At 40.1% G+C, this 259,685-nt stretch overlaps 3 protein-coding genes across 30 annotated transcripts; 1 reads left to right on the forward strand and 2 right to left on the reverse strand.

Annotated features, from left to right (window-relative positions):
* Window positions 1-641: 641 nt before the first annotated feature.
* Window positions 642-139,967, reverse strand: ATXN7 (ataxin 7). Of its 24 annotated transcripts, none has more exons than XM_054551919.2 (17): window positions 139,670-139,815; window positions 138,826-138,927; window positions 130,309-130,406; window positions 108,902-108,958; window positions 105,552-105,650; window positions 91,117-91,437; window positions 90,814-90,882; window positions 51,643-51,747; window positions 24,020-24,272; window positions 21,742-22,001; window positions 21,164-21,246; window positions 15,815-16,080; window positions 13,763-13,961; window positions 13,278-13,399; window positions 7,664-8,633; window positions 6,459-6,525; window positions 642-4,728 (listed from the first exon to the last, which is right to left on the reverse strand). In XM_054551919.2, the coding sequence occupies exons 6-17, from the start codon at window positions 91,424-91,426 to the stop codon at window positions 4,619-4,621; spliced, it is 2,814 nt and encodes a 937-aa protein (XP_054407894.2). In that variant the 5' UTR covers window positions 91,427-91,437; window positions 105,552-105,650; window positions 108,902-108,958; window positions 130,309-130,406; window positions 138,826-138,927; window positions 139,670-139,815; the 3' UTR covers window positions 642-4,618. The 24 variants fall into 24 exon arrangements, with proteins under 24 accessions (XP_054407894.2, XP_054407895.2, XP_054407890.2 ...); XM_054551920.2 differs by lacking the exon at window positions 139,670-139,815 and adding an exon at window positions 139,579-139,633; XM_054551915.2 differs by lacking the exon at window positions 139,670-139,815 and adding an exon at window positions 139,141-139,463.
* Window positions 139,870-169,510, forward strand: THOC7 (THO complex subunit 7). Of its 5 annotated transcripts, XM_024245450.3 has the most exons (9): window positions 140,043-140,320; window positions 148,792-148,892; window positions 163,623-163,740; window positions 164,903-165,030; window positions 165,340-165,426; window positions 167,044-167,101; window positions 168,009-168,075; window positions 168,172-168,241; window positions 169,187-169,510. In XM_024245450.3, the coding sequence occupies exons 2-9, from the start codon at window positions 148,823-148,825 to the stop codon at window positions 169,252-169,254; spliced, it is 666 nt and encodes a 221-aa protein (XP_024101218.2). In that variant the 5' UTR covers window positions 140,043-140,320; window positions 148,792-148,822; the 3' UTR covers window positions 169,255-169,510. The 5 variants fall into 5 exon arrangements, with proteins under 5 accessions (XP_024101219.1, XP_054407919.1, XP_024101218.2 ...); XM_024245451.3 differs by lacking the exon at window positions 148,792-148,892 and having other exon boundaries at window positions 139,870-140,052; XM_024245452.3 differs by lacking the exon at window positions 148,792-148,892 and having other exon boundaries at window positions 140,154-140,320.
* A 1,986-nt stretch (window positions 169,511-171,496) lies between these two features.
* C2H3orf49 (chromosome 2 C3orf49 homolog) lies at window positions 171,497-184,053 on the reverse strand. The gene is made up of 5 exons (XM_024245448.3): window positions 183,756-184,053; window positions 179,818-180,137; window positions 175,650-175,774; window positions 172,151-172,264; window positions 171,497-171,694 (listed from the first exon to the last, which is right to left on the reverse strand). The coding sequence occupies exons 1-5, from the start codon at window positions 183,878-183,880 to the stop codon at window positions 171,497-171,499; spliced, it is 882 nt and encodes a 293-aa protein (XP_024101216.3). The 5' UTR covers window positions 183,881-184,053.
* Between the last annotated feature and the right edge of the window lie 75,632 nt (window positions 184,054-259,685).

Below are 259,685 nucleotides of genomic sequence, written 5' to 3' on the forward strand. Positions count from 1 at the left end.
GGTGGTTGCCTTAAGTAAGGAGGGAACGGGAAGTCCACAGGGCAGTAGGAACTGAAGCCAACATGACTCTTTCATATCAGGTATGGACATTCTTGCTAACACACAAAGCAGTTGCTCCTCTTATTTTAAGCAACAAAATAATTTATCAGAATGATTTATGTGCAAACAGTAAAAATGTCTGGATTTCTAGAGGTAAATGATTATGCTGTGTTCCAAATAATACTAAAATGCACTTGTATTGCCATTAAGGGAGGTATGTAAAAGAAAGGAAGAGATTAGACCAGGTCTGGATAAAAAGCTTATCTTAAACCAAAACTACATGTCATCAAATTTGCACCTAAGTACAAACAGAATGTGTTTCTCAATCCATCAGCTCCCTCTTGTTTCCTTCACAAACATGCAAGGCCACAATACAGTAATGTTCACTGTTTACACAGTTACTAATTTATCCAAAGCAAAGCTTTGTGCCCCCAGATGGAAACATCCCCAGGCCTTAGAAGTATTTAGCTTATATAAGAGGAGGCTAAATTGAAGGGGCTTCACAAGGGTGTTCAATGCCAAAAGCGATGAAAAGTCAGAGTAGACTGAAAGGGTTTAGTATCACGAGGCAGAAACATGTAAAATATTTCATGCAGCCAACCTTATTTATTGAGAAGTCCTAATTTTATTGCCCGTTTAGTAACATGTTTGTTCCACAAGCTAATTTCTTATAAAGCAAAGCACAAGCTTTTCTTATAAATAGTATAAATTATTTTATTTACAGAAACTTGTTACAAAACAAATAGACTATATATTTCTTCTCTTTTAAATATCCAAAGTAATTTTCTATCCCTTGACATTTGTTCATGTTCTATACAGCAGCCAACACAAAGTCCAGCTGAGATGCTCTTGATTATGTGTACAAATTATCAAACTATTCACACGTTTTTAACACAGGAGATTGCTTTTATAACCAAGCTCAAAAAAAAAAAAAAAAAAAAAAAAGCAAAATGCTTTCAAGGCCCTACATTCACACTGACAGTATGTAGTGCTCATTTAAATTATCTGAAAATGTAAAATGTTTTGCACAAAATGTAAAAATGATTATTTTCTGCTAAACAAACTTTTAACAATATTTTTTCAAAGCCCAATCGCCCCAAACCCCCTGGACAGAATGAGCGACATTAAGAAATTCCTTGGCAACAGAACTCTTGCAGGAAGACAGCTGCCTTTATAAGTTACATTTTTCAAATTATACATTTTCTTCAATGTTCTCAGAGGTACTTCTTTGTATTATATTTTTGGAATACAAAATATTTTAAATATTTTAAATTGTATTTCATGAATGAATAACAAAACGGACACATCGTGTAAGTTGCTGGCTGACAAAAAGATCTGTAACCCTTGGTGCCACCAGGCAATCCATCACCAACTGAATTACTATGAACCAAGAGGTCTTAATTTTAAAATACCTTATAAAATTACCAGCATTGGTGGTTTTCAACTCCTCCCCTAAAATTTTGGAAACAATATTTAGGTGGAAAAAGCAAACTCCAAAAGTTCAACTGAACATTCAAGTCTTTTTAAAGAGATTCTGTCTAAGCTTAAAACTAGTATCAGGCACTTTCAGTTTTTTCCATTAGTTTTAAACCACATCACATACTAACATACATGTGCTCAGAGTATACACACACACACAGGCACACACGCACGCAATCACATACTCTCACACATAAAATACTAACAAAAGAAAAGCAGTGTGTCACTTAGTTACATGTAGTCTATCGGGAAACCAGGCAACCAGGAAGAAGCAATGCCCACTTCATCTGTATGAATCCACTCCCGAGACACTAAAAGGGACAAAGACTTTTCACAGAACAGAGGCATCCCTTAAAACTGTAAAGGAGGCAGGTTCTAGAACTATTGGCTTGGCAGTGAACCACTTCAAATTATAAAAAGGTATTTACTTTTATTAATTAATAAATAAATACTAGATGATCTCAATTGTACCAAAACAGGATATCAGAAAAAAAGACCTGTGCAAAAATACATATTTAAATATGTACAATTCATTTTTAACAAAATATGTCTTCTGAAATAGGGATACTTCCATATTTATAATAGAACAAGAAATTCCAAAATAAAGATACAAAAGTAGGTTTTGTATAATTCTTTGTTCATCATTGCAGCACTTTTTTTTTTTTTTTTTTTTTTTTGTAGGTTAAGAAAACTGCAGGAGTTGTCATGAAATTCTATTGGAAAGAATATAAAAATTATCTTGGTTTTAAATTGATACCAAAGTCTGTCTAGAAACAACCCAACCACTGCAAATTTGGTTTTTGCAAGTTAATTTAATTCAAAAAAATACTTGTACTCCCGTGTTTTAAATGGTCTTAATTATTCATCATCATAAAAAGTAGTTGTAGGAGAAAATAAAATATTTGAACAACAGTCTAAAATTTAATAGCACTGTTTAGAATAGGTCTGTTTGTGGCAGGCAGAATCCAAAATGGCTAATTTCCTAATCCCGACGCTCTGTGTATTACCGGGAGACATAATGAAATTCAATTAAAACCTCAGTCTAAGAAATCAAATGTTCAATACTTGCTAATCTAAATATCTACATTAGTCTGAATCAACTTGTTATCGTGGATCCTATTCACATCTTTCGGAACAACATGATCTATCTGTAAATTCCATTGCTAAAGGCAACTTTATTTATAACCATCAAGTCCTCTTGGCTCTGAAAATAAATTCTACCCATACCCCATTGCACTTGTCACCAAGGAATCAACTAGGTACGTTCTGATTCCCTCTCACCTCTCTCTTCCCCGACCGGGATGGAAACCAGACTGATTTCTCCCAACTATGCCAAACTGGCCCATCCATGCCCTCTCCTTACTAAGCTCTCCTGTAGTATCATTTTAAAAACATTTACTGATTGATTGCATAATAATTGAACAAGATACTGTTCTCTCCTTCCTTTAAAAAAATCAGTATTTTACATCAATTTATAGCTAAAGTATCTGCATAAAGTTTTTGTTTTCTTACATAATAAGAATAATTCTGTAGCAATTCACATTATTAGGCTGGTAACCAAGTTTATGCATTCTACCTGTTGTTGACTTGAAATTCCCTGAAACTGAAGTTTGAAACCCAAGAACTGTAGGAAAAAAAGAATGTACTGACTGGCTCTCATGAGGCCCTGGCCAGGGCAATGATCAGCGCCTTGGAAATTTTACCCTGTGTTCGGCAACTTTGTGTGTTCTTCTAAGCAACAGTGCCTGGTTCTCGTGTCAGGAGCCTGTAGTGGCGGAAGCACCCATTTAAAGGCTCCGGCTCATCCCCAAATTCAATGACACCTTCTCCAAGCAATGCTGTTTTAACATACTAAGGTCTTTCTTTAGGGGTGGGGGGTGGGGTACTAGAAAAAATATCCTAGAGGGCTCCAAAACTCTCAGGAAGATGGCTGGTATAATCCTAAGAAAGGAGGGTGTGTGTTAGGGCAATCCTATACACGCATCACAAAAGACCTTCAGGTCAGGACTTACATGTTCTCCAACTCCCTTCCCTTGGTGTCTGCTCTTGTCCTCAACCACATCCAAATAAACATCTGGAGTGGCATGAAGGGGAGTGCATACAAAAACACACAGTGCCAGAAGTGCTTGAAGCGGAAATCTATACTTAGTCCCGGGACAGTATCCAAAGAGAAAAACAAGGGTAATGCAGAGAGTGCCTTGGAAACATTTAAGTGTATCTAATAATGTCACTTTAAAAGGTGACTTTTAAAAATAGACCAGGTAGGACAACCAACCCAATCTGCCATACTGAAAGGATTAAGAAAATTTCATCTCTTTGGAAATCTTGAAAAAAGTTTTTTCTCCCTATAGTGATTTTAACTTCCTCACTCCCACCCTCCCCCGACCCAATTTGGCCTTCCTTTCTCAAAACTAGCTTGCATTTTCTTTCTTCTTAAAAAAAAAAATCACACAGAATTGCTTTTGTATCATGAAAAGTAAGCCTCCAAAATGATTTATACTTGCTGTGTGGGCATCAAAAATTTCAAACCAGTTTGTAAGTTAGAAACTTCTGACAGCTTCTTTTCCCAAATTACTCTCAAAAGGCTGGGCTATTTTGTCATGGTGCCTTGGGCTAACATCTATATTTCATTCCTGGAACATTGCTATCAAAATCTAAAGCCTAATTCCCTTCTTCAGAGAGTTGCTCAGGATGCAGCCCTCTGTTCTCTGGAAGGTTTCTGGTCTCCAGTTAAGGTGCCTTACTGCTGGAGAGTGACCTACAGATGACAGTGTTAAAAAAAACTGGTAGTAAAAGGAAGGAGGGAGAAAGGTCTACAGTAACGCTCTTGCCAAAACATTCTTTTGCCCAGCCAATCTACTTGAAGAGTGGCTCCGTGATATACTGCAAGTTAAAAAACAAAAACAGAAACTTCTCACAGATTGGTAGCAAGCAGTCCAGACCACTTTAACACTGATAAAAGCAATTCGGTGGCTGAACTTGATCCAGTGTCCTTTATGAGTACTCACTGCTAGAGACATAGCTTCAGGGAAATCCTCGTTAAAACAACAGCCCGGCAGGTTTCTACCCTTGACGCCCACAGGAGGTTGGGAAAACAGACTCAAAGGCATCGTGGAGTCCAGAGTGCTGAGTGGAGGTGTAACTTGTCCTCAAAAGTGTCCGCTTTATTCCTCCCCGTGCTATTTTCAGCTGTCAGGGACGTGCCTTTGGCTTTCAAAAAAGAGGGGTGGGGAAATAATGAAAAGGTAAGTAAACGTTTGTACACTGCACTCTACTGATTCTAAACAAGAATATTCCAAAGGCTGCACGCTACTAAAGTCTCCATTGACTGAGTGACACCAGGAACAGTCAGCTATAGATTTTGGTCTTAGCTTTCAAATGCCTTCACTACTATTGGGCACAATCATTGCAAAGATTCACTTCTAGCCAACTGGCTAGGAGAGATGCAGGCCTGGGTTTCTAACTTAGAGAAAAGGCTCTTATGTTTGCCTGTTGGTTTTATTAACTGATTTGGTGTCCTTGAAGGTATTCCAGGTTGTTAACTGAGAAGGCAACAAGGTCAAGGGCTAGCACACACAGGTGTGACAGTTCACACTCAAGGCAGTGCCCATGCTGGGGAGGAGGAAACTCTGGCATTCACAGTGGGCTTTTACATCTTTGCTGGCAGAGGCCATGAACAGACTCTTGGGGGTGCCTACCCAACCCCATCATCTCCTAGGCTTCCCAGCATGTCCCACTCTTCATCCCCTTGTTTAGAAAACTTCAACTAGCCCAGTTATTTTTGTTTTAAAGGCAGCTCCACAAGGAACAGCAATTAGAGGTCCCTACTTTTGTAAAAGCAGCATTCTTTAAAGCATTTTGGGGTCATGAGTCCCTTTGAGATTCTTATGAAAGCTATACGATAAATGAACAAAGACATAAAAATATGCAATACTTCTTGGGGTTCAATGATCCTTTGATCTCTAAGCAAGCACCCCCGCTCCTGCCCCAGGATTTGTGTAGCATAATAAAAAGTATTCCTCTGCACAGAGAAAATCTCTCTCAAACACAAACTTAAGTGGAAACTGATTTTAACTGATTTTAAGGAAAAAGCCCAAAGTTAGGCTGTCTGCGTTGTTCTAGTAAGACACAGTGCCACTACATGGTAAAAATCAAAGGTGGCAAAATGGCAGGTCATGAGCCAAAGATGGCCCACAGATACATAGGCTATACCAGATTTAAGAAGAGAAAAAAAAGTGTGTGTATATGTGTGTATACATATATATATATACACACACACACACACATATCTCGACTAAATTTCACATGCAAGTCCAAATCTGCAGCCTCTCTTTAAAACTGGTAACAAATGTCTGGAAGCAGCTGCTCCATGTCCCCCCGATTTCTAGTAGGCACTGTCAATCTCTGCTGTGCCCCACCTGGCCCCCTTCTGTCCTTTTTGTTACTTGTGGGCATTAAGATCTACACTCCTGTCTAAATGAAGATAGTGTGCTCACTAATACAGATGTGAGATGGACATTACAGCACAATGGAATGCCCCTCCCGTGGGGATCATGTCTCTCTCAAAGACGGTGTGTTGAAGAATCGGTACACCATGTCTTCTGTGTTTATATTGGACTGTTATTCTTATAAACTGTAATGAGTAACTACAAACCAAGAAGGAAAAGCACAGTTCTCATTTATCCAGGAATCCCGTGATCAGAATGCCAAACAACATATAATAACCCATAATGTATGCAGCTAGTTAAATTCACAAATATTTTCCCCATACATTTGGCATTGGGTGTTAATTCACCCAAATATTAGAGGAAAATTATATCACTCTAAGAAAATACTAAGAAACTTCTTGGTATTTTCTGAAAAAGTCCTAACCTGGCTGGCATTTGAGTTAAGTTCTGAAGACGAGGAAGGGGAAAAAAAATCATGAAAAAGAGCCTCACATTTTAAGTCAGGGCTCTGGGGTGATGTTGCTGAAATTCCTGTTCGTAAGCAAGGTGAGGAGATATCCTGATGAATAAAATAACAAGATGAGAGATGAGCTGGAAGTTAGAGCAAAGGAAGCTGGAAGAAACAGCTACAGGTGAGGTCAGTAACAGGCAGAAGAGCTGGGACGAGACAAAAATACAGCCTAAGAGAGAAAGTCATGATTAATTATGAATCCCACAACCACTTAGCCACTTCTCTACTGATGGGTTCATATGCAGACTTCTTTTTAACTATGAGCTTGGAATGAGATTTCAGTCTTCTGCTATGCCCGTACTGAATCCTGTTTTCCTGCCTCCCTCAAAAACGGGAAGAGAAAATATGGGGTGAGATTTAACCAGAATATCTGAAATTCTTTTGAGAGGGAAAAATAATAAATGCTCTTTTTTTTTGAGACATAGTCTCATAGGCTGGATGGAGTGCAGTGGTGCGATCTTGGCTCACTGCAACCTCCGCCTCCCGTGTTCAAGCAATTCTCCTGCCTCCGCCTCCTGAGTAGCTGGGATTACAGGCGTGCACCACCACACCCAGCTAATTTTTGTATTTTTAGTCGAGATGGGGGTTTTACCATGTTGGCCAGGCTGGTCTTGAACTCCTGACCTCAAGTGATCTACCTGCTTCAGCTTCCCAAAGTGCTGGGATTACAGGCGTGAGCCGCTGCGCCCAGCCTCATTTTAAATCTTAAATCACCCCTTTCTAGATCAGTTTGATTTTAGCGCAGCTTTCCTCAGCAGAACATACTAAAGAACCACTATCCAGGAAACAATGCCTGCTTCCCTCCTTAAAGCCTCGAATGGCATACACTTCACAGCATTGGGATAACACATTACTGGCTATTTCATAAAGGGACTCCCCTCCAATTATGATTTTGCTGTCATGTCCGATGCTTTCTGCGGCTCTATCTACTAAAAACACATTACTGTAGTTTCTTTACTGAAGAGCATCTTCCAAAGGCACCAGAAATTCTGGCAGAAGAGCCTGTTTTACCTTCATATGGCCGTGAACTCTTTTTTTTTTTTTTTTTTTTTAAAAAGATACCATGAAGCTGAATATCTGTTTACAAACCAACCAACCAACCCAACCAAACACATTTCTGAGCTGGCAAAAGATCTTAAGGGAGAAGAAATGGGCATTCCCATGGGGCTCACAGTCCATTTCCTACCTGATGAAGGAGAGAATTGTTCATCAGTCCTTGTGCCCCTGGGATGGTGCCTGTGTGTTTCATGTGGACGTTGTTCATGGCTGGCACTTTGGCAACCTTTGTGGGTTTGCTGCTGCTGTTGTTGATGCTGCTCGAGCTGGGTGAGCACTTTCTTTTCTTTCCTATGAGTTTGTCTAGAGGAGTGTGTGAGTGGGAAAAACTGCCGTGGGAGTTGACAGGCAGTTCATTGGACTGGTGAATGAATGGCCCAAGAGAAAGAGTAGAATCACTGCTGTTCACCATCACACTCATCCTCTTGATGGATTCAGCAGGGCTCCCGGTTGGGGGGCCCCTCCCTGACTGGTCATGCCGGATGTTCACCGCATTTGCTTTATTCGTCACACAGTTGAGGCCGATGCTATGGGAAGATGTTACCGTTGAGGGGTAGGGAGGCCCAGAGTGAGCCACACAGTTTTTCCTAAAAGACTCCATGGAATGAGAAGAAGAGGAAGAGGAGGAGGAAGAGTGAACCAACAGTGGGGAACTGTTTTTGCGTTTCTTTCCTGAGCCGCCACTGGTACTGCTACTGGCATTTTGACAGTTAGTGCTGTTACCAGAAGACTCCTTGGGCCTCAAAGATTTGCTGGATTTCAATTTCTGAGGTTTCCTGGACATAGGGGAGGAAGGAACCGAGGAAAGGCCAGAGGGCGTGGAAGGGGATGAGGATGAAGAGGACACTTGTCTGGATTGCATACTGCACACAGGATCCATAGCCCCTGAAGCAGCAGGCTGTGCATTTAGTGTGGTTCCATGAGCTGGTACCAATTTGCTATTTGGGGAGATGCAGGTAGATGAGAGCAGGGCTGGAGATGTGGAGACAGTGGCTGCTGCCAGATAGCTGACTCCACATTGTGATGTCGGCACAGAGTTTGTCCGGTGAGGAATACGTGTGGAGATGGGTGAGGTGGTACCGGGCACTGGTGGGATTTTCCTGAAAAAAATGAGACGACAGTGAATGACATTGACCACAGCCATTCACAGAGACTTTCAGATGGCACCACCCTCTTTGCTTATGACACAGAGAAACCATCCACATCAAAGCAATCACTCTGAACTACAAAGCCAATCCTGTCACCTCTCTCCTTCAAATTCTTTAATGCCTTCCTGGGGCTCTTACAGTAACTGTATGTGTGCAACTCCCCGCTGCTATTGCCCCAGCCTCTAGCTCCACCACCCACCCCCAATGCCCCCATTCCCTGCTTCCAGCCACTGTACTTCCTTATATTCTGAGAAAGTGCCATGACCCAATACCCCAACTTCTGCTCATCCTTTAAGTGTCGGATTGCTAATCACCAAATCCTCTGCAGAGAGAGTCATCCCCAGCTTAATTACCATTGTAGTCCTAGTGTTCAGCACAATGCAGGAAACACAGAAGGCACTGAATAAATGTTGAGAGAAGTCAGGAATGAATGAGAGAAAAGGAAGGGTGCAGCTAATTAACAGCAACTGCTAGGTCATAACTATTGGCCTGAACGACGGAATAAAGCCCCACAGTATCATGGGATATTCAGCATGGTGTTGTAACGATGGATTCTGTTAAGAATGTGTGGGCAAGGTATTTATTTATTAGGGGATGCGGAAACCATCTAAATTCAAACCAGGGAAGGTCTCCTTTTATTTTAGTTCTGAATCTTAAACATGACAGTAACAAAATTTCAAAAACTTCTTTGGCAGAATTTAAACCGAGGTGGCAGAAGAGAAAAAGGCCTGACTGGAAGGCAAGTGCCAGGATTGCCTTGATCCTGACTTAAGGGGTAGCCCTGGCTGACCCGGCCACTACCCCAGTGAGAGAGCTGGCCTAGACTGCTGCCCAGGTGATTTCCAGATGCTTTTAAAGACTACTGTTATTAATAAAATGAATTAATGACTGCAACTATTTGCAAATGCTTTAAAAATCCCATTCGGCCAGGCGCGGTGGCTCACAACTGTAATCCCAGCACTTTGGGAAGCTGAGTCTGGTGGATCACTTGAGGTCAGGAGTTTTGAGACCAGCCTGGCCAACATGGTGAAACCCCATCTCTGCTAAAAATACAAAAATTAGCCAGGCATGATGGTGTGCACCTGTAATCCCAGCTACTTAGAAGGCTGAGGCAAGAGAATCACTTGAACCGGGAAGGTGGAGGTTGCAGTAAGCTGAAATCGCACTACTGCACTCCAGCCTTGGTGACTGAGTGAGGCCCTGTTTCAAAAACAAAACAAACAAAAAAACCCAAAACCCCATTCAAGGGTACAGCTCTGGCCTGATGTTAGTGCTTCTCAACTCCAGCTGTTGCACATTACAGTCACCTGTGGAGCTTAAGCCACATCCATAACGATTACACCAGAGTCTCTGCGAGGAGTGGGGACAGACATCAGTCATTTCTAAATCTCTCCAGGGGATTCTAATGTGGAGCCAAGATTGAGAGGCTAGGCTTTCTCTCCGCACTACTCATAGAGGAGGGTGGCAGGCAGTGTCATTAATTACCTGAGAGGTTGGTTAGGAAAACAGTTCCTGGGCCCCACCCTAGAATGATGCATCAGAAGCTGTATGGCAACAAGGCCCCTCGGTGATTCTGGAACATTCAGAATCCCTGCTCTAAATGAAGTCCAGGCCCTACTGCTCACTGGGAGCAGTGGCTTCTCATGACCACCAGGTGGCTCAGGAAGCCAGGGCCTAAAGACCAGGCTGCCTGGAACCAAACCTCGAGGAAAGGAAAAGCCTAGAGCAGGGAAGGATGTGGATCTCTCCGGGAGGCAATTACAAGTTCCTCTTAGAAAAGCTCTTTTAAGTAGTTAATTACTCTTTTGTGTATAAAGAGGCAAAGTAACAATATGTACTCATACTGACTTGTGTTTGCATAAATAAACTATGTAGAAATACATAAAAAATAATAAAAATGTCTGTGGGGGCTGGGTGGAAAACAAGCATGTAGGAGACAGGAGGACTCAGGGTTTTCAACGTATATTCCTCTTTTTCCTCTTTATACTCGTTTTTCCTTTTTTTTTTTGAGATGGAGTCTCGCTCTGTCGCCCAGACTGGAGTGCAGTGGCGTGATCTCGGCTCACTGCAAGCTCTGCCTCCAGGGTTCACGCCATTCTCCTGCCTCAGCCTCGTTTTTCCTTTCTTAAGCCCAGTGATTGTATTACCATTTCAAAAAGTAAAACAAACAAACAAACAAAAAATACACCAACAAAAATCTTTGAAAACCATCCCAGCCCCTTCTTAGGGAATATGGGATACTGGTCCCAAATCAACAGAGGACAAGCAGTTCACAGAAATCATAGGAGGTGGGCAGTGGCCTTTCGGGTTATGGCCATGCTGCAGAGAAAGTGCTGGTGTAATTTCACCACTGGCCTGAGACTCCACAAACTGAAGTTTACTCATTTCATACTCAATTCCCACTTCACTTACCTTCAATTTTACCACAATAACCCTGTAAGGAAGGATTTTGGGCTGAGCCAGTAGGTGGGACCTGAATCACTTTGAAAGTTTCCTTGAGGGCTTCAAAGATGCCAGCTGAGAATAGTTCTCTGGATGAGAAGTGCTGAGCTCCCCAGAGAAAATCTCAGGGGCTGCCTGAAAAGGCCGCCAGCACTCCTATGTTGGGGGGCAACATGGACCAAGTTCCTATCTGCCCCAAGCCTATGTGCCAGCTCATTACTGAGCAACATGTCCCTTGTTGCTGTAGCCTTTTAAAAAACCAATGGTCACACTAATGGAAAGGGTTGGTTTCCTTCTCCCCGGAAGTAGGCAGCCTTCAGACAGAACAGAGAGTAGACAGCAGAGTCGAACTTATGATCCTGCTTTTTAAAAAGTTCACATCAAGAGGAAAGTCTCACCATACAAGCCACTAGGAACTGAAACTATCTTTGCCCAAACTGTTGGCCATGAGCCACATACCAACATAATGTGGATAAAACATTCAGAAATCCATTTTAAACTCTTAGAAGTACATTAAACCCATAGTTTCATGAGCTCAGTGTGCTTTCCAAGTCCCAATGGGTAGTCTGAAGAAATATGAAGTTGAGATTTCATGTATCTTAGGGAGTTCTGGTGTGGAAAAACCCCTGCAGAACCCCCAAAACCAGTCCCCTGATTCTGTGTCTAGCCAGGGACAATGTTCCTTCATAAAGAAGAACCTCTTATCCAGCAAGAACCAGAAAGAAATATGAAAAAGAAAAGCAGAGTAACAGTGCTCTGGATCTGGTGTTCTAAGGAAACAGATCTAAGTCCTGCTAATGATCATGGAGATGGTTCTTTGGGTTGCAGACAATCCAAGGCCTCCGACCAGCGTCTGACTTTATTAGGAAACCAAGGCAGGGAGGCAAGTGAATGTACTGACAGAGTCCATATAAGGAGGCACTAGTAAATAATGCCCAAACAGAGGATCTCAGATGGCCTGGGGATTACTGGACAGTCACTTTAGCAAAGCTTACTATTCACCAAAGTCACTGCCACCGAATACTAGTTCTCCAAGATGTTCCCCTAAAAAAGGTTCCGAGGTGAAAAGAGCTTGGGATATGTTCCACATTATACATGACATTCCCTGCTTCAAGAGTTACAAAGCACAGTGCCCATTAAGGCTCTGAGAAGTTCTGCAGTGAAAAACAGAACACTTTTTTTTTTTTTTTTTTACAGGAAAGGCTGAGTTAAACCTTTTTGGCCATGGAACTCTTCTTCCACTTAAAATCCTGTTTGAGAAGCATTAGGTACATAATATCACACAAGGTGTCTTAAATTGCAAACTGGAGCACATGGCTCCTCTACCTAAAACCTTCAACACTGAAGCAATTTCAGTGTCACCTGGCCCCTGCTGGTTTCTTGGACCTCATCTTGTACTGTGCTCACTTTCTTGCTATCTCTCCAACAAGCTATCTTTTCTGACTCAAGACCTTGACACAGCTGCTTCCTTCTGCCCAGAACCCACTTCTCCCTACCATCCCAGTGACTGCTGTTTCTCATCCATCCTTCTCAGTTCAAAGACTGCCTCTTTCTTCAGAGAGGCTTTCCCTGAATCCCTCTGGCCTCTATATTTTCAGCTCTTTACTTGAAAACATGTTACACCTCTAAGGTTCAATTCCTGGCCCTACTACTAACTTGCTGCATGACACTGTATCTCAGTTTTGTCATCTATTAAAAAAACAAAACAAAACAAAAAAAAAACCAGGGGTGGGGGGAGGGTATAATCATGGTCACCTGACAGAGAATTGTGAATGTTAAGTATATTTAAGTTGTTTGGTGTATAGTTGGCTCTCAGTAAGTCTTGGTGATTGTTATTGTTTCCATTCTCTCACTCAGGACAAGCTATCATCTCCTTATTCTTCTGTAGACTAGTTTTTCTCTCCCCTTACCCAATCCCAACTAGACTGTGAGCTCCATACATGTGGGAGTCCTTCTGCTTTGCACCCCAGCACCCAGAACAATATGTAGTTGTGGAGTAAATGAATGAATGAATGACAAGGCACCTTCTTCTCAGGGCCAAAGGCCAGCTTCGTTTAGATAAGCATATCTTCATAACATCAGTCTCACAGGAAATAAAAGACAACGCAGCACTGTGTAAAGTCAGGTCCTCTCCCAAGAACAACAGGCACTCACTTCCATAGCTGTGCATTCAGATGCTTCTCCACCATGAGATTGAGGGCGCAGCGAAGTCGATTCCACCTGGAGTCAAACACGTAATAGCCTCTTCCAATCTGCCGGCTCCCAAATGTGCAAAACTGCAAGAGAGAACATAGCCGCGTGCTTGCTGACTCCCACACTGGCATGCCCAGTCGGGGTTCTCGCTCCTTCAGGAAAGGAGCTAATCAGGAAAGACAGAATTGCCTCTGAGTACCGGAGGCTGTGAAGCATGAGAGTGACAATGTCTGGCCCTGAGTGTCATGGAAGAGAAAGGGAAAAAAGCACGAGATGTCCCCCGTACAGAGTGTGTGCTGCCTCTGGGGCACCCTGTTCTGAACTTCTCTCAGACCTTGACCGCGTCCCACACACACGGGCATGCCAAGGTCCCTGGCGCGCCCCCCTGCAGTGCCCTGTCCATGCTGTGTGGGGAGGGTCAACGCGGGGGTGGACGTGGAACTTACAGATGCTGGCTGAGGATGATGACCTGAATAATGACAGTCCAGTTTTTCAACAGACTCTTCTTTGTCATCGCCTTCGCCCTCCTCACTGGATAACCGAGAAGCTGGCTCAGTGGCAGGCAGGGGAGGGTGTGGAGATTCATGGACTGGAGGAGGGTCAATGGGGGCACTCCCACCTTGCTGAGCAGGGCAGCCTGGAGGCCTTGGTGAGTAGAAAGTGCAGCACGGATCAGATCACACACCTGGGAATCAGCCGCCTTAACTGAGATACAACAGTGTGTCCAAAACAACCTAACGAAGGCCTGGGTTCCACCTCTAGCACTGCGGGAAAACAGATGCTGATCCAGGTGGCTTGGGAGTAAAGGAACCTCTCTCCTGAACTGCAGGATGTTAAGTTCACCTGTTTTCCAGATACAATCAAGGTAACTTAGAACGAATCCTTTCTATTGCCATTTGGGTGGTTCAGATCCCTCTTCTATTCTCCCCCAAAGAAGGGGAAATACGTGTGGAATTTAACAGAATTCTTTGATTCCTCTTCAAATTTCAACTGGATTTGTTTTACTAACACAATAAATGAAACATAGTCGCCCCTTGGTATCCATGGGGAATTGAGTCCAGGACCTCCTGGGGATAGCAAAATCTGCAAATCCACAAATGTACAAAGTGGCCTGACATAAAATGGTGTAGTATTTGCATATAACCTATGTGCATCCTCCCGTATACTTTAAATAATCTCTAGATTACTTTTAGTACCTAATAACAATGTAAATGCTACGTAATGTATTGTTTAGGGAATACTGAGACCAAAAAAAAAAAGCCTATACATGTTCAGTACGACACAATTTTTCTTTCCCCAAATAGTTTCAATCTGCAATTGGTTTAAATCACGGATGCGAAACCCATGGATATAGAGGGCTGACTGTAATTCTCAAAGTGCTCTAAGATAACCTAGGAGAGACAGGACGTGATACAAGAATAAGGTGGTATTACCACTTTATGTGGATAGCCTACAGCCTCTTACTCAAGGGCAGTAATGTATTTTTCCTACACCTATTATGGCCTCTGGAATTAAGCTTACATTTTTCTAGATGCAAAAACTTCAATGAGAAGATGACCAAAGAAAGGACTTGGGGAGGAATCTCTGGCCAGGTCCTGACCACACTCTGAGGAGCCTCCTCTGATGGCTCCTCCAGCATACTGCACAGAAACCACAAAGCTCACGCTGGGACAGGCTCAAACAGACACCTGGGTTTCCACGAGGGAGGTGCTTCCACCTTTATGCAACCATTTTAAAGATCAGACATGTGAGGGTGAAATGGTAAGCAACAGCAGCCGAGGACTGGCACATTCCTCAGCAGCAGCTCTTGCTGCCAATAAATGAACGGCCAACAATGAAGCCCCCCTTTCTCTATGCCTTTCTCTTTCCCTTCCCTCTGGAAACTAGGTACAGTCTTTACTTCAACTTGGTTCAGTATGTAAGCACAAACACACACATATTCCACCATCACTGTCTCTGAGGTATGCGTATAAGTTCTCATTAAACCATTTTGATCCACTGTTTAACTCTGCTACTAAACTGCTAATACATGCTTGGGCCAAAGCCCCAAATGAATGAATGAAAACACATTGATAAATGGATGCTGTAAAAACTCAGGCTAAACGGCTTGTCCCCAGCAAGAATTCCCACTGCTATATAAAGACAAATGAAAGGGAAACTGCTGCCAAAGCCATGTGAAGAGTTCCTGTCACTAACCCGCAGGAAGGACCCAATTTCTGCCTGCTCAACAGAGTTGAGACACTTGATATTGAGCAAGTACAGAGCAGTTAACTCTAGCTTTATTTTGCTGCTTGCATTTACAACCAAGAGGAGCCCTGGTTGAAACTTACTGAACTCAACCTTTTCTTCTTTTTTTTTCATAGTAAAACTCCCTTAAAAAACTATCTCCACAGTGAGCCTGAGATATGTTTCTCAACATCATGACCATACTGAGATTTTACAGTATCTGCAAGTCTCATCTCTGAAGGTGGGAGAAAGAGTTGGAGGGTTTGGCTTACCTTGGAAGACTGGGGGTGTGAGGTTTAGGTTTACTAGCTACAAAAGGCTTTGATTCGGAAGGAATCACTCCATGAGGATTTTGGTGCGGCTCCTGTGACGTTCTAGGAGGGGCGGGATGCGGGTCCCTGAGAGGCTGCGGTGGTTGCTGAGAGTCCGGATGGCGAATCAATTCCTTTTCCCTGGTTTTGTTTTTGTGCTCGGCTAATAACACATCAAATCGTTTTCTTCTACCCTGGACAGCCCTGCGCTGGGTTAAGGAATGTGTCTGCGGACCAACAAAATATAGAAACTGAGGAATCTCATTAATAATTTTTGGTCTGCCTTATATCCCAAAACACCACTCCCAATAAATAAGCAATCTAGACCATAAGCACAGTGAAAAGCTACTCAGCATTTGATAAGCTATAAACCTTAAGAGCCCATTATTTTCTCCCTAGCTAGACTAGAAGCATACATTCTAGGCTCTAAATGCAGAAGAATCTGGAAATGTTATTTCCATCAGAAGAAAAAAGAAATGTGAGCAGTGACACCTGGTATGTAACCAAGTGCAACCATTAGTGCTATATGACAAGTACTCATGTTTTGTGACACAACAGCAATTTGGTTTTGGGGGCTCTTATCAACTCCATTAGAAAAACCCTCTTTGGACCATTTAAAATTTTGAATGTTAATGTAAAGGGAAGAAACAATTATTCCATAAAACATGTATCAGAAAGTGTTCTTTTAGTAACTTCCAGAGAATAAAAATTAAACACAATTGTGTCTCTCTATTCCAATGAAAATGCCATGTAAAAACAGAAAGTGGCCCAAAGCATTCTGCAGACAGACTGCCACAGCCAAGGAGCACTGGACAGAAGACGAGGCTGAGAAGAAATGCTATGAACAGGAAGGGAGACAAAGTAATCCCTACAGATAAGACACTGGCTATGGAAATCAAGGAAATGGGATGGACAACACCCCTGGGTCTTCAGACAATGTCGAATTTCAGAATTAAGAAATGGACACACAGAGGAAAAAGAAAAGTCAAATTATGGCAGTGTTTGTCTTAAGGCAACCAATACACACACCTGTGGTTGAAGCAAATCTTATAAGAAAATGTGTCTGTAGTCCAAACGCATTTCATATTTACTGGCATTAAAACAAAACAAAACAAATAAGCCTAATACTATTGCTAACAGAAGATAAACTTGAATGTACAAGTGTGAACTGGTCAGAGCTGGGCAAATCTTATTGGCAGTTGAGTCCAATCACTCAAGTTAAACCTGACCATTCCATACTGCTGAGATCTCAGTCTGTAAAAATGCAAGGAGATGCTAATCCTGAGGAGTGGATGAGTTTACATGAGCTACCGTGGCCCCTAATCACATATCCATAAACATACATGAATTTACCCACGTTTCCTTCTTTTATATTACAAAATACTGTAAATGTGTGTGTGCATGCCCCTACACATAATACAAATGTATTGGCATAGTTGCTACAACTTTAGGGACTTAAAAAGGGAATTATGCTTCTAACTACCATTTTCAGTTGAATAACACAATCCACCTCCTTACGAGACACACTGCAAACTATGTCTACCTAAATAATCTAACCTGGCACAGATAAATGTGTTTAGCTTTTTACATTTTTACTTGATTTTCTTTAATATGGAAAATAACCGTAAGAAAGTAACCTAAAGACCAGGAACTTTGTTTTGTTTGTGTTGTACCAGCATCTAGAAGAGTACCTGACACTCAAATGCTTTGAACAGAAAGTTTATAAAAACAATGGCCCTCCAATGTGTGTTGAAAGAACAAATGAACATATAATATTACTGGTCCACCTGCCTGTCTCTCCACGCAGATGTATAAACCTCTCCTCAGCTTGAATGTTCCCGGTGCCTAGCACAGTACAGCCAAATGAAGAAAGCAGGCAGATACATTTTCCCAGCTCAGTCTGAAGCATAAGTAGAGTTTCCACTGAGCTGTGAAGAACATTCCAAACAGAAATTCGATAGGGGTTGCCCAAGGCTCACAGGATAAAGACTGACTGCATAACTAGGCTCCGGGACCCTGCACACTCTAAGACCCTTGCTTACTGCTCCCTGCTCCTTTGGTCCCGCGTACCTCTTCTTCCCTCTTTCTGTTCAGCCACCTGGCTGGCTTTAAGGTTCTAAGGAATTTGCTCTGCCCCGTCACAGAGCCTTCACACATATTGTTTCCTCTACCTCTCCTACCTCTCCCATCCCTCTCAAGCCCAGATAAATCATCATATTGATTTCGGCCCAATGTTCCTATGGCAAGAAAGCCTTCCCTGGAAAAACTTCATTTTTGCAGGCTTTCATAATGTAGTCCTCTCATCTTTTTATAACTCATCAGTGGTAATTTTACACTTATTTTGGTGATTAATAATCTCCATCTCTTTCATTAGACTGTAAGCGCCACAAGCATAAGGAACACGTGGTTATTGTGCTAAACCCTTTATTCCCTGCGACCTAGAATGAGTGAGGCCTGTGCTCACAGACGTTTGTAATAAAAAGTTCTACAATGAGTGAATGGACAAAGGCTACAGGAGTCACAAATCTCTCTGCATGGAAGGCACAGAAGACTTTTGACGGGATATTAGACAGATGAAGAAGTGAGGAGGGGCAGTGAGGGTGGCAGACAGACAACAGAGAATGAGTATGGGGATGAACAGCAGCAAATCCCCTCACGGTGAAGAGAACAGATAACGTTCTAAGTCTAAGACAGAAGAGACCTGGCAGCAACTTGGCAGCAACTTGGGAAACACTCAGGGTAGGGACATGCAGGCATGTTTAGCCCTACTGAGCTTAACAGATTCAGACCAAAGTGAAGGCAAGGAAAAGGAAAAGAACTGACAAAACAATGAAAAAAAGTCAAAGCATCCTGTAAAAGGGCAGGCCTGGCGGATGCTGCATTTTCTGCCAGTTCTATGCTGACCTCATGACAAGCTGGGTCTCAAGACTTATTAATGCAATGACAGGCTTAGCCCAATGCCACAGACAGTAATGACACCCTTAAACAAGGACAAGGGGAACACATATCATTTGAAAAGGAAGATGGGAGAAAAATGCAAACCCATTCAAAGTCAGTCCACCTAGCAATAAAGGCACAGGAAGAATGCTAGTCAAGCTCCTTGAAGATTTTAAGTTGGAAAAAAAACTTTTGGCAACCTCACTTCTGGGTAGTTATCCAAAATAACTGAAATCAGAATCTCAAAGAGCCATTAGAACTCCTATGTTCACTGAAGTATTATTTACAATAGACAAGATGTAGAAATAATATAAATGTCTGTCAACAGGTGACTGGATGAAGACGACGTAGTATATACATACACTGGAATACTATTCAGCCCTTAAAAAGAAGGAAATTCTGCACTATGCCACAACAAGTATGAGGTAAGCTTGAGGACATTATACTAAGATAAATAACCCAGTCACAGAACGATTACACACTGCATGATTCCACTTATATGAGATCTATAATCAAACTCACAGAATCAAAGACTAGAGTGGTGGCTGCCAGCGGCTGAAGGGAGAGGGAAATAAGGAGTTACTAATCAATGAGCATGAAGTTTCAGTTATAGCAAGATGAACAAGTTCTACACATCTGCTGTATAATATTCTATCACAGTCAACAATACTGTCTTGCACACTTAAAGGTGTGGTTTCCTGCCACACTTTGATTGAAAAAGAACATCTTGGGTTTGAAAAAAGCAAACCTCATTGCCCACAGGTACTGTATTACTGAGAAATCCATATTACTGAGAGTCAGGTAGGCAGGAAGAGGACAGAAGGAGAATGGCAAGTTGTGATCATGATGTGGACAGGGCTGAGGCATGCTTTCACACATTCTCTTAGGGACAGCTGAAACTGACATAATTCTACAGAACTCAGGTGGCTATCTTCATACACCACCACCACTACACCACTGTGTGTCCAATTAGTACCCTATACAAAAAAAAAAAGCAGTTTGTTTTATGAGAGTTTTTAACCTAGAAATCCAAGGATGGGCTTGGGGTGGGGGTGTCCATTAACCCAAGATAGAAAAATTCAGAATGTGTATGTGTATGCACTATTTTATTCTCGGAAGATGGACTGTGTTTTTTTTTTTTTTTAAATGAGATATTTAAAGGTACTCTTGACCAACCCTTTTCCCCAAAAAGGTTCTGAACCACTGCTGTAAGACAAAATCTACACACTAAAATTAAATTAGAAGCTCAAATTAAAGTAAGAACCACTTAAAAATTTCCAACTGCAGAAGACTGTAACATGCCTCCACTGGTTGGGGCAAGGGGGCAGGGCCTGAAGTCCTTTATTCAAATACACTTTAATAAAATTTAAAATAAAACACTAACAATTTTATTAATTTTTAGAAGAAAATGCTAACTTTTATCATTTTTACCCCCTCCCTCTAAGGTTTTAAAATTACATACTTCAAAGCAGTGACTCTGAATGCTTCTTGAACCTTTCTGGGGGGTAGCTGGGGATACCCTCCAGAGAAATGCACATCAACACACAAGCTCATTTATGTAGAGGTGTTCACTGATGACCTGAAGCCACCCCACATCAATAACCCATACTTTTCAGCAAATATAGCTGATTAACTATATAAGGCTATATAAAATGCCTTATTAGCATACTGGCATTTTAAAAGAAGGAAGACCCCAGAGCAAAAAGGAAGACCATTACATTTTCTTAGCTTGTATATAAATTATTAATATATTTTATCTAGTGTTTTTTTTTCTCTTAAAAGAGATGGGTCTCGTAATGTTGTCCAGGCTGGACTCGAACTCCCAGGCTCAAGCAATCCTTCTGCTTCAGCCTCCCCACTAGCTGGGACTTACAGGCATGCTTGGCTTGCAGTATTTTTTTTTTAAACTAGAAAACAGGGCTATCTCAAAGTCACAGATTTTTTTTTAAATCGTTCTTTAAAATTTAAGACCATGGGTGACACATTTTTTAAATGTTCATACACACACAAAGGAAATTTCCGGACTTGCTTTAAGCCAGTATAATTTAAAGCACAGTCAAGGGTAGCCTATATGGAAATATTAAAAGTTTTTAAAAATAACAGACTGACTGGGAGAGAACACTATTCCTGTGGATACAACACTGCTCATTAGAAACAAAACCTCTGTCAAGATTATAATTTATAACAACACACTTCACATTTTGTCAATCTGAGGCTTTCTTCAACAGAACCAAGTTATTCCTTCACCTACACAATTCAGAACAATCCACAGAGCATCTTCTCTGGGTTAGAGAGACTTTGGGAGCAGTGTGGTACATCCCAGTCACCCATGTTTATCAGGATAGTCTGCTTGACTTTCAGGAGTCCACCTACCTTGCATGTCAGAGACCGGGTGCAGGGCTTCTTGGTGTCGAGATCAATAACCCCACAGTGGATGTCAGGATCAAACTCTCTTTCTGTCAAAAGAACACAGGCATTACATGCAGCCTGACAAACTCTCCTCCATGTATTTTGTAAGTAAGAAAATAGAAGAAATCAACAGTTAGATAAATTATAGCTGGAATAAAATCCACATTATCAATAAAATAAAAAATATACAACGTGTGAGTGCTGCAACAAAGCAGCAACATCAATAAGACAGGGGGTGACTACTGCCATCAGATGACAGAAAAGATATTGTTTAAGTCTGTATTACTTCCTTCAGAAATACACCACTAGAAAGCTACTTTTACATGACCTACACACACACACACACACATACACACACACACACTCATGCTCTTTAAAAACCAAGAGTGAAGAGAACAAACATATTAACTAAGGAACTTCCTCCTAAAGCTGAAGTTGACCAGTTTTAAAAATAGAAATTCTAGATTGCAGTTGATTTGCTCCCCATGAATGCCCATTTAATATATAGAGAAGCATTATGAAGAAACAAAATTTGAAGTTACCTGATAATCTCTTATTTAAAAATTTCCTATTATTGGAATTGTCTTCAGGTTTCTTTTCCAGAGCGGGCGGTGCAGGAAGCCCTTTGCCATTCAGAATCTGTCCAGGTGAAGGCAAGGTTGGCTTTGGTATTGACGGGCAGTTAAGGCCAGGCTTGACTAAGGAACTCACAGTAGCAGGACAGGTTGGCCCCACCGCAGATTTCAGTAGTGTGCCATCCATTTTCGGATGAATCTTCTCCACTTTCACAGAGGGTGTCATGCTGTCATAGAAGGAAGTGAGAAAACCAGTGCCTGAGTGCCTCAGCAGCCCCCAGGTGAATGGTGAGCCAGAGGGATGAGGGTAGAGCCTGGGCCTACCCAAGCGCTGCACAGGTCCAGCCTCTTGGAAGGCTCCTTATGAATTTCGTTAGTAAGGTTCATACTTATTAAGTCTATAAGCCCTTCTGGTGAGGCAAAACCCTCAGGGGACCATCAAATTTGCCTCGTCTTTCATCATTTCAAAAAATTTTACACATGAGGCAATGGGAAACTTAGACCTGATACCCAATGCAATGCAATTTCTGTAAGAAGCAAAACATAAAAAGGTCTAAAAGAACCAAAGACTATTTGCAGAAGCCTTGGAGAATATCTTTTGAGGACTGCCATTTGTAAGAAAGGATTCATCAAAACAAAGTAAACTTCTGAGTGAACGAATATTTCCAATAAATGTCACTAAAGACTTATGAGAACTCAAACATGCTTAATAACATATCTCCAAGAAGAGGTTGTTTGCTTCTGTCAATAAGGGAGACTAGTGTTTAATAAATATATGTTGTGTCACTAAAGTGGTAATTCTCCAGTCCTTGAAAAATGTTTCTATGAGAGGAGCTTAGGGAATACCTGTGCCACTAACAAAGATATGAATCTTGGAATCTTACTGACACTATCATTTTGCTTGGTAAAACTGAAAATACTGGTAGGAAGCTAACAACTGGCCTGGTTCCCATCTAAAGGCCTAGCTCTAAGTAAAGAAGATTTGAATCAATGAGGTTGTATAAACTTTGTTCAGTGGAGTCAGTGCTCTAACAGCTGTTAAGCTGGTCAGTGACTTACACACTACACTGGCACCTTTTTTGGCTTTCAGACAGCTCCCGGAACAAAAACCAAGCTTGCTGTACTGTACTTCTGACAGAAGAACAGGGGCTGGGGGCTTAGCAACCAGGACGAACAGCCCCAAACAACTGTACCTGGAATAGCCTGACAGCAGTAGAGAGACTGCAAGATGTCACATCCTCTCCCAGCTGGCACGGTCCTTATGCAGCAGCAGGTGCTGGACCCTACCCTGAGATTAACCAGGTTACCAGATCTTGGACCTACGATGTGTGCTATACCCTCCAAAAGCAGGCTGGCCCAAGAAAAGCCATCCGCCACCAGGCTGAGGGATGCCATGACAAGGCGAAGTATGTTTCTATTGGAGTGCATGGCTGCTCTCTCACATGACCTCAAGAAACCTGTCAATCTACTGAGTGACCATGGAAACTTGCCGAAGCCATGCCTGGCAGGTGTGAACTTCCTTCAGCCTTCTCTCATCACTGCTGTGATGTGAACCTAAGGTTGAAGGGAGGAAGCACTGCTTCCCTATTTGCTCTGCAGACCCCCGAAAATTCTACAGCAGCATCTGGGAATTTCTGCATCTTTTTATCATTACTATTATCCACAGCAGCAGTAGCAGGAGTGCCAGTATCCATTTGTTAACCGTCCCCTATGGCCAGACACTATGCCAGGTGCTAGACATATATTAACTAAAATATTCTCAATAACCCAGCATAGTGGCTGTTATTCTTAGAGAGAAACGGTGCCTTGCCTAAACCCCTACAGCTAAGAAGTGGCAGAAATGGGACACAAATCCAGGCCTATATGACTTGAGGCCTTCTTGGACAAAACTCCCCCACCTCACGAAGCTTCCTTCTCCTCATCTGGAAAACGAGGATAGTAACAGTACCTATTCCATAGGGTTGTTGTGGTAAGTGACATAGTACACACATAGAGTTACGTTTCAGTAGCTAGCACACAAGGATAGATCAATAAATATTAGTAACCTTATTATCACTGCTATTACTACTCTAAAAAGCTTCCTATGACATGATAGGGAAACATCAAGAAACAATACAACATACATTTGAATTCTTCCCCAAGTAGGCTCTCTTTTGTATTATTCACAGGCACTCTCACATGCCACTAGTGTACGCAGTTCCATTTCCAGCAGGTAAGCTTTAAAAACCCTCTTGGCCATACTCACATTCTACCATGGGGAACTCTACTTTGCTGAATGGGATGCATTGGCCTGGTGTTCCCCCTGAGCTGCAGTTTCTCTTTGGGTGATTTCAACAACTTGGAACTTGATGAGGATGCGCTAAGAACACCTCCACTGGAAGAACGGTTACTTCCACTTGCACTGCCTCCTTTGCTTTTGGACAGAGAAGGGAAGAAGGAAAATACTGATGTGGGAGGAACAGCCAAAGGCGGCTTGCTGGATGAGCTATGTCTTCTTTCTGAAAAGGAAAACAAAGAAAAAAAGACATCATGTTTTAGGCAAATCTCAAATGTAATTCTGGAAGAATTCCCTGAAATCAATATATTCAGATTAAAACACGTATCATTAAGTGAAGATATGTTAAACTCAGCAGCCTTCAGAAATGGCTCATCTAGGCCCCACAGACTTACTTAACATTCTAGGAACGGGTCCTTCTGTTTCTGAAGTATCTCAGCATAAAGAGTTTTATCACATACACCCATCAGGAAATTAGACAACCACCGTAAACATGAGAATATTGCCTTTTGGGTTTTGGGTGCTAAAAATGAACCTCATTGGCTCCAACTTGCATTAAGAGAGAGGAAAATTATTCATTCATCTGCAGAGCTCTGCTAAATGACACTGCAAGCAATTCTTTCTTCCTAACACAGCACCTCTCTGATTTTCAAAATAGCAAAACCTTAAGAAACAAGTTGTACCTTCTTTTTTTTCCCTGTCACTACCCACCAGCATATGACACCAAATAAGAATGTTTCTAGGGTTATCTTATCATTCCCTAAGAATCTGTGCTGAAATTTTCCAGTGAATCATTTCACTTCCCACCCCCCCTTTTTTAATAATCTCACTTGACTACAGATGGCATAGCTCCGGTTCACACCACTAAGATGCCAAAGGCGCAAGACAAAAATACCACAAATAGCTACGCCTGTTTTTTAAACCAGGAAGTAATTCATGGTTAAGTATAGACTACAAAGGTTTAGCTGAAAATAAATCTATCCACTGGAGAATCAGGTTTTCTTAGAGTAAGGTAATCCATACTAATATACATCAAGAGCTGTTGAAGAATGTTACCATCAGAAACAAGTAAATTATTTGGTAACTTTATCCGCTTGAGTACCTTAGTGGCTGCCTTTAATTAATTCATTTAAAATTACACATTTGCTTAAATCTAAGTTTTAAAATGCATGTGATCCAACATTGACTTATCACAATACAGTAGCTATATGAGTATTTAAAACATTAGGCACATGATGATCAATGACCACAAGTAAGACTTCAATGGTTTATTTCCAAAGATGGTCTTGTAGCAGTCCTGAGCTTCTTGGTAAAACTGTGGTGACTTATTCCTGGAAGCGCACTACTTCAATGATGGCTTATAAAGTACTTAACAGTGTGTTCCACACCAGGACAAAATTATTATCCTAGCTATCTACAGACAAAATTCAAATTTCCATTCTCCAACTCAACTACACAAAGGCTACAATCAAGTTAGGAAGGTTAAATTGATAGTGATTTATATTATAAGTGCCTTTTGCTTTTTGTTCACCCCAAAATGAAAGCTGTGTATAAGGAAGAAAAAACTAAAATAAATTCAGTTTAACAGTTTTCCAAATTTGGCATCTGAAGATGTTTTTAAATTTAGTTTTTCTCTCTTTTATGATCCCAAACACTCTGAACATACTTTTAAGCATCAGCACTTGTCAGCCAGGATTGTAAACATGTGTTTGCAGTTCTGTCACCTGCCTTAGACGATACAGCTTCTGTGGGCCATGTCCCCATTGTCTTTCTCTGTAAGGCATGGGACAGAGGTCTTCAATTAACTTCTGCATGACGGTAAAGCTTTTCTTGTGAAAAGGAGTGATTTTGGAAGGCCCTAGACCAGTGGCTGTCAACCTTGGCTACCCACTGGAATAACATAAGGAGCTTTAAAAACACTGATGCATAGGTCCCTCCCTCAGAGACTGAGTTTGGGGTGTGGACTAGGCATCCAGATTTTTGACAAGTTTCCCTGTCTGATTCCACTGTGCAGCCATGGTTGAGACACTGCAGTAGACCAGGCTAATGCCTCAAGAACCATTAACCACAGCTGAGTAAGTTATCATGTGCATGGCACTGAGAATACTGCCAGCTACAAGGCACTAAAGGGTTTGTCAAATGAAGCTCACCACTACTACTTGTCTTGTATTAGTGTTTTCCAAATTTTCATCAACTGCAAACTATTTTCATCATTCTTACCAAAGCTACATAAAATACTATTTTTTTAAACTCAACATTTTAATTTACATTATTAATTCTATCATCTCCTCCTCCTTACTCTAATACTAGCCAGTCTCTCATGGGGACATCATTGGTATTTTGGACAGGACAATTCTTCATACAGGATTTTAGGATGGTTAGCATTCCTAGTCTCCTACTGCTTCTTCACCAGTAGTGCCTGTCTGCCAAAGACAACCTGAAACCACCCCCTAATCCATTTCCAGATGGGCCCCAGCGTGAAGCAGGGCACCTCTACCCTCAGCTGAGATAGATTTTTTCCAAAATAGTATCTGTGAAACAGTAAGTTCAATAAGCTTATTATCTAAACTGAACATTAAAATATTCATCCATGTTTATCTACAAAAATCACCTTGTGTACCCCCTGAAACAGTGCACTAAAGGAATAGCATGTCTGTGATATGAAGAAGACAGAGAAAACCCTCAACTAGAACTTTGACTTTTAAGAAGTACACTCTAGGTATCAGAATTCTCAAGCAGCTGTCTCAGAGCAAACGTGTGATGTATTTTCTTTGAAGATCAAATGATTAGATAAAATTCTCAATCGAATTAAATACCCTCAGTTCTGCTATGAAGCTTGTTTTGAGAATGCAAATGCATTCCAAAGCCACCGATATACTAAGAAACAATTTGAACATACTGAAATTTTGCATTCGCTTTTTCATGATTTTTGTCTGTAAGAAATACCAGGTGAACACAGAAAACTATACCTGGCTGAAATGAGCCACGTGGGAAAACACAAAATGCACACCCCCTCAAACTTCCACCATCTACCTCAGTTCACCACCATGGGTGTTATTAACCACACCCAAACACAGCTGATGCTACAATTTTTCATCCAATTTCAGATACCTCCTTCCATCACTTCACAGTCAAGCTGCAACCCTTCCCATGCCTTCCACAAGCAAATGCCAGGTCTTCTCAAGGTAACTGCCATGTTTATTCTAGTATTTATGTATTTTTTGACCATTTAACATTTGTAAGACTGTGCTACCCTTTTCATTAGGTTCATGTTTTTCTGTATGTGTCACTGATGAGGTCTTTGAGTGTTGTGCCATAACCCCGTTTTCCCAATAAGCCTCATGTGGTTTTTGTTGCGTAATTTTGCATTGTGCAGTAATTTTTTAGGAATGCATGTTGTGTTATAGCAGAACTGACTGTAACTTTAAGCTTGTCCTTTCAATTTTCTATTCCCATCATTGTCCACCCTCCCCCTGTTTTCTTTGGTTAAAATCTTCTTTTCTTGCCTATTAACTCTTAATATGGGATTCCACTAGAAAATCAAGGTTCAAAGCTTCTTAAGTTAAAAGTCTGCTGATGTATCGATAATATTTCCAAAAAAGTCTATTTTCTACTTAATAACAATAAAAACTATTTAAAAACTAAGAATGACAATCTACCATGTGAATTTTTCATTCACTAAAACTTGAAACAGATTGTGTGTGTGTAGTGTGTGTAAGTAACTGAGATTCTGGCTGAAAAGTGCCAGCTCAAATTCTTGTCATGCTACTGAATTAAGCTGTTCCTTAACATCATGGACTGGTAACTTACTCTGTGAAAAGGACAGCATCTGGCTTTCCCCCCACAAGAAAGCAAGAAGGAAAAACCAAATTTAATTGTAGTTGAGTTGGACTCCCCTTATCCTTTCACTGTGAGTTCTTATTTTTCATAAGATTTTAAACTGGGCATCTAGCTCTAAAAAAGTGTTTGATCCCAGATCAGAAGAGAAGTGGGCAAATTATAGGTGGGATTAGGGACCCTATATTAAGTGGACAACGTGGTGGCCAGATGCTGAGCACAACTGCATTGTGGTCTGCTGAGGAGTCCAAGTTGAGTTTTCAAAGCGCTCCTCTCTCCAGGATCTGGCACCAGCCCAGAGAAAGCACACTCTGTCCCTGAATGAGGAGGGCATGATGAATGGCTCCAGCAAGGGAGAGACAGGCCGACTGACAGACAAGTACAGACACAAGAAAAGAGCAGAGACAAAGAAAGACACACATGCCTAAGTGTGTATGTGTGTGTTGTGCTGGGGAGAAGAGAGGGAGACAGAGCTTCATGGAGCTCTTTCCCCTTGTGGCTTCAATATGTCACATGGCAAGGACAGGATATTAGTAGTGGTGTAGGAGGGTGGACAGCTCTCTATAGGTCTTCCAAAACTGAATGCAACCAATACTAAGCTTATAATTCTGAATTCATGCTGAGATTTTTTTTTAATTATAAGTATTAACACCCAGGTACACACCAAAAAGGAGTTCAAAGCAAATAATTAGATCTTTTTATATCATAAATATTGCTTTGAAAACAACTAAAAATAATCTATAATGAGCAAGTGTCAAAATTAGGGCACAAATCTAAAAAGCAGTCAAAACAAATTGTAACTCCAAATGCTAACATTCATACTCGAAAATAATCTAGAAGGATATGTCAAGCTTTCTAAAAAGTGGTTATTCCCGGGATTATAGCTCTATTTTTTAAAACATTTGTGTATTGTTTTTCTATAATGAATACAGTTTACTCGGTTATCAAATACACACTTCTAAAGAAGAAAAATTTGGTGTTCTGGTTTCAATTTTACACATGCCAAAATAAAGCAAGGCATACTATCATTCCTGAGCATAGTATCAATTTGTCCCATTCTCAACGGGTATCACGCAAGTGGCTAACTACTAAGAAACCCCCACAGAACCTGAATTAAATATCTTCAGTTCTGCTATAAAGCTTGTTTTGAGAATGCAAATGCATTCCAAAGCCACCGATATACTAAGAAACAATTTGAACATATTGAAATTTTGCATTTGCTTTTTCATGATTTTTGTCTGTAAGAAATACTAGGGGAACACAGAAAACTGTAACCGGCTGAAATGAGCCATGTGGGAAGATTCAAAATGCACACCCCTCAAACTTCTACCATCTACCTCAGTTCACCACCACGTGTGTTATTAACCACACCCAAACACATCTGATGCTACAATTTTTCATCCAATTTCAGATAACCTCCTTCCACCCTCTCATGGTAACTCACAAGCTGCAACTCTTCCCATACCCTTTATTCAGGGCTCTTTTCTTATATCTTATGAAGCCTTTTACTAATCTTTTATAATCCAAACAACTGGCTGATGAGAAATCTCACCTTCAAGAACAACAACATCAACAACAGCTGCTACTGTGTATTGTGTAGAAACCACATGCCAGGCACCATGCTACGGGATTTACATGGATTATCTCAATCAATCCTGACCATCTTTCTAACAAAGTAGATACTATTATTAACCTCACTTTCCAGATGAGGAAGCCAAGGCTTTAAAGGACTCAAGTCAGTTGTCCAACATCACATGGTTACTTAAGAGGCAAAGATGGGTGCAATCCCAGGCAGGCTGACTCCAGCACCTGGGTGAAAGCACAAGGCAACTTGCCTGCTCTGAAATGGCATTATTAGCAAGTCATAATACATGATGGAGGGGCAGGGATAAAGGTGAGGGCTGGGGCATAAATCAGTAAGAAGCCCATATTCCCCAAGGGCTCGGCAAAATCAGGTTGTTAGTGTACAAGTCTGCATAGGCTGAACATTTGTCATCGATGACAGTATTTTGGTATATTCAGGGTGGGATCCAGAATATGTTTAAGGGAAATCCAGATTGTTTTCGATTTCATCTTTCCATTTTGGAAGTTGCTAAGCTAAAAATCAGCTACGGGTGTGTCAGCCAGTGTAGCAATTCCCTGCTTGGAGGGTCTTAAAGCATCCAAGATGGTTTTGATAGAGGCAGACAAATGCCTAGAAAGACAGGGGAGGGTCTCCGATGAAACCCCACCTCCAAGTAGAAGACAGTTTAAAGCCTGAAAACCAAGCTACAAGTTAAATCCTAGGACTGGATTGAGAATTTGTCTTCCCATTTGGGATGCTTTCCTCTAATTGGTCCCCACACTTCACCTATTTTTATATATACCTACCCTTTCCAAATAGGTTTTTCTACACTGTCATGCCCACCTTTGAGTTGTGCCTTCCCTTTAAACTTTTTTGCATACTCACAAACCAATCAGCAGGCACTCCCCATTCTGAGTCCATAAAGGGCCCCAGAACCAGCCACATGGGGGAATTATTCCCCTCTCCTTGAATCCTCTCTCTGCTTGAAAGCCGTTTTCATTGCTCAATAAAATTCTTCTCCACTCTTCTCACCCTCCAATGTTCCATGTATCCTCATTCTTCTTGGGTGCAATACAAGAGCTCAGGAACTGCCAAACGCAGGTACAACCTTAACACAGGTAAGCTGCGGCACACCCAGCGTGGCCGAGGGAGACCCAAGCAGGGCATATCACTGGCCGGGCATCCCTGGCTTGCAGAGTGACCAAGAAGAAAAATCCTGCATCAGTTTGAAGAGTGAACTGTGACAGAATGTGCCAACTGGGGCTGTCTTTATAGCTTGGCTAAAAAGAATCAACTTACACAGTTTCCAGGTGAGCATGCTCTACAAAAGACCATTGGCAAACACCTGCTCAATAGGGTAAGGCTGGACCCACAAACCAATACACAATACAATATGCATGCTTCGAGTCACTCTCAGGTTGTTTATGGTCACCTTCCCAGCAGAGGCTCAGGACTGTTGGGCACAGTCTTGATATGTATGGGTTGAGTAATCAGCCTGAACAGAATCCAAATCAGATAAAAACATTTTTTAAAAGATTACCTGAAAAGGGCAAGAACTTTAGAGTCAGGGATATGTGGGTTCATATCCTTGCTTTGCCAGTTACTAGTTGGGTGACCCTGGGCAACCAGCTCACTCCGTCCTCGTTGGCAGCGTCTTCAACTGCCAAGCCTACTTTGCAGGGCTGCTGTGGATTAAACGATAAAGAGTTGCAAAGCCTGCAGCACAGAGCCTACTATGGACCAAGTACTGAGAACTCAACAGCACATAAGACAGAGGCCCCATGTTAGCTTGGCTGATGCCAGCTACAGGCTTATTTATTTAGACAGAAAAGTACTCACAAATAACACCTGACTTCTAAAGGAGGTAGAAATCACTTAAGAACAAACCAAACCCTCTTTACTGTAAGTTATCTTCTCCAGTGTGATAAGGATTTAGTATATATATTTTACATGCCATTTCAGGAAGATATCAACCTTTCTAAGATAGGAGCTCAGGGGAGCAACTTTAAGAATTCATTTAAAAATCAGCAAATTCACATCAAACAAAAAGGACATTCATTCAAGCTAAAGTTATTTTACAAATAAAAGGTTGGCTCATTTTCCTCATAGAATTCAGAAGACACTCAGGAAGAACTGCAAGTAGAATAAAATGAATATCAAGTCTCAAATTCAGTTTACAGATCCAAAGGTGGAAATTTTGGGCAGATTTTCTAAGTAAAACCCACAAATTTTTCTTTAAATGAAACTCACTCACACTTTCAGATAGACTCAGTTAAGGTTAAACAGAGTGTGCACTCTGCATGGATGGGCCTTATGAGAAATACCAATGCATGCTTCAAGGAATGCATGACTTCATGCCTTCTGACAGCTCCATTCCACAAACATCCCATAACGATGCCCATTTAAAGCAAGGACTTTCAATAATGAAGGTTATACAAGGCTATAAAATGTAAAACACAGGTAAACATGCACACAGTCTTTGGCCAGTCACAGTAAATAATAATGCATGTATCAAAAGCTCAGTTTAAAAACTTTAGGTCATTCATTAAGCTGTCCCTTCACAAAATTATTTATTGTTTATTTTTATGTCCAGGTTGAAAAATAACTGCAGCTTGCTATTATACAGCTCCCAATTAATCCAAACTGTCATACTCCATTTCCAGGCCACCAAACACAACTTGTGAGGTGTCAATTGGCATCATGTGTCTTTCACAAGGATTATAACTCCTTAAGAAAACATCCAAGAGCAGGACCTGAGGCAAACTAGAAATAAAGACTGCATAAAAACAAAAACAAAAACAAAAAAAACTCAGCACTTTTTTCTCACACATCTACTTTGCTCCAGACTAGTGTTTTCCCTAAACTTTTGTTATTCACAACTAAATCATATTTTGGATCCTTTTCCAAATCTGCACAATATCTAGACCATTACTTACTTAATATGTTTTTTAAAATTCAGTGGCTGACTAGGTACTAATTTAGCATTATCCTAAGCAATAATATCTCTGAAAGAATGACTTTGTATTTGATGTAGGAGTTTTTTATATATATATATTTTTTCTCATGAATATTAAAAAATATTTGGCATACCATTGAAAATCACACCATGGACTCCACATGAACATCAAGCATTTAATATTTCCTCACTACTTTCATTGTTGTCAACTTTTCCCTCTAAATTTTCTTATTCTTTTTAAAAGCACTCACATGTGGCCTGACAAGCAAACATGGTCCTACTCCATCCACTCTTTGTAGTCACAGATCCTTTTTAATCCTAAATCTGCTTTATCTTTGATCCAATTTCTTTATGTTCCCCAGGCACTTGATGAAACTATTCCAGAGAGAGCTGAGTGTAGTCTAATTGCTTAAAAGGAAGCAAGTCAGTGGGACCGTCCCTGGAACATTCAAATCTCAAGTTGGGGAATTCAGAACTGACCTCTGACATGCAGCGCCTCAAAGGACAATTAGCCAAAATTGGGGCTGGGAGGCAACTCCAGAGCCTGCTTAGGTGGGTTACAAATGGCACTGGAAAACACTGAGAAAGAAAAAGTCCTTGCCACAAAGCACTCGGCATCATTTCCACTAGAGAGATTTAACTGAAAAGGATGATTTCAACACTGGCTGCCCTAACAAATTAGTCTCCAACTGCTACCTCTGCCAAATGCATCTCTCCTCCCCCTAATGCGGAGGTGCTTTTAAATTAAAACATAAGGGGAAAGTGCAGAAAAGAGAGTCATTTATAGCACTTGGGCCACTTGAAACAACTTTTCACCAAAGGTCCTAATCAAATTATCAAGCTCTTGAAGTCAGTGCTTTATGACAGAAATAAAGGCCCCACTAAAGTATTCGGGTCTCTTGGCATTTCCATGTCTCTGGGCAGAGCGCGCACTGCAGCATACCCATTCACACTGGCTGCATGAAAGAGAACAGATCACAAAGGGCAGATTACAAGGGAGAACGACTCCACTCCAGTGGGGGAAGGGACAGGCGTGAATGGATTGTAAATAATGTTGCTAAGAAAGGAGCAGAAATATGGCAACCTCAAATAATCCTCTTGCCAGGAATTCTTCCCAAGAGGACTGTTCTTTCTGAACTCTGCTTTCAAGTATGTGAGAAATATGAAAAACTTACTGAATATCTGGGGGATACTCCTTCCTTGCCTAACTTGTTGCTTTTTGCAAACATTTGTAAAAGGGCTTTAAAAAATCCAAATATTTTATTGAAAAATATTGAATGATAGGGAAAAAGAGGAGGTACAGAATGTTACAACAGTTGATCACCTCAGCTATGAGTATAACACCGTTTTTTTTGTCTTTCATAAAACAGCTTAAGTAAAACCGAGTGGTCTGAGTGATCAGTTCAGTTCCTGAAGGACGCCCTTTTTATGCTCCTGCAACCCTGTTCAAGGTGCAGACTTTTGACCCGAGGATTATCATCCTCTCTAACACATGCATACACACAACACTTAGGGAAAGTACCTTTTGGGAAAAGGATGCTGTTGCTTTTGAGTGTTACACAACCATCCAACTGTTTATGCCACCTCTGTGATCTTGCTGTCACTGTTTCTGACTACAGATAGCACACAATGAATGACATGCTGGCTGACACTTCTACTTTGCTAACAGCCGTAAGGACTTCTCTCTGCTATCCTCAGAGAGCACAGTGTTACCCAAATGATGCTGACAGAGTACAGCAATAAATCACCCTGGCCGATTTATTTGACCTCAGTATCTGAGTGATGCACATCATTTTGTAAAATTTCACTCCCCTTTCTCCCTCTTACACCATCATTCACTTGAACTGTTTCTATACCTCAGGTATACATGTGAGAAGAAAAGAGAGAGCCAAAACAAAAATCCACCAGTCTCTAGCTACTTTTGATTCAATCCTCTATGTGTTAGGGAAAAGAACACCTTAGAATTTTAGCAATTTACCTTTATAAGGATAGCCTTCCAATTTGTTATACTATCTGTAGTTCAAGCATCAAACATACTCAGTCTTTACACAAGTATCTCTATAGTCTCAATTTGGTCTAGGTCACCGTTTTCCCAAATGAAACATATGGGCTATTACCAAAATGCTAAAAGACAATTAAAAAAACAAAACAAAACAAAACTATGCCGTTAACCACTCCAATCCAATTTTTACAAAAACACAAAAAGAGAGAATAAAAGGAACCTGGTAAAACTCAAATTAGAGGAGCTGCCTTGTTTTTGTTTAGTTGTTTCTGTTTTGTCTTTTAAAATAGAAAATTCTGTGTAGGAATCCCAACAGGGAGCATCATCTTCCCAGTCCAACAAACAAGAGCAACTCTGCAAGGTACAACGAAATGACAAAACTATCTGCTGAAAAGTGCTACGCTGAGCCAGTCACAATCCTTATTGCTATTTTCCACTAGTTTTATATCCTTTTTATATCACCTTATTCTGGGTGGGGGAGGGCAGAATACCTGAAGACCAGAACATGGAAATAAGAAAAACCTCACATTTTGAACACAGCCTTACAGTTTCCTTCATTATACATTCGTTTAATAAGGAATGAGTGATTAATTACCCAGGAATGCCAATGTTTTCAATGAGTCTGCAACACACATTTATTTTTTCTGAAGAGAGAAACAGTATCTGCTGCACCTGTACGCCCGGGCTGTCAACTAATAAAACATCAGAAGTGACATGCAAAAACGAAAGCAGAAACAGTGAACCTAAAACTGTCTGACAAGAGTTTTCAGAAAAATCAATTATAGAGAATCAACAGCAATTTGATTAAAGGTTTAAGATCTTTTCATATTTAAAGTCCTACAACTGGGGAGCTAAATTTCAACCTCAATTAAAACCATCCGGTCAAGCTCATTATTACACAAGGCATGAAATCTGAATCCCCTGAAAACTAAAGAACTCAATTGACACCTCACTTCCCGCATGACGACAGAAGGTCTGAGACAGGTAAGGTAATATTGAGACTAGCCTCCACACATCCACCCAAGAAGAATCAGCTTAGCTCTGCTGGCTACCTTAATAACACAACTGAAAAAAATCATCTTTTCTGGCAGTCAGTCCATAATTAAATTTTTATACACTCAATTTAAGTTACTGAATGACTTCCCAGGGTTACTGTTTGTATTTTGAAGTTGTTCTTCCTCTTGACGCAGTGTTCTGTTTGAAACTTTGCTGTGGAATTGAAGTATCTGACAAAACAGCTTTCAAACACATTCTACAGGAAACACTGCAAACTGCCTGTCATGAAACCTCACTTACCACAAGTAAGATAAAAAACAAACAGTTAAAGCGTGTTACAACGTTCCTCCATTTTTAGAGAGCGACGTAACCAATACTCTCTCTGTTTTCAGATATGGGAACTGTTTGGTGCAAACCTCAGCATTTTGTTGGAGTTAATAACAAACTCGACTCCTGTCTGCATCTGAACTTTGGCCAGATCACTCAAATGACATTTCAGAATGGCTTCTGTGGACAGCTTGCAGCAGCTAATCCCTGTGGCTGCGATTACCCACGCTGATCCCCTAGCTCTGCAGGCTCCCTCCCTCCACTACTTGAGCAGCGGAACCCTCCTGGCCTGCTGGCAGGGCAAGACAAACGCCAGGAGGAAAGAGGCCTGCATAAACTCTTCCCAAATCTGCTTGGTTCTATGTAAGGTTAGCAAAGACCTACCCCACCGTCCACAGGCTCATCCAGAGCTGGGCCCTGAGCCAAGCCCAGCCTCTGAAAACTGCCTCAGAAAACTTACCCAGTGGAGCTTTCAGCTCCTGCGCAGAAGGGCTGCTTTGGAGAGGCGTCTTGCTACCTTCCATTCACAGAATTTGGTTGTGCTTCATTGCACACCTGCTACCGCAGGCTTGCATCATGATTTGGGTTTGCCCACCAACTCCAAATATGCTCCATGTTTGGGCTTATGTAACATTTGCTACTACTGTAAAAAGCACTTGAATTACAAAGGTCCTGGCAGATCAACAGAAAACAGGGGGTGGAGTCTAATTTCATCTAATATGGTCATACAAGGCGTCCTGGCCGGTGTAAATTAATCTTTCTATTTGAAAGGCAACTTGTCAAAACTGGGGAAGATGGAATTTATAAGTTTAGCCTGCTAAAATGCAAATTACTTATACTTTGTGAATTTTTTTCTGAATACCTTTAAACTGACAAAGCTACTACTAGGTATATTACAAAACTTACGTGATTTATTTAAAAACCTACATTTTAAGTCTCGGTAGACCTAAAGGTCTTAAAGTTAAACATTTCTATAAAATACCTGCAGCATTTTTCCAGATTTTATTTCCCCTATACTATCTATAGTTGCTAAGCTTTTCAAAAACAGTTTATTATTCCTAAGCATACTTTTTCTTCCTAAATCCAGTAACAAAATATCTAAACCCACTTTCTGTGCATATTTGTAAAATATGTATAATTTCATATCCACGTTTGTCCAGTTTGTTGTTCAATCACTGGAGGACTGACTAAAGCTTTCATACTTTTAAATCCAAGAATTTCTCTCACTGAGTGCCCCCTTGAAAACAGTGTCTTCCTGGTCTGTTTCCCTATCATCCCTATCACACTCCCTCTCTCTGGCCAATCAACAAATCTACTGTCAAATGACACAGAAAGGGGTGTAATGGCTCACACCTGTAATCCCAACTACCTGGGAGGGTGAGGCAAGAGTCCAGGAGTTTGAAGCTGCAGTAAGCTATGACTGTGCCACGGCACTCCAGCCCAGGTGACAGAGCTCTAATAAAAACAAACAACAACAACAAAAAATCCCCACAAGTGACATGGAAAAAACTGCCAAGTGATCTGAGTTTTATGATAATAATGACTTAGACACCTGATAGTTCAAAATAAACTCTTTTAAATGTCAAAAGAAGCAGCAAAAGATTCTTCTACAGAATCCTATTACCCCACACAGAATATTTGGCAAAAGTCATGGATTACATATGTGGAAATGATTTAGCCTGAAAGGGGTGGGGAAGAGTTCTGAGAGAAGCATGAAAATGGCTTCTATTAGACCAAATTCTAAATTGACTCTAAAACAAAGAACAGTAGCTGCACTGCCCTATTTTCACAAGGATTCAGGTCCCAACCCATGTCAACAATACTAAGACCCAAGGGGTTTTCTGAAACCCACTTTTTTTTCTCCAGATTCCTTACAGTAACGTTCATACAATCCAAAACTATGGTAGCCCTTAGAAGACACTAGAAGAACGCAAGGGAAGAGCCATCAGCAAGCCTTAGAAGCACAGGATGAGGATACATCTCCCAAATCTTTTCAAAAGTTCATATGCGAAAATAAGAATTTTAAGTTAATTCACTGAAGCTTTTCTTAAGCTAGAAAAAAAAAAATTCCATGGCTGTACAACCTGATTGCCACAAGTCTTAGTATTGTTCACCCTACTTCATCTGCCCTCCCTGCAGGGATAGCCAAGGAATCTCCTTAATGCCATCAATAGCAGAAAAGAACGGGGTAGGAGGATCTTTCTCGAGCTAAACCTCACTTCCCTATCACTGTACTTGTACGACAGAACACCAGAGTCCTTGACGGCCTTCCTAGCACAAATGCTTGCCTTTCTAATATTCCCTTTCGTACACAGTGATTGTACCAGTGGGGAAAAATATCATTATGAGAGTCAGCCAATCCAAGACAGTTCTAAGAATCAAGTCGTTCTGCAACCCTGTAGAAAACCAGGGTGAATTTTAGCAAATGTTCTTAAATGCTACAAACAAACGGCTGTATTTAAGTTCACAAATAAACAAGAGAAAAACGAATTTTAACTTATTTTTAAGACCTACATCAGAAAAGGGATGAATGGTCGTGTAAGCCAGGAAAATATAATTTTGTACACATACACAGAAATTGAGAACAAAGCTCAGATTAAAATTTTAAATACTCACATGTGCCCCTCTTAATGCCCTGAATAAAATGTTTAAGCAAATACTGCTTTGTTCTGCTTGTAAAGCATTATCACAATTTTCTTCAAACCATCTTGATATCCTATCCAAATAAAGCTTATTTTGATATTAAATATCCCAATGATGGCTCAGATGTAAGTGTCTAGGTTTGGGGACATGGTCATATTTCTTTTTCCCTAAGAAAAAAATTAAGACTACAGACTAAAAAAATACTACAGACTAAAATAACATCTTAATAGAATAACATCCGTGCCTCACTGACCGAAAATTGTATGTATCAGCTGTGGTTTGGATGGTGTACACATGTCAATTTTACTCTAGTGCACAAAGGGAGTTCTGAACTGTGCATTAGCCTATTCGCAGCAAACAAGCAAACTTGCAGGAGGCTAGGAGGAACACTCAAGGTTTGGGTTCAGGGGGCAGCCAGCCTGCAGTCTGAGCACTTCTAGTTGTGCAGCCGTGGGCAAGAGACTCAGGAGAGTTAAGGACTGATACTGCCTCCTCCCACAAGCCTGGGGTAAGGAGTAAATTTGAGATAACGCAGGTAATGCAATGCCCAGCACTTGTTAAACGTTCAGCAAATGTTAGGTATTATGATTACAACCAAGGAGAAACTGGATGGATGATAGAAAAGAAGAGTTAAACAGAAACAGAAAAACCAAGGTTTCTATTATAGAAATTAGCCAAGTCCCCTACAAATCTTGGGATTTCCTAAACTGAATCCTTGAGAAGCCAGCAGAGGTGTCATTCAGTGCTCTGGAGGGCAACAAACAAGCTGTTGGCAGTTATGAAATACTGTGTTCCTGTCATTGGTGAAAGCCAGTTCTTCATTTTACAGGAATACGTCTCCACTAACTCCACTTCACTGTCTCAGCAGGCCGGGCGAGTTATAATTGGCCTTAATTGGCACTTACAGGAGCTTTAACATTCCTTACCTGCTGCCAACGAGCACTTGAAAGGGGAAAAAAGTATTTTCAAACTTGGAAATACCAAGCAATTCATTCGGCTGTGGGCATGGAAGCCTGCTATCCAGAATCAGATTAGCTTCACCTAGAAATGTTGCTATGTTATTATCGAGGGCTCATTAGGTACTGACACTGGATTAGGAGAGGTGGGAGATGAAATTTAAATGGGGATAATTCCCCTTGGGGGCTAAAACCATGCAGCAGCCTTCCTCTAGCTGATCTTTTGGTTGATGGCTCTCCGGGGCTCAGCCACACTTCATGTGTGTAAGGCAGGCAAATAAAATATATCTTCATGGCCTGATTTACACAGGCTTTGAGTTAACCACAGCGTGACCTCAACCCAGTCATTATTTGAAACACACAATGAACACCGTTATAAGGTGACCAGTCATACCAACTGCAAAGAGGATAGCAAGATCAGAAACAAAACTGGCCATAGTTTTTCCTTGGCCTTGCAATTAATCACACTCAAAATTATTATCCTCTAGGAGGCCTCACATTTTGCACAGCGGAATCCTAGCATAAGAGAATGAGATTTCTTCCTTAAATTTCATACAGAATGAATAGAAACTTCCCATAGATGCCAGGGAAACTGCCTATAATTGTTTAAATATTTTTAAAAATAATCACTCGTTTTGAAAGATCTCTTTGTCTCATATTATTTATTACCAGACTCGTGCTTGTTTGAGAAATTTATTTCAAATTAAAATTAATCATACGTGTGTGTGTGTATGTGTCTAAGGAACATTGTAAGAGGCTTTAGAAAATTAAATGGAAGCTTAGAGAAATAAATACACCTACTCCTTTGGAGATACTCTCATAGCAGCTGGTAGAGATATAAAGTATTATAGCCTTTTTGGAAAGCAATCCAGCAGCAGCTATTAATACTGCAAATTAACTATCTTTTGTGACCCAGGAATCCCTTCCTGAGACTCTATCCCACAGAAACTAAACCACCAGTAATTAAGTATGTATGTACCAGAGTGGTTACTGCTGTTTGCTTCACACAGACAAAAAGCAAGAAACAAAATGAATGTCCATAGAGGGCCTGGCAGAGGAAGCTACAGCACAGCCACACTTTAGAGCAGTATGCAACCATTAAAAAGAGGGGATTAGTGTTATCCAGGGCTGTGAATGGATTTACATGAGGTATTGTTGAGTAGAAAGGAGCAGAAGTGTGCATAATAGGATCCATTTTTTTGTAAAACTATCACCAAAAGCCCCTACTAATAAAATACGTGATTCCATGTGCCTGGATAGAGTTAGAAGCATGAGAAAAAATATACAAGGATGCATACTAAGTTACATACTAAGAATGCAGCATGTATGATTTATAGCATAGTATGGACTGCTACAGTTAGAGAAGGCAGGTAAGTTGAAAGAGCCAATGAAATAAGAAAAAGGCTGCATTGAAAATAGTTGAGATGGTTACATTTGTGTATTTATATAAAAATACATTATAGGTGTATATATTTCATATATTCATATGCCGATCAAAAAATCTATAAAGAAACAGGTCTAAAAAATTTGTGTTATAAAAATGCACTGTGAAGGTAGCTAAGAAAAATTAAAGAAATACAAAATTCTGGCCGAGTGTGGTGGTTCACACCTGTAATCCCAGCACTTCAGGAGGCAGAGGCAGGTGGATTGCTTCAGCCCAGGAGTTTGAGACCAGCCTGGGCAACATGGTGAAACCCTGCCTCTACAAAAAATACAAAAATTAGCTAGGTGTGGTGGCACGTGCCTGTAGTCCCAGGTACTGGAAGGGCTGAGGTGGAAGGATTGCTTGCGCCCGGGAGGTGGGGGTTACATTGAGCCAAGATCACGCCACTGCACTCTAGCCTGGGCAACAGAGTGAGAATCTGTCTTGAAGAAGAAAACAAAAAAAAGAAATACAAAATTCTGCTATTACATCAAACAAGTGTATCTTGATTACTGTCACTCTCTTAATTTGTTTGGCTAAGCAGACTGAGACTCAAGTAGCACAACAGACCACAGTTGAATCACCCAGAAAAAGGCCTATTAGCCACTTTGGCAAAATAACATCTTAACTCTCTAAAGCTCACTACAAATCTTCAGTATTAGAAGTTGTAGGCCAGGCACGGTGGTTCACACCTATAATCCCAGCACCTTGGGAGGCTGAGGCAGGCAGATGACTTGAGGTCAGGAGTTCAAGACCAGCCTGGCCAACATGGCGAAATTCTGTCTCTACTAAAAATGCAAAAATTAGCTGGGTGTGGTGGCGCATGCCTGTAGTCCCAGTTACTCGGGAGGCTGAGGCACGAGAATCACTTAAAACCTGGGAGGTGGAAGCTGCAGTGAGCTGAGATTGCACCACTGTACTCCATCCTGAGCGAGAGAGTGGGACTCTCTCAAAAAAACAAAACAGAAGTTCTAACAACCTTTTTTAAAAATATATCAAGCATACGAGGCAACGAAACAAATTTCATTCCAAAGTTTATTTGTGACCTGAAGAGAATACAAACCAAGAACTCTATATTGTGTGATCAGGGACTATTTGTATTTTACTTTAAATGGAAATAATTATCTTTTCTTCTTCTTTTTTAACATTCAAATGCACAAGATGAAAAGGTATAAAATTACTTTGAAGTAAACCTCAAGAGTGGGATTTCTACACACAAAATGTGGGATGAGGGAAATAGCTAAATTTAGCTATTGGGCCCCTCCCAAACCAGTTTGTTTTATGGTCTTGGACTAGTACATACATCAGAGGAATTATTCCAGTCAGGTAGTAGGTACCACAGCATTAAGAAGGGATAAAAACTCCCTCTTCTGGTCATATGTAAGATCACAGCTTAGTAAGGTTGAAATCGCAGGTGTGTTTATCTTAGTCAACGTACAAATTAGTCTTGTGAAATGACTGTCAGGAAAAGTACTTTTTAGAAAATATAAATAAAATATGGATTTATATCCTGAAATATCTCCATTAAAGTTGAAGCATGGCGATCCTATAATAGCTAATGATTTCTACATGTAGCAGGCCAGTCAAGAGTGACACTGGTGAATATCAACAATTCATATATATATTAAATAATAATTTCTTGCTTAATTTTTATTAAGCCTTTTTTTAAAAAAAATTTCCAACTGTTTTTTTCTCTATTAAGGTATAAATGACAAATAAAAGTTCTATATATTTACAGTACAGTGTAATGTTTTGATACATATATACATTATATACAATTCATATATATATAAAGATAGATAGATATTGCCAGAAACTCACATTTTCACTGCCTTATTATTCTGGCAACCCAAATCAGAACTGCTGAAGTAGTTCATCAAATCACAGTAGTACAAACCTGGAGGGCACTGTGAGCAGGTTCCATGTGGAGAATCAATATGCTAAAATACTGACAGACATTCCCAAAGAAGGACGGTCCTTAGAGCACTGTATACAGTAATGCAACACTGAATATCTAAGTGTCCATCAACAGGAGTCGGGTTAAGTGAAAATACATTAATAAAGTGGAATAACAGGCAGTCCTTAAAAAGACTATAGCAGAACAGTATGTACTAACATGAAAAAATATTTTAGATAGGTTATTAAGTTAAAAATGTAAATTCACACTGAATCTACTTTTTTTTATGTGAGGGGAAAAAATACACTGGTAAATATTACTTTGTCCAGGTTCTAGGAACCCTCCAAGAGTACATGTCAAACTGTACCCCTGAAAAGTAAGATGAAGGAGCTATGTTCATTCTGATTGCATACTTATCCGCTGGCTGTTTAATTTCTTTTACAATGTATTTTATTTTAATAATTAAAAACAAATGGAAAGGTAGTGGTTTTTGTTAGTCAATAAATTTTCACAATTACCCAATGAATACATGAGAAGTCCCAGGGAAGTGCACACAGTATCTTTTGTTTCCTGGCTTATATGACTAGATTACAGAAACATTAAAAAACTGAAAAGAAAAAATGACCCCCCCCCCCCCCAACTTGGCATCACTGCAATAATTATTTTCTTCTATAATCTTTAGAAAATGCCTAAAGACTTAATATAATACATCAACACTTTTTATTCAGGTCAGTGCACCTCATTAAAGATAAATGCCCATATACAAACTGAAAGAACAACCTCCTGATCCATAAGCTCAAGTAAATTCATCCAGCTGCTTGAGCCAAAAACCCTATGAGTCATTCCTCCTCCCTTCCTTTCCCAGTCCATCAGCAAGCCCTGCTGGCTTTATACTTCCGATGCAGATTTTAATTCTGTTCACACTTCTCTGCCCCTGCTGCTACAATCCTAATCTAACCTTTCTCTCCTGATCCAGCTCTCACCTTAACTAGTACAAAACAGCTCACTAACTGGTCTCCCTGGTTCCACATTTGCCCCCTGTGTTCCATACAGCAACCATGTGATCATAACACTTCCTGGCCAAAATTCTCCAGTGACTTCCCATTGCCTGCGCCGTCCAATCCTGATTCTTCTCATGGCTTGCAGGGCCCAGTGTCATCTGGTCCTGGACCCACTTTCTCCAGTTTCAACTTGGACCCCTTTCCTCCTTGCACACTGTCCTTCGGCCTCCTCACTGGCCTTTCTGCCAAGACCACTTCCATCTAAGGACCTCTGCACTTGCTATTTCCTCTATGTGAAGCACTTGTCCTCTACATCTTCAAATGGGCTGGCTCTCTTTCATCACTGAGTTTAAACATCAACTCCAGAGACAGGCTTTCTTTAACTAGCCTTACCTAAAGTGGTCTGCTCCAGTCATTTTCTCTCACATTATTCCTAGCATTTATCACTACCTGAAACAATCTGATTTCACACAATTTCATTTTTCTCTCTCCTCAATACAATATATTGTATTAAGTCAGAATATAAGGTGCATGAAATCATAGACACTGTTTTTCTACCTCAGTGGAGGGCAATGCCTAGCATATATTAGGCATCCAGTAAATTTTGTTAAATGCATGAATAATACCATTGCTAGTTTAATTCCCTTCTAAAGCAGCCCCAAAGGCAGAGACATTCATAAAAGCACAGATATCAGTAAGAGGAAAAATAAGTACATTTTATAACTAGAAATTAAAATGTTGCTCCTACAAATGACATAACTTTATTTTAAAGATATCTGCTTATAATACAACTAAGGAAAAAAGATAAATTTATATTAGCTGAGAGAATAAACCTTTATCTAATGCTACTTATCTGAAAAATTTAATTAGCATTCTTTCACTTGTAGCAGAGAAAAAAATGAATACACTGTATGTCACGCTATCACTCTCTAATATTAATAACAATAAATAACAAGTGAAAGAAAAAACATTTTCTTTCTTTATCCAAAAATGGTTACTTAATGACAAGAAGTTTAGGGCAAAAGGCCAACCTGGAATTTCCTTCCAGAGTTAAACTAATGTCCACCTTGACATCATTCATGTTTTCATGTGCCTGTTTTGGTTAGCTCCCATCCCTGGCTCATCCCCCAACTGCTGGAGAAAGACCTGGTACAAGTCTTCCAAGCAAAAGAGTGAGGTAATTTTTTTTTGCTCTGCAACAAGTTTCAGTCTTTATACTGACTGCAGAAATAAACATGTCGGCCAATTCTGTAAAGAACCTACAAAATGTTACGAGTCTCATACAAAAAGAGGAAGAGTTTGGCTTTAGATAGCGACTATGATTTAGAATTAAATAAAGTAGAACAGGCAGAAGAGAAATCCAATGACTATGCTAAACCAATTATCTACCTACCATCATTATATCTTTGAATTACTAAATGTTCTGAGGTAACAGGTTTACAATACTGATCCAGCTTCTCGAAGCAAACTTAAAATTCTACTTCAGCTAGAACATCTGTCACTAATGATAGTTTTGTTACACATGCAATTCATATTGTCTCCGAATTTTTTTAACTCTATACATCCTTATCATGCAAAATAAATGTTAGTAGGTAGAAAAGATGGTCTGGTTGGTATATTTTATCTGTGTGAATGAAATTTAATTTACGAGTTTGATCTGTAAACTAAGCATAAAATCCATTCAGTGGATTGTTAAGAACAGGAAATAAGATAATACATGCAAAAATTCTCTATAAATCACCAGGTACTATTAAAAGTTATCATTAGTCAGTGGACTTAAATTTAGCATACTTAAGAGAAAAAACATCTTCTTTCTTTATCAAAAACACTTATGAGCTAAATAAAATGACATGTTAAAAACTATCTGAACCTGTTACTTTCCAGGTCTAAGTTAACCAGAGAGCAAAAGGGGAGGGAAGTGTTCTGTGTTAAATGGTAAAACCTCTGCTTTGTGATGTAAGATAATTATACAACGGCAATTGCTGGTCAGAACTATGAGAAATGTTGTCAACAATGAGAACCAGCATTTTTGCGAGAACCAGTCCATCAGATCTCAGAGTAAAAATTCATTTTTCTCTTATAGTACTAACATTCTTTGAAACCAATTACTTAGCTCAAAAAAGTATGAGTAATTTCTCATATGAATATATGAGTAATTTGCTCATCCTGATGAAAATGACATTTCAGAAAATATAATTTATGATAGCATCTAAAAGAATCCAAACCACCTCAACGCATATCAAGGAACATTAAGTCCAAGCAATGTGTGTGGCTGTTAATTTTACAGGATTTGTAATATGTGCAAGGAGAGAAAGCTGTTAAGATCACAGGAGTGTTTCTACTAAAACTACGTTCATAAAGTCAAGAAAAAGCCAAATTTTGACACTTCTGTTTGTGAACAGTCTGAGAGAAAGGCAGATGTTTTACACTGAAGCCTCACCAACGGACTCACATACCATTCACAGTGATCAGTAGTGGCTCAATATATAACAATATCGATAGATGACAAACGGTATTTGTCTTACGTAGTCTTTTTACAGATCAACATGAGATTCTAAAATTCTGTTTTCAAGGTCTGTTATTTCCTAGGGCTAAGGCTGGCCTCAGTAGATAGCTCTTTAAACATCTGATTTAACAAAATTCAAGAACTTGAGCTGGTATTTCCCAACAATATGGAGTAGGTATCACTCTCTAATATTAATAACATCAAATACCAAGTGAAAACTTACTCCCTTTCCAATCTCTTTCCATTTTCCTGATAATATCACACTACTGTGTGGACAACACTTGCCTAAAATGTGCTAGCCTCCATTTTAACAGAGAGCAAGCCTCAGGCTCAGAGCCAGCACTGGCAAAAGCATCAACATAAAATTAAATAATCTTCTTTTCACAGCATTCATTTTCACATCTACTACTTCTTATAGCAGACAACACTAGTTTCCCCCTTTATTGTTCTACTAAGATTTTCCTTGTAAATTGCTTTATTTAAATAAAAGTGGTCTGATTTAAAGAAAAATACTAAGTGGAATTAAGTCAGCAGATGATAAAGCCAGCACTTGATTAAGGTTGGGAAAAAGTGGCTGCTCCAACCTGCTTAGAGACTCAAGCTGAGCCCAAAGGTGAACAAGTGGATCAGCCTAACTAATCTGAAGCAAATACTTAAACAGCCAACATCTGAGTAGGGTTTCAATTAATCACAGAGATTATAAATGTGGTACTTGTCCAAGCTGAATAAACATCATTCATCTATTTCTCCTAGGTAATATCACCCCTGTGTCTGCATAAAAGAGAAACATTAAGGTATTCTTCATAAGCAAACTCAGTGAAGCTGCAGAGCACAAAATAGGAATTCCTGGGAAGCTCTCAGTATACAGCCTCAAAAGCACCCCACAAGTCATCTGCTAACCCTGTGCTAATCCCACCATTCAGATCCAGAGTAAATGCATGTAAGTAGTACTACACAGTTTATGCTATTCAGTAGCCAGTATAGGACCAACACACTTATCACTAAACTAACCGAAGAACTTAAGATTCCCACCTCAAAAGAATGGGGCTTCTGACCTTAGGAACGTCACCATCTCAACGCTGCCTCCTACTCAAAGTTTTTTGGCAATTAATGTGACATTTGCAGCACATAATACACATATTTTAAAAAGTAGGGGCCTCCCTTCCTGCCATTCTGGTTGGCTCAACGAATCTCTGAGCACCAATCTCTGTCAGTCACTGTATGTCTGCCACTGTATGTACCAAGCAGCAGCTCCACCAGAGTGGACTGTATCTGCATCTGTGAAAGCAATGCATCCCAGCCAGCCAGTGTGTCAGAATCAGCCCAGGGAGCTGTTTAGAATGCAGATTCCTGGGTTCTATCCCTGGAAATTCCCATTCAGAGCATCTGGAGTGGGCCTTGGGAAGCTGCTCACTTAGAAAGCTCCTCTTTGATTCAGATGCACAGCAGGTTTGGGATCCACTGATTCGAATTATATTTTTAAATCTGAAATTAGCAGTAAGAAACATCTTACTCTTTTTTTTTTTTTTTTTTGAGATGGAGTCTCGCTCTGTCACCCAGGCTCCAGTGCAGTGGCGCTATTTTGGCTCACTGCAAGCTCCACCTCCAGGGTTCACGCCATTCTCCTGCCTCAGCCTCCCAAGTGGGAGCGCACGCCACCACGCCCGGCTTATTTTTTGTATTTTCAGTAGAGACGGGGTTTCACACCTTACTCTTAAAAATACTAAGTAACTGAAGAGAAATATGAGGCACACTGGAGTATTTTAAAACATTAAAACAACATCAAGAAATAATGGTATTACTATGTAGTTTCCAAGAAAGCAGACTATGCTGTGAGAGCAATCAGACTGAAAACCTGGAAATGCCAAAATGGCAGCACAGTCATTCACCATCATTGCTCAAATGGAAATCCTGGTTAACTGTTAACTCCTAAAACTGCAGCTTGGCTAGCAAAAAAGTACAGGGCTTCTTAACTACTCTGAATAATAAGCTGCTCGTCAATTCAGAATAATTTTACCACCAACACTGACTGATTTTACACGACTTGCTGCCACTGTAGCATGTTTTCTTTTCCTGGTAGCAGTGGTTTTAATGGAACTGCCTGCTGGAGTTTGTACGAACTATTCATTTGTTCATAAAAGTCACAGATGGATATCAGCAATACATGAATTCACAGAAGACTGCTGACACATTTTCCCCAATATCACTGAAAGACAGTACCATCCCTCTTTTGGCAGGTAAATAGACTACAACAGTCACTCTGAAAGATTCTGAATTTGAAAACTGTTTTTTGTTAATTGTGGAAAACAATAATGCAACAACTGGCTTTCTAAAGATTTCAACAAAAAAGAAAATGTTCCAAAAATAATCTTTCCGATCACAACCCCTGTCCCCAAAAGATAGAAGACACTGTGGCAGCATTGGGAAAGGTTGTTGGTCCTGGGAACCCTGCCCACCTCTCCTTCCCTCCAAGTAAGTGGGGTGTCACTCCAGGGCCACCACATGGTGCCTCCCTCTACTTCATGCAGTTACTCTCCCAAATCCCCATCCACCTCTAAACCTCTTGTCAATTCCACCAGCAGCCATCTCCTCCACTGCTGATTCAAAGAGGGCATTCCTTACACATTTCTCAGCAGAATCCCTCTCTCAGAGCACTTGGCCATCATCTTTCTGCCAGGAACTCTCCTCTCTCATATCTTTAATATTTCCCTTGTCACTAGAGGGACCTCAGCCCTCCTACCTAGTGGCTTTGTCAGTCACATCTCCTGCCAAGCCACAGGAGACCTTGGAGTAAATGAATCTTGAATTCACACTTTCCCATTTACATGTTTGAAGTTATCACCAACCCTTTGTCATTCAACAAGTATCTTATTAGGAGACACCGTGCTAGGGACTGAAAGGCAGGAAAGGAGAAAGACAGAAAAATGTGATTTTAAGATATTTTCCTGGCCGGGCTTGGTGGCTCATGCCTATATTCCCTGTACTTTGGGAAGGCAAGGCGGGCAAATGACTTGAGGTCAGGAGTTCCAGACCAGCCTGGCCAACATGGTGAAACCCCATTTCTAATAAAAAGACAAAAATTAGCCGGGCATAGTAGCATGCACCTGTAATCCCAGCTACTCAGGAGGCTGAGGCAGGAAAACTGCTTGAACCCAGGAGGCAGAGGTTGCAGCAAGCCGAGATCACTCCACTGCACTCCAGCTTGGGTGACAGAGCGAGACTCCGTCTCAAAAAAAAAAAAAAAAAAAAAAAGACAATTTTTCCTACCCATACACTGATATTCTAAGAGGGAAATGAGAAGATTAAAAAAAATAAATAAATATGCTGTAACCAGTGAGTAAATGCTCCTAGAATAGGTCTTCTTTCTGCCTAAGGAATCCACTCTACCCATCAATTCTCTGGGGCACCACTAAGTCACATCACTCTGGTTCTAAAAAATCTGCAACAGGTCCTCACCGACACGTCCAGAGCAGGGAACTCCAACTGGCACTGAGGCCTTGTGAGCTAGTCCCAGCCTGCCTTTGCACTCCACTCATCCACAGGTGGGTACATCAGTTCTGGCCAATGGTGACTCGTGCAGCACATCCCAGAGAGCCTGGAATTTCCTGCTCCTGTGCTTGCTCACGTCAACCTTGTTGCCAACCTGGGGCCACCAAATATGGTTGTTCAGTGCACAAACTGTGCAGCCATATGTGGCAGCTCTGTCTATCCCCAGTAAAACACCTCCCATCTTTAGTGCATTACAAGTGATTTTTCCAAAATATTGTCTGTATTGTCCACAAGGCAGAAGCAGGGAAATGACATCTTATCCACCTCTGTACCCACTCTAGTGCCTACCCTAGGACTTTTAGAAGGAGGAACTCAAAGAATCTTTTTATGATTAAATAAAAGATTTATTCCTTGAAAAAAATGGTGGAATGTTGCTTATGATGGTGTGACTCTTAACCCAACAACAGCAGTCTCAACAGCAAGATCTGTAAATTCTAACTTTAAAATGTTTCTTGGCTGAGCGCAGTGGCTCACGCCTGTAATCCTAGCACTTTGGGAGGCAGAAGTGGGTGGATCACTTGAGGTCAGGAGTTCGAGACCAGCCTGGCCAACATGGTGAAACCCTGTCTCTACTAAAAATACAAAAATTAGCTGGGCGTGGTGGCGGGTGCCTGTAGTCTCAGCTACTCGGGAGACTGAGGCAAGGGAACTGCTTGAATCTGGGAGGCAGAGGTTGCAGTGAGCCGAGATCGTACCACTGCTCTCCAACGTGGGTGACAGAGTGAGAAGCCATCTCAAAAAAAAAAAAAAAAAAAAAAAAAAGTATCTCAAAGCTATGCAGTCTTCCTAGCTCTACTGCCAGATCTTACTCTCAGTCCAGTGTCATCTCTTGCCTCTGAACTATTCCCCCTACTTCTGCCCTTCTCCCAGAATTTATTCTCAGCAAATCAACCACTGAAATAGGACTGTGTTACTCTCTTACATAAATCCTCCAATGCTCTCAAGCTGCTTCTTAGCCTGGCCTATGAATATCAGGTTCCTGCTTATAATGCTGGATTCCTCCAGTTTCTACCTCCCTTCTCTAAATACTAAATACCCTTCAGCCACACGGGCCTTCTTCAGGTCTGTGTGCTGGCTGTTCCCTCTGCATCAAACGCTCTTATTTTAGATTGCTGCTCGAGTTGCTCCTTCTCATCACTTAGGACTCAGCTCCAGTGTCACCTCCTAAGATGCTTTCTTTAAACACTCTATCTATAGAAGAACCCCAATGTTACTCTATTGCAAGCTTGCATTTGTATTAGTAAGAACAATGAGGAAAAAACTTATAGTTATTTTTAAAGTGTATCTAGTTAGTTTTGCCTGCCTCTCCAATTAGACTGTAAACTCTGTGGCGGTAAGAATCATACTACATACTCAATGCCTGAAACAAGGTAGGTATTCAAATACTTATGATTTGCTATTGAGCCAAACTGGGCAGAAAACCAAGTTTTAGAATCAGAATCTTATCTTAAACACTTTAAAGGCATTATGACAATGCCAACTAACTGTATTTGGACTCTTCAACAATTAACACCCAATATTTAGAACTACTGAACAGAGAAGTTTCAAAATCACATTTCCTTTAAAAAAAAAAAAAAAAAAAAAAGCCCATGCATCCATATTGTGAATGTATATAATTTTAAAATTCACTGAATTCACAACCAGGGGCTCCAGAAGGAAACAAACTTGTAATTATACTGATGCAACATTTTAAGAGCAATTTTATAAACTATACTTTCTCTAATTTCAGTAAAAGCCAAAAAATTCCTATCACTTTTAATAAAAATTTAAAAATACCCAACATCTGACAATTATTAACCCACTGAGTGAATTAAAAAGCCTACTTCCTGGTGGGGGAGGGACATTATGCCCTATGCATGCCATCACTGTTTCTTAGTTTAATCTTGCTTTACCTTTTACTTTCTATTAACAATTTTTTAAATGGTTAAGCACTTACCATAATGTGATTGAAATGCCTGCGGTTTGACAACCTGATTACAGTCGTTACACACCACCAAGTAGAAATCATCATGGGCTGGACAGAAACCAAATATTGGCATGTCTGCAACACAGAAACAGAGCATCACTCACTCATCTGGTTCTGATTGATATAAAACCATTTTGGGAAACAATACTTTCTAAAGGAGTTGCCTTATTGTAAAGTGTGCCAGGACAAATGAACTGATGTGGTACACCACCACTATTAAACAGAGAGAAATCAAATCAGGCTTACAGACACCTTTAAAAAGGGTTAAGGTGCACCAAAAATAATTATGATGAGGTGAAATAGACAATCTTTTAAAATGCAAACAATGAATACATTTGCACAATAAAGCAACATTAGATGAACTCTACCAAGAGTTAAGGGAAAGAATCTGCAACCATGTAAACTGCTTAGTTCACAAAGCTGTACCATCTAATGCTTTCATTTGTTTAACTGTGCATTCTATTCCAGCTCTCTGGTTCCTGAGTTCTATGGAACAATTAAGAAAGGGAGCAGAGACAGAGGAGTAAAATTGCTGGTTTGCCAGCATGTCATATAAAGAAAATTATTTTAATATATTTTTTCCAAGTCATAGCAACCTCTAGTCCTTTTGCTTACATACTAATGCCACCAGAAAAGCAGAATGAACTTTAGTACAAACAGCATTTCAATCAGTTTGGTTACCAAAATAGGGTAGGATACGAGCTGTTTGTTTGTTTTAACAGTAAGACAGCAACTTAATTAAATACAAAAGTAAAACTAAACTATCTGCATATACATGAAAACTGAAAGTAACTTGATATCTGGTAAATATGGTTAACTAAAACATCTCAACCATTCAATTAATTATGAACAACAATTTGGGGAACAGAGCTAAAAGTTCAGATCCAGAATCTAACTTTTTAAGTATTTCAAAATCAGTGGATTTTAAACAGCATTTTACACTATACTATTTAGAATATCTGCAATGAATGGATAATTAGCACACTTCAATTTAAGCAAATGTTTTAGTAGATCAAATACCAAGTTTAAAGGACAAGGGGGAAGATCCAAAAAGCTGATTAGCATCTACTTTCTTTCCTATGAAGATTTAATTTCACACTTTGTCCAGCCGGGGAGATCCTGGTGGTTTTAAAGGGAGAAGAAAATTCCTTAAGGAGATGTCAAGTGATGATAATCTCTAAAATATCAAATTACTGATCTAGTATCTACACATGGCTATGGCTTGAATTTTCTTAAACAGTTTCTATTACACTGAATTGCACAGATGGCTAGCTATAATCTGAAATATACTAGAGTCCAGCATGATCTGGGGATGTACTTGCAGCACCAAGTAGTTTCTACATGCTATTATTTCATTTTATCCTCACAACTACCTAGGTAGACACCATTATATCCCCCCTCTAAAGAAGAGAAAACTGACTCACAGAGAGAGGTAAAGTACTTTGTCTAAGGTCAACAGCTGGAATTCAATTCTGACTTATAATGTGGCTTGTATTTCTTACCTCTTGAAGACCAGAGGAATAATGATATCTAGAGATTCCTTCCAGATTCCAATGTCAATAAATTGGAATGTCAGGGCTGACCATCTTTGACGGTATAAACTGATTAGATAAGAAGCTTCCAGTAGACTACAGACTTCTGTGACTATGCTTATTTAATAAAAAATAAGAGCCAAACAATATGCTATTTTCCTTGAAAGCCTGCCCACATTGAGTTAAATATAGTACATGTGGGAGAAGGGGAAAGGTTATATCTATGCAATGATATACATGTAATAAGTCGTTTTCCAAGACTACAGTTTCTTGACATGACATTTCATTCTGAAAAATAAAATTTAAAGTCGTTTACCGTAAGTTCCATATGCTTCTGTGCTAAATGCCTCTGATATGTCTAAATTACAGAACTGGTATAACATTCATAATTTACAACTGAAAAGTGTGAGATAGATATCAAATGAACAATTTCATTAATGAAATCAACTCAGTTACATTATTAGATAGCAGTTAAAACAGTATTAAATAAACAGTCTTAGTTTAGTTTTAGGTCTCTGCAATGTGCTGCTGGTGGTCTCTGTGATTTCCCTCAGTTCTGAATGTAAAGCAATGTTGCTTAAAATAGATCACTTTGCCAGATACCAGATTCTTCTGTGGACTAACCCTCTACCCCTTTAAAAATAAAGCAATTAAGAGAAATAAAAACCTAAACTGATCCTTTCAAATAATAAGGATTCAACTTGTCACATGATGTTTATCATGTACAAAATTATTCTTCTTTGCCCTGGTTCCTTTGATCCTTTTCTGAGACTTACGACTAGTAAAACTAAAAAGGTAGGGGTTATCCTGTAAGGAACCAAGAATCTATACTTCTGTAAAAATTTCTATTTTCTCAATAACTTAACATCAATTGCAACTGATGATGACTATAATGATAACCAGCTGACATTTACTGAGAGACTACTATGTGCCAGGCCCTATGCCAAGCAGTTCTTACGTGGTTTTTCCCATTTATTTCTAACAATAACCCCACAAAATAATCCCCATTTTACTTATGGAGAAACAAACTTATTTAATATCACTCAGCAAGAAAGCAGCATAACCAGGACTCTGGTTTGTGTGACTGGAAAACTTGGCTCTTAATTTCTCATGAGCACACTGAATCTCTCTAAAAAGCATGCACACACACACCCCCTCTGTGGAAAGAAACATGGTATACTTAAACCTAGTTCATTCTACCCTATGAAACTGAGCTCCCTGGGCCAGGCGCGGTGGCTCATGCCTGTAATTCCAGCACTTTGGGAGGCCAAAGAAGGCGGATTACCCGAGGTCAGGAGTTCGAGACCAGCCTGGCCAACATAGTAACCCCTGTCTCTACTAAAAATACAAAAATTAGCTGGGTGTGGTGGCAGGCGCCTGTAACCACAGCTACTCAGGAGGCTGAGGAAGGAGAATCACTTGAACCTGGGAGGTGGAGGTTGCCATGAGCCAAGATCGCACCACTGCACTCCAGCCTGGGTGAAAGAGTGAGACTCTGTCTCACAAAAAGAAAAAGAAAAAGAAAAAGAAATTGAGTTCCTTTTATGAAAACGTAAAGCAACTTTAATTTTAGCTTTCTAAATTCTTTACTTTCAGATATCCATATTTGGAAGTAAACTAGAGGATACAAAATAATTTAAATAAAATGTCTTCTTCAGAAAAAAAAAAAAAAAAAAAAGGAATTCTATATTCTTTTTCTGCACTGGGACATTCCAGGGGCCTTAGCAACAGGAACAGTGTGGAATGTTGTGGCAACAGAAAGAAATGAAATAATGTGTGTGTGAGAGACAGTATGTATGTTCCTAAATATTTTAAAGCATAAATTCACAATCAACCCATCTGCAAATTAAAATAGGGGTCTTGCTCAAATGCTGTGAAAAGCTTGATTTACAACAGAAAATAAAAATATCAAATTAATAAAAATGAGTTCATTATTCAATTAAAAAGTTTACAAAATATACTTGTAATATACAACTTAGGCCATTAATTATGTACTTGAACATAAAGTTTAAAAATTGTACTTGAATTAATGGATTCTAAACTAATTTGAAAGAATGGATTTTATTGTTGTGTAAGCCCTAAATCTTTCTCAGGATTTAGGTCACCCCTATGTTCCAATTAGTGAATGGGCCAGCACCCACATCTAGGCCATCATGTACTTTGGAGACCCCAGGCCAGGCCAGCATACTAGGGAGGATTAGGTTTAAGCACAAGGACACTTGAGCACATGTATATGGAAACTTCAGTCACATGCAGAATGAAGTCCCTCTGTTAGAAACCATACCCCAAACTGTGGTGAATGTATTTACTTTGGTGTTGCTATCTCCATTTTGAGGACTTTGTTCAGTAACAAGAAAACCTGAATAGCACTGCAAAGCATTTAACCTGCCCAGTACCCTGCGTGTCTCCCTTTTCCCATGCATCCCAAACTTCTACATGCCACTCACACGTTTCTATCTCCAGCCCTGACTGCTCCCAAGCTCTGTCTAGTTTCATGTACCAGGCTGCCTACTAGACATTACCATCTAGATGTCTTATATACATTTCAAACAGAACAAGCATGTCCAAAACTTCACTTTTGACCCTTCTCTGCTCCTCACCCAACAACCTTCCCCATCTTGGGTAAATGATACTATTCATCCCCCAACAGCTCAAACTAAAAGCCCAGGTGTCATCTCCAACTCTCTTGTCCCTCATCACATTCAGGCCACTAGCAGACCCAGTTAAGTTCTATCCTAAAACCTTCATCCACTTCTCTCCACTGCCATGGCCACCACTATTGGGCCTGCCACCAGCACCCTTTCAATGAACTCTGGAAGAAGTGCCCTAAGTAATCTACAAACCTTTCCACAAGGCTGCCAGAGTGATTCTTTAAAATTCCCCACCAGATCACATCACTCCCCTGTTTAAAATTCTCCAGTGGCTTTCTACTCCTCTTGGAACAGAACTCCAGCCCTTATCCTGGATCCCAAAGTCCGGCCAGATATACGTGCACTTCCCTCTCATCCTCTGTTCCCTCGTTCCCCACTTCTCTCTCTTTGGTTCACTCTGCTCCAGGCACACTGACCTCCCTTCTCTCCTCAAACCCAGAAATCTTTTCCCCAGCCAGACTCTATGCTTGCACTTCACAAGATGCCTGGTGTATTCTCACACATCAGGTCTCAGCTCAGCTGTCACCTCTTCAAAGGGCTGTTCCTTCCCCCTCTCCAGTTAGTTACTCTCTATCACTGGCATTTTAAGCAGAGTAGCTAAGAGTGTGGGTCAGTATCACTCTGGATTCTGGTTCCCTCAACCAAAAGAAACGTGACCTTGGGCAAGTTATACAATCTCTTCAAATATCACTTTTTTTTTCCAGACACAAGGTTTCTGTCGCCCAGGTTGGAGTGCAGTGGCGCAATCACAGCTCACCGCAGCCTCAATCTCCCAGGCTCAAATGATCCTTCCACCTCAGCCTCCTGAGTAGCTAGGAGTAATTACAGGTGTGCACCACCACGCCCAGCTAATTTTGTTTTATTTTTTGTAGAGACAGGGGTCTCACTATGTTGCCCAGACTGGTCTCAAACTCCTGGGCTCACGTGATCCTCCCATGTTGGCCTCCCAAAGTGCTGAGATTACAAGTGTGAGCTACTGCGCTTGGCCAGTATTTTCTTCACATATTGAATCATGATGATCATAGTACCTACTTCACTGGGTACTTCAAAGGACAGAAAGACTAAGAGAGCTACTACATGCCAAAGTCTTAGAAATGCACCTGGCCCTAGGAAGTGCTCACTCAATGTTTGCCCACAGTCTATGAGATAAAAGTCATGATTGTATTTGTCAGGAAACTAAGGCACACAGGATTGAAATCTCACAAACTAGTATATAGCATACCCAAAGTTTAAACCCAGGTCTGCTAGACTCATAAGCCCTGGCAATTTCCAGTATTCTCCCAGAATCACCTCCTCTATGCCAGTGCCACTCCCACTGCCAGTGCCCCAGGTCAAGGTATGGGGCCTCTACTCACCTGAACAGGTCTCCTAACAAGGCCAGAGTTTGTTCCTCTTACAGCCTCCTCCTCCCAGCTGCCTGAGCCCACAACCTTGTAAAGCAATAATACCACTTCTCTACTTGAAGACCCCTGCTGGCTTCAAAGTGGGGGCTGGACTCTGGACCTACTTCTCTGCAACAAGGCACCTACCTAGCATTCTGCTCCCTCCCATCTCTCCAGCCTCAGTCAATGTGCTTCTGCCTCAAGTCTCCTGTCATTCTCAGAAACTGTCTTGTTCTCCCACAATTCCTTCTTTTTTTTTTTTTCTCTGAGACAGAGTCTCGCTCTGTCGCCCAGGCTGGAGTGCAGTGGCACAATCTCGACTCACTGCAAGCTCCGCCTCCCGGGTTCACGCCATTCTCCTGCCTCAGCCTCCGGAGTAGCTGGGACTACAGGCGCCCACTACCATGCCCGGCTAATTTTCTTTTTGTATTTTTAGTAGAGAAGGGGTTTCACTGTGTTAGCCAGGATGGTCTCGATCTCCTGACCTTGTGATCCTCCTGCCTCGGCCTCCCAAAGCGCTGGGATTATAGGCGTGAGCCACCGCGCCTGGCCCACAATTTCTTCTTTTGGACAGAACAGCTCCTACAGCATAGAAAGCTCTTCTCTCTGCTCTTTCTACAATTCCCACCATTCGACAAGAACTAGCCCCAATGCCCTCTCTGCTATGCTCCTACTCATACTTTTTATGCCTGCCATTTCAGCCCTTCACTCACTGATTTACGATTTAGGAATAAAAATTTACAAATGGAAACCTCAGTAGTCCTGCCTGGACAGCAGACTCTTTGCCTTGCCTAGCACAATACCTGAGAAGTACCCTATCACTGTGTGTTTATGAAGTAAATGACCGGCATTTGGAACTTTTCTGTAGCTTTCAGTTGCTCTTAGGATAAAAACAATGATCCCTGACCTAGCCCACCAGCCTTGGACGGCTTGGCCCTGCCTCTCTGCATCTGGTTACTCTGGCCTTGGTTTTGTTCCTGAAGCACACCACACTCTCTTGTCACAGAACCCTGCATGGTACTTGCTGCTCCTTTTGCCTGGAACTCAGTTCCCCCAGACCTGTACCTGGCATGTTGCTCTGCCTCATTCAGTCTTAGCTTCAATGTTGCTTCCCCAGAGACCTGGCTAGGCAGGGCTCCTAGCCAAGCACTATCTCCCATTTGTAATCATTCATCCAGCTGTGCGAGCCTTAACTTCCTCCCACTAGACTACATTCCATATCTATCTTGTTGACTGCTCTGGTGGCAGTGCCTAATGGTGCCTAACCTGGCTGACAGAAAGCAGCAATGAATATGTGCTAAATATTACTTGATGAATAATAATTGAAAGATTAAGTCCTTGTGATGCCACCGTAAGTCAGAAGGTTATAATTGTGCTTTTATGTCATTTAGTGACACATGGTCATCATCTGCTGGAATTGGATATGCCATTCAGTGACAGAGAAGTTCAAGTTCAATAGTATTCCCTGAAAACATTTTATACCTAGAGGCAGTTTCTAGTAAAACTTCTGTGTTTCAATGTCTGATTCTCAAATCTGCATGTTGACAAATTCTTTTGTGCTAGTGAATCCAGCCCAGTAGCTAAAAGCAGTTCTGCAGTGAGACTACTTGTATTCAAACGTCTACTCTTTCTCTTACTAGCTATGTGAGCATGGTTAAATTATTTAACCTCTCTGAATCTCAGTTGCCCTGGGTGTAAAATACAGTTAACAGGACCTGTGTTTCACAATACTATTGTGAAGACTGAATGATGCATGGAGAGCGCTTAGTACTACTGATAGTAATCACTCAATAAAGTTAGCTCAAGAAAACAAAAACACAGGTTGGGTGCAGTGGCTCATGCCTGTAATCCCAGCACTTTGGGAGGCCGAGGTGGGTGGATCACTTAAGGTCAGGAGTTTGAGACCACCCTGGCCAACACGGTGAAACTCCATCTCTACTAAAATTACAAAAATTAGTTGGGTGTGGTGCTATACACTTGTAATTGCAGCTACCTGGGAAGCTGAGGCAGGAGGATTGCTGGAACCTGGGAGGCAACGGCTGCAGTGAGCTGAGACTGTGCCACTGCACTTCAGCCTGGGTGACAGAGCGAGATTCTGTCTCAAAAAAAAAAAAAAAAAACACAAAAACCAAAAACAAACAAAAAACAAAAAAAAACATAACTCACAAACTTGATCCACATTAGAAATGTTTGTCTCAAGGTCCCTGGCTCTTACTAATTCACAGAAGTCTGGTCTACAGTAATCCCCGCTTATTCATGGTTTTGCTTTCTGAGGTGTCAGTTACCTGTGGTATTGAAATGAAAATTCCAAAAATAACTTCTAAGTTTTAAACTGCAAGCCATTCTGAACAGCAGGATGAATCTCGCACCATCCCACTCCATCCTGCCCAGGACATGAATCATCCCTTTGTCCAGTATATCCACACTGTCTACACTACCTGTCCATTAGTCACTTAGTAGTTATCAGATCAACTCCTGCTATTGTAGTACTTGTGTTCAAGTAATACTTATTACTTAATAATGGCCCCAAAGCACAAGAATAAAAATGCTGGCATATTGTTATAATTATTCTATTTTATTATTAATTATTGTTCATCTCTTCTGTGTCTGATTTATAAGTTAAGCTTTATCATAGTTATGTACGTAAAGGAAAAAACAGTATATATAGGGTTCAGTACTACCCTCAGTTTCAGGCATCTACTGGGGATCTTGGAAAGTATCCCCCGCAGATATGGGGGAACAACTATATACACCAATTAGCAACTAACTATTTCACAATTTGAGCTTAACTCTCAAGTGGTCTTGTACTCCTACTGCTGGCCACACACTCCTCCCTGCAGGCCATGCAAGGGAGAGGTAGGGGAGGCATGCTGGGGCTCCAGCAGCAGAGGGCCAATACTGCAAGCCAAGGGCAACCTACGACTTTCAGCAAGGAAACCACATGATCCAGAAGGTAACTCTGCCATGAATGAGTACTGACCTAGGTAAGGAAGGCAGCCCCCAAAGGCTGATGCAACAGAGTGAGACAGGAAGAGACTATACAATGAAAATGAGTGAAACCAGACTGAAGACATGGTCTAGAGTACCCTGCAAAGAGCTCAGGAGACCACGGATGTGAGGCTGAGGCAGAGGAAGGAATCCAAAGATGAGTCTGTAGTTTCTTCCTTCTTTACTGCAGCTAATATAAACACATGAAGTGTTACGCACAGAATAGAAGAATTTAAGTTGTGTTCAAATCCCAGCCCTGCCACTTACTAGCCTATACCTCAATATTCTCATTTCTAAATGGGTAAAGTCAAAGTACCTACCTCACAGGCTACTAGGAGGACTACACGAATATATGTAAATGCTTCAAATAGTGCCTCCTACACAGTAAGTACTTTGGAAATTCAAGCCATTTTTTTATCATCTTCTCCACTGTCGTCCTTTGGTCTCTGAGCTGGCCGTGCTTACCAGGGCCCACTCTACACTCCCCCTGCTCCCCAGTAACCACAGTGATACTCTTTAATCATAAATGTCATCAGGCCCAATTAATCTCCTCAGTGGTTCTACAATGTAGTCAGAATAATAACAAATACTGGAGGGCCCTGCCTAACATCGGCAACCTCAAGACACACTGCTCTCTTCGAACTCTCCACTTTGGCATTCTGAAATCCCTGACAATTATGCCAACCCCACTTCGGGCCCTTTGCTAGTTCTGTTCCCTCTGTATGGAATGCTTTGCCTGCCTGGCTCTAGGCTTGAGCTCACATTTCATCGGAAAGACTTTCCCTGAACACCCAATGTAAGGCAGGCCCCTGTGGCTTCACACAATTCTCTCTTGTCACTCAGTTATTTCTTATTTGTGTTCTGGCTATATCCTTCATTAAGATTTAAACTCCACGAGGTCAGGGGCCACATGTGCATAGCACAGTACCTGACACACAGGTTTTCAACAAAAAAATTTCAGAATGGCCTCTGGAATAAAACTGAGTTCAAATCCCAATCCTATCACTCATTAGGAGCATGACCCTTGGGCAAGTTACTCTGCTCAGTATACTCACTTGTAAAATAGAGATTATAGCAGCAACCTTAAGGGTAGTTATGAGGATAAAGAGAATTACCACACATAAAACCTTTATAACTGTGTTTGGCATGGAGCATGTGCTATGTATGTAATACTATTACAATCATTTCTATTTTTACTATCAGTGGGATATACTAGCCACTGCTTCAATCTCTACTGGTCTGTAGCCACTACCTCTTGTAACACTATGTATTAAGTACTTAATGGGTGTCAGTTATTGTGGAAGGTATTCTAAATACATCATTCATTCATTTATGCACTGAATAAATACATGAATGGCTACTCTGGATGGCACTATTCAAGGTATTGGGTAAATATATCAGTGAACAAAAATCACAACCCTACACAAAAGAAAAAAAAAACCTGCAAAGTGTTGATACATATAACAAAAATAAAACAGTTTACAATTACGGAGTGCCTCCTGTGTTCCAGGTACAATGCTAAGTATTAACTCATTTGACTTCTCAGGGTCAATATCCCTACTTTACAGAAAGCAAGTGAGGCAGCACAGAGAGGCTGCGTGTCTTATGTCACAAAGTCAGTAAGCAGAGGAGCTGGGATGTGAACGTAGGCTACTCCAAAGTATGCTCTTTACCATCTTATTAGATGAGCTCCTCCACTGCTCAGTGCCCTTCCTGAATTACTCTCCACCTCTCCCAGGAAATCCCTGCTCTTCTGTCTCATTTCATGAAGTCAATCAAGCTGTTCCTATCTACCAGCAGACTCCTGCAGGTATCTCTGTACTGTCTGCTCTCACCGCTGCTCAAAGGTTTCCTGAGATGCTAGGACTCTCGGCTCCATTGCTGGATATATTTCTAAGAAACCAGAGAGAAGAGGAAGGCTGGTCTCCATGTAACAGGTTTTACTACAGTCAGTTCCAAATTTATTTCAACAAGTGACTCTCAATGGTAATCAAAAGTAGCATCAATGATATTTTTAAAGTTTTAAATTGCTGTTAAGTGAGCTTTAGTCTCAAGTAGGAAAGGAAAAAAGTAGAATTTTATTTCCACCTTCCATAAGCACATCTCCCAGATTCATATTGTCTACTCCAATAATTAAAGAGAACTGGATTTCCCTTTGACCAAAAGATGTCAAATGATTGAAACAACCAGAGACCAATCAGCAAGCTACTAAATGTATGAGGTCTGGCCCTGCATAAACCAAAGCAGTCAACAAATACTGGATTTAAAGAAAAAAAAGTGAGATGTTTCAAGTAAAAAGCGAGCAACAAAAACCACAGCAGCAGTCCCCAACCTTTTTGGCACCAGGGAACAGTTTCGTGGAAGACAATTTTTCCATAGGACTGGGGCAAGGAGAGAATGGTTTCAGGATGAAACTGTTCCACCGCATATAATCAGACATTAGTTAGATTCTAGGAGCACACAACCTAGATACCTTGCACGTGCAGTTCACGATAGGGTGCACACTGCTGTGAGAATCTAATGCCACAGCTGATCTGACAAGAGGCAGAGTTCAGGCAGTAATGCTCATTCCTCTCCCTCTCCCAACCCACCCACCCCATAGCCTGGCTCCTAACAGGCCACTGACAGACTGGTGCTGGTCCACTGCCCAGAGACTGGGGACCCCTGCACCAGAGGACCAAGGAGCTAGAAAGATGAAAATATTCCTAATATTAATTACTCACTAATTACAAATGGCCAATATTATCATAGTGACCCCTAACAGGTAAGAGTTACAGTGTTTACATTGTCATTGCTTATACTGAAATTGAGATAAAATGCTTGGGATAGAATAGAGTAGGCAAATATCAAAATCCTGAGGAACCTGCGTTAGGAATGGCAGGTGGGGCTACAACAGTGACCAAGACGGCAGTACACATGACAGGTTGTCTCACGGGTTCCTTAAGCTACTCCTCAAAATACTGTCAGCAAATCCTGACCTCTCAAGTCAGAAAACAAGCTTTCAATGCCATGTGTCCCAAATCTGGAAGTGCCTACCAAAAACCTTATAAATCTTGTCTGCATCCCTACCATTTGGAGAAGCATGTAGTCTAGAGTAGGATACGGGCTCTAAGAGTCTACTACTTAGCTTGGTTTTGTAATCTCCAGCAATGTACTTAACCTCTAGGCATATCTAGGCACATAGTTTCTACATTTGAAAATGATAGTATCAACTTTAATGGACTGTTGGACTGAATGAGATAATTCATGTAAAAAGTTGCGGTCTGTATCTGTCTAAACACAGTAAGCAGAGTGTACACATAAGAGCTCGATAAAGAACAGTGTTTATTTTGTTACTACTATTATTATTGTGGTTATGGTTATAATCTCATGACTCAGTTAAGAATACCATTCCTTCTTTTGTTCACTGCAACACCACATCTGTCAGGTATATTGTGTAAATTCCATGGCTCTCATTCAACTTAGAAAAGAATTAATTATGAAATGGCATTGGCTACTGACCTGTCTTTACGTTTTTAAATGGTTAATGTAGCATTTATGTCTGCCATAAGGCTCCCAGCCTTGGCTGAGGGGCTGTGTGTGTGTGTGTGTGTGTGTGTGTGTGTCTGTGCGTGATGGGGCATGGCCTCAATGCTCCAGCAGCGAGTTTATGACTCTGCTTTAGCCTTCACTTCCTGCTTGTATACAGCCTCCGGGTTAGCAAGAGGTGAGATTAGGGCCTTCTCAGGTCCTTTCTAGGCATGTGCACAACTCTACACATCCATGTGGTTTTCTGGATTCCCAAGAGTATGGTGGAACTCTTTAAAGCCCCCAACTGACATCTCATTCCCCAGTGTTTCCTATTTACTTTTTTGATCAGCCTCTTGTTAGCCCCAGTTGGCATTACCACCTCAAGCAACTGTGACATTGAAGAATCACTGCTGATTTTTTTTTTTTTAACACCCTAGGAATAGGTCACAGAATGAGCTCTGAGCTAGCCCAAATAAAGACAAGTCCTAAGAATGGGGCTTTTCAGGGAGCTACCAGATAAGTCAGTGACAATTCTCTGAAAATAAGGCTTTGGGGGAGCTCCAAACCCATTCTGTCCCCTCCAGTGGCTGCTAGACTGCTGGCTTTCACAGTTACCCTAGTTGTGAAGCTGCTGGTTTCCAAAGTTACTGTGGAGTTGGGGAGGAGAGGTTGAAATAGGGCAAGTTAAAACACTATAGAATTCTCTGTACTTACAGATTCACCCATTTTTCTTGAATATATGCTCATCAGAATTTGCAAGCCTTTGGGGTTAATTTGCAGAATTCTAAACAAGTTGATTTTGACAATTCTTGCCAGTGCTTTTATTGCTTTTATGGCAGAGCAGATTTTTGGAGGTCCTTACTCTGACATTCGTTAGTGCTTAGTAGAAGCATTTTAATGGAGGATAGTATCATTAGTTTATTTATTATTATGTTCAACATTGCTTCGACTATAGTATGCAGAAGGGAGGTGCTTGATTTGCAAGTGGAAGTGAGGAGGTCAGTCAAGAGCTGTCTGCAGCAGTACAGGGTGAAAGACATGGGGATGGCAGTGAGATGACAAAGAAAGGATTCCAAGATATTTAGAAGGAACTGTTGACATGACTTTGTAATAGCCTGGATACAAAGGTGGTGAAGAGAAGGATGTCATGCTTCCCATCCTACAGAACAGGATGGATGGATAAGAGGTATCAGTCTCTGAGAAAGAATCCTGGAAGAATGCCAGGTCTGAGAATAAAGCCCATATATGTGGGACATCTAAGTTCTAAGGGCCTCTGAGACAGCCAAGATACCAAAGAAGCCATCATCTTGAAGATTCTCCCCTAGTTTCAGGCAAATGTCTTATAAATCAAGTCCTAAAACTTTATTTCTTCCATATGCAAAAAAAAAAAAAAAAAATTAAAAAAATTTTAAAAGGCAAGGCACACATACTAAGTATCAATAATTCAAAGTCACCCAGGAATTTAAAATATGGTTCCAAGAATGATGAGAACCATGCATTAATATCTGAAACTACTGATTGCTTACACTGAAGTGAACTGAATTTTTCCCCAAAGGTAGCTTTATTTAAAGAGAAGTTACAATAAAAATAAAGATAAATCTCCTGTGTCTAAAAGATTCTGTTGCACTCATACACATCAATTTAATGCTTTCATTGATGCTTGTGAAAACAATTCAATCAGACTCCTTCACTTTTCCACTCATTCCATAAACACTCATGGTGCCTCACAGCTGACATCACTTGGTCAGACCAGGTCCTGTAAGTGTGAACTGTTCTTTTGGTTTTAATGCCAACTTCTCTCAACATTGTACCTTTTTAGCTTTGAATGCATTTTCCTTAGGTCTCACTTTATGCATAAAACCCATCTGTACAGCTGCTTTCTCTGGTTTGGAAAGGGGAGAGGAGAGATTTGTAAGGCAACACTGAAGAGGGGAAAGGGGAGTGTTAACTGCTGGTTAATTACTTCTACTCCTAATCCTTCTTAATATTACAAAGGCTTTTTCTGTTTAAACAGATTAGGTGCAGTTTATTACCACTGGGAAATACTTAAATGCAAGTTTGTTTTGATTGTTAGTTCATTTGCTTATTTCTGTTTCAAAAACTAGAAGACCTAATGGCAATACTTTCACAAAAAAGTATCATGCATTCTCTTATCTCAGTTTTACTTCTTCAGACTTTGCAGTTTCACTATTTGTCCTTCCCGGGGAACCTGGTCAACATACCTGAACAAGGTACTCAAAGCTCACTTTACCACAACCATATGCAAACAAATGTGGTTGGCAGCTAACACCCTGACCAGCTACAGTTCAGATTGATGTCTCAACCTAAAACACCTATTTCTTCCCAGATTTGTTTTGAGTGCTTCTAAAGTAAAAGGTCAGGCAAATGTTTAAAATACAACCTTAACAACAGCTACCATGTCAAACATTTATTGAGAACTTAATGCGCCAAACAGTGTGCTAAGTACTTTACATGCTTTATGTTATGTAATCCTTGCAACCCTGTAGTATAGGTACCATTCTTAACCCCAGTTTACAAATGAGGAAACAGGCACCAAAAGATTAACTTGCCCAAGATCACACAGCTGACAAGAGGTGGGGCTGGTGTTAAAGGTTAAAACTAGTTGACTCCTGATCCCAGTCCCTAACCAGCGTGCAATGATATGTCATTGGTTACAAAGCTTCATTCCTTCCTCCAACACATATTTACTAAGGGTCCTACTATATTTCATCTCTAGGGAAGAGTAAACAAGTAACTTAAAAATTCAGCTCTTACAGAAGTGACCCAGCTTCTTACATTACAAGTATTGTTTACTTTAAGACACTTGCGTATGTAAAACTATTCACATAAGTTACTTTTACACATAATACTACTTAAAATTCACCACTGGCCTAATAAACCTCTATCACCCCAAACTATGGTGTACAAAAAAATTATATTGAAAATCATTTGAGTAGGGGTTGAGTTCCAAATATGTTCAATTGAGGCATAAACCATTCAAGTATTTTTGAAAAAACTAATGTGACAATCCACATTTCCTCCCCACACTCAGCACTTAAAGACAAGAAGAAAAAAGAACTTTATGGGCTAATAAATGGAAACCAACAGAAACTATTCTTTTCCCCTACTAAGCCTTTGGTCTATTTTATTTTTGTTAACATATTTCTGTCCTCCCTCATTTCTGAAAGACAGTCGACACACTGCCTTATTTACGTCCATGCTTATCAGTAATGACATGGCCATATCTCTGCAAACAGTTGGTTAATTAATTCGTACCCCCATCTTCTGGCAGCCTGCCTATGCAACTGAACAGCAAAAATAATTACACTAGGCTAGGCAGGAACATTTTCACTCTTATTTTTTACACTTCTTATCATTGCGCTTGTTGCCTTTCTTTAAATGAGTTTCAGTTGTAGAACACTTACAAATTAGATTGTGGTCATTTGAAAATGATAATGTTTTCATTCTTTACTACAGCTTGAATATTCCACTGGCACTGAAAGGGGCAGTCTAGAAAATGGACCAACCAGTCAAAGGTACAAAATATGGGCTGAGTAGAATCACGGATAAAGAAAAATCAAGCTGTATTCAAGGAGAGATCATTATCTCTTTCATTATGTTATAATCTGAGGTTAAATCTATCAACAAATATTTACCTAGAACCTATCACAGGCAGTTCCCCCTACTTTCCTACACAAAACCATATGTGAGAAAGTCAAACAGGAGGTTATTAGGATCCTGTATGCCCCACCTCAAATCACAAAATTTCTACTTAGACCTCACCTTTGGGACTCAGTCTGAAGGGATATATTTCCAGCACTTCAAAGGTAAACACGACAGTCTCTTGACTAGCGTTAAGACCACCTAACACATAATTGAGGTCATAACTTACTGTATATCTAATGATTTTCCTCTGTCTTGATTTTATAGCAGGTTTCCATTTTAAGGGAGGATTCAGTTGGCTGTTTTCAAGTCAGCTAATATAATCCTTGAAAAAGAATTCACAGACACCACATGGAGGCCAACCAGTTAAGTCTTACACAGGAAGTTGTGTCACTGATGTTAGCACAGATGGCTGTTTCAACCAGATGAGATAGCTGGCTTGCATTTAGGGGCCTTATTCTATGAAAAAAAAAATCCATATAATTAAATACCAGAATCACAGGACAATGTGATGCTTATAGTTTGAGAGACTTGCAGGAACTGAGACTGAATAAGGGAAACGCGACTAACGTTCCACAATTATTTGTGTGTTTACTATGTTTAAGGTACTTTCTACACGAAAATATGGTAGTGAGAAAACCTTGCCCTCATGGGACTTACATCTTAACATCTTAGTTGATTCATACCTCCTACTCCAAGCATATTTCAAAACAATATGCATTGAATGACTGGTAAAATTAGCCGCACTATTTTTCTTTCTTTACAGCATATAGTACAATTTGCCTAAGCTAACAACACTTAAGATGCAACCCTGCTACATAAGGTTCGACATATCTGCTTATCACCAGCATCTGGACATTAGTTTGTGCTGTATACTCACTTTTATAATGAGCAAAATGCAGTAAAATGATCAAATAACCACTCAAACTCATTGCTGAAAGGGCAAAACAGTGACTATTGAAAAAAACACTGTTGGTACTAATGTAATCATGTGAAAGACTGTACTGTTTGTTGTCCTGAGTTGTATAAAGGTCCAAAACCATATGAAAGGCGGTTTAAGGGCATCATCACAGAACACAGGAAAGTGCAGACTGTTCAAAAGTTTGAAGCAGTATGTTCCAGTCACTGAGCTCACTACTGGGGAAAAAAAGGCACAGTATTACAGCCTCTGCCCATAAGGAGTTTCCAATTCACTTGCAAAGCCCAGATACTCACAGAAATACTACATTCCTTAATGTCAAAGCTGCCATCGAGTGTGCGTGAATAGCTTTGGGGGAATAATTTTTTTTTTTTTAATCTACCCTTAAACGTTATAATCCATTCTGATTTCAGAAATACTAAAACAAGAGAAAAGAGCAAGGGCTACTCTGGGACTTCATAGGTGCCACTGTGCAACACCAGTGAAACTCAAGATAGGGAGACAGTGCTCCCCTTGGTAGCCACCCCAAATAATTTAGTTACTGAAGGGCCACAAGAATCGCAATAAGTGATCTCCTCCATAATGTGACTGTTGAGAAAGGAACTAGCACTCTTTCAATAGTGGAAGAGCAGCAGCATCAACATTCATTCATTCATTCATTCATTACCTTTACTAAGCACCTACTATGCAGTAAACACTGAAGAACATTTCTACATACCAGGCACTGTGCTCAGGGCTTTCTATATATTAAAGTTGTGGTTTTCAAGCACAGACAATTTTGCCCCCAGGAAACACTGGCAACGTTTGCAGACATTTTTGGTTGTCACAACTAGAATCCAGTGGTAGAGGCCAGAGAGGCTGCTAACACACAGCAAGATTAACTACTGTAATCCTACAATGCACAGAACATTCTCTCACAATAAAGAATTGTCTGAGCCCAAATGTCAATAGTGTTGAGACTGAGAAACTCTACATTAATTAAAGCATTCTCGTAAGAGCCCTATGGGGGAGACACAATTCAAATCCATGCCCACTTTGAGGAAACTGAAACAAAAAGGTGTTAAATAACTTGCCCAAGGTCTGTGGTAAGTGCGGTAGGTACTCTAACCCAGAAATCTGATGCTGCTGTGCAACAAACATTAAGTTCCTACAAAATTCTTGGTGATTACAGGAACTCAGAGAGGAAGTACTTTAAAAACTGAGTCACCACGACATAATACTCCTCAATTCACTCTCTATTCCTTCAGTTCCCATCTAGAAATACTCTCTTTCTGCCTCTCACCAAGAACATCTCTTTCCCAGTGCCCCACCCCTATTCAATTTTGATCTCTGGAAAGAAGTAGGATGACTGTATGATTTCTCCACCCATGGCTCAGAGTGGTTCCCACATGCATAAACAAAAACATCCCCTGCCCCCAAGAACCCAGAAAACCAGCAATTCTTTCCCTCTGTGAATCTTCTTCCCAGAAGCGGCAAAACATCAGGACACTGTGCGCCAAAGAGGCCAGACTCTATCATAGCCTCCGAGTAGGCAGGAATGAGTAGGCTGTGGGAGGTGGAAGAGGCTGCCAGCTGGCAAGAAGTATGAAAGGACAGGACACAAGGAGGTGGTTTCAGACTTCCCCAGCTCCTGGAGGAATTAGTCTTTGGCTTCTCAATACGAATACAGTGTCAGCAATTAGCTGCAAAGGAGTTAGGCCAATTGATGATTCTAAAAACAACGATGAACGTAAGTAGCTTTTTAAGTATAACACTTGTGATTCCACCAACTACGCAATTTCCAATCACCACTGTTTTGGAAAACCCAGGGTCATATCTTAAAATAAATAACCATACTAGCTAATTAAAACAAACAAACAAAAAAACAACAGAAAAGAGAAAACCAACTAGTCACTCCCTCCAATAGGTAACAACAGTTATGAAGCATCAACTTGACTACCCATTTAGCAGGAACCAATGCGCACCCCTTTATCGCCCATTAAATGTTATATAACAAACTACTTTGCACAGGTTTATTTCAATACCCAGTAGAGAATACCACTTAATTGAGAGGGATACAAGGGACATTACCACAGTCACAGGGAAATTTTACTTCCTTTTTTTGCAAAAGAAAAGTAGCTGAAACTATAGTCACTTAACATTCTGTTTCCTGTTCAACCCCAAAATCTTGTTACAAGATATATACTTCACTCATCACAGACTTTCTTGAGGGAGGCAAAAACAGTTTTTGCCTTTGAGACTGTGGAGGCCAGGGCTTGCAGAGTACATGAAGAAAGTCAACAACAAGGTGGCAAAAACTGTACCTCAGATTTTGTGTGGATTAAAAAAACTAATGTCCTAGGTACTTTCAGATGCTCAGATGAAGAACATTATTATAGCCAGGAAGCCTACAATTAATTCTTCCTTTAACAACAACATTGACTACTTTGAAGGTCAGACTGCATTTTAAAATCACAGGGCTCTAAGTTTCTACAGGACAGAAAACTGTAATTTCAACAGCCCAAAACTTGAAGAAAGGGAGACACAGGAAAAAAAGCTAGAGCCTGCCAGTTCCTTAGGGAGAGACTCAGAGAGAAAGGAAACATGTCCCTAGCCATAAAACATACTTCTCTGTCATCTAGATAGACCTCTGACACCTGAAACTAGTAGAGCCTTTTTGGAGGGCACTTTGACATTACCTCTTTAGATACACTCTTAAGTTGTCTGAGTTTACTTAACAAAACAAGCAAACAAAAGCGTCACTACTGCAAATAAACTTGTAAAAATAACTGTAGGACTGTTGGTAAAAGCAGCAACACTGCCAAGAGTCTGTATGTCCATCCATAAAGGTCAAGTTTAAACAAGAATAGCACACCCATTAATACCAAAAACTAGGTGGTAGTCGAATAAAATTAGACAGATCTATCTGTGATAACATGTAACAATCTCCCTATGGCTGAACACAAAAAGCAAGGAGCAGACATAAAACTGGACCAGAAGCCTGGGGAAGCTGCCTGGAAGAACTACTGCCTAACCCCGATCTAAGAGATGAGAAGTAATTTTCTTTTTGTTGGGGAAAGGGGTCACGGGAAAGGAGCAGAGGGAAATTGTCTGGGAAAAGGGAAAGTGTACCTACACAGGGACAGCACATAACCTGTGAAAAAGCCAAGGAGTTTAGAGGCTGTGGTGGCCTTAGGCAAATAGAACACTGTCCACCAGCCACAATAAGTAGTTGTACCTTTACCCTAAGGGCAATGGCAATCAATGAAGTCATTTAAGCAAGAACAAGACACTATTACATGAGAGTATTAGAAAGATCACCCTGGCTGCCACCTCAAGTCCTGAAGTCTGTCTCCCATTTGCCCTTAATTTACAAATAACTTCAGTTCAAAACCTCAAGTAGGACTGAAATTTTTTTGTCTATCTGAAATGATGCATGCCTATGTGGTATCACTATGACAAAAAAAAGTTCATCTTCTCAGCCTGGCCTACTTCTGACTCTTAACTTTTAATGCAGCCAAAATACTGTATGTTTCTGTAATTAATATTGCAGGAAACACAGCAGTGAATGCACTAAGCAAAACAAAACATTTAGAAACCAAATTAAAAATTTTTTAAATTACTTTGAATATGGGAACCTGCACAAACACCTGCTTTAAGTACAAGTAAAATAATAATGGAAATTTGTAATGATCTTATAAAAAAACACTTTGGATATTCATTGGTGGTCCTAAACACTATTGGGTCATGAGGGCTTTTGAAAATCTGTTGGAAGGTATATTTTCTCTCCCTAGAAAACTGTACTCATGTAAATATGGCCAATATTTCGCACATATAGATGAAGTGATGCAAGGACCTCCCATTGCTCAAATAACCCCAGTTTGAGAATCCCTGATTTTAAAGCCCACACCCTCGTCCTTCCTGTGTCTACTTCCAAACTTCAGGCTTCTCTTTCCTTTGACACAGTTTTATCATCGTTGTAACTTACATCTGCCACCCATGTCACCTAAATGACAAGGGAGACACTAAAAGAGAGCAGCATTTAATGTAAACTCTTTTCCTAAAGTAAAAGTTTCAGGGGCAGTGGGGCAATTTAAAGAGGGTATGGGTGGAGACAAAGGAGATCACCTAATACATAATAAATACAGTCAAGGGTATTAGAAAAAATAAAAAAATAGATGGCAATAATGTTCCTTTTTTCTGAAGAGAAGACAAAAAGGCCATAAGGAAAAGGGAACACTGGATCAGACCTGCGCGGCTTCATTAGCCAGGGGCCTTCAGTTTGCTTTCTGCAGCAAGAGAAAGTCCCGAAGTGTCCTCTATGGCCTCCAGGGGCTCTCCCTGAGCCCCTGACAACCTAGTCAAGGCCAGACACACTACAAGCATAGATTCCACACGTGGGTATTCACAGCTATTGCCTACAAAACCTTTATCAGAGTTATAATACAATTTGGAGTAATTAAGCGTCTTGCTTTCTCCTCTACTTTTTTTGGGGGGGGTGCTTACAAGTTAGTAACAGAAAGAAGATCAACACTAGAAACAATAAATCAGCAAACTTCTGCCGTAGGCTGGATGTGGTGGCTCACGCCTATAATCCCAGCACTTTGGGACACCGAGGCAGGAGGAATGCTTGAGCCCAGGAGTTCAAGATCAGCCTGGGCAACATAGTGAGACCCTCTCTTAAACAAACAAACAAACAAACAAACAAACAAACAAAGAAAACTTCTACTGTATATGCCATTAACTCCAGCGTTAAGGGTCCACCTCTTCTAGATCCTTGTGTCTCACTTCAGTTTCTTAGCAGTTCTTTGAAATAGCATCATTCTACTCTCCCGAGCCACATACGGCAATCAACAGCCATATTTAACAAAATCAATGCACAAGTTCTCATTGTATCTTCACAGAAGTAGCCACCTGTCTAGTGTCCTAAAACTTGGTGCAAAAATTCTTCAGCAGTACAGATACATTCGAATGCATTAAAAATTTTGTAAACTCGCCGGGTGCGGTGGCTCACGCCTGTAATCCCAGCACTTTGAGAGGCCAAGGTGGGCGGATCATGAGGTCAGGAGATCGAGACTATCCTGGCTAACACGGTGAAACCCCATCTCTACTAAAAATACAAAAAAATTAACCGGGCGTGGTGGCAGGCGCCTGTAATCCCAGCTACTCAGGGGGCTAAGGCAGAATGGCGTGAACCCGGGAGGCAGAGCTTGCAGTGAGCCGAGATTGCGCCACTGCATTCCAGCCTGGGCGACAGAGCGAGACTCCGTCTCAAAACAAACAAACAAACAAAAAAACTGTAAACTCTGGGATTTGAAAAAGATCAAGTGGCTATTCTTCCACTCTGGACTTCTCTCTTCATTTGACAGTGCCCAGATATAGACCGAATTATGGCCAAGGCCTTCCACGGAAAGCTGTGGAGGGGCTACACACAAAGGGATCCTATTACAAGATATTTTCATCAGGCAAATAAGAATTTGAGTAATGACGCCAAACCAATAGCTTGCAAGGTATATTCCCTACTCACTCTCTAGTTACCTTTTCACAAAACTGACAGCACTTAAAATTTCCTGGGGATTTGGGAATAAAAATAAAAACATCTTTTAAAATGCAAGGAAAATCTGTCTCTGAACAGGGGCTGGTAAATTTTAACAAATCAAGCATTAAAGCCTGACCTCTCAAAGTCCTCAGCACTATTTCAGAACCATTAAAATATATATTAAGACCCATTTTTCATGTCAAAAAAATTATGTCCTATTTAGTCATAACCATTTCAAAACCCTAGATTCCTGCCAAAGACTACTGGGCAGGTAATTCCCAGTTCCTGTGGATGGATCGGGGAGCCTCTCAGTCATCTCTCCACTACTTGTCAGTCAGCTCACTGGCAATACACAGTGTGAACCGCTGTGTGATGAGCCAAGGACAGGGTTCTGGGACAGGCTCTGCGGTCAGAGAGAGCAAACTGGCCTGGTCTTTGAGCAAACTCCCATCAGCCTTATGCCCGCCCTGACACACACAGGTAGGGCCACAGTAATGTAACATGACCAAGTCTAAAGAAAATATCTGATGAAAAGCTCTGTCCTTTGTTGTTGTTTGAACTTATTTCCTTTCTGGGTAGCATTACCACCTGGGCAAGCAGAGATGGGGAAAAAAGAATCAGAGGTCAGATCAATCTACTTAGTTACTTAATATCAACCAGAGCCTTAATGGATACGAGTAAAAATTAACAATTCTGATTTTCAAAAGAAAGGCAGGCCAGGCGCAGTGGCTCACGCCTGTAATCCCAGCACTTTGGGAAGCAGAGGCAGGCACATCACGAGGTCAGGAGATCGAGACCATCCTGGCCAACATGGTGAAACCCGGTCTCTACTAAAAATACAAAAATTAGCTGGGCGTGGTGGCACGTGCCTGTAATCCCAGCTACTTGGGAGGCTGAGACAGGAGAATAGCTTGAAACAGGGAGTCGGAGGTTGCAGTGAGCCGAGATCGCGCCACTGCACTCCAGCCTGGCAACAGAGCGAGACTCCATCTCAAACAAACAAACAAAAAAAAAAAAAAAAAAGAGAGAGAGAGAGAAAGGTTCCTGGATAATCTTTGGATTACAATGATTTCCACGCATTATTCAAAAATGTTGTATTAGTTGTGTTTATCTTCTCAGATGTAGACATTGTCCTAAGTGGGTAATAAATACACCATTTCCCTTTTATGTTTAATTTCTAAATTGTTTTCACCTGTCTCAACTAACAAACCATTGGGATTTGCTTTCTCAGCGTTAACTATTTCTCCACAAACTATATACCCTATAGAGTTTAGATGAACCCTTATGTGGACTAATATGCACACTCAAGCCTCCCAAAGGTTTTAGGCTCAAGGTCCTGAGATAATCCATTTCCCCCTCTCCACCAGAACTTCACTACTGCTGCTATTACCTAAAACATTAACCAAGCAAATTCCCTGATTTTAAACTGCTCTCTGGAGTGCGCCTGATGCTTTACTCATTTACCAACAAATAAAAGCCTACTCCTGTTGTCCCCACAAATGTCAGCTCAACATGCAGAAATAAGCCACTGCTGAATTGATAAATCAGGGAACCATCTGGCTATGGGGTGAGCCAGACCAGGAATCACAGCTTTGCCACTCATAAGCAGTGAGATTTGGGACAGTGTAACTTTCCTGAGCCTCAGTTTCCTCTTTAAAACGCGGATAATATAAACACCTGTTTCAGACTACTGTTGCAAGGATTAAGTGAGGCAGTCCATGTAAAGCTCTTTACTCAGTGCCTGACACACACAGTAAGTGCTCAAAGAATGAGAGCTACTATTATTACTACTACTACTTTCTACCAGGTATTGTCTAAGATGCTTAATTTTTTAAGTTACCAATTACTTTTCAAAAATATCTTGGCACTCAAATAAAATGGGTATGCAACCACATAGCTATAAGGATTTGTCATGTGTTCATAATTCTTGATTGCCATCTATCTAAATCCTATATATAAGTAGCTGTTTTTTTGTTTTTCAGAAAGGGTCTCGTTCTGTCACCCAGGCTGGAATGCAGTGGCATGAAGACAGCTCAATGCAGCCTCAACCTCCTGGGCTCAAGTGATTCTCCCACATCAGCCTCCCAAAATGCTAGGATTACAGGCGTGAGCCACTGCGCTCAGCCTTCAGTAGCTATTTTTACTTCAGAATTACTAGTGAAGAAAAAAGAGGATCTTTGTGAAATTTCTACAAAGACTACCCAGCACTGATGAATAAAAAAATTAATTGTTCTATTTGTTACCCTAGCGTAACTACAACTACAATGAGAATATGATTCATGAATAGATTATAAACTCACATAACACAGATTATTTTCAGCAACAGCCACCAGCTTTTAAGAAAACATCTACCAAACAACAACATCTTTTGAAGAAATAGCCATCGCAGCTGCCAGTTAACAATGAAAAGCTCACCAGACATGGGGCTAAGATAAGAGGAACAGAAAGTGTAGCATTTAAAATCTACAGCAGACACCGAGTCTGTCTCCAGTACAGTAGTTCATCAGAGTGGAAAGAAGAAGGGCTAGAAACAGAAATAAAGGGAAGGGAGAAAATAAGTATCCTATTCAGAGGCTAAAAAAAAGCACACAGTTTATCTTGGGAAAGAAAACCCTGGTGATGTAACAGAGGGATTCAAGCACACAGTCATTTATTTGTATATACCAGCTATTCCAAAACCATTTCTCTCTTCACAGCATATTGTTACTCAACCAAAAAAGAATACCAGGACGTTGGAACCAAAGACGAACCACACTCTGTCACCAACAGGGGAGTGTTATGCAGTGAATGTTATCTCCCTCCTTCAACAAGAATTATTATTAGTGGGTGGTCTATACTGTTTTCCCCCTCTGGGCCAACTGTGCAAATTAGCCAAGACCTATGTAAACACTTCTCATGATAATTCCTTCTAGCTGGCATTTATACCCCAAATCAAACAATAACAGCACCTTTCAGCAAGAGTGATGGCTTGGTTTATGTTGACACCAGACAGCAATGGATATCTTTTGATAATGGCTATAAAGCAATATAGAGAGTGATGTGGAAGACTCAAGAAGGTGACTTCTACCAGAAATACATTTGACCCAGCAATCCCATTACTAGGTATATACCCAAAGTATTATAAATCATTCTACTATAAAGGCACATGTACATGTATGTTTACTGTAACACTATTTACAATAGCAAAGACTTGGAACCAACCCAAATGCCCATGAATGATAGACTGCATAAAGAAAATGTGGCACATACACACCATGGAATACTATGCAGCCATAAAAAGAATGAGTTCACGTCCTTTGCAGGGACATGGATGAAGCTGGAAGCCATCATTCTTAGCAAACTAACACAGGAACAGAAAACCAAACACCGCATGTTCTCCACACACTGGAGCCTGTTGGGCACTGGGGGGCAAGGGGAGGGAGAGCATGAGGACAAATTAAAAAAAAAGGTGACACTTAACCTAAGTCTAGCTGGTTTAGAAAAAACCATCAGGGAAGAGGTGTGGGGCAGCAGGAGAAGCAGTAGCCCATCAGTGGGAAGAGCATATGCAAGAACTGAGAAGTGGGAAAAAGCCCAAGTGGAGCCTGTGGGCAACAGTAAAGGATTTGGATTTTCAGTGGGCTACAAGGCCCTATGTGATCTGCCTGCCCAACTCACTCATAACCCTTCAGCACCTGACCTTTTCCACTGCACTCTCTCCACGCCGGCCTCTCCAGCCACTCCGCCCCCTGCTGTTCTTCAAAACACCAGGTCTTCTCCAACCAGAGACTTCAGATTTGCTGTTCCTTCTGTGTGAAAGCTTATCCACAATATGCACATGACTGAAGCTCTCACATCCTACAAGTCATGATTCAGAAAATTCCTTCTCACCCCATTTAAAATTGTATTTCCCATACTTTACCTTTTTCCAAAACACTCCTTACCACCTGCCATATACTTTTCTTTAACTCATTGTTGTTGCTGTCTCCTCCACTAAAATAAATCTTTAGAGGGCAGTTCTGTTTGCTGCTGTTTTTCTGAAAATGAGAACAATACCTAGCACAAAGTAGATGCTCAATAAATATGTGTTGTATGAATGAACAAAGGCAAGCAAATAGAAACCATTAAAGGGTTTTACCGGGGAGAAACAATTCATTTTGATTCAGTTGACTGTATAAGTACATTTTAAAATTCCACTTCCTCCATTTATCATTACCTAGAAACTTGGGGATTTCACGTTAAGGAGGTGGCTACATGCCCAACTGGCCCTTAACTTTAGCTACCACCAATTCATTTCTACAATGCTACCATAGTGATCTTTCAAACATATCTACTCCCATCTCCTGTCCTCCACCACCTACCTGCCAAGGCTGCAACAAGTTCCAGGCTCTCACACACTGATGCCCCAGCCTCACAAGCTGCTTCCACACCAGACTAGCTAACTCTCCAACTCTCCCCCTTCACCTCTTCCAGGAAGCCTTCCTTTCCTGATCTCTACTTCTTCACCCCAGTGCTCTGACAGGATTCCACCTCAAGTTGCTGAGATTTCAGATTTTCTGGGCACACACTCCCACTATCCAGGCCTTGCTAGGGAGTTTAGATTTTCTTCTAAGGGTGCTGGGAAGCCTCTGAAGCAGCAGTCCCCAATCTTTATGACACCAGAGACCAGTTCCGTGGAAGACAATTTTTCCACTGACCAGGGTTGGGGGGGTCAGGGGAACCTCAGATCATCAGGCATTAGATTCTCATAAGGAGCACGCAACCTAGATCCCATGCATGGACATTCACAACAGAGTTTGTGCTCCTATGAGAATCTAATGCCACTGATCTGACAGGAGGTGGAGCTCAGGCAGTAATGCTCAGTCCCCCACCCCCACTTACCTCCTGCTGTGTGGCCTGGTTCCTAACAGGCCACAGGTGGGTACTGATCCACAGCCGAGGAGTTGGGGATCCCTACTGCAAAGGATGCATAAATGTCTGTTGTTACTTGGCTGTATCCCTGTATCCTTGCCTGGATACTTAAAAAGGAAGACAAAACTCTTCCTCTTACTGTGAACAGATGATCTCCCAACTTCCCTCTTCCTTCACAGAAATGACGAGAATGAACTCTTATTCCACAATTCTACATCCCTACCTGCAGCTGAATCCACATGCTTTTCCTCTCATGAGAATGTGATAAAGTCTCTGATTCCATCCAAAACCAGCCTGTCCATGTGGACTCTGAGTTGCATCTCCTTTTTCCAACTCAAGGTACTATACTTGTGATTATCAATTTTTTTCATATGTGACCAATTGTCCCTTACTTTTGGATCATTCCCAGTGGCAGACAAACATTCCCTAATACTATCCAAATAAAATAAAACAAACCTCATCATTCCCTTAGATCCTTTACCCAATGTCTTCATCCTGCTACTGCCTCATTTCTCCAATCCCCTTTCAAAGCGAAACCCTTTAAAAAGCTGTCCATACTTGCCCTCTCCACTTCTTCAGCTTGGGCTATCAATTCCCCATACAATGAGGGATCTGCCTCCCCAACTCTCCAAATTAAGGTCATTAATGACCTTCATACTGTCAAAGCCAGAGATCGATTCTCTGGCCTGACTTTACTGCACAGCAGCATGTAACAGAGACCATCGCTCCTCACTTAAAGCATGTTCTTCTCTCTTCCCAGATTCACCACCACCACACTCATGTGGTTTCCTTACTGCCTCACTGGAGAGCCCTCCTCGCCCACCCACCACCTCACTGTGGAGGGACCCAAGGCTCAGCCCTTGGCCCTAATGGATTCTTTATTGACACTCCTATCTTAGGAAACAAACCTAGGTCCCATGTCTTTCCATGTCCTCTGTATGTTGAGGATGAGGACTGACCCAGTCTCCACCCCAGACTGCTCCATCATGCTCCAGATTCTGTATTCAATTGCTGACACCACAGCTGCACATGAATGACCACTAAGTATGTCAAAAGCAGTGTGGCCAAAATCAGAGCTGCTGACCCTGAGTCTCCCACATTCTCCAGCATTCCTCAGTTCATTAAGTGGTACCATTCAGTTGCTCAAGCCCCAAATCCCAATTCTTATATTTCTCCCTCATCCACATCCAATTTTTCATCAAATCATGTAAACTCCACCTCCAAACATATCCTGAACAGGATAACCTCTCTGCATTACCACTGCCATTAGCAAAGTCTAAGCCACTATCACTTCTAACCTGGTCAGCCAGTCCCTCCACATATTAGCCAGCGATCTTAACATGAATTAGATCATTCCCTTGCTGAAGCTACCCCTAACCACCAACTATCCCCCCAACTTTCATTACACTTAAATCCAAATTCCTTTCCTTGGCCTCTACAGTCTAACCTTGTCAGCATTATTTCCCTACATTCTTCCCCCTTCCCTTCTCAGAATGCCCCTTCCAGATGATCTGACGGCTGCTTCTTTCTTTTTTACTTTTTGAGACAGGGTCTTGCTCTGTTGCCCAGGCTGGAATCCAGTATGTGCAATCACAGCTCACTGCAGCCTTGACCTGCTGGGCACAAGTGATCCTCGCACCTCAGCCTCCTGAGTAGCTGGGATTACAGGTCACCATACCCAGCTAATTTTTTTTGTAGAGATGGGGTCTCACTATGTTGCCAAGCTGGTCTCAAACTCCTAAGCTCAAGTGATCCTCCCGCCGCAGCCTCCCAAAGTGCTAGGATTACAGGTGTGAGCCACCACGCCCAGCCTGTGGCTGCTTCTTTCTCAGCATTCTGGTCTCAGCTCAAATGTTACATGCTTAGAAAAGTTTTCCTTGATCATGTTAGTTAGAATCCCCCTAACCCCAACTCATTAGCCTACTTTGACTTCACAGCACTCAACAGTCCTTGGAAATACTTGTGTATTTACTGTGTCTCACTTCCCTAGAGGGCTGGGGCTCCATCTGATTTGTGTCACTCTATCCCTAACACCCATCAGAAAACCTGGCACTTAAATATCTGCTGACCAACTGCCTGACTTGGGAGTTAGGACTGTGCTTTCTCACCTTCTGTGGAGTTGTATCCTCAAGATTCTACCTAGCCTAGCATGAGGCCCAGAGAACATGGGATAAAAGCTAAATGAGTGAAGTTAAGGCAAAACAGAGGATTCTCAAGGCAGTAATCACAAAATAAACAAAATACACTGGGGCCTACTAAAGGACATGGTCTGAAACTGGTCAGAAAGTGAAATGACCAGGTTGGCAAGTTTCAGTTTTGCTTACCGGTAACTGCCCAAAGTAGTTACATAGGTGTCCTTGATCGAGTGTGATTTGCCCTAAGTCCAAATCCTGTAATTGAAAATACAGAATTGGCCCAGAGTGGGATTACACAGAATGATGGCTTCTGTGTTCCATACTTCTGTTATTAGTAAAATCTTTACAGTGAGCATGTATTAACTTCTGTAATAATTTTTTCCATTAAAACCAATCTTTCTATGTAGTTTCCAAAAAGAACAAGGTAATTTAAGTGAAGAACTGCTAAGTTAAATTGGAAATTTCCAAGAACTGAAAAGGCAATTTTCTAAATTCCCTCTACAGGCAGAAAACCCCCATGACTATCACCACACATTAAAAAAACCATGTAAGTAGTATCCTCATTTATCTTTCTGACCCACTCCCCACCTTCATGATGACTTTATTACGTTGCCTATAATTTACCTTTTTTGCCCAGAAAAAAGGGGGTTTGAAAAACATTACAAGCAGCAGCATAAAGAAGCACAAACTACAGGCTTCCAGAAGATGAGCAAGTACAACTCTGCACAAGCAAGAGAAAGTAAATACCCACATCATGCTTCTCTCTGCAAGTCAAAGAGGTGGCTAAAGGAGGAACTAAGAAATGTCACCTCCCACTTCCCATTTTTACTAGAGTCCAAGAAGGCATGAAACTGGGGTTTGGGCATGATTGCTCATGCCAATAATTCCAACACTCTGGGAGGCTAAGGTGGGAGGATTTCTTGAGCTCCAGAGTTTGAGACCAGCCTGGGCAACATGGTGAAACCCCGTCTCTACAAACAAAATACAAAAATTAGCCGGGCATGGTAGTGTGCACCTGTGGCCCCAGCTACTCAGGAGGCTGAGATGGGAGGATGGCTTGAGACCACGAAGTGAAGTCAAGGCTGCAGTGAGCCATGGATCATGCCACTGCACTGTAGCCTGGGCAATACAGCAAGACCCTGTTTCAAAAGAAGGAAAAAAAAAAAAAGAAAAGAGAAAAAAACTGCGGTTCATTTGCTACACTCTCTCATGCCAGAGTTTCCTCTCACTGCCTACACCTTGCGTGCTAAAGCAAAACTGGCATTTCACTTTCTGCTGCTCCTCTGACAGTCCTGGCTGACGACTTGATTAAAGGCGTGCTTGTGACACTGTGCTTTCATTACTGATAACCTGCATTATATCATTTAATTCTCCCAATCCCTATTAGTTGCCAGCATTATTCTCATTTTATACCTGAGTCAAGTGAGGCTCAGTAAAGCTATGTAGTTTCCTTCAAATTGCTCACCCACTAGATTTTAGATTTGAGCCCAGGCTTAATTCTAGAACTGGGGTTCCCAGAACTGTCTCTGTGTAAAGCTAACTTCTGCAAACTTGCCATATGGAACCTCTTTTCTGCATAACACCAACCAAGAGCACACAGAAACAGGGTTCCCTGGAACACACTTTTGGAAATAATGATTTAAAGCTATGGTACTCAAACACCAAAACAGATACTCTTCTCTGCGAAGACCACAGTGAAATGAAAAAAATAATAACAATGTAATATGTCTTTCCTAAAGTGAAACTTTTTCACAATTAAAGGACTGTCCTTTATTCCAAAACAATGTTCTCATACTTTTTTGAGGGTAAGTACATATAAATTGCCAGCAACCATATGTCTGGAGTTCCCAAATTATTTCTGAAACTTTCTTGTTTGAAATATAAAGCCTGGGGACCACTGGTTAAAAGCATTACCTTTTTTTCTGTTGCATGACTGGAGTTTAGGATTATGGAAAACATCTGTATAACATGGGAGGGAAATAGTTTCTGTTTTAAGATTGTGAATCTAATTGATAATGAACTAGTGCGTTTTCCTTGCCATATGCTTACATATAAGAGAAAAAAACATTTCATGCTAGCAGGGTCTTTATTACAAAGAAGAACAAGAATACTTAATCTAGTTTTACGTTATGAGTGGCTGAAATGCAAAAATCGTTCTCCTTCTTCTGCTCATTTATTATAATCCCTGCTGTACAAGATGAATACAAATGTAACCCTCTGCCTTTTTCTCAAAAGTACAGTAACTCCAATTGCTAAGTCTACTAACAGGCTTCTTTTTCTCCTTAGAACTTCAATAAAAAAATACTTTAATAATCAGAGGGGCACATTTATTAGAAATACTGCCATAAAAACTTTCAACATCAATGTGATTAAAAGCAATCTTGCACTGAAATGCTATTTAAATAGTGAAATTTCACTTCTCCCTTTCTAAAGGAATTTTTTTTAATGGCACAAATCTCAGATGATTGTTTGCTATCTGCTGCAACCTTAGCTTGCATTTAATCTTTTTTTAAAAAGCCAATTACTTCTAATGCAAACTGCAGATACTTCCCCTCCCCCTCAAAGAAAAAGTTGTATAAAAGAACAACCAAATACAACACACTGACTGTTGTAAGGCACAGCAAGGAAAAGGCTCTGATATTTTTACTTAAAAAAAATGGCTTTTGGTAAAGGTCAGAATTTCTAGACAAGGATAAGAAAAACAAAGGTTAGGGTGACCTGCTCAAGCTCATGAAAAGCCATGTACATTCTGGAAAGGGCTCAGAACAGCAGAACGGTTAAGCATGTGAGCTGTGGAGTAATTAGACAGATCTAGGTTACAGGACCTCTTACATGCTTTGTGATCTTAGCGAGCTACCTCACTTTTCTGAGTCGTAGTTCCCTCATCTGTAAAATGGAGATAATGGTGATACCTAGATCATAGGACTGTCATTCATAAATACCTCATACTTCCCTCCTGAGATCAGAGTTTACAAGAACCAATCAAAGTTGTAAATTGGACACAGCTTGGGAACCCCATCCTACTGTGCACATGGAAACATGTGCATGGTCTCCATGAATTGTGAAACATGAGGGTTCAGAAATTCAGCATGGATTGTGCAGGTGTTACTTTCCAGTAAGCACAAAATTGTAAAGATATGGGACCTAAAGAACACTGTCTGCCACCTTCTCCAATCAAAATGCAGATTTGTTTCTCTGTGAATTCTTCCTATAACTACTAAGACCTGTAACAAGGCTTCAGCTTCTCTAAACCAGCTAAGGGGCAGTGATTCTGGAGAATTTGAATGGAAATTCCATGAAAGTTCTGGACTCTTTCTCCTGCATATTTACATACCATGAGGAGCTTAATAGAACTCAAGCACCATTCTCATGGTCCATGGCTCTTGGAAGCTGGGGCAATAACAGCCTCTATTCGTGCTCTGTATGTGAACTGCTCCCAAACAGGTGTATGCCATAAAAAAGTCACACACTGGGGACTGTTGTGGGGTGGGGGTAGGGGGGAGGGATAGCATTAGGAGATATACCTAATGCTAAATGACGAGTTAATGGGCACAGCACACCAACATGGCACATGTATACATATGTAACAAACCTGCACATTGTGGACATGTACCCTAAAACTTAAAAGTATAATTAAAAAAAAAAAAAAGACAGTGAATGATAAAAGTGGACAAAGACAGCAACCTTCTTATGTGAAACCATTCCTACTCTCCATTATTTCCTTCTAACTCAACATGTTTCTTTAATATTGAATGAACTCTTGGTTTAAGACTAACGCATTTTATTATTTTGAAGATTCTCCCCTTCAAAATAGACAGTTCAAGAATAATAAGATCGCATTCTGCAATTCTGCAGAATGGGTTTCCTTTTATCAACCAAAGAACTCATCAGAACAGTGGTCATCAAACTTTTCCTGTAAAGAACCAGATAGTAAATGTTTTGGGCTTGGTGGGTCATATGGTTTCTGTTCTGTGTAGTCCGCTCTGCTGTTCACTGTATGCAGCAAGCAGCCACAGACAAGTAAATGAATGCCCATGGCTACGTTTCAATAAAATTTAGTTATGGACACTGACACTGAAGTCTCATATAATTTTCACGTCATGAAATCTTTTGAGTTTTTATTCCAACCAATGCAATGTAAAAACCATGCAGGCAAGACGTGACCCACATGCCGCAACTGGGGAAAAGTCCCTGCTACAGGAGGGTCTTTCTAGGTCTCTGGGGGTTCCTGCACCTATGGGTTAGTGAAGAGCTTACAGGGAAGGAGTCACGCACAGGAGCTGTCAGCAAGGACACTGCCCACTGTCATGGCCACGCTGATTCTCATCTATGGAGGTGTTTCTTAAGTGTGGGCGATCTGCAACCAAATCACCTGACTGCCCCTTACATGTGCATTAATGTTCAAAAAGCACGAGGTGATGCTGAGGCAGGGAACTTGGATTTTACCGATTCCTGTCTGAGGCTTGGTTTATATCTCCACATAAGATATCAGCAGACTGCAAGTACTGCCATCTACAGAACCTTTACACATCCACAGAGAGGATCAGGAATGGTAGCCTGACTTGCCTCAAAAGAAAGGTGCAGAACACAAAAAGCCTCCATTTTGCAGGAAATAAGTTGAAGTCCATGTGAGCAGAAAATAAAAACCAAAAGAAATGATATGCTTCAAAATAATTCACTGTGGGGAGTAGGGCAGAGGTGAAGCAAGACTGGGCCATGACTCATTATTTGTTGAAACTGTGTGATGGATACAAGGAGGATCATTAAAATATTTTCTCTACTTTGTATGTTTCGAATTGTCCATAAGAAACAGTTGAGGAGAAAAGCAGACAAAAGAAACCCTAGAGAAAAATAGAAATGCTCTCTATTTCAGGGAGAGGATATTATACCTACAATGTAGTACCTTTAACAGTAAAATACTTCACAAACACCTATTTGTTTTCCATTAATTAACCATGAACCATTTTTTCCCCCTAGGAAAGAAAAAAGGTGGTACTCTGTTGACTCAGTCTGTGTTTACTGAGGCTATCCAACTCCCTAGCAAGCTTGTTTTGGTTTTTTTTTTTTTTTTTGAACTCTAGTTGCCTACAGGTGCTAACCACACACTTTTCCATCTTGCCACAGGCTCAATCACGTTCAGGTTAATTATGAGAAGGAAATCACCCGTCATCAAGTGTGGACATCACACTGGGTTGCTATTCTACTTCTTTGCCTAAATAGCAAAGATAAGAGAGGTGATGTCCTGTCCGTACCTTTTCTGGAAAGTGTAAATGGAGCACTATATCAAGGACAGAGCAACGAAAAGTGCTGAAACCTTCTGGCCTCCCCTGGGGCCATACAGCAACACCCCCCTAAACACACAAACACACAGAATACTATCTTCTTTTGGAGTCACAATACAATGAAAAATTGGTCATTTGAACGACACACTGGAGTGACTCAATTCAATCTTCCTAGTAGCTCTACTCATTCACTTTTGGGGCAAATATTTACTGAGCACAATGGTGTGCAGGAGCTGAATATGCCTTCATCAACAACACTCCTGCCCTCAGGGAACTTACTCTCTAAACAAGGAGCCATCACATAATGAAGAGTTTCAAATGCTGACACGTAGAGTGCAGAAAGAAAAAGTACAGAGTACTTTGATACCATACAACAGTTAGACTTAGAGAAGTTATGGACAGCTTCCCAGAGAAGATGTCATTTTTCCCAATACCATTGTTGACTCCTACAATGACACCATATAGGTTTTAAAATCTGCTGTGCTTAACTAAGGCATTTAAAGTTTTTATTTTTTAAGGGTCTCTAAATGTTCAGGCACTAATATAGAAACCCTAATCAGTTATCAGTACCAATTAATTCAATCTAAACATAATTTTGTTAAGTTTCACAAATCCAAAATTTGTGGAAGTCCGGAATTTCACAAATCACCTTGGGGGAAAAAACAGTAATTTGTCTTTTGAGTTTAATCATTTCAAAAACGTCAACCGGGCACAGTGGCTCATACCTGTCATTCCAACACTTTGGGAGGCCGAGGTGGGTGGATCACTTCTGGTCAGGAGTTCGAGACCAGGCTGGCCAACATGGTGAAACCCCGTCTCTACTAAAAATACAAAAAGTAGCCAGGCGTGGTGGCAGGCGCCTGTAATCCCAGCTACTTGGGAGGCTGAGGTAGGAGAATCGCTTGAACCCAGGAGGCGGAAGCTGCAGTGAGCCGAGATCGCGCCTGTACCATTGCACTCCAGCCTGGGCAACACAGCGAGACTCCATCTTAACAACAACAAAAAGTCAAAATGTATTACCAATTTCTTCCCACCAAAATTAATCATGCTAACTAATATTACAAATTATAGAACAAGAATAAGGCAATACAAATACAAGAAACCAGGTTGACCTCTGAAAAATAACCAAATTTTGTCTTAACATTTGCCTACTTGTGCTAAATGGCAGAAGAGGGATGATATACTACCTAAACCACAAATAATTTCCCTCCATCTAAATCAAGAGTTCCAACCTTCTGCCACAACATTAACCCTTGGGTATTCTTGCCTTGGATAGGTTTACTACCTAAACCACAAATAATTTCCCTCCATCTAAATCAAGAGTTCCAACCTTCTGCCACAGCATTAACCCTTGGGTAGTCTTGCCTGACAGGAGCTGGTCAAAGTAATGTGTTACAAGAGGAAAAAGTGAAAAGAAAAAACAGGCAGAGAGCCTAGCTTAGCAGTTTTGAATTTTAGGGGTGGGGACGTGTAAATGATCCTTTTGAGAATCCAAGGGAAGCTGTGAACACCTACCCTAGAAAACTGACATATTATTTTGCATACAATTTCAGGGGAACTACAACCCCCTGAAGCCTTTTCAAAGGTCACAGATTAAAAAACCCCGTACCTAGAAATATAGAATTAAGAAGTCAGGTTATCAGCAGTTGAAAGAGTTAAAAGGAATTAGTGTGTACTGAGTCATTCACATGTTATCTAATTTAATTTCAACTCCTACAATAACCTTGGGAAGTAGATAGTATTATCTCCCAAAGAGGGAAAGTATATTCAGAAAGATGAAATAACTAATGCAAGGTTAAGCAGCTTTCTCTCACATCCAGGCTTTCTAACCCCTAGGTCCAAAATTGCACATTGGAGAATTCAAGTCAAGCGCATATTCCTAGAGATATTTCAAGATGAGGAGTTTCTGGCGGGGGTGGTGGCTCATGCTGGTAATCCCAGCACTTTGTGGAGGCCGAGGCGGGTGGATCACCTGAGGTCAGGAGCTTGAGACCAGACTGACTAACATGGTGAATGAAACTCCATCTCTATAAAAAATACAAAAATTAGCCAGGTGTGGTGGTGCGTGCCTGTAATCCCAGCTACTAGGGAGGATGAGGCCAGAGAATCGCTTGAACCCAGGAAGCAGAGGTTGCAGTGAGCTGAGAATTTGCCACTGCACTCCAGCCTGGGCAACAGAGTCAGACTCCGTCTCAAAAAAAAAAAAAAAAAAAAGAGTCGTTTCTGACTTCCAGTGATTCATTCACATGATCAATTTATCTACATATTTCTTCAACTTAATAAGAGGAATCAGTATGGATTTAACTTCAAAACATCTTTTCTTAGTAGCTGATAATTTTCACCAGACAATGAATAATAGTCTAATAAGTTTTGATAATATTAAATGTATTTTCATTTCTGAAGCAGTCTACAATGGTCTGTTAGGAGAACATAAAGGTCCACTGAGTGAGTGCTGGACATCCTCAAACTTGGACTTTAAAATATCCCCAGATAATCCACAAAGTCACAAACAAATGAAGAACTGACTAAATTTAAAACTTCAGTCTCAACTCAGACAGGTGTAAGTTCCAAGTGGCCTGGTAGCTACAGCATCCTCTAAATGGTTAGAGCAACTTTAAAAGGGGGAGGAGGGGAACCCTTAAAAAACACTAACAAGGGCCAGGCGGTGGCTCACACCTGTAATCCCAGCACTTTGGGAGTCCGAGGCAGGTGGATCACGAGGTTAGGAGATTGAGACCATCCTGGGCCAACATGGTGAAACCTCGTCTCTACTAAAACACACAAAATTAGCTGGGCGTGGTGGCTCGCCGCCTGTAGTCCCAGCTACTTGGGAGGCTGAGGCAGGAAAATCCCTTGAACCCGGGAGGTGGAGGTTGCACTGAGGAGGCGGAGGTTGCACTGAGCCAAGATCGCACCACTGCACTCCAGCCTGGCCACAGAGTGAGACTCCGTCTCAAAAAACAAAACAAAACAAAACACTAACAAGATCCATGTCCCTTTTGTGCCTCAAGTAGGTAGTTTAACGTCTTAGTTCTTCATGGAAAACATGCTGATAAAAGTATCCCAACAGAAAATAATACATATAGCAAAAATTAGGTACAGTCCCCTTAATTTGGTTGGGTGTCTGTCCAGCTCAAGGCACCCAGTGAAACATTAATACACTTAACTCATCCTTTACAGCAGAATTATTGATAATTACAATCTTGTTTTCACACAGATTTAGAAACCTTTTATGTGATATGTATCCACACCCAGAGAATGAAAACTAAGAACAAGAGTAGGTCAGGTCCTCTAAAGCTCTACTCCAACTGCTTACTATAAGAGTTGCCACCTAGTGATTTTAATTTTTTAAGCCCAGGCAGGCTGCCAATTCAGCACTAAAACCGGACTAGCAACTGATTTTTCCTATTGCAACATCATCAACAAGTCCTGTGCTTTCCCTTGCTTTCCTTTACCCTCAAACAGCAATTCTCATTTTAAAAATCAACTAATTTGTTCTATAATCTGTTCCAATTGGAAGCTCTCATCGGGCTGTCACTGGTATTACTCTTCCTCCGAGTGCCAAGAGGCCAAAAAGCGCCCAATTCAAAAAAACCGAAACAGAGTTAAGTGAAGAAAAAGCAGGTGTGAAAAGCGAGAAGGAAATGTGAAGACAGTAACAACGGGCAAACTTTGGACTTAAAAATGTTCCAGTTGCCAGAGTTCTACCTATTCTTGGGCCATAGACAAAAATTCTGCAAAATAAATGGCTACGAGTGAGAAATAAAATTGCATTCGGGGACTATAAACTCAGTATTCCGGGTCCAAACCTCACTCAAAGCCTTGTCCTAACTCACTGAAAGAATAACTTGAAACTGAACCCGAAGTTCATTGGACTTCAGAAGTCCTTTCTGACCACGGTGTGCCCAGGCCGAGTGCAGCTATTAGACAGCAAAAGCTGACTATTCAAAGAAAAAGAAAATCTCAAGAAAAAGTCTGACAGTTTCCAGATACCTGGCCTGACTTTCATTTGGAGGCATACCCTATTTCCCTAGTGTATCTTTTTACCAAACAGTTTAAAACTAACAAATAATTAGACCCTGATTTCACCAGCTACGGGCAGTAAAGGCTTGTTTGACCAAATAAAATTCTGGCTTTCTTTCCCCCGTGATCTTGGCAGCTCGCAAAAAATCTTGACCAAAATGCACTCCGGGTTATGATGATCTTTTTGTAGCATCCTCAACTTGTACCTTAAATCCTACAAAAATAAGACTGCATAGGTAAAGCATCATCTTCAAGTTCAAAATTCGTTTCGATTGCCAACAGAAAATGTCCCCTAAGCATTCGTGGAAAGGTTTCAAAGCTGAGAATTCCTTCCTCTACTCCTGTTTCTCCGTAAGGAGGTCAGAAACGCAGAGATCTAGGTTAAACTTCCCGCCGGTTCCCAGCGCTCATCACCAATAACGCTGCTCCTGCCTGGTCACAGAAGGATTCCGGACGCTCCTTTTTACAGGAGGCCCCCAAACCAAACTTTCCAAGCGCTCTGCCCCCTCCCTCCCTCCTCAGGCAGCATCTTCGCAGGCACGGGGAGTCGGGGAGTCGGTATGGTGGGCTGATGTTGCCGGTCCCAGTGAACTGTCAAGGAAACTTCCCAGGGGTTTGCACAAACTCCATCAGGGGGGCTGGACTCACCTTCCCGACAGAGCCCCATGACTTCGCGGTTTTTCCCAAACTCCTTGAAACTTTCGTCCAATTCTGTCCCTAGGAGATATACACACACAGGAGGAGGGGAGAGGCAGGTCAGTGGCCGGGAGTGTGACGCACACTCACGCACGCACGGGGTAGGTGTGGGCACCTCCGCGTTCCGCAACCGAGCAAACGATAGCATCTCTGCCCCTCGAGGGGGCGGGTCACAGGAGAGGAGGCAGGGGGGAGGGGAGGAGAGAGGAGGGGGTCGCGAGGGGCTGAAGTGGGGAGGAGGGCGTGGACACCTACCGTCCTTCCCAGGAAGTTTGGAAGCCTCAACCCACAGATTCCACGACTGTCCCAGCATCACTTCAGGACTGGGCAGAGGCCTGCGCTCCCCGACCGTCGCCATTGCGGCGGCCGAGGTGGAGGCGGCGCCGGGCCCGCCGTCCTCCGGCCGTGGGCGCCGTGGCGGCGGTGGCGGCTGCTGCTGCCGCTGGGGCTGCGGAGGCTGTTGCTGCTGCTGCTGCTGCCGGGCGGCCGCAGCTGCTGCTCCGCCCGCCGCCGCCGCCGCGCGGCGCGGCTCCCCCCTGACGTCATCCGCGGCCCGTTCCGACATTCTTTCCGCTCCTACAATGTAACAAAAAAAAGGGGGAAAGAGTCGCGCGGGGGCCGTTTTTTAAGGAGGCGCCAGGGAGTTCCGGCGGCGTGCGCGGCCCGCGGACCGGGTGGGGCACGCTGACAGCGCCCCCATGGCCGCCCAGCCCCCCGAGCCCGCCTCCTCGAGGCCACCCCCCGCCCCGGGCGCAAAGTCCGCGGCGCGGGCTAGCTTTCGCTTTCGACTCCCGCGGCCGCCCGAGGGAGGGGACGGGCAGCAGGCGGCCCGCCACCGCGGCGCTGGGTCCCCTGCCTGCCTCTGCTCAGAGGACCTGGCGCGGAGGCCAGCGCCAGAGCGGCCCGGCTTCAACCCCGCGCCCCACCATGGCAGCCCGCGCGGGGAAGCCCGAGCCGCACCCCAGGACCTCCAGCTGCCCACCCTTCGGCCGCTCGCATCCCCGGGCCCGGCCCGGCTGCCCCGCTCCTTCCTTCCGTCCGCGCGTCCGTCCGAGCGGCGGCACCCGGCCGGCTCCCTTAAGCGGAGGCGCCTCCCGCCGCCTCCTCCCACTTGCCGGTCCCTCCCTCTCAGCTCGCTCCGGCGAAGTTTGCACGTCAAGCCCCCGGACTGGAGCCAGGGAGAAATCGGAAATGCAGCCACCTATGGAGGAGCCGGCCGGCCGGCCCCAGGGGAGAGCGGGACAGGCTGGTGCAGGGGGCACTTTGCCCTCGGCTTGCGGGCGGCCGCAGAGTTGTCAAAAGCATGAATGGGAAGCCGCCGCAGAGCGGACTCCGGGCATGCAGGGAACCTTGGGCTAGCGGGGAAGTGCCCCCCAGGTGTCTGCCCAGGTGTCAGGACGAAGTACCGTGTGCACGCCACGCCGCCCACATGTGTGCCCACGACCCGCAATTGGAAGTCACACTGTGCGCCCGGGGAACTTGAATTCGTCCAGCAAAGAGAGAACATGAGATCAGTGTGCGAGGGAATGGAGGAGAGTGAAACAAACCGAGAGGAGCTTTAACCCGTGTACATATTTTAGAGGCAGCACCCCAAGTTTCTGGGTTTCCACTGCTCCTGGAAGTGATTCATTCACCCCAAAAATAAAAATCGGATTCATTCTTAACTTGAGTTGTTAGTCCTTCCCTCTTTATGGTTGTCTTTTCTTGGGCAGGACGAGACCCTAGGGATTAAAAGAATATAAGGAATTCCTACAAAACATGTTTAGAAAATACTGTTTTCGGTCAAATTTTGTTCACTAAATTAAGCACTGGCCCACAAAACTTAGCACCCCTCCCCAACATACACAACATTTGCTTAGCGATAGGCTACAGATGGCAAAATAAAAGGCTACTTAATGACCTAAAGCATTAAAAATACTTGAAACAGTAGCAGACCACACCACTTCCAATAACTGTTGATATTATTACTATTTTCTCAAATTGATGTGAAAATTTGAAGCCTGAGACAAAAACAGTGATTCTTTTCAGCATGTTTCACACTGCAGTAGTATCAACTCCTGTAGTGTGTGTCAGACATGCTTGCTCACAAGTGCTTTCTCTGACTAGATGGGGAGGAAGTGGAGATCTTTTTTTTTTTTTTCTGTACCTCAAACATCTGATGTGACAGAGGTAGCCAACTTCTTTGTTGGTCCAACTTGCAGAAACACAGAAAAGTTTACATAAGCATAAAAATTAATAAAGAAATGTTACTGCAACCCAAACATAAGGTGGGACTGCTAGAGAGGGTTTGGGGTTCAAAATTTAAAAGCACACACACACACTTACACATAAACACACACACACACATTTTTATTTTAGAAAGATTTAGAAATAAGTCTGTAAAATTTTTTCCTGGATTGCATGCAAACGAGTCCAAAAAGTGAAACCATGGTTACTTCCTGTCCTTATCAAAATAACCAAAATAGTAGAAATGATTGGAAAGATTTAATTTTAAAAACCATTTCTACAGCTTTAACTTCCTCCATAAGACTATCAATGAGAAAAATGCACAGGAGTAAAACATATAATTCCCTTGACAGGAATAGAGTTCCCTCCTAACTTTTAACATAGCTTAGATGACCCCTGTGCAGATTTTCAATTTTTCATTCATTCCAAATCACTGCAAAATCTGAATAATTACATGAAAACACCCAACCTCTGTTTTCCTAAAGTACACAATTACTTGGAATTTTGAAATTCTACACTTAAGAAAAACGAAAATTTGGATTTTAACGGCATTTGAAGCTACCATTGAAAAGAAAAGCTTGCGGCCAAGCCATATAGATAACAAAGGGAGCTTGCTTGTTGAGTACAGCTCTTCAGATCCCTGCAAGTACAGAGTGAGAACAAAAATAAGGAGAATGGCAAACATGAAGTATGGTCCTACTTCCTCAAGACATTGCTTGATTTTCCTCTTTTGGATGTGAAACTACTTCAAAATTCACTAATATTACTTCTAGCCAATGGGGATCAATGCAGCAATTTAGAATACTTCAACTTCTTTCCTAATTCCTGCTTGATACCTCTTTTTTTCTAAGTTTTTGATTGGTTTAATAAAACACAACCGGGCTTGAAATGAAAAATATTAAGTATCCTCTTGGCATTATGATCGTTATTAAGGGAAATTATTACAAATAGCAGTTACCAATTATTGAGTACCTCAATATTCAAAACTAATAGCAAGCTATCAATTATTGAGGAATCTCATAAATAAGTACTATAAATAAGTGTCTTATATCAAACTGAGCAATTCAGCTCAATCCTTTAGGAAACTTACTATCAAACTGAAGAGGATGTGCAGACAAGAGATTGACAGGCATCTCCTGGTATTTCTTCAACCAGTTCTCTTTTGCAGCAGCCAATGCATTTTACCCACTCTTTCTTCACCCATAAAAAAGTCCTAACTCCTAGAAATGTTCTGATATCCATAGCTGTTAGAAGTTTCCTTAAAGTTGGAATGAGTCACCAAAAAAAGTCAAAACAGCAAGCTGACACAGTGCATCTGATATTTGAATTTTGGCAACTTTTAAAAGCGTTCCTTATGCAAAGCATACTGTTTATAAACAAGAGTACAACAGAAACCCAATACTTAGCTGTATTACCTACAGTCCCACAGTAAAGAACTTGATGACCTCTTACCTAGATAATCCCCTTTCCATACCACCAAATTATAAAAAGAATGTAACTGCGTATAAATTTTTTGTGTGTGTACGTGTGTGTGGAGATGACAAGGTCTCACTATGTTGCCCAGGCTGGTCTCAAACTCCTGAGCTCGAGCAGTCCTCCTGCCTTGGCCTCCAAAAGTGTTGGGATTACAGGCATGAGCCACCACACCAGGCCAATACAATTTATATTCACTTAATATGTTATTTTAATATAGTATTATGCCTGTATAATATCAATCAGTGCTTCTGCCAGTGCATTTCTGATGATGCATTATAACTCTGAGGAACTTCACTGTCTGAAAACTGAAGTAATAATTCATTTTATATGGCTTGAGTAATGAGTATTCAATTTATCCAACAATTCCTGATTGCCTGCTACAGACCAGGCACTCTACTAGGCACCAGGGTGAACACAAGATAGTAATTTCACTGAGTATGTGAGAAAAGTAGGAAGTAGGGGAAACAATTCATCAAACACGCTTGTGGAGAAAAACTGTCACCACCAACTAGATTGTCTATGGCTTAAGAACTGGGCTGTCAGAGGTGAAGTACTGCAAATTCTGTGCATTTCATCCCTTCCAAGGACATATTTAAAATGTGGTCTTATCTCATCAGCCAAATTTAGGGATGTTCTCAGTAGATGCCAAGGGTAACAAGTCTCTCTTTACAAAAAGGATTCTTTGCACTCATAAAATGTTTTGTTCAAAGGCCAAAGGTATCACAATGTACAAAAACAAAACAAAACAAAAAGTTGACCTTTCCTACATTAAATCCAGTTTAATGTAAAAAGGGGCTAAAACTACCCAAAACATTTCTAAGGTACAAGATCCCACACAACCGTTTTTCAATTGGAAAAAACCACCAGTCCCAATACAACATTTTAATAAACTTGAAAAGCAGTTAACTACAGTATACTTATCTGTGTAAATTACAGGGTTGGTAACAGAGATTCTCCATTATCAACCCCAAAGGACTGAAGTCATTTGAGTAACAAGAAACTCAGATCCACTAAATTAGGAATGTGTTGGCTTTGGTTTCTTTATATCTTCCTAAAATTGGCTGAGCCTTTGTTCAAACCCTCTCTCACTCCTCTGACTACATCTTTCCCTTTCCTTCCTTCTTCTCCAGAGAGCGCCACGGCTGTATTCTGCACAAGGGGCATGCCTTTCCTTAACTATGCTCCCTCTAGTGAAATACCTTACAGCTTGTCATGAATATCAGTATTCCAGTAGAGGGAGAACGGTGGAAAGAGTAAATTGAATTCATCAGCTTAGTGGCTGGAATTGATAGCAATCAAGTGCAAAATTAGGAATAATAAGGACAGTTGCAAGAGTGAGGACTTAAAGATAAGACATAAATAGCTTTTTAAAAACTTAACCTGTACACATACTCATTCTACAGTAAAATGTATCTATGCTAAATATCTCAAACTCTTGAATTTTTGGACTGTTTTCTTAATCATATGTTTGCACGTACATATGAACTCTCCCAAAGAAACATTCACCAGTAATAGCAAATTGCTTGAAAAGAGAAGAAAATTTGAAAATACACATATAAAAGGTAATAATAAATTATAACATAAAAGGTAATTAATAATGCCCAGTGTTTCTAGGGATTTAAAACTGGCTTGTAGTTTTATGACAAACTTGATTTGAAATGTTGATTTAAAGTCTTTAGGCTGAAGAGTTTTTTAAAAATAGAAAGTTTCAAGTTATAGAAAAGGAGTGGAGGCCAGGCGTGATGGGCTGACACCTGTAATCCCAGCACTTTGGGGGACCAAGGCTCAGGTGTTGGAGACTAGTCTGGGCAACACAGTGAGGCATAGTCTCTACTGAAAAAAACAAACAAACAAACAAACAAAAAAACAGCCAGGCATGCAGGCATGTGCCTATAGTCCCAGCTACTTGGGAGGCTGAGGGGGAGGACTGCTTAAGTTTGGGAGATTGAGGCTGCAGTGAACTGAGATCGTGCCACCGTACTCCAGCCTGGATGACAGAACAAGACCCTGTTTCTAAAAAAAAAAAAAAAGACAAGGAATGGAAAAGTTGGACCAATATTCAGCTATAAAAGGAAGTTGATTGTATAGAGTTCTAGTGTACTGTGTCAGCTAGTACATAGCTAGACATAAAATGCAGGTTAAACACATTGTTAAACGTAATTTCCCATGTACCTTTGTAGTGACAATGCTGTAAATATCACCATTTTTGGGGGCTCAACCATTAAGAGAATGGGTTCTAGGGCCTATCTGCCCAGGCTGAATCCCACTTCTACCACTACGAGCTGTGTAACTCTGGGGAAATCACTTAGCCTCTCTGTGCATATTTTTACATCTATAAAATGAGTAAAAAAAGAGTAACTACTTTATGAAGAACACTAAGAAATTTACAGTGCAAAAAAGCACACTGTGTCAGCTATTACTATTAGCACCATGCTTGTCACATAGTAAGCCCTAATTCTAATCTATGTACGCTATACTATCAGACCAGTCTTGCTGAATTATGGCTTTAGCCATGTTAGTGATTGCTGTAACATTTTTAGGGGCTCCCCACTGACTGATAAATAAAAACTTCTCTCCTAGCATTCAAGGTCCTCTACAGTCTGCCCTTGCCTCAGCTCCACCACTTCTACACTGTTCAGTTGCCTCCTGCAGGTAGTCTATGGTCCAGCCCAAATGACAAATTCAGAACTTCAAACATGCCCCCACCCCAACCCCATCCAACTCCCAGCTCCCAAGCCTTTGCTCATATAGGCCACTCCATCTTTAACAGTTTCCCTCCCTTGGCAGAAATCTTGCTGTTCAATCAAAGTTCTTCCACAAATCCCATTTCTTTAACAAACTCTTTCCTGAACCCTCTCACTAAGCACATGGGAACTCATCCCCACCTCTATATCACAGGACTTCATGGATTCAGAGTTAAGAGTATATGCTCGGAAATCAAGGTGACAATGAGACATACATTTAGTCTCCCAGAGATCAACAGTTTGCATTCCCAACATAAGGGTGTTATTTAGAACCTGGAACCCACTTTCCCACAAACCATAAGACGAGTTGTAACTACGTCTCCAAATTGGTCAGCAAAATGCCTCTGGGGTGAAACCTAGGACTAACAATGCAGGTGTGTTAGTATAAGAGGGAAGGAACAACACAAATGCTTCTTCCTCCTTTCCTCAGCCAAGGTCCAGCTCTAAGCAAAGCCATAGATCCAGCAAACATGGCACCCTTGACTTTCCCACATTCTGTCTTTGCACCGTGATCCAGGAGCCTACCTGAGTTTGTACTGCTTCTCAAAAGACAGACTGTTCCACAAAAACTTGCACTCCCTTTCCACCTCCAAAGTAAAGCTCTCCTTTTCTTGGTAGAGGTAAAGGCCTGCAGATTTAACTATTTTTCACTAATGTGTATGAATGACTATGAATGAATACAGTTATCTGTCCTCCTGTCCTCCCCAGTACACATGCAAAGAAATATAAAGGGTAAGACCTTACCCCAAATGACTTCTAAGTGTACTGGTCCATAAACCTTTCTTCCTAGAAATACACAATTACTAACTACACTCTTATGGCCATTCTGATTTTAAATGACATCATCTATGGCTCAAGACAAATATTTATTTTCACCAATTTAATCTTTTATTTTAACCAATATTCTCTTTTGATCAACATAAAATTTTCAAGACCTGGAGACCTTGATCCTGTGTCCACTTCCTACTATGCCCCCACGTCTACATCAAGGTGTTCTAAGTGAAGGAACTTCAGGAGTGGAAAAGGGGAACCAAAACAAAATTGCTCCTGGTGAGAAATCTGCCTTTCCTGCCTTCCAGAGCTTGCTCCATCTCTTCGGAAAACAGGTATTTTCAAAAAGCATGAGGATTTTTCCAAATGGTTTCTGGGGCAGTGGCAGCAGAGCAGCAATCACAAGCAGGCAATTAGTGGGCTGGAATCTGACTTATCAGGTAAGGTTCTGTTTTAAAAACAGAGCCAAGGCCGGGTGCGGTGGCTCACACTTGTAATCCCAGCACATTGGGAGGCCGAGGGAGGCAGATCACGAGGTCAGGAGATTGAGACCATCCTGGCCAACATGGTGAAACCCGGTCTCTACTACAAATACAATAATTAGTTGGGCGTGGTGGCACGTGCCTGTAATCCCAGCTACTCAGGAGGCTGAGGCAGGAGAATCTCTTGAACTAGTGAGACAGACGTTGCAGTGAGCCCAGATTGTGCCACTGCACTCCAGTCTGGCGACAGAATAAGACTCCGTCTCAAAAAAAAAATTAAATTAAATTAAAAAAGAATGAAAACAGAGCCAAATGGGTAAATTGAACTTCATCAAAATTAAACTTCTGTGCTTCAAAGGATACCATCAAGAAAATGAAAACCCACAGAACCTACACATTTTTGCAAATCATATATCTGATAAGGGACTTGAACTAGAATGTAGAAAAGAAAGAACTCAGCTCAGTAAATTAACAACAACAAAAAAAGGTCAACATCATTAGTCATTAGGGAAATGCAAATCTAAATCAGAGATACCACCTCTCACCCACTAGGATGGCTGTAATAAACAACAACAACAACAAAAGAACAGAAAATGAAGAGTGTTAGCAAGGATATGAAAAAACTGGAATCCTCATACATTGCTGGCAGGAATGTAAAATAGTGTAGCCATTGTGGAAAACAGTGGTAGTTACTCAAAAGGTTAAACACAGAATTAGCATATGATCCAGCAATTCCACTTCTAGGTATACACTCAAAAGAACTGAAAGCAGAGACTCAGATACCTGTGCACTAATATTCATTAGCAGCATTATTACTAAAAGCCAAAAGGTGGAAACAACCCACATGTACATCAACAAATGAATAAACAAATTGTGATATATCTCTACAAAGAATATTATTGCCAGGTGCAGTGGCTCAAACCTATAATCCCAGCACTTTGGGAGGCCAAGCCAGGCAGATCACGAGGTCAGGAGTTCAAGACCAGCCTGGCCAAGATAGTGAAACCCATCTCTCCTGAAAACACAAAAAAATCAGCCGGGCATGGTGGTGCACGCCTATAGTCTCAGCTACTTGGGAGGCTGAGGCAGGAGACTCACTTGAACCCGGGAGGCGGGACTTGTGGTGAGCCAAGATCGTGCCACTGCAGTCCAGCCTGGGCAACAGAGCGAGACTCCGTCTCAAAAAAAAAAAAAAATTATTCAGCCATAAAATGAAGCACTGATACATGCTCCAACATGAATGAATCTTGAAAACATTATGCTAAATGAAAGAAGACAGACAAATAGGTCACATATTATTTGATTTCATTTAGGTGAATTATCCAGAATAGGCAAATCCATACAGACAGAGAGCAGATTAGTGGTTTCCAGGGGCTGAAGGAAGAGAAGATGGAGAGTGGCTGCTTAGGAATGCGATGGGGTCTCCTGTGTGGGTGCTAAAAATGTTTTTGACCTAGATAGAAGAAACAGTTATACAATCAATACTGCGAATACACTAAAAACTATTAAATGTACAGTTTAAAGGGGTAAATTTATGGCATTTGAATTATATCTCAATAAAGCTATTTTTTAAGCCAACATTAAAACTTGGAAAATTTCACAAAAAATTCCAGATTGACTTATCTTGAAAAAATCCTAAGTAAAATCTGACACCACCAGCCACAGCATTCCTCATGGGAACATGAATTGGAGATGAAGCTGGTCCTGGAACCCATCTCTGCCGCCACCTAACTCTGGACATTGGCAGGACAATTTTTTCATCTGTACCTCAGTTAGCTCCTCTGCAAAAGGAAGATAACAATAATATCTACCTCATCAGCTTATGAAGAGTCAATAAATTAATATGTTCAGAATAGTGCCTGGCACATATTAAGTGCTCAGTGTGTTAACTACTTTCACATTTTATAACAATTCATCCTCTAATAGAGGTATGTGGCCGTTACTTTTCAACTTTTTGTTTGTTTTTACAAATAAAATAGCATATAATGTAATGGTTCAAAAGAAAGAAGTGCAAAGACAGCCAAGATAAACATTTTCTAAAGAAACATGCAAAATATACTATGAATCATATGTGCCTTTTTTTTTTTTTTTTTTTTGAGACAGAGTCTCGCACTGTTGCCCAGGCTGGAGTGCAGTGGCGCAATCTTGGCTCACTGCAAGCTCCACCTCCTGAGTTCACGCCATTCTCCTGCCTCAGCCTCCGGGGTAGGTGGGACTACAGGTGCAAGCTCAGCTAATTTTTTTGTATTTTTAATAGAGATGGGGTTTCACCATGTTAGCAAGGATGATCTCAATCTCCTGACCTCGTGATCTGCCTGCCTCGGCCTCCCAAAGTGCCGGGAATACAGGCATGAGCCACCGTGCCTGGCCCACATGTGCCTATTTTTGTGAAAAAGTGGTGATGATGATGATGATGATGATGATGATGATGATGATGATGCTAAGTCTATGCAAAAAACAATATAGATAACTCTAGTTTTACCATATGAGAAGCAACGAGTTAAAGAATTAAAGATGCTTTAATTCTTTAAACTTAAAGGAACTTTTTATTAGCATATATATTTATATAATGTTTAGATTTTTTATCAACATAGTTTTATATTCAGGATGATTATTTTAAAAGATGATTATCCTTTTATAAAGATTTTTTTTTGAAGAAGAAACTCTAAACTAATATTGAAACTTTTGTGAGATTGTCACAAAACTCTGTTAGGTGAGTAGCAACGGCACAGACTGATAAAACTACAAGCCACTTCCTTTGCTTGAAACTTCATCTTTAGCTGGGATTCCCAGAGCACCAACCTCTCTTGAGTTTCCTTCTTCCTCATGGAGTATATGGTGCTATATTTATAGCTGCTAAACTCCTTAGCCAGTCAATATCTTTCAATATCTAGCCAAACCTTTTCCCACCCTTAGCATCCACCGCTCTGCCTTACAAAGACTCCACTCTAGCTAAACCACCTTCTCATGTCCAAGACATAAAGTACACATTTCTGAAAGTCTTTCTAAATGCCATTATTTTTTAAATACAACTCACATAACTGAAATTCACCATTTTCACCATTTTATTATTTATTTACTTTGAGACAGGGCCTCACTCTGTTGCCCAGGCTCAAGTGCAATCCAGCTGGTGCAATCACGGCTCACTGCAGCCTCAACCTCCAAGACTCCAGTGATCCTCTCACCTCAGCTCTCAAGTAGCTGAGACTACAGACGCATGCCACCACGGCTAGCTAATTTTTGTACTTTTTTTATAGAGACGGGGTTTCAAATGTTGCCCAGGCTGGTCTCAAACTCCTCGACTCATGTAGTCTTCCTGCTTCGCCCTCCCCAAAGTGCTAGATTTACAGGTATGAGCCACTGCAACTGGCCTTTAACCATTTTAAGTGTACAACTTGATGACATTTAATACATTCACAGTGTAGTACAACCAACATTACTATCTAGCTCCAGAACATTTTCATCACTCCAAAAGGAAACCCTGTATTCATCAAGCAATCACTGCCCACAATCCCTCCCCAACCCCCGAAAACCACATCTGCTTTCTGTCTCTATGGATTTGCCTATTCTGAATATTAAATGAAACCACATAATATGTGGTCTTTGTGTTTGGTTTCCTTCATTTAATAAAACGTTTTCGAGGTTTATCCATGTTGGAACATGTCATCAATATTTCCTTCTTTTTTATGGCTAAATAATATTCCACTGTGTGTTATACACACACACAATGGAATACTATTCAATCTTTAAAAAGAAGGCAATCCAGCCAGATATGGTAGCTCACAACTGTAATCCAAGCACTCTGGAAGGAAGGCCGAGGTGGGAGGAACACTTGAGGCCAGGGTTCAGGAGTTCCAGACTAGCCTAGGACACATAGCGAGACCCCTATCTCTATTTCTGTTTTTTTTAGAGAGAACTCCTGTCATTTGCAGCAACATAGATGAACCTGGAGGATATTATGTTAAGTGAAATAAGCCAGGCCCAGAAAGACAAACAGCACACAATCTCACTTACATGTGGAATCTTAAAAAGTTGAATTCATAGAAGTAGAGAATAGAATGGTGGTTACCAGAGGATAGAGGTGAGGGGTTTAGGGAAAGTTAGTCAAAAGGTACAAAATTTCAGTTAGGAAGAATGAGTTCAAGAACTCAGCTGCAAAACATGCTTACTATAGTTAGTAACAATGTATTGTATTCTTGCAAATTGCAAAGAGACTAGATAAACATTCTCACAACCAAAACATAAGTATGAGAAGTAATGCCTACGTTAATTAGCTTGATTTAAGCCATTCCACAATGAATACATATTTTAAAAGAATACATTGTACATGATAAACATATCCAATTTTTACTTGTTAATTAAGAAAAAAAGGTAAGTGCCAATTCAATGGCAGGGATATTTGTCCTTTCGATTTACTAATTTATCCCCAGTGACCATAAGAGAACAGAGCACATAGGTTGGCACCCAATAAATCTTTGTTGAATGAACAGATATTGGGCCTACAATCTGTTGCTGAGAAGAGATTGCCACATTAGATGGATCATGGACCGGATGGTTTCTCACAGTTCCACCTGGCTCACTTTATTCCCCTCTCTGGTCTCTCTGGCCTTTACAGACTTTTGAATTTGTGCCTCCTCTTCTTTCTCTGCTTCTTGGTCACTTACTTCCTGGCATCATATTAATCTTTTCATTGGTATAATATTCAAAAAAGCATTAAGTCATCACTGCAGTCCATGTAAATCACCTCCTATTCTTCTCCTTTTCCTCCCAGGGACAATCGCCATGCACACAGTAGAAACTCCATAAACAGGCACTAAAGAGCTCCTCTGGCATTCTGCCAAACATGTTTCCTCTTAACTTCTCCCCATACCCCTCCATTGTCAGTGATTGGACACCATACAGGAAAGCCTGTTTCTCTCTTCTCTGGCAACTTGCAGACTTGATACAATGAACATTCAATGTGATGACTTCAACGATCGCTGAAAGACATCTCTGCATTATGGCCCTTCAGCTTTAGTCCAGAACATTTTAAGAGACTGCTTTTAAGGTGGAGACTTCATAGCTCCCCAAACTCTTGTTCTGTTAAACATCTCAACAGTACTAAAACACTTTTTGTGAAGCTGTTTCAGATTGGTAATGGTAAAAATGTTATCTTTTACGTGTTGTCTGAAATGCTATCATTTTTGCTACAGTTGCCTAAAACCTGATTGTGGCATCACATTTGTTGCCTAAGTATGTAAGATAATTGATTCCAGAGGCTGAAACTCCTTTCGTCTTCCTTGTTTCGATTCTGTTCTGTTTTAGTCTTTAATGACTCATCTTAAACTGCACCTTAACTTAAAGGTTATCTCATTCCTTTCAGAAGTAGGAGAATAATTTTTTTGTTGTTGTTGTTGCTTGTTTTTTAAGATAGGGTCTTGCTGTCGCTGGGGCTGGTGTGCAGCAGCATCATCATGGCTAACTGCCCCCTCAAGCTCTTGAGCTCAAACCATCCTCCTGCCGCAGCCTCCTGAGTAGCTGGGACTATACGCATGCACCACTGTGCTTGGCTAATTTTTAAAAATGTTTTGTAGGCCGGGCGCAGTGGCTCACGCTTGTAATCCCAGCACTTTGGGAGGCCGAGGAGAGCGGATCGCGAGGTCAGGAGATCGAGACCATCTTGGCTAACACGGCGAAACCCCGTGTCTACTAAAAATACAAAAACAAAATTAGCCGGGCGTGGCGGCAGGCGCCTGTAGTCCCAGCTAGTTGGGAGGCTGAGGCGGGAGAACGGCGTGAACCCAGGAGGCGAAGCTTGCAGTGAGCCAAGATGGCGCCACTGCACTCCAGCCTGGGCGACAGAGCAAGACTACGTCTCAAAAAAAAAAAAAAAAAAAAAAAATTTCTAGAGTTGGGGGTGTAGCTATGTTGGCCAGACTGGTCTCAAACTCCAGAGCTCAAGCAATCCTTCCACCTCAGCCTTCCAAAGTACTGGGATTACAGGTGTGAGCCACTGTACTCAGCCCTTTTTGTTTTTTTAAATCAAAATTCCTCCAGGAATTTCCTGTTTCATATTATGTGAAACTTCACCACTATCCTCCCAAAACAGTAAATGTACAATGGTGGACATGCAGTGAGAAACAACATTAATGTGCCAGGCGTTGGTGGCTCATGCCTGAAATCCCAGCACTTTGGGAGGTCAAGGCGGGTGGATCACTTGAGGTCAGGAGTTCGAGACCAGCCTAGCCAACATAGCAAAACTCCATCTCTACTAAAATACAAAAATTAGCCAGGTGTAGTGGTGAGCACCTGTAGTCCCAACTACTCAGGAGGCTGAGGCACAAGAATCACTTGAACCTAGGAGGTGGAGGTTGCAGTGAGCCACGATCACGCCACTACACTCCAGCCTGGGTAACAGAGTGAGACTCTGTCTCAAAAAAAAAAAAAAAAAAAAAAAAAGACACTCCATTAATGATGGCTGCTATTTTTGTAATGATCAGAGACTACTCATCACCACAGAGCTGTCTGTCAGCCTGGGCAAAGGCACTGGGCCCAGAAAGTGTTCCTGAAGAACGCTTGCCTGTTTTACAATCTTGCTGAGGATCTTCCCTGCCCTAAGCAGCTGGGTCTACATTACATGGAAAGACAAGAAAACATGAGCTGAGGGAATGGTGCTGGAAAGAAACAAGAGCACACTTTTGGATAACTTCCAGAAAAAAGTGGGTATAGACTGGGAAAGAAGGAGGATTCTATAACTAAAGTCTTCCTGCAATTTTAACAAATTTGGAGGGGATGCTATTTAGCAGTTTTTGTGGTGAGAAACAAACACCTAATAATATCATACTCCTAAACTCATTGTATTTTTCTAAGATCATATTCAGGATTACATTTAACATTTGAGATCTTACACAGATGCCTTAAACTATCATCCTTTGGTAAAACTCAAACTCTATTATAACTGGAAGTATTATATTTATTCAACTGTGTTTGCGATATCAGAACAGCCAGTTACCTTTTCTTTGGAGGGCAGGCCAAAAATCCTGATCGATTTACCAATGGATCTTCATCTGCTGCAATTGTGAAAGCTCGTTCGTCTTAATTCTGTTCAGATCTGCAAAAACAGAAAAAGGGCAAATGGATGAAACAGTGGATGGACAAAGCTAATCAGAAACATACAATCTCATTGGTTGCCAGATATTCCAAAATTATATGTGCTTTGAGATGTCAAACTAATTTCAAGACATTTTACCAATTTTACAACAAATGTGATTTTTTTTTTTTTTTTTTTACAATGAACTTAATTGGCTATAGTTACAATAAACCAAGAACAAATGACTATTCAATATGTACACAGAGTTAGCCTCCTGGGGCTTAAAATCATTGTATATAATTTGCACTAATGAGTTTCCACTTAATTTTTAAAATGGCGATTCAGAAAGCCTGCTCCTATGAAACTTGTCAAATCACAGATTTTAAAAATAGATTGAATGAGATTATTATTTGGAGAGCTCATGCTGTCCTTCATCATTTCAGCAGTTTATAAAAGCAATTTTTAATACTTCAACAGGAAACAAAAATTCAATTAAACCATCTTATTGAAAAGCACAAGGAAACTATGTGCTCCATTATCTTCATAGTTGTGTGCATATATTTCAGGTAAAATGTGGTAACTTTTTAATTAATTTGTGGAGGAGCAATGAGTTAAGGAGTCAGTAAATTACAGATTAACAAACCAAAGTTAGAAAATAAGCTGATCTTCAAATCTCACATGCAGCAGAAGAGAAAAAGCGGCAAATATGGGCAATGACACAGCTATCGGGCAGATGTTGTCAAGGTATAAAGCACAAGACAGGCTGAGCTCATATGAAAAATTCACTACTCATATACTTCTCTCCCTATAATTCTCACTGGCTATAAAGCAAGATGTGGAGGAGGTAATATTGCTTTGCTCCACTTTTATTTATTTTCATGTACTCTAAGATGGTAACCAAATATTCCTATGGCCTGAGATCCTAAGATACAAATAAAGCATCTCTGAAAATCAGTGGCTGAAATTATATGCCATGTTTTGAACATTTCCTCATAATTATCTTTATTAGGTTTTAAGTTATTCCCAGGTCATATTGCTTCCCTCTCCCTTTTTAAAAGTGTCAATTTTATTCACTCAAAATGCTATTCAGTAATGCTTAAAATCATTCCCACAATCTTTATAAACCAGATGTTTCTCTTCTGGTTTCTAATTCCTTCCCAGTCTCCTTTCTTTTAAAAAATTTCTCTGATTTCCATTTTAGTGCTCCTTTTCTGCCTTACTTCCAATAAAAGCTGCTTTCTTGTTTAACATGTCTGTCCTGAGCCAAAATGCATTTCTTTGAATCCTAAATACTTTATAGCTATGCAAAAATCACTCAAAGCTAATTACAAATTGTCATGATAGAGACAGTCAATAAAGATGTTATGTTCATCATAAGCATTCACCACCCTGATGGTGATTCCTTCAGAGTAGACAGAAGGTGAAGGCAGAACAAAGCCAGCATCAGATTAGACTCTGCACTTGATCTTATTTCACTAGGTCAAGCCATTTTTCAATTTTCCATTGGACACTGCTGCTATTTCTCCAAAGTATCCAAGGAAGTCATCAGATTCAGAATACTATGAAATCTCCTTCAGGATAGTTTTGGTTTTAAAAGAATTCATCACTTACTAGTCGCATACTGTAAAAATGCTTTATAGGAAATCCGATTCTTAGACAAAAATGATAGTTGCAGTTACTAAAAATAAACATTTAAAAACAGAAACTTAGAATAGGGGTCAAGAGCCTTCTTTAGTACGGGAAAAAACCTATTATATGCTTGTATGTTTTCTCTCATTTGATCTTCCAATAACCCTGTGTTCAAAAGAGCTGTTACTATGATCTCCATTTTACTAGTACTGAAGAAACAGACTGAGGAAAGTCATAATTTGCTCAAGATTACCTAGCCAACAAGTGGTGTGAAACTGTAACTAGAATCCGGGCCTTTGGTGATATTTAGTTCCCTTTCCAGTACGCCAAACTGCCTCAATGGCAACTTAATTTTGTTTTGCAAAGAGAAATAGTTAAAAAGAAATCATTTTAAATAGACTTGGAAAATTTTCTTAGAATCATTAAACTTGACACCTTTTATTCATTCAACAACTACTATGTAATAAGCATTCAATAAATATAATTTAAAAAAATATTTCTTTAAATGATGGCCAGTTAGCAGTGGGAAAGAAACAAAGAAGACATAACTTGAAGCATAAATTTATTTACTCTTTTTTTTTAAGGGGGAGGGAGATTATAGAAGACATCTTTATCCTAGAGGAGCTCCCTAGCCTATGCTGACCCTTTTTTCTAAGCATTAAGTAATTCTCAACTCCATGCCAAGTCATACTTGTACTATGGGGCTACAAACTACTTACTCCCATCTTTGTCAAAGCTGGACACACGACACAAACTGAGACAGTCAATGTGTTCTTCTTAGAATGAGAAATTGAGATGAAGAGGGTCTAGTTTGGTGGAGGCTGCAAGCAACCTCTAAGTGCTCTCTCAGTCTATAGGAAAAAGACAGTCAGCAAAGAGAGAATGAAAGAATGAATGTGCTGCTCAGAGTGAATCTGACCCAAGAGGCCACTTATTTCCCGTTTGCCTCAGGAGAAAAAACAAGAGAGAAAGAGAGAGAGAGACAGAGAAACAAGAGAGAGACAGAAAAGAAAGAAAGAGAGAGATAGAGAAAGGGAGAAAAGGAGAAAGAAAGAAAGAAAAGAAAGAAAGAAAGAAAGAGAGAATCTCTGCCTGGGAGTGTTCTTGGGCTTTCCTGTTACTGCCTTAGCCCCTGAGTGGCCCAAAGCACTTCCTTCCCTAGGTTCCCTAGGGTTCTAAGAATCCCCTGGCATCTAGGGTAAGTGCCCCCGCCCCCACCTTTTAATGAGCTTATTTTTTTGAACTGATTTGTGATAGCTGCAACAAAAAATGATCTTGTCTAAGATAGTAAAAAAACGTATTTTAAAAGTAGAGCTATCACCAGAATGTGTTATAAAAGAATATACTGCAGAAGGCCGAAGGGTTCAGAAACACCCCCTCATTCATTTTAAACAGAGAAAAGCCTACAATGCTACACGGGCAGTGTTATATTGGCTTTTACAGGGAAAATGGCTTATTTTCTAGGAGTAACATTTCTGTGTTCTGTTAAGATTCAGAACTTTGTTGCAATTTAAGGCATAATCTGAATCACCTCTTGTTATGTCATCCAGTCTGTCAAAATTAAGCATAAACCTACTGATCACAATAAAGGAAAGAAAAAAGGCTAAACCAAGTCAGTCTTGTTTTTAACGGTATAAACTTACATTCTTAACTTCTAGGCAAAATCACCAAGCTTCAATGTGAGACTGCCACCCTAGGTTCTTGGAGAGGGCATAAGAGGGAAGAAAAGGAGCCAGAGAAATTTAGTCCTACAAAGAAAGCACAAAGACTTGTGATCTTATAAATTCAGAGCTTGTTGGGGGAGGGGGAGGAGGGAGAGAAAACAACAACAACAAAAAAAACAACCTGAAACCTTGAAGGCTGACTCCAATCTCTCCATTCTAGATATGAAAAGACTGAAAACCAAGAGAGATTTATCTCAGCTGGTTTATTTATTCAATAAAAATATGTTGAGGCTGGGGCACAGTGGCTCATGCTTGTAATCCTAGCACTTTGGGAGGCCAAAGCAGGAGGACTGCTTAAGTCCAGGAGTTCAAGACCGCTTGAGGAAGAGTGAGACGCCATCTCTACAGAAAATTTTTAAAAACTAGCTAGGCATGGTGGTGCATGCCTGTAGTCCCAGTTCCTCAGGGGGCTTACGCAGGAGGATCACTTGAGCCTTGGAAGCTGAGGCTGCAGTGAACCATGATCATGCAACTGTACTCCAGCCTGGGGCAACAGAATGAGACTCTACCTCAAAAACAAAACAAAACACATTGAGAATGTGCTCCATGACAAGTCTGGCAGTAGAACTGGCAGTGTTATTCAGCTGAGCCACCTAACTCCTAGGCTGTGCATTTTTCTCTCCATCTTAATACTCGCTGCAAATGGAAAAGTCCACAGGCCTAAAATAGCCCACTTTTTTGTTTTCCATGGTGATCTTGGGGAAAACAATATGACTTTGTTGTTAATATTTAAAAGGCTGGAAGATTCATATAAAATTCCAAACTCCTGGTTTCTCTGGGAAAATCTAAAAATCTGGCCACAGGGGCAAACTTTCCTGGAGGGGGATAACTGAATGAAGCTGTGTTGGGAGCTGCCCTTTGTCACTTGGCACGTAATTTCCAAAGTACTCAGCTGGCTGCATCACTTATTTTCCTTTCAGACCTGTCTCCTGTAGGTAGCCATGCTTGTGTCCCCAAAACTTTTCCTAATCTTTTCTTCCAAATGAAAATCTTCCTAATCTTTTCTTCCAAATGAAAATCGACCACCCAAACCCAAATTTTTTAAGCAGGTTACAAAAATGTTTAAACCAAGTTATATATCAACTGCAGACATATTCTCCAGAAATACAAATTAATACGGCATCTAGTTTACTCCGTCTCTTTGGACCCCAGTTCCACCTTGCTTTCACTCTCACAGGCTTTTTCCTTGGCAAAACAAATTTAAGAATGAAACTCTATACACAACCTCTTTTTTCAATGGTGCTACTGTATTCCCCTCTTCAAAGGTTAGAGAGTTTTTCTACCTACTGAGCTACAGCCACTGCTCAGAGTTACTCCACTGAGGATCAAGTCAATGTGAAAACACACAAGTGGAGAGGGAGCCAAGGCCAATTGTGAGGAAGGGCTCCAGTAACTCTGGCCTGGGTTTCTTGAGTGCATTTCAGCCACTGCAGTCAGTCCTAGGGCTTTCCCAACACTTCGTAGAACGCCTCACGTGGAGTCTTATTTTTAAAGGAGCCTCCATTTTCTAACAGCTTCTATTAGTATATACCTACACAATGTTCAGTCCCTCTGCTCTCTCCAAATATGTTCAATATAGCCATCCTTCACTCTTTTGCCATTTCAGGACACACAGTTCTCCCATCTTGAGCCTATCTCTCCCAGGCTTCACTGAGGTTAACTAGGTTCCCTCTTCTTTTAGCAAAGAAAGGTCAGCAAGGCATTTTTCTATCCATTATTTGTGACTATAGGGCACCATTTCACCATTAGCTAAAAGAAAAGTAAAATATAAAATTCCCAGTAATTCTCCAATTTGTCATTGTGCAAAACCCTGATCAAGTCAGTAGATTTGAAAGTCAATTTATAAAAGCACATGACAATAATAATAGTAGCAGTAGCTGACATTTACTGAACACTTACCATGCACCCAGTAACAAAAAGTAAGTCTTTTACATGCATCATTTCACTTAGTCCTCCCATCTATAACATAGGAACTCTTTCTGTGCTCCTTTAACAGAAAATTGAGGCTTGTGAGATGAGGCCAATAAAAGCTGAGGTAGTGTATGTTAGAGTTGAGCTTAAAACCATTCCCTCCACTGCCATACACCACAATTCCCACCTGTTTCTCCACACCTGCTGTTCATGCCTCCTTGAACTCCTTTCTTACTTTCCAAGTAACTCACATCTACACTTCAAAACCCAGCTCAGATGAAACCTCATTAGGTCATCATGCCTACTGCCCTAGGTGGGCTTCCTGGAGGCTGGGTCTGCAACATTTCATTCTTGTATCCCTAGGGCCCAATGCTGTTAAGTGTTAATAAATGCCTGATGAATTGAATTGGATAAAATGGAACCACAGGTCCTGACGGCTACCCAGCCACTCAGGTTAATATGTGCCTGGAGTGGGATGCTATTGCCTTGCTAAGAACTTGCAATTAGGCCAGTGGAATAAAGAGCTGCTCTGGCATTTACCTTCACTCTCTCCAGGGAAACTCACCTATAGACATCAATGCTAAGGAAGGGAGAAGGAGGGATAAGAGGCAAATTAAAGTCCAGTACTCCTGTTGACAGGAGTTGGTGTGTGTGGGGGTGTGTGTGTGTGTGTGTGTGTGTGTGTGTGGGTGTGGGTGTGTGTGGGTGTGTGTGTGTGTGTGTGTGTGTAGGAGCGATAAGAGGCAAATTAAAGTGTGTGTGTGTGTGTGTGTGTGTGTGTGTGTGTGTGTGTGTGTGTGTGTAGGAGCGATAAGAGGCAAATTAAAGTTCAGTACTCCTGTTGACAGGAGTTGGGGTGTGGGTGTGTATGTGTGTGTGTGTGTGTGGGGTGGAGGTGTCTTTAAAGTTGACTGGGAGGAGGAAAGCCTGGGGAACAGAGAGAGTTTGTTCCCCAGTAGTCTACCAGGGGAACGTTAATCTCCTATGACTGGCCTGGAGTTACAAAATTCTAAAATTCATATATGTGTCCTCAGTCAAGTCATTCTTTGCTAGTCTAGCATGGTCCCTTAGGATAGATGTTAAATAAATGAACAGCTAGCACACATTTTACTCTGAGGCCATACTTATCAACACTACCAATAAGAACAATTTTTGCTGAGTGCTTAACTTGCTTAACTTGGATCAGACCCTCTGCTAAACTCTGTACATGCACTGTCTTGTTTAATCTTCACCACAGTCCTACAAAGAATACTTGTAAGTGAGGAAATGCAGGTCTGTAACAGATAAATGGCTTGCCAAAGGTCACTTACCAAATGACTGACAGTAAGGGCAGTGGCTAGTGGGATAAATGTAGTTTTCATTAATAATGCTAGCACAGTTTTTAATTATTCTACCCACCTCTTTAAATATTACCTCCTAAATACAGGCTGAGCAGCATACAACAAATTTCACTCTTCTCTAAAAGATCCAGGGAAAATGTTTCCACTTCTATTAAGCCTTTGTAAATACTATTTGTGATAGAGATTGCCAATAGTCACCTATATTTACATTCTCTGCCTGAGCACATAATTTGCCTAAATTTCCCAGTATTCATTGCAGTAAGGTAGAGACATGTGACTGAATCCAAAATGTGAACAAAAATGTTGCATAAGCCAGGTGTGATGGCTCACGCCTATAATCCCAGCACCTTGGGAGGCTGAGGAGGGAGGATCCCTTGAGGCCAGGAGTTCGAGACCAGCCTGGGCAACACAGCGAGACTCCATCTCTATGAAAATTAAAATAAATAATTAGCCAGGTGTGGTGTCGCACACCTGTAGTCCCAGCTACTTGGGAGGCTGAGGCAGGAGGATCACTTGAGCCCAGAAGTTCAAGGCTGCAGTGAGCTATGACTGTGCCACTGTACTCCAGCTAGTGCAAAAGAGCAAGACCCCATCTCTTAAAAAAAAAAAAAAAAAATGCTGGGGCCAGGCGCAGTCGCTCGTCGCTCACACCTGTAATCCCAGCACTTTGGGAGGCTGAGGTGGGCGGATCACTGAGATCAGGAGTTCCAGACCAGCCTGGCCAACAAGGTGAAACCCCATCTCTACTCGAAATACAAAAATTAGCCAGGCGTGGTACTGCGTGCCTGTAATCACAGCTTCTCAGGAAGCTGAGGCACAAGAATCACTTGAACCCAGGAGGTGGAGGTTGCAGTGAGCCGAGATGGTGCCACTGCACTCCAGCCTGGGTGACAGAGCGAGACTCCATCTCAAAACAAATAAATAAATAAAATAAAATAAAATAAAAAAAGAAATGTTGGGTGCCACACTTCTGGGCTAGGCCCATACAAACCTCTCTGGCTTGAGCCTCAGTCTCTCCTACCCTCTGTTGGTCAAATGGAAAGGGCTCCAAGTACCTACAGGACGGCAGAGCCACACAATTTCACTCCTGAATGACTGGGGGAATCAACAGCCTCCTTGCCAACACACTCTGAGCTTAAACAAGAAATAAACATATATTATGTTAAGGCACTGGGGTTTTGGGTCATTATAGCAGTTAGCCTACTCTTATAAAGTATTCTTACTATCATCATAATTTTCATTACCAACAGCAACCGCTATAATTTACTGAAGGTATACTAAGTAGTAGGCATTATATTAAGTCTTTTATATACATTATTTTATTCACTTCTATGAGGTAGCAAAATCATACAGATAACAAAATCAAGGGTCAGAGATCAGTAATCATTTCCTCTTCTGAATATTAAAGCATTTACAATCTGAAAGATTTCAAAAATAATTATGTAATGCCTTGTTATACATGTTACATTGATGGGTTAAGCAGTTTAAGTCCTGTAGTTAGTCGATATTTTCCTTTAACTCAAAACTTGTTTCCCTCATTTGGATAAATAGCTAAGAGGAGAGGGGCTGGGTCTTACATGTCTAAATTCTGTATCATTTTACACACTGTCTCATGAATATACAAATTAATAGATATAATTATATTCTTTAAACCATTTCTCACAGGCATATATGCACAATGCCTCACTCTTTCTCTACTGTGTTTTGGTCAATAAACCCCTTGAGTAAATCTGACCAAGAAAATTGGCTTGCTACAAAGAGTTGCTTAGGATGCTGTTTATTTCAGATCCATAACTTAATGAGTATCATTAATGAAATTTTTCAATACTACAATTACATGCATGAATGTACATAAACACTTAGCAAAGCGGCTGGCATATAGCTGATGGTCAATAAATGATTGTTTCCCTTCTCCTCTATCCCAATAGCTACTTTAAGTACAATCATATGCTGCTTAAAGAAAACAAATGTGATCAAGGGAAAAATGTTAAGCTGGTAAGTAGAGGACGATTTTAATTACCAGGAATATTTTCCCAACTGGGAGGAAGACTATCTAAAATGTTAGGAGCTAGGGCCAAACAAAAATCATTTGCTAGTTGCAAGATTATCCTATTCATAAAAATCTGTCCTGACACAACCTCAGGAACATGAATTCTAGAGAAGCTGAGGAGCCAGTGCTTATTCACTGCCATGAGCTGCAGAATGGTATCCTGGGATTCACCTTCTATTTGCTCAGTGCTATAGGTTTGACTATGTGGCATTCCCTAGAGCCACAGTATCATTATTTGCAGCCAAACACTAACATGCCCTCCTATAGATCCTAGAATATTCTCCGTATTTTGTCAGAAAATAGTATACCAGCATCTGAAGATTTGGTTTTTCTGAGGCTATTTCCAGCCCTTGCCTATCCATAGAACTCCATTTCCTACTTAAGACATTCAAAGAAGCTTAACATGATGCAGACACTTGATTTCGTATGGTGACATTCTACAATTCTGTGACATAAGCTTTACATTAGTTAATTAATGTAAATATTTCAACTGCTGTTCATTTAAATATCACGTTCCAAAAAGTCTCTCTCCTTTGAAGATTTCAAGATGAAATGGAGTACAAATATGGTCAGTTACTTTATTTGTTATAAACATTGGGACTTCTTATTCCTGCTCCTCATCAATTGTAATATCTACTTTGTTGATAGGATGGACTTTTCCCAGGGTAATTTTCCCTTTAACATCAGGGTATCATCCTTAACAGCAGGCAATAAGGTTAATGCTATAATCAGCTATTACGTCGGCATATTCGACTTTAGCTGCTGTTCAAATATAGCAACACAGAGTATGGAACACCCAAGCTAGAAAAATATGGTCTTAAAAATTAGTGAATCAAACTCTGGGTAACAACTTTAAAAAAATAAATATTCGCTTAAAAATTTTATCATATTCTTTTAAAAATAAAATTCTTTTTAAAATGCTAAGTGAAAAAAGCCAATTTTAAAAGATCATATTTATGTAACATTCCCAAAATGACAAATTTAGAGTTGGAGAACCGATTAGCAGCTGCCAGGAGTTAGGGACTGTGAGGATAACAGGAATGAATGTGGCTATAAAGGGGTAGCACAGGGGAGATCTGTTTTTTTTTATTTTTTTTTGATACGGAGTCTCGCTCTGTCGCCAGGCTGGAGTGCACTGGCATGATCTCGACTCACTGCAACCTCTGCCTCCCAGGTTCAAGCGATTCTCCTGCCTCAGCCTCCTGAGTAACTGGGATTACAGGCACTTGACACCACCCCTAGCTATTTTTGTATTTTTAGTAGAGACAGGGTTTCACCATGTTGGCCAGGATGGTCTCGATCTCTTGACCTCAAGATCCGCCTGCCTCAGCCCCCCAAAGTGCTGGGATTATAGGCATGAGCCACTGCGCCCGGCCAAGATCTTTTTAGTGATAGAATAGTTCTGTATCTTGATTGTGGTAGTGATTACATGAAAATACACATGATAAGATGACACAGAACCATATATGTCCTTTAAGCCAATGTCAATGTCCTGGTTTTAATACTGCACTATAGTTAAGACATAATAAATGGGAGAAACTGGGTGAAGAATAACCAGGACCTCTCTGGACCATCTTTGCAACTTCCTATAAATTTATAATTATCTCAAAATAAAAAGTTAAAAAATAGCTAAAACCATGTTGAATTATAAACATATTCCACAGAATAATCTATTCAATTCATATTATTAAATAATATCCAAGCCTCTGTAAAAATCTCTTATCATCTGACTTTCCATTTTGTACATAAAGCAACTACTGATTATCTTGATGGGAGAAGAAGGGAACGAAAATAGAGGTTTTAGAGTTGGTTTTGCTATCAGGATGCCTACTGTTCACAACACTGTCAGTAACAGAATATTTTGGCAGTCAATATCTGGGTATCTTACAAAGGAGTAGGTAGCACACAATACGTAAAAAATAAAAACATGTATTTAAAGTCTCCTTATATCCTAAAATCTATAAGATTTTTCCATTAAAAAAAAAAAAAAAAGATAGAGGCTGAGGACAGCAATACACATCTGTAATCCCAGCACTTGGGGAGGCTGAGGCAGGTGGATCGCTTGAGACCTGCCTGGGCAACATGGTGAAACCCTGTCTCTACAAAAAAATACAAAAATTAGCTAGGTATGGTGACACATGCCTGTAGTCCCAGCTACTTGGGAGACTGAGGTGGGAGGATCACTTGAGCCTGGGAGGTTGAGGCTGCAGTGAGCTGAGATAGTGCTACCATACTCCAGCCTGGGTGGCAGAGTGAGACCCTGTCTAAAAAAAATAATAAAATAAAATAAATAATAAAACAGAGATCCATCTAACAGATACTTTAAACATAATTTAAAAATAAAAAAATATTTTGAGGTTTCTATGTGCTAATCAAGATGTCACAGTGCATATGTTTATACGTAATTTCCAAAATATATTATTAGACTTATGTGACTACCAAAAAATAGACTTTTTAAAATGTACACATGGCAATAGTTTCTACAATTCAAACATCTCTCTGGCTAAATTAATACAAATTTTTGCAATGTGCCAATAATAAATAAGAGACAAAAAGAATTCCGGAAGCTGGGAGATGCAAATTAAACAAAGCCAGTGTAAGTCATTTCCACTAGGGTTTCAGACAGAGATCTTTTATCACTGGTTGAAATATAACATTCTGGCACTACATCACAAACATGCCCCCTGATTCCCTGTATCTCACACCTAAACGGGCTCAATACCAGTTCGTCATGACTCTGAATCTAAAGAGACATTGGCAGCACTTCATAAATACCTTCCTGTTCGCTCCTTTCTATGGTGATGCAATTTGACCTACATTTCCAGCGCCCATTGAAACTTCATGGGAGGGAGAAGAGGAGAGTTTTTCATTTCTCCTACCCTCTGATTAACTAGGACAGCAAATGCCACTCAAGGGACTGCTACTGGGCAGAAGCAAAGGGGAAAAAAGTCATGCCAGTAGGAAATTCCACAGGAGGACATTTAGAAATACTGCATTCTCTGATTCTGCAAACAAACTGTCATGGCTTTATAAGACAACAGCAAGGAAGAACTGCCCCACTTTACACCATAATAAGACCAGAACACTAAGGACTATTTTATTTACCTCAGGCTCCCTACGGGATGAAAATTAAACTTGAACTATAGACTACTGTCCTTGCCATAGTCTTTTTTAAAAATAAACTTTCAATTTTGGGATGACTTTAAATTTACAGAAAAGTTGCAAAGATTATACAGAGAGTTCCTGTAAACCTGACACCTGGTTTTCCCTATTGTTAACCTCTTATATAAGTATAGTATCTTTGTCACAGCTAATGAACCAATACCAACATGTGATTATTTATTTTCCTCCAGCTTTAAGGTGGATTGACAAAATTGTACAGTGTAAATATGATCTTTTATGTATTTATTATAAAATAATTAAATCAAGCTAATTAGCATATCTGTCACCTCATCTTTTGCGGGGGTGAGAACATTTAAGATCTACTCTCAGCAATTTTCAAGTATACAGTATTATTAACTATAGTCACCATTACTGCGTAACAGATTCCTAGAACTCATTCATCCTAACTGAAACTTGTACTCTTTGATCAACATCTCCCCATTTCCCTCACCACTCCCCCCAACTCCCAGCCTCTGGCAACCATTATTCTACTCTCTGCTTCTGTGGTTCAATGTTTTTAGATTCCACATGTAAGTGAGATTCCTGCAGTATTTGTCTTTCTGTGTCTGGCTTATTTCACGTAATATCCTCCAGGTTCACCCATGTTGTCGAAAATGAGAGGATTTCCTTCTTTTTTAAAACTGAACGGTCTTACATTATTTGCATATATACACTGGATATCACATTTTCTTTTCTTTTTTTTTTTGTTTGAGACAGAGTCTCGCTCTGGAGTATAGTGGGGCGATCCCGGCTCACTGCAACCTTCACCTCCCAGGTTGAAGCGATTCTCCTGTCTCAGCCTCTCAAGTAGCTGGGACTACAGGTGCATGCTACCATGCCCTGCTAATTTTTTATATTTTTAGTAGAAATGGGGTTTCACCATGTTGGCCCGGCTAGGTTGAACTCCTGGTCTCAAATGATTCACCTACCTTGGCCTCCCAAAGTGCTGGGATTACAGGCATGAGCCACTGTGCCTGGCCTAAATATCACATTTTCTGTATCCATTCATCCATTGATGGATACCAAGATTGACTCCATATCTTGGCTATTGTGAATAATGCTGCAATGAACATGGGAGTGCAGATACCTCTGTGACATACTGATTTCCTTCGGATATATATGCAGAAGTAGGATTGATGGGTCATATAGTTCTTTTCTATTTTTAATTTTTTGAGAAACCTCCATACTGTTTTTCATAATGGCTGTACTATAATTTACATCCCCACTACCAATGTACAAAGATTCCCTTTTCTCCACATACTAACCAATACTTGTTATCTTCTGTCTTTTTGAATAGCCATTCTAACAGGAGTGAGGTGATATCTCACTGTGGTTTTAACTTGCATGTCCCTAATGATTAGTGATATTGGGCATCTTTTCATATACCTGTTGGCCATCTGTACGTCTTGTCAATTCAGGTTCTTTCTCCTTTTATAATTGGGTTATCTGTTTTGTTAAGTTGAGTTCCTTATATATTTTAGATATCAACCCCTTATCATATGTATGGTTTGCAAATATTTTCCCCCATACTGTTGATTGTCTTTTCACTCTGTTGACTATATTTCCTTTGTTATACAGAAGCTGTTTTAGTTTGATGCAACCCCATTTTTTCTATTTTTTGGTTACCTGTGCTTTTGGGGTGATATCCAAAAAATCACTGCCCAGGCCAATGTTAGGAAGCTGTCTCTTTCCTCCCTTTTCATATTGCACTCTTTGGCACTAGGCACAGCTCAGACTTAAAAGATGGGCAGTGGGCTGGGCGCGGTGGCTCACAACTGTAATCCCAGCATTTTGGGAGGCTGAGGCAGGTGAATCGCTTGAGCCCAGGAGTTCAAGACCAGCCTGGGCAACATGGCAAAATCCCATCTCTATAAAAAATACAAAAAAAAAAAAAAAATTAGCTGGGCATGGTGGCACACACCTGTAGTTCCAGCTACTCGGAGGCTGAGGTGGGAAGACACCTTGAGCCCAAGAGACAGAGGTTGCAGTGAGCTAAGACTGTGCCACTGCACTCCAGCCTGGGTGACAGATGGAGACCCTGATCCCCCCCAAAAAAATAAGAAAGAAAAAAAAAAAGATTGGCAGTGATGTTCCAGCTCCTTGAGAGAAGATTATCTGCATAAATCATTTGGAGTTCTTTTATATTAAAGATTTATCTATTCTCTCCCATTTGCTTATTTATCCAATCATTTATTTATACCAGTATGGCCTCATGGATATTTATGATTTTATATCACATATTATTTGTTTATATATTTATATGAGCCTTTAAAAATATATATACTGTATATTTTATTTACATTTATTTTATATATTGGGTTACAATCTAATACTATGTTTTTTAGCTGCTCAAATTGTTCTAGGTTTGACCTTTGGGAGCTCTTTCAGTTGTCTCTGTGGTCCCTTTGACACACCCCATCATTGTGTGTGGGGAGAGAGAGAATGAGTGAGTGTGTGTGTGTATGTGTGTGTGTGTGTGTTATTTTCTTACTTTCTGGAACTAGAAGATACTACAGGCTCATATTGTTTATCCCCTGTCCCAGGCACAGAATCTCCTTTTAATGGAGAATGGTATTAGAAATCAAGATCTGGACACTGGTCTTAATGTTTGACACTTTAAAATTTCTAGATGAACTACTTCTATAGTAAATGAACAAAATTATCTCTTGAAGTATCTTCCTTTCGTGGCATAAAATAATAAATCACAAAAAGGATGCTTGGTAATCAATCAAGTTTGGTAATCAGGCTACCATCTGACTTTCAGGTTTGACAGGGTCAATAAATATCCTAATCAAGTTCCCCCAGGGGAAAAAATATATATTTTTTTCTGTTGTTGGGGGAAATGAGAAGAAATCTAGAATTAAATGCTACTTTTTGCTATTCTATGCAATAAGGTATCCTCTTTTCTCCCCTTAATACTAAATGATATTTCCTTGGTGTCAACTCTTAATTACCTGAGCTAAGGGAAAATAGAAATATCAATCAGATCTGGCTTTGAAATACACTAGTGATGACTTATGGCAGTTATACCTTCCTATTTATGTTTAAATAGAATAGATACATAGGATTATTTAGGATACTCACACCTATCCTATTTGCATATTTTAATGTTACAACTAGTTTTTTTTTTTTTTTTAATTGGGAATAAACGAATCAGCTGAACACAAACACAGAGCCTGGAGGTTCTTGGGCAGTAGGGGTACCTAGTGGGAAGTGAACAGATTTCTAGAGATAATTAACTGCCCAGACTGGAGTTAATCCCATGCAACACACACTGGGCAATTCTTCACCTCAGCCTTCAACCAACCATTAATCTGCAATATTAACAAATGGACTATGCTAATAAAATCTCTGGTGACCTCAGACTTTTTTAAAATAGAAAACAGCCTGGGGCCAGGATCTAATACTGCTTTTCTCTAACTTGTTTTCACTTGGTCTGATGCAGATTTATATTCAATAAACATTTACTGAGCCTCTACTATGCACCACGCAGCACATCATGCCTAGTGCTTCCAATTAATCCAATAATGAGAAAAAATCAAGGGCCCTGTTTCCATTTTTCCCTTCCAGCAGAACTGCTGAAGTTGATGGAAGGTAAGCCAAGCCTTTACAATGCTGAAGGCTCAACAAATTTTGGAGAAGCACGTGGTTTGGTGTCCATGTCTATAGCTGTCTAATAACACCTTAGAAAGAAAAGACCTCAACCTTTATCTGTAAAATAGATACTGTATAATCAAACCTACTTCTCAGGAAAAATGCATGGAAAACACAGTCCTGGCACACACCACGAGCTCTTTAAGTACTGGCTCACATTCATATTATGCATTTCATCTATGTGTTCATCCTAAAGACATCTAGGAAATACCAAAACCGCCTCACTAAGGTGTTCGTTGCCTTTTTTAATTGCCAGTTTTACTTTGTAAGATCCTAAAATCATGATCTTTAAAAATGTCAGCACCTATGTCCCAATCAACCTGTCTGATAAATAAACAACACATATTCATTTAAGAGTCATAGGCCAGAGGCCAAGTTTGGTGGCTCACACCTGTAATCCCAGCACTTTGGGAGGTCAAGGCAGGCGAATTACCTTAAGACAGGCGTTCGAGATCAGCTCGGCCAACATGGTGAAATCCGTCTCTACTAAAAATAAAAAAAAATTAGCTGGGCGTGGTGGCGCGTGTCTACATTCCCAACTATTTGTGAGACTGAGGCACAAGAATTGCTTGAACCTGTGAGGCGGAGGCTGCAGTGAGCCAAGATTGTGCCACTGCACTCCAGCCTAGGTGACAGAGAAGACTCTGACCCCAAAAAAAAAAAAAAAAAAAAGAGCCAAAGGCCAGAATGGATAGGTCATATTAAAAACAATAACCGTTAATGTTGCCTAAAAGTTTATTTTATACCACACACTGTGTGAATGTTGCACGACAAGCTGACAAGATAGATATTTTAACTATTTCTAATTTCCAGATGAGAAACAGGCTAGAGAGGTGAAGTAACTTGTGTAAGGTTGCCATCCATCTGGGTTAGGGAATCTGTCCCCAAACGAAAACAGTAAGAGCAGCAGCAAAATTATACTGCTGCAACTAAACATAAAAATCCATTCCTCACCTCACAATGCTGGTTCCTTTTCAAACACTGTCACACTGGGTGCAGCAGTAGAGTGAAATAATTAGTTAAAATGTGTTCTTTGCTAGAGATGCAAACTGAGAGAAGGGCTTTGGATACTTCTGCCTCCAAGATGGACTCCAAATTGGGACTTCCTGCTTCCAAAGTATTTTCAACAAATAAAATCCATCAAGGACTCCCCACAGTTTTTAGCAGAAAGTTAACTCCCTGGCCTAACCCTGCCCAGCAGCCTGTAAGTCCCTTTACTTTACTCTCTGGCCCAACCTTACAGTTCTTAGCCCTGGAGAATGCTCCAATCAAGTGGCCAGGTGCGGTGGCTCACGCCTGTAATCCCAACACTCTGGGAGGCCAAGGCGGGCAAATCACGAAGTCAGGAGTTCAAGACCAGCCCGACCAACATGGTGAAACCCCGTCTCTACTAAAAACACAAAAAATTAGCTGGGCATAGTGGCAGGCACCTATAATCCCAGCTTCTCAGGAGGCTGAGGCAGGCGAATCACTTGAACCCAGGAGGCAGAGGTCGCAGTGAGCTGAGATTGCACCACTGCACACCAGCCCAGGCGACAGAGCGAGACTCCGTCTCAAAAAAAAAAAAAAAAAAAATGCTCCAACCACAATGAACAAGGTCAGTTTCCAGCACACTGAAAAGTTCTCTTAGAGTATTTGCACTTCTGGCTGCTTCTAGACCCAACTAACTTCTTCAGAAATCAGTTTAGAGGTCACTTATCTCTTCAAACAGGCAGAGTTAATCCCATACTGATTCCCTAAAATGGTTTAGGAGATTCCGAACCTACTCCCTCCTCAACCTGAGCATTCTCAGCATTGGTACTACTCAATCACAAAAAGGCATGGCTAAGAGCAATCCATTTTTTTGAATTAAACAGACCAGAGTTTAAATCCTGTTTTCTATTTTCAAACTATGTGAGCTCAAGCAAATCTTTTCACTTCTCTGATGGGGTTTAACTGAAAAGATAATGCAAGTAAAGCACAGTCTGGCACATACTAACTGCTCAATAAACGATAGCCATTATCATCATTATTCCCATTCTACAGATAACAAATTGAGACTCCAAAAAGCGAACCACTAAAGGTCACAGAACTGGTGAGTAGCAGGGGTTGGGTTTAAAGCAGTTCTTTTTCCCTTTTTTGCAAGTCTCTATTGAGCGCCATGCTAGGCACTGAGGAGACAGCTGTGAAACAGACAGCAATGAACGCTGTTCTCATGGTGTTTACTTCTAGTAGGGAAAGAAAGCCATAAAACCTTTACACAAATAAATTGAAAGAGTGCTTTGAATGAGAAGGGTGGAGTGTCTGAATACACAGGGTTTTAAAGCAAGTAACAAAGTCACTGAATTTTGTCTAGAAGGTCAGGGAAGGCTTCTGTGAAGAGGTGGCATTTAAAGGAGGCAAAAAGGTGTTAGGGAGATGAGGGTGGCAGCAAGCACCCCAAACGAAATCTCAGTAGAAAAGACATTGAGGAAGAACGGCAAGTTCAAGGAACTAAAAAGCCAGAGCATCTGGTGAGACAGAAGATGCAGGCAGGGCCAGACCAGAGGATCACTGAAAGATCTGTTCAAAGTTTTGGATATCATCCTTCCTCTAGACAATGGAAAGGCACCAAAAGACTGGCTGCCCTTAAGGAAACAGCAATGAAAGGCTCACTCTGACACCAACTCCTTGAGTCAGGGCTATTTGGCACTTTTTTCATCTGTACTTCTAGGACACGGCAACTGTAGACTTTTGATAAATATTTGTGACCTGTCTAAAAGAATCTCTGATAAAGACACACTACATCACTTTTCCCTCTTTTTTAATCCCACAGCTGATGCTTTTATTAAAGCACCAATTATTATAGGTAGGTGTGGACCTCTTTTCACCATTCATATTTACAGAGTAAATATTCATCTTTCCATTTCTCAAACCTCAAAGCTCAATAAAGTTATGGACTAAAACAGACTCTCTTTTGATAAGCTAAAAATCTGTTCTTTTTTTCTTTTTTGAGACAGAGTCTTGCTCTGTCACCCAGGCTAGAGTGCAGTGGCGCAATCTCGGCTCACTGCAACCTTTGCTTCCCAGGTTCAAGCGATTCTCTTGCCTCAGCCTCCCGAGTAGCAGGGATTACAGGCACGTGCCACCACGCCCGGCTAATTTTTTGTATTTTTTTTTTTAGTAGAGATAGGGTTTCACCATGTTATCCAGGATGGTCTTGATCTCCTGACCTCGTGATCCACCCGCCTCAGCCTCCCAAAGTGCTAGGATTACAGGCATAAGCCACCGCGACCAGCCACATCTGTTCTTGTATTTCTAGACTGGTGGAATAAGAATCTTTTTGCTAATTCACTTTGCCTTATAAAGATCACCTGAGGTCTGGAGTTCGAGACCAGCTTAGCCAACATAGTGAAATCCCGTCTCTAATAAAAATACAAAAATTAGCTGGGTTTGGTGGTGCACGCCTGTAAGCCCAGCTACTCGGGAGGCTGAGGCAGAAGAATCGCTTGAACCCAGGAGGCAGAGGTTGCAGTGAGCCGAGATCGTGCCACTGTACTTCATTTAGCCTGGGTGACAGAGTAAGACTCTATCTAAAAAAAAAAAAAAAAAAAAAAAAAAAAACTGAAGAGATAATGCATAAGGACTTAAGTTGCACTTTCCTTTTGCACCTTAACCTTAATAATAAAAAACACATTTCAGCAATGTGTCATTAAAAGTACAAGTTTTATATTTTAAGATAAATCACTTGTACAGTTCATATGCATATTTTTTAAATGTTAGTTTAATTTTAACCAAGAACAAAATGCCCCAACAGAAGGTCTTTCAGTGATTTTCCAATTCTTCTGAGAACTGTTCAGATTCTCTCTTTGAATATTTAATTTCTCTGATAAGAGTAGGGTAACTCTTTGGGCTATTTATATTAAAAGATAGAACTGAGTCATAATCAATAGTTCACATGCTTTAAGGTTTATTTTGGGATTTCAGGAGATGAGGATGATGAGATAAAATGATGAAAGTGAAATTAAGAATACGCTATAGGGTATGGTATAATTTTGTCTAATCCACTTTCCACCCCCAGACCAACTTTCCACCATTCTGGGCCCTGCTGAGTCCCAAGAGGCTGACCTCTATGGGCAGCATCATAGATTCACCTGCTGGCCAGCTTCCAGGTGAGTCTGGCCAATAGGAGGCACTGGAAAAAGATCAAAGAGCAAAGAAAAAAGTCAGAGAGGAGAATATTCCCTCCTTGTTCCCTCCCTGCTCTGGGCTCCCTTTTCTGGCAGTGGCTGAATCCCTCTAGTACTATAGCTCCTGTCTAACAGCCCATCCACTACGGCACCAGCTCTCACTAGACTCCAGTAACACTATTTCTTCTCTTTGCTCCCTCAGATCTAGCAGTGATAACAGCTTGCCATTGCTATTAGTTTCTAGGTGACAGAAACCCATGTTATCCTGAACTCTGCCCATCCTTCTGAAAATAATTCTTTCATTTAAAGTCTCTTAAACCATCTGAGTTGGACTCTGTTTCCTGCCAGATCTAAGAAAGCAAACCATACACTTGTAAAATCAGCAATCTCTCTCCTTTGCATGTGAGCACTTATCACAATGGTTATTCATCTTGCAAATTAATTCCTTCACACCAAGCACTGCATGGGAGCAGAAACAACACCTTTTAAACTGGTCAGTGCAGGAGAATACTGAGAGTGCTCCTGAAAGACAGCTGGCATAATGGAGGGGCCAATGCTTACAATTCTCTAGGTAGGAGTCTGTTACTTGTCAAGAATAAAATGTTTACAAAGAGATGCCACTGCCTCCTACTTCTCCAGGGTTTCCTCTGGCTGATGGCAAGGAATCAAAGTCAGCTTTCTATTTTCACACTGAATACCAACAAGTTGTATCACTGCCTGGGGAAACTGCCCTGTGTGTCACTTCACTTTACTGGTTTTTCAGACCTGAGGACCTGCTTACCACTAGCCCAGGCAGAGAGGAAGAGAACCAACCATCTCCTATTACTAGCCACCTGCCTGCCATCCTTCCTTCTTTCTTTCATTCTGAGATAAATCTTTTTTCTGCACTAATGCAAAAGATGAACAGGATGAGAGAATTCTGCTGTGCTCAGCCTTGCCTGTCTCTTTAACAGTTCTGACCAGATTAGCACTTTTCTTTTTCCACAGGAGAGGACTGGCATATGCTTATACCATAATCTGCTTTGAGCTCCTTCTCTGGATTTTTCTCTTACCAAGGAGACCGGATTTGAGGTTAGATGTTAATTGAAATCACCTGGGAGTCTCTAAATACCTTGCCATTACTTGGTGCAAGTAATCTGAAGGATACTATATTTGTGAATATTCGGGCATTCTTTTGAATAAGAGCTGATTTAAAGAATTTTTCCACGGGGTTGATAAGAACTTATGGCTCATATCAATAAGCCACTCCAACAAGGACCCCAAATGTCTCCCTCTGCAACCAGCAGGCATTTGGAGCTGACAAGAAACAGTTGCTAAGATAAAGACACAGACAGATACAGACAGCTGTCTAAGAAAAGATGCTCTGCTGCAAATCAGCCAAAGCTGGCCAAAGGGCCAGGCAGCTCTCATCAGCCTGAAGGCAACACCTAGCAGGCAGTCTGACAAGCAGTAGGATTAACAAAATTTGGTTCACAATGTACCCATTTCTACCACTCTTCTACCCTTACTTCTAAGCATGCATTTCAAAGTATATTTTATTGGAGAACTCTATAAGCAGCTGGGGGGATATACACAAAATGTTAATAGTGATATCTCTGGGTAGAGGTATGAGTAACTTTTATTTCCTTCGATCTGTGGAATTTTCTGAGTTTTCTACAAACACTTATGATTTCTGTAATCATGAAAAAAAATTAAACAAAAACCTTTGTAAGCATTCAGGAATTTCAGTTTTTCCATAAGACCCAAATTTATGTAATTCTTGAAACTTAAAATCTAAATTACCTTTCTCAGCTTTTGAGATTTAAGATTTTTCAGTAGTACAATCATTCCATGGACTTTGTTCTTAAAAAAATCATTCCAAATGTGCAAAACAAGAATGCTAAATTGAATTTAAGGTGTAAATTTTTTCTGGTATACATCACAATCTTAACTGAGACAATTTAGATGCTTCAAGGTCAAAGTTCACTATTTTAATATTCTGAAGTACTCCGAATACAAATGAAAAAGAATACAACTATTTCTCTCTGTAAGAACGCCATGCAGATGATATCATATGCAGTTATATGGCTAAGAGACAGATAAAACAGACTGGTGTTTCCTCCACTACAAATGCTAGCCAATAAAAACTTTCCAGTCTACAGCTGATTAATACTTGACACCAGATCTATGGAAAAGAAAGCTACTCATTGCTGGCCGTTAGCTAAAAGCACAGACACACCAAGAAACCTGCCTACTATCAGATCAGGACTGCTGTTTATTATGACAACTGATTTTTCAGTTTAGTGCCATTTATAGCACTGAAAAATCTTTTCTAGGAGCTAGCTTTCCTCATAATCTATAATAGCTGAACATGTGTTATTCACTGTCTTGTAGTGTTGAAATATATTAACAGGGAATCTTGGAAACCATAAACATCTTTACTAGCTTCAGGAAGCTAGTAAATTTGAACAAGCGATTCCTTTAAACTGTCTTAATGTAATGACAAATGGTCTCTTTTCTAACTTCGATCTGCAAATGATTTATAGTTATAACTACCACAGCAATAATAATCAACAGGGTAGGGAGTGGAGGACACAGAGAATTGAGCCTTAAATATCTCCTCTTAGAGCAGCTAAGAGGAGCTATGAGCCAGAACACTAAAAATGCCTTTCTGTTCAGTATGCTAAAACTTAAAAATGCCACTGAAAAAAAGTATAACGAAATGAAAAATATTTATTTTTCAATGTAGAACTTTACTCGCATTCTTTTCAGAATTAAGTTGAAGGATTCCAAAGGCTCACAGTATCTACAAAAAACATAAGACAAAAAACAAACAAAAAACGCAAGAGGAAAAATAGTTTTCTGACTAGTGCTTATCAAAACATGGTTAGAAGCTGTAGAAATCAGTGCCTGAAACAAATTAAAAAAAGACAACTTTAAAACTAGTGTTAAATGTCAGAACAAGCTTCCAAAAGCTACAGAAGTCTTGGGATGTGTCTATTTACAAAAAGGTCTGGCCAAACAAGAAACACCATATTACCACCACAGACAAGTTTATGATGCAGACTACAATGAAACTTTAAAAGTAATGGGGGGAAACAGCCTAACATACAACCCTGCTATTAACAGAAAACTGTCTGGAGACCTTAATTAAACAAAAGTGTCAAGTGCTCCTCTCAAAACCTCTTGTAGTGATAGACCTGTCAGCAGAAAACAGCCAGGACCATATAAAAGAAGAGTCCAGGGGCTGAGAGGACAAGTGACTACATCACAAGGTGGTAATTACAGGGAAAAGAAGTAAAAAAGGCCAGATTGAAGGGCTCCAAGAGGTACTTCAAACCCAGCTAATCATGGCAAGAAGAGATGGGGTAAATCAGCTCCTCAACTGGCTATCTGTGGGGAAATAAAAAGATGCTGGGCCTCCAAGGCAAGAATAAACAGAAGCAGCTACTAATTACCAAGGTGACTACTAGACACCACCATTACATATTGTCATGGTCGGAATGTTTATGTCCTCCCAAATTCACATGTTGAAATCCTAGGCTGGGCACAGTGGCTCACACCTGTAATCCCAGCACTTTGGGAGGCTGAGGCAGGAGGATTACTTGAGCTCAGGAGTTCAAGACCAGCCTGGGCAACATAGCAACACCCTGTCTATTCAAAAAATACAAAAAATTAGCTAAGTGTGATGGCATGCACCTGCAGTCCCAGCTACTCAGGAGGCTGAGGTGGGAGAATCACTTGCCACTCAGGAGTTCAAGACCAGCCTGGACAACATGGCAAAACCCTATCTCTACAAAAAATAAAAATAAAATAAATAAAATAAAATCCTAATCCTCCAAGTGATGGTAACAGGATGTGGGACCTTTTGCGGGGTGATTAGGTCATGAGGGCAGAACCTTCATGAACAGGATTAGTGCCATTACGAAAGAGGTCCAGGAGCTTGTGTGCCCCTTCCACCATGTGACATCATCTATGAAACAGAAAACAAGCCCTCATCAGACACACAATCTGCTGGTGCCCTGATCATGGAATTGTCCGCCTTCAGAACTATAAGAAACAAAGGTATGTTGTTTACAAACTACCCAGTTTATGGTATCTTGTTAGAGTAGCCTGAACAGACCAAGACACACACCAATGTCACTACAATTAGGGAACATTACTCAAATGAGGCCAAACATTAGTTTACCCATCTCCAGTTCAGCCTGGAAACTTCAGAATCCAGAAAAGGAGCTTCTGCAGTTAGTAAACCACTGTTCTAGAACCACCCTCAATAAGGCATGGGCAATCAGAACACCTGAATTCTGCAGTAGTCTTAGGTTGGAGGGGAAATCACCCTTTCTAAACCTTATCCTCAGCTGAAAAATAGAGAAAATATCTCCTCTTCCCTGACTTCAAAGGATTGGAATATACAATGAAACAGGAGAACATACATGAAAATGCTCTGTATAAAATCACACTGTATATGCACAGCATTTTATCATTTGAAGTGTGGTTTAACTCATACTTACAAAGGCCAAATAAATGTAGGTTGTCCCTTCAGCCTATAAGCTATAAAGTCTAACATGCGTATTTTAAAGTATTAGCAAAGTTACAGTGAAAGCACTTAGACACAAGAAGACTGAAAAATAAATGCAGAGAAATTTGAGAAAATTTAGTGCAGAGACCATAAACTTTATCTCATTGGGTTTTAAGGGGATCACTATGCACTGGATAAAAATGTTTACAGTGACTCTGTTACCAACAAATGGTTAGAGTCTATATGCTTTTCTTTAAAAATGAGGAAAATGCATATTTTAGGAAAGATTATCATGTAAAAAACACATGTAGTATTGCATTTAGAGTGGTAAGTACCAGTAAGGTTAAATGGAAATAGATAGTGTAGAGCCACAAGAATGCTTTTAAAGATGGGAGTTTAAGAATCCTTGGGGCCAGGTGTGGTGGCTGATGCCTATAATCCTAGCACTTTGGGAGGCCAAGGTGGGAGGATGGCTTGAGCCCAGAAATTGGAGACCAGTCTAGATAACACAGTCTCTACAAAAAAGAAAAAAAAATTAATTAGCTAGGTATGGTGGCACACACCTGTATCCCCGGCTTCTTGAGAAGCTGTAGTGGAAGGACTGCTTGAGGCCAGGAGGTCAACGCTGCAGTAAGCCACGACTGTGCCACTGCGCTCCAGCCTAGGTGACAGAAAGACAGCTTGTTTCAAACACAAAACAAAACAAAACCCTTAGATGTAGGGTTGGGAAGGAGACGGGTGAACCAGGGATCATTATGGTGTCGCTTATATGTGATACAATGTCTAAACCAAGTCCACACATAGGGGCCCACAAATGTTCAGATAGTAAATATCTGTTGGTTTTACCTGCCCTCCATCAATTCCCACTTCTGGGGAATGACAACTCCCCTAAAGGGTACTGTCTGAGTGAGGCAATAACCAAGGCACCTACTAGGACCCAGTCTGGGCATGAAAGATATACTCTCAGTAGAAAGTGGGATTAAAAACTGCTGGAGAGGCTGGCTCTCCTGTATCCTGAGAAGACTGTCTACTGAGTCCTGCTACCTGGATCCCTGAAGCTGCTCTAGATGTGATTCACTATGAAGCCTGATTCTTTCGCATTATTGTCACCACATCCCTCCAGTAATCTCTTTATGTTTAAAGTAGTCAGATTTAGTTCTTACTGCTTACAACCAAAGATCTCTGGCTGATTAGCTGTTATACTGTGTCTAGAAGAATTGCATTTTCTTAAAAATTGGGGGGATAAAATTTAATTTGATTGGCAAGTAATTAAACCATTAATTTTACATTGAAAAGGGATATATTATAGAGTAGAATACAAAATTCATGTAAAATTTTAAGATAATGGATTTTGAGGTTTTAAAAAATACGCTTCCTCCCACTTCCCACCCTTCCTCTCTCCCTCCCCCATGCAAGTTCTTTAGTGATGGGATTAAGAAACACTGGTATAGAGATAAATTTTCCTTAACTTTTAAGATCTGTCCCTAACTAGATAAAAGCTCTAGGGCAGGTTACTTAACCTTTCTAAGGCTCACTTTTCATACCTTTAAAATGGGATAATACTACCTACATGTAGAGCTGTTATCCCAAGAGATAACACAGGAAACCATTTAGCACTGTTCCTCAGAGCAGAGTTTTATCAATCATGGCAAACAGAGTTAGTTAATATAACAAAAACAGGTTGGCACATATGTTGACGGCTGCAACAATTCCCTATAGGCTATCCTGTGCAATATGACTTGGCAGCATTTGCTATCAAGAGGGGGTATCTTTGTCCAACCCCTTAAATTTGAGTTGGCCTTGTGACTTGCTTTGACTAGCAGAATATGGCAGAGTGGTACTGTGTGACTCTTAAGCTTAAGCCTCCAGAAACCTTGCAGTTCTCACCCTCTTGGAACAAAGTGCCTCCACCTGAGGAAATCTGATCTGGGCTGCTAGAAGATGAGATTATGTGGAGCTCAGAGAGACAGCCCAGCTTGACTAACTAGTTCTAACTCAAGACTTAAGGGGACTGCAGCCACATTAGTGACCTCAGCCCAGGCACTACCAATGGAGAACTGCTCTGCCCTAATTATGAGCAAATAAAATGGTATGTGTTTTAAGCCACAAACTTTTGGAATGGGTTGTTAACAACAGATAACTGACAGACATGCTTCATGAATTATCGTAATATTTCTGTATTTTATAGTCTACTCACGCCTAAAATTTCCTATAACAAACTCTAAGGCCCAAAGTCCACAAAGAGTCACTATGTCACAGCCAGATGTGGTTACGTTTCTCATTCTTCAAGGCTAGATCAATGTTGCTAATTTCATATAAACAATGAACTACATCTCCACCAGAATGCGGGGCATAGGAGATAGAACATACTCCAAAGCCAAAATAACTGAAGTGAAAATTTGCTAAAGTTATCATAGTTAAATCACAAAGATGCAGGTGCAAATAAAGGTGAGTTGAATTTGAAGGTAACTGGCTAACGAAAAAAAAAGGAACAATTTAACTGATAATTTAATTAAAGCATTAAATCATAATCTGGTTTGATTTTTAATTTTTTAAAAAACAGATTATAATAACCTGTTTAATAATCAAAATTATAGTTTTCGATTATAATTTAATAATTAAAACAGATTCTCCCCTGTAACAATTCTTGCTCCTGGCATTTTCTTCCATTTACTTCAAAGATGACTAAAACCCTATTCTAAAAGTTCCATCTTATACATAGTCTCATTATATACCTTTTTTCCTATGAATAAATATTGACCGCATCATTCTTTTTAAAGATTGCAGCATATTCCACTACATGGATAGGCCCTAATTCACTTAATTAATCCCTTATCAATAGGTATTTAGATCACTTTCTATGTTTTGTTACAAAAAAAGGAGAGGTGAGCAGTCTGGTACATACATCTGTGCATACTTCACCAACTGTTTCTTTAAATTCCTAGATGTGAATTTACCTTTTTTTCTTTTTTTGTAATGACTTTGGGTTCATATTGCCCAAACTGTCATCCAAAAGATATGTACCAAATTTACTTTTTTTTAAATAAGAAGGAAACCCTTAAATGCTAAAAGTAAGAACACATTTTACACTTCTAATATCTATATATAAAATGACAAAATTTTTAAAATTGCATTCTATCTCTATCTAAAATACTGAGTCATGCCTCTTATACTGTATTTAGTGTACATTTGGAGGGGGAAAAATCCTACAATACCTAAATAATTTCTAGTGGTTTTATTTTCAGCACAATATTGTTTTGAAAAGGTAAACTCCAAAAAGAGTGTACTTCCTTCAAAATAAGCAAATCGGTAGAGAATGTTGAAAAGCAGGAAAGGAAGCAAAAAATACACCAATCAGAGCAGTTATCAGGTCACCAAATCTGCATCCTTACACAATGGCCAGGAGAGAAAGGTAGAGAGAGTGAAAAGGTGAAACTAAAAGAAGCAGCCCTCAGAGCTTCAGTGATGGCCGGATGAAATTACACACAGACATATATATCTACATGCTCTGCACACACCAATCCTAGAGCTAATCTCTAGGGGTTAGAACACAGGAGGAATCTTTGTGTGCTTTATAGAGCCAAACACATCATGCAGAAAGGGAATGGGGAAGGCCAGGATACAGATTTCCTTTAGGAAAGAACGTCTAGTTAGCAGCTTGAGAGGCCAGTATCAATTACTTCCCTTCCACAGCAAAGAAGGATTAATAGGAATATTAAGCAAAAGACAGCTCCAAAAGCACTGATTCCCTTCAAAAACCATCACATCTGAGAAGGTCCAATCATCAAGCTCTATAAAAAAATGAGCAAGGTGAGAACACTTAACAATAAATAAAATTAATTGGTGACAGAATCATGCATGTGGTAAGGCGGCAACTCAATATGACTAATAACAACTTATTGACTAAAGTTTCATCCTATCCAAAGAGATGAGGGCATTAGATCAAACTGCCACACCAAAAGCAGAGTATGCTAAATAAAACAGCAGTGTGTGAGCACACACACATACGTGTGTGTGCATATGTTGGGGGTGGTCGCTTGGCAATGCCACAAATCTATGCATCTAATATTCTAGGCAAGGATTCTGCGAATTATGGCCCATGGACCAAATCTAGCTAAGATCTGTATACAACAGGAGCTAAGAATGACTTTCACATTTTTAAATGGTTGAAAAAAATAAAATATGACGTGACACATAAAAATTGCATGAAATTCAAATGTCAGTGTTCATAAACATTCCTTGGAACACAGTCATACCCATTCATTTATATCTATGACTGTTTTTCTGCTATCATGGCAGAGCTGAGTAGGTGTAGAGACCTGGATGGCTGGCAAAGTAAAAAATATTTACTATATGGTTCTTTACAGAAAATTTGCTGACCTCTGTTCCAGGCTATACAATCACACAGTTGTTTGATGGATCACAGCTCCAAACCTGTGCAGGCTTGTTGCTTTGGCCCCTGACATATCCAAGATTTTGATATAACCTGCCAGGCCAATAGAGAATGCAAGCCCATTGGCTAAGAACAATGGAAAAGTCCAATAGGTCATCAAGATGTTGGGACACCTGCCTATGATAACAAGAAAATGTAAAAGGCTTTTCTGAGTTGAAAGTAAGATGGTTCCAGAAGGTCTAAGTGGGAATAAGGATGAATAAAGGTATTCTCTTTAAAAGGATATATAGTATCTCTAGCTGGGTGCGGTAGCTCACGGCTGTAATCCCAGCACTTTGGGAGGCCGAGGCAGGTGGATCACGTGAGGTCAGGAGCTCGAGATCAGCCTGGCCAGCATGGCGAAACCCCATCTTTACTAAAAATACAAAAATGAGCTGGGCGTAGTGGCACATGCCTGTAATCCCAGCTACTCGGGAGGCTGAGGCACGAGAATAGCTTGAACCCTGGGAGGCAGAAGTTGCAGTGAGCCAAGATCATGCCACTGCACTCCAGCCTTGGCAACAATGAGCCTCTGTCTCAAAAAAAAAAAAAAAAAAAGAAAAGAAAAAGATGTATGATATCTCCTTCTAAAGATGAGAATTTAACTGTCTTCAAAATAGCTACCACTTTCTGAGTACTTACTAGGAGCCTAGGACTAAGCAAATTTTTTTTGCATTTATTATCCCATTTAATGGTCATCTCCTCTAGACTCAAAGAAGGAGACTGGACCAAGTTAAACACAACCAGAGAGCTCAGGAAATGAGAATCAAGGCCATATTCAAAGTCTAAAGCCTGTGTTCATAACCATTTCCCAACCCAAGGGCAGAAAGCATAAATGATCGCCACAAATAAATGACAGGAAAGGTTAAGACTATAGAAATAGTAGAAGCAAGTTTATTTTTATGGCCATAAGCACTATACAGTATTTTATTTATATATCTCACACTTTCTTTTGACTCATAATGCCCTCTCTTACTTCAGCATTTAAAGTAAAATATGATTCAGTCCTGACAGACCCTTTCCTATTGACAAAAATCAACACAGGTACCCAACTGTGAAGGCATTTTAAAGACAGCAGAATTAGACAACTAAAGTTATAAGTGTAACTTCCACCCATGAAGTTCCTGGGTTACCTGTGAAGGTCTCAAAACTAAAGGAGTGGTGAAGCACTTTTAGGGGTGATGGACTATAAAGTACATGTGCAGTATTTTAATTTTTTAATTCAGATTATAAGAGAAAATGTTAAATGGAATCTTGCCCACAGAGAGAAATACAATGCTGGTGGGTGGCCATCGTTTCTTCCTGCCCAGCAGCATCCATGTCCTCCCCTCTGCCAAATAAACCTTCATTTTCCACTTTCCTCTAAATATCTACATTTGGGGACCACTCAATCCTAACTCATTTTTGAAAATCTTTTTCTTAAAAAACAATGTTTTAAGTGTTAATATCTTTATCACACCAATTTGGAAATAATGTACTTATTATCCTATACCATGAATATACATGTTTCCTCAGATGTTTATTAATGGTTCCCCAAACCTGGCTTGTAAGTCCTTCTTGCGGGCCAAAGAGGAGCTAAGAGTTTTATACGGGAAACTTCTAGCCAGCCTCCCAACAACTCTACTAGTTAGCCATATCCAGATGAGTAACTGAAGAGTCAAGCAGGGTAAGTAGCTACAGTGAATAAAGGAAACCAAATTTGAATTTTAAGTCTATTTTGACTCAAACTGTGTTTTTCCCATCATGTTCTACTGTCCTGCCAAGGCACAAACACATTTTCTTAGAATGATTCCCTTTGAGTCAAATTTCAAATTTGCTGGAGAGAAGACAGTGGAGCTGAAAGACCCATTTACTCCAACGGCTGGTGTCAAGATCAAATCTTTGCTTATCTACCATCAAACTATCTGGTCTGAATTTTTAGATATAATTTTTTAAAAACACAGCCACAGCACATGCAGGACTAGCATGTCAGACCAGCTTGGCTTATCAACTGATAGGCAATGCTTTCTTGTGGGAATAAAATGGAAGTGCTTTTACACCTCTAAGTCTGAAGACAACTTTATTTATTTACTTATTTGTTTGTTTATTTATTTCAGTGTCTTACACTGTTGCCCAGGCTAGAGTGTAGTGATCTCGGCTCACTGCAACCTCAGCCTCCTGGGTTCAAGCGATTCTCCTGCCTCAGCCTCCTGAGTAGCTGGGATTACAGGCACACGCCACCACACCTGGATAATTTTTTTTGTATTTTTGGTAGAGATGGGGTTTCACCATGTTGGCCAGGCTGCTCTTGAACTTCTGACCTCAAATGATCCACCTGCCTCGGCCTACCTCCAAATGATCCACCCGCCTTGGCCTCTCAAAGTGCTGGGATTACAGGCGTAAGCCACTGTGCCCAGCCTGAAGATAACTTTAAAAGGCAAGTAACGAGCACATAGATCTACTTTTCAAAAATGTTTTTTTCTCTTTAGAATGGTCATTCTGTGATGGCTCATGCCTGTAATCCCAGCACTTTGGGAGGCTGTGGCAGGAGGATCACTTGAGCCCAGGAGGTCGAGGATGCACTGAGCCAGTTTCATGCAATTGCATTCCAGACTAGGCAATAAAGTGAGACCCTGTTTCAAAACAAAAAGGAAAAAAGAAGAAAGAAAAGAAAAGAATTCTAACTCCCATTTTATTCAATAAAAAGATGTGTCTCTAATTTTTTTAAGTCCTGGATCTCTTTTCTAAGACAACTACAGACCCTCTTCCAGAAAAATACACATACACAAAAAGTTTTGGTCACAACTACAGCGAGTTCAGGAATCCCTTGAAACCAACCCTTGAAGGGTCACAGACCCCCAGGATAACCCTTGCTCTAAAAGCATATTACAAAATTCCTTATATTATTTCACAGACCAGAATAAAGACCATATAGCTAGCTCTCTTATCATTTTTTATATTTTCAGAAAGCAAATATCAAATAAACACAAATTTTCTTAACTAGTCTTTCATATTCTCAAAAAAAAAAAACCCAGAAATCTTATGACTCAAATAAATCAATAAATATAAGGTCATACAAGTTCAAAGTCTGAATCAGTTTTCTTAAAATCTGCTACTTCCATTTCTGTGTTTCTGCCCATAAAGATCTCTCTTGAAAAGAAGAAACATTAATATGGTAAGGGCTTGAGTCTTTGCTACTTTAACATTCATCAACAGGTTAATATGTAAAAAGAAGACCACTTGTAAAGTTTACTAAAAGATGTTCTCTCATATATATGAGATATACGATATGATGAAAAGACAATTCTTAAATGTTCAATGAATAGATCTGTGTCAATGCAATCGCAAGTAAAATCATGTAGCTGACAAAATAGATTTTAGAGTTCATAAAGGCTCAAATTATGTGTTTCCCACCACTTGAGTCAAGAACTTTCAGGCTGGACACAGTGGCTCAAACCCATAATCCCAGCACTTTGGGAGGCTGAGGCGGGAGGATCGCTTGAGCCCAGCAGTTTGAGACCAGCCTGGGCAACATAGTGAGATCATGTCTCTACAAAAATAAAAATAAAAAACTTAGTCAGGCATCATGGAACATGCCGGTAGTCCCAACTAGTTGGTAGGCTGAGATGGGAGGATCACTTGAGCCCAGGAGTTCCAGGCTGCAGTGAGCCCTGATGATCTTGCCACTGCACTCCAGCCTAGGCAACAGAGGAAGGTCCTGTCTCAAAAAAAAAATAAAATAAAATAACTTTCAGGAATGTTTATTTTCAGGTACAGCTCAAACTTTAAAGTCTTTCAAATTCCTCTTGGTCTTATTACTCTAGAAAATTTCTAGCATCATCCAACAAAATTATAAGTTATCAAATGAACTTATAAAAATGTTTGAACAGCACTCCATTTATGAATAACTGACAGAGTATCTCACGAAAATTTAAGTTACAGGGGGCAGTGATACTTTCCCATGAAAATATTAGATTATTTTAAATCACTAGATACTGTTTCAAAATCAGTATTATGATAAGATTAAGAAACACTTATAAAGAACATTTCACCACATGACAATTACTTTCTAAACAATAACTATCCCCACCAAAATGCAACTTGGTATTGTGAACCCCAATCAATTGACAATTTCAGTTTACAATCTGTAGTACTTAAGATTTAAAGTAATTCTTCTCTTAGAGTGCCCTGTCTCCTAAAACCAAGGAAATGAACAGGGTCTGATGATGCCCACCTACTGCCAGCGTTTAGGTCAGTATTTTTTCAAAGTCAGGGAAACTTCATACCTTAGGGGAGGGCAAGTTACATCTCAGAATCTTCATGTAAAGTAATTTTTGTCTTTGTGACAAAAGTCAAGTTCTTGAGCACTAATTCTTGAAAGCACTGTAATGGTATTATTGAAGTCACTGGTCTCACATAGCATGACTAAAATTGTACATATTTCTTGCTAGAGGTTAAACACACTTCACTTTAATACATTTGCATCTGCAACTTCTCCTCTTTGAAAGAACTGGGGGAAAACAGGGAGAATGTACCTAAATTTAGTAAGGAAAGTGAAACAACCAAGTTTATCCTACACAACTTCTTCATCCCGGATATGAAGATGCAAGATCTACTTGGGGGACAGGAAAATTGGAAAACAACGATATGGCTGAATAAAATAACAAACCTGGGTTCAAACTGAGACATGATCCTGGTGCTAATCGTATCTATCCCACTGGAGGTCAAATCAGCTGCACTGGTGCCTGTTTCCTCATCCACCTCTCACCACCTAAACGTGCGATTTACGAGAAAGCTATCGAAGTTGAATCAAAGTGACTTTTGGAAAGAGATGCCAATATAATTTGCAGTGTGCTCCAAACAACTACACACAAGGCAACGTTTCTCATTGAGCACCCCCGCCCCCACTTTCAACTTCCCCTTAAGATAGGGACAGTCACACAGACATTTTTTGAAAATCAAAGAGAGAAATAAATAAAAGCACCCCATCACGATCACCGACGAGATCCCGACTCTGTGGTGGAATTGGGTGCCGGGTGAGGACGATGGGCACACGCTCCTGGTCGCTTCGCGAACTCCTCCGGGAGGTCGCCAAGTTTCTCTTTCACCCTTTTTCCCGCACCCGCCGAGCCCAGGAAGGAAGGGGGCGGCCGCAGGGGCCGGAACCGCGCGACCTGGAACCCGGGGCCTTTTTTGATTGCCGGCCGCGCCCCGCGCAAGTGCCGGCGTTCGAGACCCGCCCCAGCGCGCGTGGGCGCCAACTTCGCGGGGACCCCCAGCGACGCGCCCCCTCGTTACCCCTAGTCCCGCCTCTCCCGGGCTCAGCCGGATCCGGGCGTCCCCTTCACCCTCCCCACCCCCCAGGGAAGCGAGCCCACCCCTAGCAGCGTCACCCTGAATGGGGCGGCGGGGCCGCAGTCACCTTCCCGGGGAAGAAGCGGGGGCCCCGACTCCCGGCGGCCCGCAGCCCCCGCCGCACCCCCGCAGCCCTGGAGGCGTTCGGGCGAGCTCACCTGGCGGCTGGCTGCGGCCTCCGGGGCGGCCTCTGGGCGTGGGCCGGGCGGGGGCTGCAAGGGGGGCGGCGGGAGCCCGGGCTGCAGCCGGGACCGCCGCCGGCCGCCAAGCCTCGCCCCAACTCGCGCCGGCCGCGGCCGCCCCCGGGGAGTACCGGGAGCGCGGGGAGCGCGGGTCCCGCGGCGGCGGCGGCGGCGGCGGCGGCGCGGCGCGGCGCGGCGCGGCTCAGGCGTCGGAGCAGGCGGCCGCGGGCGCCGCCGCCTCCTCCTCCATGGCTGTTTACCCGGCTGCATTGTGGGAGTTTGACCTCCGCCGCCGCCAACCGCCGCCTCAGCTTGCGCCGCCGCCGCCGCCGCGCACGCCATGGGAGCCGTGACTGACGGTGAGGCCCCGCTCGCCGCCACACGTTCCCGCTGCACGGCCCGCTGGGCCTCCCCCGAGACCTGTGGCCTCCCAGCCCGCTTCCGGGAACCCCTCGGCCTCCCCGGCCGCTTCGCCAGAGCGCTTCGGCCTTCCCGACCTCTCCCCGGAGCCCCGGGCCTCCCCGGCTGCTTCCCTGAGTCCTTCCTCCTCTCGCCAGAGCCCGAGCGCCCCTCGGAGCCCCTCGGCTTCCCCCGCCCGCTCTCCCGGAGGCAGCGCGGGACTATAGGGTGTGCCGGGAGCGTGGTCGGTGGGCTGGGAACACACGTGGGTGGCCGAGACGGCTAGAAGCGGTGCAAGGACGGGTGGGACCAGAGGGAGTCCGGTTTGTCTAGGGGCGCGGTGAGGGCCCAGGAGCCGCGAAGGGTGGGCGGTGGTGCCGGGCTTAGGGCTGCGGGCCTGGAAGGTTTGTGGAGGGCTGGGAGGGAGTGGGAGCTCCAGGGACAGGGCGGGGGTTTCGAGCGTGACACCTGGAGGGGTCCTGGGGCATATTGGGAAGGACTCACAGACAATGGAGTCGATGGCAATGAGGCCTTGAACTGCGAGTGGATTGTGGGTGAGAAGAAGGAGCAGGGAATTATTTATAAAAGGAATAGGTAGGGATGAGGTATCCGGAGGGTAATCAGGAAGTGTACCTGGGAGATTTACGGGGGTAAGGAGGAGCCAGTATAGTGATGAGACCGTCTAGGGTAGATCAGGACGATAAAACATGTATGTGTCTGTGTTGGGAAGGGTGATTTGTCAGCTGGGATGGATTTAGAGGGGCAAAGGCTGGGTTTGTGGACAGTCTAAGGGAGATGGTCTATGGACTGAGAGCAGAAATAAGGTGACACTTTGGGGAAAGGGGAAGGGGTATGATTGGCAACTGGAGGGAGAACCTACAAGGTATCTGGTTAGGCAGGAAGGAGGTCTTTTGATATCTGGGAAGGGGATATCTAGGGCTCTTGGGTGTTTTTCAGGAGATGGTGACCAGTAACTGTAAATGCCTGTGGAGAGGCCACTTCTGAAGAGTTGAAGACCACCAGGGTCTCCACATTAAAGGGCGTGGACATGGGAAGAACAGTGATAGGCCCAAAGTTGCAGACTAATAAAGAATAGTGGAGGTGGGAGGCTACTAAAGACTCAGGAACTTCATGTGGAATTTCAGCTTTGCTTCATTCCAGTTTCATTTATTTAGTGGATATTTATCCTTCCTGGACTAGGCTTTGGGATTACAACCCAGAACTAACAAGCAAGAACTTTCCCCTCTCCAAAATTTCGATCTGAAGGGAAAGAAACATTGACTAATGAGTTTTAAGAGTGACAAATATTACCACAAGGAAGTACAAGGTTGGGAACTGTAGGAACATGTAACAAAGATTATTTGTCCAATCAATGGAAATGAGAAAGCCTCCCCAAAGAAGTTAATCCCATTTTTGAAGAATAAGTAGATGTTGGACTGGTGTTCTGGGTTGGTAGCCACTTGTACAAAGACCCCAAGATGTTGGAAGAACTCAAAGCTGACAGGTATTGCTAGAATTTAGAAAGTTGTGAGCCAGAGATTTCTAAGGGCAATAGGAAGCCATTAAAAGTTTTAACACTGGTGTGGTGTTAATCAGATTGGCATTAAAACTCACACACATGGCCGGGCACAGTGGCTCACGCCTGTAATCCCAGCACTTTGGGAGGCCAAGGCAGGCGGACCTCTTGAGCTCAGAAGTTCAAGACCAGCCTGGAAAACACAGTGAGACCCCATGTCTACAAATACAAAAAAATTGGTCTGGCACAGTGGCACACACCTGTAGTCCCAGGACTTGGGAGTCTGAGGAGAAAGGATCACTTGAGCCTGGGAGGTTGAGGCTGCAGTGAGCCAAGATCACGCCAGTGCACTCCAGTCTGGGTGACAGAGTGAGACCCTGTCTCATAAAAAAAAAAAAAAAAAAACCACATACACACTGTCTCTGCTTTGTGCAGAATGATTAGAGGAAGAGAAAATGAGGAGCTAAGTTTCCTCGCCACTTACTAACGTTTACGTAGTGCTGTTAGGTATTATTCTAATTGTTATCCCCATTTTACAGATGAAACAGACACAGGTTAGCTTGCCTAAGGTCGCACAGATAGTAAGTTATAGAGGGTCAAAGGCAGGGAGACCACCTGCAGAGTTCCTGCTCTTCCCTATTATGCATCCTGTGTCTGCTACTTCTTCAGTGGCCCTGGTGAGAGACAATGAGGACTGTGACCAAGAGGGAATGCAGAGAAGAGGACAGGTGGGAGGGAAATTTGTGAGGTAGAATGTCAGGACTTCAGGTATTGAATGGATGGTGCGAGAAGGGATTTAGGATGATCCCAGGTTTTTGACTTCACTGTGTGCCTGTTAGTGCTACTTTTCTATTTATTGAGATAGAGATGTCCAAAGGAGCGACAGGCTTTGTCAGTTGGGAGATAGGGACAGAAGATGAGCTCTAAAGTACTGACTGCAGTCAAGTGCCCCCCCACATCCTTAAAAGCCACAGGAATCTACCCTGCCACTTACAGACTGTCTCAGCTTCAGTCTCTGAATGGAGATAATAATAAAATCCACATCAGCGGATTGTTTTGAGGATTAAACACAAAAAGTTGTAAAGGGCTTTGCATTGAGTCCAACACATAATAATTAATATTCAGTAAACATTAATGTCGGAGTTGTTTTACTAATCTGTCTTCCACTTTCCTTTGATGTGGACTGTGCCTTCTCTCTTAATCTGCACAGATTGCCTTTTCCTGCCTTTTCTATCAGGTGACACTCCACTTATTCCTCAAGACCCACCTCAAAAATCCCCTCTTTTCTTTCCTGGAAGTAGTTGACCCTCTGCCTACTAGCCATATTATTTTATGCATATTGCTGCTGTCACCCTTAATACGTTATTTATATGCCTTATGCTAGAAAACATTTAAGGCAGTTCACCGTAATGAGAACATATAAAAATTAAACGGACTAGAAAACAAGACAAAAAGAACATTAAGATTAGGAAAAATAAAGGGAAGTCAGAAGTGGGGTGATCCTCAAAATGCAGGAGGATAAAGTCTAGTACATTAATTAACCAAGCTATAAGTGACCTGTTTCTCCAATAGGCCGTGCTGAGAGGCAGGACCTCGTCTACTCTGTGATCTAGTGTTCATGAGAGAAGGCAATCTTAGATGCCCAGGAAAAGCACTTTTTTTTTTTTCTGATTTGAACTAGAGGAAAAGTTTATCATTGAGGTCTTTATAAATGAAAGCCAGTGTCATATCCTTAACCCCTTTTCAGCACTGAAGATCATAGAGCTGTTTTGTAGCACATCCCTTGCTAGGTAAAAGAAGGCTAAATCACAATTTGGAAAGACATTCTAAAGCCAGTAGAGGCTGGGTGTGGTAGCTCACACGTGTAATCAATCTTAGCACTTTGGGAGGCTAAGGCAGGAGGATCACGTGAGCCCAGGAGTTTGCCTAAGCAACACAGCGAGACATGATCTATACTACAGAATTTTTCAAATTAGCCAGGCGTGTGGGGTGGTGTGCACCTGTAGTCTCAGCTACTCGTCTCTACTAAAAATTTTCCAAAATTAGCCAGGTAGAGTGGAACACACCTGTAGGTAGTCCCAGCTACTCAGGAGGCTGAGGCAGGAGGATCACTTGAGCCCAGGAGTTTGAGGTTGCAGCGAGCCATGATTGCACCACTGCACTCCAGCCTGTCAACAGTGCTAGATCCTGTCTAAAAATAAATAAATTAAACCAATGGACAGTGTGGTTTAGGTGTGTAGTGGGTAGCTCTGCTGATCTGGCTTGATTCAAATCAGGGTTTTTTGATTGAATATCTAGACCATAGAGGAAAGACAAACTACAGCTTCTTCAGACAATCCTTTATAAACATGGTTTTCGTTAGCTGAGCTTTTGAAAAAATCAAGCTGAAATGAGTGGTATGTGTGATCCGTCAACACGTATTTATTGCATACCTTCTAGGCACAATGCAAGGTCCTGGCTACTTTGCAGTGAACTAGACAGAGGAGGGCCCTGGCCCCTGCTTTGGGGAAAGAAGCCATAGTGTGCAATCAAATAAGTAAATAAGATAATTTCTGAGAAAGAATGTAATTAAGTTCTAAGAATGAACTTGATGGAGTGAGGACAGAGAGTAATGGGGGAGGGCAGTGATACCTGACAGTTTCAACCACATGAAGAGCCCAGGAAAGTATTCCAGATAGAGACAACAACTAGCGCAAAGGCCCGAGGTGAAAACAAGCTCTGCACCCTTTGGAGGAAATAAGGAAAGCCACTGGGCTGGATCTAGGGACAGGACTGCATCCAGGTGGGCCAAGAGGAGTATGATGCAAAAGGAGGTAAAAGGGAGCTCAGGAGGAGCCTTGCAGGCTTTGGAAAGGAGACTGAATTGTCCTTCGTGGGCATTTAGAAATGATTGGAGGATTGTAAGCAGGAGAGTTAGTGATCCAATTCATCTTTTAGATCATTCTGAGTTGCATAAAAAATGGATTCTAGGAAGGCAAGAATGAAAACAGGGAGTCCGATGCAAAGTATTCCAGATGAGAGAAATAGGGGCTTGGATTAGAGCGATGTTAGTGTGGAAGATAGAAGTGGATGCTCCTGATATCTCATTCATCCTCCTGCAAAGCTCTTGGAGGACTACCAGTACCTGTCCATGGAGCTTACATGAGAGCCAATGTCTGTTACAAATTTGAGGTGCCTGTATCACTGTGCCTTCATGTAATCCATTCCTCTGGGTCTGCGTATCCAGTTGGACTGGGAGCTCTTGAAGAAGCAGCCCTTTATTTCCCGCACTCAGTTTGAGGAACTGCCCTGCTTTAGAGTAGCTATAGCTACTAGACTGGATATTTTCACCACTACTGTCATGTTATAAGTGAAAAAGTGGAGGTCTTTGGAAGTTAGTGAGTTGCAGTCACACAGCTAGTTTGTGACAAAGCCATTTTCTCTCCTTCCCTTGTTGCCAACTCTAGCAGTTTGGCTAACTGAAAAACAGTGTGGATGTTGTCACTGTTAATTTAAACTATGTTAACTGTATTTTGTATGTGTTAATTTAAAGGATGCTAAATATTGTTAGTACACTGATAGAAATCATTTCAGAAGCACTTTTTGCAGTACAGAGAACATTAGGTAGATATATTGATATGCCAGAGCAACAGATGAGAGATGGAGAAAGGGGTTGGGGTGGAATGTGGCTCTACATTCTGTTTAATAAAGCTTGCTAGTTTTGATGGTAGCTTTTTTTTTTTTAACTTAGAAAAGTGTAATGCATGAATATGTACTTGTTGCAATTTGAAATAATGGTTTTTAGTATGCCTACGAATAATATGACAGAATAATGGAGCTGCACTATGACTTTCTAATAATGTAATTGTATATATTTTTCTGTGAATGCAGAAGTGATTAGTAACTCATCTGTGAAAGGAAGATAATAGTACACACTTTGTAGAGTTGTTTCAAGGATGAAACATGATAATATATGTAACGCACTTTGAAGTTGAGTGACCATTTAATTTATTGTGTAAACCAGGACACTTTTCAGAGTGAAAAGAAACAAATAGGATGTGTGGTCACCAACTAGGATTGTATAAATGCTGTGCAAGTGTTTGCTGCTGCTGTTATTCCTATTTCAATTGCTGATCCAATGTTAATTAGACATTTGTGGGCACAGGGTTCATTTGTTTTTGAGTTTTTTTTTCATTAGTGCCATTGGATTTGCCCACTTTCTTCCATCTTCTGTGGCCCCAACACAGGGATAACTGCTGCAGTTCAACTATGAAATGATGTTTCTTTAGCCAAGATAATTGGTTTTTCAAAGCAAGATTGACATTTCGCCTTGACTTTATTAGCACTATACTGCTCTAAACATTTAAACAGAGAGAAAAGACAAAGGACCTCAACATGATGTTTTGCATTTCTTTTCCTTTTAAAATTTTAAATGTAATTTTGGTGTAAGTAATTACCTTGGCATCAGCAATTTATGTAGACCAGTCAGAAGTATCTTAGGAGAGGTTAATATCTACATGGAGGAATCAAACCATCTTATTGTTCCTTCCACCCACCTTTTATGTGTCTTCTTAATATTGTTGACCTTAAAAATTGTTTTAATGGTTTTGAGCTTTTTGAAAGGAGGGACCAGGTGTTATTTTACCATAAGGAATGTAACACAATGGGCTAATATGTGTGATTCATCTTAATAACATGAGCTGTGGTGGTCTAACGATAAATCTTACAGGAATCTGCATGAACATTGTTTTTACATGGCCTTAGTCTCTCTTCTTGTTCATTTAAAGTAGGTCAAATCAAGCCAGTTTTCTTTGTTGTTGTTAACACATCATAGCTTTATTCAGTAACAGAGTAGAATTTTTAATACAGAGAAAATGAAGTACCTGAGAATGATAAATAAGTTTACCACCCAGTTAACCCCTGTTACTACTTCAGAAAAAAAGTACTACATGTCAGTAAATTCAAGAAGAAATGCACAATATGAAAAATGAAAACCTTCCCCTCTTTACCTTCCATAATAATTCCTCTCCCAGAATGATTTTTAATGCCTCTAAAAGGTAAAAGTATCTTCTCTGGAGACTGACTCCTGAGTTTGAGTTCCATTTCTATTCCTTACTTCCTGTGACATTTAATTTTTGGCAAGATGCTTTTTCATTGGTAAAATAGACATAAGAATATCTATAATGAGGCCGGGCATGGTGGCTCACGCCTGTAATCCCAGCACTTTGGGAGGCCGAGGCGGGCAGATCACGAGGTCAGGAGATCGAGACCATCCTGGCTAACACAGTGAAACCCCGTCTCTACTAAAAATACAAAAGAATTAGCTGGGCGTGGTAGCGGGCGCCTGTAGTCCCAGCTACTCGGGAGGCTGAGGCAGTAGAGTGGCGTGAACCCGGGAGGCGGAGCTTGCAGTGAGCCGAGATAGCGCCACTGCACTCCAGCCTGGGCAACAGTACAAGACTCTGTCTCAAAAAAAAAATCTATAATGCTGTTGTGTAGATTAAGTGTGTTTATATGTGAAAAGCATCTAAAGCAGTCCTTAGCATATTTAAGTGTTATGTATCTGTTGGCTAGTATACCAGTGGGTATATATGCTTGAAAATTTCATACAGTCATTTACACACTGGTCTGTATTCAACTTCTATGTATCCATAAAAATTTTTTTAAGTGATATAATAGGTGTGTATATTTATGGGGTACGTGAGGTATTTTGATACATGCATACAATGCAAAATAATCACAGCAGGGTAGATAGGATATCCATTGTCTTCAAGCATTTATCATTTGTTATAAACATTCTAGTTATGCTCTTTTAGTTGGTATAAAATGTGCAATAAATTATTGTTGACTATAATCATCCTATTGTGCTATCAAATACTAGATCCTATTCACTCTATGTTTTTGTACCAATTAAGCGTCCCCGTCCCTCCCCTGCTGCCACACACCCCACAGCTCTTCCCAGCCTGTTGTAACCATCTCTACTGTCTACCTCCATGAGTTCAGTTGTTTCAGTTTTTAGCTTATCATGGAGCTCTTTTGAATATAAATCTACCTTATTCTTTTATATCAGTGTGTATAGTCTATTAATTTTTTAGACAGATCCTTTATTGGCATTTAGTTTGTTTTCAGTTTTTTACTCTTCCGAGCAGTGTTACAATGGAGATATTTGCATAGATGTATTCGTGTACTTGTGGCAATAATTTCTAAAAGATAAGTCAAAAGGTATATGTGTCTTTAATTTTGGTATATCTTGCTGTAATGCCTTAGTAGCTAGCTGTTTTCCCCACTATAATCCTGTCTGAAATTGTTATCCCTTCCTGTGGCTTTCAGTTTGGCACCTACAGAATTTTTTGCCAAACTGCATTTAGAAAGGAAATGCTAATCCTCACTGGTGGATCACAGGAGTTACTAGTTCACAAAGGCAGGTGAGATTGCAGCCTTCCCTCAAAGGGAGCCACATTTGACCTGCAATTTAGCCTTAGCAGGGAGTTACATAACAATGATGCTATTGCCACTGGTTGTCAAGCCTTGACCTGTCTCTGAAGTTGTTTTGTAATCAAGGTTTTAATGGCAAATATAGGGAAAGAACAATTATGAATTTTGAAAGGAATGTGAGTCTGGTTTTATGAGAAACTCCCTTTTATGCTAAAATGAGAGCACAGCTAAAATGGCTGTGTCATCTGACCAGAGGCCTGGAAATCTAGAGTTGCTCTAGTAACTGTAAAGGAGTCATTTCTTCCTGCCTTTATGTTTATGAAAAATAGAGTTTTAAGATCTAACTTCTTGAAAGGACTTTTTGAGGCTTATTTGGTGTCTTGAGTAATCTTATATTTCTTCTGGCTATATGTTGGCATATATGTATCCCATTTTGGAAGTAAATATTTACATTTCAGCATAAATATGTCATTATTGATTTTAAACTGATTTTGAAAGACAGATATTTTGTATGTCCAATTCTGGTATAATGAAATCCAGTAGGAAGTCATAAGTTCTCGAATTGTGATAATAGTCTACTGTTAAACCAATCCTGTTTTTTTATGTCTTCAGTGGTTAACATTTAGGCATATTGGATATGAGGCATTTTGATGAGCAAATATGTATCTCATGCCCCTGCCTCATAGACAGTATATGCTAGACAATGTGTGGTCATATTACTCACTAATTAATACGTGAAGTTAATTGCTGCCTCCTTTTCTTGACTCAGATTCACACTCCACAGTCTTTCCAGGAGCTAGATGGATGGTATTATCCAGCCATCATCCTACAAGCCTAAAGCCAAGTGGAAAACCACCATCCTCACAGCAGGTGTCAAGTATTTTGGTTTAGAAACTCTTTCCAGATGATATTGATCCTCATAGTAAAGAAAGTAATTATGACAAGGAGCGATGTTGATAACATCAAAAAAATAACAAAAAATCTGCTAAGCCATCTTTACTGTTTTTACAGGATAGACCAAAGCCCAGCAGAATTACTAATACAAGCATTCAAACTGCTTACAGAGGGTTTCAAGCATGATAATTTGTGAAGTCAACGTGTATAGTAAACAAAACATGTTTTAAGTGTGTTCATTATGGAGCTAATTGATAAGATGTCATTAAAAATAATAATGCTCATAGCATTTGTGTTAGGAACTATCAGCAGCAGTCCATCTTTAAATTTAAAAAGAACAGAGGCTATTCTCAAACTGAGAGCTTACCTTTTTGTTTTATTCTGTTTCTGTTGGAGCTGTGCTCTGTACTTTATACATGTTATTTCAATAATTCTCGTCCACAGAGTTTTCTAGGCAGCAACTGTCTACGCACAATTTAAGCTAGAAACGCCATGACCTTCCCAGTAAATTTGAGACAGAAACAAATTTGTAAGGAATCCTAACTGGGCAAAACTTGATATGCATAAATGCCTAATATGTATTTACATAGATATATCTATAGATAAATCTTCAACATTTACTCTGACTTTTATAGGATGATACAAGTTGTGGATTAAATTTTTTTTTTTTTTTTTTTGAGACGGAGTCTCGCTCTGCCACCCAGGCTGGAGTGCAGTGCCGCGATCTCGGCTCACTGCAAGCTCCACCTCCCGGGTTCACGCCATTCTCCTGCCTCAGCCTCCCGAATAGCTGGGACTACAGGCACCCACCACTATGCCCGGCTAATTTTTTGTATTTTCAGTAGAGACAGGGTTTCACCGCGTTAGCCAGGATGGTCTCGATCTCCTGACCTCGTGATCTGCCCGCCTCGGCCTCCCAAAGTGCTGGGATTACAGGCGTGAGCCATAGTGTCTGGCCGTGGATTAAATTTAACATAAACATAAGGATAACATATTTTTTGTTTTCCTACTATAGACAGACATTGTGCTCCTTTGTATACTTTTATTTCCCTTAAGTTTCCCAATATTTCTATAAAGTAGATAGTTTTATTCCCATTTTACAGATGAAATCAGATGTTGGTCTTACGTGACTATACATACAGGCACACACAGTAAACACTGGGTGAACTAACCAAAACATTGGCTCCAGTTTTTGTTTTGTTTTGTTTTTCTGGCCTAGGCAGTTGGCTGTGAGAGAGGGATAGGGCTGAGTGGGAGGAGGGCCTGTGAATGCCTGGACAGGGAATTCCCTGTGCTGCCAGAACTAGTGGTGCCACACTCCTACTTGTGCCACCCCTATGTTGGCATTGGCCCCTGTTTTTTCCTAACCAAGTCATCTGCTCAGTCCTAACCTGCCTTCTAGGACCTGTGATTCTTTTTTTTTTTTTTTCCTGTTTTGAGATGGAGTCTCATTCTGCCACCCGGGCTAGAGTGCAGTGGTGAGATCTAGGCTCACTGCAAACTCCACCTCCTGGATTCAAGCAATTCTCCTGTCTCGGCCTCCCGAGTAGCTGGGATTACAGGCGCATGCCACCACGCCCAGCTAATTTTTGTATTTTTAGGAGAGACAGGGCTTCAACATTTTGGCCAGCCTGGTCTCGAACTCCTGACCTCAAGTGATCTGCCCACCATGGCCTCTCAAAATGCTGGGATTACAGGCATGAGCCACCATGCCCAGCCAGGACCTGTGATTCTAATCTCTCCTTTTCAGATCAGGCCATGTTAGCTCCTAACTGTGTATGCTTTGCTAGCCTTCTAACTAGCCTCCTTGCCTCTGGGTTTTTCCCAGTTACAATCCAGTTTGTACATCCTCCTAAAAATTCTGGCCCATGAATCTTTAGCAACTCCCACTTTCCTGCCAGCAAGATGTACAAGTATAGTATTTACTGGTGTGACTCCCAAAATCTGACCCCCAACTGCTTGTATATCTTTGGGTCCTGCTATTTGTCTTCACTCCTCTAGCCTCCCTAGTGTTCTAACACACTCATGCCCTAGATTCAGCCTTTCATTCCCCACCCAGCCTCTGCTAGAGCACAGCTTTCTCCCTGCCTGGGGTGAGAAGAAGGAAAGGACTTCAGCTTTCTTTTTTAACAACAGCTAACAGGTTTTGAGTACTCATATGGTTCAAAAATCAAATACTATAAAAAGATAATCTCCAATCTTCCAGTCTGTTCCCCATCCACCCCACTTATACTGCCTTCTCTCTTGGTGTAACCCCTTTTATTAGTTTTTTGTATATCCTTCCAGGGTATCTATATTGCTCAGCACTGCACTAGTAGGGACTCCTTGTGCCCCTTTGACAGGTCTCTGTCTGGGCTTCTAGGCTGTCCACAACATCCTTTGAAATCTAGGTGGATCTCTTGGAAGGTCAGAGAACAACTTGCATTCTGCATGCCTGCAGAATTAGCGTCATGTAGATGCTACCAAGTTTTATGGCTGTATCTTCTCAAGTAGTAAGTCAAGCTGCACTTGGGCCTTCTTGAACCACAGCTGGGGTGGCCGAGGAGCACTGTGCCGGAATGCAGGGAGCAGAGACCCAAGGCAGCTCTGGGCAGCAAACCTATGGAGGGCACCCTAGGTCAGTCCTCCAAAACCATTCTACCCGCCTAGAGTTCTGGGCCTGGGTCTGTGGTGGGAGGGACAGACTTGAAGGTTATTTTTTAGTTTAAAGATCTCAATTGGCTTTATTCTCGATTCTAGAATTGGGCCACACATCATTCCATAAAATAGAATAAGTGTTCCAATGAGCCGAGGAGCAGAGGCTGGCTTTATATACAGAGAAGGGCTAAAGAAAGTAGAAGCACAGAACAGACAGCATATTAGTCATTTCAAAGCTACTCTTCTTGTAAGGTGGGGACAGAGAGGCCAACAATAGAAAAATAACTAATTAGTTAACATGAGGTTATTTCAGCCTACCTTTTTTGAAGAGAAGCAAGGACTAAAGTAGAAGGAACTTCATTATTATGCCCACTGAAGATTTAAACTGGCCTCTTGGGGAAATTAGCTGTTATTCTCTTCTGATCTCTTACAAGGTTGGGTAACAACTTAGTCTAGGTTTGGTGACATGGAACTTTAGCATGGGTGACTCCATTTTGATTTTTAGTCTGGTCCATTGGGACATAGTACAAGAACTTAGTCCAAAACAATGGCCTCCTGTAATTTTTATTTCACAGTTTTCCCTTTTGGTTAGGTTGTTATGTAGGTGAGAGTGTAACCAAAACTTAGGTCATCAGTACTACTCTCAGTTGCCATCATTTTGAGTTTCTAGTCTCAGCATGTGTTTATAGCTTATTGTGTCCTCCCCATTATTATAAGTTTGTTTGAGTTTTTGTTGTTCCAGCTAGAGACATACCATTTGATGCTTGACAGATGGCTCTCTGGAAACATTTAAAACTTTTTGAGAAGATACAGTACAACAGGGAGACTACTGTTGTGATTAGCAGGTGGAAAACATGAAGAGTTTGGAGCTTTCTTCTTAGCCAGGATCCCCATGAGCCAAACCAGCTAAAATCAAATAGCTAGATGAGGAGTCTACATGTTTTAACAAAGTAATCTGCTCTACAATACCCAATGTATTTATGTGCAACAAGAAATATCAGTTGCACAGATTGATCCCTGTTTAATTAGTTGATATCTAGTGTCCCATGACTATCTTAAATTAAAGCAGAGGTCAGGTGCAGTGGCTCACGCCTGTAATCCCAACACTTCGGGAGTCTGAGGGAGGTGAATTGCTGAGGTCAGGAGTTTGAGACCAGCCTAACCAACATGGTGAAACTCCATCTCTATTAAAATACAAAATTTAGCTGGGCATGGTGGTAGGCACCTGTAATCCCAGCTACTAGAGAGGCTGAGGCAGGAGAATTGCTTGAACCCGGGAGGCAGAGGTTGCAGTGAGCCGAGATTGTGCCACTGTACTCCAGGCTGGGCGACAGAGCGAGACTCGTCTCAAAAAAAAAAAAAAAAAAAAAGAAATATAAATTGCACAGATTGCTCCTTGTTTAGTTGGTAATCTAGTATCCCATGACTATCTTAAATTAAAGCAGAGGCCAGGCATGGTGACTCACGCTTGTAATGCCAGCGCTTTCGGAGGCCAAGGTGGGTGGATCATTTGAGGTCAGGAGTTTGAGACCAGCCTGGCCAAAATGGTGAAACCCCAACTCTCCTAAAAATAGAAAAATTAGCTGGGTGTAGTGGTACGTGCCTGTAATCCCAGCTGCTTGTGAGGCTGAGACAGGGTTATTGCTTGAACCCGGGAGGCAGAGGTTGCAGTGAGCCGAGATCACACCACCGCACTCTAGCCTGGGCAATGGGAGTGAAACTCCATCTCTAAGTAAATAAATAAATAAAAACCGGCAGTCCCAAATTACTTCTAGGAACTACTGATTGTGAAACTGTATAGCGTTATGTAGTCAAGGGAAAGAAGTAGGCATAAATAAGGAATAATTAAGAGGAGTAAGAGTCTTCTTATGATGGGGAGTCTTATTCCAATGGTCTTGGGAAAAGTTGTCCCCAGCATGAAGTCGACAACTTCTCATCCTGATTTGCAGTTTGTCTCTGGTATGACATCAGGCATTCTGGTGAATTCTCTGTGTGGCACATGTATCAGGTATGAGACATCTCCCTTGAAATTTACATCGAGTTGTCCAGCTTTCGCTTATAGGGCTTGAGAAACAGCTGTTTTTGCTATATGAGAGTCTTAGCCAGATATTAGAGAAAACTAGAAGAATTCAGAATCCAGTCTAGTCTACTAGTGAAAAAAGGAGAAAAAGAAAAAAAAAAAGCAAAAACAATGAGCCAGGCTACAATCTAATAACAAGGCCACTATAACTTTTTTTAACGTAATTTTTTTCTCTACATTCACCCTCATCTCTACAAAAGATAATCACAGACCAATTTGCCTGATTATTTATAAAAGTGCAGCAAGAATAACTACATAGCTGTCTTTTAAATTTGCTTTGCTGCAAACTTTGACAAGGAATCTCAGATTAGAGTTTTAGAAACCTCTCAATGTTAGGAAGCCAAATGAAGGCACACATCAGACTTTGCCTGCTGTATCTAGTACCTTGAGGTTCATGGGCCTGCCAGGAAGTGACAGCCTTTACTCATTCACTATAAAGCTGAGAATCCTTGAAGCTAGGCATTCTTGTTTTTTTGAGATGGTGTCTTACTCTGTCACCCAGGCTAGAGGGCAGTGACGCAGTCTCGGCCCACTGCAACCTCCGCTTCCTGGGTTCAAGCAATTGTCCTGCCTCAGCCTCCTGAGTAGTTGGGATTACAGGCTCATGCCACCACACCTGGCCAATTTTTTGTATTTTTAGTAGAGACAGGGTTTCACCCAGGCTGGTCTCGAACTCCTGACCTCGGATGATCCACCCGCCTTGGCCTCCAAAGAGCTGGGATTACAGGCGTGCGCCACCATGCCCAGGTGAAGCTAGGCATTCTAAGAACATTTTGAAATACGGTATTCCTGTCAGAGCCTTGATAATATAACCAGTGTTTCCAATTGTATCCTGTTAAAGAGAACAGATTCTTTATTGAACTTATGCAGATAACCAAATTGCCATAAAAATAACAGTACTAACAAATAGTTTCCAAATTCTGGAGGTACCATCAGGTAGAAAGAAAAAGCAAATGTTTCTATTTTTATTCATAAAAGTATGCTTTACCAAATTGCTGTAAGCTATAGATAGCTTTTAAAAAAAGAAGTTTCCTTAAATCTGTAAAACAAAATATTAAAAAAACCAGCAATGTTTCAAATAAAGAAGCCATGAAAACTCATAGTTTTTATTTATCAGTTCAATCAGTCTCATGTAATTAATTCGTGCTCTGTTTGATCTTGGTTAGCAGTTTTACAAACCCATCAAATTAGGAGTTTATTTTGCCAAGGTTAAAGACATGCCACAGCATCAGGAGGTCCTGAGACGTGCTGAAGGTGGTTGAATTACAGCTGATTTTATACATTTTAGGGGGACAGAAGTTACAGGCAGACATCAATGAATACACGTAAGATGTATATTGGTTTAGTACAGAAAGGCAGGACAACTCGAAGGTGGGGGGTGGGGAGGACTTCCAGCTCATAGGTGGAGTCAATTTTCTGATTGGTAATTGGTTAAGTTATTGTCTAAAGACCTGGAATCAATAGAAAGGAATTTCTGCGTTGAAATAAGGGGTTGTGGAGGCCAAGGTTCTGACACAGATGAAACCTCCAGCTAGCAGGCTTCACAGAGAATAGATGGTAAATATTTCTTATCAGACTTAAAAAGGTGCCAGACTCTTAATCTCTCCTGGATCAGGAAAAGACCTGGAAAGGGAAGGGGGTTCTCCACAAAATGTAGATTTATGAGACAACTTTGCAGGGCCATTTTTAAATACATCAAAGAAATATATTTTGGAGTAAAATACTTCAATTTATTTCAATGTCTGCTGTCATGTGATGTATCTCATTGGTACAAAGAGTCTGTTTCGTCAGTCTTAAGATCTCTGTTTTAATGTTCATACTGGTCAGTTGTGCCTGAATTCTAGAAGGAGGGTGTAATGAGGCATTCTGGCCCCACCCGCATTCCCATCATGGCCTAAACTAGTTTTTCAGTTTACTTTGGAAAGCCCTTGGCCTATTGAATGGGTGTCCATTCAATTGGCTGGAGGGCTTAGAATTTTATTTTTGGTTTACAGTTTCTTCATTAAACTTTTGGAAATTTTGTCCAATGGTATAAACTAAGTTATATCAGAGTTTGTTTTTTGTTTTTTGTTTTTTGTTTGTTTGTTTGTTTTTTGAGACAGAGTCTCACTGTGTTGCCCAGACTGGAGTGCAGTTGCACGATCTTGGCTCACTGCAACCTCTGCCTCCTGGGTTCAAGCAGTTCTTCCTCAGCCTCCTGAGTAGCTGGGATTACAGGCACGCAACCCCACACCCGGCTAATTTTTGTATTTTTGGTAGAAACAGGGTTTTGCCTTGTGGGCCAGCCTGGTCTCGACTCCTGACCTCAAATGATCCACTCGCCTCTGCCTCCCAAGGTGCTGGGATTACGGGCGTGAGCCACTGCACCCGGCCTTCTTTTCATTCTTCTGATATAGCTTTTTGGAGACACAGCACTTTAGGATTATAATTGCTTGCAGAAAGCTTTCATAAAAGGCATTAGAACCAAAACAATTAACTGTGGACAGCATGACTTAAAATGACCATGGTTAAAACCTGACGAGAGTTCATTATAATGATAATGAAGTTGATAAGGAAATTTGTTTATTTTTCAACCAAAATTATGACTGATAGCATTTATACCAATACATACCAGATTTATAAGAACTTTTTTTATCACAGGGTGGGTGGGAAGCCTGATTTTAGGGGCTTTCCTAGAAATTTTTTTTAGCAGTCCTTTTTCCAATGTCCTGGTTATTTGCACAAATGGCAGTGAATTTTTGGAAACTGCTGTTTTAGGGATTGCTTATTTGGGGAAGCACCCTAGGATAGGCCCAAATGTCATTCTAGGTTGCTGGTTGTCATGGAGCTGAAATACTTGGGGAATGGCTTTTCAAAAGGTAATTTGCAGTCTTTTGGGTTTTGCCTGACCCATAAGCAGATCAGATGGGACTTGTTGGGTACTTGATAGAATTCTCAGGAGACTACCATTCTGCCTCTTTCATCCATGTGGGGCTCCCTAGAGTACACCAACACATGTACTAGTTGGTACAGATCAAGTATACTGGGGTTATAAATTACCAATAACGCCAGGCATGGTGGCTCATGCCTATAATCCCCGCACTTTAGGAGGCCGAGGTGGGTGGATCACCTGAGGTCAGGAGTTTGAGAACCAGCCTGGCCAACATGGTGAAACCGTGTCTCTACTAAAACTACAAAGAAATTAGCCGGGCGTGGTGGTGGGTGCCTGTAATCCCAGCTACTTGGGAGGCTGAGGCAGGAGAATAGCTTGAACCCAGGAGGTGAAGGTTGTGGTGAGCCAAGATTGCGCCCTTGCACTCCAGCCTGGGCAACAAGAGTGAAACTCCGTCTAAAAAAATAAAAATTTTAAAATAATAAGTTACTAGTAAGACCCTGAATTCTTCAGAAAACTTGTGAAATTCTTCTCTAGGTTTAGGAAAATCTTGAACTGTGGCCTTGAAGTCCATTTTTGTCCAGAGAGTGCAAGTCACTTGGGGATTATCTCCTGATTTTTCAGATGATTCTCTTGTAAGGAAACTGTTTAACTGCTTTTTTCAGGGAAGAAAGGCAATTCAGACAAAGCAGACTGAATATTTAGTAGCAGATTGTAAATATTCAGGCAAAGAAAGAGAGAGAGAGACAGTAGGACTTACATCAGTTTTACCATCCTTGGTAGGGGAATATCTTCCATTTCCAGCTTTTCATTAGCTCTTTACAGTGAATCTTTTTAAAAGGTGATTTTAGAGCACTGTCTCTTTGAGGCTTCTGAATGCCAATAAGAATTTTGTTCTCTCTGCATAATTTGGGAGGCTTGGGGTTCGAGTGTGCTTCTTAGATGAATAGTCTTTTTCATGAGGAACATTCCATGTAATGGCATCATAATTCTGAATTATCTTTTGTAAGATTTTGCCATTTGTAAATATTTGTAGCTTCCAGAACCAGAAACCTTATACACAAAAAAGGCAGATTGGCCAGAAGGCAGGGTACTCAGATCTTTAGAAATTAAAGAAACCATTTTATGTTGGATATTGGGTCTTCCAAAGCCAAAATGGCTTTGGCTTTGAGATCGCCTGACCAACTTAGCCAATGAAATTTCAGTTTCTTTTTTGTCTGACCCAGTCAGATGCCTGAGGCCTCCCTCATCTAAACATGTAAGAAAAAAAGAACACACATACCTATGAATTCCAAAAGCCAGAGTTCATGCCCCCCTCCACCTCATGGTAATAACCACTTACTGTGACTGCTGTTGGTTACCTTTACTACTGCAGCCCTTTATGATAGCCACAGAGAGTGTAACCCACATTTCCCTCTGGCCATATGCTGGTCACCAATGGGATGCAACCCATATTTCTGTCCAGCCACATTCTTCAGGGCTTGACCCAAGCCTTTTATGGCATCATGCATGAGATATCACCAGAGTGGGAGCCGAAACAATGTAGTCCTTGCCAGTGACTTTTCAGCCACTATGAACCCAGAAGTCATGTGCCCTGCCACAGTACAAACTAACCCTAGGTACCCCAAAGTCAAATGTCCTTTCACAGCACAAACTAACCTTGATACCCCCAAAGCCAAAGATATCAGCGAGCTTAAATACTTAAAGAGAGCAGAGCTCAGATCTGAGAGGGACTTAACTCTCAGGGCTACGTGAAGGAGATAGTAGCCCCCACCCCGAGAAAAGAAGGTTAGCATCACCTTTTCCTGTGTTCCTCAAGGAGTCTCAGGTCAGCTGTCTCCAGGTCCTTTTGTGGTCATCTGTCAAAAGACAAAATTACAACAAATTTAAAGATCTCAATTGTCTTTATTTATGATTCTAGACTTGGGCAACAGTTGCCACTTCCACATTTTCAGGTATTATAGCAACAGCCACACTGCCAGTACAATTTTCCATCTTACTCTGTTTTCCGAGGCTGTAATAGAATACCAGAGAATGGGTAATTTATAAACAATAAAAGTTTATTTTACTTATGGTTCTAGAGGGTGGGAAATTCAAGATCAAAAGGCCAAATCTGGTGAGGGTCTTCTTGCTGTGTCATAACATGGCAAAAGGTATCACATGGCAAAGGAGAGTGTGAGATGGAGAAAAGAAATGGAGCTGAACTCACCCTTTTATCAGGAGCTCACTCCGAGATTACTAACCTATTTCCACAATAGCCGCATAAGCCTGTTTATCAGGGCAGAGTCCTAATGACCTGATCACTTCTTCAATCACCTCTTCAAGGTTCCCCCTCTTAATACTGGCACGATGGCAATTAAACTTCTTTTTTATGTATTTATTTTAAAATGACAGATAACATTGTGTGTTTTTGTCATGTACAGCATGATGTGTTGAAGTATATATACATTGTGGAATGGTTAACTAGCTAATTAACAAATGCATTACCTCACAGAGTTATCATTTTTATGGTGAGAGCATATCACATTCACTCTTTTTACATTTTTCAAGAATATACTGTGTCATTAACTATAGTCACCTTGCTGTACAATTAGGTCTTTTGAAATTTATTCCTCTTGCCTAACTGTAAGTATGTATCTTTTGACCAACATTTCCCCAACCTCCTTCTCCCTAGCCACCCCAGCCTTTGGTAACCACCATTATACTCTCTATTTCTGTGAGACCACCTTTTTTAGATTCCATATGTAAGTGTGATCATGCATTATTTATTTCTCTGTGCCTGCCTTATTTCACCTAGCATAATGTTCTCCAGGTTCATCCATGTTGTTGAAATGACAGGATGTCCTCCTTTTTATGGTTGAATAGTATTTCATTGTTTATGTATGTATGTGTATGTGTATATATGCGTGTGTAAGTGTATATATATACACATACACACATATATATATACACACACATCCACAGTTTTGTTTTTTTTTTTTTTTTTGAGACGGAGTCTCACTCTGTCACCTAGGCTGGAGTGCAGTGGCATGATCTTGGCTCACTGCAAGCTCCACCTCCCGGGTTCATGCCATTCTCCTGCCTCAGCCTCCTGAGTAGCTGGGACTACAGGCACCGGCCACCACGCCTGGCTAATTTTTTTGTATTTTTAGTAGAGACGGAGTTTCACTTGTGTTAGCCAGGATGGTCTCGATCTCTTGACCTTGTGATACGCCCACCTTGGCCTCCCAAAGTGCTGGGATTACAGGCGTGAGCCACCACGCCCAGCCCACATGTTTTTTTTATTCATTCATCTGTTGGTAAACACCCAAATTGATTCCATACCTTGGCTATTGTGAATAAGGCTGCTATAAACGTTGGAGTGCAGATACCTCTTTGACATACTGATTTTATTTCCTTTGGACACATAACCAGTAGTGGGATTGCTGGATCATATGGTAGTTCCATTTTTAATTTTAAAAGAATTATTGAGGCCTGGCACAGTGGCTCATGCCTGTAATCCCAGCACTTTGAGAGGCCGAAGTAGGCGGATCATTTGAGGTCAGAAGTTTGAGACCAGCCTGGCCAAGATGGTTAAACCCCATCTCTACTGAAAATACAAAATTAGCTGGGCATGGTGGCACATGCCTGTAATCCCAGCTGCTCGGAAGGCTGAGGCAAGAGAATCGCTTGAACCCAGGAGATAGAGGTTGCAGTAAGCCGAGATCACGCCACTGTACTCTAGCCTGGATGAAAGAGTGAGACTCTTGTCTCCAAACAAACAAACAAACAAATATACATACAGTTTCTGGAGGGGTTGGGGCAGGCACAGAGGCTCATGCCTGTAATTCCAGCACTTGGGAGGCTGAGGCATGTGGATCACTTGAGTTCAGGAGTTTGAGACCAGCCTGGGCAGCATGGTGAAACTCTGTCTCTACAAAAAAAAATACAAAAATTAGCTAGGCATGATGGCCTGCATGTGTAGTCACAGCTACTTGGGAGGCTGAGGTGGGAGGCTGGCTTGAACCCAGTAGGTGGAGGTTGCAGTGAGCCGAGATCATGCCACTGCATTCCAGCCTCGGTGACGGAGCCAGATCAGTGGTGAATTCTGATATTTTAGTGCACCTGTCACCCCTGTAGTATACTACACAAGTGCGTACTTACACCCAGTGTACCCAATGTAGTTTTTTTCCCTCACCCCTCTCCCAGCCTCCATCTTCTTAATCTCCAGAGTCCATTATGTCACTCTGTATGTTTTTGTGTCCTCATAGCTTAGCTCCCACTTACAAGTGAGAACATATGGTATTTGATTTTCCATTCCTGAGTTACTTCACTTAGAATAATGGCCTCCAGCTCCATCCAGGTTGCTGCAGAAGACACTATTTCATTCCTTTTTATGGCTGAGTAGTATTCCATGGTGTATAGATACCACATTTTCTTTATTCACTCATTGATCAATGGACACTTAGATTGTGAATTCTCCAGCTCATATTTTCAGTTTTTTGAGGACTCTCCACTTTGTTTTCCATAATACTTGTACTAATTTACATTCTACCAGTAGTGTATAAGGGTTCTGCTTTCTCCACATCCTCACCAACACTTGTTATTGTTTGTCTTTTTGATAATAGCCTCTCTCAGTGGGGTAAGCCAGTATCTCACTGTGGTTTTGATTTGCATTTCCCTGATTAGTGATGTTGAGAATTTTTTCATATACCTGTTGGCCATTTGTATGTCTTCTTTTGAGAAGTGTTTATTCAGGTCATTTCAATGGCTGTTAAATTTCAACATGAGTTTTGGAGGGGGCATTCAAACCACAGCATCAAACTTTAATCTCTCTTAGATCTGTTAATATTTTTTCCTCTCAATCAGGGCACTTACTCCCCAGGTTGCCTTAGATGTTGTTTTCCTATTACTTAAATGTATTTACATTTGAAATCCCCAGTCCTCAATACAGTTGGAGATCCAGGCATGTAGGAAAAAAATGGTATTTCTTGGAGACTTGAGAAGAACACAGATAAGACTAGCAAAGGAACTGTTGAATACCATCAGTGCCACCAGATTCACCCACTAGATGCTTCTTTTTAATAAACTTAAAACATTTGTAGTAAGAAAATTCTATTAGTATTTATTTCCTTCGTTTTAATCTCTTCAAGGACTATGTTTTATTTGTCTCAGTCTCTTCAGATAATATTGTTGGTGGTTAAAAAACTGAAAGCATTAGTTTGCATTTTTAAAATATAAAATTAAAACACTTGATGAATATGTAGCTTGAGCAGTCTGTCAAAGCCATGACTCTGAGAACTAAACCCAATTCTAAAAATGTTTATCTGATGTTATCATAGAATATATTTTAAAACTGGAGCCATCTGCCTTCCAAAGTTTATCTCCGCTGCACCTGCGCTCAAAAATACTTCTGCCTACACACAGGAACTATTGTTTAAAGATTTTGCTGTTGATTCAGCATGGAGGCTCTCCAGGAATTATTCATACTTTAAAATTTATTTTAAAAAATAATTACTGCGTACTATAAAAACAAAACAGAAAACCCCCCAAATTTTACAAAGACATGCAGGAAAATTATCTTTTCCCACCTCTATCTATAGTCCCTCTTACCAGAAATAACCGCTATTACAAGTTTCTTGTGGACCTGTCCAAGGATAGTCTCTGAATACACACATGCATGTGTGATGCACATGCACACACGCAAAGCCTCCTTTTTCCGCACATATGGCAACATGTTGTATATGCTTTTCTACACCTGTTTTGTTTTCATTTTACTAAACGTATCTAAGGAGAGTGTTTTGGTATCAGTATATCTGCACTATTCTTTTGGCTCATACTATTACATTATGTGAATGTTTCATCATTTAACCAGTTTCTTACTGATGAATAGGTTTACAATCTTTCTACTATAAACAGTACCACTAAGAACATCCCTTTATGTCTCTTTGTGCATGAGTGCACTTCTATAGGACAAACTTCTAGAATTGGAATTATGGGGTCAGAATGGTAGTGTGTTTTTAATTTTATTTGTTATTGTTCAGTGGCCCTACAAAGAATTACCAGTTTGCATTTTATTAGCGTATAAAAGTGCAGTTTTCTAACACCCTTGCCAACAGTTTTATCAGATCTTTTGCCAATCTGATAGATGAAAAATGACGTTTTACTGTGGTTTTAATTTGCCTTGCTCTTGTTATGATCCAGCATCATTTTGTCCAGAAAAGAACACTAGCTTAGGACTTCCAGGCAGACAGATTTGGACCCCACTTGTTGGCCATCATTGTCATCTATTTTTTTTTATTTTTATTTTTTTTCTTTGGAGACAGCATCTCGCTTTGTTGCCAATAGGCGCTGGAGTCCAGTGGTGAGATTATGGCTCAATGCAGCCTTGATCTCCCAGGCTCAAGTGATCCTCCTACCTCAGCCTCCCAAGTTACTGGGACTAATAGGCACATGCCACCACACCTAGCTAATTTTTATTTTTTGTAGAGTCAGCGTCTTACTGTGTTGGTCAGGCTGGTCTCAAACTCCTGGACTCAAGCCATACTCCCTTAGCCACCACACCCAGCCTTAAGTTATATGTTTATCTAACAAATCCATTCCTTTTTCCCTTACCCATCTCATTCTTTTTTCCTAGTTTGACACTACATCTTTTAAATATTTCCTGTCTATTCCTTTTATCAGTGCTTCTCAACAGCCAGAGACATGAACATTTGGACTTCTGTCTGTCTGGGCAGGTTATTTCACAAAAGGTTCTCTATGAATTATTGGCTTATTTCCTTGATTGTACCTGAAAGTTATTTCCACTCAACAACCCAGTAGATTGCCAACTCTGTAAGGACGTCTTTTCACTGCTGTTACTCCAGCCCCTAGAATAGTACCTGACACACAATAGTCATGCAATAACTTTCTTTTTTCTTTAGTATATAAATATTTTTTATTATATGCAATAACATAAACTATGCATAACAAAATTTACCATTTTAGCTAGCCATTTTTAAGTGTACAGTTCAGTGGCATTAAATATATTTACATTTCAATAACTTTCTTTTGAATAAACAAATGAACAGTGATACTGGTTATTTGTACTTGAAAGTTACCAAGAGCCAGATGGTAACATTGCCTTTCTTTCCTGCAGACGAAGTTATACGGAAGCGTCTCCTCATTGATGGAGATGGTGCTGGAGATGATCGGAGAATTAATCTGCTAGTGAAGAGTTTCATTAAATGGTGCAACTCTGGGTCCCAGGAAGAGGGGTATTTCATTTCACTGTTGTTTCCATACCAGTGTCCTAATGTGATTTTAGGCGCTATATTAAGGTCCTGTGAATAGATCAAATTTTCACTCACCTTAAATGTCCAGTGGAGTCAACTCTTAATTAACCGAGAGTAGATTTTCTTGGCCTTTTCTTCTCTTCAAAGGCCTCTCATATGTTTATTAAAACATGGAGAAGGCAGGTTGGTAAGGAGAAATGAAGATTAAATTCAGACTCATTAGTTTGGTTACTTTTAAGACATAAGTGTTTAATAAGATAAAATATCTAAATGGAATTTTCTCCTTCGCTAATAAAAGGCTGCTGCTATGTATGTATATATTAAGTTGGTGCAAAATTAATCGTGATTTCTGCCATTAACTTTAATGGCAGAAATCGCAGAAACCACGATTACTTTTGTACCAACCTGATACACACACACACACACACACATATATCTAATCTTTTTTTTTGTGAGACAGAGTCTCATTCTGTTGCTCAGGCTGCAGTGCAATGGCACAATCTTGGCTCACTGCAACCTCCGCCCCCCAGTTTCAAGCAGTACTCGTGCCTCAACCTCTCGAGTAGCTGGGATTTTAGGCATGCAACACCATGCCTGACTAATTTTTGTATTTTTAGTAGAGATGGGGTTTCACCATGTTGGCCAGGCTGGTGTCAAACTCCTAGCCTTAAGTGATCTGCCCACCTTGGCTTCCCAAAATTCCAGAATTACAGGCATGAGCTACCACGCCTAACTATATTTATTTATTTTTTAACATAGTAAACTTTTCCTCCTTTGAATTTGCTTTCCATATAAATAATTTTATAGAGTGAAAAATTGTGGGAACAGAATTGTGAAGTTAAAAAAACATCTTAAAGTATTTTTTAAAGTCTTTTAAACAAAATTCAAATAATTGTTTGAATAAAATGTGCATTGATAAGAACAATCCCATCTTTGCATTTGTAACTAAAGTAGTTAAATTCAAGAATACTACATTTGATAAAAAGAAAACTTATGGGACAGATATTCTAAATTATTTTAAATAAGCAAATGATTCTCTCAGAACTTGGTATAATTTAATTAGCAAATATTTCTCTGCATTATAACAGTTCACTTTTGTCAATCCACAAATATCTTTATTTTGGTTTTCTCTCTTTTTCATTAGCTATAGCCAGTACCAGCGTATGCTGAGCACGCTGTCTCAATGTGAATTTTCAATGGGCAAAACTTTACTAGTATATGATATGAATCTCAGAGAAATGGAAAATTATGAAAAAATTTACAAGGAAATAGGTAAAGAATCTTAATGTTTCTATCTGTAATTTTATTTTGTATGGTCTAAAGGAAACAATAGCTGCTAACAATTTTCTTTGGTGGTGAAAGAATAATAACAATTACTGTATTAATGGAAAGAATACAGTAAATGTTAGCTATAAAAAATGTGTATTCTAACATGATATAGTACTTTGGGTTACAGCTATTTTTTAAAAATACTAGTGTCTATTTTGTTACCAATAGAGGTTAATTTATAAATGCGTTTAAAAATTAAAAATGGATTATTGATTTTGTTACAACTATCTTTTAAAAAACCTTCTCATATAGAATGTAGCATAGCTGGAGCACATGAAAAAATTGCTGAGTGCAAAAAGCAAATTCTTCAAGCCAAACGAATACGAAAAAATCGCCAAGGTAAGGGTTTTGAGGGATTTAATGTGCAAATATATTATTACTGACTACAGTTTTCATGCAGCTTTTAATGTTGTGAGGTAAAATCTGCAGCCTGAATCAACCCGGATTAAAAAAGATCCAAATTTTAATTCCTTAAAACTATATTATTCTTTAAAATAGAGAAGGAAGTCTGTGTTGAAAAGAATGTTTTTGCTGGATTACATTGATTATCCAAGTATTTCTTTTCTGTTTTTCTCTTTTTTTTTCTTATCCCAGTATTTCTTAAGTATTAAATTTTTACCATCTTGGACCCTTTTGCCTAAATAATGTTATGGTTAATCAGCAGAGACGATTTACATAAATATACTAGATATATGGTTTGGGTTTTTTGTTTGTTTGTTTAATAGAGCTACTTTCCAAAAAATGAAATGGAAAAGCATTTAAACGCTGGGTTTTCATTAAGTACAAAGCAAGCAAACATTTCTAGACTGCCTAGAATATCTAAGAAGAAGGTTAAAGTTGAGTTTTGTTATAATCTCTTGTTTTTAAGTTAGAGTATGTCCTTGTGTAGTTCCTAAATACTATTTCAAGATAATTTTTAATGTTAGAGGCAGTGCTCTTCTTATAATGTAAATTGAAGAAAAGTAAAAATAAAAAATATAATGTGTAATCACAACTGGTACATTGATATGAAAAACTAGAAGAAAATAGAAAAAATGGTTATTTTGAAGTTGTGGGTTTTTATGGCTTAGGTTCTTTTCTCTGTTCTTGTTTTGTTTTGTTTTGTTTTTGTTTTACATAGGGCATGTATTTTGTAATTCAAAAAATTTGTATTCAAAAGAATCATACTTTGAATTAATATGCTCCGTTCTAAAACAATGAATTTTCACTTTTTAATGAACTAATTAAGATGAAGCTTAATTTCCTCTTTTTACAAGTTTTTTTTTTTTCAGTTTAAAATGTGTATGGTGAAGTTTTGGTGCCCTATTTACAGTAACATATACCAACTTAGTATCAGTTCTAAAGTCATCTAAAAATATTTTGCAGTGTTTTCATTGGTTAATGAGGCTTTTAAGTACATCCTGCCACTCATCACTTCATAAGAAAGCTTAACAGGAGTTACATGACTTATCTTGGAGGTCTCAGTGGAGAAGAAAATAGAACCTGAATTTTAAGTTATTTGCAAGTTTCTGAAATCTTAACTTTTGGAATGAGTGAGAAGTGTAATTTGTTGTTGACTAACAACTCAAATTAATGGTAGGATATATTCACTGATTTTATTTTATTTTATTTTATTTTTTGGACAACTAGTGAGTAAGATCCTTCTAGAATCAGTCTATTTGATAATCAATAATAACTTAAATTTGCTTATGCTTATGCTGACCTCTTATGTTCTGTCCAGGACATATAAATGGAAAAAAAGTGAGAGCTAAAACCCCTGTTTAGAACACTTTTGATGTTATGTATCATTATAATTATAACTCAGTTAACTAAAACTGGCAATACTCATCTTTCAGTGATTTCATTTCTTGATGTACTAGGAAGGTGATTAGGAGAGGTTTGTGATATTACACATTTTGTTTTGATAATTCACATTCAAAAAATACTTAGTTTGATAAACATTTTTATGTCTTTCAGAATATGATGCTTTGGCAAAAGTGATTCAGCACCATCCAGACAGGCATGAGACATTAAAGTAAGTGTAGAGCTTTACTTTGAAAGGAACTAACCTTTATACATAAATGCTCATAAACTACCCTAGGCATTTCATTTTTGCAGAAATAAATATGTTTCAAAAGGAGGGGTCAGATATTCAATATTATATTTTTCCGTACTTCTCTGTTAGATTTTATTTTCCTCTAACCTTACCAGCTATATGTCTAAAATAAATGCATGTAATATGCATCAGTAGCACAATGGATACATAGAATATGGTCTTCATATATTAAAATATTGAATTTCAGTTAAAAAGAATAAACTAATTATGCCCTTTTAAAACACAGCTCTCAAAACATAATCAAAGACACATAATAAATTTTAAATTATATTTAAATTCCTGAAACACATACAGAATAATAACAATTTATAAAAGTTAGAACCCCCTTTCAAATATTATATACCAATACTGTGTATTATTCAGGGATACAAGTATATGCATAAAAAAGAATTAGAATGATATAGTAGTTGCCTGAATGGGAGGTAGAGGAGATAAAAAGGCCCAGGATAGAGGACTAGGGGTAAGATTCAAAGGGTATTTTGAGTTAATTGCCAATGTTTTATTTATTTTACCAAAAAAAAAAAAATCCCTTGAAGTTAAACTTCACAATATGTATCATTTCTTGGGTCTTGTTATTCTATTATCTGTATTTTTCTGTACTTTAAAAATGGATCCAAAAATGTAATTTTAATGAAAGTAAGTCCATATTTAGAAGTTAAGAAGAAATCATCCTCAGCTTTAAAAGTTTCACCATAATGGAGTGTTGTAACTCCTTATAAGCCTTTTTTTATTTTAAAAATCCTATCTAGTAACTTAAAGGTGAGGTATTAATTGTAAACTCTTTCCCTCCATTCAGCAAAATGTAACACTGTTTTATTTTTTCCAGGGAACTAGAGGCTCTGGGAAAAGAATTAGAGCATCTTTCACACATTAAAGAAAGTGTTGAAGATAAGGTATTTGCATATATATTTAGCCTTTGTGATCTATCTGTCTGTCTATATATCTATATATACAGGTCATTTGTATAAATTTTTTTCTTGTTAACACAGCTGGAATTGAGACGGAAACAGTTTCACGTTCTTCTTAGTACCATCCATGAACTTCAGCAAACATTGGAAAGTAAGTAGAAATAGTCTCAAAATAAATGTTTATGAAGATTTTTTAAATGACCCAGGGATGTACCTTTTGAAATATACATCTTGGAGAGAGAGTATACCTTTAATTTCTGAACAGTATAGCTGGATGACGTTAGAAGGTACTCATGTTCAACTTTCTTGAATATATGTAGGAAAGTCTTAATTTGTAGTAATATAGGATTTAAAGATATACATAGTGGTTTAAATTAAGAAAAATTCAAGGATGATAGATTTGGAATCTTTCTTACTTCACTGTAGTTGATTACTATAATGTAACAACTCAGGACCCAGGCAGGCAATAATAAGGAATCAGTACATAAGAACATTTGCATACCCACTGAGTGGTGGGTGCTTTGGGGAGCTGGAGACTTGCTCTTTATATTCACTGTAGACAAGTGGAAATTTTTGTGTTACCTGATCTTCTGATTGTTTTAAAGAATAGCCTAAGACCCATTTTTTTTTTTTAAGACAGTCTTCCTCTGTCACCCAGGCTGGAGTGCAGTGGCACAATCTTGGCTCACTGCAATCCTCACCTTGCAGGCTCAAGTGATTCTCCTGCCTCAGCCTCCCGAGTAGCTGGAATTACAGGTGCATGCCACCACACCCAGCTAATTTTAGTATTTTTAGTAGAGACAGGGTTTTACCATGTAGGCCAGGCAGGTCTTGAATTCCTGACCTCAGGTGATCCACCTGCCTCGGCTTCCCAAAGTGCTGGGATTACAGGCATGAGCCACCAGACCCTGCCCGGATTTTTTTTTTTTTTTTTAAAGTGAAATCTATCACATAAATTTTAAAGTTTGATTCAACTAGTAGCCATCTTTGCTTTAATTGTATTGGCTAATAAAGGATAAACATGTTTTCATGTGTTCACTGAATATAAAATACAGGCAAACTTGACTGAGGTTTTATGTTTCCTTCTCAATTACAGATGATGAAAAACTCTCAGAGGTAGAAGAAGCTCAGGAAGCAAGCATGGAAACAGATCCTAAACCATAGACAGGCTAATTGCCCACCACTCCCAGGAATATTGAAATAGCTACATGACCATAATGTGTTTAAAATGTGGTGTGCTCTTGAGATATTTAAAGTTTTGGCAGTAAAATACTCTAAGTATGAATGTATTTCATTCATATTTCCTCACACAAAGGAAAATGACTTCAGTATAGATTTGTTTTCATTAAAATGCATTTTTTATTCTTAAGTGGTAGGAAGCAACATCCAAAAATGCTTAATAAAATGCTTTTAAGCTGCATATGTTTGTGGTCATTAATATTCTAGGTAGTTTTTAACTGGTAACATTGATTGGCTTACAAAATAAGTTGAAAATTGTTAGAAGTTGGCATTTCTAGGATGTACATGGGTAAATGGGCCAATTTCTGGAAATGGTTACACTTCTGAAAACGGAGTCTATGAAGAGGCTTTAGGAGGACCATGAACCTGTGAAATTACATGCAAAATGTTAGTGGTGTATGCTTATTGTGGAGAGAGGTTCCAGGCTGTTAAAAGTCGCCAGTATGAGAGGTAATTATAAGATGCAAAGTAAAATAATGCACATTACTTTCTATATCTCTCCTTAATATGTGAGGAATAGGGTTCTCAAATGTTTTGTTGATCTGTTTTCTCTACTATTTGGTTCTTTAGGAATCATTTTCAATAGAAAAAAATGTATTGATAAAGTGAAGAGTTGTTTGAAGTAAATAGTTTGTTAAGATTGTCTTGCATAGGCCAGGCGCGGTGGCTCACGCCTGTAATCCCAGCACTTTGGAAGGCCAAGGCGGGCAGATCACCTGAGGTCAGGAGTTCGAGACCAGCCTGACCAACATGGAGAAACCCTGTCTCTACTAAAAAAAATACAAAATTAGCCAGATATGGTGGCACATGCCTATAATCCCAGCTACTCAGGAGGCTGAGACAGGAGAATCACTTGAACCCAGGAGGCAAAGGTTGTGGTGAGCCAAGATTGCGCCATTGCACTCCAGCCTGGGCAACAAGAGTGAAACTCTGTCTGAAAAAAAAAAAGATTGTCTTGCATAAAGAATTTATAATCTTTTTAAAAATTAAGCTAAGGCTGAATCACTTGTAATTTTCTTAAGTATTTCATTATATGTGTAATACTTGTTCAGCTCCATCCTTATCCATTTATTTTAGTTCAGAAACATGACACTTTGCATGAATCATACCTTAATGATGTTACATTTTTGTAATTTTAATAATAATTTTTGTCTTTAAAATGAAAGTTTAAAATTAGCTCAGTTGTAGTCATATTAAAAGTGTCATAATACCTATAAATGCTTCCTCTAATTTCATCTGGCAAGTCATGGGAGAAATTTCTTTGCAGAATTGCTATGCTGTGACAAATGTTTTTATTTTCCATTATTAGTAAGAATTATGAAACAAAAATTTGCCTATATTGACTCAGAATTAAAAATCCATTTTTCTTTTCTTTTCTTTTCTGAGACAGGGTCTTGCCCTGTCATCCAGGCTGGAGTGCAGTGGCTTGATCACAGCTCACTGTAGCCTTGACCTCCCAGGCTTAAGTAGTTCTTCTATGTCAGCCTCCCGAGTAGCTGGGACTACAGGCAACACATCGCCATACCCAGCTAATTTTTAAAAATTTTTCGTAGTGACAGATTCTCACTATATTGCCCAAGCTGGTCTCAAACTCCTGGGTTCACGTGATCCACCCACCTTAGCCTTCCAAAGTGCTGGGAGTATAGGCGTGAGCCACTGTGCCCCAGACAAATACCAGTTTTTCAAAAAAGATATTTATTTTTTAAAGGACTAGTGGGTAGAATTTTTTTTAAATGCTGCCTCCGTATCCCCACCCCCATTGATTAATTCACTAGAGAGATTTATTCGGGATTAAGTACCAAAAGATAAGAATCTCTTGGAAGACAACTTTTATTTATTTATTTATTTTCGAGATGGAGTCTTGTGCTGTCACCCAGGCTGGAGTGCAGTGGTGTGATCTCGGCTCACTGCAGCCTCTGCCTCCCAGGTTCAAGCAATTCTCCTGCCTCAGCCTCCCGAGTAGCTGGGATTACAGGCGCCCACCACCACGCCTGGCTAATTTTTGTATTTTTAGTAGAGACAGGGTTTCACCATGTTGGCCAGGCTGGTTTTGAACTCCAGACATCAAGGGATCCACCTGCCTCGGCCTCCCAAAGTGCTGAGATTACAGGCGTGAGCCACCATGCCCAGCCTAGGGAAGATAACCTTTAAAGAATCAGGAACAAAGTCAGAAGCAGCAGCAGGTACACGAGAAACACACATTTTTAAATTTATACTTCCTCATGGTTCTCTTGGATATCCTCTGGAACTGTTTAGAAGACTGAAGAATTTCATCCCCCAGAAACTCACACTGTTGAAGCTCAGCATGTCTTTGGGCCAATAGCTTCATGGATTTATCAGTCACTGTTTCTATGAGGTCATCCACCTATGACAGATAAATACAAAGAAATGAAGCCATGTGTTGGAAAGCCTTGTCAAAATCAAAGGGATAGTTGCTTTTCCTGAGAGAAGAGTTCTGGAACTGGTGGACAATTTGCAAGTCTTAAAATATTATTCTAATTCAAGTCACAGCAAATGGAGCTTGAAAACGTACATTTACCACCCAGTGATAAAGACGATCTCAGTTCTTCTGAAAAGAAACCTATGTATATGCCTTCATTTTAATTGAATTCATTTAATATTTATCAGGTGCACAGCATCATCCTAGGTGTCCTTAGCAATCCTTTAGCCACTTTCAGAATGCCCCCCTGCTAACATTATTTCTTAATGCTAATCATTAATTTCATCCCACACCCATGCTGTCTAGCAGGGCTGTGCGTTTGCTTAAGCCTGGCTCTCTGATGCTTCTGAGACTCAAAAGTTAAAAGCCTTTGTCCACTACCTGCATTTGAAGCCTTCCTACTGTCAAATCTGATTTTTGAAGGATGTTTTCCATGCCACGCTTCTTTTTTTTAAGTGCTGGAAAGTGTGGTCTCTTTTTCGGTGAATATGGCCCCTATGGTAAAAATGCAAAACACATCAGATTAGGAACTACCAACATTATTTATGTGATGGTGCTTAAACAAGAGTTCTCACCCTTGGGACATTATCTTATAAACTGAACATTTGCCACATAACAATATTGGATTGGAGATTGTATTCATATTATTCTCCACACCCCAAGTATCTTCTTTGTGCCCAGAGCTCTCTTTGAAGAGATCTATAGGGTGCAGAGAAATGAGATTGTCTGGCTCTGAAAGAATATACAGCATCAGGAAAAAAGCAGGTCATTCGTAAGGGGAAGAAGAAGAAATTGCCTCTGCAGCTGCTGAGCACAGTGAGAGTGTGGGGCCGTTGTGGACCAGTGCCCCAGAAAGCTCATTATCAGTGGATCTAGTTGTTAATTTGGTCTCGTTTCTGCAGGTTTCCTTATTTTCACGGCAGTCATGTCTTCAAACATAAAAAGAAAGCTCTGGGTTCTTTTCACCCCATGCCTGATACTTTTCCCATTGTCCCTGGCTTACTGGTTACAAGTACCTGTCCTAATAGTGTTGCAATTGGAAATCATTCCCAGGTCATGGCTCCAAGCTAATATGCCCTTTTTAGTCTTACTGAGTTTACTCTTCCTTCCCCTTGTGCTTAACAATTAGCATTAGGACTATTGTGAGCCCTACACAAAGTAGGATATGGGACCACATCTGGGTCCTACCATTTGCCTTTACAAATGGAGTCTGCTGAACCACTGCTACCCTGCCAGCTTGCCCAGCTCAAATGTCACTTGCAGAATCTTCCCTGATCTATCTAAAGTAAGACCCCTATTTTTTTCTCTTTCATAAAACCCAGTACTTTTTCCTGTTAAGCACCTAGCAGACTAGCATACTTGGCAGTTACTACGTTATGTCTGTGTTTATTGAATACAACTACGGTAAAATCTAGTGCCTAGGCAAGTTTTGTAAAGCAGGACTAGTTGGGGCTGATATGGATTGAAGAGACCACACCTCCTGCAGTACCCTGGTGCAGCTCCTGCTTGTTGCCATGAGGAATTGGCCTAGTATTTTCAAATCTTTTTATTTTTCAAAAGAAAGTTGAAAACCCAGAATTGTATTAGAAATATCCTAATTTTTAAATGTAGACAATTAATTCAAATACATATATATATTTTAAGATGAGGTCTCACTCTGTTGTCCAGGCTGGAGAACAGTGGCATGATCATGGCTCACTAAAGCCTCGACCTCTGTGGGCTCCGGTGATCCTCCCACCTCAGCCTCCTGAGGAATTGGGACTAAAAGTGTGCACCACCATGCCCAGCTAATTTTTATTTTTATTTTTTTTTGTAGAGATGGGGTTTTGCCATGTTGCCCAGGCTGGTATCAACCTCCTGAGCTCAAGTGATCCTCCCTCACCAGCCTCCCAAAGTGCCAGGATTACAGACATGAGCCACAACACCCAGCCAATTCAAATATATTTTTGAGAACATTCTGAGGGCTAAACAAAACATTTTTATAGCTAGTTGTCAACCTCTGATCTAACACCATTTGATGGACAGAAATTCTTAATCATAGCCAAATTGCTCCATCTGTATCTTTATGATTATTGTTATGTGTGTCCTAAGAAGTGTTTCTCTCTCCTGAAGTCATGAAGATATTCTTATTGTCCTCCAGGAGTTTTAAGATTTTTGCCTTTTCCACTTAAATCTATAACTGAACAGAAATTAATCTTTGTATATGGTATGAGATAGGGATCAATTTTCATTTTTTTCTATACGAATGCCCACTTTTTCCAGCAACATTTGTTCAGAAGATTATCCTTACCCCACTGCTGTGTGGTGCTATAGTTTAATATCTATCTCCTCTATTTGACTGTAAGTTCCACAGAAGGAAGACCATGTCCATTGGATCACCCTATACCCCCCAAACCTACAAACTGCCTAAAACATAATAGCGGCACAATGAATACGAACCTAGCACACAAAAGGCAAAAATTCAACACTAATATGAGTTCACTCTGACAGTGGTGTTCTAGGGCAGCACTGTTCAGTGGAACTTTCTGTGAAGATGGAAATGTTCTCTATCCGTGCTGTATAGGACAGCCACTAACTAGGTGTGATTATCGGCCATTTGAAACGTAGCTAGTGCAACTGGGGAAGTGCACTTCTAATTTTATTTAATTTTAATTAACATAGGTGGTGACATGTAGCTATTGACTAGCATGTTGGACAGTACAGTTAGTCTGTAGCATAGCAATTACTACTAAGGACTCTAGAGCCAGGTGTTACTGGGTTTGAAACTTGGCTCTGTCACTTACGTGGGCAAATTACTTAAACCCTCAGTACCATCCCTAAAATAAGAATAATATTGCTACCTACATTATAGGGCTGTTGTAAGGATTATCTGAGTTGATATTTTTAAGGCACTTAGAGTTTGGAACATAGCTTTAAGGTAAGTCTTATATCTAAAATAATAATAATAATAGTTCATGGTTGTATTTTTGAAAAATAGTCTGGGCAATTTAGGATCAAACATACATACATGGCCAGTCATGGTGGCTTACTTCTGTAATTCCAGCACTTTGGGAGACCAAGGCAGGTGGATCACTTGAGGCCAGGAGTTCGAGACAAGCCTGACCAACATGGCGAAACCCTGTCTCTACTAAAAATACAAAAATTAACCAGGCGTGGTTGTGCATGCCTGTAGTCCCAGCTAGATGGGAGGCTGAGGTAAGAGAATCACTTAAACCCAGGAGATGGAGGTTGCAGTGAGCTGAAATTGTGCCACTGCACTCCAGCCTGGGCGACAGAGTGAGGCTCTGTCTCAAAACAAACAAACACACACAAAAAAACCCATGCATACCTATGGATAAGTAAAAGCATTGGTTTGGAGAGTCCTAGATAATCTACGCTGCACTTTCTGTGTTGTACATGTGGCTATTTACATTTTAGTTTCAGTGAAAATTAAGATTAAAAATTCAGTTCCTCAATTGCACTGACCACATTTCAAAGTCTCAAAGCTAAATGTGGCTAACGGCTACTATACTGGACAATGTATACTTACATCTTCACAGAAAGTTCCATTGGACAGTGCTGGTCTAATGAGTTCCACTCCACATAGTACGCACAGATAGGCCAGAATGCTAATATACTAACATTTGAAGAGTGAGAAAGTCAGTTATAAAAATCCAAACTCCACTGTTGCCCAGATGTAGTAGAAGCTGAACAGTTTGAGCTTAGAAGTAGAAGAATCTGACCCAGAGAGTACCCTAAATTCTTGGAGAGGAGACAGAAGCAGCAGATTTAAGGGGCTTATTGTAGAGGACTCATGGTAGGAGAGAAGTTGGTTTTTGCAAAATCTCTAGACATTGAGTTATGTGTAATTCTTCAGAGGCAAATTCGTTTAGCATTTTACCTTTTGCAGTCCTGAAGAAAGAGATGTCACAGATAACCGCTTGGTGGTTCTCCTGGCCCGAAGGAGTGTGTTTCCCTGGGTTATCTCCTCTGTCTCTGCCTCTACAACATCAAGTTGTATAGTTGCTTCGAGAAAGGGGGAAAAAGGAATCTGTAAGGATCACAATGAGGAACACATTCTTCCTATTAAAAATACAGTATTCTTAGAAGACAGCATCACATGCTGCTTCAGTGGCTTTTTTTCTTTAGAGTTAAAAATAAAACATTGATTTGCTCTTCCCAATCTTACACTTTCTCCTGCACACATTTGCCTTTTGTTATGGTCATGACCTCAGTGGACACCAACCCAGTCTTTGACAAGGTACCCACCTCTCGCTCTCTTCGAGATTTAAGTTTTTCCCCTGAACCATTGTGGAATTAGAAAAGTAACCCTCTAACATGCAAGGCCCTCCCTTGGGTATTCATTGTGGATTAAAGCAAATTTTCTATCTATTTTCGAGAAATGTGGCTCAAGGCTCAGTCATTTACATACCATTGATTTGTCTTTCCTATATCCAGGAGCCAGGTGAACTTTGGATTCCTTAACATTTTAAAACATATAAATTCAGTGCTTAACTCCATAAATGTATTTATAAAGGAAACTTTAAAACACTACCATAAATTTAAGACTAGTATCATAAATAGGCATTAAAATTACTATGCTAAAAAAAAAACTATGTTATTTTTTTCAGAAGGCACTAAACCTGAGGTTACTCTCTTTTTCTTTTCTTTTTCCTTTTTTTTTCTGAGACGGAGTCTCGCTCTGTTGCCCAGGCTGGAGTGCAGTGGCGTGATCTAGGCTCACTGCAAGCTCTGCCTCCCGGTTTCAGGCCATTCTCCTGCCTCAGCCTCCCGAGCAGCTGGGACTACAGGTACTCTCTTTTTCTTAATAAAGGGGGTCACTAAATGAGACATTTTCCTTGATGCATTCAAAAGGATGACAGCATTGGGGAAAGGGTGTTTGCAATCTGCTGTGTGTTACACTGTTCCTTCATGCTGTGTGCACACCTAAAATCATCTTGTTGCTTAAAGTCCATTGATAAGGACTTCTCTGGGAGCCTCAGACCTTAATGAATACATTAGCCTACTTGACACTTCCACTTGGCTATTTGGCAGGGACCTCAAGTCAGCAAGTCTAGCCGGAACTCATGACTTATTTTTCAATCCAGGTCCATTGCTCCTTATCTTAGTGAATGATGCCTCCACCTTCAAAGCAAGTGCTCAATCCAGAAATTCTTCCCTCTCCCCCACCCTTCACTGTCCAACTCTTCCCCAACTCTTGTAACTTCTACCTGTGCTTATTTCTCCCTTTATCTCCCCATTCCCACTGCCATGACTAATCCAAGCTAATGTCATTCCTTGCCTGAAAGAATGTACGGGTGCTTACTGTTCTTCCTGCATTTGCGCTTACCCTCATCCAATCCAGTCTACACTAAAAGATAGCCAAAGCTATCTTTTAAGAATGCAAATCAGATTATATAAATCCCCAGCTTGAAAGTATCCAATGGTTTCTTATCACCCTTAGAAGAAAGTTAAAAATTTTCAATGTGTCCTATGACAGACATCCTTACTACCTAATTCAACCAGCCTCTCCTTAGCTCTCTGTGTTCCAACCTCCACTGGATTTCTTTCATTTCCTAATTGTGCCTGGTGATCTCTTGATATTGTGACTTTAACATGCTCTCCCTTATTCCTGGGAAACTGTTCTCCCCCCTCCACCTTGTGTAAGCCATCCTTATGTCTTAGACGTCCTTCAGATCTCAATTTAGTTGTCCCTTCCTTGGGGAAGCCTTTCCTGAGACCCCTCCCCTAAAGTTAGAGCACCCATGATTTCTTTCAATAGCATCCTGTGCTCCTTTGGAACAAATGTAATTTTCTGCATGTTTGAAAGCCCCTCTATGCTATAACTCCATGAGGGAGGGACTATGTCTGTTCTATGTGCTACTCTATCCCAAATATTGTGGCTGTCATATAATAAGTACTTAGCAGATATTTGTTAAATAGATAAAAACATGTTTTGAAGGTCAGCAGGGAAGAGCAACTGATTTTGGGCCGCAACAAAGGGTATTAATGTTTGAGATACATCCTAAAGGATGAGCATATTTTCTGGAGAAATCTTAGTTAATATTTGTTATTCCAACTAAGATAAAAATAAACCAGTGCACAGATTAAGAGTAGAAATTTGATCCTCTGTTTTCTGCTGGATTCTTCAATTCCAGCCCCAGCAGTATAGAAGCATGTCCTCTTTGTTATTTTCAACAGAAATATACAGCTCAATCCATACCAGGTAATTGCTAGATGCTTGGATGCTTGTATTAGTGACTGCTTTTTCCAGTTAACACAGAGTTTGTTTGAAAGTAGTCGGCTGGGAACGATCACGTTTTTTTTGTTTTGTTTTGTTTTGTTTTTCCTGGAAAAAGCACACATCAGTTTTGTTGCCTGATCATGGTGTGTAAAATGTGAGGTTGTATGTATATTTACATATACTAGAAGGCCTGTGTGTTTCCTGATTCTGTGCTGTGAAGGACATTAAAAAGCTACAGAGGATATATAGAGCAGTGAAATTATTCTGTATGATACTGTAATGGTGGATGCATGTTATGACAGGGTATGACATAAAAGTAGGTATTTGTCAAATCTCACAGAACTGCACAATATAAAGGGGGAACCCTAATGTAAACTATAACTTCAGTTAATAATAGTAATATATCAATATTGGTTCATCGATTGTAAATGTACCACTCTAAAGCAAGATGTTAATAATAGGAGCTGTGGGGATCAGGGAAGGGAGGGCATATATGGGAACTCTACATTTTCTGTTCAGTTTTTCTGTAAATATAAAAGTGCTATAAAAATAGACTTTTTCTTTTTTTTTTTGAGACAGCGTCTCTTTCTGTCGCCCAGGCTGGAGTGCAATGGCATAATCTCGGCTCACTGCAATCTCTGACTCCCAGATTCAAGCGATTCGCCCACCTCAGCTCCCCTAGTAGGGACTACGGGCACATGCCACCATGCCTGACTAATCTTTTTTGTATTTTTGGTAGAGACGGTTTCACCATGTTGCCCAGGCTTGTCTCAAACTCCTGGGGTCAAGTGATCCACCTGCTTTGGCCTTCCAAAGAGCTGGGATTACAGACATGAGCCGCTGCTCCCGGCCTAGACTCCATTTATTTTTTTAAAAGGTACAGATGAGAATGCAAACATTGGTAGTATTGTTAGTCATGACTCATAGGATACCAAATGGCATTATTACTAGTTGCAAAAACGACTTAAAGTTAACAGTTCAAATATTGATTCTTTCACACAGTACATAGAAAGTAGATGCAATAAAAGTGAGCATTCTTTATGACTTACCAGTTATACATTTTATTCATTTAATTCTCACTACCCCCTCCACTGTTAGAAGTAGCCATGTGAAAGTCTGCATCACTACTTTTTCCAGAAACAAAACCAAAAATCCCCCTTGAGTTTGATTTTACAATAAATATATATGTATATATGAATATACACACACTTATATATATTTAAATAAAAAGTGACTTTAAACTGATTAGAACACTGTTTAATTGAACTGGGAGGAACCTCCAAGGCAATCCAATTCAGTGCTTCTCAAAAGGTATGAGCAAGGTCAGGCATGGTGGCTCACACCTGTAATCCCAGCACTTTGGGAGGCCGAGGCGAACGGATCATCTGAGGTCAGGAGTTCAAGACCAGCCTGGCCAATATGGTGAAACCCCATCCCTAGTAAAAATACAAAATTTAGCTGGGCGTGGTGGCATGCTCCTGTAGTTCCAGCTACTCAGGAGGCTGAGGGAGGAAAATTGCTTGAACCCGGAAGGCAGAGGTTGCAGTGAGCCAAGATCATGCCTCTGCACTACAGCCTGGGTGATAGAGGGAGATTCCATCTAAGCACACACACACACACACACACACACAAACGGTATGAACATACAAGCCAACTGAGGATCTTGCTAAAGTGTGGCTTCTGACTCAGAAGGTCCCAGGTAGGGCCTGAGATTCTGCATTTCAGACAAGCTCCTCAGGGATGCCATGTGTAGCAAGATAATCCATCCTAATTTCACTCTTCCTCTTGGCCTCAACCCAAAGACAAATTGCCCAAATTTGATTACCATTCTCTGAGAGCTTTCTCATTTTTGCTGTAAATAACTTGGGAGATGGAAACTCCTTGACAATCCTAGGGAGAAGGCTCTGCGTGTTTGACAGGAGGGCTTCCTTATGGTCAGTGGAGCCCTCTTGGCTGGCACTTGCTGGCTTGCTTCTATACTTGTAGGACAGCATCCTCCTAAAAGCACTCTTCACTTTCGTCTTCAAATTACTTTTCTGATTTTGCTGTCTTTCATGAAATCCCATGTCACTATCACTGGATGATTCCTCTTTAGGGACCAATACATTTTGTTTTAGTAAGTTGGTAGACACAGCTCTATGCCATCTAAACAAAATAAAAATGGTTCATATTAGGGAAACTGAAAAGTTAAAAGTGAAAATTTAAATCATTAAAACACAAACTTCAAATGTGAACCAATTATACAATTCAGAAAAAAAAAATGAAATTGAAGTCCAAGAATCAAATCACAGAAAAATAAAGCCAAAGCAACTACTTGGTGTTTTGTTACCAAATTATAGTCCTCTGACTGCTATTTAACTTAAACACAGTACTGTTAGAGGTAGGTTATATTATTATCTTCATTTTACTTATGAGTAAACTGAGACATAGGTTAAATTAATTGACCAAGGGCTGAATGCAGACTTTAATCCAGGTCTGACTGTTGAAATCCATTAACTTATATTGGCAAATTGGCAATCTTATTTCAATGATAGTTTGAAATAGTTTTTGCTAGATTTGGCAGTTTCAAAGTGAAAGTAATAAAAGATGAGAGAGTCTGCTAGGGTAGTCAATAAGGAGTAGCCTCCAAGGCGCCATAAATACTGCATTTACATAAAACATTCATTTAGATAACATACTGTAAACTCATATATAGTGACTACATGTACCATCTTCATAATTTTGGCATATTTTATTATACACAATAGACTAAACAATAGACAACATTTCCTGATAGCTTTCTGTGTGCTAAACACTCTTCCAAGTGCTTTCATGTGTATAACATAATTTAATCTTTATATTCTCATCTCTACTTCACACATGAAGAAATTAAAGCTTGGAGAGATTAAATAATTTATGTCCAGATTATCTGATCCTGAGGTCTGTGTTGTTCACCACTATGCTAGGGTATCACCTATACCGTGATACAATTATCACCTAATATTCTTCAATTAACTATTTTTTGTTAGCTTCACCCAAAGTAATAATATCCATGAAATTTCAGTGTTTTTTAAATTAAAATTTTAATGTTGAGATCATTATAGTTTCACATGCAATTGTAAGAAATACGGGGAGGGGGCCAGGCATGGTGGCTTACGCCTGTAATCTCAGCACTTTGGGAGGCCGAAGCGGGCGGATCACGAGGTCAGGAGATCGAGACCATCCTGGCTAACGCGGTGAAACCCCGTCTCTATTAAAAACACAAAACATTAGTCGGGCGTGGTGGCGGGCCCCTGTAGTCCCAGCTACTTGGGAGGTTGAGGCAGGAGAATGGTGTGAACCCAGGAGGCAGAGCTTGCAGAGAGCCGAGATCGTGCCACTGCAATCCAGCCTGGGCAACAGAGCGAGACTCTGTCTCAAAGAAAAAGAAAAAAAAGAGAAAGAAACACAGGGAGATTCTGTGTGCTCTTTACCTAGTTTCCCCAAATGGTGACATCTTGCAAAACTATATTTTCACAACCAGCATATTGACACTGATACAGTCAGAATACAGAACATTTTCAGTAACAGCAGGATCCCTCATGTTTTATAGCCACATCCACTATCCACCGGTCCCCCCTTTCTTAAACCGGCATCCACGAATCTGTCTTCTGTTTGTGTAATTCTCATCCTTTCAAGAATGTTATGTAAATGGAAACATACATCATGTAATTTTTTGAGATATGCTTTTTTTCACTCAGCATAATTCTTTGGGCATTCATCCAGATTTTGTGTATTAATTTTTCATAGCTTTTTATTGCTGAGTAATAGTCCATGATGTGAATGTACCACACTTTGTTTAACTATTCACTGATTGAAGGATATTTGGGTTGTTTCCAGTTTGGGGCTATTATGAATAAAGCTGCTATAAACATTGGTGTATAGGTTTTGTATGAACGTAAGTTTTCATTTCTCTGGGTGAAATCCCAGGTTTTATATTACGCTATTATGTTGTATTAAATATATAACATACTTCTAATATGGATTAAAACAAATTTATAACCATTAACAATGTTCTTCATATATTACCTAAAATATCTCATGTACCATCAGTAGCATATGTACTACTCTCCAGGAAAACACTGTTCTAAACAGAACCCAAATCATTCAGCCTTTTTCTGTAATTATATATGGGAAGTGGTTCAGTGACAGCCTAGACGCTGGAGTTGAATGGTATTGGTTCAACTCAGGACAATTCTTAACTCTGTGACCTTGGGCATGTCATGTAACCTCTATAAGCTTTGGTCTTCTCATTTGAAAATGGGCATAATCTTTTCAGAATTATGAAAACAAAAGGAAATAGTTCATGTGTTTGGAACCTTAAAAAGCATTCAATAAATGATACTTTTTATTACCATGTGGATCAGAACAGTGGGGAAAATGTAAAAGGCAAGCAGGTAGCCCACACTAGAGGGCAAAATAAGGGAGAAGCTAGCAGCCTCCCTTCTGGGACCAAGGGCAGGGTTCTGCAAATTGTACGTATACGACTTCTAGGGGGTGCTATTCAATTTTGTCCTTAGACTTCTGTATCGTTATTATAATGATTTTCTGGCAGATGGCAGTAAAATGTCCTGAGGAGGGAGCACCATTTCCTAATTTGCCCAAAGATAACTTATGGGCTAGGATTAATCTCCCGTAGACCCCTCTGAGACTCCTTTAATAATACTTTAATTTTTAAGTGATTCTACTACAATAAACATGTACACACATACACATACTCTGACACAGAACAATGCAAATACAATTTCAGGAGATTCAGCAATTTTGAAGACCACCCATGTTAAAAGCCCAGTTTTAAGTGGTCTCAGAATCTCTGGAAGGTGTTTCCCATTCCCATCCTCCCCACTCTCATCCCCAATCTATCTAAAACGTAATTAACAAAGGTGATTTAGCTCCAGAGCCTAGGAAGACAACTGCTGCAATTTCTGATATGAGCAGAACCCTCCCCTTAAGTTTTTAAATATTTTTGTGTTGATACTGAATTTATTTGGTTGTATTCCTTCCCCCTGGAGCGCCTACTTTTCATTGAAAGTGGAAATCTCTGCAGTATTTTATTTTGTCCATGGAAGTTCATAAGCTTGGTCTTTGATGCTTCCGGGACTCATTAACACACCTCACTTCCACATGTCTGAACTATAGCCCATGGACCTGGTAAGAGAGAAGCCCAAAGAAATTGGAAAATAAATCACCACACTGACTTTCCAAATTAAAATATATTATATTTTGGATGTTTCATACCTGTCTATACGGTTTTGTCATTGGCAAAAAATAGCAGGTCTAAGGCAGTTTTAACGTTACATTAAACAATGTGTCCATAGTGAAATGTTATTAGTACATATTTCAGCAGCCCAAATTGCTGGGATAGGAGAAAGAAAGCACTAATCGTGGACCTATTTCGAAGAATGCACTAATGACTTTTCAAAATAATACTATTTTCATGGGATGTGAGATATCCAAAATTCTGATGCTGAAATATCAACATAGGATCAGTACTTATTTTAGTCTCCTATGCCACATTGAAACTCAATTTCAAGTGGAAAGGAAAGGTTTTCCCTGTTACGATTAAGATGTTTCTGATCATAAAATGAAGCTTACATTGTCGCACTAGATTTCTTGATCCAATGCAGTACCTCCCTGCCAATCCATCCAGAGTCCTCATTTCTAAATTCAATGCTTAAAAGGACATGCCACTATGCCAAACCCAAAGACACTCATTTGACAGAAAAGGAAATGAATCTCTGTTACCTTTCTATCCCCTTCCTTTTGAATGAGCCATTTTTCTTCTTGAGTTGCTGGAATCTTCGGCACTGTCCAACTTTTCTGTAGGCAATCTTAAAGGGTTCTGGTAGATACAGCTGAGGTCGGGCCATTGCTGTCAATTTCACCTGTAGTAGCCGTTTTGGATTGTTTTAGTTCTTGAACTTACAGACTTCAATACAAAATCATCCAGTGACTGAATGTACTGTCAAGGTGTGGGCTATTCGGAATAAAATATGTAGGAAATTTTTAGAGTCTTTCCCTTATTCCCTTCCAGGTGTTAGAGACATTATTTGTGGGACTGGCCCTGTTTACAACTTCACAGAGGTCACCAGTGATGTATTTGACAGAGCTGTGTGAAATTCCACGGACCTTTGTGGGACACTTCACAGATTCTTGAACAAGGCAAATGCAGAAATGATGATCTGATTGCCTCAACACTGGCATTTGGATAGGAAAAGAAAAAATCAAACAACCACAACAAAAAACACCCACGCACTAATTGACCACCACATTCAGAAGTGCGTATTTGAACTCTGAAGAGGTAGGGACCTATAGGAATACCAACGATATGTTGATTAACACAAGTTGAGCTTCTGTTAGATCTCTCAGTTACAGCTGCTGAATGTTCTCTGTGTCCTGTGGGACACATATGACAAGGCCAGTTGTTTTTTGGACATCTAAAAATGTACCCCAAGGGTGGTTTTCATTACATCTTGGAATTTTGTAGTGTTCTCTCAAAGTACATTGCTAAATTGAGGACCTTCCAACATTGCCCCATTTATTTCGTGGTGAAGAGCGAATTCTGCCTGGGATGGAACTACTCACCACAAGGTGGCAGCAGACACTAGGATTTATTCCTGTTACCCTTTCGCTCTTTGAGTTGTTCAGTCAAATAACTAGATGCTTAACAAGAAAAACTCCTCTAGAAAGGTTCTCTGGGAGTTACAAGAATTACTCTGCTTTCTGTGTTTGCATTAATCAATAATCTGGAGCATACTTCTCAAGCTTTCAAGTGCACACAAATTTCCGGGAGGTCTTTTTAAGATGCAGATTTCGATACAGTACATCTGGGGTGGGATCCAAGAATTTGCACTCCTAACAAACCCGCAGGTGACGCTGATGATGCCAGACTGCACTTGGAGTAGTGAGGGTCTTGTATGTTTCAGTACTGGGGAAAAGAGCTTTAAAATGGTCTAGAAAGAAGTGTATAATGTTGAGGGGCTAAGAGAGTGGATTGGGAATTATGCCTGAGTTCTCATTTCTAGCTTAGCTATGTGACCTTGGCCAATTCATTTTAACCCACTCATGCTTGTTTTCTCATCCCTAAAGTAGAACTACTCATAGTGCCCAAGCCATAGTTTTATGGCAAAATTCAAGTGAAATAGAAATTCTGCTTCAGCAGGGAATGAGACCCAGGAATCTATATTTTAGGAGAGTGGGTGCAGATATTCCTCTGTCCCTTATTTGAGAAACGCTGAAGTAGAGCATATCTAATATGCCTTGGCCAAATGGACATATGCTCCTCCCTGGTCTGTTTTTCCTCATCTGTTGGCATCCTCAGAGCACAATAAATAATAGGTACTTGAATAAATGAATACATGAATATTTTCTTTAGCAACAGGGCAATATTTTTCATGCAATTATTGGCACTCCTGTCTTAATTCTGTTGTATTTCATCAATTATCTAGATGAATGAGATGAATTTTATGCTAGGAAAGAGAGCTGTTTTTTATTTGTGCATGGGTGTCTATGTACATGTCTCTGTGTGTGCATGTCTGCATGTATGTGTGTATGTAATAGGCTGAAACACTTGCTGCTGTGGCATCTGTGACAAAACTTGTAGGTTCCCAAAGGAGTCCTGAAGCAGATGATAGAACTAGGAGTGGGATGAGGGGGAAAGAGTTAGAGTATAGAGAGACATCAATTTTGAGCTGTGTCTGGATTTACATTCTAGATCTACCCCTTCCAAGCTCATGGGTCCTTGGGCGGGTAACGAAAACCTCTTTGGACCTTCATTTTCTCGTTAGTAAAACAGGAGTAATAACTGCTACCTCCCAAGGTTCTTTGAGTCATTCAGTTATTTAACAAATATTTGAATGCCTAGTGGTTGCCAGGCACCACCCTAGACACCAGGGATACTGCAGTGAACAACATACACAAAATCTCTGAACTCATATAACTTAATATGCTGTGGGAGATGCAGGTAACAAGGAAATGAACATTTTAATTTCAGCTGGTAGTAAATGTTATGAAAAAGTAAAAGAAGATGATGGGATAGAGTGACTGAGGATGAGGAGTGACTTTAGATGGAGCGTTAGGAAAACCTGTCCAATGAGGTCATTGGTCCTGAATGCTGAACAGGGAAAAGAGCCAATCGTGTGAAAATTTGTGTGACCGAGGCAGATGAAACAGCATGTGCCAAAGCCCGGAGGTGGAAGAAGCCCAATGTCTTTGAAAATGTGGAAGAAAGCGGTCGGGTGCGATGGCGCATGCCTGTAATCCCAGCACTTTGGGAGGCCAAGGCGGGGGGATCACGAGGTCAGGAGATCGAGAACATCCTGGCTAACACGGTGAAACCCCATCTCTACTAAAAATACAAAAAAATTAGCCGGGCGTGGTGACAGGCGCCTGTAGTCCCAGCTACTCCGGAGGTTGAGGCAGGAGAATGGCGTGAACCCAGGAGGCAGAGCTTGCAGAGAGACGAGATCCCGCCACTGCACTCCAGCCTGTGCGACAGAGCAAGATTCTGTCTCACAAAAAAAAAAAAAAGAAAAGAAAATGTGGAAGAAAGCTAGGGTGGCTGGAGCAAAGACTTAGATGTGTGTGATAAGCTGGAGGGAGGACCAAACCTCTTGAGTCCTATAGATCAAATTAAAGATTTTGGTCTTGATCTTCAGAGCAATGGGGAGTTGTTGAGGTTTTTTTGGTTTGTTTGTTGTTGTTGTTGTTGTTTTTAAACAGCATCTTACTCTGTCACCCAGGCTGGAGTGCAGTGGCACCATCTCGGCTCACTGCAACCTCTACCTTCCGGGTTCAAGCGATTCTTGTGCCTCCTGAGTAGCTGGGGTTACAGGCACATGCCACCACGCCCAGCTAATTTTTGTATTTTTAGTAGAGACGAGGTTTCACCATGTTGCTCAGGCTGGTCTGGAACTCCTGAGCTCAGGTGATCCACCTGCCTCATCCTCCCAAAGTGCTGGGATTACAGGCTTACTAAGGGTTTTTAGGGAACTTGTTCATATATTTATTCAGGGAAATGGAATTCAATTGTGAAGAAAATGACTAGAATCCTTGCCCAGGAATTACAATTCTAGTGGAGGACACAAACACCAATATGTTAACCAATAGAAAATTGTTTCAGGTACTGATAAAGAACGCTATGAGACAAATAGAAAAACAAAAACAAAATCAAAAAAGAAAAAAGAATAAAAAATAAATAAATAAAAAGAAAAACAGGCCAGGCGCGGTGGCTCACGCCTGTAATCCCAGCACTTTGGGAGGCCGAGGCAGGCAGATCACGAGGTCAAGAGATCGAGACCATCCTGGCCAACATGGTGAAACTCCGTCTCTACTAAAAATAGAAAAATCACCTGGGCATGGTGGCGCACGCCTCTATCCCAGCTACTCAGGAGGATGAGGGAGGAGAACCTCCCAGCTTCACACCTCCTCGCTTGAACCCAGGAGGCAGAGGTTGCAGTGAGCTGAGACCAGGCCACTGCACTCTAGCCTAGCGACAGAGCAAGACTCTATCAAAAAAAAAAAAAGAAAGAAAGAAACAAACAAACAAACAAATAAAAAGTAGAAAAACGTGGTAGAAAGTGATTGGGAGTGGGCACTCCTCCAAAATGATCAAGAAAGATCTCTTAAGGAGGTGGTGTTTGAAGTGAGACATTTAATGTTGAAAAAGAGACAAACTATGCCGAGATGTGGGAGAGGCATTTCAAAGACAGAAAACTACATGAGCAAAGATTCACAGGCAGGTGCAAACCAGGCATATCTGAGGGCAGGAAGAAGACCAATATGGTAGGAACATAGGTGACATGGGGAAGGCATCGTTATGCATATGTTTTTAAAATGTTGCTGTGTGCAGCTTGGAGAATACATTGGAGAGGAAAAAGTGAGTGTTGAAAAGTCATTAGGTGGGCACTTGGTCCAGGCCGGCAACAGATGGGGGTGAGGAGTACCAGAAGTGTGCAGATCCAGGCAATATTTAAGAAGTTAAATACTGAAATGAACTGGGATATGGGGGAGATACAGTTTGGATATGTGTCCCTGCCCAAATCTCACATTGAAATGTAATTGCCAGTGTTGAAGGTGGGGCCTGGTGGGAAGTGATTGGATCATGGGGCAGTTTGTCACCCATAGTTTTGTGCCATCCCCTGTTACTGTCCTCGTGATAGCAAGTGAGTTCTTGCAAGATCTGGTTGTTTAAAAGTGTGTGGCACTCCCTGCTCTCTCTCTTGCCCCTGCTTTCACGTAGTGATGTACAAGCTCCCACTTCGCCTTCAGCCAGGATTGTGAGCTTCCAGAGGCCTCCCAAAAAACAGATGCTGGTGCCATGCTTCCTGTACAGCCTGCAGAACCATGAGTCAATTAAACCTTTTTTCTAGTAAATTACCCAGTCTTGGGTATTTCTTTATAGTAATGCAAGAACAGCCTACTATAGGGGGTGAGTAGAGAGGAGATACTCAGTTGGGGTGTTAAGTTGTTGCTGTAGTCCAGGGGTTTAACTAAAGGGGGAACAGTGGAACTAAGGAGAAGGGCACCCATTCAGGAGTCCCCCATCAGTCAACTCTCTTTATCAACCACCCTTCACAGGACATGGCTTGGAGCTATCCCTGTGTGATCATTCCCTGGACATTTGTAAATGTCCCTCTGAAATGCCAAAAAGCCAGCTGTAGCAGGACAAAATCTGGTCGAAACACAAATCTCCCTTGTTCTCAACATTATCCTTCCTTTGAACATGTCTGGGATTGCATAATCCTATTCAGGTAACCATGACAACAGCTGACTCCTATTGAGATAGCAATTGATTGAAACCTCTAAATCAGAGATTGCAAACATGAATACCCGCAGGAACCAAGCAGGGAAATGTGAGAAGCAGTGGGTGGGGTGTAAAAGGGAGGGGTGGGAATTGTGGTAAACTGTAGAGTACTGGACCAATCCAATTCTATTGAACTTCAAATCTTTAAGAAGACTCGCACATTTAAAAATGTGATCTGCAGGCCATGTTTAGCCTGTGGGTCACCAATTTGCTGCCTCCAGAGATGCTTTCATGTTAACTCTCTGTTCAGCCAGGTCTCTCCCATCAGCGCTCCTAAAGCTGATTTTCCCCTAAGCTTTAACTTAAACATACTCACAAGCATTCAGTTGGCTCCTGTCCCATTATTAGACTGTTTTTGCATCTTCTTGCTATCTGGTTGCATACTAACCTTGCCTAGCAACTTGTAAGCCCTCTGCAAACTTGGTAAGCTGAGATTCTGGATTTTTATTCCGAGTCTGGGTGAAGTAAATACATACAGTAGAGCAGAAGATGTCACTTTAGTGACCTGGAATCATTGTTAAGCAGAATCCTTTGATACACGAGTTTCCTGAAGAGTCCTCACTAATTCTGGCCACCCCAGTTTTAACAGGATTTGGGAGACCTTTGCATGTGGGGAAATAGCAACTGGGGGCTTTTCCACCTGGCTGAAGCAAATCCTCTTGCTGAAGCTTTTGCCCTTTTAAGAGAAGGAGGTATCATGTTACAGATCACTCAGCAAGAACTGTGTCACGGGAAGTGTATAGAGGGTGCCTGGAGACACAGTGTTTCTCCTGGGAAGACTCCTTACCAAGGGGTGAACTCCCCAGAAGTCAGCAAAGGTGCAGCTGGAGTAAAGTGTCTTCAAAGAGCCAACAGGCTTCCAAGTTAAATCATGCCTTTTTTCATTTGTTTTTTGTGTTGATTGCTGCCCCAGGTTAGTATTTCTAACTTATGACTCATATAGCTTTGAAATAATTATTTGGTAGTCTATCAGTTGGCATTTACTCTCTAACTTCTCAGGGTTGGCCTTTAAAATTGTCCAGTGCTCTGGGCTGTACCACACTGGAAAGTCAACACACGAATCAAAATGTCCTCTAAGATGCTGTTGATATCAATGGGAGTAAGCTCTTCGGAGAGCAATTTGGAAATACCTGCCAGCATCTGAAATCTCCAGCCTCAGAGCCAGCATTCCACCTCTGGACAGCTATCCTACACAAGTACACAATGATATAAGGATATATGTAGGTGTATTTGTAATAACAAAAGCTAGAGGCAACCCATATGTCTACCAATGGAGGATTAAATGAATGGTGCTTCATGCATACTGTGGGTATTGGAGCCATTAAAAGAAGAAGGTTGGTGTGGGTGTTCCGACGCACAGGTAAGGAGGTAATCTGTTGTGTACTGTGGAGTTCTGTGGAGGCAGGATGTGCTAAAACTATGAACACAAGAAGATCTTTTAAAAAACACCTATCTACATTCACAAGCCAACAGGCATAGAAAATCCTGAAATAATGTATAACAAAGACTTAACTGATTGTTTCCGGAGATTACAAGTGAAAGTGGTAGAGCAGCAGAGATGGGGAGAAATATGTAGGAGATTTAAAATTTTTTACTTTATAGACTTTACTGTTTGACTTAGGAAAAGAATATGAATTACATTTATACTAAAAAATTGAACCCAAAAGTTTAGAAATAAATCACAAAAATTTTGAATGCATAAATAACAACGGTTTAAATTTTTTTTTCTCTCATTATGGCATGAATTGATTCATAAAATGACTCAATTGATGAATTCAACCATTTGCTTTAGAATCAACCACTTCTAGAATTGGAAAAGAGCCAAACTGTATTATTCACAACAACAACAAAAAATCAAGTAAAATATGTTTACTCTTATAAGGATAAATGATAGGTATCTTAAAGACTGAAAGATCTAATGAAATGTAAAAAATATTTTATTTCAACTTAGTTTGTTATATTTTGACTTTTTTGTGTGTTTGGGTAAAGATTTTTATCTTGAATCTGGAGACACACGGTGGAGATGCTCAGACATGTTTGGCCTATAGCAAGTTTGTCCAACGTGTGGCCCGTGGACCACAGGCAACCCAGGACGGCTTTGGATGTGGCCCAACACAAATTAATAAACTTTCTTAAAACATTATGAGATTTTTTTGTGATTAAAAAAATGTTTTTAGCTCATCGGCCATCATTTTTGTTAGCGCATTTTATGTGTGGCCCAAGACAATTTTTCTTCTTCCATTGTGGCTCAGGGAAGCCAAAAGATTGGACAACCCTGGCCTACAGGATGTTTTGAATATCAGAAGACTTCACATAAAAATCTCCATTTCAGGATCCTCATAAAAAAATAAGAGTCCCTGGCAACTCAGCCCACATTCCCAGATAGGCAGAGGAGTGGCACCCCAGTTGGGTGGGAACAAGTTCTCAGTTTACTGCAGTCACTACTACTCCCAGTGCTCTACACCAGCTGTCAGGTATTATTTTACAATCTCCATGAACAGAGTTCAACTAGTTTTTTTCTTTTTATTATATTTTTTCTATTGGTTCTGTCTTTCTGGAGATAATTTTTTTTTAATCTCCTCTTGTCCTTAAGTATGAAGAGGCAGCCTCTCAGTTTCCATCATTCTATGCCAGCATTGTCACATAGCATTCTCTATGTTTTCACAGTTTGTCTTTGTGATACAGCTATGAGCCTATGATCATTTTTATTCTTTTTATTTTATTCTAGAGAAGAGGTCTTGCTATACCTCCCAAGTTGAACTGAGGCTCAAGTGATCTTCCCACCCCAGCCTCCCAAATAGTCGGGACTACAGGTATGAGCCAGTGTGCCTGGCTCTATTCTTTTTTTTTTTTTTTTTTTGAGACAGAGCCTCGCTCTGTTGCCCAGGCTGGAGTGCAGTGACACAATCTCGGCTCACTGCAAGCTCTGCCTCCCGGGTTCACGCCATTCTCCTGCCTCAGCCTCCCGAGTAGCTGGGATCACAGGCACCCGCCCCCATGCTTGGCTAATTTTTTGTATTTTTAGTAGAGACGGGGTTTCACCGTGTTAGCCAGGATGTTCTCGATCTCCTGACTGCATGATCCGCCCGCCTCGGCCTCCCAAAGTGCTGGAATTACAGGTGTGAGCCACCGCGCCTGGCCGTGCCTGGCTCTATTCTTATTATTTTTGCTTATTGACTTAATTTCAGAAAGTAAAGAGTTTTTTTATGTAACTATTTTGACAGGAAATGCGTAATAAAATACCAGCTCTACTTACTTAAATAACAGTTTGGGCTGAGTGTGGTGTCTCACACCTGCAATCTCAGCACTTTGGGAGGCCGAGGCAGGCGGATCACTTGAGGTCAGAAGTTTGAGACCAGCCTGGTCAACATGGCAAAATCTCATCTCTACTGAAAATACAAAATTAGTCAGGCATGGTGGCGCGCACGTTTGTAATTCCAGCTACTCGGAAGGCTGAGGCACAAGAATTTCTTGAACCCTGTAGGTGGAAGTTGCAGTGAGCCGAGATCGCACCACTGCACTCCAGCCTGGGTGAGAGAGTGAGACTCTGTCTCAAACAAAACAAAAACAGTTTGGTGGATGGGTTGATATTCTCGGAAAATTAAGATCCCCTTTTCTAGAGATTATCGTATGTTAAGGGATTGAGATTGTTTTTCAGAATATACCTTTAGTGGAAAACCAAATTATTCCCAAGTTTCTCAGCTCATGCAGATCTATTGAAGAAAAACCTAAAATCAATTCACTCTTTAATGCAATGGCAACAAGACACCATCGAATACAGATATAAGCCATCATTGACATGGCCCAACCTGTAGAATTGTATAGAGAATCCTAACCAACAAAATGACATGTAGTAGCAAGTTTTCAAGTGCATTCCGTGTCACAAAATAATAAGGTCTTGACCCGTAGGTCAATAGGATTGATATACTTCAGTTACCAAAAAAGGAACATTTTATGTATTCATTTATTCACCTAATCATTCCACAAATATCTATTAAGCGCCTACTATGGACAGACACTGTTCTTGGTACTGAGCATACAGCAAGGAACAGATTGAAGTTCCCAATTTCATGACATTTGTATTTTACGTGGGAGGGGGATAGGGAGGAGGCAAAAAAATGAACAAATAATATGTGAAATTTTAAGAGATAGGAAGTGTCTGCAGGGGTGGGAAATTTTTTTATTTGGCCTGAGAGGACCTCTCTGCTATAGTGACATTATATTAGGTTGACACAAACGTAATTGCGATTTTTGCCATTATTATTATTTTTTTTTTGAGATGGCGTCTTGCTCTGTCGCCTAGGTTGGATTGCAGTGGTGTGATCTCGGCTCACTGCAACCTCCACATCCTGGGTTCAAATGATTCTCCTGCCTCAGCCTTCCCAGTAATTGGGATTACAGGCACCACCATGCCCGGCTAATTTTTTGTATTTTTAGTAGAGATGCAATTTCACTATGTTAGCCAGGCTCGTCTTGAACTACTGACCTCAAGTGATCCACCTGCCTCAGCCTCCCAAAGTGCTGGTATTACAGGCATGAGCCACTGCGCCCGGCCTGCCATTACTTTTAATGGCAAAAACAGCAATTATGTTTACTCCAACCTAATAGCAGAGACCTACAGGAAATGAGTAAATGAGTCATGGAGAGATCCAGGGAAGATGCACCTTGGATGAGGAGAATGATCAGAGCTAAGTCTCTGTGGCACAGACTGCTTGATGTGTGCAAAGAACAGAAAGATCTGTGTGGCTGGAACAGAGGGAGGGAGAGCAAGAAGGGTAGAATATGAGGCTAGACAGATAACGAAGGGCCTAACATGTGGGATCTGGAGGCAGTTGTGGGAGTTTGGCCTTTTGCTCTGTGTGAGATGAGAAGCTCTTAGAGGATTTTGAGAAAAGGAGTGATGCTACCTGATTTCAGGTTTAGCACATTGGCACATTCACTATGGGCAGCTCAATCACGTAAGATGTGCTTACTGATATTTTCTTACATAATCAAAATAACCCCTGTATTAATTTTCTTTTCATTCTGCAACAGATTATCCCAAACTTGATGATGCCTTAAAACAGCATAAATTTGTCTTACAGTTCTGTAGTTAAAAGTTCTGACATGGGTCTCACTCACTGGGCAGAACTCAAAGTGTTGGCAAGGCTGTGCTCCCTTCTGGAGGCTGGAGGGGTGAATCTGTTTCCTTGCCTGTTTCAGGAAAGTCAATGAGCAAAAATAAAAAATATCTAGTTAACAAATCTCATGGTTCAGAAATTTTCAGACCATAGCTTAAACGGAAAGGTTGTATGTATCCTAAAGCATACCTTTGGAAGTAGAAGATAATTTTTTGATTCAGGAAAGAGGATGGTGAAAATATAGGTGATTGGAGAGAAGCTTGCAGCCACCTTCATGAAATAGATTCATGAGGTTTTGGAGAGGAAAGGCTCCTTTGATGGAGACCGAAAAAAAAAAAAAAGCACATTAATTCTCCAGCACTTCAGTGCCAGACGACACCACAGGTACCGACAGATGGAATTGGGCCAGTGTGCACTGAAATGGTAAGAGTGAAAGGAATGTGGGTGGGGCACTGACAGTGTCTGCCTCACTGCTTTTTCCTGGATACATCACATTTTCTCCTAGGCTGAGTGTACCTGGGCAGGGAGTGAAGGGGTAGGTATGAGGCCCTACTCATCCTTGTGAATTTCTTAAGTTATACCTAATACCTAGGGACCAACCTTACCTTTCAATAAAAGCTTGACCAACTAAATTGGAAGAGAAGTTTTAATTCGGGAGTGAAGAGGCAATAGGACCTGAATTTAGGGCACTTTAAAAAAATTATTTGCTTTTTCCAAAGATGTTCTGAGAGTCTAGCCTTAGTTACCTTTGCTAAAACCTTCACTGTAAAGAAAAAGCTCAGCTGAAATTAAGGGGAGCAGAGAACAAATAAAAGAGAGAGAAAGAGGAAAACAGAGAAAAATACAAAGTAAGCCAGCACAGTAGGACATATAATGACTTTTTGTTTCCAAATGCATTGTGACTTCGAGCATTGAGTAATTTCCTGACACCACAGGGTTAGACAGAAGTTGTATGAAATAACATCATTTAGGGAACTATTTTTACCCACCTTTCATACATCCTGTCTAATAAAACATAATGAATTTATGTAAAAAGAAACTCTACATTTTCTATGAGAATGAATGACAAATCATAGCGGCCAATAATCTGTATCATTTATCTCTTAAATAACAATGAGGAGCTTCCTAACTGGTCCAGCCAGCGGCTTCCTATTGAGTGACAGTTGTCTTCTAGCCTCAGAGAAGATGAGTTGCTTGTCCAAGTGGTCATTTTTCCAGTGAGACTCAGAATTAGGATCTGAGCCGAAATCTGCTTGATCGGAAAGTTCGTTCATTATGCCGTTCTCCTTCCTCCCCAGAGCTATTGTTCAGTTGCGTGAGAACTTTCTCAAATTTTGACATTCTGAAAACTTTCACTTTTTCTTTTTTTCTTTTCTTTTCTTTCGCTTTCTTTCTTTCTTTTTTCTTTTTCTTTTTTGAGATGAAGTTTCACTCTTGTTGCCCAGGCTGGAGTGCAATGGGGAGATCTGGGCTCACTGCAACCTCTGCCTCCCGGGTTCAAGTGATTCTCCTGTCTCAGCCTCTCGAGTAGCTGGGATTATAGGCGCCCACCACCACGCCCGACTAATTTTTGTATTTTCAGTAGAGACAGGGTTTCACCATGCTGGCCAGGCTATTCTCGAACTCCCAGACCTCAGGTGATCCACTGGCCTCGGCCTTGCAAAGTGCTGGGATTACAGGTATGAGCCACTTGCCCAGTCAACTTTCGCTTTTTCTAATTTTTACCCAAGGGAAGTTCATCCTGAATCATGAAAGCATCTCAGTCATTTGAGAACATGAGATTTGGTTCCAGCAAGTCAAATTTTGGGTTCAAATCCCAACTCTGCCATTGATTAGCTGTATAACATAAAACCACATGGTGTTTCTGTGTCTCAGCATTCTCATGTGGAAAATGGAAGCGAGAATAATAGTACCCCTCACCCCAGGGTTGTTGTGAGGATTAAATGAAAAAAATATGAGTGAAAGACTGTCCTACAAATGATCATTAATATTATTTATTATTCATTCAAAAAATATGTATGAGGGGCCAGGTACAGTGGCTCACGCCTAGAATCCCAACACTTTGGGAGGCCAAGGCAGGTGGATCATGAGGTCAGGAGATCGAGACCATTCCGGCTAACACGGTGAAACCCCGTCTCTACTAAAAATACAAAAAATTAGCCGGGCGTGGTGGTGGGTGCCTGTAGTCCCAGCTACTTGGGAGGCTGAGGCAGGAGAATGATGTGAACCCAGGAGGCGGAGCTTGCAGTGAGCCAAAATCATGCCACTGCACTCCAACCTGGGCCACAGAGCGAGACTCCGTCTCAAAAAAAAAAAAAAAAAAAAGAGGTATTCTTATTCATTTATCAAATAAACACATTTTTTGCAGTTAGAGTTTATGGTTCCCTGAGGAGTCACCCAAACTAAAGGCAATTATAATACAATGTGTCAAATGTCATGATGGGGTAACATACAAACACTGAGAAGGAATATTGAAGCAGAGTCAGGCAGGCCAGGAAAGGCTTTCTGAAGAAAGTGATGTCTAAGGGCCAACTGAAGAATGGGTAGAATGTTAGGAAGTTAAAAATGCTTTAGAAAAAATATATATAATTATTTAGAGGTGGACTAGAGAAGTGGAAAGAAGTTTGGGATAATTGAAACAGAGCATATGAAAAGGGATGTATGGAAAGATGAGGCCAGAGACATGAGCAGGCATCAGATATGGCAGGGCAGAAGACCTTTCTAAACTTCAGTATTTATCTGAATTAACTGATGATACCTGATTTCCCTGATACTCTTCTCTTACTGAAATGGCCAGTGCCATATTCTTTATGTTTTGTTGTACATTGCAAAACATTATTATATCACATTGCCTTAGTTCAGATTCTCTTGAAAGCCAACACTAAGGGAAGGGTTCCAGTGCAAGTACTGTAATTAACTTGGGAGCTGATCCCAGGAAACACCCGGACTGGGGTAAGGAAGCCAGACAATGAATGGTAGGCAACCGATAAAGGGTGTGTTAACAAGCATGTTAGCGCCAGGGGCAACCAGAGCTCGATTTCATTGGGGCACTCAGGAATCCAGTGTGGAAGCACACCTCAGTGTTACTTATCCACACTGAAGGTGAGGAAGCTGAGGTATTTGATCACCATATCCCTCTTGGCCATTGCTTGAGGATAGCTTCCAGGGGACTTCACTCCCTGGCACTCTGGCTTATCCTTTGTGCAGGAGAAGCTGCTCTCCAGGCAGAGTTGTAGAAGTAGCATTCCACTTGTAGAGGTGAGTATGGAGGAAATGGGGGCGGGGCACTGAGCAGCTGCTACACATATTTTTTAAAGTATTAAAAAAAACAAAAACAAAACAAATGAAAAAAGACCAGCTGTTGTTGGGAGACAGTTCTCCGTGGGTCTCTTGCACTTCTGTGCATCTTGTGAGCAGAGGCACTGGCTGCCTTTATTCTGGACAATTTTTTTCAAGCATGTTTAAGTAGTAATAGAGATACTATTTCCCTGTGAAGCAGAGGATGGCTTGTTTAGCATCCAGTATAATAAAGGTATTTTCTCTCTCCAGGTCAAAAGTCAGGCAGGCTTACTGTTCGTTTTATAAGATGTGGGTTTGTAAGTTAAGGGTTTCTCAACTGTGATACAAATGCAGACCCAAAGCATGCACAGCATCTATTTAGGGCATTTGTTTTGGCCCCCATGGGGCCTGAGGAACAAAGAGAAAGGATGTGAACATGAAGCTTATGCTGGTTGCTGCGCTATGAGTAATAAAGTCCTTTGTCTCTGACCCAGAAGTCTTGTGTCTTCTGCCAGCCTCTATGAAACTGCAGTATGGTAACTTGTAGGGTAAGTTCTGAAATCTTTCTCAGCTCTTGATGACCCTACCAAGCCAACTCAACTGACTTTTAAGATATTTAATTTAAAAAATAACTTCTAATTTAATTAAAGAATTTAATAAAAAAAGAAAAAAAGAAGGATTTATTGCACGTTTCCTTTGTGGTTTTAAAATACAAAATAGGTTAGGAAGCCTTGTAGAAATCCTCATTAAAAAGACAACTTTTGTGTTTCCTCTAAAATGTTCTAGCTTTTCCAAATTTTGTCATTGAGAATGCCAGCCCTCTTCTGGAAAATGCCTCTGAACATACACAGATTGCCAGAATCACTGTGTCTGTCTCACCTCATGCTTCTCTGGTTGGAGATCCTGTTATTATTAATGCAAATCCTGCAGTCCATCCATTTGTGCTGTCTCGTAGATCCACACATCTTTGGAAAGTAAGTATGTTGGCAAACAGTATTATCACTAGATACTATAAGGGCTTTAAAATGAAATATCATTCTCTTTTTTCTTACGTTCTACTGTATGTTATTAATTTGGTGACCACTCTTTGGAATCCTATTATATGCCAGACACTCTAAAAATCCTTGGGGACATCAAGATCCATTTATTTCACAAGTAATTATTGAGAATCTACTGAGACACAGGGAATTCCTTGCCCTCATGGAATTGACTTGTTCATCGGGAGACATACTGATCAAGTGAATATACCCAAAAGTATTAGGTTAGTGCAAATGTAATTGCAGTTTTTGCCATTACTTTCAATGGCAATTACATTTGCACCAACATAACATAAAATTGTAAATGCAGTAACAGCCAAGAAAGGCAGACTCACAGGTCTGTGGGAGTCCCTACAGGGGACATTTTAACTAGTCAGGTCCCTGAGGAAGAGCTACATGAAAAGCAATCTGCAGAATGCATAGCATAGGAATTGAATAGATAAAGAAGAAGAGAAGAACATTCCAGGCAGAGGGAGCAGCATGTGCGAAGTCCCTGTAGCAAGAAGGAGCATGGTAAAAAGAGAGGACTGAAGGATCAATGTGACAGGAGCCAAAGAGAAAGCACAGTGGGAGATTATACTGCAAAGGAGATGGGGAAGGCACAGCCTGCGTGTCTGTGAGCCATGTTAGGAAGCTTTGTTTACCTAGATGGTTATATCATACCCAGCTAGATAAAATATAGCTAATTTTTCCCTCTGGATCAAAGTTTAGGCAGGCTGATTGTTCATTATAAGAAAGGGGTCCCCAACCCCCAGGCCACAAACCAGTATCAGTCTATGGCCTGTTAGGAACTGGGCCACACAACAGAAGGTGGGTATCAAGCAAGCAAGCGAAGCTTCATCTGTATTTACAGCTGTTCCCCATCCCTCTCATTACCTCCTGAGCTCCGCCTCCTGTCAGATCAGTGGCGGCATTAAATTCTCATAGGAGCGTGAACCCTATTGTGAACTGCTCATTCAAGGGATCTAGGTTGCATTCTCCTTATGAGAACCTAATGCCTGATGATCTGTCACTGTCTCCCATCACCCCCAGATGGGGCCATCTAGTTGCAGGAAAACAAGTTTAAGACTCCCACTGATTCTACATTATGGTGAGTTGTATAATAATTGTATTATATATTATAATGTAATAATAATAGAAATAAAGTGCACAGTAAATGTAATGATCTTGAATTATCCTGAAACCATTCCCACTCAACCCTGGTCTGTGGAAATTGTCTTCCATGAAACCAGTCCCTGGTGCCAAAAAGGTTGGGGACTGCTGTTATAAGACATCCAGATTCCCTAAGGTCGGAGTTTCTTAGACCTTGATACAAACCCACTGCATGCACAGCATTCAGCTGGGCTCCTCTTCATGGTCCCCATGGCATGTGAGAGCAAGGGGACCAATGTGAACATGAAGCTTATGCTGCTTGCTGTGCCGGAGTAATAAAGTCCTTGAGAGAAGCATGTTGTTTAGCTGATCTAGCCTGGTTTGGCTCCAGTCTGCAGGTTGAGTTCAGGTCTGTCTCTTGTCCTTCCCATTCTCCTTGGGACACTGGCTAGCAGAGGGACATTCTTCTCTGGGCAAAAGGAGGAGAGCAAGAGGATTTCTCAACCCCACATGTACATTTCAAGACCCACATCTGCTCATATCATTGGCTAAAACAAGTGTCACATATCCAAGCCATGGGCTGAAGAAATATACTCTGTTTTTATTAGGAGGAATTGCCAAGGCACATGGCAAAAGACATGAATATAGAAAATATTAAAGAATTGGAGATATTAAATCCACCTCCCACACCTAAGAAACCACTGAGGAGTTGTGCAGGAAAGAGACATGATTTGCTTACAGCTTAAATTGCTATTGTAAAGAGAACAGATTTAAAAGGGGCAGGAGAGGTCTGTTATGAGGCTTTTGAATATCTTTGCCAAACCTTGGTATTGTCAGACTTAAATTTGCTTCCAGCTTCAGTTTGGTGTAAAATGTTTTCTCCTGCTTGTTCTTAATTAGATTTTTGTTATAAGTCTAAATAGCAGAATGATGGCAAAGAGTGTTCAGTAGTTTTGCTTAGTGTGTGTGTGTGTGTGTGTGTCTGTGTGTGTGTGTGTGTGTTTCTGTGTGTGAAGGTAGTGAGCATAGCTGCTCTAAGCACTGATTCGGGGGTCTGATAAACCTAGTTTTCAACCACAGCTCCTTCAGCCAGTAGAAACATGACCTTGGGTAATTTATTGGACTTTCTGTGCTTTAATTATTATTTTCAGAGATTAGCAAGAAGATTCTGAAAGATAATGTATGGAGAGTGCTGTCTTACTGCTTTGTCCGTAGCAAGCAGTCAACACACAGTAGCTGTTACTGTAATAAATATACTTATACTTCAATATTTAGCATTATTATAGCCAGATTACAGGCAATAAAAAAACTAAGAAAGATGTGGCCACATAATCATAACTGTATTAAAGACAAGCTTTAGAAGTAGTTCAATTATGCAGCAGTTTCATAACAAGCAAGTACACCTGCAGATAAAGGTTAAAAGAAATGAGTTAATAACTGTTTCTACAACATTGCAGTACAAGGACGGAAATACTGTTCTATTTGGGGTTTAGCATATCCCAGCATATCATTATCCTTTTTTGAACTTCTTTCCTTGCAGCATATATGCTTGTTTGTTTTGCAAAAGACTGATTAACCTTAGGAAGGGCGATTGGTCAGGCAGTCAAAACAAAAACCAACAACCACCAAATGAACACCAAGCTAGTCTCTGCAGAAACAATAGCAAAGCTTGAAGTGAACTGATTGTATAGATAAATCAATGGAAATGAGACAAGCTACACTCCAGTTATGTAATCTTCAAATTGCTACCTGTCATTGAGCAACCTAAGTGGGGTTGCATAGGCAGGTTGGGAAAATGAACCCAAGTTACCCTTTCTGTGTTCACCCTGCCTATTCCCTGGATGGGAGTAATCTGCCAGATGGAGACTTAAACCATCTTCCTGTTTTCTCCCAGTGTAAAGAATAGGCATTTGCATTGATTCAATAAATACGTGTTGAAAACGAATGGGAAGCCTGATACCATGTAAGATGCTAGGGAGCAAAATGGACACACTTGCTGTCCTTGGGGGCTCCCGGGACAGAGGGAAACACACCTGAAGGGCCAGCTTGAGCCCAGGGTTGTACTTCTTGGTTAAGGGAGCTCCTTGAAGATAAGGCTGTGCTTAAGCAGAGCTGGAAAACCTTGTATATTTTAACACCAGGCTATGGTATTAAATTAACTTATCAGGAAGCATTGGGGTATGATGAAAAGGAAAAAATTTAGAGTCAGAAAGACTTAACTTTAAATCTCAGCTCTGTCACTCAATAGCTGTGTTACCTTGAGCAAAGTATTTAACTTCTGAGCCTCAATTTCCTCATCAGTAGCATTGGGATGATAATAACATTTATTCTATGGGATAATTGTGAGAATTGAAGAGATAAAATGTCCAGTCTACTGTAAGTGCTCAGCAGAGTATAGCTATAAAATATCCATGTATAACTGACTTTTCATATAATTGTGTGAAAAACAAGCAGGTGTTGCAGTCAGCTGATGCTGATAAGTGCAAGGGTTCTGGCGGCAGATTGGCCCAGGTCAGGTCCAGGTTCTGCCTCTTCCTGCAGCATGACATTTTAGGATATATTTTATAATCTAAGCTTCAATTTCTTCATCTGTGAAATGGGGATGGTAGCAAGACTACCTTTCTCACAGGTTGATTTTGATGATTAAGTGAGTTAAAGGGCTGAGAGCAATGCCTAGCACAAAGAAAGTGCTCAACAAATGTTAGCTTTTGTTAATATGATGTTGGTGGGGTGACATTATCCTCCTTTTTTCTGAGATTCAGTGATTCTATTACTGAGAAGGAGGCCACATTGGTAGTGTACGGCGTAGCTAAGAGCATGGATTTTGGTGGAAAGTCTGGATTCCTGTCCTGCCTCTCTGTTCCTTGTTAGATGATCTCTTTAAGCCTCTGTTTCTTCATTTGTAAAATAGGCATAATAAAAGTATCAATCACAATGTTTTTCTGAGGATTAAAGAATGTAATTAATATTAAACACTTAGAGTTGGTAAATAGTAAGTGTTCAATACATGTAAGCTATTAGTATTGCCTTAAAACTCATAATTATTTTAGACAAAGGGTTCATGGTTTGACATAGAATGCCCAAAGACAAGTATCTAACCCCTTCCAGTGGCTTTTGCTATTCAATAAAATCTTTGCTTTCCGTTACTTTACTAATAAGAAAGCTTTAGAAACAAGCATTCCCTAACCTAGCCGCATCATGACAGACCTGGGAAGGACATTAGTAACAGAACTTACAAGGCTTTCATGTAAGGATGAAGACATCTAATCTAGAGACATGAAAGATCATGGCCAAAGTCTTAGGGCCATTTCATTCTAGAGGTGAAACTGGAACCCGGTTCTGTTGATACTCAACCTCAAGAGGACCCTGAACAGAGCAGTTTGAAAACCAGGTGAAAACCACAAAGGACACAGGAAACAGGAGACGTGGGTGACAGAACAGAGGAGGGAAAAGAGGGGCTGTTATCTGGCCCTTTCACCCATTTTGAGTGCTAACGACGAAGAGCATGAGCATGAAGTCAGGGGGAAACCAGGTTTGTTGTATTTCTATCCATGAAAACTTGGCCAAGCAGCTTAACTCTGCAAGTCTCAGCTTCTGCACCTGTAAAATGCATCCCCTTGCAATTTCAAGGATAGAATGAAATGTTTTTAAAATGCTCAGGATAATCCTTGACAAAGTGAGGAAGGGGTTCTATAAATGGTTGACTTTGTTACTAGGAAGAATCATGGAAAGATGGAAAAAAGAAAGAGAAACCATTGGATACAACATAAGTGAATTCTCGGCTCATGGAAGTTTTTAAAAAAATCAGATCACCGTGCTTTTTAAGTACAAAATTTTTACGTCTTTAAAAAGTGCTGACTGATATTGGGGATTATAGATCTAAAATATTCCATCTACATCCTTATGAAGCTAGTCATTCACTCCATTATTCTTCGTTTTTAAAAAATGTGGTTATTCACCACTGAAGTACCCAAGCTGGACTTTGAGATGGTGACACTCTATTCCCTGATAATCTATGCCAAAGACAACCAAGGGGCAACAGCATCACAGACCATTTTAATCCAGATTGCAGATGTGAATGAACCACCCACCTTCACTGGATCTCTTGCCCAGGGTGACCAAGGTACAGAGGCTCTTCCCTTGGGGAAAGAGGGCTCTAGTGGATATGTCTACATAGATGCTATTCCCTGTGCCCCTTGTACTCTCAAAACATCATGGCTATAATAGTGATAAAAATGACAGTAACAATAGAAATGATAAATGGCTGACCCTGGGCACTAACTATGTACCAGGCACTGTCCTAAGAGCTTTAACTGGACTACTTTATTTAACGCTCACAACACTAGAGGTAAGTTCTACTCTTATTTCTATTACATAGACAACAGACTTAGAAAGGTGAAGTAACTTTCTCAGTGTTGAGAATTATTCATTTATTTGTTTGATGATTGTGTACGAAAAATTATTATCTTATTTGTGTGATTATTTAATTAATGATATGTCTATATCATTAAGCTAGAAGCTTCACCAAGGACAGGGACCATGCCTCTTTTGCTTCTTCTTGCTCTGTTTTTTTATTTTTATTTTTATTTTTTTTCACCGTGTATGTATCTCTTTCACTTTCTCTCTTTCTCATCTCTGTCTCTTTCTATGTAGTCAAATATTTAATGCCTACATGTTCTCTACTATAAAAAAAAATTTGAGGCTCAGATATTGGAGTGGCCACTAACTGGAGAGAATTACTTGTCCTGTCTAAGCCTCAGTTTCCCTATTGATTAAACTGAGATATTAATCCCATCTTGATGAGGCTCAGGGTTTTAAAGTGCCAGGTACACAGTAAGTGCTCAACAAGTGTCTCCCTTTTTTCCCTTCCCCAGGGCAGATGGTAAACTCCTCCTGGGCAGATCCAAGGTGAAATTATGCTCTTCTGACTTCTAAAACTGCGAGCTGGCGCCAGAGTGCTTGTGGACACTTGATGAGCATTTGCTCATCAGATGAGCAGGTCCTGGCTACCCCCTAAGCAGGCCCATTGACCCCTTGGCTATCCACAAATCCTGCCTTCTTGGCACAACTGTGCAGCACTTTCCCCTGGGTGGTTCTTCCCTTCAGACACTCAAGGATCTCTTACTGCCTCAAGGTTCCTGTTCCTTGGAAAAGGGATTCCACTGGAAAATTTGCAAGTTTGTATTCCTCACTGTTTTAAAAACATAAGGGAAGAGTGCAAAATTAAGGACAAGACAAACTTTAATAAAATAATTAGGCAATATTAATGTATCAGCTATGTGACCTTGAGCCAGTTATTCAATCTTTCTAAACCTTAGTAAAATGGAAATGATAATAAAGTAACCAGTGATGTTAAGTGCTTAGTAATTAATAAGCACTCAAAAAATGTTCAACATTGTTCCTGTTTAAATGTATAAATCTCATTGGTCTATACATGACACAGAAGAGACACTTGACAGATGGTATATTATTATTATTATAGGTTTAATGGGAATATCCGTATAAAAACATCTGTGCTGAGCAAGCGCAATGCCTTAAGTTTTATCTGAAATTCACGATTGGATGAGAGGTTTTAGGCTTATGGTAGTGATGCTCATTCAAGCACATCTGTTATACATTTTCTGGCAGTTACTGAGATTTATATCCTGGAAGATATTGCCCCAGGCACAGTCATTTACCGAGCAGCGGCCAACAACCCAGAGGACACCGTTTTGGAGGTAATTTATGCTTTGGGACAGAGAATAACAGTGCCTAGTGGTTTTATGTGTGATTGAATTCAAATATAAAGCCATGGAGGCAATCAAGTCAATTATACCCACAACTTAGGTTTCAAACATACCTTTGCCTCAATTATCAGGATACTTTAGGTGAAAATGATTAAGGTCTGGGTTGTCCGGGTAATTGCTTCCCTTCTAGTACATTCCATCCTGTGCAGGCCAACCCAACCTAATCCTTAAGTAACTCTAGCAAAAGATGTCAAGACATTTCATTTTGTTCTTAGGAATCTTGGCTGTACACAGGTAGAGAAAGAATCCAGCTTTCTGGCAGAATTAATTTGTATTTCAAAACTCTAGGTCTCGTCCTCAGGTTTTATAATGCCCTAGATGGAGAGGAAACTATGGGCTTGGTAGCAAGAGGCTTGGGTTTAAGTTCTTACTCTACTACTGCAAATCACTTAACATTTCTGCTTTGCTGTTTCAACTGTAAAATTGGGAAAATGATACCTGCTTTGTCTTGTCTCATATTGCTTTCTCTCATTATAATTAAACATAATATTTGATTATGTTTATATGAACATGAAAGTAGCTTTTAAACTGTAAAACATTTTGCAAACGATAGGCTTTATAATAATGTCTTAATTTTTTATGCCATATGGAACAGTTATGGCATTATTAAACTATAATATTTTAGCTAATGAATTGATAGAAAATAATATTGTGTCTTTCATTCTTAGTGTTGTATTGCTTTCCCAGACTGGCTAAAAATTACAGAATTGAACATGTTGATGCTGTACACTCAATATTTACAACTTTTGGTAATGCTACTCGATACTTTCTCAAGGCAACTTGAGTCATACAAAATTTTCTTTAAGCAGTAGACGGCCACTAATATTTGAGGTATTGTCCACGTGGTTTTAAAAAGTATTGAGTACTCTTGAATAATTACACAAGCTTCCCCACACACATTTGTCTCCTCCTTCTCCCAATAGCACAATGCCACATCCAGGACGGGACTGGAAAGGTCACAGCTTTCTTTGTAACATGCAATTAAACCACCTAATCATGCATATTGCTCCAAATCAACATGTTCAAGATTATAGGATTCAATGCAGTACTGAGCAGCTCCGGCCGCACAGGAATCAGATATCATAACACAATTGCTTCCTTGGTGTTCTCCATGGCAGCTCACCCACCTAAAGTGTTGACATTATAGGGCATAAAACACATCACAGTCCAATAGGGTTTAGTTGTGACTCCAATGTACAATCGAAATGACTTACTAGACAATTAATGCAAGTAATTCATTTCAAATAAAAGACTTCTAAATGCTTGCTCATAGAGATTAAATATTTCTGGTTCTGGCCCTACACTTTTCACAGAGGAGAATTTGTTCCTGGGCCATATTTGGAAGGTCTATGCAATGTTCTCTCAGAATTTCACCAATCATGGAATGACATTTCAGCGGTGACATAGGCTGTGGAAACTTACATTTAGACACACTCCTACACACATCAATTGTGACACAGTAGATCAGGCCAGATGCTATTCATGTACTCATGACTGGGTAACAATATTCATTTGTTTGAGTCTTTATATTGATTCAGAGAAAAACAGGTTCTAATATTAGGAAGAGGTTGCCACTGTTTTGGGGCCTGATGATAATGATGATAGTAAAATAATATTAATAACTATTAAGTGTTTATTATGTGATAGGAACATACTTTATATATTGAATCCTCATGTTAATCCCTGTAGTAGATGCTATTGTTGCTATAGTATTACCTAATATATTGCTAAAGAAGTATTATGTTTTTAATTTATACAGGAGGAATATGAGGCCAATAGAAATGAAGTAATTTGCCTCATCAGTAAGTAGTGGAGTTGCAATTCAAATTCATGTCCATCTTGCTCTAAATCTTGCATGTTTGCTCTCATACCAACAGTTCCCAAAGTATTCCACACAACACACAGTTTACCAGACGCTCCATGAGAAAAATAAAAGATCCTGTGATCAAATTATTTTGGGAAAAGATGTCTACACATCTCCCCTGAATTAACAATACACAGCACATTAAATTCCCTGTGGAGTTGTCTAATAGAGAGATGTGTGTTTAATCAAATCTGTTCCAATTATTTGTCCATTGCACTTAAAAAAATGTAACACCTGTTAACATCTTATACAATGCCTAACTAGAATCCACAGAGTAGAAAGATTGTGCTAGATCCCTCTGTAAGATTGATCTAATATGATCTATCTCTGGGGTTATTAGAAAGATGAAAGGTGAAAGATGAAATTCCATAGTAATTGCTGAATAAATGACAATGTAACGAGTCTGGATTATATCCACATCTAGACCTACCTAAATTCCAGGGCCAGGGCTTTTCATACTTCACCACCATTACTACTCTACATGTTAAGAATCCCTGATACTTGTTCTGAGATGTAGAAAAAGTGGGACTTCTCATCTTCACAACAAAGAAAGGCTGAACAAAATGAAAATCAAAACTTTTCTTGGACGCCTTAGGGCAAACTGCCACTCCAAAATCTGGAGTGACAGGTAAACAGAAGACTGACAGCCAACCTCTGCTTATGTGGCACAGAAGCTTCTGGAACCATAGACTGGTGGGAAGATTTACTTGGTAGCTTTGATGAATTACTGGAGGCCAAGTGTGGACTAGCAGGAGAGTGAGAAACTGTGTGTCACAGTCTTGTGGGGGTAGTCCTACACTTTCGTAAGTTTCACCATTATGAACTCTACTGGGTTCTCACAGCAAAGATCCAAGAAAGAGCACCTTGTGTCTCTGGGAGAGGGAAGAGAAGAGAATCATTGTGAAATAATCCCAGAGTTTTCTGCAGGACAAAGGCCTACCCTCCAAAGGAAAAGACTTTGCCTGAGCCTTATATTATCTGGGACTCATCTACCAGATTTTATATATTCACACATACCTGCATACACACACATACCCCTAGACATACCATATTCAAGCCTCAGAAACCAAAGAGAGAGAGAGAGAAAATCTTGAAAGATGCCAGAGGGAAAATCACCTTACCTATAGAGGAACAGGATAAGAATTAGAGCAGACTTTTCATTAGAAACCAAACAAAATGAGAGTGGAATGAAGTATTTAAAATGAAATTTTATTGAAATTTAAATAAAGTATATCCAATAAAATTATATCAAGTCATCAAATTCCATACCTTAGATATATCCAATTTTAAATTGAGGTCAAATATACCTCAAATAAACAAAAAAAGCTAAGGAGAAATAAAGACTTTCCCAGACAAACAAAAACTGAGGAAATTCATGACCACCAGACACCTGTCCTGCAAAAAATGTTAAAGAAGTTCCAGGGAGAAAGAAAATTGTACAGCGCAGAAACTTGGATCTGCATAAAGAAGGATATAGAAGGAATAAATGAAGGTAAAGTATATGTATTTCTCCTTTTAGTTGATCTAAAAGATCACTTTAATAGTAACAGTGTATTGGGTGATTATATCAAGTGCATAAGTGAAATGAATGGCAGCAACATCATAAGTGACAAGAGGAGAAACTGGAAATAAGAACTTTCTTATAAGATACCCACACTATCTATAAAGTCATATAGTGTTATTTGAAGCTACACTTAGATTAGTCAAAATTGTGTATTGCATATATCTTGGGGTAGAATATTGCTGACAAAGGCCCCCAGGAAGAAACAGGCTTAGCATTTATTTGGAAAGCACCACAAAGATAGCGATTTGACTGAAGAGCAAAGAGTAAGTGGGAGAATTAGAAAGGTGACATTGGAGATGTAGCCAGCAATCAGATTTTGTGGGTTCTTTTAAACATTGGTAAGGACTCTGGATCTTCTTTTGACTAATGTGGGATTAATCCCCTGGAAATTTTTGGTAGGGGAATAAATCATATTAATATTTTTAGAAGATCAAACTATCTTGTGTGTGAAAAAGTTGACTGTCAAGAGGCAAGAGTGGAAGCAGGGAGACCATTTAGAGGTGACTGCCACAGTCCAGGTGAGAGATGATGGGGGCAGTTGGGGTGATGAGAAGTTATTGCATTTTACAAATTTTTCCCAACATTTCATTATAGAAAATTTTAATTATACCAAAAAGGTGAAAGAGCTGAAAAACTGAAAGAGTGAACACCCATATGCCCACCACTAGATTCTATCATTAATATTTTACTGTCTCTGCATTATCACACCATTATCCATTTTTGTATCCATATATGAATTCCTCTTATTATATTTGTGCACTTCAAAGTAAATTGCAAACATGGTTACCCTTTCCCCATAAACACGTTGGCAGTTTGCATATATTTTGGAGGTAATGTTGACAGACTTGACAAATTGGGTGTGGGATATAATGGAAAGAGAGGGATCAAGATTGTTTCTAGGTTTTTGGCCTGAGCGACTCATTAAAGAGGAATGAGGCTGAGGAGGAAAATTACGTGCTTTGTTTTGAACATGTTTAGATTGAGAAGCCAATTAAACATCCAGAAAGAGTAGGCAACTAGGTTTAAAAATACATAGTTCATCAAAGACATGGGGCCTGGAGTGTCAATGTGGAATTACCAGTTTGTACACAGTGTTTACAGCCTGGAACCAAATGAGATCACCTCGGGCAGTTAGAAGGAAGAGGACGATTGAGCAAATGAGATTGAACAGGACCAGTAAGGTAAAAGGAAAATCAGGAGAGTGGAGTGTCTCCCAGAAGTATAGGGCTGTCACTGGTAGAGGGTCGTGACTGCAAGTTGTCCAGATTCTTGGCATTTTGAACAAAGAATTGGACAAAATGCCCAGCAAAGCAAAGAACGAATGAGGCAATGAAAGAATAAAGCAGGGATTAATTGAAAACGAAAGTACATTCCATAGTGTGGGAGCAGACCTGAGCAGCAGCTCAAGGGCAAGGATACAAGATCTTCCTGGGTTCAAATACCCCCTAGAAGTTTCCCATTGGCCACTTCCTGCTCACTTCATGTAAATAAAATGGTAGCTCGCAATCAGTCTGATTGGTTGCAGAAAGCAGCCAACCAGAGGCTGAAGTGAAGTTAAAAAGGTCACATTCCTATGCCAACATCTGATTGGTTGCAAAAAGTAACCAATTAGAGGCTGGGGTGAAGTTACAAAGTTAAACTTCTATGCAAACAAAGGCTCTGCCCGCAATCAGTCTGATTGGTTGTGGACGGCAACCATTCAGAGGCTGGAGTGAAGTTAAAAATTTGCAAAGAAGACTGGACCCGAAACCAGGCTGATTTATTGCAGACAGCCAATATCCCACCTGCAGGACAGAAAAGGTGGGGGGTTTGCAGAGTGTAGCCTCTGATCCTTTTGTTACTTAGGTGTGGAAAGTTAGGGTTTTCCTTTCAATTTAGTTCTAGGAAGTCGTTGTGAAACAACCTTAGGTTCCCTGCCTCCAGAGCCTATTTTCCTGCCTCAGGACAATGTATTTCAAGGAGAGATTGGTCAAGTGCAGCTGAGATGTTGAGGGAGATGAGAACTGAGATCACCAATCACGGAAGTGGCAAAATGCTAATTGCCAGAACTCAGACAAGTACCTGGCACATAGGAGGTGTTTAATGAGTGAATAAATGGAGATCTTTGGTGACCTTGATAAGTGGGTTCATTTGGTGAAGTGAGAATGAAAGTCTAATTGGAGAAGTTTCAAGAGAATCATAGGTGAGGAAAGTAGCCAGTGAGCAGAGACAACTTTCAAAGAATTTTCCTAAAAAGCAGAGCAGGGAAATAGGATAGTACCTAAAGGAGATTTTGGAATCAAGGAAAATTTTTACTTTGGAATGAAGAGAAATATTATAGCATGCTCTATGTGGATAGGGATAATACAATAGAGAGGAGAAAATGAATAATGCAGGAGTTAGTGACAACAGTTGTTGAAGCGATGGCATCCAGGCACAAGTGGAGGGCTTGCTGTCAGAAGCACAGTTTGTTTATAGAAACAGGGAGGAAGATGGGGTATAAGGGGACATATTCAAAATGGCAAGTAGAGTAATTGCATGTTCGTTCTTTTGCCCTTCCAACAATGTGTGTGTGTGTGTGTGTGTGTGTGTGTGTGTGTGTGTATGTATTTGAGACGGAGTCTCGCTCTCTTGCCCAGGCTGGAATGCAGTGGCATGATCATAGTTCACTGAAGTCTCAACCTCCCAGGCCCAGGTGATCCTCCAATCTCAGCTTCCTAAGTAGCAGGGACTACAGGTGCATGTCACCACCACTGGCTAATTTTTTAAATTTTTGTAGAAACAGTGTCCTGCTATGTTTCACAGGCTGGTCTCAAACTCCTGGGCTCAAGCGATTGTCCTGTTTGGCCTCAGTAAATGCTGGGATTACAGGTGTGAGCCACCACACCTGACCAACAATTATTTATTGAGCACTTATTTGTCCCAAGCAATGTTCTAAGAAGTGGGGCTTTAACAGTGAAGGAAACAGACAAAAATCTGTGCTCTCATGGAGCTGATATTCTAGCGGTAGGAAGATTGTCCATATATTTTGGTATATCAGATGCTGCCTAGTGTGACGGAGCAAAATAAAGCAGTGAAAAGGATAAGGAACTCTAAAGAGGAATAGTTTGCAGTTTTAAAACGATAATCAAGAATTTTAAATAGTGGCAGTGGATATTTTCTTCTGATTGCTTCCACTCAGTGAAATAAGAAATGAGGCCAGCAGCAGAGAGTGAGGAGAGGGAGGGGGTTGCGGGGAGTGCTAGAGACTCGAAGAAGGGGAAAAGGCATGAATTTGCTGTCTCCAAGAGAAGGAGAGGGAATTGTCCAGAGAAATGTGAAGGGAAAGGGAACATTCAGAGAAGAGGTAGAGGATAAAAGGGAGATTGCTGATGAGAGACTAAATTTTTGAGGACATATTGAAAGGGTTTGATGATATCAGTGGGATAAGCGGTTGTCCTGGTGATGAGGACTGAACTTCCTGGGATGACTGAGGTAGGTGAGGTATGATGGATATGTCCTGGTGGTTGCTTAAAGGTGGCAGGAGGTGAATAGTCTGCACTGATAATAATTTATGCTTGAGACTAGTCTCTTAGGAGATTTAAACGGTTGATGTAGTCATTGCCCTTGAAGGAGAATAAGGGTGGCTATCTTTTTGGGAACAGAAAGGGCTCTTTGGGGTTTCCTTAAAACCCATTGTGGTCAGTGTCAAGAAGAAGAGGATGTGAAAGGGGTAGGAACCCATTTATGGCATCACTACACAGGAATCCAGAATTTAAGTCTATTCACAGAAATAAAATGAAGACTTGTCAATGGTTAACCTGTTCAAAGTAAACAGCCAACGAAACAAGACAAAACAAAAATGTTTTGCTGTTCATGTAATACCACATCACCTGGGTAGTGCTGATGCACACAAATCTTTTCTCATATTTATTAAAAAGGTGAGATTACTTAGGGATGTAAACCTTTTGTACCTAGTAGAAAAACTAACTCTTTGGGCTACTTGATGCCAATTTACACAGCAGAGGAATGGTTTGCTTTCACCTAATTGGTTTGTGGTCCTGTAGACATATCAATGCTCCTATAAAATTGTATTATCTGTGTTCTTCCTTCACATAAACAGGCAGTGGGCCTTGTTTTTCTTAATTCACAGTAGACTCTCAGGAAATGTTTGCAGAATCACTTGAGAGATTAATTTTTGGGTTGCTCCCAGTGTCCTGGTCTTCTACTCTAACGTCATCTTAAAATTTTATCTTTTTGTGACACCAAGAGAAAGGGGGGAGAAGGTTTGAGTCATACGATATGATGTTAGATAATTTTGTTATGTGATGAAATATCATTTAGTTTAGGCAGAGAGTGGCCAAATAAACTTGAGAATGGAGGCAATTATCTGGGTTATTCAAGCTAACAAACAATTTGGCTTGAAGTAGCTATATAATTGTGGAAAACTGATTTTAAGAAAAGCTTTAATTATCTAGAAAATATCTTTAATTCTCCACATGAAAGTCAGGTATTTGGAGAAAACCACAATCATAGTTTTAACAAATATTTTTGGGGCAGTTGTTTACCTCATAGTTGCACAGCTTGCAACATCCTCCACAAGATGGCATGCGAGTTTGTAACATACCGTAGCCGGTAGTCATGCCATTGCTAAATCATTTTGCTGCAAGCAATAAAGTCCAAACAATTGCACAATGAATTATTATTTTCTGTGTTACACACTGCAAATGTATACATTCTGGCAATGTTTTCTATAGGTAAAGGTGATTGTTTTACAGAGGTATGTGTGTCTCTGAGTGTAAATATTTGAAGGATATATGAAAAGAAATCAGTAATTTAAGCCTTTTCACACAAGATGAAGATTTGGCGTCAGTTAGCATGTTTAAGGTCAACACTTTGTTGAAGGCCCAAGACAAAACAAACAAAAATATCCTGATGTTCACATTTGAAAGAGAAATTTTTATAAGACTAAGGAAGGAATTATAATAAAATATTTATTTTTAGGAGGATTTATTTCATTGTTTTAAAGTATTCCTGAAAATATTTCCTGGAACAACTGGGAAATAGCTTGGCAATTCATGGTGAATATTACTGTGGTTCTTTGTCTTGACAGCACCAATAGAACCAAGTGGGATGCTTTTAATAAAACACAAAGGCCAGGGCCCCCTCTCAGACCAATTAAATCAGAATCTCTAGGGGTGGGCCCAGGCATCAGTATTTTTTAAAAGCTCCCTAGGCATTCTGATGGTACCAGAGGCATCAGAGTTCACTGACAGTATTGGTTGCCTTCTCATTTGCTCATGGCAGACATCACTGACTGAACCTGAGCTTACCTTTTCTCTCAGCACAATGCTCTGGGTAGCCCTTACCAATCAATTCAGAGATGAAATGAAGCCCACTTGCTAACAGACTTATCAAAGAATATGGGAGGGACAGAATTAAATGCTACTCACATATAAGGTGATTTATTTCTTCATGTGGTAACTAACTCTGCTTTCTGGTATGATTCAGCCAAACAATTATTTCAGCCTTCTACAACAAAGGAAGTTTTAGAGACTGCAGTGGACAATATCCATGCTCTTCCCATATCCCTTTGGATATCTTTTTGCTATTTTTGTGTGGTGCACTCCATTCCCCACCAATTTCAATGTGATTCTGCTTCCATCACCCAGAAGAGAGGGCTGCCTTTGGGTGTTTCTTGCAGGTTGAAAAAACAAAAAGTACCTGGGAATTTACATCTCCCTGGAGTAACCCTTAACCACTCAATGAATATGAAAGCCCCATCTCTTTTCCTTGTGTGGAGACAACTCTGAGGCAGAACGTGCACTCCTGAGCTTGCCTACAGGGCCAAGCTAAAGCTGCATCTCTGGGACTTTGCAATCACACTTTTGTTTGGCTTCCTTGCCATCTCAATCCCTTTTCCACAGTTTTTCTGAAGCACTTACTAAATAAATTCCACACAAATTTTCATCTTAGGGTCGGTTTCTGGGGAAACCTTAAGATACATATCAAAAACGAAGGCCACTGAGCTGGAAGAGAACCTATACAAACCAAGTGTTAAATCATGCAGTTAATCCGTCTAATGGGAACATGTGAAAGAATGATGAATATTGGTCTACTGAGATCCATGAAAGATGTAGGTCTTAAATAGATTACTGCATTGAGGTGCCAAAAAAAAAAAAAAAAGGTAGATGTGCTATAGCAAGATCCTAGACTTGGCTGCAGTGTGAAATTATACACCGTTTAACAAATATTCCTTCCCAGGTTATACCCCCAAGATTCTGATTTCACTGGTCTCAGGTGTGTTCTGGACGTTGTCCCATTTAAAGCTCTCCAGGTGGTTCTATTGTATAGCCAAGGTTGAAAATCACTTTTAAAGAACCAGATTTAGAGTACATAAACATTACTTTGGTCAGCCTGTTAGAAATTCACATTCCTGGGCCCACCTACACCAGGTATTAGGATTCAATAATTCTGCATATATTACAAATATTTGTTTTCAGATGTCTTGGCTGCTACCAGGGAAACAGTAAACACCTGCATAAGTCCACTGAGAACATCTGGCTAGGTCAGGGATGGCAAATCATACTCCACTTGCATACCCTCTCTTATTAATGGATAGAGGCTCTCAGGAGTGTTGAGAAAGATTCTGAGGCTGGGTCTGGGTTCAGCAAGCAAAGATACTACAGTGAAAACTTGCATAGAGGTGTCTAGCTTTATAGCTAGCTATAAGGACAATGTATTAGAGTGGTTAATAGGGATTTGTGCTAGGAAGGATAATGGCTCTAATAGTCCAGTGGACATGTATAGGTAAAAAACCATTCCTATTGCTTATAAAGTGGATGTATGAAAGGGATCTAATATACTCTGCAGGAAAGGAAAAAGGATTTCATGTGAAGTCTCAGGCTTTCAAGGGCAAGCATATGCCACATTGTACTTACTTTTTTTTTTTTTTTTTTTTTTTGAGACAGAGTCTTGCTCTGTCGCCCAGGCTAGAGTGCAGTGGCACGATCTTGGCTCACTGCAACTTCTGCCCCCAGGGTTCAAGCAATTCTCCTGCCTCAGCCTCCCTGGTAGCTGGGATTACAGGTGCGCGCTACCATACCCAGTTAATTTTTGTATTTGTAGTAGAGATGGGGTTTCTCCATGTTGGCCAGGATGATCTCGAACTCCTGACCTCAGGTAATCCACCCTACTCAGCCTCCCAAAGTGCTGGGATTACAGGCGTGAGCTACTGCACCCGGGCCCCCGTTGTACTTCTGTTGAAAATGCTCAGGGTGAAGTGACATTCTACTCTACATAGTCCCAAAATGAAGATGCAAAGTTACACTAATGTAATGGATAGGATTATATGTGTGTTTATAGTTTGAAACTATTTTCTTAAAAATATATCTCTCCTATACAAGGTTTTGTAGATCAATGGTCTTCAACCTTTTTGGCACCAGGGACCGGTTTTGTGGAAGACAATTTTTCCGTGAATGGAGGAAGGGGAGATGGTTTTAGGATGAAACTGTTCCACCTCATATCATCAGGCATTAGCTGAAGTCTCATAAACAGCGTGCAGCCTAGATCCCTTGTATACACACTTCACAATAGGTTTCACACTCCAATGAGAATCTAATGCCCACTGACCTGACAAAAGGCAGAGCTCAGTTGGTAATGCTCGCTGGCCCACCACCCATCTTCTGCTGTGTGGCCCAGTTTCTAACAGGTGACGTACCAGTACTGGTCTGTGGCCTGGGGGTTGGGGAACCCCTGTTGCAGGTGATCAGTGATTAGCCAATATTTGTGCTTCAAAAGAATCATAAAATATTTTTATATTAGGAAAAAAAAATCAGCCCAGATCATACTTCAGTACTAATATCCCTCAAGAAAAGTTTACTCTGGGTCGATCAACTGAACTAGACATAGTATATCAGCACAAGAGCATGGATTCTAAGGTTAGTGGCTTAGGTTAAAATTTGGGCTTTGTTAGTTTCTAGCTTTGTGACCCTGGGCAAGTCTCCTAACCTTTCTGTACCTCAGTTTTTTTTTTTTGTTTTTGTTTTTGTTTTTAAATTGTAATAGGGTTAATAATAGGATCTTCCTCCAGGCTGTTATGAGGATTAAATGAGGTTAAAGAAAGAAAGAAAGAAAGAAAGAACGACTGTGTCTTATTTTGTTTCCTGGTTTACCCTTCTCTGTTGGCCCTTTCAATGTTGCAAGTTCTCAGGGTTCCATTTTAGACCACTATTCTCTTGCCTTGTCTTCCCCTTCTGTCTCCTTCCTGTCCTTTCTTTCCTTATCCTTCCTCTGTAAACAGTGACACTGAGTTGCTCCGTAACAACGTTTTCACCCACCTAGATTATTTAATCCCCTCTCAAAATGTTTTTAAAACAAGTTTAAAAATAGAAAGACATATTGTATTTCTCCCAGGAATGTAGTCTTCCATGAGACCAGAAGAATAACACAATGGCTCTGGAGTCAGAAAGACTTGGGTTTGAATTTCAGCCTAACCACTCACTAGTTATGTATTCTTGAGTCACTTCCTTAACATTTGCAAGCCTCAGTTTCCTCACCATTGAGATAATGGGCTAGCATTATCTCAAGGGTTAAATGAATTCATTAAGGAAAAATCTGAGCACAGGGTCAGAGTAACTGATAGCTATCACTGTTGTTATTTTTATTATCAATGATGCTAAGAACCCAGAAGAATCCAGCCATGGTTCCTATATCCCTGCTCTTGAAGCACAGAGCTTGCCAGCTGTTGGAGGGGCTCTAACTCTTCTCACTGTGTTTGATCTGAAGTTTGGGCACTGACATTTCCAATTCCCAAGCTTCTCTAAAAGCAAATAGTCATGAACAAGGCTTTCAGAGAAGGGAATAAAGCGGATTCTGTGGATAAGTCCATCCAGAAAAACTGATGGCTCCTTTTGACACACATTCTCCCCTGTAATCGGTTCTCATGCTTCAGAACCTGGGAGTTGGGTTGCCATTGTTATTTTATGGCTCAAATATTTCTTCACCAGTTGATGGTATCATTACAGATACAATGGGAGGGGAAAAAAGCAAACAGAAAAAGAATCTAAGTTGCCTGGCCCCACAGAGAGTTAATTTCTCATCCCTAGGACTGCTTTCCTGTTCGGGGGAATCTTTCATTTAGGTGGCTTTCCTGGTGATGGCCCTGGCTGCCTAGCAACCGCCATCTCCAAACCTTCCCTAAAGGAAGGTGGGAGTTGTTCATATCAGTGTCATCAAATTTTTTTTAAAAAAAGGATATTGAATTTTATGAAAAGTTAAACCTCATGAAGATGTAGCTTCCCCATGTGCATTGCTCCCAAACAATTGTTGACAACTGTGTGACACTGAAATTGAATTTGGAACTGCAAACATAAATGCAAGCATCTTTTAAAAATCATATATATTTATATATAACCAGACCCAGTGTGTGTGAGTGCTCTCAGGTAATTTAACCACAATCTCCTTTTTTCCTTTCTCCATGAGATAAGCATTATTATTCCTGTGTTTGACGTAAAAGTAAATATGTGATGGATTTGCCTGTGTTCCTGAATGCTAATATTCTACATTGTTCTACAGAAAGAGCAGAAATCAAGTCCATCTTATTTATATATATGGAAATGGATGGTATGAATTAAAATGAATCGGAACATGATGATTCATCAGAAAGTCGATAAATTAAAAGGTCACTCATTTCTCCAAAAGATTTTGAGGTTGCTTTGCAATTCTTCTGGGCTTAATCTTCTCTATTAAATGATCTCTGTGTCTACACAATTATTAAGTAAATAGCACTCAGGGTAACGAACTCTTGATATTAATTCTCTTACGGATTTTTGCCCTGGATTTTTCTGGTCATTTGATTCTCACCTAGATTAGAGACCCTGACTTCCACTGCTGTCTTTCTCGAGAAGTTTATCTTAGGGATACAATGTGGAGAACAGAGAGGCATGATGTAAAGTGACTAAAGACTCAGCTCTCAAACTGGGGACAAGCCACTTGAATTTTCTAAGCCTGTGTTTCTATCTGTGAGATAGGGATTATATCAGTACCTATGACGTAGAGTTATTGAGAATTAAAAGACAACGTGTTTGAAGCACTTAACAGAATAACTGGAAAGTAGTATAAACGAAAATCAATGAGAGGTTAAGAAAACAAGTTGATAAAATATTGCCTGTGCCTACACATACAAATTCAGATGAACAGACATCTCAGTATTTCATATTTTTTTTCCTTCTTTAGCTCTGCGACCTCCCTCCACATAAAAGCCCATCCTTTCCATCAACAAGCAAACAAACAAAATTATCCCTGAGTTCTCATTAAACAGTCAGCATGTTTCTCTAACCGTAAACTCCTTTTTATTTAATTTTAGCATCGGGGGAAGTGTTGTGAGAAATGTTCAGATAACATACTGAACATAAGAGAATAGGAAAATTCATTTTTCTATTCTTGAAAAAGAATAGAACTTTTTCAAGAATAGAAACTTGAAAGAATTGAAACTTGATATTGGTTGAAAGGAATATAGTTTCATCATCATCATCATCATCATCATCATCATCAGTTACGAACATTTACTGAGCGTCTGTCATGTATGGGGGAGGGGAGTCAGGGGAGTGGGAATGGGCTCAGAGCACAAAGAGATTTCAGGCCTGGTTTTTAGAGATGCGTGGAATCAGGCCAGGGAAGTAGTTGATGTATCTGCAATATTTTGCTTTCTCTTTACTGTCCAATAAACAGTACTTCATTTCCCCGGAGGGCTCTGGCTTTACAATTGACAGCATCGGAACAATTTCCACAGCAGCAGTTTCTGATTTTGAAAGTGAATCTAGAAGGTAAATACTGCTACTGGGTTTTCACTCGAAATGCCTGTTCTTTGGTTCATATTTCCCTTTTCATGAATATTTTCCCTCATCTGGCCTTGATGTGCTCCCCAAATTAAGATGCTTTTGGAAAAAAAAAAAAAAAAAAGATGCTTTTGGTGTTTTTTTTTTTTTTAAATGAAATCGTTACTTAACAGATAGTTGCATGGTGGCTGATTGATGCTAGACTTGGCTGTTGGGGCTCCTCTCTGCATCATCCTGTTTTCAGAGTGAAGCCATGATTGTTTTGGGGGTGGCATTTGCATCCTACTGTGGAAGTAGGTGAGTACTCCTCTCTGGATACCTGTGACACCGAATTCATTCACAGTGTAATATAGTATCTTTAAAAAGTTAACGCACTGAGATTCCATCTGCTAAGTGGGTAGCCACTGGTTCAAGTTATTATTTTTATTATTGTAGTGATTTTTGTGAACACCCTTTTCAGTCATATGTTCTACATCAATGTGCTTCATAGGAAAAGGAAATGGACCTTTAAACCTTTCCAATCAAATTGCTCCTGAATCTGATAAGAGATTCTTTTCTATTACGAAAGCTGAGGATGGGATATATCCTAAGTGTTAGCCTCTTTAGAAGAGAAGTCCAGTGGAGGCCAGGTACGGTGGCTCATGCCTATAATCCCAGCACTTTGGAAGGCCGAGGCAGGTGGATCACGAGGTCAGGAGATCAAGAACATCCTGGCTAACACAGTGAAACCCTGTCTCTACTAAAAATACAAAAAATTAGCCGGGCATGGTGGCGGGCGCAAGTAGTCCCAGCTACTCGGGAGGCTGAGGCAAGAGAATGGCGTGAACCCAGGAGGCAGAGCTTGCAGTGAGCCGAGATCACGCCACTGCACTCCAGCCTGGGTGACAGAGCAAGACTCTGTCTCAAAAAAAAAAAAAAAAAAAAAAAAAAAGAAGAAGAAGAGAAGTCCAGTGGAGACTAGGGGCCCACACATCATATGAGATTACCTCTCAGTGAAACAGATTAGGAGTTCAAAACTAGATGAGATCTGCAGCATTAAAGAATTCAAGCTACCTGGGGTCTAGCTGAATGCTGGAGGGTTGATGACAGCAAGGAAGGAAGAAAGCAATGAGCCTTTCTAACACTTTCACTTTTTTTTTGAGATGGAGTGTCACTCTGTCGCCCAGGCTGGAGTGCAGTGGTGCGTATTTGGCTCACTCCAACTTCTACTTCCTGGATTCAAGTGATTCACCTGCCTCAGCCTCCTGAGTAGCTGGGAGATTACAGGCATGTGTCACCACGCCCGGTTAATTTTTGTATTTTTAGTAGAGATGGGGTTTCACCATGTTGGCCAGGCTAGTCTCAAATTCCTGACCTCAGGTAATCCACCTGCCTCGGCACCCCAAAATGCTGGGATTACAGGTGTGAGCTACCATGCCTGGCCAAAAAATTGGGATATGCTGTCTTCTGCCAACTTCTTAAAGTCAGCTATATGCATTATCTTTATATAATTTTTTAGTAGAAATTGCCAAAATCTTTATCCATTTTCCTTTAATCCCACTGCTGTGCCCCATGACAAACAATTATTTGAATTACCTTATTTCATAAATCGCTCTGGGAATAATGGATTATAGCCATCACAGTTTTGTTTTTCTTTTCTTTTTGGCCTGGTGTATCTCATGGAAGAGTGATTATGCACAAGCAAGGTATTTATAAATTCCCAGATTTGTTAATAATGGGAGTAAAAGTTGTTAATGAGTGTTTAACAAACTAACTTTTTCTTGATAAGTGAAAACTAAATCTTTCCTTTTTCTCAGTATGATTTAAATCAAAGGAGCTAACATGGGACAACTTAACATTTCTTTGCAGGATTTGAAAAAATAAGTATTTGGCTAAAGCTTTGCAATGGGACCTCATTGAAGTTTTACAGAGAATAACTATTCCTTAATTTCCTTCTTAGCTGCAGAGCTTCTAGGGTCACTGAGCAGACCTTTAAGTGAGAGTCAAGGAAATTTTGAAATGCCTCATTGACTTTTATCAATTCTCTCCATTCTCTCCTTTCAAAAAAGGTATAGGGGCCATGAAATCACTTGTTCAAATCCTGATGAAAGTGTTAGAAAGGCTCATTGCTTTCTTCCTTCCTTGCTGTCATCAACCTTCCAGCATTCAGCTAGACCCCAGGTAGGTTGAATTCTTTAATGCTGCAGATCTCATCCACACCTTACTCCTTCTATTCTTGTAGTTAAGGCTTCCCCGAATTATTTATTTATTTATTTATTTAATTTTTTTTTTTGAGATAGAGTCTCGCTCTGTTGCCCAGGCTGGAGTGCGGTGGCAAAGTCTCGGCTTACTTCAAGCTCCACCTCCTGGGTTCACGCCATTCTCCTGCCTCAGCCTCCCAAGTAGCTGGGACTACATGTGCCCACCACCACACCTGGCTAATTTTTCTTTTTTTTTTTTTGTAATTTTTAGTAGAGACGGGATTTCACTGTATTTGCCAGGATGGTCTCAATCTCCTGACCTTGTGATCCGCCCGCCTCAGCCTCCCAAAGTGCTGGGATTACAGGCATGAGCCACCACGCCCAGCCCATTTAAAATTATTTTTTAAATGTCTTTATTCTTAACAGTGATTGACTTGTGGTTTTTGTCAAGAGTATCTCATAGATAATCTTCTTGTAGGAAAAATTATGAAAGAAGAGGGATATTGAAAACTGGTTTAGTTTTTATTACAAGTGGAAGAAAAACAGTCAGTTTGGTCTTAATAGTACATTTCAAGTATATTTTTTATTTTTCTGAAGGGATAACCAACTCTCTCAGTCTGGCTGGAACAGAGGAGTTTTCTCGGATGGGAGATTTACAGTGCTAAATCTCTGGACCTGGACAGTCCTGGGCAAATTGGGAGAGTTGACCACCCAAGATCATACTTTATGGATATGAACATTCATCTTTCAATTAGGATACATTCAGTTTCATCATTTCGAGCACTCTTATGCCTCAAACCCCTACACATCTCTGTTAAAATAAAATCCCATTAGTCATCTAGCTGTCCTAATATCCCCCCATAGTCATTAAATTGTTTTGAAGTGTTCTTAACACCTTCTCCTTTGCATGTGTCTGTTTTCAAAATTGAAACATCAGTGTTTGGAAGGTAAGAACCCATAGCCATAAGTTCTGTTTGCTATAACATGCTAAGGATTTCCCTTTGCCTTTTTATAGTGTATGGAGATTAGCAGACTTTTCTAAGTTCCTGCCTGTCCTTTCAACTGACTCGACTGATTTAGTCCTTAACAAAATGTTAGCCATTTCTAACCATTAAAATAACTGGCTTGATTGACATTTTAACTAGATGAATCGATTGTTTTAACTGACTGTTGTAACTAAACAGATTCTACTTCTGTGAAAGCCTGTTAGTTTCTATACAATCTCAACTGTCTTTCTTGTGGGTTCATTTTCAGTTTTTCAATGGTTATTAAAGTGGTTGATTCTGGAGGACTGTTTACAGCTGGAAATCTAAAGATTTTTCTCATCAGTATAAACAATAAGGACCCCATTCTTACCTGCAGGTAAGATCATAAAACATAATATTTTAGTTTGACCTTGAAAATTGAATTTGAAAATGTTTTGCAAATTAATTATTAAATTTTTATGTTTGCTTTGTTTTTTTTGAGAAGGAAAATAAACGAGTAAGATGTAAACAACCACTTTAAGATGTAAGATTTTTTAAAAAGGGTTTTCTTAAAAACTGAAAGCAAAATGATTTCAGAGTATAAAGTGTATTGAAATTGCAAAAGAATAAAGTGTTGGTGCAATATGTTCTTAGTGTCTGACTTATGTTGGATTATCTCTCTCTATCCTCAAGGGAGATTCTGGCTAATATTATCATCAAGGAGTTTATAAAACCGTATTGAGGGTCAACAGTGGTTCAGTATAAGAACCAGTAAGAAGCTGGTTCTTACAGAAGGATAAGAGCACAGTGATTAAGCATACAGGCTCTAGAGCCAGATAGGCTCGGGGTCAAATCCTCTCTCAGCCACCTTGACATTTACTTCTGAAAGTTACCTAATGTCTTACAATTTCCATTTCCATGTCTGTAAAATGGGGACAAAAAATGGTCCCTACTTCCTAGGGTTGCTGTGAGGAATAAATGCAACAACACTTAAAAAATGCTTAGGAGTTTGTCTAAACTGTAGGTAAGTGATCAATAAATGGGTTGCTTGTTAAGCTCATGGTCACAATTTCCACTCTTATCATTGCAATCTCCAACCTCCTACTCTTTTTCCACCATAAGGTGTAGAAAAGAATACACAGCAAGCAAATGCCTCTCTCATAATCTTTCCTTTTTAAACAAGTTTATTAAATATTGAAAATGCTGTCTCGAGTGTGACTTCCATAAACTCAACTCGGCACACATACTGCCCAAGGTAATTTATAGATTCAATGCCATCCCCATCAAGCTACCAATAACTTTCTTCACAGAATTGGAAAAAACTACTTTGAAGTTCATATGGAATCAGAAAAGAGCCCGCATTGCCAAGTCAATCCTAAGCCAAAAGAACAAAGCCGGAGGCATCACGTTACCTGACTTCAAACTCTACTACAAGGCTACAGCAACCAAAACAGCATGGTACTGGTACCAAAACATATAGACCAATGGAACAGAACAGAGCCCTCAGAAATAATGCCGCATACCTACAACTATTTGATCTTTGACAAACCTGAGAAAAACAAGCAATGGGGAAAGGATTCCCTATTTAATAAATGGTGCTGGGAAAACTGGCTAGCCATATGTAGAAAGCTGAAACTGGATTCCTTCCTTACACCTTATACAAAAATTAATTCAACATGGATTAAAGACTTAAATGTTAGACCTAAAACCATAAAAACCCTAGAAGAAAATCTAGGCAATACCATTCAGGACATAGGCATGGGCAAGGACTTCATGTCTAAAACACCAAAAGCAATGGCAACAAAAGCCAAAAATGACAAATGGAATCTAATGAAACTAAAGAGCTTCTGCACAGCAAAAGAAACTACCATCAGAGTGAACAGGCAACCTACAGAATGGGAGAAAATTTTTGCAATCTACTCATCTGACAAAGGGCTAATATCCAGAATCTACAATGAACTCAAACAAATTTACAAGAAAAATACAAACAACCCCATCAACAAGTGGGCGAAGGATATGAACAGACATTTCTCAGTAGAAGACATTTAGGCAGCCAAAAGACACATGAAAAAATGCTCATCATCACTGGCCATCAGAGAAATGCAAATCAAAACCACAATGAGATACCATCTCACACCAGTTAGAATGGCAATCATTGAAAAGTCAGGAAACAACAGGTGCTTGAGAGGATGTGGAGAAATAGGAACACTTTTACACTGTTGGTGGGACTGTCTGTAATCTAGTTCAACCATTGTGGAAATCAGTGTGGCAATTCCTCAGGGACCTAGAACTAGAAATACCATTTGACCCAGCCATCCCATTACTGGGTATATACCCAAAGGATTATAAAACATGCTGCTATAAGGACACATGCACACGTATGTTGTGGCACTATTCACAATAGCAAATACTTGGAACCAACCCAAATGTCCAACAACGATAGACTGGATTAAGAAAATGTGGCACATATACACCATGGAATACTATGCAGCCACAAAAAATGATGAGTTCATGTCCTTTGTAGGGACATGGATGAAGCTGGAAACCATCATTCTCAGCAAACTATCACAAGGACAAAAAACCAAACACCGCATGTTCTCACTCATAGGTGGGAATTGAACAATGAGAACTCATGGACACAAGAAGGGGAACATCACATACTGGGGCCTGTTGTGGGGTAGGGGGAGGGTGGAGGGATAGCATTAGGAGATATACCTAATGTTAAATGACGAGTTAATGGGTGCAGCACACCGACATGGCACACGTATACATATGTAACAAACCTGTACGTTGTGCACATGTACCCTAAAACTTAAAGTATAATTAAAAAACAAACAAACAAACAAACAAAACTCAACTCAGCACAATAAAGTTGACATCACAGTGGATGAAGAAATTCCAATTGGGAAAATGATTGGAGTATGCCAGGCAACAGATGAAGATAGCCTGGGGGATTTAACCTTTGAACTAGATCCACGGAATGATTACTTTGCAGTTGACAAAGGTAGGTTGAGAAATGTTCTTGGCAAATTATATATCCTATCGTATGCTATTGCAGTCTTCTGTTGATCTTTGTATTTCCTCCACAGACTGAGTTTCTTGGGGTTACATATCAGTCTTCTTCGTTTTCAGAACCTCAACATGAAGCACATAGTAGATGCTTCATAAACATCTGTTGAATAATTCTCTGTGAGACCCAAGTCTTTGTTCACTCATGAGCTAATAATATGTGGCTCTTCATCTGCTACAAAGCAGCAGTCCTAGCCCTTCACTGAACATACCCTTCTAGCACATCTTCTCAGATCTAACTAACTCTACTCTGTACTTCAGGTCCAAGTTTCTTGAGAGAGAGAATCCGATTGGACTTTCTAGAGTCACTCATTCATTCCTCATCCAATCTGCTGTGGCTGAGGCCAGGGGAGGGTCAGATTGTGTGGTATTTAAGGCTTCCTCTAGGGCTGAGTAAAGAAGAAAGGTGGTCACTTAGCACATAGGCTGGTTTAAGCCATTGTAGCAGATGCTGTCAATATCCTACTCATACCTCCTCAGGCCTTAACAATTCAGTGCAGCAAGCCCGATTTCCACATGCTAGTATACGCATTTCTTTGCTTGAGGTATTATTTGGATCTGACATCTGCTCTGCCCTGCCCCACCCCCCAAGAAGTGTTGGAGAAATACTACCTGCTAGGAGTTCTCAGTCAATGAATGAAAGGAATTGGTGCACTCTAGTTCTTTCCCTCTGGTGGGGGACAATTTTGAATGTGCATTCTACACTGGCTTCCAGGGTTCTCAGGATTATTAAATTTTAGCTTCCCACAGTAATGACTTGTTTGATGATGTACTTTTTATTGGGATTTTTCCTTCCTTGTCTCACTTTCCTTATGCCACATAGCTCTGATCACCTCCCAAATAAACTGCTTTCACTCAAATACCCATCTCAGATTCTGTCTCTAGAGGAGCCCCCAGTCATGACAGCCACCATTCCATCTTATCTGAGTTAATGCTCATTTCTCTTAACTGGGCTTCTTCTTTCACCCTTACCGCCTCCAAGAATCTCCACAGAGCAGCTAGAATAATTTTTTTTAAAGTCGAATTGGATCATATTCCTCCCTGTGTAAAATCCTCCTGGTATTTTCCTTTGCATTTGGAATGCAATCCAAACTTCTTACCTCACTCCCAAGATATTTCCTCTGGCCCTTGTATCCTTCTCCAACCTCATCCTGTTCCTTGGCCCCCTTGGTCCATTATACTGAAACCAAACAGCTAGGCTGCCTGCCTTGGGATGTTTGCTCTTGTGTTTTTCGGGATCTGACCATTAGACCTTATTTTTAAAAATCATTTTACAGTTTTCATTTTCTTAATAATATGTCTATTTGAATTTTGTGTTTTGATTTTCTACACTTGCTTAGTGTTTGTGTCCCAGCCCAGATTATACGTTTGATAAATGCAGAGATTTCACTTCATTGTAGCATATACAGAACTTAGCACAGTTCCTGGCACATAATTGGCCCTCAATAAATGTTTGTCGAGTGAATATGTGGATGGATGTGTGGAAAGAAGCACTGTGAGAAAACATGAAACATGAGAGTATCATGTTTTCATTTATGATACTCTCTATCGGGAACGATCTCCCCATTCACCACCATTTTCTTATCCTACATATGTCAAGTCCCCAAATAAGGGCCTCCTCTTCTAAAAAGTCTTCTCTGTTCCCTAAGCCAAAAATAATTTTGTTTTTGTTACCAGCTAACATAATATGATTAATTAGTGTATTTTGGTGATAAACAATTAAAATTGTGCCTATATTTGCAATCACTTTCTTTTTCTGTTATTTTATTTATTTATTTATTTATTTAATGAGACAGTTTCTCGCCCTGTGGCTCAGGCTGGAGTGCAGTTGTGTGGTCACAGCTCACTGTAGCCTTGAACCGGGCACAAGCAATCCTCCCACCTACACATGGCTAACTCGTAATTTTTCTTTTTGGAGAGATCAGTCTCACTATGCTGCCCAAGCTTGTCTCAAGCTCCTGGCATCAAGTGATCTCCCCACCTGGGCCTTCCAAAGTGCTAGGATTACAGGCTTGAGCCACCACACCTGGCCTGAATCTATGTCTTAATTCTAATGGGTAGGGCATAATTTTCCCCTTATCTTTTCCATTGCTATGTATGTAATAAAGTAATTTTGAAAATGACAGCATGGACCAGTTTGTAGAAGATGTGCTATTTTGTTACAGAGTGTGGGACTGTGGTTTCTGCTACACATCTTGATGTGGAAAGAACTGGGTTTGCAAGTGTCCAGTCCTCCATCAAGGCTTGTGACTGTGACTGGCGGTGTGCAGCAATTCTAGTAACTGCCTATATCCATGGCATTAATGACAATTCACCTTTCTGTGATCAGTACCTCATTAGGTGAGCTGAGACAGGTGGGCATGGGCAAGAATTTGGAGTGGGTAGAGAGCAGAGAGATTGCCATATTTATTGGCCCAGCTTGACATGTGGTTAATCATCAAATTGACTCTTGTTCATCCCCTGGTGATGGTCCTCAGAAATAACCTGTTGGGCCTATCTGTGTTAGTCCATTTTGTGTTGCTGTAAGAGAATACCTGAGACTGGGTAATGTATAAAGAAAAGAGGTTTAATAAGATCATGGTTCTGCAGTCTGTTCAAAAAGCATGGTGCCAGCATCTGCTGGGCTTTGAGTGAGGCCTAGGAAGACTTTATTCATGGCTGAAGGCAAAGGGAGAGCCGATACATCACATAGCAAGAGAGAGAACAAGAGAGAGGTGAAGGTGTCATACTCTTTTAAACAACTAGCTCTCCTGTGAACTACCAGAGTGAGAACTGACTCTGGACGGGTGGCACCAATCCCACAAATCGTGGGGGATCCACTCTTATGGCCCAAACACCTCCCACCAGGCCCCATCCCCCAACATTAGGAATAATATTTCAAAATGACATTTGGAGGGGCCAAATATCCAAACTATGCCACTATTCATTATTGCAAGTTGGGTTTCCAGGATCTGACAGTAAGTGGTAAAAGCTTGAATTTTGGAACCATAGACCCAGCTTGGAATCCTGGTTCTATCACTTTTCAGCTGTGTGATCTTCAGTAACTTACTTAAGCCTTTGGTTTTCAGTTTTTTCTTTATAAAATTGGATAATAATAGTACTTACCTGCAGGATTGTTGTGAAGAAAAAATGGGATAATTTATGTGACATTCTGAACATAGTGCTCACATATCACATGAGTTTTAGAAATGCAATTTATTACAGTTACATAACCCTTTATCTGAAACCTTTGGCATTGAATATGTTTCAGGATGAAGATATTTTTATCTGACTTTAGAAATGTAATAGCATGTGTATATTATATATTATGCAACTTCCCCAGCAAGAGTAATACTCCATATACCCCATATTCAAATTTATAGTGAATACTCACACTAAATGGGACAAATAAAGATCTGACAGTTCAGGTAAGTTTTTGAAGTCGAAAATTTCAGGTAGGGTCAGGCTAAATTTTGATGCCAAGTAAGTTATGAAAAAATTCTTAGTTTCAGAGCTTTGGATTTTGGAGTTTGGATAAGGGATGGCTGGTTTGTATTACCTTTAGTATGAATATTTTTATTATGAGAAGCTCAGTCTCCAAACCTACATCTCTGTCACTCTTCTTCCCCCTTAACTCCCCTCTGTTTCTTATTTACACATAGGACAGCTGTCCCATGTTTCCCAGGTTTTATTCCTGATTGCCTAATCAAAAACAAAATCTAGTCTTGCTAACTGCCACCCATGTGGTCTTGTTTGGGTCCCAATTACTCTACCTTCCAAATGGAGATGATTATTGCACCTACCTCATAGCATTGTCATAAGGATCAAATATAACCAATGCTTGGAATTTGTTTAGCTGGGCTTGGCATACACTCAGTAAATGTTATCCTTTCTGCTTCTCATTTTCCTTCTTCTTCTTCTTCTACTTTTTCCCCCTTCTTCTTTCCCCAGGAGAATCATATTTAATTAACCAAACACCTATCATATGCTGCACCCAGTGCTATAGTCCCTAATAGTGTCAGTATGAGTATTTGTTATGGTCATTTGCTGTAAGAAGATTGTATCTTGTCAGAGTGATAAGATGAATACATGTAAAACAACAGTTGATAAAAATATGCAATGACTTCAAGTTCTAGGTGCTGTGCGTTAATTGTTAAGGGGAAGAACACATGAGACTGGAATAATCAGAGGAGCTTCTTGAGGAATGAGAGCTGATAGCCTTTGAAGGATGAGTAGGATTTAGAGGCTGAAGGCTTAAGAGTGAGCATTTGAGGCAGAGAGATCCTGATGAAGAAATGGGTAAACATATTCAGATGAAAATAAATCCACTTTGACTATAGAATGGTAAGGATTATCTCTCTTGACCACACCATCCAGATGTTCCAGGTTGGAACAATCCCAGAGAATTATCTGATTCCCACTCAAGACTTCTCCACTAAGGTGATGTCCTTGATCAACTGCCCATCCCAAACAAGTGCCCATCTGGGTTCAGAAAATACATACTCCCAGAAAATGAAAACAATCCTACCAAATTCATAGAACCTTTTGGGAAATGGCTTCTTAGATGGTACGCCAAAGTTGAGCTGTCTGCTCCAGGATACATAGGGCATCTACATACATGCATTACCCAAACTAGTGGATATTTATGGAAAATGCATTACATTTAAAAATAATATCCATCTAAAGGGATTTTTCTTCTTAAAAAATTAAACAGGCACACACTCAAGGAGGAAATTGCGAAAGATACAGTAGTTGCAAAACTCTTGTGTCATGACCTTGATGAGCCTCCTGATACTATCCATTATGCTCCTAGCTCAGGCCCAGTTGGTTCTGGACAACTCTTTGAGCAAGTGCCAGATGCTGAAAATGTCATCCAGGTGAGAAACAGCTGCTGTAACTCCAGAGAGATGGAGTCGTTTTATGGCCACAGTTAAGATGGTGCTGGTAGATTCAGCAAGAGGAACTGTAACATAGCACAGCATAATTCTGGGCTCCTCTGCTGTCTTAAAAAATATTTTTTTAGAAATAAAGTTTTGCTCTGTTACCCAGGCTGGAGTACAGTGGAGAGATCATAGCTCACACAGCCTTGAACTCCTGCACTCAAGTGATTCTCCTGCCTCAACCTCGCCAGTAGCTAGGACTACAGGCGTGCGCCACCACACCTGACTAACTTTTACATTTTTTTGTAGAGACAGGATCTTGCTGTGTTGCCTAAGCTGGTCCTGAACTCCTGGCCTCAAGCGATCCTCCCTTGCTGGAAGGCATTTGGGCAAGTCCTTTATTATCTTGCTGCCTGCCATTAGTTTCTCCTTCTTTTTTTTTTTTTTTTTTTTTGAGACAGAGTCTCACTCTATCTTCCAGGCTGGAGTGCAGTGGTGCGATCTTGGCTCACTGAAAGCTCCACCTCCCGAGTTCACGCCGTTCTCCTGCCTCAGCCTCACCAGTAGCTGGGACTACAGGCGCCTGCCACCACGCCCGGCTAATTTTTTTTTTTGTTCTTTTAGTAGAGATGGGGTTTCACCACGTTAGCCAGGATGGTCTCGATCTCCTGACCTCGTGATACACCCGCCTCCACCTCCCAAAGTGTTGGGATTACAGGCGTGAGCCACTGCGCCCGGCCAGCTTCTCCTTCTTAATAATAAGCACAAGTAATTTGTGTCCTAGTTAGCTGGGGAGATGAATCAGAGGGTAAAATCACACTGATTTCCTTAGAGTTAAGTCTGTGTGACTATGTGTGTGACAATGGTTCATTCTCCTGGCACTGGGAGCAGTTGATCAGCTCCTCTTTTCTATACCCTCTGGAGATTATACACTTTCCATCGGCAGATGATGGACACAGTAAGTTTTCTTTTTGCTTCCCAAGATGGGATTCTGTCTTGGAGGAAATCCCTCCTTCTAACTTCTAATTTCCATAGGTCTTTATTTCAAAGTGCTAATCCTTGTTAGATTTTATAACCCGAGTATCACCAAGCACCCCACACTTAGCCAGAAGATATGGCTGAGACCATTGGTAACTTTTCTCTTTCTCTGGCCCTAACCCCAGATTTTTGTGACAAACTTCATAAGCTACAAGCTGGGCTTTTGCATATATTGTGAGCTTTGGAAGCTTCGGTACTGAGCCAAGAGATTTCCTAGGTTGATGTTCATTTTGAAATGCAATGCCAAATTGTCACCTTTTAAAATGAAGTTTAGATGAAGATGGAGGTTTTATAAACATGATGCTAAGATTTGGGTCTTCATATGTTCACTTTATATTTGGGTAACTATCTCCATCATTACCCACCTCTAATTTATTTTTATATTTGCGTAATTGTTCCACAGATACTAAATGTTACTTATTCCTAAGAGCTTCCTTTAATGCCATAACTGGCTTAGTTCTCCCTGATAAGGGCTTGCATTATAAGTTGTATATTCCCTATCAAATCACCTGTTAGACTCTGTTGTAAATGCCTACTTCATTTTTGCTCTCATTAGACTGTAAGCTTTACACATTTCTAAGTGGTTTATTTTTGTGTATCAACACCTGCTTGGTGCATAGTGGGTACTCAATATACTTGAATGGATGAACAAATGAGTCAGTTTCTAAAATTTTAAAAATGTAGTTGTTCCTGAACACCTGGGTACTTGGTGTCATATAGATCCATTCCAATTTATGCCACCTGAGATTCATGCCCATGCTACTAAATTAGGACTGTTTTCAAGTCTCTGATAGGGGACTATCTTTTTTACTGATATATCCTTCGTGCCTACAACTGTTCCTCAAACATAATTAGTACTTAATAGGTATTTTTTAAATGGTGAGGAAACATGATAATAAGAATAACTTACATTTTTTATAGTGCTTTATCGCTTACAGAGTACATTCAAAATATTTTCTCTTTTTTTCCTACACTGAAGTTTGGAAAGAAACAAACTATTTTCTCTTTTAAAATATTTTGCCTAAGGTCACACCATTTACGTGCAATAAAGACAAGATACAACCCGTATTTTATTCTACTTTGCCACAGTGCTTTGTCCAACAGCGATCTACACTGGAAGGAAATCTAAGATGTGCCTTTGTTTCACCAAAATGCCTACTTTTGTGTGTCAGTCTGTGTCAGTCTTGGGTATATTCTGAGACCATCCCTGTGAAATGAAAATGGAGATATGCTTGCCTTTTGCAGAATGATGTATTACTTGAAACACATACATTTAGCTGGGCATGCAGTGGCACGTCTGTAATCCCAGTTTCTTGGGAGACTGAGGTGGGAGGATTGTTTAGCCCAGGAGTTTGAGAATAGCCTGAGCAACATAGTGAGACCCCCATCTCAAAAAAAAAAAAAAAAAAAAAAAACAGAAAACATGTACATTTAAAAAATTTGGTCATTTTTGCTGAAAGAAATCTTGTTTTATAAGGTTGCTAAAGAGTTGGACTATGAAGACCCTGAGATAATTGCAGGGGACATACCTATGAAATAACGATTTTAGTATTTGATGACCTACTTCCTTCCCATACAGGTAATCTGGATAAACTTTTCAAAGAGCAGTAAGTGTCTATACTTTAGACTCTTCAATTTAGATTTTAAAATGTAAAGATCCATCATGTTTGAGGCAGTTTTGTGAAGTTGGGCAAAGGAGGAAGAGGAGAATTAGGTAGACTCATGTTGGAAGTTTTCATTAGATCTGGGAAGTCTCTTTTGCCTCTTAACAATGCCTTAAGGAATACACAATTCTTAAATACCACTCCAGCTAGAGATCCTTGGAGGTAGAAGGGGCAAGGGATGTGTAGACCTCTCTTACGCTTTATACTTGAATGCCTTTATGCTAGTAATGCCAGACACTTCTTATTTGAAAAGAACCAGATGTTGGGCAAAATGTAGTCTGAACATATAGGTAATAGGATGTTTTAAGAGTATTTTATTTGAATTATTTTATATGACATATATAGAGCCATATTAATGCAAATCATGAGTTACTTGCCAAGTTCCACAGCTCAGGAACACCTTCATGGAGGTGCAGGGCATGGTTATCCCTCTCTGCCATTTGGTCTTTTCATAACCATCCCACCATTTTGGGTCAGCCTGTGTTAGAATGAGTCTTTGGTACAGTGAGATTAAGTCCACCCAGATTCTATGATCATAAAATTCTTGGCATTTGTGGATTTAACAGTCATAGTATTGCTAATTGTAAACCACTCTTTGGTATATATTTAAATTGTGAGCTATAGATCTAGAGCAGAGTACTTAGAGAGTGGCCCAGTTTAGTTAAACACATGACACCTGCTTCTCTTTGCTTATTGTTCTACACATCAGAACATACAAGTGCCCTAAAGGGTCATTTACATATTCACCTATGTATTACCGTTCTAAGAGTTAATTTGTTGGCTATAGAGGTATTTGTGAAAATAGGGATTCTTAAAATTCTGGATACATTTGTTATTAATGCCAAGCACCTACTGTATCTGGAAAATATGGTAATAAGTAATCAAGCAGGTGGTTGGCATCAAAGATATTCAAGACAATGTGGGTGTTTGGGTTGCAAACATAAGTTTAGTAGTAGAATGTCAGTTCCTGTAAAGGAGAGCCTAGAATAGGGGTGGCATTTGAGTTTCTTCTCTTGTGAGAAGTCTGAATCATTGGTGGTAATAGCCTGGATCATTGAGAAGGATTTTGAGATTGCGTCTGAGAGCAATGAGGAAGAGTGCTTTGTTTGTCATGGATGGATAAGAGTGGAATGATGGTGTATATCTATACGTTTGCAACCAAAGGGAACTTATGCTGAACTGTAATCAGCACATCTAGGGCTCATTAAATCCCTCTTTACTCACGGATACAAGAGTTCTAATGAGGCTCATTCTACAAAGGTGATTTGTATACTTAAATGACCCAACCATGTGGAAAGGTGATGTGTAAGGGACAGGGACTTAAGCATGACACTATGCCCGGAAGTGTTCTTGTAGTTTCTCTGTTCCTAACTTGTGTTCTGATGCAAGAAGCCTGTATTGTAGCCCAATTGACCTTTCAGGATGGATACTTTCTTGCAGCTACTCATATTGATTTTATAATCAAAAAAGAGTCTTTCCCTGTCACCAGATTTGAGACTTTCCCTGATATGGAAGAGCAAAGACATTTCTCACGGTAATAAATCCCTATTCTCTCTAGTCCCTTCACACCCAACACATTCAAAGGATGTGAATAAAGAATGCTTGTAACAGTGCACAAGTGGTTCAATATATTTTTACAAGCCAGCTAACTAGTATGGTTTTGAGTGTTTATGGATGCAATAAAAATCATTGCATGGCAGAGCTGTAAATGGCACCTGCTCTTGCAACACATGAGTGACATTCATTGTAGGAAATATAGAGGCTTTAACATAAATCACCTGTCTTTGTAGAATAGTGCTTTTTAATCTTTCTTACAGGGCATGAACACTTTCGAGATTCTGATAACAGCTGTGGATCCTATCCCTTGGAATATGCACATAGCAACACATACCAAAATACAATGAATGTCACAGATTCTCTGAAGTAAACGTTCTATGAATCCTAGATTAAATTTTCTTATTTGACACACGTGGCATGGATTTTCAGAAGAGGCAATACCAGCATTCTTCAGAACATGAATTCCACAAGATAATCCACTAAAGAAGAATCCTTTGGTCAAATAAGTTTGGGGAGCAAGGCATACCTGGAGATTTATAATACGTAATGATATATTAGAGACCTGAAGAAGTCTTGCCAAAAAGAAACCTTTTACCTCTGTTTAATTAGGATTCTACATTTGACACATTAGCATCTCAAAGAAGATATTTTGGGAGATGCTGGTGGACATAGCTTAGTTTAATACCCATCTGGTGACTTATGAGTTTTGTGATCTTTGTCTAAGAACTGAACTCTGTGAACCTCAGCTTTCTTGCCTGTGAAATGGGGACGATAATACCAATGGCAAATCAGTACCTTTCACAGTAAATGTTAATTATTATTTTGCCTTTATTAAAATTTTTCCCTGTTTGCAAGTTTCTTGCTTTCATGTTGGGACATCAAGTTCCTTCTTTTTGACAACTCTGTAATGATAGTTTAAGCTTGTTTGTCTGAAATACAGGGTTCATTTTTGGTAACACAATATACAAACATTTGGCTGAGGTGAATAAAATGTAATAGCTGCTTTTAACTTAACCTTTTATAGTTTAAATATACCTTCTTGGGCACGATCTCATTCTGTCTTCATACCAACACTGTGATGTAGGAGATTGAAACTGATGTTATTCCTCTTTTTTTCTTTGATGAGGAAACTGAGCCTTGGAGAAATTAAGCTAGTTCAATGCCTCAGGGTACAGGTGAACCATGAATAACATGAGTTTGAACTGTGAAAGTCTGTTTATATACAGATTTTTTTGACCAAATGCAAATCCAAAATACAGTATTCAGTATGAGAAACCTGCATGTATTAGAGTGGCAGCCTTTTGTATCCACAGATTCTGCAGAGCTGACTGCAGGACTTGAGCATGTGCACGTTTTGTTGTATGCCAGGGCCTTGGAACCAGTCCCCGTGTATACTGAGGAACAGCTGTATGTGTTCAAGGCTAAGCCTTGAACGTGATTTTCTGAGTCTCTTTCCCTTCCACTTTCTAGGATATACATTAAAAACAGAATTGAGAATGTCACATGCTGGGTTGAGAATGACACTCCAACAAACTCTCTAATGGAGGAGACTGTACCCATGAAAAATACAATAAACTATCTTGTGTGAAATATATAATTATATATTTAAAATGATGTATATAAATACATGCATATTTCTACTATACAAAACAAAATATACCATGCAATACATTATGTGTTTTTCACTAAATTGCTTTGACTAGCACCAAAATTTATTTGGGTTCCTTGAGAATGCAGTCTGGGAGCAGGGGTTACTTGGGAGCACAGACAATCCCATTGCAGTTTCAATATTCCATGCTAATCCTGTTCCTTTGGGGACGGGGAGCTTGTTTGTGGAATAAAAGTACAACAATAAAGCATTTATTCAGTGTTCAATTTCACAGTAACTGTGACCATCATTGTGAAGGTTGCTCCTGCCAATGACTTCAGCCCTGCATTCAAAGCTGCACACTATTCATTCTCTGTTCTGGAAACGTCGGGAGGTAAGAGATTCCCCAAGTCTATGGTGTTGAAGCATGCAGAAGTAAACACCTACCACATTTCAAATGAGTGGCCAATGGAAAAAAGCATATACATTTACAAAATGCAAGCAAATAAGAGAGCATTATGGGATCCCAGACACTCAAGAACAAGGCACTTTTCGTTGGTAACACCTTCAGTGTATCATTTTGATGGCTCCCCGAAGACTTCCTTAAAATTTGATGATGTAGGATTTTTGTAATAAAAAATTACACAACACTAATTTTATTCCATTTATCTTCCCCCTTGCCTCTAAATTAGATCTAGATGCAAAGAAGGTAGAAACGATGTGGTCATTGTCCACGCAATTCAATCCTGTGAATGTCTGGGGTCATGATTTTAGGTCCAGAGTCAAGATCTTGGTCAGGGTTCTATTTCAGCCATTTATTACATATTAAATAGGACACATTTGTTAGTATAGATCAAGGAATGTTAAATTTAGAAGAGGCAGCAGAGGTCCTACTTGTATGTTCTGTCATCTAAGACAGGAACACATCCTTTCCTCAGCATCTCTTTCAGGTTTGACTTGAACACTTCAAGGGATGGATGGAACCAGTTGTGTGCTAGAGTTGAATCATACTGGCTTGCAAGATCCAATTGTTAAATCTGCAGGAATTTGATAACCTGATTATTAATAATAGTCATTATTAAAAATAAATTAATAAACTTAGTTACAAAAATTATGTTGTTAGTAAATACTAAAAACTCAGTACTTCTTAACTATGTTACTACGTTTTACTATTATCTTTGCCTCGAGGTTATTTACATCTATTGAGACTGAATGGTGAAATTCCATAAATAGAATGGCATGCTGTTGCATTTCTCTTTCCAAGTTAGCGACAATTATTGATAATTTAAAATTGAAAATGGTGAGAGCATTTATACCATAGAAATCAACAAACATTACATATTAAAACTTGATTCATAGTTTTTTAAAAAAATTATCTTAAGAAATTCATAGAGAAAATGTTAATAATACAAATTAAATGTAAAAGTCTGAGGTTATTGTTGTGAGTGCACAAAAATTGTGGAAATAGCCTTCTAGCAATCAAAAACTGTTTTCCAATTCAGCAAATAAGCCATTCCCATCATTGATGAACTAGTGAAGTTCTGACATGGCTTCACTTTCACCTTACTCTTTAATACAAAGGAAAATATCAACTAACATTCATGTTGGCACTACACATTTGTCATTTGCAATCATAGTGTGGCAATGGGTAGGATAGTTTGTTAAAAATCAGTGAAAGCATTCTGTGAAAATCAATTGTCTATATGGAAATTTACAATACAGAGTATTTTATATCTCATCGTTAACTGTAAATTTTATGCTCCCTATCTTTTATATCAGTAAAATTTATAACAAACATATATTTATGTGAATATGTGTGTGCATTCACATGCACACGTGTGCACGCACACACACACACCAGTTTTTTTTCAGAGAGTTGGTTTTTAAACGTTTGCCAGCATATCACTGGGTGGAACCCACACTACTTCAAACCAGCTTATTTCCTTGCCAGACAACTATAAACGTTGAGAGACTAGGAAATCAAACGTTAGACAAATGTTCTGAGGAAAGACTGGAAAATCAAAAGCCCACGTATTTGAATTTCTTTCTTTCTTTCTTTCTTTCTTTCTTTCTTTCTTTCTTTCTTTCTTTCTTTCTTTCTTTCTTTCTTTCTTTCTCTTTCTCTTTCTTTCTTTCTTTATTTCCTTCCTTCCTTCCTTCTTTCTTTCTTTCTTTTCTTTTTCTTTCTTTCCTTCCTTCTTTCTTCTTTCTTCTTTTTCTTTCTTTCCCTTTCCTTTTTCCTTCCTTCCTTCCTCTCTCTCTCCTTCCTTCCTTCCTTTCCTCCTCCTCCTCCTTCTCCTCTTTTTCTTTCTTTCTCTCTCTCTCTCTTTCTTTCTTTCTTTCTTTTCTTTCTTCCTTTTCTTCTTTTTTCTCACTCTATTGCCTAGGCTGGGGTGCAGTGGTACAATCACATTTCACTGCAACCTCAACCTCTCAGGTTCAAGCAATCATCCCATCTCAGCCTCCCAAGTAGCTAGGGCTACAGGTGCATACCACCATGCCCAGCTAATTTTTGTATTTTTTGTAGAGATGAAGTTTTGCCATGTTTCCCAGGCTGCTCTTGAACTCCTGGATTCAATCAATCCTCCTGCCTCCACCTCCCAAACTGCTGGGATTACAGGCATGAACCACTGTATCCGGGCTGTATTTGGATTTCATTTCTTTGTTTTCCTCACTATGCAGCTTTGGAGAAGTTCTTAACCTCTCTGTGAAGTAAATACACACCTATTATATCCTAGTTCTGGCATATAATACAGTCTGATTTTGCAATATATGACCAGACAATCCAGAAAAGTTGCATATAAATTGAATTTATTGTAAACAGGATTCTGGTCCCCTCTCACCCCCCATTCTGCCTATGGGCTTTTGGAAGTACTCCATATTGATTTTTGAGTAATCTTTTATTGATAGAGCCTCATTACAATGACTTCTTTCCTTTCTTCATATTCTCCCATTTCTCTGTGCTGGTCAATAGTGTAATCTTCTAGCTCCAGGGAGTTCTAGAGTTAAAAGAGCATGATGATGAGTCCGAAGTTGAATAGTTCACAATCATCTAATCATTTCCTGGCTTGTAAATCCTAAATCTGGAGCAGAGGGTGTGAACATGGGCTTTGAGAATCTCTGGGGGAAAAGGTCCATAGCCTTCATCAGATTACAAAAGGGATTCCATGACCTCGCAAAGTTAAAAGAACCAGGCAAGATTTTAAAATAGATACTTGCGTTTTTTAAAAAAGAGACTATTTTTTAGAGCAGTTTTAGGTTCACAGGAAAACTGAGGGGAAAGTACAGAGATGTCCTATGCACCCCTTCCCCCCCAACATGCGCAGTTTCCCCCATTATCAACATCCCTTGCCAGAGTGGTGCATTTTTACAATTGATGACTCTACATGGACACATAATTATCACCCAACGTTAACAGTTTACACTGGGGTTCACTCTTGGCATTATATATTTCATGGGTTTGGACAAATGTAAAATGACATGTATCCACCATTTTATGATTATACAGAGTAGTTTGACTATCCTAAAAATTCTGTTCTCTTCCTTTTTATCTCTCCCTTCCCCCAATCCCTAGCAACCACTGATCTTTTTACTGTCTCCATAGTTTTGCCTTTGAGACTGGCATTTTTAAAAATGCCATTTTAGAAGAAGCAAGTGTTTCATGTCAGTTTCTTTCCAACTAACTGAAGTTTTCCTGAAATTTAATTTTATGTTTGAAGGTAAAACCCTCTAAATGTATTGAACACTTACATGTTTTCTTAAGCATAATTTAATACTTTATTGATGACTGAGAAGAAGGACTGAGAATTTTCAGTCATAATGTTGTTGATGTAGAACGGCTGAAGGATTCAACCTCTTTTTTTTCACTATGAGGAAATTGGAGTGGAGAAAGAAATAAGTTTACTCAAAGTTACATAGCTAATAAGTAGCAGATGTTGTAGCTAAATGAAAACTTCCAAATTCCTGGTCCAGTTCTCTGTTTAGTATTACAGGCTGGTTTTCTTGGATGGATTTTGATGACTGAGACCAACAGAGATCTGAAAACAAGTTCTGAGAATTCATACAAAGAGTTAAGTGGGTACTATCCTCCAAATAGTTGTCTAGTGACTTGCTAGAGGACTTCTAGGTCTTTAAAAGGGAGCACACTGATATAGCAAAAAACTAGGAGAGCTGGAGCCATATAGAGCTAGATTCAAAGTTGACTCTGTTACTGCTAGTTAAATGACTCAAGCAAGTCACATAATCTCTATGTGTCTTCAAGTTCTCATCTGTAAAATAAAGATTGCAATAATTATTTTATGAATTAAGAGGAGGATTAGCACACCATTGCAAATAATAATCACTATCATTTATTGAGTGCTTACAATGTAGAATGTGCCAGAACTTTTCCCTTTCTTTTTTTTTTCTTTTCTTTTCTTTTTTTTTTTTTAAACAAACTCCCTTCATCTTCCCCAGCAGAGTACATAAACTGAGTATATTTAGTACATAAACAGAGTACATAAACTGAGTAAATTTAGGTGAGAGTTGGTCTTTGAGATGGTGTCTCATCTCTAATGATGTCCATCAGAGGAGATAAATCTTCACAATCAGTGGAAATTTGCTTTAAAGGAGGAAATTGGGAAGGTATAACTACTCAGAAAATGAACTATCCTAGTAATATCAAACGTTTGGCCTATAGACTTTGAGGACATTTAAAAAAATCCATTAATGTGGAAGTCTTTTTCATGCTATGTGGATTAGCACAGAAAATTTGAGTGTATTTGAGAACTACGTGAGGTTTTTTCCCACAAAATTATGGGAATTTATAATATTTATAGTAAATTTTTTCTAAAGGTAAGTGATAAATTCACAAACACTTCTAGAGGGGGTTAGGAATAGGCAAAAATATTTCTTTATCAGAAATTATTTAGAAGAGGATACATGATAATTAAATCACACTGCGTTGCAAGTCACAAGGCAAAATATATTTTATTTCCAATAGTTTTTGATGAGGTATTTGGCAGAATTGCAGAGTTTCATAATTACTCTATTTTAAACTTCAGCTAAAGATGCTCAATATAGGTTTTAGTTTTTATCGAAAGGTTAATTTTACACTTACAGAAGAATAAGCTTTCTATTATACTTATTCAGGTGTTAAATGTGAAAATGACACCATCTTTGCCCAGGACTGTCTGATAGAGATGGCAGTTTTACCAGTAATCCATTTTATGTGGTCTTGTATCAGTTGTGACACTATTCTCTTAATACTAATTATTTCATGCGAGCAATAGGTTGGACTCTTTATATTCTGGATTTGCCATAGTAAAACACATTCTTTTTCATGAGTATGTATGGTTTCTCTGTTTTTGGTATTATGAGGTGTGTTCATTGCCTGCTTAATAACACATTATTAGGCAGGGCATGGTGGCTCACTCCTGTAATCCCAGCACTTTGGGAGGCTGAGGTGGGCAGATCACTTGAGGCCAAGAGTTCAAGACCAGCCTGACCAACATGGTGAGACTCTGTCTCTATTAAAAAATAATAGTAACAAATGAAAAGTAACATATTATTAGAGACTGATAGGGAACCTTGGTAAAAGGAGGATACAAACAGAGAAAGAAACCCTATTAGATTGAAAGTGGCAGGCACAGCAATGAAATGATTTCTTTATCTTAATTTTTTATTCTTGGTTATTAGCAAACAAAATGTCCTGTACATGTGTTGGTGAGCTAGCCATTGTATAGTGGTATTTCACTAAATGGTAGAGATAAGATGCCTGCCCTGGAGTTTACAGTTCAGGCAAAAATGATTGAGGGGTAAACTTGTGGTGCCAGTTGCCTACTACTATAAGTATGCTATGTAATAAGACCTACAAAATATTAGTGTAATACAACAATAAACATTTATTTAGCCCATGAGTCTAAGAAGTGGCTGACTTGTCTCTCTGGTCATGACTGGGCTTGCTCAAAATTGTGAGAGTTGGCTAGCTTTCAGCTAATCTATTCTGGCTTTGGCTGGGGTGACTGGGAAGGTTGGGCTCCTCTCTCATCTTCCAGCAGGCTAGCCTGAGCTTGTTTTCAGGAAAAGGAGGAAGTGCAAAGAGTCCAGTCACGGTGGCTTGTGCCTGTAATCCCAGCATTTTGAGAGGCCAAGTCAGGCGGATCACCTGAGGTCAGGAGTTCGAGACCAGCCTGGCCAACATGGTGAAACACTGTCTCTACTAAAAATACAAAAATTAGCTGGGCGTGGTGGTGGACGCCTGTAATCTCAGCTACTCGGGAGGCTGAGGCTGGAGAATCGCTTGAACTAGGAGGTGGAGGTTGCAGTGAGCGGAGATCACCCCACCGCACTCCAGCCTGGGGGACAGAGCGAGACTCTGTCTCAAAAAAACAAAAACAAAAACAAAAACAAAATTAGCCAGGCATTGTGATGGGCACCTGTAATCCCAGCTTCTTGGGAGGCTGAGACAGGAGAATCACTTGAACCCAGGAGGCAGAGGTTGCAGTGAGCCGAGAGCCGAGATCATGCCACTGCACTCCAGCCTGGGTGACAGAGCCAAAAAAAAGAAGTGCACAAGAAAGGCAAGCCTGATCATGCAAGTACCTTTCAGGTTTCTGCTTGCATCAGATTTGCTAATATCCCATTGACCAAAACAAGTTGCGGGCTGGGCCCCAAGTCAGAATGGAAGGGGCACTATGAGGTTAAATGGCAAAAAGCATGAATATAGGAAGGATAAAGAATTTGGGTCTAGACTGGGTGCAGTGTTTCATGCCTGCAATTCCAGCACTTTGTGAGGCCAAGGTGCAAGGATTGCTTGAGCCCAGGAGTTTGAGACCAGACTGGGCAACATAGTGGGACTTCGTCTTTATGATTTTTTTTTTTTTAATTACCTAGGTGTGGTGGCATGCACGTGTAGTCCCAGATACTCAGGAGGCTGAGGCAGGAGGATCACTTCAGCCAGGAGGTTGAAGTTGTAGTAAGCCATGGTTGCACTACTGCACTCCTGCTTGGGTGATGGAGTGACACCCTGTCTCAAAATAATAATAATAACAATAATAATAATAACAATAATAACAATAATAATAATAATTTGAGCCTATTTGTTATGCAGCCAATAGATCATACCCCTTTCTCTTCTAACAGATTATTTGGGGCTATTGCACACTGGAATTACAGAAAGTGATTTTAAAACTATGGGCTGTAGAATCATCAGATACCAATTTAAATCCTGATTCTACCACTATTAGCTCTGGACGGTGAACAAGTTACTTAATACCACTAGACCTAATTTCCTTATCTATAAAATGTGGACAGTAATAGTAGATATATCATAAGCCTGTTGAGAAGATTCGATGAGATAATTCAATTAAATAATAGCTAATTTTTACTTAGTATTTACTTATATACCAGGCACTATTCTAAGTGCTTTATACATTTTAGCTCATTCACTCCTCACAACTTTGTATGGTAGATATTATTCCTAGTTTGCAGATAAAGAATATGAGGCCTGGAGAGATTGCAGAATCTTCCAATGAGTTGCACAAATAAATGACAGACCTGAGACTTGAAACTTAGGAAGTCTGGTTTCAGAGTCTGAGCTGTGAACCATTATCTGATGCTAATCTTAGCATAATGCCTAGTAGAAAATATTCATGCAGTGCATGTAAGTTAATCATTATTATTGTAAAGTTACTGTTAACTCATGTTATTTGACTCAAGACAAATGGTTTAAAGTGATAGAGGACTTTCTCTGAATTTGTTTTCCATTATGTAGAGTTGAAGGTCTTCAAACATATTTCATTGTCCAAAAGAATAGAGGCTGATCCTTTGAGAAACTATGATACTATTTGGTAAGCAGAGACATGTTAAGTTTTTTTTAAAGCAGTGTAACTGCATGATGAGAATGAGCCTTAAAAAATGTTATTGGCAGCATTCTACAAAGTTGGAAGAGTGATTGCCATTGATGAAGATCACCCACCAAACTGTGTGACATACAAAATAGCCAATGGAGACACCCAGGTTATACAAAGATTCTGGATTCATCCTCTCTCTGGAATGATCGAACTTACCACACAGCCAGACTATGAGTCTGTGAAGCAATATAACCTCACCGTGGAAGCTGTGGACTGTGACAGATTTCACCCTCGTACAGCAATGACCATGGTAAGTAGAGAGACCCAGGTTTTGACATTATAGAGATGCTCTATTAAATTCTAATTTATTAAAATCAGACTGGCCAAACAGTTACAACAATGGAGAATGGAGAAGCTCGTAACTTTCTCTTACTGCCTAAGCATTCTGTAACTTTTGCACATGTTAAACTTTAAAAGTATGAGGCTTGATTGAAAATGAAGAACCTGCTAATGCCCCTCATTCTGATGAAAATAATAAACTTATAATAATGTCAAATATTCACCTAGTACTTACTGTGTGTTCAGTTCTAGACACATTATACATATCGACATAATACAACTTCACCTTAAACTTTTTAGGTAGGTAATAATATGCTATAATCATTTTCACCCTACAGGTGAGGAAACTGAGGGACAGAGTTTAGAAAACTTCCCTTAATTCCCTAATTATAAGATTAGTAGAACTAGACTTAAATACAGGCTGCCTCTTGTTAAGAGGTGATATTTGTAATGAAGGTAGTTTACCAAGGTGCATTCTTTTGGCATCAAAGTGGGGGAAAGTATGGCCCTCTAAGTTATGTAAGCAATGTCAAAGGACTCTTGAAAGACACCAAGAGTGAATGCTGCTGTACTGATGATGTGGTGTGTGTTATTAATGGTAATAAGGTTTTGTCATTGGAGAAGAAACAGGAAGCTCTTTTGAGAACGAGGAAGCAAATTTATCTATGCCTTTAAGCATAGATATTTAAAGAGTTCAAGGGATTACAATTTCTAGAGGCATTATTCTTCAGCTTTCCTTTTCTCATCATTTACATTAACAGTAAGCTTAAATAATTATAAGGACTCCATCTGGCCTAATGACTCCCTGTACATTTCCTCCTACTGTATAGAGCCCCCTGGCTTGCTGCTTATGTGGTTATTAGGTTTCCTGAGTGTGTCATTGTGATAAAAACATCAGACCATTCATATCATAATTAGAATGACTTTCAAAGGGACTGAGTTACAGTCATGAAGAAGGGATTATGTGGCTTGTTTGTCTCAGTATGATACCCATGAGAGTAATCTTTAGACCTAGGTACCTGTGTCAGTTTTTCCTGTAGACATTTAAGGACTCCCAAATAATATAGGATGATACCACTTAGAATTATCATTTACTTACTACAAATGAGAAGAGGGGAAAGCAGATTTAATAATAATTCAACAATCCCCAGATCTTCAAGTGACTCTGTTTTGCCCAAAAACAAAGCAGGAGCTTGCTCATTCATTCTTTCTTTAATGAATATTTATTGAATGTTTACTCTATGTACAACATCCTGGGTTACAAGAAAGTATAAGGTAGCATATATGACCAGAGAGCTTCAAAATTTTAACATGTCAGAAGTTAACTAGTATATAGCAAGTGCCAAATTTTATATATATTTATATGCCAAATTTATATATATATTACGTGTTATATATACAACACGTAATATATATTACATGTTATGTATACAACATGTAATATATATTACATGTTATGTATACAACATGTAATATATATTACATGTTATGTATACAACATGTAATATATATTACATGTTATGTATACAACATGTAATATATATTACATGTTATATTACATGTTATATACATAACATGTAATATATATAACATGTTGTGTGTGTGTGTGTGTGTGTATATATATATATATATATATACACACACACAATTCAGAAAATGGAGATAGGGCTTTAGGCTCCAAAATTTAGGAATCCATCATCATCATCATCATCACTATCATCATCATCATCATCACTATCATCATCACCCACTCATTATTGAGAATCAAATAAAAGTCAAGTGCTATGAAATGCCCTTGATTATCTCATTTAGAATTCAATCTCATCTCATGGAGTAGTTACTGATACTCCTTTTAACAGATGGAAGAATTTTATTTCCAAGGCTTCAAAGTTAGGTAAATTATCCAAGATTACCCATCTGAAAGAAGGAGAAGGATTAAGTCTGAGCACTTAATCACTATCATGTACCCTAAATTATTTCTCCAGTCCAACAGCAATTTCTGTCTTCTCTAATTTCAAAATGTACCCTAAGTCCTTCCACTTCTTACTTTTCTAACTTGTCTACTGCTAATACCCCAACTGTGACTTTACCATACCTCACCTGGTCTAGTGTAGCAGCTTCTTGATTAGAACCCCCATTCCTACTTGTGCCCTTCACAGCCTACTCTTCACACCACAGCCAGAGTGACCTTTTAAAAAGATAAATCATCCTGTTCCTCAACATTCTCCATTGGCTTCCCATCATGCTTAGCTAAGCTCCAATGGCATTTCCAAAGTCTGCAGTGCCCTGTATGATCTGGGCCCTGGATACCATTTTGTCTTTAGCTCCTAGCTCTCTCCCTCTTACTTACTTCAATCCAGCCACATGAAACATTTGTTGTTTTTCCAACACACCAACAATGTTTTACCTCAGAACCTCTGCCAAAGACTGTAATGCTTGTCTTCCATTGGCTCTTATTCTCACTTTAATCATACCTCTGCCCAAATGAAATTTGTTTCTAAGGGCCTTTTATATTGTGTGTAATGGTGGGCATTTGAAGCAATCCATGTGTGTTCATCATTAGGGAAATGAGCAAGTAAATGTGGTAGATGCATACTATGGAACACAGACTCCAGAAATAGCAAATGAGTTCTACAAACAAAAACATGGAAAGCACATATATGGCACTGGGTGAGAAAAGTAGGAAACACAAAAGTCTATAGCACCATATCATTTATGCAAGTCAAAATTATACAACTAAAAGCTACATATTCTATGAGGATACATACATGCTTAAGGACATGTAACAAATATGGGAGAGAGGGAATAGGTGAGTGGGTCAAAGAAATAAATCCCTCTTAAAATACTTCTATCAGCTATTCTCTATCTCCTTAACTCAAATAGCATCAGCTTATTCTATGATTTTGCCTAATATATTTATTTGTCAATATAGTTATTGCTTTGCTTTTGTCATTAGAATAAATTATATTAGATCAGGGTCTTTGTTTTTGGTTTACCACTGTAGCTTCTGTGGTGTCTAGATCAATGCTTGGCACATAGTAAGTACTCAATAAATATTCACTGAATGAATGAACTGATCCTTCTGACAGTCCTGAGAAGGTAGAGATTGAGATTTGCTTTTTGCAGATGAAGAAAGCAAAGGTAAGTCACTTGTGCCAAATAAAGGCATCAATAAGTGTCAGGCCCAGGATTTTAATAAAGATTTCTGATATCTTTCTGTGATATAATGGAAATAGCACTGGACTATTCCAGAAATCTCCTTAAAATCCATTTAATTATTATGTAAAAAGTCTCACATATTTAGTGAGACACATAGCTGTATTCAGTCTATAGAAGTAGCATTAAAGAATGAACCATTCCTTAAGAATTTAGCTGTGTTTTAGAAACATTACATAAAACATTTTAAAAAGATAATACTTGCAAATATTGGTGCACCACGGATTCTTCTGCAAGTATTGCTGAGAAAGTTATTAGTCATCTAAGAAGGGGGTAGATAACCTTTCTAGGCTGACTGGCATTCGATCACTGACATTTAAAAATTCTTGATATTTTGATCTTTTTCTATGTAAATTATAGTTTCCTGGTTTATGGTATTTTAATTAAGACAAGGTTGATAACAGTCCCTAATTAAGGTCAGAGCATACTTTGAAGTAATCATATTGTTACCAATAAAATATTGAGTTGGAGAGAGTAGTACTGAGGAAGCTCTTTTGAGAAAGAGGAAGCAAATTTATCTATGCCTTCAAGCATAGATATTTAAAGAGCTCAAGGGATTACAATTTCTAGAGGCATCATTCTTCAGCTTTCCTTTTCTCATCATTTACATAATTTGTGAGCTTTCCACAAGCTTATCTAATGAGCCAAAATCCTACCTAACGGCTACATTGAATGTCACAGTTAACCCAGGAATAATAAACCACCGACTAGTTGACTGACGGCCAGAATTCCAGTCTGTAGGAACATTTTTTTCAAACCCAAATCTCTAGACTTTTTATTTAATAATTCCAAATGATCCATCTCTCCCCATATGCTTATTTCTGATATTGTGTATAAATAGTCACATGGTGTGGATTTGATGTTTCTTCTTCCCTCATAGCTGACATGTCGCTGTTGACATTGAAAATGAGAATGATGAAGCACCTGTCTGCACACCCTCTCTATATAAGACAGTCATTTTTGACAATGTTGTTCTTGGGACAAATGTCAATGGCTTCACCTGAACTTCCACGACAGAGAGTCACAAGATTTTGAAATGCGTTTTGAGATGGTTTCTGGTGCATAATTTTATTATTTCTTTTAATCATGAGCATATGTCAAATTGACATTAGTTTTGCCCTGTTAGACATCATGTATAACTTCAGAAATAATTATGTTTATAAGGGTTAAACTATTTAATATCTATAGCATTGTTTCCTCAAGGAATCTTTTTACTTTCACATATCAAATCTAATTCCTCCTATAATGGAAGTATCAGTAATTTTACAGATGCTTTGACAACAGACTTTGAACCTGGATGGGAAATGCTGAAGGTTAAGTTACAAGGAATGAAGTCTGCTGTCCATGGTGCTGGATAACAACAGCCACCTTTCCATTTGATGCTATTAGTACAGATTCAGTAGGATGCGTGGTTTCAAACTGTGTTATTTTTGGATTTACAAAGATCCATATCAACTTAAGCCATCTTATTTTTTATGAAAGGCATATATTGGGACCAACTATGTATCAGGCACTGTGCTAGGAAATGGGTACACGGAAGTATATGAGGCAGATATTCACGGCACTCATGGTTTATTAAACTAGTAGTAACACCAGCAATTATAAAATTACAAACTGTGATAAGTTCTATGAAAGAAAACTACTGGGTATCATGAGACAGCATAACGTGGAGACCTATTTAAATTATGGAGGTCAGACCTGCTGTCGTGTATCTGAAGGAGTAGAAGCTTGGAAATCAGTAAGAACATTGCCAATTGATTATAAAGACTAGTTTGATGTCTTATTCCCTTGCTGGGTGATAAGCTCCATGAAGGTAGGGACCATGTGCATCAACATTGTCTCCAGGGCTTTGGAGATAACTTAAAATTAGAAGGGGCTCAACAGATATTTATGATCTGACCGGCCCATTTGATATTGATTTAGACTAAGCTGAAGATGGGAATCAAATTGATCTGAGTAGAAGGAAAGGAGAATCATTTAGATAATAATTTGAAGCTTGCTGGCTATATATGGGATCAGATTCATGATCTTAATCTTTAAAATTTTTTTTTCCTAACCAACTGAAATTGTTGCTCATTTGATCTCAGCTTTATTATAAGCCACGTATAGATATAAAAACTCAGGGTGCAATAGACATTTTGAAAAAATTTACGCCTACTGTGTTTTTTAATAGCAATTTACGGCAGTTTGAGAAAACCTTTCAATATACCTTAAAATAATTCTAACTTCTCAATTATCCCTTTTAAAGGAAACAAGAACCATCATTTTGGATTTGACCCAACTTGAGGTTCAAATACTCCAAAATTAATTGCGAAGAATGCTTTCAATTTTGAATCTAGAGCTGAAGTACAGCGGCAGTACCATCTTGTTGTGCATATAATTGATGATAACTTGAAATATGGCAAATCCACCAAGCCCAGGACGGGCACCGCTGTTATAGATATTTATGTAAGAAGAGCCAATATGCCACCTCCTCCAACCACTAGTTCTGAAGTAAAGAGTTATAGAATTTAATTTGGGTCTCTGTATGGGAAATGTTCTACTGTTAAGTTCAAGTTTCATCTAAAAAGGCTAAAGGGCTACTCAGGGCAGCACCTTCACCCATATGCTTTTCCACTTGGGCGCTACCCCATCCAGCCATGGGACCACATTTTAGAGTGTACATCTTTGAGTATAAATTGAGAGGTGAAACAGAATTTATGAGAATTGCAGGTAGAGCATAGAGAACTCCTAAGAAACTAATTATGTCATCTGAATGATCTGAAAGTCCTGCCCATCAGAAGGGCCCACTACTCAGTGAATTTTATCAATTAAAAAATATCTACAAATGGGTACTTTGAAAGTTTATTCTCTCGGCCGGGTACAGTGGCTCATGCCTGTAATCCCAGCACTTTGGGAGGCTGAGGCGGGCAGATCATGCAGTCAGGAGATCGAGACCATCCTGGGTAACACGGTGAAACCCCATCTCTACTAAAACCACAAAAAATTAGCCGGGTGTGGTGGCATGCACCTGTAGTCCCAGCTACTTGGGAGGCTGAGGCAGGAGAATTGCTTGAAACGGGGAGGTGGAGGTTGCGGTGAGCCGAGATCGCGCCACTGCACTCCAGCCTCGGTGACAGAGTGAGACTCCATCGCAAAAAAAAAAAAAAAAAAAGTTTCTTCTCTAGTAGCCATGATATTCATAGTCATGAGCACATACCATGTGCCAGGCACTGTACTGCGTGTATTATATTCATCATTTCATTTTATCTTCAATCCAAATCCCACGAAGTTTAGCAGATCTTTTAGTATTTTATTATTTAAAAAAATAGGTATGTAAAACCTCTGCAGAATTCCAGAATGGCTCCTGAGTAATGCCCAGATAAAGTCTGTTCAGCAAATGTAATGGTTAGTTTATTTTGTTGTTTTCTATCCTTTGAAATAGAAGCATTGAAAAAAACATGGATGCTAAATCCTCTCAACAGAATGCTTGATTTTCAAGAACACATTGCTCTCTTAAACGCACAAAAGCGGTTATGGTGTGTAGAGTAGATAATGGGGCATGTAAACTTAAAAGGACTTCAGATACCACCTAGTGAAAACCCTTGATTTCACAAATGAGAAAACTGAAGACAAGGAGGAGAAATGGTTTGTTCAAGATCACAGAGTTGTCATTGCATACAATTCAAGTCTTCACATCCTTAATTTGGGGCCTTCTGTATGCAAGGGTGTTCCTCGGTATTTTAAAACACCTGTAGTGTTTTAAAAAATACGTATATGTTAGACAGTATCTTCCTGTCTGTAAAGGACTATGGTTCTGTACCGATGCTACTATGTGTAAACAAATGCTTTCTGAAAACACAACTAATGCTCTGTTTCCTTTGAAATGATATTTCCCAGCAAAGAAAAAGTCTGACCATCGTGTACACAGCTATAAACACGTACAAATCCAATGACTGGTACATTCCTTTTATCTTCACTCTGATGGCTATTTTCTTTGCTGGGTTGATTTCCTGGGTATGTTTCCTGCTTTGGAAATATGGAAACATTATGGAATGCTGTCAGAAAATGACCAAGGAAGGCCAAACCCAAGTATGTGATTTTTCTTTCTAAGCTTTTGATATAAAGAGCTAAAACAAGTTGAGGTTTGGTAAACTTACTCTAAGGGCTTATGTATGCTTTTGAAGGGCAGAGGAAAGTACTTGGTATACGAAACCTGATGGTTCCTTTTACCAATGATCTCAAACCTACTCTATCCCAGAAAGAGTTGGGGAGCTTTCTTTGAAAAACAGCAACAACGTGTTATTGAGTTCTACCTTAGAACACATGGAAACAGATTTTCTATGAGAGAGATGATGATGATAATGATTATTATTTTTTTGATGGAGTCTTGCTCTGTTGCCCAGGCTGGAATGCAGTGGCATGATCTCAGCTCACTACAAGCTCCACCTCCTAGGTTCTAGCAATTCTCCTGCCTCAGCCTCCCGAGTAGCTGGGATTACAGGTGCATGCTGCCATGCCTGGCTAATTTTTTGTATTTTAGTAGAGATGAGGTTTCACCACATTGCCTAGGCTAGTCTTGAACTCCTGAGTTCAGGCAATCCACCCACCTCAGCCTCCCAAAGTGCTAGGATTACAGGCATGAGCCACTGCACCTGGCCAAGATTATGTTTTAAACAAATAAATTTGTGAGCCAACAAACAAACAATTTTTCATATTATTTTGATGTAAGTGGTTTTATAGGTGTTTGAGAAGCACCAGAAACTAGCTGAGGGACTGGTGATAAATGCAGGTACCCTCTCCACACATCTGACTGGTTTTAAGTCTATCTGAAGCATATCTGGATCAGGGCAGAGAGGCCAAATAAATGGATAGAAAATGTAGCTACTTTCCTCACCATCTAAAAATATTTCTTCAGAGTGCAGAATATCATGACTTCAAAAATAGAGTTGGACATGAATGTTTATTAACTCAATATAATTTATTTATTGGTGCAGTGAAGGAGGTGGTGATGGTTAATGAAGACCATTTTATTCTTCCTTATACAGTATTTCTTTTTTCTTGGAGATGGGATAATCATGTGCTGACTATTGAATGAAATTATTTTTGCCATGTGTTAACATAATAAAGCTGATATTTTGTCAAATTTTCTTTTCATACAGAGGAATTAAGTATATTGCAGGTAAGATACAGATTACTAATTGTTACATGATTTTGCTTGAATTGTGTGATTTTTAAAATGCCACTCATCTGGTACCTGACTTTTATTTCTTTATTTTGGAATAGGTGATGGAACTCAAAAGGAAAATATTGTCACAGGAAACAGAAATAAAAAATTAGAAGTATTAACAGTAAGTACATTTTTGTGACCCTCTACAATGAAAGAAAGAGAACTACATTTTTTCCTGTAATTGTTGTTCAATGAAAATTTCTTTCATATAAACATATGGTAAAAATACTCCATCATCATAGGAAGTAAAAGCATTTCAATTTATCTCCTTTTGATGAATTTGTATGCATTACAAAACTGTAAATTCAGGTTAAGTTTTAGAATTTGGCTTAGGTCAAAATCTGCCTCAAGTACTATACGTGCATTCAAGAAAACAAAAACAAAACAAAACAAAAACTCTAGACAAAGGGAATCTTAGCGTTATTCACCATTCTTGAAAATAAAAATTAGGCCAGGCATGGTGGCTCACACTTGTAATTCCAGCACTTTGGGAGGCCGAGAAGGGTAGATGACTTGAGGTCAGGAGCTTGAGACTAGCCTGGGCAATATGGCAAAACCCTGTCTCTACTGAGAATACAAAAATTAGCCAGGTATAGTGGTGCACACCTGTAGTCCCAGCTACTTGGGACACTGAGGCATGAGAGTTGCTTGAGCCTGGGAGGTGGAGATTGCAGTGAGTCAAGATCACGCCATTGCACTCCAGTCTGTGTGACAGAGTGAGATTCCATCTCAAAAAAAAAAATAAAAAATAAATAAATAAAATAAAATAAAATAGAAATAAAAATAAACACTGTATTTGTAAATAGTTTTATACATGTGATTGATCTAAATAAGTTCTTCAACCCTGGAGTTTCTTAGCAGATATTAAAAAATCTACACCCTGGAGTATGCAAACCATCTTCAAATTGACTGAGGCTCATTCACTAAATGATCCACATAAATGACCATACAAGGGTAAGGCTGGTTCCAGGAAAAGCAAATGTAGAATGGAACAAGGAAGGGCATTTTTAGTCTTCATTTCCTTCTTTCTCTCTGCTTGCCTCCTCATAAACCAAGAACATTTCTAGATGAATCTAATTGACCGCAACATTGTTTCATAAACTTCTCTTTCAATGCTTCCTTCCTCTACCTCTTCCTTTAGTAAACCGATGCCAGCTCATCTCCTGTATGAGTCTGCTCCATCTGCCATAACAAAACACAACAGCCTGGGTAGCTTAGACAACATAAATTTATTTCTTACAGTGCTAGAGGCTGGAAGTCCAAGATCAAGGTGTCAGCAGATTTGGTTTCTTCTGAGGCCTCTCTCTTTGGCTTGCAGATGGCCACCTTACTACATCCTCACAGTTGTCCCTCAGCCTGTGCTGTCTGTGTCCTAGTCTCCTCTTCTTAGAAGGACATCAGTCATATTGGATTAAGTCTCACTTGTGTGATCTCATTTAACTTAATCACTCTATCTCCAAATGCAGTCACACTCTGAGGTTAGGGTTAGGATTTCAACATATGAATTTTTGGGGACGGAATTTAGCACATAGCACCTCCCATACATGATAAGAGGGTATGGCAGGCAGACTGATGTGGGGGATGGGATTAGGGGGAGATACAAACAGTGGGAAGTCTTTTGTCTTGAGGCTGCTAGCCCTCTATAAACTAGAAAGATGAGGTAACTTATAAGAAGTCATCTGCCCAAAGTCTTCAACACTTGTAAAAAGAAATCTTATAAAGCTGACTTTATTGCTAATACATTGTGCTTTTTTAAAGGAAACCACTGTATATGAGACTGTGTTTGATGGAGAAGCCATTGATCCACTTATGGTGTTTAAATATCTTTTGATTTAAGTGCATTTCACCTATTTAGATATTAAACTATGTGAATGAATTACTTATTCTTTTATAAAATGAGACTGGGTCCTAAGGCATACTATTTTAGGGCCAGGCAGGTAAAATAAGTGACTGTAAGGGGTCAGATACAACAGTAAATTCAATCATCAATGGCAGCTAATACTTGGGGGACATGGCTGTCACTCAGCTCCATCAAATTACTGGGAAGAGGTCTTGTGTTGCCATAATTTTGATACTTCAAAAGGAAGACAGAAATCCAAATTGTTACATGAAATCCACCCACCTTTAAAAGTAAGCAAATAATTCAATTAAACTCCACTGTGTGGGCCAAATAAAACACATCTGCCTCATTCCCTAGTTATATACTGTGCAACAAATTTCCCCCAAGTCTTACTAGCTTAGAGTAACCACCATTTTATTATATCTCACACTTTTCTGTGTCAGGAATTTGAGGAGGTATTACCTGGACTTCTTCTTCTTCTTTTTTTTTTTCTTTATAAAGGGTCACTTCAATGGTATTCAACTGGCAGCCTGTCTGGTCTTGTGGGTCCACAGTGGCTTCACTCACAAGCATGACAGCTTGGTGGGGACAGTTACAGTTTGGCCCTGCTGAGTCCCATTTCCTCTTCATGTAATCTCAGGGCCTGATATGGTTTGACTGTGTCCCCACCCAAATCTCACCCTGAATCCTCACATGTCAAGGGTGGGGCCAGGTGGAGATAATTGAGTCGTGGGGTCAGTTTCCCCCCTGTTCTCGTGGTAGTGAATAAGTCTCATGAGATCTGATAGTTTTATAAATAAGAGTTCCCCTGCACAAGCTCTCTTGCCTGCCACCATGTAAGATGTGCCTTTGCTTCTCTTTTGCTTTCTGCCATGATTGTGAGGCCTCTCCACTCATGTAGAACTGTGAGTCCATTAAACCTCTTTCATTTATAAATTGTGCAGTCTCGGGTGTGTCTTTATTAGCAGCATGAGAACATACTAATACAGGGACTCTTCATGTAGTTGCTCCAGCAGGGATAGGTGGACACCCTACATGGCAGTTTAGATCTCTCAGAGAAAGCCAAGAGATAGGAGGGAAAGTTGTGATTTCTTGAGGATCAGGCCTGGAAATTGGCATAGCATCACTTCTGCCTCATTAAAGCAGTCAGAGTCCATCCGGATTCAAAGAGAGGAGCATACACCCCACTTCTCAAGGTATGGGAGTCAAAGAATTTGGGGCCATCTTTAATCAACCACATCTATAGTCCAAATGGGTCATGGATTTGCAATACCTGGTCTAAAGATATATCTGTTATGATCCCTGGAATTGCAGAGCAGATCATACCTCCATTTTACAAAACATTTTGAAGTTTTTTTTTTTTCATGCATTTCTTCCCTAAAGAGGCAGAAATAGAAAGTCATCAGAGTTATTGGAAAAGCCTTGGTGTAGAGTTAGAAGACTAGGGTTTGAGTGTTGACACAACTGCTAGCACTCCATGTGAACATGGACAAAGCACTTAACCTCCCTGAGTCTCCCTTTTACCAGCTGCAAAGAAGGCACAACAGTGTGGGCTTTCTGTCTTTCATGAGGTGGTAGTGAAGTTTAAACATGAATGTAATAAAGCAAAAGTCATTTTGTAAAGTGTCACTCAACATGAGGTATTAGCCATGAAAGACTCATTGGCATGATAACAGCTTGAGACACTTTACTGCAAGTTAAATCCTGACAGCTCTGGATAGCTTGGCATGAAATTATTGATGCCTTATTACTGACTGCCAAGCTCTCCTTAAAGAAAGTCATTCCTTTAAAAAGAATTTTGTAAAATTAAAAACATACTGTTTATATCCTTATCTGACCTATATTAAATAACTTGGCTCTAATGAGTTCCTATTTCCAGGAATTCATTGAAAGCATACATGAACATTTATTGAGTGCTCACCTATGCCAAATATGACTTGTCCCATTGAGGTTCCAAACAATGAGAATTAACATTCTATTTTCATATTCTATCTTCCTGTGAAAGAAATACCATTATTGTCCCCATTTTATGGATATTAAAACAAAGCTTAGAGTCTAGAGTACGGAAGAAATATGTCTAGAGTAACATGGCTTTCTTTCCTTTCAAAGACAGGGAGGAAAAGAGTTAGTGGAAATGTTTAGAGCAGAGATTGAATCTTAATAGTGGTAGAAAAGAGTCAGATAAGGAGTAGGTAGCTAGATCCTTAGGTACAAGGGCAGCAAGATGACTGTTGTGTGACAGCCAAGGGTGGAGTGTCTTGTACCAGACTTCTTGGTGTAAGAATGACAGAGCAGCCTGCAATGGATCTCTGTGCCCTTCTCTGGTTCTTTCTCTACTTTCTTGTTATTATTGGAACTAATAAAAATTGCTGTATGCCATTTCTTGTTTCCTCCTTTAAAAAAGTATATATGTATATATACACACACATACACACACACACACACACACATACATATATATATTTAGGTTTTTTAATTTTTTAATTTTTATTTTTTTGAGGCAGAGTCTTGCTCTGTCGCCCAGGCTAGAGTGCAATGGCGCTATGTCGGCTCACTGCAAGCTCCGCCTCCCGGGTTCACGCCATTCTCCTGCCTCAGCCTCCCAAGTAGCTGGGACTACAGGCACCCGCCACCGCGCCCGGCTAATTTTTTTTTGTATTTTTATTAGAGACGGGGTTTCACTGTGTTAGCCTGGATGGTCTCGATCTCCTGACCTCGTGATCTGCCTGCCTCGGCCTCCCAAAGTGCTGGAATTACAGGCGTGAGCCACCGTGCCCGGCCGGTTTTTTTATTATTATACTTTAAGTTCTGGGATATATGTGCAGAACATGCAGGTTTGTTACATAGGTGTACACGTACAGTGGTGGTTTGCTGCACCCATCAACCTGTCATCTACATTAGGTATTTCTCCTAATGCTATCCCTCCTGTAGCCCCCCACCTCCTGACAGGCCCTGGTGTGTGATGTTCCCCTCCCTGTGTACATATGTTCTCATGGTTCAACTCCCACTTGTGAGTGAGAATATGTGGTGTTTGGTTTTCTGTTCCTGTGTTAGTTTGTTGAGAATGATGGTTTCTACCTTCATCCATGTCCTGCAAACGACATGAACTCATCCATTTTTATGGCTGCATAGTATTCCATAGTGTATATGTGCCACATTTTCTTTATCCAGTCTATCATTAATGGGCATTTGGGTTGGCTCCAAGTCTTTGCTATTGTGAATAGTGCTGCAATAAACATAGGTGTGTATGTGTCTTTATAGTAGAATGGTTTATAATCCTTTGGATATATACCCAGTAATGGGATTGCTGTGTTAAATGGTATTTCTGGTTCTAGATCCTGGAGGAATTGCCACACTGTCTTCCACAATGGTTGAACTAGTTTACAGTTCCACCAACAGTGTAAAAGCATTCCTATTTCTCCACATCCTCTCCAGCATCTGTTGTTTCCTAACGTTTTAATGATCGCCATTCTAACTGGCATGAGATGGTATCTCATTGTGGTTTTGATTTGCATTTCTCTAATGACCAGTGATGATCCATAAAAAAGTATATTTTATAAATACTCATTTAGTACTTACAATGTACCAGGCTTGTTCTAAGCAGTTCATAATTATTAAGTTATTTAAACCTTTATTGTGTTAAATATATACAACATAGAATTATCATTTTAACTATTTATAAATGTAAAGTTCTGTGGCACTAAGTACATGCACATTGCTGTGCAACCATCACCACTATCTCCAGAATTTTTTCATCTTCCCTAACTGTAACTCTATACTCATTAAACAATAACTTTCTAATCTCCCCTTCCCACAGCCTTTGTTAACCACCATTCTACTTTCTGTCTCTATTAAATTAACTACTCTAAGTACTTCATATAAGTAGACTCATACAATATTTGTTTTTGTGTGACTGGCTTGTTTTACTTAGTATAATGTCTTCCTTCAAGGTTCATCCATGTTGCAGCATGTGTCAGAATTTCCTGCCTGTTTAAGGTGGAATAACATTCCCTTGTACTTACATACCACATTTTGTTTGTCCAGTCATACATCAATGGATATCTGCATTGCTTCCACCTTTTGGCTATTGTGAATAATGCTGCTATGTAATCTATTTAATTTTAACATTATTATTCTTAGCAAACTGAAAATATTTATATTTAACTATGCAGTTGCAGACTTATTGCAAGATGTTTTTAGGGTATTTCTAATATCAAATTACAGTAAACATTTACTGAATTCTGAGTGTGGTCAAAATGCTCTTACATGAGTTGTACATTCTCATAACTACTTATGAGGTAGTGACTAGTATTATTATCCTCATTTTATAAATGAGAAAACTGTGGCCCAGAGAGACAAAGCAACTTCCCTACAACCATAGTTTAGTGAGAGGAAGGAGTCAGGATTAGAAGCCAGGCAGTCTGACACAGAAACCTTTATCCCTAACACTATTCATGACCTCTCCTATCACCGAATGGCCTGGCAAAAAACCAGTGCATCAACAAAGACTTGGCTTTAGGTACTTCCATTTTCAAGAGAAAAAAAACAAGTATACATTTTCTAATAAAGACAACAAGCTATTGCAGTCACTTTCTGTTGATTCAGTGTTTGACAGATACTTGTCACCTTTGGTCTACTCAATAGGAGGACATTGTTACTGTATGTTCGGATGGATGCATTTGCCTTATTTTGAACCTGGATGTTTGATGTGTGCCTCAGCAATTTGTTTTCATTTCCAACATGAACTGTTGAATGACCGTGTAGATTTTTTTGGTGGTATAGATTTGTGTGTGTGTGAAGGAAGGGAAGTGCATTACTCACTCTAGTACAGTGGTCCTTGCAGAAGAATCACCTTTCAATTAACGTATCTTTGAGAGCAGACTCAGTGCTGTGAAGTTTCACATGACATTTAAAGAAGAGACATTTATTTTATTTAAAATAAAAATAGGTTTAGCTATATGTGTTAGAACATACTAT

The sequence above is a fragment of the Pongo abelii genome, chromosome 2 (genome assembly GCF_028885655.2).
Source record: "Pongo abelii isolate AG06213 chromosome 2, NHGRI_mPonAbe1-v2.0_pri, whole genome shotgun sequence".
Classification (NCBI taxonomy): Eukaryota; Metazoa; Chordata; class Mammalia; order Primates; family Hominidae; genus Pongo; species Pongo abelii.

Coding starts and splice junctions, on each gene's coding strand:
- ATXN7 (XM_063722012.1), bottom strand. CDS start 91,426: ATGTCGGAACGGGCCGCGGATGACGTCAGGGGGGAGCCGCGCCGCGCG. Junction 24,273..51,642: donor GGCATTTCAATCACATTATG/GTAAGTGCTTAA, acceptor TTTCCTTTTCAG/AAAGAAGACATAGCTCATCC. Junction 8,634..13,277: donor CTGAATGCACAGCTATGGAA/GTGAGTGCCTGT, acceptor CATTTTTTTCAG/GAAAATCCCACCAGTGCCCG.
- THOC7 (XM_024245450.3), top strand. CDS start 148,823: ATGGATGGTATTATCCAGCCATCATCCTACAAGCCTAAAGCCAAGTGG. Junction 163,741..164,902: donor TCTGGGTCCCAGGAAGAGGG/GTATTTCATTTC, acceptor CTTTTTCATTAG/CTATAGCCAGTACCAGCGTA. Junction 167,102..168,008: donor GACAGGCATGAGACATTAAA/GTAAGTGTAGAG, acceptor TATTTTTTCCAG/GGAACTAGAGGCTCTGGGAA.
- C2H3orf49 (XM_024245448.3), bottom strand. CDS start 183,880: ATGGCCCGACCTCAGCTGTATCTACCAGAACCCTTTAAGATTGCCTAC. Junction 180,138..183,755: donor AAAAGGAAGGGGATAGAAAG/GTAACAGAGATT, acceptor TATTTTGTTTAG/ATGGCATAGAGCTGTGTCTA. Junction 175,775..179,817: donor GAGAAAGCTCTCAGAGAATG/GTAATCAAATTT, acceptor CCTTTCTCGAAG/CAACTATACAACTTGATGTT.